The sequence below is a fragment of the Lissotriton helveticus genome, chromosome 6 (assembly GCF_964261635.1).
Source record: "Lissotriton helveticus chromosome 6, aLisHel1.1, whole genome shotgun sequence".
Classification (NCBI taxonomy): Eukaryota; Metazoa; Chordata; class Amphibia; order Caudata; family Salamandridae; genus Lissotriton; species Lissotriton helveticus.
Genome location: NC_136067.1, coordinates 178,035,048 through 178,323,405, shown reverse-complemented (window position 1 = coordinate 178,323,405; position 288,358 = coordinate 178,035,048).

Here is a 288,358-nt window from a genome sequence, read left to right as displayed (position 1 = left end):
CCCAGCACTCTTGATTGCTGATATTATTGGCCTGCCGGGGACAGGTATGATCATTTTGTGGATTTTGGGTATTAAATAAAGGACAAGGAGGACTGGAAACTCATTATTCATGAATTTCAACTCATCACTCGAAATTAACCCCTCCCTGCGCCATGCAGACAATTGCTTAAATAAAGTCTCCTTTGCTTTTGAATATCCCTTGTATGTTGTTTTAGTGTAACAATCACCATCACTTAATTGTCTCTTGGCCTCAATGATATAATCCTCTTTGGGCCAAATCACCAAGTTTCCTCCTTTATCGGATTTTTTATTACAATTTCATTATTGTTGCTGAGTTTTTTCATCAGGTTTGCATATTCCATCTTTTTATAGTGTATTTTCTTATATTTCTTTCTCCTAGTATGCTGATAAAGTTGTTTAATATCAGTAATGACACAATCGTGAAAAGTGTCCAATGCGTCTTTTGGCATCAAAGGGAAAAAACTTTGTTAGGGGCTTGGGGGATAAAATAAAGCGGGGACTGGTCTTACAGAACATCAGGAGGTTAAACCCAGCCTTGGTCCTGTTACAAGAAACTCATCTGACCGGAACGGCCGTACGGGCCATGGATAGGAAAGGATAGAGTATGGTTGTTCACTCTGAGTTCACTAAGGGGTCCCGGGGTACTGGGATATTAATGCACCGCTCCTCCAGGTTTATTGTACACTCAGTTAGCGTAGACACGCAGGGACGCTTTGCGGCGATCCATGGGCAATGGGAGGGTAGGCCGCTTAATGTGGTCTCGGTATACATACCGCCGGCTCTACACACCATCGCTCTCCCAGACCTGGGGAACTTTTTGTTACACCTCCCGGAAGGAGATCTAGTGGTGGGGGGTGATTTCAACGCAGTGGCACACAGTTCCCAAGACCGTTACCCAGTGCGCACACGTACACCGGGGCCTTCCAAATTGTTAGACTTCATGGAAGCGCAGGGTTTAGTGGATATATGGAGACAGTTTCACCCGGAAGACCAGCAATACACGTATTATTCGGCAGTTCACGATAGCCTGTCACGAATAGACTACTTCCTCACATTGGGAGGGGGCCTTCTCAATATCACTGAAACTGACATCAAACCACGAGGGGTTTCGGACCATTCCCCGTTGACTTTGACTCTGTCCAGCCAGGTGAGGACCCACAGACGCATCTGTCCTATTTACCCAGGGTATCTTAAGGAGCCTGTAATAACCAAGGCTTTAAAAGCGAGTACAAGATCTTACATCACTGAAAATGAGGGTTCGGTGACTTCACATGTAACCTTCTGGGAAGCCTATAAAACAGTTCTTCGCGGGCAGGCGATCTCGGTTATCGCACAACATAAACGCACGCACAGCAGGGAGCTATTAGACCTAGAGGAACAACTCGCCAGTGCGACTCGGGCGCATGAAAGTGACCCGAGTGAGGATACACATCACACGCTCCGGATGTGTCAGCAAAGACACGCCGATCATCTACGGCGTGAGGTGTTGGGCGGGATGGCGGCAACAGCAAGTAGGATCTATGACGTAGGGGATAAGGCAGGTAAACTCTTGGCATGGCTAGAGAAGAAGCGTGGAGGTCAAAGGGCCATACTACAGCTCAGGGACTCGAGAGGGGCGCTGCAGACCAGGCCTGATCGGATAGTGGAACTCCTCGCTGACCACTTTGAGTCAGTTTACTCCCCGGAAACTGAAGTCACACGGGAAGTGGTGGAGGGATCACTCCTAGGGGTGCCGACTCGTACTCTCCTCCCAGACGCTAGGAACGAACTTGATTCGGACCTGACGTCCGAAGAAATACAACTAGCCATTGCGGCGTTGCGCCCTGGGAAAGCAATGGGCCCTAACGGCGTGCCGATTGAATGGTACAAGATTATGTCTGAGTCACTCTCCACTCCCCTACTCGAAATGTACGAGGAAAGCCGGGAACGGGGATCTTACCCTCTGACCAACGCATGGCCACCATAGTGGCGATTCCGAAGCCTGGCAAACCTCCTGAGGACTGCGGCTCGTACCGCCCTATATCGCTCCTCAACGCCGAAAATAAAATTCTGGCGAAACTACTGGCCACTAGATTGCTACCGCACTTACAGCACCTAATCCATCCGGATCAGTCGGGCTTTATGCCACACCGGAGCACGGCGCTGAATTTGAGAAGGTTGCACGGGGTGCTGGCACGCGCCCCACGATTGAAAGAGCCAGCAGCGGTACTATCTTTGGATGCCCGAATGGCGTTTGATATGGTGGAGTGGCGCTATCTTTTTGCAGTCCTGGAACACATGGGTATTGGCCCCGGCTTCATCTCATGGGTCAGGTTGTTATACACCGAGCCCGTGGCGAGGGTGGCGGCCAATGGTTGTATCTCGAGGGATTTCCCACTGGCGAGAGGCACAAGGCAGGGATGCCCGCTTTCACCGCTACTTTTTGCATTAGTGTTGGAACCCCTGGCCACAATTCTCCGATCCACCCAGTTGCTGAGGGGCATACAATGGGGTGATGGTTGGGAGGACAGGGTCTCCCTGTATGCTGATGACATGCTTGTATACCTCATGGACCTCGACACTGGCATTTCGGTCCTGCTGGCCCTCTGTGAGACCCATGGTGCAGCATCAGGTTACAAACTAAACCGGTCTAAGTCCGTGCTGTTCATGATTCGGGGTGACCCCCCGGTACTGCCTGAGGGATGCCAGTTGATTATAGAAACACGTACCTTCAGGTACCTGGGAATTCAAATCACACAGGAATCTGAGACATTTTTAGAGCTAAACCTGGTTCCCCTGATGAATAGATTGAGGGCGGATGTGCGCCATTGGAAGGCCCTCCCCCTGACTTTGCTGGGTAGAGCGGCACTCTTTAAAATGCTGTCACTACCTCGCTTCCTTTATGTCCTGGAGAACACGCCGACGGTGGTTCCATTGTTGTTCTTCCGCCAAGTGACGGCACAACTGGCTACATTGCTTTGGAGTGGCTAGCCGGCTAGAGTAGCACAGCTGAAATTAATTAGAGATTGGTATAGCGGGGGGATAGCACTCCCGAGCCTTGAACTGTATTACTGGGCAGCACACCTTAAGGTGATCAACCAATGGATTCATGGCACCCACGATGACCCGGCATATGTGGCGGATAGAAGACAATTGGGCACGGCTACCCTCCTGGCCCCGCTCTACAACAAGGGTTTGGTTGGGAAGCTGGAAGGTCCGACCAAGCACACAGTGACTATATGGCATAGGGCACAGAGGCGGCTTGGATGGGAGGGGGTGATTACCAAACTCACACCGCTATGGGACTCCAGAGCATTTGGTAATTTGCGTAGCAGTAAGGGTTTTGATCGGTGGGACTCTATCGGGATATCCACAGTGGGCGATCTATGGTCGGGAGGCGACATACTTTCTTTTGACACGTTGAGGGCGCAATATGACCTGGGAGTGACGGAAACGTACAGATATATACAAATTAGACACGCACTCATGTCTGTGTTGGAAACTGGGGCGTCGGTCCCAGAGTCGGCTCCATTAGAAGACCGGCTGCTTACGGACTATATGGAGACTAGTGCTACATCCCTCGCCTACCGTAAACTGTTGAACAACTTGCCGGATCCGCTGGTGCACCTGAAAGAAAAGTGGATGGGGGAGCTTGGGGATTTGGATGAGTCAGAGTGGAACGAGGCATTGGCGTCACCCAGAGAGGCAGGCATATCCATGCGATTTCGATTGGTCCAATTTAAAATATTGCATAGAGTTTGTTACACCCGCACAACACTCCATAAAATACACGGGGCTGACCATCCATATTGCTTACGGAACTGTGGGGAGGAGGGTACACTGTTCCATACTTTGTGGGAATGTCCCAATCTACAAATTTACTGGAGGCGCGTAGCGCGCACAATCAGCCAGACACTAAAAACCCCTTTCACACCTGACCCCCGGGTATGCATACTGCACGTGTGGGGCCCAACAGACCTGTCACTGCCTGGGAAGCGTTGGGTGGTCATTGGTATGATGCTGGCGAAGCGCGATATTGCACAGAACTGGGGAGCACCGACTACTCCGACGCTGTCGCAGTGGTGTAAGAACATGGATATGCTTATGTTGACGGAGCGGGAGGTTTATAGACAGAGACTCAATCCGCGCAAGTGGAATAAAATATGGACGCCATGGAACTCGTATAGAGGGGATATTTGTGAGCCGTTACCAGAGGATGAGGATGTAGATAGCTCTGAGGAGGAGGGTGAGATGGACTGATATAATGTACTCCGGGGTGGGCATTATAGAGGGGGGTTGTCTGAGAACTAGATACTGGACACGTAAGCAGATTAGCTAGTGACATGAACTAGGAGTAATGCACATGGAGGCTCTACTCAAGCTGATGCTGTATTTGTTTTAAGATGCGGATCGTTGATCTTGACCCTTTTATGTAGTTTGTTCAGAGTTGGGGTGAAAATGAAAATTTGAAAAGTTGCTCCACTGATTGAATGCAGCTGAATGTTGACGCTGCGATGATACAATGATTATTCGTTACTGCTTACTTTGTGATGGCAACAATAAAAACAAATTTTCAACAAAAAAAAAGGGAAAAAACTTGATTTTGGTTTGTAAGGGCTTAGCCGTGCGCCCTTTTGTCTAATATCAATTTTATTCAAACGTGCTTGTGTGTCCAAATCTGCATCTGGACCCAATGGTTGAGATGCAGTAGCTGCATTAAGATCATGCAACAAAAGGAGAGTTGACACATCAGAGGATAAGACATTTTCAATGTTCGTGGGAACTGTATCTTTTTCCATGTCCCCATTCTCTTTGGCAGTTTTCAAAGAGAAAAACGTTTGCAATTTTAACTTTCTAAAGCAGAAAACATCGATACAGGTATTTGCGTAATTGAAACTTTGCCCTGGACAAAAATTCAAGCCCAAAGACAACAGTTGCTCCTCCGCCTTGGTTAGAACGCTGTTTTCCGCTTTTGTTTCTTCACCCAAGTGCGTTTTTTCTTTTTTTGTTGTTGATTTTTGTTTTGATCTTCGTTTCCTTTCTCGTCTCTGCTGGTTTTTCCTCTTTCTCCTTGCTTCTTTTGCTGCCTTGGTCTCAGCGTTTGTAACCTCTCTTCCACCACAAAATCCATTTCTTGCTGCAGATTGAATTTGGTTACAAGTGGTTGCCATAAAAAATCCGAATCACAGCTCGAATCACTTGTCAGAGAGATGGTGTCAGAACTCGCACCCTCTTCATTATTTTCGATATTGTCTATATTGGCTGTTGCATTCGAAGTTGTGGCACACTGTGGCAATGCTGTTGTCATTACTTTCTTGCTAAATTCTTGCCGCTTTACTCCACTATACTTCCGAGCAAACGTAAAAATGTGACCATTGTTGTAGTCTGCCTGGTCTCTGACGAATTTGTGTGCCTTTCTAATTTTAATTTTTTCTTCATGTTTATTTAGTCGCTCATTCATCGCCTCAAGCAATTTCTCGGTGCCTGCAGAACCACCATCTTCCTTTTTTCGCAATTTCTGCATTGATTTTGTCAATATCTTCTAAAATCCCAGTTCGATCTATTGCGGCATATTTTATGAGAATATGCACACGATTCATGGACGCTGTCAAGTTGCTCTCGCCCCACTCCATTAGCATTGCCGGGTTGGGTTTGTCGAAACTTGGAGCTAGCAAAATACGTAATCCCCGTGGGACTCTGCCTACCTCTGCATATTTGCTTAGGGAACGATGCTCCCACCACTTGGTGATCTCAAGTTTCTTGTTTTTTTCTAGAACACGAAGCAATCTTTTTAAATCCGGTTCGTTAACAAAGGTACTAGCTGGTGCCGAGTTGTTCAAATCTGTATTCACCGGCACATTTCTAAACAGCTCGTCGGCTGCCTCCTCGCGTTTGCGGACAGTTTCATCCGATATGCTGATAACTGCTTTATTTATAAAGTGTAGCTTAGAGTGTCGTCCGCTACCAAGATTAACTGCCACAATAGACCTTTTCACCTACAACAGTGCCAGCAGCACTCACCGATAGAGCGAGCCCGATAAATCCGGTCGTCATCCAACTCACTCACTCCCCGGATACTCACTTCGGTGTTTCCGGTGCTCTGTGATTCTTTCTGCGTGTGTAGGGGGCAGCCACCACAATTTCCACCACGGATTACAAGACGATTAGTTTGATGGCGGCCACCGCTTCAGAAAAGGGGGTCTGTTTACGAAAGCAAACCAACTTCCGTTTTGAAATCAAAAAACAATTCTCCGAACCACTTCCAGTCCCTAGGAAACCGGCGAAGAAGGAGAACAGACCACTTTCTTTGGCAAGTGAATTTTCTTTATTCCAAAATCAGCATATGGTGATGCATATCTTGTTTAAATAATACATCATAACAAGACAATAATGCGATGGAAATGAGTTAAATGAATTTATAAACTTTCATTTATTAATTGAAAGACATTGTAACAACGAAAAGAACTTGTTTATGTCTATAGATTACGTGTGACTTCTAAACACGGTAATTTTCACTTTAAAAGAATGGCAGTACACCTAAGCTCCACCCGTGAGCAAGAGATCGGCTGATCTCGAAACGCGTAGGGTTTTTTGTGCCAAATAAAACCTGAAAGCACTGTGAACTGCATTGGGGCCTCGACTCTGGGTTTTTTTCGAGTGAAGAAAATAGGTGGACCAGGAGTGCTGTTTAATTTTTAGGGGCTGGCGAACCCCGTCGAGTGCCCGCCGTCTTAAGCACGCCATCTGTGTGGGTGTGTATATATATATATATATATAACGAAACCGTTATCCCAAAGTCTTTCCTCACCAGAAAAGAACAACGCTGAGTAAGCCCAGATTTGGTGAAAATCTTCAGTGATTTATTGTGCAAATCATTCGCCAGCCATCCGCCATGACGCGTTTCGCCTCCAAGTCGAGGCTTGATCACATGATGTGACAATGAAACAAACAAGGGTTTAAATACTCAAGATGAGGGCGTAGCAGGTAAGGCTTCATTTAAAGTGAACAATGCTTATTAAAATCATTTCGCAATGTCCCGAATTTGAAATATGATTGAGGGCGCAGTGCCCAATTGCTCAATCCCCACATGGATTATCACATAAAATTAAATCCATTTTAGTTATATATACATAGTTATTTACACATAAACATGAATATCAAAAATATATTGCTCTATAGAAAACATCATAGTTGTATATACATAGTTATTTACACATAAATATGAATATCAAAAATATATTGCTCTATAGAAAACATATAAATATATACATTAAAAATCATGTATATACATCTTGTGGGGAAAATTTCAAACCATTCAAATCATCAGACTTGTACACGAAAATGTATGCAGTTGTTAATCAATTTCTCGAAAATGCTCAAGTGAGCAATTAATCCAAAAATCAAGGGGGAACCATTGCCTAGTTCTCTGATAATCTTTTTAAAAGCCCTTGGTAGATGCTGTGAAATACTCATAAAGTGATTAAAATAAAGTGCTAGTGCAAAAAAAAAAAAATGATAACATCATTATTATAAAACCTTTTCACAGATATAGTGGAAGTTTTAGATACCGGAGATTTAAAAGTTCATAATTCCCTATTGTAGCTGAGCTAGATTTTTCTCAAACATCAGCAGGGGTATACCTATCTTCCCTACTCAGAGCAGAGTCAAAGGTAACTGTGTGCTCACAACGAAGAGATACGAACGAAAATAGCTTGTGAACCTGTTATCAACTGTATCAAAGAGAAACACATTATCATAAAATATATGTATGAATAACCATCATATTTCTTTTAAGCAAGTGAGTAGATCCTCCCGGTCATTGAGTCCTCCTGGGCTCTTGCTGTTAAGTTCTAAGATGTATCTGGTCTCCAAGAGGCGCAATTTGCCCTCTCTATCCCCTCCCCATTTTAAGGGTAATATCATGTCAATTAGGTAGTATTGGAGACTACTAGGGTCACTGTCGTGTAATAATTCAAAGTGACGTGCTACTGGGTAAGATTGATCCTTGCCAGTTATTGCTCTAATGTGTTGGAGTATACGTTTGTGTGCAGATGGTCGCGTGCTGCCTACGTAGTTTAAGCTACATGGGCACTGCAAAATGTAAATTTCAAACTCAGTCTTACAAGTCAGGCGTTTTGTGATCGGTATAGGTTTTTCCTTGAATGGACTCATATAGTGGGTTTTATTCACCCCAAATCGGCAGGCTTTACAAACTGAACATTTCCTGAAGCCCTTGTTCAGGGCCTCCCATGTTCCAGACAGGGCTGTCTCCAGATTGTTGCTCACTAGGGCGTCCGCCATAGTGGGAGACCTGCGAAAGGTAATTTCTGGTCTTATAGAGACATCTCCTCCAATTATTGGATCCCCCTTTACTAGGTTCCAGTTTTTGAAGAAGATCTTTTTAATTTCCGAGTGTTGCTGACTGTATGGGACTATGATTCTGGAATTGATGTGGGTGCTATCGGGGTTTATTGCTAGTTCTTTAGCCTTGGGGATTAGGGCCTCTTCTCTTGTTTTGGCCCTAGTGCATCTGATGGCTTTGTCTAGAATGTTTTCTTTATATCCCCTTTCTAAAAAGCGATGTTTGCTTGCTTGTTGGGAAGTCTCACAATCACTATCTGAGCTACACATTCTCCTCAATCTGAGCATTTCCCCATAGGGGATGCTATTGATGAGGTGACGCGGATGTTGACTTGTAGCGTGAAGTACTGTGTTACCCGCTGTCTTTTTCCTATGTAGTCTAGTCCCTATTTTGTGATCACTGACAAAAACCTCAACGTCTAGAAAATTTACCGAGACATTGTCTATTTGCGAAGTAAATTGCAAGTTTAAAGAGTTAACATTTAACATTTTTACAAACTCTTCAGCACTAGATCTTGATTCTCTCCAAACTAAGAAAAGATCATCGATATATCTCAGGTACATCATAACATTCGTTCTCATGATTTCACCATGTGACCCCATGAGGACCTGCTCCTCCCACAGCCCCATGTGCAAGCACGCGGAGCTGGGGGCAAAACAGGCCCCCATGGCCACACCCCTTAATTGTTGATATACCTGCCCGTTGAAAACAAAATAGTTCTGTTCCAAACAAAGTTTCAGCATCCCTACAATCATTCGACTGTGATTAGAACAATTCTCAGGTCGTTTAGATAAATAGTGCTCAACCGCTTTTATGCCATCACAATGTCTTATTGACGTATACAAAGATGTAACGTCTAGAGTCATTAGAATATAGTTGGCATCCTATTCTAGCTTACTCAGTTTACAGATGAAATCTGTTGTGTCTCTCACATAAGAAGGCAACATTTTTACCCATTCTTGTAAAAAAAAAGTCAATATATTTTGATATATTTTCTGTGGAACTGTTTATTGCCAATAAAATTGGTCTTCCAGGTGGTGTTCGTATATCTTTGTGAACTTTCGGCAATAAATAAAGGGTCGGTATCACAGGGCAGTCTTTCTTTAAATATCTGAATTCGTCATTAGAGATTAATCCCCCACTTCTCCACGCCATCAATTTGGAATTCTGTTCCGACTAAGCTGCTTTTATTGCTGTAATGTTGCTCTTTTTGTAGCAATCAGGGTCTCCTAGTTGTAATTAGGCTTCCTTTACATAATCATCACGGTGCCAAAGAACAATATTTCCCCCTTTGTCTGCTTGTTTCACAATTACATTTTTGTCAGATTTAAGTTTCTCAATCAAGTTATTATAACATTGATTCTGTCGACTTATGATGGTGTGTTTTTTGTTGGTAGTGGTATATAGTCTCTTTAAGTCTCGTATAACAAAATCCTGATATAGGTCCAGACTGTCATGTGTCATGATTGGCAAGAAAGTTGATTTCTTTTTGAAGGAAGTATAACCTGGAGCGTAGTCAGAGTGCGTTCTTGATACCGAGGACTGTCTTACATCTTGGCCCTCCTGCTGCAAATCCCATATTTCATTCAAGGATATGTCGGCTCCTGCTGTAAGCAAAGTGGGAGTTTGTACAGTCGGATTTTTTTGTATTCTGTATGGTTGTAAACGATGGTACTTGCTTAATTTCAGTTTTCTAATAAATCTGAAAGTGTCCATCCTCAAGTTAGCGTAATTCATATTGCTTGGGGGGCAATACGATAAACCAAGTCCCAAGATCTGTTTTTCCTTAGGGGTTAGGACAATATTAGTCAAATTTATGATTGCTGTTGAGCGGGGGCTTGTGTCTGATTCTGGAATCGGTTCCATTTGCCTCTGTTTCCCCGATTGCCCCTCTTCCCTCCACCTGTATTTCCTCTGATGGCACTTCCGTCATTGGAGACGCTTGCTGTTGGCCCTTTGCTGTTTTGTTTGGGGTCTACTTTCGATTTTGATTTCAGTGTGTCTCGGCGACTTTCGCAGAGGCAATTTACCTCCTGCGCCAGAGACAATTTGGTAAACCCCGCCTGCACGTTTTTTCTCGGATCATTATCCGAGTCGCTTTCGGCGGCTGAACTGAGATCCGTCGAGGAAGCAGATGTAGTGATGCCTTGCCTCAATTTTTGACCACCTTTGCTCACCTGCGCCTTAATATTATCGTAACGGCGCGCAAAGGTAAAAATGTGTCCATGAAGGTAATCTAATCTGTCCCGCTCAAATTTAAAAGTCTTTCTCTTCTTTATTACGTCTTCCTCTTTTACAAGTCTTGCCATCATCTCATCCCTCATTTTGGTAGTTTGGTCTGTAGTATCCATTGCGGCCAATTCTGCTTCCACAGCATCTATTTCAATTTGCAATTTCACCCTGTCACTATCAGCATATTTCACCAAAATGCCCATCAAGCGTGCAGAGTACTCCAAGTTGGTCTTAGCCCATTCAGCCAGCATAGCTGGATCCGGGCTCTCATAGCTCGGAGCCAATGTACTTCTGAGACCCCGTGGGACGCGTTTGACTGATAGGTAGCGAGTCAAGGATTTATGCTCCCACCATTTTGATTGCTCGCGTTTCATAAGCAAATCTAATTTCGAAAGGTTTCTCTCACATTAGAACCACTGTCACTTCTGACATCATGCTCCGAAATGGGTGCAGAGCTGGCCCCCTCCGGATTTTCCACGAACATATGGCCTGCAACTTCCTCTCTGCGTTTCAGCACGTCAGCGGACATGTTGGCTTTCTATGGCAAAGTTGTATAGCACACACTGAAGAAACAAAGCAGCCTGCGCTTGTTTAAAGTGTACGGCGCTGACTGCTAAGCACTCTCTCCTCTATGAATTTCATTCACTGTCCTACCTGGACTCGGCTGTCAGCAGCTTCCCCGTGAATGTCTGCTCAGCTCGGACTCCTTTCGTCCCGATAGGTACGTGTGTTCTCCTCACAGAGGCTCGGGCAGCTTCCTCCTACCGGAGTACAGTTTCCGATTCCGGTTCACAGAATCCCAGCTTCCTGCTGCTCCACGCCCATAACCTGGAGAGGGGCTTCTTACTCGTACCACGAATGCTCCTTGGTGCATTAAATAACGAAACCGTTATCCCAAAGTCTTTCCTCACCATAAAAGAACAACGCTGAGTAAGCCCAGATTTGGTGAAAATCTTCAGTGATTTATTGTGCAAATCATTCGCCAGCCATCCGCCATGACGCGTTTCGCCTCCAAGTCGAGGCTTGATCACATGACGTGACAATGAAACAAACAAGGATTTAAATACTCAAGATGAGGGCGTAGCAGGTAAGGCTTCATTTAAAGTGAACAATGCATATTAAAATAATTTCGCAATGTCCCGAATTTGAAATATGATTGAGGGCGCAGTGCCCAATTGCTCAATCCCCACATGGATTATCACATAAAATTAAATCCATCTTAGTTATATATACATAGTTATTTACACATAAACATGAATATCAAAAATATATTGCTCTATAGAAAACATCATAGTTGTATATACATAGTTATTTACACATAAATATGAATATCAAAAATATATTGCTCTATAGCAAACATATAAATATATACATTAAAAATCATGTATATACATCTTGTGGGGAAGATTTCAAACCATTCAAATCATCAGACTTGTACACGAAAATGTATGCAGTTGTTAATCAATTTCTCGAGAATTCCAGTGTTGATATCTTCTGCCTTATTATTTCAATATGAGTAGAATGGTCAACTTCATAGAGCGATAGGTTTTCTAACAATGGTCCTCTCTTTGGTTTATATATGTCCAACACATTTGTTTTCAGAATATGGGATCAAAATGCCAAAGGTATTTAATATAATGTAGGCTTTTCAGCACTCTTTGGCGTGATGATAACAATCCATAATTACTCCAAAAAAGCTCCATAATTACTTGTTTTCATGTGCCTGTCAGCAGCGCGTGTAAGAGGCCCCGTTCTTCAAGTGTGCTGCGACCTTGCAGACTCAAGTGGCAACACTTTCTTCATTTTCCGAGGGATCGGATGCCGCACCAGGCTGGGCAAGTGTCCACTGCCAGGAGCAGCTCGTGAGTACTCGTGAATTATATCCACGCTTTATGGCCCTACCTGACACTGGTGCACTGAGGCAGAACGTTGGGGACCCGAGGAGGAACTTGACTTTATTCACAGGCGCTGCCAAGAAGTACAACATCCCCCCTTTTGCCATGTATTCCAGTGCGCATTGAGCCAGGACTCCGCCAGGGTACCTACCTGACTGCTGCATGATGGGAGCTGTAGTCCTCAGCGATATGACTACAGCTGCAGGCAATGTGGTGGGGTCAGCTGACTTCCCTATCAGGGGAAGACCGCAGAAGTACAAAAGGAGGAGGCTTGGTGGTATCTTGATTTTGCTACAGCATCTGAGGAAGGCACACTCGCCGAAATGCATTACGCTCTCCAATCTGTCTTAATAAAGATTCCTCCACAAGTTCCCCGCTGTGGCCTCTGATCTCTTCATCCGGAGTGGTCTGTTAGTGAGATATATATATATTTACTTTGGAGAGATTTTCCGTCATATATACTGTGCTTGCCTGCAGCACAGCACAGAAGGCCCTGCAGCAAGAAGTGACTCGGGATTTTTAACGGCACCCTGCTGCTTGCAGCATTCACAAGACTGAGGAATCAGTATTCCCGAAGACCACCGGCAGCCATGAGATGGACGGTGAGCGGACAGAGATATTTATGCTCAAATGGGCGCCCAGTCTCGCATTTGACTGCCCCCACTCCCTGTCTTCACCATGGCGAATGGTAGCTGCAGCATACACGGGGACCAAGGCGGACGCTGTTATTTCATAGGATCCTTGGGCTTCCCAACTTACCTAGAGCCTGCACCGATCTGACGATCCTTCTTACTCCCTCATGAGAACCGACCCCAGCAACGCCGACACAGTGCCTGCTGGGATTTGAAGTCTGACTTACCTGGCACGAACTTCATTGGTCAGTCGACAGCTGCAGAGGGAGGAGACTGTGGTGCGGGCGGGTATTTTACACAGGTCAAGTGCAACAGGGAGGTACTCTTTACAGCGTTGGGCGCTGAGGAAGGCTATCCATGCCGAAATGCATCCGCCGCCGCTGGGACTTCTGAAATAAACCTGTGTCCTGCTCTGAACCCCCGTGTGGCCTCTGATCTTTTCTTTGGAGAGATTTTCCGTCATATATATATATATATATATATATATATATATATATATATATATATATATATATATTCACTGAAAAAACCATAGGTTATAGACCATATATAGTTAGGAATTAGCATTTACAAAACCTTGAAAATTCACTGAAAAAACCATAGGTTATAGACCATATATAGTTAGGAATTAGCATTTTTAAAACCTTATTTTACTCACACAAAACCATTGAAATTCGCATATATAGTTAGTTGTACTAACTATATATTTCGCGCACCCGCAATCCACTGCTGATGATGTCACATATTACATCATTCATGACATGGTCAGTGACATCACTGATGACATCACTGATGACATCTCAAATGACATCACTGATGACATCACTGATATCAACATCCAGTGTCTGTATGTTTCTGTAAAGTTTAAATATGTCTTACATATTGAAGAATGAGTGGATGTATAAGTGTCTGGATGAAGGATTTAGTAGGAGCATGACTGACTGTATGAGTGAGTCATTAAATGTGTCTCACTGAGTGCATGGGTTAGTGACTAAACTGTCTTAATTTGTGCATCATTATGTCTGTTGTTTTGTAAACTGCTGCATGTGTTGATCAGTAGCTATATGAGTAACTATATGGGTTATTGATTGGTTGCCCAAGTATTTGTATGGGAGACTGAGTGTGTGTGTGGGTGGTTGGGAGGTGTATGACTCTGTGCATAGATGTGTGAGCAGTTGATTCACTAGATGTATGGGTTCAAAAGTGCATGTGGAAACAGCTGTATGGGCGGTTGACTGTGTGCATGAGTGTATTGGTGAGTGAATGGATATCTCAGTGCTACATGTCAAAGTAAGAACATATGTAAAACACAGTACATGTGAGAGTTGGCATATATAAATAACTGTGCATAAGAGCCAGTGAATGTGTGAGTGGCTGTATGGATCATTCTGAAATTGTATCAGGGATTGTATAAGAGAGTAAATATGTGTTAGTATCTGTTTGAATAAGTAAGGTGTGTATAACTGTATAGTTGAGGAAATGGAGGTGTGATTGATTCTTTGCATGACTGACTAGGTGTGTGAGTAACTCCATGGATGAGTGACACTCTGTGAGTGTCTGTTTACACTGAGTGTATATAAGGTTATATTAGAGTCTGAAGAAGTTCATCGTATTATCACATGAATGATGTCATCAGTGATGTGATCAGTCATGTCAAATGAGATGTCATCAGTGATGTCATTTGAGATGTCATCAGTGATGTCATCAGTGATGTCACTGACCATGTCATGAATGATGTAATATGTGACATCATCAGCAGTGGATTGCGGGTGCGCGAAATATATAGTTAGTACAACTAACTATATATGCGAATTTCAATGGTTTTGTGTGAGTAAAAAAGGGTTTTAAAAATGCTAATTCCTAACTATATATGGTCTATAACCTATGGTTTTTTCAGTGAATTTTCAAGGTTTTGTAAATGCTAATTCCTAACTATATATGGTCTATAACCTATGGTTTTTTCAGTGAATTTCAATGGTTTTTTATTAGCAAATATCAAAAGCTGTAAAATGTATTCTTCGTTTAATCGAAAAATATATTTTATATGTTTTTAATATAATTTTTTTATGTATATATTTTTTTTGTTATTTTTTTTTTTTGTTTCGCTACCGGTCCGCGCACCGGGTAGCTTCCCGTTAGCTCAATTTGGTGCTGCGACCTGGTCCGCGAACCGGTAAACGTTCCGTTAGCGCAACTGCCGCGTTACAAAACAACATCGTGACGCGTCGCGTAAGCGCGACGTATCGCGTTGCCGCGTAATGCGTCTTATGACGCGCTGCGTTAGCGCACCCGGAAGTGCTCCGGAGCGCGAACCGAGGCGCGAAGCGCAGCACCCCGGAAGCGATCCGGGGAGCGGCGCGGAGCGCGTAACGTAAGCGTAACAGGTCATGTGACTTGTTAATAAAACTTTTTATTGGTTCATTTCACTTTTGGTTTCCTAATGATGTAAGGCTAGGTCATGTGACCTAAAAATAACACTTTTCATTGGTTTAGAACATTTTTTTTCCCAAATGATGAAAGCCCCCACCTTTTTTCTCACTCTGACTTTCAACTTTGTGAGAGGAAGACCTATTTTTATTATTAAGAGATGGCTTCAATAGTAGCTGCAGCTGGTGCACCCCCACCACCACCACCACCTCCTAGGAAGGAAGGACCACCTACCGAGTTCCTTCCCAACCATGAGGAAGAGGAGGAAAAAGAGGAAGAGGAGGTACATGAGAGAGTATTCTTGCCTGAACAGCCCCGGAAATCCCACCACAAGGACAGTTTCATTTGGCAATTTTTTACATTCCCAGAAAGCCAAAAAAAAGTCAATGCCCGTCATGTCACATGCCTGATCTGCAAAGAAGTTCTGTCCCGAGGCACAGATAAAAAAAATAGCTATGGGAACTATACTATGCATCGCCACATGCAAAGGTGGCATCCAATAAATTACAGCGTGGCTGAGGTGCGTGACCTCCGTGAAAACCCACGAACTTCTATGGCCACCACCTCAACACAGGAAAGTTTTTCGGGACCAGAGGCGAGGGAGACGGTCCCCAATATCCAGAGCAATTTTCAACACATCAAGCTAGTGTGTATTTATTGTGGGGGACTACTTTGCCACGGGGAGATGAGTGTGATTTTAATGAACAGAGCATTTGAAAATCACAAGTGCTCAAAACGCCCCAAAAAGTGATTTTTTTTTTGCTCCTGTTGAGCCCTTTCTAATGCCTGTTTTTCGTTGTTCCCCCCCAAAAAAACAAAAAAAACATAAAATTGTTCAAAAAATACAACAAAAAAAAGTTCCGAAAAATTAAAAAAAATATAAAACAAAAAAAACATTAAAAAAAGTTCTTTTCAGAACTACCTCCCATTTTTAAAAAATTACTAAAATTTTTAGCACTCTTCACTTCATTTTTCTCATGGGTGCGCTTCCCGGTACGCGCACCGGTGAGCGCCCCGTTAGCGCAACACAAAAAAAAGAAAAAAAAAAACAAGAGAAGGAGAGCATAAGAGAAGGAGAAAGAGAGAGTAATGTTAAGAGACAGACAGCAAGAGAGAGCAACACAGATGTACTGTGTAATACATAGCAAAACAGTGTAAAAGATATAGCAAAGTGTAAGAGAGAAAATGTAAAAAATATAAGGCTGTGAAACAAAGAAAGAGAGAAGAAGAATACTAAAGCAGAGGCACATGAAGAATGTGAGTGTCTGTAAAGACTAAAAGGAAAGAGAAAAAATGATGTACAAATAAAAGGTAATAACGGAACCAGATTTAAATAACACTGGTAAAGGAGAGAGAGAAAAAAGTAGTGTGCATAAATAAAGAGGGATGAAATAAGATGGATAACATCGAATAAAGTTAAAACATGTGGATTGACAGAGAAAAAAACTAAAAGAAGAAAAGAATAAGTAACAGAAAGGGAATAATTGAAGCAGCAAAGAAATGTAAATAACGTAATGTGCTTGAACTTCAGGGAGAAAGCATAATGAACAAGTAGTGAAAGAGTGAAGAGACAGAGACAATTACAGTAAGATAGACGGACTGAGTGAACGGGAATGAAGAACTGTGAGAACAGAGGTACTGAGAAAAGGAGTGGAAGGAGTGCAGTAAGTAAATCACCCACACAACACAACAGCTACCCTACCTCAAAGCACTCTAAAATATTATTTTACTGTTTCTCTTTGTTTTCCCCTTGTTACGCTCCCCGGTGCGCTACCCATAGTAAAAGTAAAGAGGGGTGATAGAGGGAGAAATATTGAATTAGGATAACACATGGTGAGTGACAAAGAGAGAGGACAAAGAGAGTAAAAGGAACAGTACCTGAATGGGCTTGAGTACAACAGCAAAAAAAGATAAGTAATGTAGTGTGTGTGACTTACAGGGAGTTAGTGGGTGTAGGTCGGAGTGTGGGTGTGTAAGGTGTGTCTGTGGGTGTGGTTGTGTGGAGTGTTTTGGTGTGGGTAGAGATGAGGGTGTGTGAAATATGTGTGAGAAGTGTATGAGTGTGGGGTGTATATGTGTTCAATGTATGTGTGTGTATGGAATGTGTTTGTGTTTTTGAGGAGTGTCTGTGGGAGTTTTTTTGTGTGTATGATGTGTAGGTGTGGTGTGTGTGTGGGGTGTATGTTACAGGTGTGTGTATGTGTTGGGAGAGGGATGAGGTATATATGTAGGAGTAAGGTAAATAATTAAGAAAAAGAGAATGAGTAAATAAGCAAAGGAAGGGAACAGAGGGTAAGTGAAGTAAAGAATAGGGATCAAAAGAAGTTGAATATGAGAGGGTAAATAATGGAAGGGGAGTAAACATGGAGAATACAAATAAGTGAGAGAAGCAGAGTAAAAACACAGGAGTGAGGTAGATTGAGAAAATGTTAGTGACCTTAAAGCAAAGGGTGATAACAAACGACATTTTTTTAGTCATACTTACCATATAATAAATCTAACTTTAATTTTTTTACTACAGTTGGTATCTGTGAAAGAGAGAAAAAAAATATAAGTTATAATTAGTAAAATATGTATTTTAAATTAAAATATACCAATGAAGAGCTAAAAACATCATAACACTCTATTTAGAAATATAGTGAGTGAAGAACACAGAAAGGGAAATAAACTAAGTTAGAAGGGCAAAAAAAGGGAAAAAGAAATAGAAGGAGAGCAAATTACAATGAGTAAGGCATATAGATTCACTAAGAAAAAGAGAGAGAAGTACAGAGAAATGAACTGAAAGTAAGAAAGATACTAAAACAATGTGAGTTAGCAAAACTAAATCAGGCAACACAAGTAAGTAAAAAGATAATGACTGAGACAGAAAACAGTCTAATTAATGATGCATTTAGAAGAATGAGGAATAGAAGATAACTGAGAGTAAGTGAAGAACAGTCATAGAGTGAAAGGATGAAGGGAGACAGAATAATATACAACAATTGAAGGAAATGGACAAAGGAAGTTATAAGGTAGACACACTAAGAGAAAAACAGAGTGAGGTGGAGTACAATGAGTGAGAAAAGAAAAAAGTAAGTGAGCAAAAAAAAGGAAAGAGAGGAGAACATGACTAAAACAGTGCTACTGAGAAAAAATAATTTGGTGATGAAAGTAAAGAGAAGGACAATGAAAAAAAGGAAATGATGGATAGTAACGGAACCAGAGTAAAAGAAATGGGATGAAGAACGACGAGAGAGGAGCAGTGAAGTTGTTGGAAAAGAAGTGATAGAAGGTAGATAAACACAAGTGAAAATAATACAAGTAGAGTGAGGCACTGAGTACCGAGAAGTAGTGAACGAAAAATAGAGAGAAGAGGTCAAAAGTAAGAAGCAAACAAAGATAAGCGAGGGAGAGTGGATGTCAGAGAATGGGAATACAATTTAATTTACACAATCCAAACTATAGAATAATTTCTACAACATGTTACATAGTTTATTTTTGCTGTTCTCAGAATATATTGAATTTCACTTAAAGCAGTGAGTTCAAATTACTCATCATATGACAGCAGGAAAAAAAACACAATCTAAAAGATTGTGTTTTAAAAAAACCCTTACATACTGACAAACAACAAATGTACGCTAATCTTTGATTGACTTACTTTTCCTTGAGGCCAAATAGTATATCATGGAGGTCCTTTTCTCGTTACATAGTATTTTGCTGTTCACTTAGAAATCCATTTCATCGACTTTCTACAAGAAAAGCTCCAAGAACATCTGAAATATTTTCAAAAATGTAATATACTCCTTTTTTTCAGTCATGACTCTTTACTCATTCTTGCACCTTTCCATTTGGCCAAATAGTGTCAGATGTATGAGTATATATGAGTACTCCTCCCGTCTTCATAGGCCAATTACCTTTACCTACATTTTGGCTGTAAAAACACTAGGTATGAATTTATAAAGCCAAAAGGCAAACGTTGTTTGAAAGTCAAATTATTGTCGTTACATTGGGTCCAACCTTTAGAAGTTTTTAAATAGCATGTGTATTGCCCTGATGTTGTAGAAGGACCGTCATGAAAAATAATAGCTACAGTTGCAAAGGTTCTTCCTGATATCGATAACTGAGAAGCCACAATATTTTTAATAGAAGTTGTCAATTTAGTTCCATCAGGTCTACATCGTTGGAACATTAAAATAACATAGTGACCATAATTTTGTAGAAATAATGTGGACAGCATTGCAGACTTACATTGGGTACACACCATATTGTGATCCGCTGCTTTAACTAGATTATTGAAAGACACTGATTTGCAGTCTGGTAAAGTTAAATATATAAATCTTTCAGAGTCTATTCTAGTAGTACTTGATGAAGCACAGTTATCACAGTCATGTTGCCATTGATAAGAAAGGCCAAATAGATTTTTTATATCTACTCCTTCATCTTGTAATACATCAAACATATACATTAAAAATTCCTGACAATCCTGCTGAATATTCTGTGAAAATTGATTTTGACCTGAACATATATCTAGAAGATTTCTAATTTCTGAAACACTTTCTATTTTAGCTCTATCACTACTACATTTCTCTAACACAGAATTCAATAAACAGCACAATGTTTGTTCCCGATTTTCAACCATCTCTCTTTGTAAATTTTGAAGAAAAAAAACAACATTAACTACTATATTAGCATAGCAGTTGACACCAGAACTGTTTTCAAACTGAAATCCAACAACATCTTCAACAGAATCCTTTTTGTTTCTCTTTACAATTACACTTTTATCTACTTTATGCCTTTTTGCTGATACCTCACTGCAATTACTCTCATTTCTTCTTTTTCGGCCTACCACGCGTTTTTCAATCAGAGGATATTGAGGCAAATGTGGAGCATACTCTCTTCTTAACCTATTGTATTCTTTTACACAATCTAAATATGCACAAATCTTTGTTTCATCACACTCAATCAAGTACAATCCTGCTAAAGTTCTGACTCGTGATAATGCCACATATGCCATACCCTCTTTAAACACAGAACTTCCAATGTTCACCAAAGCGCTATCTACACTTAAACCTTGAGACTTATGAATTGTCACCGCATATGCCAAACAAATAGGAAACTGTTTTCGGCGAACATATAAGTCTTTCACGAGCAAAAATCTAGCTGAACAACGACAAATTTGTTCTATTTCATCAATGTCATCAAATTTAAATTTTAAAATTTCAATTCCATCTCTATTTTTGTAATTCAGAAAACCAACAACATAACCCATTGCTCCATTTACTAATTTAAATTCCTTCTTAAAATGACACGACAATTCAAACACACATTCAGAGTCTTTTCAAAACCAGCAGTTTTAGATATAGTCTTCTCTAATGAATCCAATTTTGATTTCAAATTTTCAGACAAAATAATTGTTGCTCCCATATGCTCTATTTTATCAATAGGTTCCAGTTTCACTATCTCTTCATTTTCTAACTGTAACATTTTGTTGTTGAACATGGAACATGCTTTCAGAGTTGGCAACAAACATATGCCAGATTTCTTCTCGTTAATTTTCTTAAATATGTTCTCTGGAAGAATGTTTTCATTTGGGTACAAATTTGAAATTAATCGTGCATGTAAAGCTTCTTTCCCTTGCTGACTTACTTTTCCGATCCTTACATCTTGTAGAATATTTTTATAATCTTCATCATTTGCCTGCCGCATATTTTGAAGCATTCTGCATATTTAAAGTTTAACCATATATTAACGTTTCCGATGCTCCCTAAGCACTTCCTGGTATCTTCATGTGTGAGCATTTTGAACACAGGTTGTCCTTTCACTGGAGTCAACTGCAGAAGATCTCCAAAAACAATAATATGTTTTCCACCAAATAAGACATCATAGTCTGTTCTAAGAATGTCTTGCATTCTCAAATGCACAAAAGCAAGCATGATATTTGACACCATGCTTACTTCATCAATTATAAGAAGTTTCATTTTCTTCAGGACTCTCGAAACTTCGGAACACGCATCTCCTGATAGCTTGTGATACTCCAATTTGTTATCATGCTCCACTGGCAGCATCAGTAAACGATGTAAAGTAATCCCTTAAATGTTATGTGCTGCCAGCCCAGTTGGAGCAGTAACAACACAAGACAGCGGTGATTCAGTCCTTTTTTGCAGATAAGTTGCAATGGCTTTAATCAGAAAACTTTTTCCAGTTCCTGCTTCTCCACTCACGTACAGTTGGACAGGCTTAAATGATGTACATGAGCATTCTTTTTTCTCATGACTGAATCCATGTTCAATCTGTTCTGTGACTTCGTCATATATCTGTTTCTGCTCAAGGTTTAGTTGTTTCACCAAATCTTCTAAGGTAACTTCATCATCTTGACCTTGTTCCATAACTCTTTCCACCTCATCCATGGCAGTAGCAGCTTCATTTTGGATAATTGGTCCTCCTAGTGGATCCTGACTCAATGAAGCAGAACTCTGACTGCCTTGAGAACTGTCTCTCGCAATCTCTGCAGCAATTGTGGCTTCTTGCTCTATTTCTTCATTCAACATTTGCAGATAATTTGGAAAAACAGGACATTCTATGGTATCCTTCGTTGCATTAAAGGAGTCTTCATAACAGAGAAAATCTCCAAGAAGTTCCTCTTCTTCACGCCATGGTTTAAACAGTTGCAAAAGAGCCAAATAATAAAATTCTCTTTTATCTGGATTATCACAACTCAATTTGCGATGATTAATCAAATGACCTTTTTTCTGTTTCACTAGACATCCTTCACATCCAATGACTCCATATATTCCATTATTGATATCTTCTCTGATGTTTGTCTTATAAATATATCTCTGCAGAACTTCATAGAGACAAGCGCTCTCAAGGTGATGACTTCTATTTGGATAGTATGTATCCAACATGTTTGTCTTCAAAATATCTGTACTTTCTGGTTCTTTCTCCGCCAAATACTCTATCTCTTGTACAGATTTCAAAACTCGATTTCGTGTTGCAGCAAGACCTAGACTCACCCAAATGATGGTTCTAGATTTGGCATAGAGACTTGCTGACGACAATCGATCAGAACATTCATACGCTCCAATTTCTCGATGCGACAACATCTTCAGACTGTAACTGTATAATTTCTTGCTTAGACTCTTTTCATGTGAAATGTCCTCCCACATTTCCTTTAGTTCTGTCTTTTCTTTTTTTGTGATGTAAGACGTCACATATCGAGCCACAGCAATAGAGTTGTCAGCAACGAATTGAATATCCATGTTAACATTCCACATGGACAAAATCACTGGGTTGTAGTCGTTGATGTACTTAGACTCTTCGTCTCTTTTTAAATTGTATGTATTTTTTGGTGATTTCCTCGTCACAGTATGTCGCAGAGAAGACATCAAATTATTTACTCTTCCTTTAGAAATCACTGGTCGTGGAAAGCTGAAACGACATTTTGTGTAGAACTTGTCCTTGTTTCTGAATTTTCGACAACAGTACTTTCCACAACGATGGGATTGAAAGCGTAAAACTTGTTGCCTTAAACTGTTTTCTTCTGTAGTTTTCGGAACAGCACATGTTGAATACTCTTCAATGAAACTCATCACTGTGTCATCCGAATCTGTTCCAAATTTGGGTGCATCTTTAATCCACAACAACATATGTATGTGAGGAGCACCTCTCGCTTGATACTCCTTTCTCCAAAAGAAATCCAAAACCTCTCCAAGGGGAGGATTTTTTTTGTTGGTAATAAAAGACATCATAGCTTCAAATCTATGATTAAAATATCTGCATACATTCACTGGATCCAAAGAGCACAGTTCTCCAGGTGTTTTGAATTCTATATTTTGTATATTAGCATTGGCCTCTCGTAGAAATTGAAGTAAGTCCTCCCATGCACAGCTAAGAGTGAGGAACCATGTAGGAGTTCCTAAGTTTCTTAGCATACATTTCAATTTCCCATGGCGACGGTACCAATACTCATTTGTACCATGCTGACATGCCATGAGATTGATTAGATGAGATTCTAAAATATTATCTTGAAGATTCACTTTCTGCATAAAGTCCCTCGCCGAAACATTTTGTAGATGTGCTCCACTTTTCAGAATATGGTTTACTGCATATGAAAGCCCAGACAAGTCACTTTCATACAGTAGATGAAACAAATAGTGAATGCATTGATGAAACCTTGCATCTTCAGCATATAATCTTACAGTTCGATATTCAGATGCAGGAATTTGAAGTGGTCGATCGTCATATCGTCCACCTCTACCTGTTGGAAATAGCTGTGGAAAACAACGAGCTTCCAAACTTTCTTCCCATACACTAATGGGACTTCCTTTTGCTGTTTTCATATATTTCTTCACTTCTAGACACATCAACTTTTTCAATTTGGCCAGCTGAACAATCACTGTCTTCATCTGCAGCTGTTTCCTCTGCTGCAACACATACATCTTTGTAGTACTTAAGCATGGGCGGATTTTGCGGATCCACGATTCACGAATTTGCGGATTCACGGATCGTGGATCCGCAAAATCCGCGGATTATGCGGATCGGCGGATTTGGGGGCGGGGCTTCCTCGAGTGTGTGGGCGGGGCCAAACGGACGGGGCTTCCATGCGAGCGCGCATGCCGCTTGTGTGTTTAATAGGTCAGAGACCGATCAGAGCAGCAGATTAAGAGACAGAAGCTCGGGCGGGGCCAAACGGACGGGGCTTCCATGCGAGCGCACATGGCGCTTGTGTGTATAAAAGGTCAGAGACCGATCAGAGCAGCAGATTAAGAGACAGACTCGTGCTCGACACACCTGCCCAGCCTCCACAACGCTCACGATTATTTTTGGGCTGATGAATGAGTCACTGAATTTAAGCTTCAACTAGGGCACATGCGTTATTGATATCTGCAAGTGTTTCCTGTTGAGGTTTATTTTTTGTGCCAGGACCGTCGTGCCATAATGAACCCTGCCCTTCATATTTATTCAAGAAGACACCACCGTTTTTCCCCATGTAAATAATTTACGATGGCGCCGGCAAGCTGACAGCGCCATCCTGCAAAAGTTACTTAATTAGCTTCAACAGGAAGCTCCAACTGATAAAATAAAGCAGGCGCTCGAGCCCCTGCTTTATCTTATCTGTTAGAGCTTCCTGTTGAAGCTAATTAAGTAACCATTTGAGGATGGCGCTGGCAGCTTGCCGGCGCCATCGTAAATTAGGCATTAGGCTTGAACTTTTGACCGCAAAATCCGCTCCGATCGCGGATTGCGGATTTTCGGTGAATTCGCGAGAGTTCGCGGACCGCGGATTCACCGAAAATCCGCAAAATCCGCAATCGGAGCGGATTTTGCGCTCATGCTTAGTAGTACTCATTGTTTTTGACTAAATACAACGTTGCCTTTTTGACTTTCCTAACATCCACTAAATCTTGCCAGATTTTTTTACTCTTTGTTGGAACCCCATTAACTAGAATAACTAAAGGTTCCTCTTCTACTTTTTCTATACCAATTGTATCAATATTTTTTTTCAAATCTAGGGGCAAATAAACAACTCTTCCCTTTAATCCTCTCTGCAAATCTGTAGGAGGCAATTTCCCTATCTTAGGCTCCATGCGAACAATTGCCTGAAAAGGATGGACACATTGAATCAAAATAGACTCATATGTATTTAAATCTATCAATTCACGGGGAATGTCTATCAACTCCAGATTATTATGAACAGCTCTAGCAGGCATTCTGTTTTGATTTAATTTGTCATAACAATATTTACAAATACGCTGATCAGAACTCAAATCAAAAGAATTCTCCACCCACAAATAAGTTGCTAAATCTTTCCACTCATAATTATCCATCTTTTCACTTTTTGCATATAAATCAACTAACCTAGTCTGAATCTTATAATGAGTCCGTCGACAACACACACAAGTAAAATTCGGCCTTTCACTTGATTTCACCTTAAACCTGGTAATTTCCTTCTCAAACTTTTCTGTATTTAAAATCTGTACATTGTCTTCCACATTACCTTGAATTGCTGTCTCAATTTCTACACTGTCCTCTTGCTCACGAAAATAACAAATCTCAATTTCTTCACAAATCTTCTTCACATCTAATTCTGTTCCATGCAAAAGAGCACTGTTTAATTGTTTAAGCTTAAGTGCTGGACTTTTTGCATAATACAACATTCTCACTAATTTCCTCATTTTGGTATGATGCACTGCTAACATCCTAAAATGATGAAAAACACTCTGACAGACTTTTCTAGAAAGACAAGCCAGTGAATGGCCTTGCAAACCTGTGATTCCTCTCACTCTGCAAGGATCTAAGTCTTGCAACAACTTCATTTTCTGCTTTAGACTTTTCTTACTATATGTACGTAAGAAATTACAAAACAAATCAATTGATTCCTGTCGCACACTACAAATACTACTACACTTCCAAGTGTACACTGAACCCTTAGTACGTCTCCCTAAAACTCCATCAGATAACACCTCTTCTGGTTCTCTAGGCACAAGTTTCTCTTTTTCAATCGGACAACCGTCTTTCACTTCATACGCTCGACCACTGGTGTCAACTGCATGCACTAAATCATTCTCCTGGAAGTAACTCTCCTCATTAAAAAATGGCTCACAACTTGAACTGTGCATCCATTCTCCAGAAAAAACTTTACAAAAATTAGTCCGATTAATTACTCTTTTCCATCTACTGTTTGATTTGAAAACATCAATTGTCTTGTTAAGTGTTCTAATTCTATTGATTATTAAAATAAATAATTTTTTCTTAACTTCAAAAGCCTGATCAACAATCTTCTCTACACTTTTCTTTTTCTTATAAAAAGCAGCTCTCTGTTTACCTTTCCTAATGTTTTTTAACAAATTTAAAACCACCCTATTGCGAAACATTCGTCTACGAATGTCTCTAAACTGATTCTTCCTTCTATTCCTATACATATTATTCTCTCCTGCTCCAGTTTTAGGATTCTTTGAATTTCTCTCCTTCCTTTTCAATTTTACTCTCTCATTTTCTTTTTGTACATGGTGTCCATTATTTTTTCTGGATGTACATATGTTGCGTAAAAAAGACTTAGTTGTCTTACCAGGAGCTTTGTTCCTGTTTTTTGAAGTATCTGTTGTGGAAGAATGCTGTAATTCCGTTGCTATTTTTGATTTTTCCCGGTTGCGTTCTTTCTTTGTCCTTTCCTTTGTGGGCATCTTTGATTTTTCTTCAAATAACTATTTCAATCTGTGTTAAAGAAAAACAGTACCACATTATAGACCACTATTACCAAACAACAAAGCAATGACAAAAAGCAAACGATCAATACAGGGTTTCAGATCAGGTGAGGATTCTCCAGTGGTGCACAAAAGGTGAAGAGTGTATTGAAAAATATAGTGGAAGACAGCTCTGTCCACAACTACAAAGAAGATCAGACCTATGTCTAACTCCACTGCACTCTTATGCACAGGCTTCACCACCTATGCTTCCCAAGAAAATATTGAGTTATATAGTTATATAAAATTGTATTTTATAAAATTGTGAAGCTCCATGAGAAAGCGTTTGCCTCAGTCTTATTCCTGTTGTGAGGCAGATCATTGTAAATAGGATCTGTGCTGTTTCCTAAATGTGATGTCAAAAACGATTTTGGAGAGAATGATTGGTTTTTACATTTTTACATTACCTACGCTCCCCAGGAAAGCCCAAACATGTACCTTTTTGCACCATATTTAAAAAGTGAGACATGTAATTAGATGCGTCACGTCTTAAACCTCTGCGCCACAATATACTCAAATATGTAAAAAAACATTCATTTCCCCAAAATCGTTTTTGACATCACATTTAGGAAACACAGCACAGATCCTATGTACAACCATCTGCCTCACAGCAGGGATAAGACTAAGGAAAAAGCTTTCACATGAAGCTTCACAATTTTACAAAATGCAATTCCTCTATGCAAACAAACTCAATATGCTTCCTACACTGAGTTAACACATGTAACATCATTATAAAGAGTCAAATTCACACCTGTGTCTAACAGTGCAGTCAGGGATAGGCTTCATGAAGCCTAGTTCACTGCACTCTTAGACACAAGCCTCACCACCTACGCTCCCCAAGAAAGCCCAAACATGTACCTTTTTGCACCATATTTAAAAAGAGACACATGTAATTAGATGCGTCACTTTTTAAACCTCTGTGCCACAATATACTCAAATATGTAAAAAACATTCATTTCCCCAAAATCGTTTTTAACATCACATTTAGGAAACACAGCACAGATCCTATGTACAACCATTTGCCTCACAGCAATGATAAGACTAAGGCAAAAGCTTTCACATGAAGCTTCACAATTTTACAAATTACAATTCCTCTATGCAAACAAACTCAGTGTAGGAAACATATTGAGTTAACACAGGTAACATCATTGTAAAGAGTCAAATGTATTTCTATTAAACATGCACACATTTTTTATTCCTTTTAAAAAATGTAAAAACTATTTTTCCCCCAAAATCGTTTTTTACATCACATTTACAAAACACAGCACAAGTCCTACGTAGAAGCATTCCATGTCACGACTAAAAATTCACAATTTTACAAAATACAATTACTCTATGCAGTAAAAACTTTTTACCAAGCATTATCAAAAAGCATGACACAAAGCAACATGTAAAGACCACAATTTTCTTCCAAATCTTCTTCATAGAGTATACAAGTCTCTATGTATATTAAATGAATCATAACTCACCTTTACAAATGCTTTAGGACATTCACAACAGTGTCAGATACACACACCAATATTTCTTTAGCAGAGCAAAAGGTATGTTCTCCAACTACTGCAAACCATAAAGGCACAGAAAACCTCTAATTCTACACAGATATCCCTTTTTGTTAACCAATTAAAACTCTTCTCTCTCTATATTCAAACCAACACCCTTCCCCCCATCAGCTCTTTCTACCTGTTACCATAGCAACTCCTCACTGAGCTGCCAGGGTTAAAAGTTTATTCTACAATGTTGCAAATCACCTCTGCAAGGATGTTTGACCTGCAAATACACCAGCTTATCTGGTGTAAGGTTTCTTTAAATAACTTTTTTTTAACCATTCAAATTACTTCTTACACAGAACACAACCATGCACCCTAACTTTCAGTTTTCACCTATCTCATTCTACCAATCATTGCTTGTGATTCAAGAGCTCTGAAACTCCACAGGTTTTTTTTTGCAAACTCCTATTATTCCAACTGCCATTTCTTTTCCACACTTCATCTAACTGCACCAGAATCTCCTCTGACCATGTATTCTGTCTGGATTATTGGACATAGTTATATCCACTGGGCTCAAAGGTATGCTAGTAACAGAATTTTACACAACCTTGATTTATCAAACGTGAACATAAAATGGATTGGCCACAGAGGATTAAAATGTCACCAATTGATTCCATTGGTGAAAACCTTTTTGCATTTGCCACACCCTGACCTGTTAATTCTGCACTGTGGAGGAAATTACTTGGGCACTTTGACTGGTGTAGGTCTGGAAATGCTTTTAAAGGACACCTTTGATCAATTGATGGCACTTTTTCCACAAACTGCCTTGGTATATTCCAATATATGCCAAAGGCAGAAATGGAAGTGGTCCAACCAATTTTGTCCACAATTTGAAAAAGCACGGAAACATGTGAATAAATCTGTTTCTGCTTACATGAGAAACTATGGAATGGGTTCAATATACAACAACAACTTGCGTTACAACATGCAAGATATTTACAGAGAAGATGGTGTGCACTTCTCAGATGAAGGGAATAGAATATTCCTCCTGAATTTAAGACTGTGCATTGGTACCTACTAGTAGGTACCTAAATCAGCCACAGCTACCCTATCTCTGATCACTCCAACCCCCACATGCATCAATCTAGGATTTTGCATTTCTTAAATAGCGAAAATTAAGGAATCGCTATTTAGGAAATGCAAAATCCTATGCATCAAGAAATCCTAAAAGTTTTTAGGATTTCTTAATTTTCAGAAATTGCGATTCCTTAATTGCGAATCGCAATTAAGGAATGGCATTACATTGATTCCTATGGGCCTGTAGGCCCATAGGAATCAATGCCGTTTTGCATATTTTTTTTTGCACTCGCAATTTGTTGATGCATTGCAAGGGTGCAGAGGGGGGTCCAAAGGACCCCCTCTGCACCCCTGAAATGTATTTTCAAGTGCATGTTTCACACACACATCTCCTAAGGACATGTGTGTCTGTAACATGCAAGTTTAAAAAATGCATTTTTTTGCTTTTTTTAAAAATTTCGCAAATTAACACGAGGGTCAACCTCGTGTTAATTTGCACTTCCAATTTCAAAATTCGCAATTTAAATAAAAATGATGCATTGCATTTAAGGAATCGCAAAAATGCGATTCCTTAATTGCATTTGCATTTTTAAGAAATGCAGAAAATAGCGAATGTTTGATGCATCCCAAAAACTTATTTAGGAAGTGCAAACGGCCGAATTTACCGATTCGCACCGTTTGCACTTCCTAAATAGGTTGATGCATGTGGGGGCAAATGATTATCTTTTTCTAACTTTTTTCACTATGTTTCACCAAGTACGCACCCCGGTACGCTTCCCGGTGCGCGTACCGGGCGCTCCCCCCGCGAAAATTTAAAAATATAATTTTTGTTTGTCCTATATGGGCCTCCTAAGACCCCTTCTGAAAACCTAGAGGGTCAGGGAGTGCCAACCGTGCCCCCTTATACCCATTCCCAACGTTGTTTGTCCGCCATTTTCGGACTCAAATCTACCGAAACACAAAATGGAGGACTCCCGTAGCGCTGCCGGTACGCGTACCGGGGCGTGCACCGGGAAGCGCTCCAAAAAAAATAATAAAAGATAATTTACATAAAAACCACTGGAGACACTTTCACCAAATATAGAATAGGCAATACTACATACCAGTCCCTACCATTTTCCCAAATTTGGTGGAATTCCATTCAGCCATTTAGCCTGTAGCCCTGTCTAAATATCCTGAGGTAAATTACATAACAAAAACACATCTGAAGTGTTAGAATTGACAACCAATTAAAATGTTACTTTGATTTTCTATTTTTTTCCCTGACATTTGATTGGTTATGTACATGAATATAAATGAAAAATGAGAGGGAAACACGGCCATTTTGACTACAACTACCTGAGGTACATCTTGAAAGGATTTTCGCATTTTTTCTTCTCCACCTCTCTCTAAAGTAAGTTGATAATTTGTAAGGGGCACTTTAAGTTAATTTGTAAAAACGTTTCCTGATAATTATTTACTGTCCCTCTGCTATAGTTATAGATAGAGATAGGCTCCTCTGTTATATTTATAAATTGACTTAGGCTTCTCTGCTATAGTTATGAATTTACTTACGCTTCTTCACAGGCACTTTTTAATATTTCTACTTCCTGCCTGTTACCATACACTGCCCAAAGTTAACTTCACTATTAAAAAATCAAAACTACCTGTCTGAACTTAAACCCAACAGTGCCATATTTCTACTGATTTTTTTTTTAATGTAAATTTCAGCACAAAAATGGAAGGAGAACAGAACATTTCCTTTGAAATTGTCCTAGAGATGAACAATGAGGAAATCATTGAACCCATTGACTTGGAATTCATGGATGAATCACGGGACCATGAACTTCTACAATGTGTAGAATCTGTGGATTTGTTAATTCAATATGAGGACGTTTCTGACAGTCAAATGTTGGAAGTTATGTTCACTCAACAAGAGAACATTTCGGACAGTCAAATGTTAGACGTTCTATTAAATTTTGAGAAAGAATCAGAAAAATAAATGTATATTTAATAATCAAAAAATGTTCGAGACATTATTCATTATTATATGTAATTCATAAACTATTACCAAATTGATTATAATATAAATTCAGACTTATAGTATACTGTGCAACGTATTTGTGTTACATAGTAATTTTGCTCATAGCTACTTCCTTTCTCCCACTATATTACCTCCAATGTGTATTTGACATCTCTTTTTCATCTTCTGCCTCCATGTTGTTTCTGCTTCCCTGACAGACTATGGTATAGATTCCATATACATACCACACTAACTTCTATAACAACATGCAAATTATCTACAGAGGAAACGGTGTACATTGAATTTAAGACTCTGCATTGGTACCTACATGTTGGTACTTAAATCACCCACACAACACAACAACTCTATTCAGAGATACCCTACCTCTAAGCACTTTAAATTATTATTTTAGTATTTCACTGAGTTTTCCCCATGTGTGGGGGTGGGGGAGGTGTGTGTGGGGGATGTGCGGGGGGTGTCTGTGAGGTGTGTATGTGTGTGTCTGTGTGTCTAGGGGGATGAGGTGTGTGGGGTATATGGATGTGGGTGGGGATATTGGTATGTAAGGTGTGTGTGTGGGTGTGGGTGTGTGGGGTGTTTGAGTGTAGGTGGGAGTGTGGGTGTGTGAGGTGTGTGTGGGGTGTGTGTGGGTGTGGGAGGTATGTGTTTAGGATGTGTATGTATGTATGAGATGTATGGATGTGTCTGTGAGTTGTCTCTGTGTGTGTTGGGGGAGATGTGTGTGTGGGATGTGTGTGGTGTGTCTGTGAGATATTTGTGTGTATGTGCATGTGTGTGTGTGTGTGGTGGAAGGGGGTGAGGTGTGTGTTTGAGTGTGGGTGTGTGGGATGTGGGTGTAGCTGTGGATGTGTAAGGTGTCGATGTGGGGGTGTGGGGTGTTTGACTGTGGGTGGAAGTGTGCATGTGTGAAGTGTGTGTGGGGAGTGTGTGGGTGTGTGAGTGTGGGGTTGTGTGCATGTGGGTGTGTGTGGGACACACTTGTAGGTACCTAAAACAGCCACAGAACCCAAAAGCTCTTTTCAGAGCTACCCTACATGTAATCACTCAAAATGATTATTTTACACTATTATTTTCACTATTTTTCACCTAAGTACACTCCCTCGTACGCTCCCGGTGCGCGTACCGGGCGCTCCCCCCGCGAAAATCGGAAAAAAACAAAAAACATTTTGTCCCACGGGACCCTTTTATGGCCCCCACATCAAACCTAGGGGGTCAGGGGGTCTACCCTGCCCCCTTTTGCTCATTTCTCCCTTTGATTTTTGCCACCTCTTGTATCTCAATCCTACCGAGACACAAGATGGCGGCCGCTGCTGACTGTTTCGAATGTTTACAGACACCCGAGAACCAATCAGCTTGCCGTGCGCAAGTCGCGTGGTGCGCCCGGAGCGCTCCCCAGTACGCGTACCGGGACACGCTTACAGATATATAAATTTTTTTAAACCTAAATTACTCAAAATCCACTGGAGCACATATCTTGAGCCATAGCAAAGGCACAACGGGCTACCAGTCCCTACAATTTTGCCAAGTTTGGTGAAAATCCATTCAGCCGTTCGAGCTAAAACTGCGACAGACCGCCCTATGGAAATTAACATGGGGAAAACATGTTTTGGGACCCCCCTTTTATCTCAGCCCCCGCTTGACGAATCCCCCCCAAACTTTCAGGGAAGGAGCAGAGAGCCGCGAGGCAAAGTTGCTGAAAAATTCAGCCTGATTGCTCAACCGGCGCCAAAGTTATTCCAAATCGAATGTTGCGATTTCCCTATGGAAATCGATCCTAACTATATATACCTACTGGCGACCGCCAGTAGGTAATATATATATATATTGTATAGTTATATTAGTTAACTAGGGGTGATGAACTAATATAACTACACCCTGCGTGATGAACATGGATGTAACATCGTTCTTTTGCAAGTGCATTTTACAAGAAATAACAGACACCTGCAAAGTAATGTTACAAACTCACCAAAGAGCTTCAAATGTCTGCATACTAAAGACTATCCCTCACTACCCTTCCCTTTTCTTTCCAGTTTACAAAAAACTACAAGCAGACTGGTGACGATAATGTAGTGGAGACTACATTAACCATAATGCACTTGCAGCGTAAACAGGAAATCACATGATGCTGTGTATAAAAGGAGGACTTAGAAACCTGCTCAACATCCCGTGAGCAAGCTTTTGGAAGAAAGCGAAACGCGTTGGGTTTGGGTTGCTAAATAAACCGCTGTCAAACACACCAAGACGGGTGAGTGCGTTTTACTTTTCCCTTGGGAAACCTAACAGCAATAAATAACGACATGCCCAGTCGTAAAAACTGCACCACGCCCTGAAACTCGAGCGCCGACACCGAATTGGGCAACAACTGCTTCATATATATATATATATATATATATAAAATTCCAGTGTTGATATCTTCTCCCTTATTATTTCTATATGAGTAGAATGGTGCAACTTCATAGAGCGATAGGTTTTCTAACAATGGACCTCTCTTTGTTTTATGTATGTCCAACAAATTTGTTTTCAGAATGTTGGGTCAAAATGCCAAAGGTATTTAATATAATGTAGGCTTTTCAGCACTCTTTGGCGTGATGATAACAATCCTAAAGTAAGCTCCATAATTACCTGTGATTTACCATGTAAACTCGAGGAACTCAAACAGTCAATTGCATCACAGCTACTGGTCTCACAGTGAGAGAGCCTTTTTAGGATACATCTGTGTAATCTTTGACTTAAGGACTGCTCAGCAGATATTTCTTCCCATGTTTCCTTCATATCAGTTCTTTCTGTCTTTGAATTATAGGAAGTAACATAATGTGCAACCAATTGTAAATCCGTGTTTGCATCCCACATATGTAGAATATGTAGAATTAAAGGGTTGTAGTCATTGATCAGTTGATCCATTGAAAGTATTTTTCGGTGATTCGTCAGTAACCGCATGTCTTACAGATTACATTGAATCTTCCTTTCTGTAGAATCGGTCTTAGAAATCTAAAGTGACATTTTGAGTAATATTTAGATCTGTTATGTGATTGAAAGTGTAAAATGTTCTCAAATAGTTTCTTGTTTTGCTCTTATTTGTGGATGCTGCGAGTGACATAACATTTGATAAAATGTAGAATGCATTTATCCAAGTCATATACAAACTTAGGTTTTAATCCACAGAAGCATATGAATGTGTGCTGCACCTCTTGCTTGATACTCTTTTCTCAAAAAGAAATCAGGGACTTCTCTAACAGGATTTTACTTTTTGTTGGTTAAGGTTAAGAAGTGAAGCATAGTTTAACATTTCTGGTTGAAGTATTTGGAAAGGAGCCAGTCACACCCTGGAGGAGTTCCCACTTTTGGATTTGGAGACTCTATCTGATATCTTCTCCCAAATAAAATCAGGCTAGCCTTTAGACCCCGCCCCCCTCATATTGTATTCAAAGTAAAAGACGTGGTATTACCAGCCATTCAGGAGGTGCTAAACCTCTCCATTTCCAAGGGACTCGTGCCTCTGGCTTGGAAGCACGCCATGCTAGTAAGATCTTAGAAAAACATATAAATACCACTCTGTCACACTTTCTAGAATCCTATGAGTTTTTACGTCACCCTCAGATGGGCTTTTGCCCACAACACGGTACAGAATCCGCTTTGGCGGCTGTGGTGGAGGAAGCTAGGAGGATAGTAGATCAGGGAGGAGTAGCGGCCATTATCCTCCTAGACCTTAGCGCGGCCTTTGACACGGTCAACTTCAATGTTCTCATTGGAAGGCTAGGAAGAGCTGTGATAGCAGGAGGAGGCATCTCCTAGATTAAATCTTTCCTTAATGGCTGAACCTTCCAGGTCTTCGTGGGGTAATCCACCTCCGGGCCCCTACCTCTTAACTATGGAGTGCCCCAGGGATCAGATCCAAGCCCCACGCTTTTCAACATATATACAAGGCCACTGGCCGAGGTCATTCAGCTGTTTGGGATTAAAGTAGTCACCTACGCGGATGACACTCAGCTGGTGATATCGCAAAAGCATCTGCGGTCTGATCCTTCAAGCCTGGAACTTTGCTGGTAAAAGGTTGCAACTTGGATGCAACAAACTCAACGGGGAAAAAACTGAAATCATTTACTTGAGCAACTCAGCCAAGTTAGTCCCCACACTGTCCTGGCCGCCCTGCCTGGGCGCCCCTCCTATCCCGAAGGCCAATATAAAGAGCCTTGGTGTGTGGCTAGACCATTCTCTCAAACTTGACCAGCACGCAGTGGCAGTGTCAGGGGCGTGTCATGTCATCCTCAGAATGCTGCGGAAAGACCTGCCCCTACTTCCCATAGAGGCAAGGAGAGTCATGGTCGAGGTCCTGATTCTATCGTACCTGGACTTCTGCAACTCACTGTATTTGGGAGCTCCAAAATCTACTCTACGGAAGCTTCAGGTGGCACAGAGCTGTGCGTCGTGACTTTTGACTGGCTGCTGTAGAACGTAGTCAGCTAGGCCCAGTCTGAAAACCTTACACTGGTTGCCTATTGAGGAGAGGATCCCCTTCAAGGCCTTATGCACTGCTCACAAGACTCTTATAGGCACAGGCCCACCGCATCAACCAGTCTCTGATTGCTGCTTACCTACCTGAGAAGTCTCTCCGCTCGGCGAATCTAAATTTATCCAGCATCCCTAAAATTAATACGATGCGTAGCGGAGGTCGCTCCTTCTCATACAACATAGCCAGACTGTGGAATACTCTCCCTCTTAATCTGCGGCTTGAAACCTCTCACTTACCTTCTGGAAATGCCTTAAAACTTGGCTATTTCAGAAAAGTAATTGATAGCCATCTACCGTGATCTGTTCTGCTGTTAGCACTGGGATGCCTTAGGGTAGCCATGCGCTCAATAAATGCTATCTTCGAAACCAATATTAATTTGTCCATCGCTGACATGCTCTAATATTGATCAAGCTATATTTTGGATTGTCATCTTTGTCGCAGACCTTTTCCACAAAATCCTGTATTACAATACTAGAAAAAACAGTTTCATTTCACATAACTTAAGCAACAGCATAGGAAGTGACTGCAAGTTCACTTTCCTATAGAGTTTTGAAGATAGAAGGAATAGCTTGATCAAAGCGTGGTTCCTCTAAATATAACCTTGTTGCTCCGTACTCCGATGCAGAAATTTGGAGTGGACAATCATCATATCGGCTACCTTTTCTAGTGGGGAATAAATGTGGAATAAATGTGGATAACATCCTGCTTCTACTATTTTTTCACCAGACACTACTTGGTTCTTCTCTGGCTTCTCCAATCTGATACAGTTCTAAAGCATCACCAATCACGTATCTGGAGTGTAGTGGGTGTATACTATAATATTCATATATTTGTTCACCATGTTCCTGAGTAATCTGTTCAAATTGTCCAGCCGGATTTTCTTTTCTAAATGATAGTTATGTAGACTAGTTACTAATGTTCAAATCTTTATAGTATATTTTGCTTTTGTGAATGTAATGTATTGTTTTTTTAACTTTATCTATGCATACAAATTCTTGCCAAACTTTTCTTTGTTTCTTTGCAGGTTCTCCATTGACTAAAGACACTAAAGGTTCCTCTATTTTGCATCTTATTCCAATAGTAGTTATGTTTTTGGTGAAATCTGCTAAAAGGAAAACATGTTTTTCTTTCAGTGCGGGCACTAATTCAAGTGGCTGAAATGTTCCTGATTTTGGATGCATTCTAATAATAGTTTGAAAAGGACAGACTGTTTGAATTAACATTCTTTCAAATAAATTGAGTTGCCATAGTTCTGACTGTATTGGATACATTTCTAAATTGTGATGAATTCCATGTAAAGTTATGGTCTAGTTTTCCAAGGCAGTAATTGCAGATTATATGGTGTTTGCTGATCTCATATCTTTCTTTTGCAAATAGAAACAGAGTTAAATGTATCCATGCTAATATTTCTTCATTTTTCGTTTTTTTTAAGAATTCAAGTAAGAATCAATAATTCTAACTTGCTTTTAATAATGTATTCTTCTGCAGCAAATAAAAACTGACTAGGTATTTCCAAAATTGTTTCTTGAAATACAAGACTATCCACTTCATAAATCCCCAAGTCCATTATTGGATTTTCTGATTCATTCTGAGTGAAGAGAACCTCTGGACAATTTCAGTCTCAGACAGTTGATTAAAGTAATTAGACTAGATGTAGTCCATAATGCTGTTGAGTTGTGCTGGATTATTGTTGAATGATGTGTGGAGAACATTTTGATGAGATGGAATGTGGTGTGACATGTGATTTTTGAGGAAACTTTAAGAATGTCTTGTAGGCTAATAATGGTCTTTAATTGGCATACGTCTAAGGTTTGTAGTAGTTTAAGGGCCCGATGTAGGTAATTGTGAAATACCGATTTCTTAATACCAAATTTTACCGATTTCCTATGTAGGTAAAGATTCGGTAAAAAATACTGAATCCTTAATATTCCTTATTACCGAATCGGTAATAAGGAATACCTACCCATTCATTCCTATGGGCTCGGAGGCCCATAGGAATGAATGTGAAGACATACAGTATTACCGATTCGGTATTACTGAATCGGTAATACTGGGAGGTATTTCAAGGGTGCCAGGGTGTCCAAAGGACACCCTGTTGCATCCCTGAAAATGTGCATGTGTGCACATGTGGCACACATCCATGCCCTATGGGCATGGATGTGTGCCACGTGGCACTTCTAAAAAAGCAAGAAAGTGCTTCTTTAAAGGAATTTGGTAATTACCACCAACTTGAAGTTGGGGGTGATTACCAATTTCTTAAGGCCCAAAAGCACTCTTTTATATGCTTTCTACATTGCGATTCCTTAAAGGCAAGAGCAATAAGGAATCGGTATTAAAGAATCGGTATTTACCAATTCCTTATTTACCAATTCCTTACCTAAATCAGGAATGGCTAAATACCGGTCGGTAACGGTGAAATTTACCGAATTTCACCGTTACTGACCGGTATTTATCCACCTGTATTGGGCCTTAAATCTTTTAAGTAGTGATGACTTTTCATATGTCATCATAAATGTCCTTAGTTTGAGAATGGGTGTATCTCTAATATTGCAAATAGAAGTGCAATTCCATTTAAATGCAGGGTTTTCTGGCTACATTAGCACGTTATACGTGCCATAATCATTGCAGCCATCTTGGATTAATCGGAATAGCCAATTCCATACTTGAAGATATTTGAGAGAATATGGTTTCTTTATTTAAAAACCAGGCAAAAATGAGCTTAAAGAAACCGATGCTATTGTCCCTATATCGATGCTCTATGTGAATGGTAGAAAAAGAAAAATTGTCTAAATAACATGAGCAAACCCTGGAAGTTTTATGGCTACATTGAATTTTAATTTATATGTATATATATATATATATATATATATATATATATATCTCTGCTCCCAAGTTCCAACAGATCTCGCTCATCCGGTAAAGAAACAGCACTCACCAGGGGGGGTTTAAATCCAATCAATTTATTGGAACCCAACGCACACAAGACGCATTTCGGCAATCAGCCTTTGTCAATTGTAAAACAGAGCCCCTGGCGTTCGCGCAATTTTTGAAAACATTCAGCACAAAACGTGTCATAGTGTCATCATCATAGAAAGAGGACTATTCGTTTTCATATTCCTCGCCATTTTGTAACGTGCAAATGGTCAGTACGATGTAAATACATAATAGTACACTCATTGCTGTACATCCGGCGATAGATTCTTATTCATACATTTACAGATCGGAACAGTTCATGTCTTTTCAGCAATGCCATCAAGCCCTGAATGGGCACTTCAACACTGAGATCAATGCATTTATCTCTTTTCTCTCGCCCTGTATGGGCTCTGTCCCCTTTTTTCCCCACAATGGTGACTCTCACATTTTGACTTAACCAACGTCCTGGGTCCCAACATCAAATCTACTTATACCTCTTATGAAACAAGAACATCATGTCCTATCAAAATCTAATACAGTCTACATTACATTACATTCCTTCTAGTATGTATGCGTATTCATCTCTCAGTCACCCCAAATGTACTGCCAATTCCTCATTAGTGTTCAGACCTGTTGGGCTTTTCGTTTGAAGGTCTATTATATAACGTGATTCCAGCCTTCTTAGTTTGGATAAACGGTCCCCACCTCTAGGATGTGTGGGTACACTGTCTAGACAGAAATAGGACAAAAGGTCCCTGTTGTGCCCATGGACTTTGTTAAAATGTCTAGCGACTGGGTATGCCTCATCGATATTATTAATGGCCCGCATATGCTCTAAAATACGCAGTTTAACTGGATTAATCGTACTGCCGATATACCTCAGCCCACAAGGGCACATCAGACAGTATACTGCATAGGGCGTTGAACAGGTGAGGAATTTGTTAATCTTTTTAGGTGTACTGAGACCTGGTATCTTGTATGTCAAAGTACGTTTGCTTATTTTACATGCCTTGCATCTTCCACAGGGATAAAAACCATTCAACTGTGGCATTTTGGTGGTATTCAGTTTAGTGACATGATGGCTATGTACTAGATGGTCTTTTAGTGCCTTAGCTTTTCTAAAGGTAACCAGAGGGTTGGAAGGTAATTCTTCCCTGAGAGTCTGTCAACAAAATGTTCCAATTTTTTCGCAGTATTCTTTTTAAATCACCCGCGTTATCAGAAAATGTGGTGATTAATCTAAAGGTTCCTTTGTCATCTTTGGCTTTGTCCTTATCTTTTAGTAGGTCATTCCTTATTTGCTTATTGACTCTCCCTAAAGCATCTTTAAATACACCTTCACTGTAACCCCTTATTCTGAAACAATCTATGCATTGTTTTGCTGCCTTCTGGAATTCTCCCTCATTGGAATTGTTCCTCTTTAGCCTTAACAGTTCCCCATACGGGATGCTGTTCTTCAGTTTAGTCGGATGATTACTGGTGGCATATAAAGTGGAGTTACCTGCTGTTGATTTCCGGAACAATTTGGTATGTAATTGTCCCTCCTCTATGTATACAGTAAGATCTAGGTAGTTTACACTAGAGGCACTGGTTTCTCCACTAAATTTCAAGTTAACATCATTGACATTCAATACTTCAACATATGCGGTAGCTTGTTCTACTGAACCATCAAATATGATGAAGAGATCAACTATATATCGATGCCATCCCTTGATTTTATCATTCCACATGTGGTTAGTCTCAGCCCAAGCCACCTGCTCCTCCCACCAGCCGACGAAAAGATTCGCGTAACTGGGGGCGGAGCAGGAACCCATGGCCACTCCCAGTAGTTGTCTAAATAGCTGTCCACTGAACAAAAAGTTGTTATTATTTAGACCAAATGTTAGAAATTCCATCAGCATTTTGTTATGATCGTAAAATCTCAGTTTGCGAGTATCCAAGAAACTCTTAATTGCTTTCAAGCCATCCTCGTGTGCTATGCTGGTATATAAGCTGGCAATGTCAAGTACTAGCATACAATAACCTTCTTTCCACAAGATCTTATTTATACAATTCAAGAAATGTGTAGTGTTTTTTAGATACGACTTTAATGTAGTCACAAATGGAAACAAAAAGGAATTAACATATATCGACAAATGTTCTGTTAGACCCCCTTGTGAGGCCACAATTGGTCTACCTGGAGGGTTAAGTTTGTCCTTATGTACTTTAGGTAAGTAATAGAAAGTGGGAGTTGTGGGATTCAGACACCTGAGAAATAGGTACTCATCTGTATTGAGCATATCTTGCTTGTACCATTTCGTGATCATATTGTGAAAATCTATGATGCTTTGTTGGTAATCTCGATCCGTTATATTCATATAGCATGCGACGTCATTCAATTGGCGGAAAGCTTCCGTTTCATATTGCTCTTTAGTTAACAGGACAATGTTCCCCCCTTTGTCAGAGGGTTTGCAAATCAGGGAAGAATCATCACACAGTTTATTTAAAGCCTTTACTTGTGATTTGGAGAAATTTCCCGGTTTGTCCTGATGTTGAATATTACGTCTCAAGCGAGCCAGATCTTTTATTACTGCATCAGAGAAGGTGTCTATAGCATCAGATGATGTTGGAGGCATGAATGATGAAGCCGGTTTAAACGTGCTTATGCCCCCTTTCTGTTGAATATCCCACTCTGTCAGTAATTGAGTATTTCTCAAGTCCATTTCATTTCCTTCCTCCACTTCCATTCTAAGTTCTTCCATAGTTCTAATACTACCCAGATCTTTACATGAAAAGATAGATGTATCATCAATTTGTACTTCTGTCGTCGATAATTTTCCCACAATGGGTTTCAGTTTGAAAAATTTGTGGAGTTTTAACTTGCGCGTGAATTTGAATAAATCAATTCTTGTCTGTGCGAATTCCAATTTATTCTGCGGACAAAAGGATAATCCCAATTTTAAAATGGATTCCTCTTCCTTAGTTAGCACTTTCGATGTTAAGTTAATGATGGTTAGATTGTCTCCTTTCTCTAATTCTAATTCCGCGGAATTAGAGAAAGGAGACAATCTAACCATCATTAACTTAACATCGAATCCCTGGCGAAAGTGTGGAGTGTGATATATATATATATATATATATATATATATTTATTTATTTTTTCCACCAAGAATGCGGCACTCAGGGTTTGAGTTTTTAACAAAAAAGGTTTATTTACTTCTCGAGCTCGGACCAACGCGTTTCAGCCTAGCACAGGCTTTGTTCACTGTAAGTGAGCTTTTTTCTATCTCTACTATTTATCCCATTTTGCAATTAGGGCGCATTATGGGACTAGTAGTTTTTCTCATATAAGTATGCAATTTCATGACATGCAATGTTCACATGCGCTAATATACATCATTTACTTTCATGATATAATGCTTCAATGCTCATGCGCTGCCTTTTAGGCGCCACAGGTGTATTAAACTTATGCTTTTCTACACATAAGAGTTATTCGGTCTAGTACCCGTTCTCTTTGCGAGTGCATTCTGATGTATTTTTTCACTTTTAGTTTCATGTGTCCGGGTATAGTACCCTATTATTTTGAGTACACAAATGTTCTGTTATCAACCAGTTATCAACCATTTTTAATCTAAATGTACATAAAGCTCTTCATCAAAGTTCATTCCACGTGGCATCTTCGTTTTAAGTCTGATTCAGTTTGTCTCAGTTTGCGTTGTCTGTTTCCTCCTCGTTCGTCCATATCAACCATGTATATTCCATAGGAGTACATGGCTTTCCAATTGCTCTTTTGACACATTGCCATATGTTTTGCTGTGGCGTGTGACATGTCATTGTTCTTAACAGCCCTAATGTGTTCCAAAATTCGTTTTTTCAAGGCTCAGGTCGTGCTTCCAATATATCTTGACCCACATTTGCATTCTACAATGTATACCACATGTGTGGAGGAGAATGTAATTTTTCCTGTAGGTCCGTCAGGTTCTTCAAAAGTTTTTCTATTTTGACCGATCTTACACGCCTTACAGACATTGCATTTTATCAAACCGTTTTTCTGGTCACTGATCCAGTTGCTTTTCTTACCAGGTATGTTTCTTTTGAAATGGCTATGGACGAGTAGGTCCCTCAAAGAGGACTTTTTTTATAACTCATCATCGGTCCTTCACCTACCATTTTTCCTATGTCAGGATCCCCTGATATAAGATGCCAGTACTTTTTTATCTTGCTTTTTATGATGCCACTTTCTTTACTATATGTGGTCACAAAACGCGGTGGCCCTTGTAATTCATCTTTTTTCACTTGATTGGTAAGTATCATAGATCTTGTTTTGAGTTCCACTCTTTTTTTGCTTTTTTCCAATATTCTTTCACTGTATCCCCGGGACCTTAGTGTATCCGTTGTCTCCAAGATTCTCATTTCTGCATCTGTTTCCATCGAGCAATTTCTCGTCATGCGAATAAATTCGCCGTAAGGTATGCTTGCAAGTAGTGGTTGAGGATGGAAACTTGTCCCATGTAGTATGCTGTTTGTAGATGTCTTTTTCCGAAACAGTGTTGTCTGGATTTGGTTGTTCTCCACATATATTTTTAGATCTAAGAAATCGATTTCTTTTTTGTTGATTACATACGTAAATTGTAATCCCACATCATTGTCACACAGTTTTGAATAGTATGAATTGAAGTCATTTTCTGTCCCATTCCAAATTAAAAACAAATCGTCAATGTATCGGACCCATAAAATTATCCTGTCCAAGTCTGTTTGATTTGTTGGGTTCCAGGCAATGGTTTTCTCCCACCATCCCATCGTGATATTTGCGTAGTTTGGTGAGAATGAAATTCCCATAGCCGTTCCGCATTCTTGTCTGTATAGTTGACGGTGGAATAAGAACACATTGTTGGTGAGACATAGCTTGATCATATTCATGAGCATTTCAGTATGTTTTAACTCGCTGATGTTGCGTTGCTTTAAGAAGTAGTGACATGCATTCAAACCAATCTCGTGTTTTATTGATGTGTACAGTGAAACTGCATCGATTGTTACCAATAGGTAGTCTTCATTCCACGTGATGTCCTTAAGTATTCGTAAGAAATCACCAGTGTCTTTGATGTAGGAGCTCATACTTTTTGCGATGGGTGCCAAGAACAGATCTACATATTGTGAGATGTTTTCATACAGGCTTTCGCAAGATGAAACAATTGGTCTGCCAGGTGGATCGATTAGTGTCTTATGTATTTTTGGCAAGAAATAAATGGTGGGGAATCACTGGAAATTCATTCATTAGGAATTCAATAAGCCCTTCTTTTGCCAATCATGTAGTAATCCATTCAGTTGCAAAGTCATTTGATTTATTGGGTTTATTTGAAGTTTGCTGTAATTGATAGGATTTTCCAACTGACGATTTGCCTCTTTTACATAATCTTGTGTGTCCATCAGGACAATGTTTCCCCCCATGTCCGCCGGTTTTATAGTCAGGTTGATGTCTTCATTTAAGGTTTTAATTGCATTTCTTTCTTTACTTGTTAGATTTTCTCTGTTGTTTTCCTTTCTGACATTCGTTAATTTTTCTATCTCCTCAATTATTGCTTCTGAAAACATATCAATTCTGTTACCCGGTGACAAGGTAGGGCAGAATCTTGATTTCTTCTTTAGGCCGCTTTTGACTCTTTGGTCAGTTCTAATATTTATATATACATATATATATATATATCTTACCTACTGGCGATAGCCAGTAGGTATATATAGTTAGGACCTAGTTTCCATAGGAAATCCACAACATTCTATTGGGAATAACTTTGGCGTAGATTAAGGAAATTGCGTGAAATTTTCCAAAATTTTGGCCAGCTCAGTTCTGCTCCTTCCCTAAAGGTTTTGGGGGATTCTTCAAGCGGGAGCCGAGAAAAAAGGGGGGTCCCAAAACGTGTTTTCCCCATGTTAATTTCCATAGGACGTTCAGACACGGCTTCAGCCCGAACCGCTGAATGGAATTACACCAAACTTTGCAAAATTGTAGGGACTGGTACGCAGAAGTGCCTTTTCTATATTTGGTGAAAATTGCTCCAGTGATTTTTATGAAAAGTAACTTCAAAAACACATATATATCTATATAAGCTTACTGTAAGCTTACTGTACTCTGTACCTTCCCGAGTACGAGCTGCATTCTGATTGGCTGCCAATGTCTGTCAACACTCCAAAACAGAAATTGTTGGCAGCCATCTTGTACCTCGTTAGAGTGAGGCACAGGAAAGCAGAAAAACAAACGTGTAGAACTCAAAAAGGGGGCAGGGTAGAAGCACCCTGACCCCATAGGCTTGCTCAGGGGGTCCCACAAGGACCCCCCAGACCCCCCCATTTTTTTTTTAAATCACGGGGTACGCGTGAGATCTGATTGGCTGTCTGCACTTCATCCAAGAAGTGTTGGCAGCCATCCTGGGACCAATATACATGATAGCACCTCATTAAAAAGCATTGTAGTTAATAGAGGGTTTTAGGACTTTAGTTACATTATAAATCATTTGTTGATGGTACCATACTCATTTTAGGAATTGTGGTGTGTTCTAAGGTGATTTTACCATGTGAAAAAGCCTTCTGCTGGGATATCATGAATCATGTTTGTAAGAAAACTATTATCTCATGCTTTTCCCACAGTGGTTTGGAAGGGGATCTATAAGCTAAACTGAAAGCATATTTTCTGTAAATTCACATTATCTTTCTCAGTCATGTGAGAATGAAGTCTGACATTCTCAGTAATACATGTACATCCAACAAGGACAGAGACTGTCAGTTGATTCCTTTGTGTTCTACTGCAGCCTCCGAGAGTGTTCTAAAGAACAACTAGAGCGCTAACAGTCCTACTTATTACAAAGGTATGGCACACCTGAAGCCATCTTGATTGGAATAAAGTGGTAACGCTTAAACATTTAATTTAAAAAGGAACACAATGAGGGGGTATATTTTGCCATAGAAAGTATGATTAGTGCTGCAGAAAGAAAAATTAGGGCACATTTTGAGGGACTTCTCAAATCCTCTTCTATTTCATTAAAAAATTCTGACATGCAGTCTCCCAAGATGGCCACCAGAGACAAAAGAGCCCAGATGTAGCCCAAATATCACCCAGATGTAGCCCAAGTATAGCCCAATGACAGAATGTCCCAGAGTGTTCTAAAGAACAACTAGAGCGCTAACAGTCTTACTTATGACAAAAGTATGGCACACCAGAAGCCATCTTGATTGGAATGAAGTGGTAAGTCTGAAAACATTTAATTTAAAAAGGAACAAAATGAGGGGGTTCATTTTGCCATAGAAAGTATGATTAGTGCTTCAGAAAGAAAAATTAGGGCACATTTTGAGTGACTTCTCAAATCCTCTTCTATTTCATTAAAAAAATTCTGACATGCAGACTGAAACATGCACTTTGAATACCAGCAGCAGACTTCCCTGGTGAGCAGTAGCTTTACTACAGTGATCTAATGAGCAACTAGAGTGCTAACATTCAGAATTTATGGCAAATGTGTGACACATCTGAATGCCTTCTTGATGGAACCAAAGTAAACAAGCATTGGAAATGCAATAGATCTCACCCTTGTTTAAGTTAAAGCCATTCTGTTTGTAATGAGGTGGCTTTTTAGCTTTGCTTTTATTAGTGTTTTTAAAACTTTCATGTAAATAACATGGATATGTATGCATATATGAATATGTATGCATGCATTTATATTTGCATTTATATAGATATGCAGATTATATATGTTTATATATGTATGTATATATATATATATATATACATATACATAAATGCATATGCATATATATGCATATATATATATGTGTATATGTCTGCGTGTAGAGAGAGGTAGAGAGGTAGAGGTGTAGAGGTAGAGAGGTAGAGGTAGAGAGGTAGAGGTAGAGAGGTAGAGACTAGTAGAGAGAGATGTAGAGAGAGGTAGAGAGGTAGAGAGTAGAGAGTGAGTAATAGAGGGTAGAGAGTGAGTAGTAGAGAGTAGTAGAGAGCAGTAGAGCATAGCAGAGAGTGAGTAGTAGAGAGTAGCAGAGTGAATAGTAGAGTGAGTAGTACAGAGTGAGTAGTAGAGAGTGAGTAGTAGAGAGTAGTAGAGAGTAAGTAGTAGAGGGAGTAGTAGAGAGCAGTAGAGAGTGAGTAGTAGAGAGTGAGTGGTAAAGAGTGAGTAGTAGAGAGTAGTAGAGAGTGAGTAGTAGAGAGTGAGTAGTAGAGAGTGAGTAGCAGAGAGAGAGAATAGTAGAGAGTAGTAGAGAGTGAGGAGTAGAGAGTAGTAGAGAGAGAGTAGTAGAGAGTGAGTAGTAGAGAGTAGTAGAGAGTGAGTAGTAGAGAGTGAGTAGTAGAGAGTAGTAGAGAGAGAGGAGTAGAGAGTGAGTAGTAGAGAGTAGTGGAGAGTGAGAAGTAGAGAGTGAGTAGTAGAGAGTAGTAGAGAGTGAGTAGTAAAGCGTGAGTAGTAGAGAGAGAGTAGTAGAGAGTGAGTAGTAGAGAGTAGAGAGTAGTAGAGAGTGAGTAGTAGAGAGTAGTGGATAGTGAGTAGTAGGGAGTGAGTAGTAGAGAGAGAGTAGTAGAGAGTAGTGGAGTAGTAGAGAATGAGTAGTAGAGAGTGAGTATTAGAGAGTAGTGGAGTAGTAGAGAGTAAGTAGTAGAGAGTAGTGGAGAATATTCCAAAGTTTGGCACAGCACCACTTGCACAATAAGTCCAATCAAATTATATCACTTAGAGTCTTTATTGATGCGCTGAATCTTGGTGTATATTCAAATGCTTTTTTTTTCCTTAAGTTTATGTACCACAGCCAGCCGACGCGTTTCGTTCTGTACAACAGAACTTCTTTAGGGCGTTTTTATTTCCTTCAAGTTATGTCAGTATCCTGTTATCATATAACTAGATATTTCTTCCAAATGTTAGACGAGACGTAAGTACATTCTTATTCAAAGTGACTAGGTATCAATTTTACCCACACAATTCAGGCAGACTTGAGTAATTTATAGCATCCTTAAAGTCAGTCTTACAAAAATTACAAAGTATAGGACATGATAATCCAAATCCAAATGTTTCTCAAGAAAAGTTATTTTCAATCGTTCGGAATATCGGCGTTTGGGCAGATATGACCCAGGGACCCCCAGTATGCAAGGGGAATTAGTCCCCCCTCTGCAAACGCGCCAGTGGCCTGCGTTGCAGAGAGGTGTAAAAAGGGGCATAGCCTCATTACACTTCTGTGCAATGCAGCCCCCTGGCGCATACTGGAGGTTCCAGGTGGGCTAGTTAGCCGCCAGGGACCTCCAGTATGCAAGGGGAATTAGTTCCCCCTCTTCAAACATGCACGGGGCTGCATTGCAGAGAGGTGTAAAAAAGGGTGTGGCCTCATTACACCTCTCTGCAATGTAGCCCCCGGGCGCATACTGGAGGCTCCTGGTGGGCTAGTTGGCCCCCAGGGACCCCCAGTATGAAAGGGGAATTAGTTCCCCCCTCTGCAAACGTGCCAGGGGGCTGCGTTGCAGAGAGGTGTAACAAGGGGCATAGCCTCATTACACCTCTGCAATGCAGCCCCCTGGCGCATACTGGAGGTTCAAGGTGGGCTAATTGGCTCCCAGGGGCCCCCAGTATGCAAAGGGAATTAATTTCCCCTCTTTAAACATGCAAGGAGGCTGCGTTGCAGAGAGGTGTAAAAAGAGGCATGGCTTCATTACACCTCTCTGCAATGCAGTCCCCTGGCGCATACTGGAGATTCCTGGTGGGCTTTCAGGTCTTATATAGTTAGGAATTAGCATTAAAAAAGCCTTTGAAATTCACTGAAAAAAACATAGGTTTCAGGCCTTATATAGTTAGGAATTAGCATTTAAAAAACCTTGCAAATTCACTGAAAAAAACATAGGTTTCAGGCCTTATATAGTTAGGAATTAGCATTTAAAAAAACCTTTGAAATTCACTGAAAAAACATAGGTTTCAGGCCTTATATAGTTAGGAATTAGCATTTAAAAAACTTTTAAAATTCACTCAAAAAACTATAGGTTTTAGGGGTGTTATAGTTAGCTGGACATTTCACTCATACAAAACCATTGAAATTGCTCCTATATAGTTAGTTGTACTAACTATATTTCTCGCACCCGCAATCCACTGCTGATGATGTCACATATTACATCATTCATGACATGGTCAGTGACATCACTGATGACATCTCAAATGACATCACTGATGACATCACTGATGACATCATCCACGTGACACTCACATACACCTTTTCACACACTAGTAAAATCTTTCATCACTCTTTGTAAAATACAGAGTATCATATTTGAATCCATTGTTACAGCAATACAAATATCTAAAAACCCACTCAGTGATTCATAGATGTATACACACATCTGATCACTTACCTGTAGATTCACTCATACATGCTGTCAATGAACAATAGAACACTATCAAAAATACTTATACACCTGAATCGACATTACACACCAGCACACATCCTATTCACATATGAAGTCATCCTACTCACTTATGCAAACAATGGATCATACTTACATATTTACTTAGCTACACACTTATACAAACACAACTTCATCTATTCATTTAGATAGTAAGTCATACTTAGTGAATTATAAAATCATTATTACAAGTATAAAGTTATCCATACAGTCACTCACACAATCATTGAGTCTTATGTATACTTATTTATATACAACAACTGACACATACACTGCCTTTTATTTTTCTAGTTTGTTGGACACGTACCATTGAGAAATACATTTGCTCATCATCACACCCATAAAGATATTCACTCACCCAAACAACTGTTAGAACATGTAGTTTTAACTTCATATATCTAGTGAGTGAATCAACTATTCACACATCTTTGGGCAGTCACACACCCCCCACCGAACCACACACACATTCACTCTCCCATACAAATACTCAGTTAACTAATCAATAACTAATATAGACTTTCACATAGCTAGTAACCAACCGGAGAACCAGTTTACACAACAACTGACAAAGTGATACAGATATTCAAACAGTTTAGTCAGTATCCACTATATTTAGTGAGACACTATAAATTGGTCAAGTAAACAGTCAATTACACTGCTACTAAATCCTCCATCCAAATATTTTTATATATCCACTCATTCTTCAATGCAAATTGCTATATATATATATATAATGCATATTTAAATAACGAAGCAAACCACATTCACTGGATGATGTCATCAGTGATGTCATCAGTGATGTCATTTGAGATGTCATCAGTGATGTCACTGACCATGTCATGAATGATATAATATGTGACATCATCAGCAGTGGATTGTTGGGTGAGTGAAATATAGTTAGTACAACTAACTATATAGGAGCAATTTCAATAGTTTTGTATGAGTGAAATGTCCAGCTAACTATAACACCCCTAACACTTATAGTTTTTTGAGTGAATTTTAAAGGTCTTTTTAAATGCTAATTCCTAACTATATAAGGCCTGAAACCTATGTTTTTTTCGGTGAATATATATATATATATATATAGATATTACCTACTGGCGGTCGCCAGTAGGTATATATAGTTAGGATTTTTTCTCTATGGGTTTTTTGAAAATTCTATGTCTAATAACTTTGGCGTTTGTGGACGGAATCGGCTGAAATTTTCAGGAAAATGGCACATTTTGTTTCTGAGCAGCCCTTGAAAATTTGGGGGGGGTTCGTCCAGTGGGGGCCGAGAAAAAAGGGGGGTCCCAAAACGTGTTTTTAACATTGAGTTTTCCATAGGGCGGTTGGCCTCACTTTTAGCCCGAACGGCTGAATGGATTTGCACGAAACTTGGCAAAATTGTAGGGACTGGTAGCCCGATGTGCCTTTTGTAGGTCTCAATATATGTGCTCCAGTGGATTTTGAGAAATTAACGTTTAAAAAAAGATATATATCTGTAACAGCGGACCGGTTAGCGCTCTGGTTCGCGGACTTTTCGCGCAACGGAGCTTTGTGAAGCGAAGCTGATTGGTTCTCCGGCGTCTGTCAACATTCCAAACAGTCCGTAGCGGCCGCCATCTTGTCTCTCGGTAGGATCGAGAGACAAGAGGAGGTCAAAACAAAGGGGGAAATAACTATAAGGGGGCATAGTAGATCCTCGCTGACCCCCTAGGTTTGATGTGGAGGTTTTAAAAGGGCCCCGCGGGGCAAAAAAAAATAAATAATAATAATAATCGAACGGCTGAATGGATTTGCACGAAACTTGGCAAAATATTAGGGACTGGTAGCCCGATGTGCCTTTGCTAGGTCTCAATATATGTGCTCCAGTGGATTTTGAGAAATTAACGTTGAAAAAAAGATATATATCTGTAACAGCGCTCCGCTTCGCGTACTTTTCGCGTTACGGAGCTTTGCGAAGCTGATTGGTTCTCCGGCGTCTGTCAACATTCCAAACAGTCCGTAGCGGCCGCCATCTTGTCCCTCGGTAGGATTGAGAGACAAGAGGAGGCCAAAGCGAAGGGGGAAATGACCATAAGGGGGCATAGTAGATCCTTCCTGACCTCTTAGGTTTGATGTACCATTTTGCCAAGTTTGGTGTAATTCCGTTCAGCCATTCAGGCTGTAGACGTATGTAAATGTCCTATGGAAAATTGCATGGGGAAAACACATTTGAAAGTGTTGAAATTTAGAACCAATTAAAATGTTACTTTGGTTTTGTATTTGTGTGTGATGAAAGTTAATTGGTTATGTATATATGTCAAATGAGAGGAAACCACAGCCATTTTGTGATACTACTGTCTGAGGTACATTTGTGAGGAATTTTTGGTGGTGAATTTCTGGTGTTTGATTTACACAGTACTAACACTTCTGCTACTTTTAAAAAGGTGAGTTGTTAATTTGTATGGGGAACTATGTTGTACACTTGAAGATAATTTGAAAAATGTTTTCTGTTATTTATTTGCAGTCCTTCTGTTATACTAAATACTTGATAAAGTTAGTTTTATATTATGTATTACTAAAGACGATAAATGAAAGTGATTATTTTTTTCTGCAATTTACAGCAAGCAATTTCAAAATAAAATGGCTCACAATGAAGAGACCGTGGCAATTTCTTTTGAATTGTCCAACACATTGATTGAAATTGAGAGCACCAATAATGAAATATTGTCACAAGGAGGACATGACTTGTATGATTCCATTAGATTGATTGAAATGGACAGCACCAAGAATGAAATATTGTCACAAGGAGATGACTTGAATGATTCCACTACATTGATTGAAATTGAGAGCACCAATAATGAAATATTGTCACAAGGAGGAGATGGCTTGTATGATTCCATTAGATTGATTGAAATGGACAGCACCAATAATGAAATATTGTCACAAGGAGGAGATGACTTGAATGATTCCACTACATTGATTGAAATTGAGAGCACCAATAATGAAATATTGTCACGAGGAGATGACTTGAATGATTCCACTACATTGATTGAAATTGACAGCACCAATAATGAAATATTGTCAGAAGGAGGAGATGACTTGAATGATTTTTTTGATCAATCTCTTGATGGCGAATTTATCGAGTGTTTGGAGACCATAGAGTTACAAGAATCATCATTGCAGACTTTTAATGAGGAGATTCCAGATGAGATGATTGAAGAGGAAATTACTGATGAGGACATGTTACTAGTTCTTTCAAATTTAGAAAATTCTGAAGAATAAATTTATATTTAGAAATCAAAAATTGTTTGAGACATTATTCATTTTTATTTTTAATTTATGAGGTTGTAGCGAAGTGATTGTAGTATAAAATGAGACTTATAGTATAGAGTGCAACATTTTTATGTTACATGGTAAGTTTACTCATATTTACTTCCCTTCTGCCACTATATTATCTCCAATGTGTATTTGACATGTCTTCTTCATCTCCGGCCTCCTTTCTCTCACTGTGTGTCTCCGATGCATCTTATCGCTGGTATTTTGTGTAATTACAGAAGAGAGTAAAATAAAATAGTTCGGAACGTGAAAAGGGGGCAAAGTAGAGTACTCCTCACCCCCTAGGCCTTTTTAGGCGGTCCCAAAAGGATCAGTTTCTGCTTTCCTGAGAGATTATGGTATGAGTTCCATATACCACAATAACTTGCATTACAACATGCAAGATATCTATCTCCTATTACCAACTTTTGGAGATATTCGCGCTAAGCGCGAATATCTCCAAAAAGTAACACCTGCCCTGAGCAGTTCTTAGCCATGTTATCCAATGGGAGGTGGATAACATGGCTAAGAGTATTAGCTCGGTAATGCATGAATATCGCTGAGTTTTTAGCGATATTCATGCATTGCGGCCGTTTATTATCGCATTTGCGATAAACCTTGATAATAGTAAGGTTTATCTTCGATAATTTCTGACGATGCTTAGTGGTAAAAAATTGGTTGGTAAGCATCGTTAGCGATAAATATCGCTTAACTTTGGTAATATGCCCCAACGTCTGTTAACGTTCGATTCGAAGGAAATGAGGAAGTGTTGAAAAACATTGTCTGCGCCATCTTGCCTTTTTTGAAATGCCACACTTTTGTCGTGCACGGCAGCCATTTTAGATGTCTTGACCAGACCCACTCTCTGCACGCTGTCGATTCGTAGCATGGCTCCTCACCCTCGTAAGCATCTCCCCCAGGCACTGGTCACCACCGCTCTCTGTCTTATGCATGGGCAATAAACCTTCCCCCATCTGCGCTGCTCTTCCCTGAGAATCACACTCTGTGCCCGCCCGACACCTCCCTTTCGCCCTATTCACTACCGCACCCTCTGACACTCCTCTTCCTCTGTGTCCGAATGTCCAGGCCGGTCCTAGGCTATCAGCTAGCCCTGCAGATGTAGTTTATGGCCCCAGCTGTAAAGAATCACCTCTCTTCAAAGGAGTTATAGTAGATCAAGGCCCACACCCGATGTGATCCGTCACAGCACACGCGTTCCTACTATCTGAAAACCATCCTGTATTGTGATTGGGGAGGGGACCGAGCCTGAAGCGGAAGATTCCAGGAATGACTCTTTGTACATCAAAGTTTTTACAATTATGTGTCACATTAAAAATATATAGCACTCCAACAAAGTAGTAGGAATATAAAACTTTAATAACATATAAATATATACAACAAAACAAAAACAGTAAAAACATTTAAACAACGAAGAGACCGTGGCAATTTCTTTTTAATTATCCAATAGATTTATTGAAATTGACAGCACCAATAATGAAATATTCTTGTCAGTAGCGGTCTGTTGTGCGAATAGTTCCAAGGCAGCAGAACGCGCTGAAATCTAGATGGCACGAAAGTGATGTCTAGTAAGTTGCCGCCCAGCAAAAAACGGCGTGGGGCGCCGCGGGGGTGAGTGAGTCCAGTAGGCACCACAGCTATTCTTACCGGCATTGCAGAATTACTGCTGGGGACAATGCCTGTGCTGTAGCAGGGTCACAGCAGAAACAAAAAGGATTCTGTTGAAGATGTTGTTGGTTTTCAATTTGAAAACAGTTCTGGTGTCAACTGCTATGCTAATGTAGTGGTTAATGTTTTGTTTTCTCTAGAAAATGTAAAAGAGGGGGAGGCAGTCCAAAGTTCCGTTAAAAGGGCAAAGGAAAGGATCGGTGGTTTGAACTATCAGTCAAAAAGGGGAGGGGGTGCAATAATTTTTCCTACCGGGTCACACTGTGCTTTCACCGGAAGTGAGGTCTGCAGGATTGTAGTAATTCAAAGTGAGGCTGGCGCCAGCATGGGAGCGCCGACGTCCCGCGGATACAGTTTCGTCACTCCACGGGCGATCATGGCAGTCATTCCCCATCGGGGGTCGGAGACTCCCGCGGCTCCTCTAGAATCTTCAAGGTCGTGGAGGACTACGGTGGTGGAGTCAACCAGTGACCGGGCCATTTCTTTATGTTGGGCCCGCTCTTGCCAGGTCGACCGCCATTTTGAGAGTTCGGCAGCTACCGGCGATCGCGGGGTCACATGAGCGGACGGGCTCCACCCTGCCGGGCGTGACGTTGCAGCATGGCCACAGTGGAAGAACCGTTATCTAGGTCGTTCCGAAACTGTGCAGCACTGTAGTTGTTAGGATGCCACCGCCTGGAGCGCTGAGGGTGCAGCTGGGAAGCCTCCACCTGGGGAGGCGGGAGAGGCCTGTTCGCACCGTCTCTCCCTCCCAGTGCACCCCACGGCGTCTCGCTTGAGATTTGTTATGGCCGGACCAGGCGATGAGGACGAGGGGGGGGTCGGAGGCATGTGCAAGACATCCCCCTCCAGTGTTGTCGCAGCCATTATAAAAGAAAGAAGTGTCCCGTCCGTCTTCGGGCCGGGCTTCCGGTGGATGTCGGCCGGACGCCCCTGGCTCTGGCCCCATGAACGGGTTTCTTGGTTTATCGGCTGCAGCCGGATCCCGTCGGCCTCGGCCCCCCGACCGTTGGTGGTCGGACCGGAAGAGCATGTGGCGGGACTACCTGCAACTCTCAAGGGCCACCGCGGCCGGACTGGGAGAGAGAGGGGAGGGTCGAGGAGACATTCCCCCCCCTGCAACTGTTCAGCGTTGTAAAGGCAATCCCCTGGCCGGGTCCCGCTGGTCTCGGCCTCTCCTCCGGCTACACCCTACGTTAGGATCTCCTGGCCGAGGCGTGGCAGCAGGACCTGCCTTATATGGGCTGCTCCCGGCTGGGCGTAGCCGGAACCCTGCCCCACCTTGGAAGTTTCCAGAGTGGGGGTGGATGTTCTACTGACTTGCATTTTCCCTAGTCTATCGATTTTTTTGCGTGGCAGGCGGTGGGACAGCGAGGGGTGATTTGGTTTCTCTTACTGTTTTTCTGGTCTCTCACCACTGGCATATTTTAACGTTTTCTTGTTTCTAGGACATTAATAGGTTTTATCATTACGTTATGTTATCGTTTCTTTGTTCGTTGTTTAATAAAAGTTCATGTTCATCAGTGGCCTACTGATTTTCGTTTTCCTATTTTTTTCTTTCCAGGTTGTTTCATGGTAAAGTTTCTGTTAACAGGATACAGTGATCACTTCGTTATTATTGCATATGTCCTTTTCACTAGGGGTGCTCTCTGGTCGGGCCAGATGACGTATCTCTAGTAAATGGTCCGGGTGAAAAAGGTGCATCAATCAGTGGGGAGTAGATAGGCATGACAGATTACAACGGGGGAGAACGGTCCGCATTACGTACCCTTTCACTACTTGCAAAGATTTTCCTACGTTTATTTGCAAACAGGGAATACCTCCAAAAAGAACTAATTCCCAAACAGTCAATGTTCGGACAATCAATCAATCAATGAGGAATGAAATAGGTACGACGTGTTAAAGGCTTGCGTTACCTACCCTTCACTATCTGCAAAGGGAGATAGAATATTCCTATTCTTCCTCGTTTGCAGGTAGAGAAGATCGTTAAGAGAATTAACTTCGAACAATTCAATGCTCGATTGAAACAATCAACAAGGGGTACTGTGAACACAAATGAACGCCGCTTATATACATACGCATTGCTATTTTCAACAGGTTGTTCCTAATGTTTCTATTTTAGCGAGGTCAAAAGAGATCCCATTAGTGGCCTACTGATTTTGCTCGATTCCTTTTGTTTTTTTACACGATTTTTCGCTATCTGCAAAGACTAAACAGAGTATTGCGACTCTGTGCTTGTTTGTAAATAGAGAATGAACCAAAGAGAACAATCAATCAAATGGAGAGAGAAGCAGGCACGACGGATTACAAAGGGGGAAAGGGCTGCGTTAACTACCCTTCACTATCTGCAAAGAGAGAGTACTCCTAATAGAAATGAGGGGTGGGGGGCAGCAATGAAAGCAGATCAGTGTGCATAAACACGAAAAAAATAATTCTTACCACGTACTTGACATTTGACAGCTTATGATATTTGCTATTAAAAAACCATTGAAATTCACTGAAAAAACCATAGGTTATAGACCATATATAGTTAGGAATTAGCATTTACAAAACCTTCAAAATTCACTGAAAAAACCATAGGTTATAGACCATATATAGTTAGGAATTAGCATTTAAAAAACCTTATTTTACTCACACAAAACCATTGAAATTCCATATATAGTTAGTTGCACTAACTATATATTGCGCAGGCAATCCACTGCTGATGATGTCACATATTACATCATTCATGACATGGTCAGTGACATCACTGATGACATCACTGATGACATCTCAAATGACATCACTGATGACATCACTGATGACATCTCATTTGACATCAATGACCACATCACTGATGATATCATTCATGTGACAATACAATGCATCTCCTCACATTTTAATATAACCTCTGTTTCACCCAGTGTTAAAAACAGAGTATAATTTTTGAAACCATTGACACACCAATACTAGTTACTACATACGTACTCACTGATTCCTACGTCTACACACACATTCACTCATTCACCCATACAATCATTCATACATACAATCACTCATGTTTACAACACAATCATATGCACTCATACACCTATACAGACACTCACACTCTGCCACTCATCCATGGAGTTACTCACACACCTAGTCAGTCCTGTAAAGAATCAATCACACTTCCATTTTCTACTCTATACAGTTAAACATAGAGCACCTTACGTTTTCAACCATATACTAACACATACTTACTCTCTTATACAATCATTGATACAAGTACACATTGATCTGTACAGAGTCACACACCTCCCAGCCAGCCACACACACACTCAGTCTCCCATGCAAATACTTGGGCAATCAATCAATAACCCATATAGTTACTCATATAGCTACTGATCAACACATGCAGCAGTTTACAGAACAACAGACATAATGATGCACAAATTAAGACAGTTTAGTCACTAACCCATGCACTCAGTGAGACACATTTAATCACTCACTCATACATTCAGTCATGCACCTACTAAATCCTTCGTCCAGACACTTATACATCCACTCATTCTTCAATATGTAAGACATATTTTAACTTTACAGAAACATAGTCACTGGATGTTGTCATCAGTGATGTCATCAGTGATGTCATTTGAGATGTCATCAGTGATGTCATCAGTGATGTCACTGACCATGTCATGAATGATGTAATATGTGACATCATCAGCAGTGGATTGCGGGTGCGCAATATATAGTTAGTGCAACTAACTATATATGGAATTTCAATGGTTTTGTGTGAGTAAAATAAGGTTTTTTAAATGCTAATTCCTAACTATATATGGTCTATAACCTATGGTTTTTTCAGTGAATTTTCAAGGTTTTGTAAATGCTAATTCCTAACTATATATGGTCTATAACCTATGGTTTTTTCAGTGAATATATATATATCTATATATATATATATATTCACTGAAAGAACCATATGTTATAGACCATATATAGTTAGGAATTAGCATTTACAAAACCTTATTTTACTCACACAAAACCATTGAAATTCCATATATAGTTAGTTGCACTAACTATATATCGCGCACCCGCAATCCACTGCTGATGATGTCACATATTACATCATTCATGACATGGTCAGTGACATCACTGATGACATCACTGATGACATCTCAAATGACATCACTGATGACATCACTGATGACATCTCAAATGACATCACTGATGACATCACTGATGACAACATCCTGACATCACTGATGACAACATCCAGTGACTGTATGTTTCTGTAAAGTTAAAATATGTCTTACATATTGAAGAATGAGTGGATGTATAAGTGTCTGGATGAAGGATTTAGTAGGTGCATGACTGACTGTATAAGTGAGTGATTAAATGTGTCTCACTGAGTGCATGGGTTAGTGACTAAACTGTCTTAATTTGTGCATCATTATGTCTGTTGTTCTGTAAACTGCTGCATGTGTTGATCAGTAGCTATATGAGTAACTATATGGGTTATTGATTGGTTGCCCACGTATTTGTATGGGAGACTGAGTGTGTGTGTGGGTGGCTGGGAGGTGTATGACTCTGTGCATAGATGTGTGAGCAGTTGATTCACTAGATGTATGGGTTCAAAAGTGCATGTGGAAACAGCTGTATGGGCGGTTGACTGTGTGCATGAGTGTATTGGTGAGTGAATGGATATCTCAGTGCTACATGTCAAAGTAAGTACATATGTAAAACACAGTACATGTGATAGTTGACATATATAAATAACTGTGCATAAGAGCCAGTGAATGTGTGAGTGGCTGTATGGATTATTGTGAACTTGTATCAGGGATTGTATAACAGAGTAAATATGTGTTATTATATGTTCCAATAAGTAAGGTGTGTATAACTATATAGTTGAGGAAATGGAGGTGTGATTGATTCTTTGCAAGACTGACTAGGTGTGTGAGTAACTCCATGGATGAGTGACAGTCTGTGAGTGTCTGTTTACACTGAGTGTATCTAAGGTTATATTAGAGTCTGAAGAGGTTCATCGTATCATCACATGAATGATGTCATCAGTGATGTGATCAGTAATGTCAAATGAGATGTCATCAGTGATGTCATCAGTGATGTCATTTGAGATGTCATCAGTGATGTCATCAGTGATGTCACTGACCATGTCATGAATGATGTAATATGTGACATCATCAGCAGTGGATTGCGGGTGCGCGATATATAGTTAGTGCAACTAACTATATATGGAATTTCAATGGTTTTGTGTGAGTAAAATAAGGTTTTGTAAATGCTAATTCCTAACTATATATGGTCTATAACCTATGGTTTTTTCAGTGAATTTCATTGGATTTTTAACAGCTAATATCTGTAGCTGTAAAATGTATTCTTCTTTAAATCCAAAAATATATTTTATATGTTTATTAATAACTTTTTTTTAAAATATTTTTTTTTCTTCGTTCCCGCTTCGCGAATCGGGAAGCTTCCCGTTAGCTGACCTTGATGCCGCGAAATAGACCGCGAGCCGGTAAACGTTTCTTTACCGCAACTGCCGCGTTAGAAAACAACATCGTGACGCCTCCCGTCCGCATGACGTTTCGCGTTGTCGCGTGATACGTCATATGACGTGCTACGTTAGCGAACTGGTACGCTTACCGAGTCGCAAAGCACAGGTTTCTGGAAGCAAACCGGGAGGCCCTGCAAAGCGCGTAACGTAAACACAGCAGGTCATGTGACTTGGTAATAACACTTTTCATTGGTTCATTTCACTTTTGGTTTCCTAATGATGTAAGACTAGGTCATATAATCTAAAATGAACACTTTTCATTGGTTGAGAACTATTGTTTTTCCCAAATGATGAAAATCCCTCCTTCTTTCCTCACTCTGACTTTCATCATTGTGAGAGAAAGACCCTTTGTTACCAGTGAGCAATGGCTTCTTTAGTAGCTTCAGCTGGTGCTTCCCCACCACCTCCACCACATCCAAGGAAGAGTGGACCACCTGCTAAAGTTATAATTCAGCAAGAAGAGGAAGAAGAGGAACAGGACGACGAGCACGAAGAGAGGCACTTTTTGCCTGAGGAGCCCAGGACGTCTCACCGGAAAGAAAACTTCATTTGGCAATTTTTTTAAATTCCCAAAGGTCAGAAAAAAGTAAATGCAAGATACGTAACTTGCCTTATATGTCAAGATAGACTGTCCAGAGGGACCGACAAAAAATACAGTTTCGGAAACTACACAATGCATCGCCATATGACTAGGTGGCATCCTAACAACTACAGTGCTGCACAGTTTCGTAACGACCTAGATAATCTCCCTATTATGGCCAGAAGATCTGTTGTACCGGAAGTAACGGGACCAGAGGGCAGGGAGATGGTGCCAAATATACAAAGGAGATTTCGTAAAGTAAAACAAGTCTGCGTACATTGCAGTGGATTCATTTGCTACGGAGAAAGTAGCATCACTCTGATCAACAGAGCTATTGACAATCATGCTCATGTTTGTCCGAAACGCCCCAAACAATAAATTCTTTTTTTTTGTTTTGTTGCTCCTGTTGAGCCCTTTACAATGAATCGTTTTCGTTGCCCCCTCCGAAAAAAACCCCCAAAAAATATAAAACTGTTCAGAAAAATTCAAAAAAAGTAAAAAAATGTTCAGAAAAATAATAAAAAAAATATAAAACAACAAAAACAATAAAAAAAAAGTTCTTTTCAGAACTACCTCCCCGTTAATACAAAATTGGTACAATATTTGGAACTGTGCCAACCTCTATTTCTCTTAGTTCGCTTCCCAGTTCGCTCCCCGGTACGAGAACCGGAAGCGAACCAAACAATTTTTTTTTAAAAAAAGAACAGTAAGTATAAGGGAAGGAAACAGACAGTTATGTTAAAAGAAAGACAGCTATAGGGGAGTAAACTAGAGATACTATTACCCGTAATCCACTGCTGATGATGTCACATATTACATCATTCATGACATGCTCAGTGACATCATCAGCAGAGGATTGCGGGTAACAGTATCCCTAGTTTATTCCCTATAGCTGTGTTTCTTTTAACATAACTGTCTGTTTCCTTCCCTTATACTTACTGTTCTTTTTAAAAAAAATGTTTTAGATCAGTCAGAAACAGTGAAAGTAATGAAATATAAAAGACTACGTAGAATATGAGCACTGTATGCAACAACTTTGACACTTACAGAAGCCTCACCTTCTCCATGCCTCCTACACAGTTCTACATGTACATCATAAATGCAAACAGAACAGAATTAATTATACATGTTAAATGGTTTATTTTTGCTGTTCTCAGAATGTATCAAATTTCACTAAAACAGTGACTTGAAGGTATTCATCATATAACAGCGGGGAAAAAAAAACACAATCAAAATTATTGTGTTTAAAAAACCCATACAACATAACAAATCAGAATTCAGAACTCCTTAAAGTTAACTTACTTTCCATGACGGCCAAGGATGTCCTATGAACAGCTTACACTCTGTTGTGCTGTTATTACTTTCAACCCGCCACTTTCTGAAAGAAAACCTCCATCGTTTTCAAAAACATGTTACATACAATAAATGACTTCTCGCTCTCTACCACACGTTTCCACAAGGCCAAATCGTGTCTGAGCCATTTATAACTCTTAGAATTCTTTTAAGCCAATCCCGTCATGTTGTATTTCCGCAACTTTCACAATTAAAATGTTGAAGATCATTTTCACAATCCTGGACTACTAATATCTTCCCCTTCTTGCTCAATCATGTTCTACATTTCCTATCACACTGATACTGCTTACTATGAAGCAGACTTACACTACCTTTATGACTAGTACAATTATTTAATTCTCTACATCACTTTTAATCACAAAGCAATGTAAAACAGTAGACAGCATTGCAGACTTACATTCCCTCTACTCCATGTTTTGATTGGCTGCTTCAATTAGCTTATAAAAAGAAACAGTTTTTCTGAACTCATTCAAAGTGCACGTATTTCTCCATGACGTCCAGTGTTATGGTAAGAAGTTATGTCTCTGTACTACACTTATCCTCAAGGCCAAATCGTGTAGGAGCCATTAGAACTTCTTGAAATTCCTCAGAGCACATCCCGAGATTCTTTCCCTAAAATTTTGGTTTTAAAAACACCAGGTAAGAGTTTTTAAGGTCATACGGCAATTTTTTTTTTTAAATTAAAACAGAATCATTGCAGAATGACCAGCCATTTCTACACTTTAAATAAGCTGTATAATGTCCTGATGTTATTGAAGGACCATCATGATATATAATTGCTACAGTTACAAAAGTCCTTCCTGATATTGACAACTGTGAAGCCACAAAATTTTTAATTAAAGTTGTCAATTTTGTTCCATCAGGCCTACATCGTTGGAACATTAAAATGACATACTGGCCATATGTTCGTATAAATAATGTGGACATCATTTCAGATTTACATTGGCTACACTCCATGTTGTGATCAGCTGCTTTTACTAGCTTATTAAAAGAGACTGATTTACTGTCTGGCAAAGTTAAATATATAAATCTTTCTGAGTCTACACTAGTAGTACTTGATACCCTACAGTTCTCGCAGTCATGCTGCCATTGATAAGAAAGCCCAAACAGGTGATCTACATCTACACCTTCATCATGCAATACATCAAGCATATACATTAAAAACTCCTGACAATCTTGCTGACTATTTTGAGAGAATTGTGTTTGGCCTGAACATCTGTCTAACAGATTTCGAATTTCAGACACACTTTCTACGTTTGTTCTATCAGTGCTACATTTCTCTAACACAGAATTTAACAAACTGCAAAATCTTTGATCAGAATTGACCACAATCTCTTCTTTTACCTTTTCTAGAGAAAACAAAACATTAACCACTACATTAGCATAGCAGTTGACACCAGAACTGTTTTCAAATTGAAAACCAACAACATCTTCAACAGAATCCTTTTTGTTTCTGCTTATAATTTCAGGTTCATCGACTTTTCGTCTTTTTGCTACAACCTCCCCAGTATTGGTCACATTTCTTCGTTTCCGGCCTACCACACGTTTCTCAAACAAAGGATACTGAGGCAAATGTGGCGCATACTCTCTTCTTAACCTATTGTATTCCTTAACACAATCTAGATCCGCACAAATGTTTGTGACATCACACTCAATCAAGTACAATCCCGATAAAGTTCTAACTCGTGACAATGCCACATATGCCATACCCTCCTTGAACACAGAACTGCCAATATTCACCAATGCACAGTCTACACTTAAACCTTGCGATTTATGGATTGTCACCGCATATGCCAAGCAAACAGGAAACTGCTTATGACGAACATATAAGTCTTTTACAAGCAAAAATCTAGCAGAACAACGAGCAATTAGCTGTACTTCCTCAATGCCATCAAATTTAATTTTTAAAAATTCAATTCCATCTCTATTTCTGTATTTCACAAAATCAACAACATTATCCATTGATCCATTTACCAGACCTCTTTCAACATGTAAATTCCTTCTTAAAATTATACGGCAGTTCAAGCACACATTCAGAGTCTTTTCAAAACCCGCAGTTTTAGATATACTCTTCTCTAATGAATCCAATTTTGTTTTCAGATTCTCAGACAAAATAATTGTTGATCCCATATGCTCTACTCTGTCAATAGCTTCCAGTTTCACAATCTCTTGCTTTTCTAAATGCAACATTTTGTTGTTGAATTTGGCACATTCTGCAAGAGTTGGCATCAAACATATTCCAGATTTTTTCTCAGTAACTTTCTAAAAAATATTCTCAGGCACAACATCTTCGTCTGGATATAAATTTGTCAGTAATCGTGCATGTAAAGCTTCTTTCCCATGCTCGGTCACTTTTCCAATTCTAACATCTTGTAGAATAGTCTTGTAAACTTCATCCTTTGCCTGACGCATATTTTCATGCAGTTCAGCATAATTGAAGTTTAACCATATATTGACGTTGCCAATGCTCCCTAAGCACTTCCTGGTATCTTCATGCGTGAGCATTTTGAACACAGGTTGCCCTTTCACTGGTGTCAGCTGCAGAAGATCTCCGAAAACAATGATGTGTTTGCCACCAAATAACACATCATACTCTGTTTTGAGAACTTCTTGCATTCTCAAATGCACAAAGGCAAGCATGACATTGGAAACCATGCTTACTTCGTCAATGATAAGAAGTTTCATTTTCCTCAAGACTCTTGAAACTTCAAAACAAGCATCTCCAGATAGCTTGTGATATTCTAATTTGTTGTCATGCTCCACTGGCAGCATCAGTAAACGATGTAAAGTAATCCCTTTAATGTTATGTGCTGCCAGTCCAGTTGGAGCGGTGACAACACAAGACAGCGATGACTCTGTCCTTTCCTGCAAATAACATGAAATTGCTTTAATAAGGAAACTTTTTCCAGTTCCCGCTTCTCCACTCACATAAAGTCGGACAGGCTTCAACGACGTACATGAGCACTCTTTCTTGTCATGACTTAATCCATGATCAATTTGCATGGTAAGTTCGTCATATATTTTCCTCTGCTCAACGTTGAGTTGTCTTTCCAACTCTTCTAAGTTAACCGCATCCTCCTGAGCATTTGGCATGGCTCTTTCCACTTCATTCATAGCAGTGGCAGCTTCATTTTCGATAAGAGGTCCTCCTAGTGGATCCTGACTCAATGAAGCAGAACTCTGACTGTCCTGAGAACTGTCTCTGGCAATCTCGGCTGCAATCGTTGCTTCCTGCTCAATTTCCACATTCAACATTTCTACATATTTGGGAAAAGCAGGACATTCTATGGTCTCCTTGGCAGCATTGAATGAGTCTTCGTAACAAAGGAAATCTCCAAGCAGTTCCTCTTCTGCACGCCAAGGCTTAAAAAGTTGCAAAAGTGCTAAATAGAAAAACTCCTTTTTTTCAGGAGATTCGCCACTCAATTTTCGATGGTTTATCAAGTGGCATTTTCTTTGCTTGACCAGACATCCCTCACTTCCTATTACAGCATACACTCCTTTCTCAGTATCTTCTTTGATGTTCCTCTTGAATATGTAATTTTGCAGAACCTCATACTGACAAACATTCTCGAGGTGACTGCTTCGATTTGGATAATATGTATCCAACATGTTGCTCTTCAAAATGTCGGTTCTGTTTGGCTCCTTTTCCGCCAAATACTCAATTTCCCGCACAGGTTTCAGAACTCGATTACGCGTTGCAGCAAGACCAACACTCGCCCAAACGATACTCCTGGACTTGGCATAGAGACTTGCTGAAGACAACCGGTCAGAACATTCGTAAGCTCCGATTTCTCGATGTGACAACATCTTCAGACTGAAACTGTACAACTTCTTGCTGAGGCTCTTTTCATGGGAAATGTCCTCCCACATATCCTTCAATTCTGTCTTCTCTTTTTTGGTGATGTAAGATGTCACATACCGAGCCACAGCCATACAGTTATCAGCCACAAACTGTATATCCATGTTAGCATTCCACATGGACAAAATCACCGGGTTGTAGTCGTTGATGTACTTAGACTCTTCGTTCCTCTTCAAATTGTATGTGTTTTTAGGTGATTTCTTCATCACATTATGTCGCAGCGAAGACATCAAACTGTTCACTCTTCCTTTAGAAATCACCGGTCGTGGAAAGCCGAAACGACATTTGGTGTAGAACTTGTCTTTGTTCCGGAATTTACGACGACAGTACTTTCCACATCGATGGCTTTGGAAACGTAGAACTTTTTCTCTTAGGCTTTTTTTCTCCTTTGCGTTTGGAACAGCACACGTAGAATACTGTTCAATGAAACTCATCACTGAGTCTTCTGCATCCGTTCCAAATTTAGGTGCATCCTTGATCCACAGCAACATATGTATATGAGGAGCACCTCTTGCTTGGTACTCCTTCCTTCAGAAGAAATCCAACACCTCTCCAAGAGGTGGATTCTTCTTATTCATGATGAAAGACATCATACCTTCAAATCTATGATTGAAGTACCTACATACATTGACTGGATCCAAAGAGCACAGTTCTCCGGGTGTCTTGAATTCGATGTTTTCTACGTTAGCATTTGCCTCTCGTAGAAATTCAAGTAAGTCTTCCCAGACAAAGTGAGGAACCATGTGGGAGTTCCTAAGTTCCTCAGCATACATTTTAAATCACCATGACGACGGTACCAGTACTCATTAGTACCACGCTGACACGCCATGAGATTAATCAGGTGAGAATTCAAAATACTGTCTTGGACATTGACTTTATCCATAAAGTCACTTGCCGAGATGTTTTGCATGTGTATACCACTTTTCAAGATGTGGTTCACTGCATATGACAGTCCAGACAGATCGCTTTCAAACAGGAGATGAAACAAATAAGGAATGCATTGTCGAAACCTAGGATCTCCTGCATACAATCGCAAAGTCCGGTATTCAGAAGCAGGAATTTGATGAGGTCGCTCATTATATCTTCCTCCCTGACCTGTTGGAAAAAGCTGTGGGAAACACCGAGCTTCCAAACTTTCCTCCCAAACACTAATGGGACTCCCTTTCGCTTGTTTCATTTGAAACAACTCAATAGCATTCCCCATGACTTCCTTGGAATGCAAAGGATGAACACTATAATGTTCATATATTTCTTCACTAGTACAGGGTTCTACTTTCTCAATTTGACCAGCACACAAATCGCTATCCTCTTCCTCACTTACTTCCTCTTCTGCAACATATACATTTTTATAGTATTTATTATATTTTTTCAAATACAATGTTGCCCTTTTGACTTTCCTAACATCTACTAAATCTTGCCATATTTTCTTATTCTTTGTCGGAACCCCATTAACTAAGATAACAAGCGGTTCCTCTTCCACTTTTTCTACTCCAATTGTGTTAATGTTTTTCTTCAAATCTAGAGGCAAATAAACAACTCTTCCCTTTAATCCTCTCTGTAAATCTGATGGAGGCAATTTCCCTGTCTTTGGCTCCATTCTTACAATAGCCTGAAAGGGATGGATACTTTGAATCAAAATAGATTCATAAGTATTTAAATCCTTCAATTCAGAAGGAATCTCAACCAATTCCAGATTATTATGAACTGCTCTAGCAGGCATCTGGTTTTGATTTAATTTGTTACAACAATAAGTACACACACGTTGATCCAATCCCAAATCAAAACAATTTTCTACCATCAAGTATGTTGTAAAATCCTTCCATTCACTATTATTTTCCCTTTCACTTTTTCCATATAAATCCACTAACTTAGTCTGATTCTTATAATAAGTGCGTCGACAACACACACAAGTGAAATTTGGCCTCTCACTTGATTTCACCTCAAACGTCGCAATTTCCCTCTGGAAATTATCTGTACTGGAAACCTGTACACTATCTTCCACATTACTCTCTTCTTCTTGGTCAATTTCAACATTCTCCTCTTTACTTCCAAAGTAACAAAACTCAATTTCTTCACATATATTCTTCACATCTATTTCAGAACCATGCAAAAGAGCAGCGCATAATTGTTTAAGCATAATTGCTGGACTCTTAGCATAATACAACATTCTAACTAATTTCCTCACTTTATTATGATGCACTGCTAGCATCCTGAAATGATGAAAAACACTCTGGCATACTCTCCTGGAAAGACAAGCCAGTGAATGACCATGCAAACCTATCACTTCTCTCACTCTGCAAGGATCTAATTCTTGCAACAACTTCGTTTTCTGCTTCAAACTTTTCTTATTAAATGACCGTATAAAATCACAAAGCAAATTGATGGAATCCTGTCGTACACTGCAAATACTACTACACTTCCAGGTGTACACAGGACCCTTAGGACGTCTCCCTAAAACCTCATTACCTAACACCTCTTCTATCTCTGTTGTCACAAGTTTTTCTTTTTCAACTGGACAACCATCTTTCACTTCATAAGCTCGACCACTGGTGTCAACTGCATGCACCAAATCATTATCCTGGAAATAACTCTCCTCATTAAAAAATGCCTCAGAGCTTGAACTATGCATCCATTCTCCAGAAAAAACTTCACAAAAATTACTACGATTAACTATTCTCTTCCATCTACTATTTCTTTTGAAATCATAAATTGCCTTGTTTAGCTTCCTAATTCTATTGATTGTCAAAATAAATAACTTACGTTTAATTTCAAATGCCTGATCAATAACTTTCTCAACTATTTTTTTTCTCTTATAAAAAACCACTTTCTGTTGACCTTTCTTAATATTTTTTAACAAATTGCCAATTATCCTGTTGCGGAACATTCGTTTACGAATGTCCCTAAACTGTTGTTTCCTTCTACTTTCATGCATAGAGATATCTCTTACTCTAGCAGTAACATTTCTCATTGGCCTTTCCTTACCGTTTGAATTGCTTCTCCTTTTCTGGACTGAAACATTTTCTGTAGTAATATTTTTTTTACTAGAGATATTTCTTATGAATGTTTTTGTACTCTTACCCGGTGCTTTCTTGGTGACTTGACAAATCTTTTTGTTAGAGGACTGCTGCTTTTTTTCATTCACCTGCTGTCTTTGACGTTTTGCAGCCTTTCTCACTCTTTCTTTGCTTGGCATCCTAAAATCTTGAAATAATCTGCAGTTGAATCTGTGGTAAAATATAATAAAAAATGTTATTAACCACTATTACCCAACAGTAAATTAATAACAGTCATCAAAAACTTAACACACTACTTAACATTTTTACATAGAAGAATTTTTTGTACATGGCAAATTTAGAATACAGAAATAGCAGAAAAGAAATGGAATTTATATTCATTTTACCTGTGCTGTTTTATATATGAATCTGATCTAATTTTATGACCATATTTTAATATTTTATTGAAGACACTACACATAACCTGTTTTTGAAGGTGTCTTTATTTTTAAATTAAACGGTTTATATATTTACTTTTTATTTATTATAAATTTATAAAATAAATGTTTATAGTTCCATAGGCTCAAGCACGTCAGCTTCCCATCCTATGTCATACAATTCTGACAAATCTGCATCCTCATCACGTTCTTCTTCATCCTCAGGATTGAAATCATCCAAGGGATCAACATCCACTGATGTTTCAATTACGAGTTCAATGATGAGGTCGAAATCAACTGATTGCTGATTGTCGCTCATGTTGATGTTGTCTTTATCTTTAAAGAAAGATAACAACAATGAGATGTTGCACAGTAAGAGACAAATCTCAGAGATTATAATAGTAAAATTGTTTAACAAGAGTAACATTTTGCAGCTATTATTTAACCATGTCCAACGATGCTGAGGAGCAGAGGAGGTGAAGCCTATCTCCAATTTTTCACTGAACAGGACTCATCTCTTCTTAACCTTGGATAAACCTCACCGACTCTGTGTCCCCTGCACATAATTAAATGTAAAGGGGCAGATTTATATTAACTAGCACATCCCCACGGATGCACCAGTTAACGTGCACCGCTGCTCTGCCACCCACGGTGTGCCGCATTTACAATCAGATAGGACAAAGCTGCATCAAAACCCTGCGCCTGCTTGAAGCAGGCATAGATCTTGACGCAGGTAGGCTGAAAGCTAAAGCAACAACTAAGTGTCGTGTGCAGAAGTTGCAAAAAAGGAAAAATGGCGTTTAAACCAGTAATGAGCCCATGCTAACTTAACACAGTGTAAAGATATCCAGGATCTACATCAGTTTGGGGTTCACGAACCTGGCAGGTACAAGGCACTGAGGCTTTGCACCGTGCATGTCTCATCCCAAATCATATGTTGTTTGTGAATGAAACAATTTCCCAGACCAAATGCTTTGGATTGGCTACTTCTAAAAAATTAAACACCCCTACTATCCCGGAGTTAGAGGAATATGATGGTTGGAGTAATTTTACTCGGTTGTCCATTAAAGATTTACAGGCCCTACTCCGTAATTCTTCCTTTAACATTTCCAGTATAAATCCAAAAGGTTGGCTGCTTTGGCAACGTGCCTTATCCACGGTTTAATAACGCTGCCTTTTGCTTTATATAAGTTTTCAAATTGTATGAAATATATACCAATAGGTCGTTATGAACCTTTAGGTAGTGGTTTTCTTCATGAGGTCTGGTCACTTCCATACACATACAGATTTTCAAAGATGATCAAGAAGTTTATCTGAATGGAGAGGAATGCACTGAGACGCCAGATCATTCACTAATGTGTAGGCACATACAGTTACACGGTTCATGCAACAAACACCGACCAAATATGGCTTGCGTGTTGCAAGGCACGCCAGTTCCTGCTATCATCCCCACGTTCAAGTTGTTGGAAAATGGTAGTTATTTGATGCTCAATAATGAAGATTGTTCTGGGTTAATTAAAAGTATTCCTTTTATTGTAACAGTAAGTGAACGGGTTATTTGCTGCAGAAATGTTCTATTTCCTCCCACACATGAACATAGGGAGTTTTCAATCTGGCCACAAATACCAACCTTGGGAGCACATTTCAACGGCATGGCAAGAATAAGAGCTCTTTTGTCTCAGAGAGAGGTGGCCTTGAGTTCGGCCCGTGAAACTTTCGTGCTTCACATAGCGGACACCCGTACAGAGGTGCAGACCCTTTTAAATACTGATTCGCCTTTGCATTTCAGCGACATGGTTCGGACTATCTTTAACGCGTCCTCCACAAAGGGCCTGGCGCACTTTTTTAAAGTTGTTACCAGTGGTCTCGTGACTTCATTTGAGAAAATCTTTGGAGTCATCCCTGCTTTCTTTCATTCTATTTTTTCCACTGTGCTTGGTGGATTCCCATTTTTACTTGCATTACCAACGGACGCTCTTGTGCTTTTTTACATTTTTAAATATGGATGTCCCTCCTGTGCAAGCTCCCGCCCTGCAGCTGCTGAAGCTGTTCCGCAATCGCATGCTTGAATATTATGGCACAATGCCGTTGGCGATATTAAGCACGGCATATGGATTATCTTTTCGATTCTCCTACTTCACCTGTGTCCAGCCTGTATTTCACTGCCTGACCTGTGATTTCGATTGGGCCATTGATTTGTGTCTCTGCGGACCGGTTTCTCCTGACGTCGACTTTAATCAGCTGATGACTCCTATCATTACTCACGAGTTGGTTTGTCCTGGCGAAAGGATTATGGCTGTGGCATTGATGCATGGACTAATTGGTCCCTGGAATTTACTGGCGGCAACACAGTCTTTCTTGGAACAGAGCTTTCTTGAAAACCCACCGAGCTGTCCTCTGATGGTGATAGAGGATCCGGTGCTGGGAAAGCACGTATGTTCTTTTCCGCTTTTAAATTGGATGGCTGAACTCTTTTCGGATGAAGACGGTGACTTCCTATTAGAGGCTGTTGCAGCTTATTTTGCATACACAGTTATGTCATAGACCTTTTTCATGTTTGATATGCTGAGTACTAGCATTTCATTGACAATTCATTGACTTATTTGTCAAGTTTTTATTATTTAGCTTGCCAATTGGCTTAAGCCTCGATAAAGTAGTTGGCTGTTTTATTTTTCTTTAGCATTAAATTTTGCTAGTTTTTAATGTTTTACCTTGCGGACCGTGCACATATAAAGTTGCAATCTGCTCTCATGAGATGGCACTTCTATTATCTTATTCAGTTTGTTTCCGTATCATGGGGAGGTGTCATGTAGATCCTGGATATCTTTACACTGTGTTAAGTTAGCATGGGCTCATTACCGGTTTAAACGCCATTTTTCCTTTTTTGCAACTTCTGCACACGACACTTAGTTGTTGCTTTAGCTTTCAACCTAATAGTTCATCGTGATTTACATGAGAATAATATGTTATTGCTCTACTATCTGCTTTACTTGTTAAACTATATCTGTACAGCAAGTGCTGAAGTTTCAAGAACAACACGATACAGAATTGTTATGAGGTCTGATCTCCACGACTTCATACTCATAACATAAGTGCAGCTTCTGCCAATTCTGGGCATGAGGCGGGTTTTATATTGCTTTGCCGAACACACATAGACAACACTTGATGCGGTTCACATGAAGAGAGAGCTGGTGTATGCTGATGTGATTCCTTCAAATCTAAGACACTAAAGTATGGGCACGCCCTAAACCAACACAAAGAGACCTTCTTAGCAAATAATATAATATGTGTATTAGGGAGGGTGAGATATAAGCAGCCGCGGGCCGTGGAGGGAGTTACGGTGGGGCAGGAAGGCGGGGAGGGGGAGGGGCAGGGTGGAGCCCTCTCCACCCTGCCCCTCCCCCTCCCCGCCTCCCTGCCCCACCGTAACTCCCTCCACGGCCCGCGGCTGCTTATAAGTGTTGCTAACTCTTATTCATTTACAGCATGTTAACATACTGTCACCATTCGCTTTTTATGTACTAGTAACTATGCTGGTAATTTTGCTACTGATAATATGTGTACTTTTATTATCTAAGATACTACGCCTGAGAAGACGGCATTAGTAAATAAACATTTCAAATACACATGTGTTCTTCTTAACTCCATGTTCTGGTTTCTAAGAAATATATAACGACCGACTGTTCATGAGTTCCACGTATCCTGAGGTACTATAAGTTCATATTCTGGATTGTCTAAACATTGAGAGTTTGTTATATCCAATGTGACACTGTACCTAGCTTGCCCATTCATTTCCATGCAGCAGGAGGCCCATAGGAATGAAGGTGCAATTTGCGATTAGCAATTACCTCATCGCAAATTACGAATTTTTCCGAGGGTGCAGGGGTGTCTCAAGAACACCCTGCTGCACCCCTGAAAAAGAAATTTGGGGGCATATGGCGCACATAAATTTTGAAAACATTCCTTTACCTCAAAAACGATTTTCAACTCATAATTTGAAAATAGAAAAAATCCTAACTATATATACCTACTGTCGACCGCCAGTAGGTAATAGATAGATATAGATATATATATATATCTATCTATATATATATATAGATAGATATATATATATATATATATATCTATATCTATATATATATATATCTATATCTATCTATATATTACCTACTGGCGGTCGCCAGTAGGTATATATAGTTAGGATTTTTTCTCTATGGGTTTTTTGAAAATTCTATGTCTAATAACTTTGGCGTTTGTGGACGGAATTGGCTGAAATTTTCAGGAAAATGGCACATTTTGTTTCTGAGCAGCCCTTGAAAATTTGGGGGGGGTTCGTCCAGTGGGGGCCGAGAAAAAAGGGGGGTCCCAAAACGTGTTTTTAACATTGAGTTTTCCATAGGGCGGTTGGCCTCACTTTTAGCCCGAACGGCTGAATGGATTTGCACGAAACTTGGCAAAATTGTAGGGACTGGTAGCCCGATGTGCCTTTTGTAGGTCTCAATATATGTGCTCCAGTGGATTTTGAGAAATTAACGTTTAAAAAAAGATATATATCTGTAACAGCGGACCGGGCAGCGCTCTGGTTCGCGGACTTTTCGCGCAACGGAGCTTTGTGAAGCGAAGCTGATTGGTTCTCCGGCGTCTGTCAACATTCCAAACAGTCCGTAGCGGCCGCCATCTTGTCTCTCGGTAGGATCGAGAGACAAGAGGAGGTCAAAACAAAGGGGGAAATAACTATAAGGGGGCATAGTAGATCCTCGCTGACCCCCTAGGTTTGATGTGGAGGTTTTAAAAGGGCCCCGCGGGGCAAAAAAAAAAAATAATAATAATAATTGAACGGCTGAATGGATTTGCACGAAACTTGGCAAAATATTAGGGACTGGTAGCCCGATGTGCCTTTGCTAGGTCTCAATATATGTGCTCCAGTGGATTTTGAGAAATTAACGTTCAAAAAAAGATATATATCTGTAACAGCGCTCCGCTTCGCGTAACGGAGGTTTGCGAAGCTGATTGGTCATTCTGTCACTGGGCTATAGTTGGGCTACATCTGGCTGATATTTGGGCTACATTTGTTTTTTTGTGTGTCTGGCGGCCATCTTTGGGCTACATTGGGCTACATTGGGCTTCATTGGGCTACATTCGGCTAATTAGCAAATAGCTCATCGCAAACTAGGAATGGTAAAGAATCGCTATTTATTCCTTAAAGTTCGCTATTTAGGAAATGCAAAAAACTTTGATGATATATATGGCGGTTCATCTCTAACAAGATAAGAAGCATAGGGATACATTTATGATGACTGGCGCATCACCAGGGATGTGTTAGTCATTCTGTGCCGCTGTTCCGTCACCTATGGTGTGCTGCATTTACAATGCGGCGCATCATGGGGCAAAAACAGCACAGATGCGTGATGTATCTGTGCCGTAAAGGTGGCGCATTGCTGGAGTTGTATCGCAAGTGTGATGAAGCTCCAGCAAGGGTCGGGGGTGCCCCTGTCGCAGGGTTTCTGTTCTCACACAGAACTGTGGACAGAGGATTGGAACCTCGGCGAATGCATTGCTGGAGTTGTATCGCAAGTGTGATGAAGCTCCAGCAAGGGTCGGGGGTGCCCCTGTCGCAGGGTTTCTGTTGTCACACAGAACTGTGGACAGAGGATTGGAACCTCGGCGAATTAGGGTGTCCCAAAACTCACGTTAGTAATCAAAAACTCCTTAGCAAGCTAGGTACAGTGTCACATTGGATATAACAAACTCTCAATGTTTAGACAATCCAGAATATGAACTTATAGTACCTCAGGATACGTGGAACTCATGAACAGTCGGTCGTTATAGATTTCTTAGAAACCAGAACATGGAGTTAAGAAGAACAGATGTGTATTTGAATTGTTTATTTACTAATGCCGTCTTCTCAGGCGTAGTACCTTAGATAATAAAAGTACACATATTATCAGTAGCAAAATTACCAGCATAGTTACTAGTACATAAAAAGTGAATGGTGATAGTATGTTAACATGCTGTAAATGAATAAGAGTTAGCAACACTTATAAGCAGCCGCGGGCCGTGGAGGGAGTTACGGTGGGGCAGGGAGGCGGGGAGGGGGAGGGGCAAGGTAGAGAGGGCTCCACCCTGCTTTTCCCCCTCCCCGCCTCCCTGCCTCACCGTAACTCCCTCCACGGCCCGCGGCTGCTTATATCTCACCCTCCCTAATACACATATTATATTATTTGCTAAGAAGGTCTCTTTGTGTTGGTTTAGGGCGTGCCCATACTTTAGTGTCTTAGATTTGAAGGAATCACATCACCATACACCAGCTCTCTCTTCATGTGAACCGCATCAACTGTTGTGTATGTGTGTTCGGCAAAGCAATATAAAACCCGCCTCATGCCCAGAATTGGCAGAAGTTGCACTTATGTTATGAGTATGAAGTCGTGGAGATCAGACCTCATAACAATTCTGTATCGTGTTGTTCTTGAAACTTTAGCACTCGCTGTACAGATATAGTTTAACAAGTAAAGCAGATAGTAGACCAATAACATATTATTCTCATGTAAACCACGATGAACTACTAGGTGGAAAGCTAAAGCAACAACTAAGTGTCGTGTGCAGAAGTTGCAAAAAAGGAAAAATGGCGTTTAAACCGGTAATGAGCCCATGCTAACTTAACACGGTGTAAAGATATCCAGGACCTAGATGACACCTCCTCATGATCCGGAAACGAACTGAATAAGATAATAGAAGTGCCATCTCATGAGAGCAGATTGCAAGTTTATATGTGGACGGTCCGCAAGGTAAAGCATTAAAAACTAGGAAAATTTAATGCTAAAGAAAAATAAAACAGCCAAGTACTTTATCGAGTCTTAAGCCAATAGGCAAGGTAAATAATAAAAACTTGACAAATAAGTCAATGAATTGTCAATGAAATGCTAGTACTCAGCATATCAAACATGAAAAAGGTCTATGACATAACTGTGTATGCAAAATAAGCTGCAACAGCCTCCAATAGGAAGTCACCGTCTTCATCCGAAAACAGTTCAGCCATCCAATTTAAAAGCGGAAAAGAACATACGTGCTCTCCCAGCACCGGATCCTCTATCACCATCAGAGGACAGCTCGGTGGGTTTTCAAGAAAGCTCTCTTCCAAGAAAGACTGTGCTGCCGCCAGTAAATTCCAGGGACCAAGTAGTCCATGCATCAATGCCACAGCCATAATCCTTTCGCCAGGACAAACCAACTCGTGAGTAATGATAGGAGTCATCAGCTGATTAAAGTCGACGTCAGGAGAAACCGGTCCGCAGAGACACAAATCAATGGCCCAATCGAAATCACAGGTCAGGCAGTGAAATACAGGCTGGACACAGGTGAAGTAGGAGAACCGAAAAGATAATCCATATGCCGTGCTTAATATCGCCAACGGCATTGTGCCATAATATTCTAGCATGCGATTGCGGAACAGTGTCAGCAGCTGCAGGGTCGGAGGTTGCATAGGAGGGACATCCATATTTAAAAATGTAAAAAAGCACAAGAGCGTCCGCTGGTAATGCAAGTAAAAATGCCAATCCACGAACCAGAGTGCAGAAAATACAATGAAAGGAAGCAGGGATGACTCCAAAGATTTTCTCAAATGAAGTCACGAGACCACTGGTAACAACTTTAAAAAAGTGCACCAGGGACTTTGTGGAGGATGCGTTAAAGATAGTCGGAAACATGTTGCTGAAATTGAAAGGCAAATGTTAATTGAAAAAGGTTTTGCACCTCTGTATGGGTGTTCGCTATGTGAAGTACGAAAGTTTCACGGGCCGAACTCAAGGCCACCTCTCTCTGAGACAAAAGAGCTCTTATTCTTGCCATGCCGTTGAAACGTGTCCCAAGGTTGGTATTTGTGGCCAGATTGAAAACTCCCTATGTTCATGTGTGGGAGGAAATAGAACATTTCTGCAGCAAATAACCCGTTCACTTACTGTTACGATAAAAGGAATACTTTTAATTAACTCAGAACAATCTTCATTATTGAGCATCAAATAACTACCATTTTCCAACAACTTGAACGTGGGGATGATAGCAGGAACTGGCGTGCCTTGCAACACGCAAGCCATATTTGGTCGGTGTTTGTTGCATGAACCGTGTAACTGTATGTGCCTACACATTAGTGAATGATCTGGCATCTCAGTGCATTCCTCTCCATTCAGATAAACTTCTTGATCATCTTTGAAACATCTGTATGTGTATGGAAGCGACCAGACCTCATGAAGAAAAGCACTACCTAAAGGTTCATAACGACCTATTGGTATATATTTCATACAATTTGAAAACTTATATAAAGCAAAAGGCAGCGTTATTAAACCGTGGATAAGGCATGTTGCCAAAAAACCCGCAATCCTCTGCTGATGATGTCACTGAGCATGTCATGAATGATGTAATATGTGACATCATCAGCAGTGGATTACGGGTAATGGTATCTCTAGTTTACTCCCTTATAGCTGTCTTTCTTTTAACATAAGTGTCTGTTTCCTTCCCTTATACTTACTGTTTTTGGGTCGCTTCCGGTTCGCGTACCCGCGAGCGAACTGGGAAGCGAACTAAGAGAAATAGAGGTTGGCACAGTTCCAAATATTGTACCAATTTTTTAATAACGGGGAGGTAGTTCTGAAAAGAACTTTTTTTTTTATTTTTCTGAACATTTTTTTACTGTTTTTGAATTTTTCGGAACAGTTTTATATTTTTTTGGGTTTTTCTTGGAGGGGGCAATGAAAACGATTCATTGTAAAGGGCTCAACAGGAGCAACAAAACAAAAAAAAGAAGTATTTATTATTTTGGGCGTTTCGGACAAACTTGCATATGATAGTCAATAGCTCTGTTGATCAGAGTGATGCTTCTTTCTCCGTAGGAAATGAATCCATCGCAAAATACGCAGGTGTGTTTTACTTCACCAAATCTCATTTGTATATTTGGCACCATCTCCCTGCCCTCTGGTCCCGTTACTTCCGGTACAACAGATCTTCTGGCCATAATAGGGAGATTATCTAGGTCGTTCCGAAACTGTGCAGCACTGTAGTTGTTAGGATGCCACCTAGTCATATGGCGATGCATTGTGTAGTTTCCGAAACTGTATTTTTTGTCGGTCCCTCTGGACAGTCTATCTTGACATATAAGGCAAGTTACGTATCTTGCATTTACTTTTTTCTGACCTTTGGGAATTTTAAAAAATTGCCAAATGAAGTTTTCTTTCCGGTGAGACGTCCTGGGCTGCTCAGGCAAAAACTGCCTCTCTTCGTGCTCGTCCTCCTGTTCCTCTTCTTCTTCTTCTTGTTGAATTACAACTTGAGCAGGTGGTCCACTCTTCCTTGGATGTGGTGGAGGTGGTGGGGAAGCACCAGCTGAAGCTACTAAAGAAGCCATTGCTCAGTGATCACAAAGGGTCTTTCTCTCACAATGATGAAAGTCAGAGTGAGGAAAGAAGGAGGGATTTTCATCATTTGGGAAAAACAAGAGTTCTCAACCAATCAAAAGTGTTCATTTTAGATTATATGACCTAGTCTTACATCATTAGGAAACCAAAAGTGAAATGAACCAATGAAAAGTGTTATTACCAAGTCACATGACTTGCTGTGTTTACGTTAAGCGCTTTGCAGGGCCTCCCGGTTTGCTTCCAGAAACCTGCGCTTTGCGACTCGCTTCGCGTACCAGTTCGCTAACGTAGCACGTCATATGACGTATCACGCGACAACGTGAAACGTCATGCGGACGGGAGGCGTCACGATGTTGTTTTGTAACGCGGCACTTGCGGTAAAGAAACGTTTACCGGCTCGCGGTCTATTTCGCGGCATCAAGGTCAGCTAACGGGAAGCTTCCCGATTCGCGAAGCGGGAACGAAGAAAAAAAAATATTTAAAAAAAAAAATATTCATAAACATATAAAATATATTTTTGGATTTAAAGAAGAATACATTTTACAGCTACAGATATTAGCTGTTAAAAAACCAATGAAATTCACAGAAAAAACCATAGGTTATAGACCATATATAGTTAGGAATTAGCATTTAAAAAACCTTATTTTACTCACACAAAACCATTGAAATTCCATATATAGTTAGTTGCACTAACTATATATCGCGCACCCGCAATCCACTGCTGATGATGTCACATATTACATCATTCATGACATGGTCAGTGACATCACTGATGACATCACTGATGACATCTCAAATGACATCACTGATGACATCACTGATGACAACATCCAGTGACTGTATGTTTCTGTAAAGTTAAAATATGTCTTACATATTGAAGAATGAGTGGATGTATAAGTGTCTGGATGAAGGATTTAGTAGGTGCATGACTGACTGTATAAGTGAGTGATTAAATGTGTCTCACTGAGTGCATGGGTTAGTGATTAAACTGTTTTAAATTGTGCATTATTGTGTCTGTTGTTCTGTAATCTGATGCATGTGTTGATCAGTAGCTAAATGAGTAACTATATGGGTTATTGATTGGTTGCCCAAGTATTTGTATGGGAGACTGAGTGTGTGTGTGGGTGGCTGGGAGGTGTATGACTCTGTGCATAGATGTGTGAGCAGATGTATGGGTTCAAAAGTGCATGTGGAAACAGCTGTTTGGGCAGTTGACTGTATGCATGAGTGTATTGGTGAGTGAATGGATATCTCAGTGCTACATGTCAAAGTAAGTACATATGTAAAACACAGTACATGTGATAGTTGACATATATAAATAACTGTGCATAAGAACCAGTGAATGTGTGAGTGGCTGTATGGATTATTGTGAACTTGTATCAGGGATTGTATAACAGAGTAAATATGTGTTATTATATGTTTCAATAAGTAAGGTGTGTATAACTATATAGTTGAGGAAATGGAGGTGTGATTGATTCTTTGCAAGACTGACTAGGTGTGTGAGTAACTCCATGGATGAGTGACAGTCTGTGAGTGTCTGTTTACACTGAGTGTATCTAAGGTTATATTAGAGTCTGAAGAGGTTCATCGTATCATCACATGAATGATGTTATCAGTGATGTGATCAGTAATGTCAAATGAGATGTCATCAGTGATGTCATCAGTGATGTCATTTGAGATGTCATCAGTGATGTCATCAGTGATGTCACTGACCATGTCATGAATGATGTAATATGTGACATCATCAGCAGTGGATTGCGGGTGCGCGATATATAGTTAGTGCAACTAACTATATATGGAATTTCAATGGTTTTGTGTGAGTAAAATAAGGTTTTTTAAATGCTAATTCCTAACTATATATGGTCTATAACCTATGGTTTTTTCTGTGAATATATATATATATATAGATAGATATAGATATATAGATATATATTCACTGAAAAAACCATAGGTTATAGACCATATATAGTTAGGAATTAGCATTTAAAAAACCTTATTTTACTCACACAAAACCATTGAAATTCCATATATAGTTAGTTGCACTAACTATATATCGCCGACCCGCAATCCACTGCTGATGATGTCACATATTACATCATTCATGACATGGTCAGTGACATCACTGATGACATCACTGATGACATCTCAAATGACATCACTGATGACAACATCCAGTGACTGTATGTTTCTGTAAAGTTAAAATATGTCTTACATATTGAAGAATGAGTGGATGTATAAGTGTCTGGATGAAGGATTTAGTAGGTGCATGACTGACTGTATAAGTGAGTGATTAAATGTGTCTCACTGAGTGCATGGGTTAGTGACTAAACTGTTTTAAATTGTGCATCATTGTGTCTGTTGTTCTGTAATCTGATGCATGTGTTGATCATTAGCTATATGACTAACTCTATGGGTTATTGATTGCTTGCCCAAGTATTTGTATGGGAGACTGAGTGTGTGTGTGGGTGTCTGGCAGGTGTATGACTCTGTGCATAGATGTGTGAGCAGTTGATTCACTAGATGTATGGGTTCAAAAGTGCATGTGGAAACAGCTGTATGGGGGGTTGACTGTGTGCATGAGTGTATTGGTGAGTGAATGGATATCTCAGTGCTACATGTCAAAGTAAGTACATATGTAAAACACAGTATATGTGAGAGTTGACATATATAAATAACTGTGCATAAGAGCCAGTGAATGTGTGAGTGGCTGTATGGATCATTGTGAACTTGTATCAGGGATTGTATAACAGAGTAAATATGTGTTAGTATATGTTTTAATAAGTAAGGTGTGTATAACTATATAGTTGAGGAAATGGAGGTGTGATTGATTCTTTGCAAGACTGACTAGGTGTGTGAGTAACTCCATGGATGAGTGACAGTCTGTGAATGTCTGTTTACACTGAGTGTATCTAAGGTTATATTAGAGTCTGAAGAGGTTCATCGTATCATCACATGAATGATGTCATCAGTGATGTGATCAGTAATGTCAAATGAGATGTCATCAGTGATGTCATTTGAGATGTCATCAGTGATGTCATCAGTGATGTCACTGACCATGTCATGAATGATGTAATATGTGACATCATCAGCAGTGGATTGCGGGTGCGCGATATATAGTTAGTGCAACTAACTATATATGGAATTTCAATGGTTTTGTGTGAGTAAAATAAGGTTTTTTAAATGCTAATTCCTAACTATATATGGTCTATAACCTATGGTTTTTTCAGTGAATTTTCAAGGTTTTTTAAATGCTAATTCCTAACTATATATGGTCTCTAACCTATGGTTTTTTCAGTGAATTTCAATGGTTTTTTAATAGCAAATATCATAAGCTGTCGAATGTCAAGTAATCCGTCGTGCCTGCTTCTCTCTCCATTTGATTGATTGTTATCCAAGCATTTACTGTTTTAGAATTGGTTCTCTTTGGTTCATTCTCTATTTACAAACAAGCACAGAGTCGCAATACTCTGTTTAGTCTTTGCAGATAGTGAAAAATCGTGTAAAAAAACAAAAGGGATCGAGCAAAATCAGTAGGCCACTAATGGGATCTCTTTTTGACCTCGCTAAAATAGAAACATTAGGAACAACCCCTCATGAGAAATACGAAACTAGTGAGATTAACTGAACTCCACACCATGATGGCTGCAAGACAGCTCGGCTCCGCCACCCACCCCGCCCAAAATAACGATAAACTCTATGCAAATATTACAAATATATACAACACACCAGCAAAGTAACAGGGTAAAACATTTTATTAAATAACTATTTACATAACTATTTTATACTTTTTGTTGCCCGATCCGGCTAGCTCAATCGATCGAGCATGAAACTCATGCACTCTGATAGTTCAAAGTTTTGAGGAGTGCTTGTTAGACTGTCTGAAGCTTATTTGCACCTGCTACAGCTTCACTATTCTCAATGTAAGTGGGGGCTATTTGAGGACGTGACTGCATTTGAAAACAATGTGATGCGGTGCCTCCCTGAAACGCTTGACGGAGGCCCCCGAGGGACGGTGTGATGGCGCGGACTCGGAGGGGGCGCTTGGCTCCGGCCCCCTCCCCAAGTCATGTTGCCCTGGTGTGGCCTGAGATCGCCCCCGACATAGGTGGCCGGCTCCCGGGGTTAAGCGGAACTTTTTGCCTTTTGGTGACTCTTCCATTCTGGACCTTGTCCCACAATCCGTTTGACCTGAAGACACGCTGTAGTGGGGCGCCCCTTTACCGTTTCAGTTGCCATTCCGCCCGCTTTTGCTACACTGTGCCTCTTCCGCTATTCAGCTGTTTACCGCCCGCTCGTGCGACTACAGCGTTTCGCTCACCATGTAGTTGAGTTGCTCCCGCTCTTGCGGTGCAGCGATAGGCGGCTGCCACAGGACTCTCAAAATGGCGGCCGGCTCTTCAGATTTGGGCGTGGTCCACTAAAATGGCCCTGCGACACCTTGGAACTCGGACGCTTGTCTGCTAGGGCTTGGGCTCCATTCTCGAAAGCATCCCCTCAGCCTTGAAGATTCTACAAAAGTCTTGGGGGCCCCCGACTCCCGCAGGCTTCTGGTGGGGAGCGGCTGCCATGATTGCTCGTGGAATGGCCACGACGGAGCTACGAGATGGTGGTGCTCTCATGCTGACGCCAGCTTCAGTCTGAAACATCCAGAAACACTGTAGACTACCAATTCGATCAGTTCCGGTAGCGCCCCAACGTGACCCGGTAGAGAAGAACTTGCCCTCCCCTCTTTGACTGATGGTTCTTGTTGCCTGTCCCTTCTGTTGTCATTTAACAGAACTATTTAGCCTGCTGAAAGGGGTTGTGTTCCGACCGCTGGTTGGTGGAGACATTTTGACTATATTCTGGACCTGCGTTGTCGCGTAATGCGTCATATGACGCGCCGCGTTAGCGCATCCGGAAGTGCTCCGATGCGCGAAGCGCAGCTTCCCGGAAGCGATGCGGGGCGCGGCGCGCAGCGCGTAACGTAAGCATAACAGGCCATGTGACTTGTTAATAAAACTTTTCATTGGTTCATTTTACTTTTCTTATTCTAATGATGAGAGGCTTGGTCATATGACCTAAAAATTACACTTTTTATTACTTTCGAACATTATTTTTTCTTAAACATATATGTTATAATGTTCCAGGCTAATGTACTTTCCCGGAAAATTTACAACTGTCCTGCAAGTAAAATATATTCCTTTTTCGAGAAAAAGGGCGTTTCTTCATCCCATGACGGAGCCGTTGAGCAAAAGAGGCTCGGCCTGCTGTCTTAGTCGCCGATACGCCTGAATATCTGATTCTTATCGATCACTTTATGTTGCAGGAGTAGAAAACACAACAGCCCTTGACCATTTATCTTTACTGCGTACCTGCGTATTATACCTTTTACCCTTCATGTAATTGGACTGCTTTATTTCACTTGCCTTTTACTGATTCGAAAACAGTGACTATTATTAAAAACATTACCAATGTAAATACTACTACCATGTTTTCTTTTAAAAACCTTTATTGTGAAAATGTCAGTATACAAATACAGGCCTATAACCACGTGGGCCGGCCACGGAGCAAACTGTAATCGTATATGATGAGGAGACATTTACACTGTAGAGGAACGTAACGGGCGGGCCATTAGGTTGCAAGAACTAAGGTGTCTAACAGTTGCGGAATCGGTGGACGTACATTTTATAATTAAAAAACGACAGGGCCAGTTACAATAAAATTATCTAGATATACATTTGCGGGCAAGTACCATGGGTGACGTTAATTCGAACTTTCAATAGTACAGTAATCAATAACACATCAGAACTTAATATCAATAGGGATGTCGAAATATTCAATCAATTCTCGTCCCCGCCCGCCATGTGCTTCAAAACTGCATACGTATCTCGTGATATCAAGGTTGTGCAACCAGTACACAACAAGGAGTTACGAGTCCCATTTATTCCGGCGCCATTTTGGGCGAGGACGGGCAGGTCCAGGATATAGTCAAAATGTCTCCACCAACCATCGACTATGATGATGTTCATATGCTGTATTTATTAGAGTAACACTCATCTGTCCACATGAAATTTATTTGCCACAATTACCATAACTATATTTTTTTTCGGTTCCTCTGGAGAGTACATCGTGGCAGATGAGGCAGGTAACGTACCGGGCATTTACCTTTTTTGCATGTAGAGGAAAGGAAAAAAAATTCGAGCGTCCGAGTTCTAAGGTGTCCCAGGGCCATTTTAGTGGACCAGGCCCAAATCCAAAGAACAGGCCGCCATTTTGAGAGTCCTGTTGCAGCCGCCTGTCGCTGTAGCAGCAAGAGCGAGCTAAACTCAGCTAGACGGCGCTCCATTGAAGTAACATAGACTTGCTGAGGATCTTTCATATTTTCAACACACACCAGTGCGGCAACTTGCTAGACACCACCTCGGTGCCATCCTGATCTCGGCGCCCCACTGCAGATGAAGTGCCTCCACATGGAGGGAGAGACTCGTTTGCGCCGCCTCCCCCCCGCTTCTCAGAACTCTGAACTATGACACCACCTCGGTGCCATCCGGATCTTGGCGCCTTGTGCTGGTTCCGGCCTATTCACACATCGGTCCGCTACTGACGCCACCTCACAGGCCAACGGGGCGCCCCACGCCGACTTTCGGCGCAGCATTGTAGGATGGCCACACCAGTGCGGCAACTTGCTGGACACCACCTCGGTGCCATCCGGATCTTGGCACGTTGTGCTGCCTTCGGCCTATTCGCACATCGGTCCGCTACTGACGCCGCCTCATCTTGGGGGCGACGCACAGCATCACATTGCTTTCCAATGCAGTCAGATCCTCAAACAGCCCCCACTGACTGACGCGAACTCACAGGCCAACGGGGCGCCCCACGCCGACTTTCGGCGCAGCATTGTAGGATGGCCACACCAGTGCGGCAACTTGCTGGACACCACCTCGGTGCCATCCGGATCTTTGCGCGTTGTGCTGCCTTCGGCCTATTCGCACATCGGTCCGCTACTGACGCCGCCTCATCTTGGGGGCGACGCACAGCATCACATTGCTTTCCAATGCAGTCAGATCCTCAAACAGCCCCCACTGACTGACGCGAACTCACAGGCCAACGGGGCGCCCCACGCCGACTTTCGGCACAGCATTGTAGGATGGCCACACCAGTGGGGCAACTTGCTGGACACCACCTCGGTGCCATCCGGATCTTGGCGCGTTGTGCTGCCTTCGGCCTATTCGCACATCGGTCCGCTACTGACGCCGCCTTATCTTGGGGGCGACGCACAGCATCACATTGCTTTCCAATGCAGTCAGATCCTCAAACAGCCCCCACTGACTGACGCGAACTCACAGGCCAACGGGGCTCCCCACGCCGACTTTCAGCGCAGCATTGTAGGATGGCCACACCAGTGCGGCAACTTGCTGGACACCACCTCGGTGCCATCCGGATCTTGGCGCGTTGTGCTGCCTTCGGCCTATTCGCACATCGGTCCGCTACTGACGCCGCCTCACGTGCCAATGGATTTTCTACGCTTTTTATAGCCCTATGCCGCATAACAGGTCATGTGACTTGTTTATAAAACTTTTCATTGGTTCATTTTACTTTTGGTTTCCTAATGATGGAAGGCTTGATCATATGACCTAAAAGTACACTTTTCATTGGATTAAAACATTTTTTTTCCCCAAACGATGAAAGCCCCACCTTGTTTCTGGATGTTTCAGACTGAAGCTGGCATCAGCATGAAAGCACCACCATCTCGTGGCTCCATCGTGGTCATTCCGTGAGCAATCATGGCAGCCACTCCCCACCGGAAGCCTGCAGGAGTCGGTGGCCCCCATGACTTTTGTAGAATCTTCAAGGCTGAGGGGACGCTTTCGAGAATGGGGTCCAAGACCTAGTAGACAAGCGTCCGAGTTCCAAAGTGTCCCAGGGCCATTTCAGTGGACCAGGCCCAAAAAGGAAAGAGCCTGCCGCCATTTTGAGAGTCCTGTGGCAGCCGCCTATCGCTGCACCGCAAGAGTGGGCGCAACTCAGCTGAATGGCGGATTTTGGCACAGTGTACCAAAAGCGGGCGGAATGGCAACTGAAACGGTAAAGGGGCGCCCCACTACAGCAGATGAGCCTCCACCTGGGGAGGCCCGTTCACGCCGCCTCACCCCCCCCCCCCGGGGCGCCCCACGCCGTTATTCGGAGCAGAATTGTAGCATACCAAAACCAGTGCGGCAACTTACTGGACATCACCTGGGTGCCATCCACATCTCAGCACGGTCTGCTGCCTTGGGACTATTCGCACAACAGACCGCTACTGACGAGGCCTCCCCCCGCACCCCCCGGGACGCCCCACGGAATGGCAACTGAAACGGTAAAGGGGCGCCCCACTACAGCAGACGAGCCTCCACCTGGGGAGGCCCGTTCACGCTGCCTCACCCCCCCCCCCGGGGCGCCCCACGCCGTTATTCGGAGCAGCATTGTACGATACCAAAACCAGTGCGGCAACTTACTGGACATCACCTGGGTGCCATCCACATCTCAGCGCGTTCTGCTGCCTTGGGACTATTCGCACAACAGACCGCTACTGACGAGGCCTCCCCCCGCAACCCCCGGGACGCCCCACGCCGTTTTTCGGAGGATACCAAAAACCAGTGCGGCACCCAGGTGACATCACCTGGGTGCCGTCCAGAACTCAGCACGTTGTGCTGCCTTGGGACTATTCGCACAAAACACAGCTACTGACCATTGTTGCTTCTTTTTTTAAATTTTTTTTTAAATGTATTTACTGTTTTTGTTGCGTTGTATATATTTATAAGTTATTAAAGTTTTATAATCCTACTACTTTGTTGGAGTGCTATATATTTTTAATGTGACACATAATTGTAAAAACTTTGATGTACAAAGAGGCATCCCTGGAATCTTCCGCTTCAGGCTCGGTCCCCTCCCCAATCACAATACAGGATGGTTTTCAGATAGTAGGAACGCGTGTGGTGTGACGGATCTCATCGGGTGGGGGCCTTGATCTACTGTAACTCCTTTGAAGAGGGGTGATTCTTTACAGCTGGGGCCATAAACTACATCTGCATGGCTAGGTGATAGCCTGGGACCGGCCTCGACAATCGGACACAGAGGAAGAGGAGTGTCAGAGGGTGCGGTAGTGAATAGGGCGAAAGGGAGGTGTCGGGCGGGCACAGGGTGTGATTCTCAAGGAAGAGCAGCGCAGATGGGGGGAGGTTTATTGCCCATGCATAAGACAGAGAGCGGGGGGGACCAGTGCCTGGGGGAGATGCTTGCGAGGGTGGGGACCCATGCTAAGGATCGACAGCGTGCAGAGAGTGGGTCTGGTCAAGGCATCTAAAATGGCTGCCGTGCACGACAAAAGTGTGGCATTTGAAAAAAGGCAAGATGGCGCAGACAATGTTTATCAACACTTCCTGATTTCCTTCGAATTGAACGTTAACAGACGTTATCTCTCCCACACTACCGGTCCCCCTGGGCTTAAACGCCGAGATGGTAGGGACTGCATCCCGTGGAGATAGGCCGAGACGTCACTCAGCAAAAAAAAAAAAAAAAAAAAAAAAAAAAGTCTATAAACATACAATAAGTTAAAAGTCAATCATTCTTGTTTCCTTGTAGTACGCTCCCCAGTCCGCTTTCCGTTACGCGTACCGGGAGCACCCCACGATAAAAAACGATTTTTTTAAATTTTTTTTTTTTGCCCCGCGGGGCCCTTTTGAAGCCTCCACATCAAACCTAGGGGGTCAGGGAGGATCTACTATGCCCCCTTATGGTCATTTGCCCCTTCGCTTTGGCCTCCTCTTGTCTCTCGATCCTACCGAGAGACAAGATGGCGGCCGCTACGGACTGTTTGGAATGTTTACAGAGCCAATCAGCTTCGTTTCGCAAAGCTCCGTAACGCGAAAAGTACGCGAACCGGATCGCTGCCCGGAGCGCTGTTACAGATATATATCTTTTTTTGAACGTTAATTTCTCAAAATCCACTGGAGCACATATATTGAGACCTAGCAAAGGCACATCGGGCTAACAGTCCCTACAATTTTGCCAAGTTTCGTGCAAATCCATTCAGCCGTTCGGGCTAAAAGTGAGGCCAACCGCCCTATGGAAATTAACATGGGAAAAACGCGTTTTGGGACCCCCCTTTTTTCTCGGCCCCCCCTTGACGAACCCCCCCCAAATTTTCAGGGGCTGCTCAGAAACAAAATGTTCCATTTTCCTGAAAATTTCAGCCAATTCCGTCCACAAACGCCAAAGTTATTAGACATAGAATTTTCAAAAATCCCATAGAGAAAAAATCCTAACTATATATACCTACTGGCGACCGCCAGTAGGTAATATATATATATATATATATATATATATATATATATATATATATATATATAATATATATATATAACATTTCTATGGCAAAATGAAACCCCTCATTTTGTTCCTTTTCAAATTAAATGTATTAAGTGTTACCACTTTATTCCAATCAAGATGACTTCAGGTGTGCCATACTTTTGTCATAAGTAAGACTGTTAGCGTTCTAGTTGTTCTTTAGAACACTCTGGGACATTCTGTCGTTGGGCTATAGTTGGGCTACATCTGGCTGATATTTGGGCTACATTTGTTTTTTTTGTCTCTGGTGGCCATCTTTGGGCTACATTGGGCTACATTGGGCTACATCGGGCTACATTGGGCTACATTTGGGCTCTAACATATATATAGCCCAATGTAGCCCAATATATATTTTTCAAAGGTAATTTTCGTAAAAACCACTGGAGCATATATCTTGAGACATAGCAATGGCACATCGGGCTACCAGTCCCTACAATTTTGCCAAGTTTTGTGGAAATCCATTCAGCCGTTCGAGCTAAAAGTGAATCCAACCGCCCTATGGAAAACTCAATGTTAAAAACACGTTTTGGGACCCCCCTTTTTTCTCGGCCCCCGCTTGACGAAACCCCCCCAAACTTTTAGGGGACGCTCAGAAACACAATGTGCCATTTTCCTGAAACTTTCAGCCAATTCCGTCCATCAACGCCAAAGTTATTCAACATAGAATTTTCAGAAATCCCTATTCAAAAAAATCCTAACTATATATACCTACTGGCGACTGCCAGTAGGTAATATATATATATATATATATATATATATATATATATATATTCACTGAAAAAACCATAGGTTATAGACCATATATAGTTAGGAATTAGCATTTAAAAAACCTTATTTTACTCACACAAAACCATTGAAATTCCATATATAGTTAGTTGCACTAACTATATATCGCGCACCCGCAATCCACTGCTGATCATGTCACATATTACATCATTCATGACATGGTCAGTGACATCACTGATGACATCACTGATGACATCTCAAATGACATCACTGATGACATCACTGATGACAACATCCAGTGACTGTATTTTTCTGTAAAGTTAAAATATGTCTTGAGTGGATGTATAAGTGTCTGGATGAAGGATTTAGTAGGTGCATGACTGACTGTATGAGTGAGTGATTAAATGTGTCTCACTGAATGCATGGGTTAGTGACTAAACTGTCTTAATTTGTGCATCATTATGTCTGTTGTTCTGTAAACTGCTGCATGTGTTGATCATTAGCTATACGAGAGGCTATATGTGTTATTAATTGGTTGCCCAAGTATTTCTATGGGAGATTGAGTTTGTGTGGGGGTGGCTGGAAGGTGTGTGACTCTATGCATAGATGTGTGAGCAGTTTATTCACTAGGTGTATGAGTTCAAGAGTGCATGTGGAAACAGCTACATGGGCAGTTGACTGTGTGCATGAGTGTATTGATGAGTGAATGGATATCTCAATGCTACATGTCATAGTAAGTACATATGTAAAACACAGTACATGTGAGAGTTGGCATATATAAATAACTGTGCATGAGAGCCACTGAATGAGTGAGTGGTTGTATCGATCATTGTGAACTTGTATCAGGGATTGTATAAGAGAGTAAATATGTGTTAGTATATGTTTCAATAAGTAAGGTGTGTTTAACTGTATAGTTGAAGAAATGGAGGTGAGATTGTTTCTTTGCATGACTGACTGGGTGTGTGAGTAACTCCATGGATGAGTGGCAGTGTGTGAGTGTCTGTTTACACTGAGTGTATCTAAGGTTATATTAGAGTCTGAAGAGGTTTATCGTATTAGCACAAGAATGATGTCAAATGAGATGTCATCAGTGATGTCATCAGTGATGTCATTTGAGATGTCATCAGTGATGTCATCAGTGATGTCACTGACCATGTCATGAATGATGTAATATGTGACATGATCAGCAGTGGATTGCGGGTGCGCGATATATAGTTAGTGCAACTAACTATATATGGAATTTTAATGGTTTTGTGTGAGTAAAATAAGGTTTTTTAAATGCTAATTCCTAACTATATATGGTCTATAACCTATGGTTTTTTCAGTGAATTTTCAAGGTTTTGTAAATGCTAATTCCTAACTATATATGGTCTATAACCTATGGTTTTTTCAGTGAATTTCAATGGTTTTTTAATAGCAAATATCATAAGCTGTCGAATGTCAAGTACGTGGTAAGTAAAAACATTTTTGTGTTTATGCACACTGATCTGCTTTGAATGCTGCCCCCCACCCCTCATTTCTATTAGGAGTACTCTCTCTTTGCAGATAGTGAAGGGTAGTTAACGCAGCCCTTTGCCCCCTTTGTAATACGTCGTGCCTGCTTCTCTCTCCATTTGATTGATTGTTCTCTTTGGTTCATTCTCTATTTACAAACAAGCACAGAATCGCAATACTCTGTTTAGTCTTTGCAGATAGCGAAAAATCGTGTAAAAAAACAAAAGGAATCGAGCAAAATCAGTAGGCCACTAATGGGATCTCTTTTTGACCTCGCTAAAATAGAAACATTAGGAACAACCTGTTGAAAATAGCAATGCGTATGTACATAAGCGGCGTTCATTTGTGTTCACAGTACCCCTTGTTGATTTTTTCAATCGAGCATTGAATTGTTCGAAGTTAATTCTCTTAAGGATCTTCTCTACCTGCAAACGAGGAAGAATAGGAATATTCTCTCTCCCTTTGCAGATAGTGAAGGGTAGGTAACGCAAGCCTTTAACACGTCGTACCTATTTCATTCATCATTGATTGATTGATTGTCTGAACATTGACTGTTTGGGAATTAGTTCTTTTTGGAGGTATTCCCTGTTTGCAAATAAACGTAGGAAAATCTTTGCAAGTAGTGAAAGGGTACGTAATGCGGACCTTTCTCCCCCGTTGTAATCTGTCATGCCTATCTACTCCCCACTGATTGATGCACCTTTTTCACCCGGACCATTTACTAGAGATACGTCATCTGGCCCGACCAGAGAGCACCCCTAGTGAAAAGGACATATGCAATAATAACGAAGTGATCACTGTATCCTGTTAACAGAAACTTTACCATGAAACAACCTGGAAAGAAAAAAATAGGAAAACGAAAATCAGTAGGCCACTGATGAACATGAACTTTTATTAAACAACAAACAAAGAAACGATAACATAACGTAATGATAAAACCTATTAATGTCCTAGAAACAAGAAAACGTTAAAGTATGCCAGTGGTGAGAGACCAGAAAAACAGTCCGAGAAACCAAATCACCCCTCGCTGTCCCAACTCATGCACTCTGAAAGTTCAAAGTTTTGAGGAGTGCTTGTAACATTGTCTGAAGCCTATTTGCAATTGCTTCATCTTCACTATTCTTAAAGTAAGTGGGGGCTGTTGTGATGCGGTGCCACCCTGAACCGCTTGACGGAGGCCCCCGAGGGACGGTGTCATGTCGCGGACTCGGAGGGGGCGCTTGGCTCCGGCCCCCTCCCCAAGTCGTGTTGCCCTGGTGTGGCCTGAGATCGCCCCCGACATAGGTGGCCGGCTCCCGGGGTCAAGCGGAACTTTTTTCCTTTTGGTGACTCTTCCATTCTTCACCTTGTCCCACAATCCGTTTCACCTAAAGACACGCTGTAGTGGGGCACCCCTTTTCCGTTTCATTTGCCATTCAGCCCGCTTTTGCTACACTGTGCCTCTTCCGCTATTCAGCTGTTTACCGCCCGCTCTTTCGACTACAGCGTCTCGCTCACCATGTACTTGAGTTGCTCCCGCTCTTGCGGTGCAGCGATAGGCGGCTGCCACAGGACTCTCAAAATGGCGGCCATCTCTTCAGATTTGGGCGTGGTCCACTAAATGGGCCTGCGACACCTTGGAACTCGGACGCTTGTCTGCTAGAGCTTGGGCTCCATTCTCGAAAGCGTCCCCTCATCCTTGAAGATTCTACAAAAGTCTTGGGGGCCCCCGACTCCCGCAGGCTTCTGGTGGGGAGCGCCTAGCATGATTGCTCGTGGAATGGCCACGACGGAGCTACGAAATGGTGGTGCTCTCATGCTAACGCCAGCTTCAGTCTGAAACATCCAGAAACACTGTAGACTACCAATTCGATCAGTTCCGGTAGCGCTCCAACGTGACCCGGTAGAGAAGAACTTGCCCTCCCCTCTTTGACTGATGGTTCTTGTTGCCTGTCCCTTCTGTTGTCATTTAACAGAACTATTTAGCCTGCTGAAAGGGGTTGTGTGCCGTCCGCTGGTTGGTGGAGACATTTTGACTATATTCTGGACCTGCGTTGTCGCGTAATGCGTCATATGACGCGCCGCGTTAGAAAGTTTAATAAATTATGAAACACAATAAACAATCCTTAAAAAATAAAAAAAATAAAAAAATAATCAACAAAAGCAACAGCTAGGTAATACACATATAATTTTATCTCCGCGAAGCGGAGCGCTGTTACAGATATATATCTTGTTTCTGAACGTTAATTTCTCAAAATGCACTGAAGCACATATATTGAGACCTAGCAAAGGCACATCGGGCTACCAGTCCCTACAATTTTTCCAAGTTTCGTGCAAATCCATTCAGCTGTTCGATCCTACCGAGAGACAAGATGGCGGCCGCTACGGACTGTTTGGAATGTTTACAGACACCGGAGAGCCAATCAGCTTCGCTTCGCAAAGCTCCGTAACGCGAAAAGTACGCAAAGCGGTGCGCTGTTACAGATATATACTTTTTTTTTAACGTTAATTTCTCAAAATCCACTGGAGCACATATATTGAGATCTAGCAAAGGCACATCGGGCTACCAGTCCCTACAATTTTGCCAAGTTTCGTGCAAATCCATTCAGCTGTTCGATTATTATTATTTTTATTTTTTTTTGCCCCGCGGGGCCCTTTTAAAACCTCCACATCAAACCTAGGGGGTGAGCGACAATGTACTATGCCCCCTTATGGTCATTTGCCCCTTCGCTTTGGCCTCCTCTTGTCTCTCGATCCTACCGAGAGACAAGATGGCGGCCGCTACGGACTGTTTGGAATGTTGACAGACGCCGGAGAACCAATCAGCTTCGCTTCACAAAGCTCCGTTGCGCGAAAAGTCCGCGAACCAGAGCGCTGCCCGGTCCGCTGTTACAGATATATATCTTTTTTTAAACGTTAATTTCTCAAAATCCACTGGAGCACATATATTGAGACCTACAAAAGGCACATCGGGCTACCAGTCCCTACAATTTTGCCAAGTTTCGTGCAAATCCATTCAGCCGTTCGGGCTAAAAGTGAGGCCAACCGCCCTATGGAAATTAACATGGGAAAAACGCGTTTTGGGACCCCCCTTTTTTCTCGGCCCCCCCTTGACAACCCCCCCAAAATTTTCAGGGGCTGCTCAGAAACAAAATGTGCCATTTTCCTGAAAATTTCAGCCAATTCCGTCCACAAACGCCAAAGTTATTAGACATAGAATTTTCAAAAAACCCATAGAGAAAAAATCCTAACTATATATACCTACTGGCGACCGCCAGTAGGTAATATATATATATATATATATATATATATAACATTTCTATGGCAAAATGAAACCCCTCATTTTGTTCCTTTTCAAATTAAATGTATTAAGTGTTACCACTTTATTCCAATCAAGATGACTTCAGGTGTGCCATACTCTTGTCATAAGTAAGACTGTTAGCGTTCTAGTTGTTCTTTAGAACACTCTGGGACATTCTGTCATTGGGCTATAGTTGGGCTACATCTGGCTGATATTTGGGCTACATTTGTTTTTTTTTGTCTCTGGTGGCCATCTTTGGGCTACATTGGGCTACATTGGGCTACATTGGGCTACATTTGGGCTCTAACATATATATAGCCCAATGTAGCCCAATATATATTTTTCAAAGTTAATTTTCGTAAAAACCACTGGAGCATATATCTTGAGACATAGCAAAGGCACATCAGGCTACCAGTCCCTACAATTTTGCCAAGTTTTGTGGAAATCCATTCAGCCGTTCGAGCTAAAAGTGAGTCCAACCGCCCTATGGAAAACTCAATGTTAAAAACACGTTTTGGGACCCCCCTTTTTCTCGGCCCCCGCTTGACGAAATTCCGTCCATCAACGCCAAAGTTATTCAACATAGAATTTTCAGAAATCCCTATTCAAAAAAATCCTAACTATATATACCTACTGGCGACTGCCAGTAGGTAATATATATATATATATATATATATATATATATATATATATATATACAGGTGGCCCTTAGTTTATAAAGATAAAAATGGCTTATATATGCATGTCTACTGGGCCAAAATCATGTCCTTGCTGAATATGTATTAATATTCCTAAATTACGATGATATTTGTAGTGACCGCCATTTTGCAGTGGTCAAAATACAAAAATTATACAGAGAAACGATCATGCAGAGTCATTTAACCACTAATTTTGCATGTTGCTAAGCAATTGAAATTAGATAACAACCAAAAAGTGCCCAGTAAATGTGGACGTAATGAAATTTATAAATTCATAACAAAAAAAGGGGCATTAATAATATGATGACCATCCTGCAATAGGAATGGAATATTACGCGTCAACCAAAATATAAATATAACGTCCGCCATATTGAAGCAGTCATTCAACAGTATTTCCAAGAGGAATAGATTGCAACAGCATGTATGCAAAATAAGTTTTTATTTATAAATTCATGCCTAGACGGGACTATGGTACTGTGAACGTGGTCTGAAAATAGACAAACATTTTCGATGCTGCCCTTTAATAAAGTGTTTATATCTCAACAGAATTATTAATATTAAGGCCACCATATAAGACATGCATTCAAACCAATCTCGTGTTTTATTGATGTGTACAGTGAAACTGCATCGACTGTTACCAATAGGTAGTCTTCATTCCACGTGATGTCCTTAAGTATTCGTAAGAAATCGCCAGTGTCTTTGATGTAGGAGCTCATACTTTTTGCGATGGGTGCCAAGAACAGATCTACATATTGTGAGATGTTTTCATATAGGCTTTCGCAAGATGAAACAATTGGTCTGCCCGGTGGACTGATTAATTTTCTTATGTATTTTTGGCATGAAATAAATGGTTGGGATCACTGGAAATTCATTATTAGGAATTTTTTCTCCTCTTCATTCAATAAGCCCTTCTTTTGCCAATCATGTAGTAATCCATTCAGTTGCAAAGTCATTTGATTTATTGGGTTTATTTGAAGTTTGCTGTAATTGATAGGATTTTCCAACTGACGATTTGCCTCTTTTACATAATCTTGTGTGTCCATCAGGACAATGTTTCCCCCCATGTCCGCCGGTTTTATAGTCAGGTTGATGTCTTCATTTAAGGTTTTAATTGCATTTCTTTCTTTACTCGTTAGATTTTCTCTGTTGTTTTCCTTTCTGACATTCGTTAACTTTTCTATCTCCTCAATTATTGCTTCTGAAAATATATCAATTCTGTTACCCGGTGACAAGGTAGGGCAGAATCTTGATTTCTTCTTTAGGCCGCTTTTGACTCTTTGGTCAGTTCTGATATTTATATATACATATATATATTACCTACTGGCGATAGCCAGTAGGTATATATAGTTAGGACCTAGTTTCCATAGGAAATCCACAACATTCTATTGGGAATAACTTTGGCGTCGATTAAGGAAATTGTGTGAAATTTTCCAAAATTTTGGCCAGCTCAGTTCTGCTCCTTCCCTAAAAGTTTTGGGGGGATTCTTCAAGCGGGAGCCGAGAAAAAAGGGGGTTCCCAAAACGTGTTTTCCCCATGTTAATTTCCACGGGACGTTCAGACACGGCTACAGCCCGAACCGCTGAATGGAATTAAACCAAACTTTGCAAAATTGTAAGGACTGGTACGCAGAAGTGCCTTTTCTATATTTGGGGGAAATTGCTCCAGTGATTTTTATGAAACTTAACTTCAAAAACACATATATATCTATATAAGCTTACTGTAAGCTTACTGTAAGCTTACTGTACTCTGCACCTTCCCGAGTACGAGCTGCATTCTGATTGGCTGCCAATGTCTGTCAACACTCCAAAACAGAAATTGTTGGCTGCCATCTTGTACCTCGGTAGACTGAGGCACAGGAAAGCAGAAAAACAAACGTATAGAACTCAAAAAGGGGGCAGGGTAGAAGCACCCTGACCCCCTAGGCCCCCCCCCCCCCAAATATTTTTCTTTTTTTTAAATCGCGGGGTACGCGTGAGATCTGATTGGCTGTCAGCACTTAATCCAAGAAGTGTTGGCAGCCATCTTGGGACCAATATACATGATAGCACCTCATTAAAAAGCATTGTAGTTAATAGAGGGTTTTAGGACTTTAGTTACATTATAAATCATTTGTTGATGGTGCTATACTCATTTTAGGAATTGTGGTGTGTTCTAAGGTGATTTTACCATGAGAAAAAGCCTCCTGCTTGGATATCATGATTCATGTTTGAAAGAAAACTATTATCTCATGCTTTTCCCACAGTGGTTTGGAAGGGGATCTATAAGCTAAACTGAAAGCATATTGTTAGACCTGGCATCTTTGGCGTGGTCTCCCCTATCTTTTTGCCTCTACCTCCTGTTTTTTTGATGCTGTGCTGGATTTCGTTTTTGCTGGTTTAGATGCTTTGGACACTCTGCCACTGCTGATCAGTGCCAGAGTGTAAGTGCTCCCTGTGTAAATTGTTATTCTGATTGAATATACATGTTTGGCATATTTGTATCACCATGAAGTCCCTAGTAAAGTGCACTTGGTGTGCCAGGGCTGGTGATGACAAATGCTACTAGTGGGCCTGCAGCACTGATTGTGCCACCCACAGGAGTAGCCCTAAAATGATGTCTCAGGCCTGACACTGCAGTGCCTGTGTGCAGTTTAGAACTGCCATGTCTTCCTGGTCAGTGTCCCCACTGACCAGGCCTAACCCTTCCCTTTTTGTGCACATCAGTCACCCCTATGGAAGGCCCAAGGTACCCCCCTGGGCAGGGTGCAGTGTATGTAAAAGGTAGAGCATGTACTAGTGCAGGTAACATGCTCTGGTAGTGAATAGCAGCCATTTTCGTTTTTCGCTACTGTAAGGCTATCTTGCTCCATAGGTTAACATGGGGGATGCTGGCTACAGTGGTTAACAGCATTTCTTCCCATAGGAACAAGATAGGACATAAGTATCTAGTATCCCTGAACTCAGAATTTAATAACACATCTTTTAGGAAAGGTTGTTTTTAAATCCTGTGTTTGAGAACAGCACTTTTAGAAAGTTGCTGTCCTCTTGTCTGACCCTTCTGTGAGCCTGGGCCTGTTTGTGTATTGACTGTCTGGTTTGAGAGTGACAGGGGCTGGGGGATTCCCCAGGAGGCTGGATGAGTCAGCACTAGGCTGAATGACTGCAATTGCAACTGGAGTGGTGGGAGGAGTTAGCACCTGGGCCTGAATAGGGCTGTGCCTGCCTTCCCCAATGTTGGCTCCACCTCCTGCTAGGCGGCTGAGGACCCTGCCCCTCACTCTGAAAGGAAAGATGCAGCCGGCAAAACAAAGTGCTCAGGATCCACCCAGAACTGGTTCAGACCAGGCTCAGGGCCCACATGCACCAAGAGAACAAAGACTTTAGGGGTATAAGTACAGGACCCCTGACAACAGAAAATTAGATCATCCTGGAAATCAAGAAGGAACCTCAGCCAAGAAGAAAGCTGAAACTGAAGAAGGAAGACTGTCCTGCTGTTGCTCTGCTGGACTGACCTGTTGCTTTGCTGCCAAGCAGAGGGGAAGGACTTTGCTGCTGAGCTGTGTCCCCTGTCTTGAGGGAATCTCCAAGGGCCTGAGTAGAGCTGGCACCCTGTTTTGAAGTCCCATGAACAAAAGGACTTCACCCCCAGCTTCCCTGAACTCTGCTGAGACAGTTCTGTCCTTCCTAGAGTGCTTGATCCTGTTGTAGGGCCTCTGGAAGTTGTACCTGTGCTGGGAAGCTTGAAACTAAGCTTGAGAGACTTTTGAAACTGAAAAGTGTCGCATCGCTCGCTTGCGGAGCGCATTCCCGACAGTGCAAGAAGTTTCCCGCCGCTACGGAGGTAGAGATCGTCGCAGCGCCTGACGCTGCTGCCAGAGACGTCGCATCCCTCGTTTGCGGGACGCACCAGACCGGTGCGGGAGAATCGAACATCGCTGCGAGTATCATCGCAGAGCCTGTCGTCACTGGGTGAGAACGCCGCACCGCTTGCTTGCGGACCGCATCACGTCGCTGCGAGCATCGTCGCAGAACCATCGCATCGAGGAGCTGCGAGAGAAAGGATCCCCGCTGGCCCGCGCATCGTCGCCCCGGAGATCGTCGCAGCCCCTATGAGATCGTCGCATCGTGCCTTTGCGAGAACAGACTTCGTAGGGAACCTACGCACCGGAATCCATACATGTGGCCTTCCTCCCCATACAGACCGGATTCGTCGCAACACACCCGCTGCTGCAGTGGGGCTGTCGCAAACGCCTCCCCCAGCATCGCTTGTTTTCCACCGCACCAGCTTCTGCTTTTGGAACTTTATTGCAACTAAAAGGTACTGTGAGTTAACGTGACGCAACTGTGAACTTTTCACGCATCAGTAGAGAATTCTATTGCAACATAGAGAATTCTATCGCAACCTAAAGAATTCTAACGCAACCGTAAGAACTCTTTTGAAACCATATTCTTGAACTGTGTATGTTGGATTTTTGTCGTTCTGGTCTTGTGTAGTTTAGATTAAAATACCTTTATTTTTCTAAACTGTTGTGGAGTCAGTTTGTGGTGTTTTCACTGTGTTACTGTGAGTGTTGGTACAAATACTTTACGCATTGCCTCTGGTTAGCCTAGACTGCTCGTGCCAAGCTACCTAGAGGGTGAGCAGGGGTTATCTCAGAGGGTTATCTCCTTGCCCTGACTAGAAGCAAGGGTCCCTATTTGGACAGTGGTACCTACCTCTGCCAACTAGAGACCCCCAGATCTAACACATATTTTCTGTAAATTCACATTATCTTTCTCAGTCATGTGAGAATGAAGTCTGACATTCTCAGTAAAACATGTACATCCAACAAGGACAGAGACTGTCAGTTGATTCCTTTGTGTTCTACTGCAGCCGCCTAGAGTGTTCTAAAGAACAACTAGAGGGCTAACAGTCCTACTTATTACAAAGGTATGGCACACCTGAAGCCATCTTGATTGGAATAAAGTGGTAACGCTTAAACATTTAATTTAAAAAGGAACACAATGAGGGGGTATATTTTGCCATAGAAAGTATGATTAGTGCTGCAGAAAGAAAAATTAGGGCACATTTTGAGTGACTTCTCAAATCCTCTTCTATTTCATTAAAAAATTCTGACATGCAGTCTCCCAAGATGGCCACCAGAGACAAAAGAGCCCAAATGTAGCCCAAATATCACCCAGATGTAGCCCAAGTATAGCCCAATGACAGAATGTCCCAGAGTGTTCTAAAGAACAACTAGAGCGCTAACAGTCTTACTTATGACAAAAGTAAGGCACACCAGAAGCCATCTTGATTGGAATGAAGTGGTAAGTCTGAAAACATTTAATTTAAAAAGGAACAAAATGAGGGGGTTCATTTTGCCATAGAAAGTATGTTGATTAGTGCTTCAGAAAGAAAAATTAGGGCACATTTTGAGTGACTTCTCAAATCCTCTTCTATTTCATTAAAAAAATTCTGACATGCAGACTGAAACATGCACTTTGAATACCAGCAGCAGACTTCCCTGGTGAGCAGTAGCTTTACTACAGTGATCTAATGAGCAACTAGAGTGCTAACATTCAGAATTTATGGCAAATGTGTGACACATCTGAATGCCTTCTTGATGGAACCAAAGTAAACAAGCATTGGAAATGCAATAGATCTCGCCCTCGTTTAAGTTAAAGCCATTCTGTTTGTAATGAGGTGGCTTTTTAGCTTTGCTTTTATTAGTGTTTTTAAAACTTTCATGTAAATAGCATGGATATGTATGCATATATGTATATGTATGCATGCATTTATATTTGTATTTATATAGATATGCAGATTATATATGTTTATATGTATATATATATATATATATATATATATATATTTCAACACTGCAACTTTATCGGTTAGAAAAGAAGTCAGCTCGAGCCCAAATCCATTAAGCGTGAATTTTATTAACCACACAGAATGCCAAAAACACCCGACGCATTTCGGTGCAGCCGCACCTTGGTCACGGGACCAAGGTGCGGCTGCACCGAAACGCGTCGGGTGTTTTTGGCATTCTGTGTGGTTAATAAACTTCACGCTTAATGGATTTGGGCTCGAGCTGACTTCTTTTCTAACCGATAAAGTTGCAGTGTTGAAATTAATAGGGGGTCGCCTCCCCGCTCGAGCTCGCCGCCGCAAGCAGGCTGGCGGACTGGCGAACTTCGCTGATATATATATATATATACACATACATATACATAAATGCATATGCATATATATGCATATATATGTGTATATGTCTGCGTGTAGAGAGAGGTAGAGAGGTAGAGGTGTAGAGGTAGAGGTAGAGGTAGAGAGGTAGAGACTAGTAGAGAGAGATGTAGAGAGAGGTAGAGAGTACAGAGTGAGTAATAGAGAGTAGAGAGTGAGTAGAAGAGAGTAGTAGAGAGCAGTAGAGAGAGTAGCAGAGAGTGAGTAGTAGAGAGTAGTAGAGTGAATAGTAGACTGAGTAGTAGAGAGTAGTAGAGAGTGAGTAGTAGAGAATGAGTAGTAGAGAGTAGTAGAGAGTAAGTAGTAGAGGGAAGAGTAGAGAGCAGTAGAGAGTGAGTAGTAGAGTGAGTAGTAAAGAGTGAGTAGTAGAGAGTAGTAGAGAGTGAGTAGTAGAGAGTAGTAGAGAGTGAGTGGCAGAGAGAGAGAATAGTAGAGAGTAGTAGAGAGTGAGTAGTAGAGTGAGTAGTAGAGAGTAGTAGAGAGAGAGTAGTAGAGAGTGAGTAGTAGAGAGTAGTAGAGAGTGAGTAGTAGAAAGTGAGTAGTAGAGAGTAGTAGAGAGAGAGGAGTAGAGAGTGAGTAGTAGAGAGTAGTAGAGAGTGAGAAGTAGAGAGTGAGTAGTAGAGAGTAGTAGAGAGTGAGTAGTAAAGAGTGAGTAGTAGAGAGAGCGTAGTAGAGAGTGAGTAGTAGAGAGTAGAGAGTAGTAGAGAGTGAGTAGTAGAGAGTAGTAGATAGTGAGTAGTAGGGAGTGAGTAGTAGAGAGAGAGTAGTAGAGTAGTAGAGAATGAGTAGCAGAGAGTGAGTATTAGAGAGTAGTGGAGTAGTAGAGAGTAAGTAGTAGAGAGTAGTGGAGAATATTCCAAAGTTTGGCACAGCACCACTTGCACAATAAGTCCAATCAAATCATATCACTTAGAGTCCTTATTGATGCGCTGAATCTTGGTGTATATTCAAATGCTTTTATTTTCCTTACGTTTATGTAACACAGCCAGCCGACGCGTTTCGTTCTGTACAACAGAACTTCTTTAGGGCGTTCTTATTTCCTTCAAGTTATGTCGGTATCCTGTTTTCATATAACTAGATATTTCTTCCAAATGTTAGATGAGACGTAAGTACATTCTTATTCAAAGTGACTAGGTATCAATTTTACCCACACAATTCAGGCAGACTTGAGTAATTTATAGCATCCTCAAAGTCAGTCTTTCAAAAATTCCAAAGTATAGGACATGATAACCCAAATCCAAATGTTTCTCAAGAAAAGTTATTTTCAATCGTTCGGAATATCGGCGTTTGGGCAGATATGACCCAGGGACCCCCAGTATGCAAGGGGAATTAGTCCCCCCTCTGCAAACGCGCCAGTGGCCTGCGTTGCAGAGAGGTGTAAAAAGGGGCATAGCCTCATTACACTTCTGTGCAATGCAGCCCCCTGGCGCATACTGGAGGTTCCAGGTGGGCTAGTTAGCCCCCAGGGACCCCCAGTATGCAAGGGGAATTAGATCCCCCTCTTCAAACATGCACGGGGGCTGCGTTGCAGAGAGGTGTAAAAAAGGGTGTGGCCTCATTACACCTCTCTGCAATGCAGCCCCCTGGTGCATACTGGAGGCTCCTGGTGGGCTAGTTGGCCCCCAGGGACCCCCAGTATGCAAGGGGAATTAGTTCCCCCTCTGCAAACGTGCCAGGGGGCTGCGTTGCAGAGAGGTGTAACAAGGGGCATAGGCTCATTACACCTCTGCAATGCAGCCCCCTGGCGCATAGTGGAGGTTCAAGGTGGGCTAATTGGCCCCCAGGGGCCCCCAGTATGCAAAGGGAATTAGTTTCCTCTCTTTAAACATGCACGGAGGCTGCGTTGCAGAGAGGTGTAAAAAGGGGCATGGCTTCATTACACCTCTCTGCAATGCAGTCCCCTGGCGCATACTGGAGATTCCTGGTGGGCTTTCAGGTCTTATATAGTTAGGAATTAGCATTAAAAAAGCCTTTGAAATTCACTGAAAAAACATAGGTTTCAGGCCTTATATAGTTAGGAATTAGCATTTAAAAAACCTTGCAAATTCACTGAAAAAAACATAGGTTTCAGGCCTTATATAGTTAGGAATTAGCATTTAAAAAAAACCTTTGAAATTCACTGAAAAAAACATAGGTTTCAGGCCTTATATAGTTAGGAATTAGCATTTAAAAAACCTTTAAAATTCACAAAAAAAAACTATAAGTTTTAAGGGTGTTATAGTTAGCTGGACATTTCACTCATACAAAACCATTGAAATTGCTCCTATATAGTTAGTTGTACTAACTATATTTCGTGCACCCGCAATCCACTGCTGATGATGTCACATATTACATCATTCATGACATGGTCAGTGACATCACTGATGACATCTCAAATGACATCACTGATGACATCACTAATTACATCATCCATGCGACAATCACATACACCTTTTCACACATTAGTAAAATCTTTCATCACTCTTTGTAAAATGCAGAGTATCATATTTGAATCCATTGTTACAGCAATACAAGTATCTAAAAACCCACTCAGTGATTCATAGATGTATACACACATCTAATCACTTACCTGTAGATTCACTCATACATGCTGTCAATGAACAATAGAACACTATCAAAAATACTTATACACCTAAATCGACATTACACACCAGCACACATCCTATTCACATATGAAGTCATTCTACTCACTTATGCAAACAATGGATCATACTTACATATTTACTTAGCTACACACTTATACAAACACAACTTCATCTATTCATTTAGATAGTAAGTCATACTTAGTGAATTAGAAAATCATTATTACAAGTATAAAGTTATCCATACAGTCACTCACACAATCATTGAGTCTTATGTATACTTATTTATATACAACAACTGACACATACACTGCCTTTTATTGTAGGAGAGTAGGGTCTGCTATCCTATGGTCACCCCAAATTTTTGCTTTTTTCTTCACTGGTTTATGACTTAATGTGGCTGTGGGCCTGCTAATCAGACCCACAGCCTGCTGTTCTCTCTCTAAATTAATGCCAATGCACTCTAGATGCATTACGAATTGGAATTGGTTCACCTTATAGGCCCCTGTAACAGTGTACCCCGGGCATTGGTGTTTCCAAAGCCTACCAGGAGCAGCAGCACGTATTGTGCCACCCCTGGCCTCCATATTTGACACAACTGGCTGATCACTCAGCTGAGGTAAGTCGGTGTAATCACCCCTTACTTAGGTATAGTATGCCTATACCTAACCTAAAATGGACACATATGTTCCTATCAGCCACTCCTATGGAAGGCCTCATCAATCCTGGAGGCAGAGTGCTTGGAAATATGTGAGATGGTGCTAAAGCATGAGCTGAGCCTGTCTGCAGCTTTCGGAACCACTTCCTGTAGCTGTTCCATGATACTGCCATACCATATACTCTTAAGTGCATTATAATCCTCGCGGTTATTTGCTAACTTTGGTTTGGCTTTATCAAAACATGTCGAGTAAGGTGTCATACGAATTGGAATACTACCCCCTCACCAGTTCTGGTGACGGGGGTAGCATTCCACCCTTCTAGAGGGACACGACATGTGCATAACCTGAACCCTTTTTAAAGTTAAACTAGAGCCTCAGCATCACAAAATGGATGCTGCCACCACAGACACAAGTTGATCTCCTGCTGCTGGGAGTCCTTCCAGCGAGGGAGGCTTGGACAAAGGGTTTCCTGCCTGGGAGGTGCTAGCACCACCCCAGACAGGATTTTGTGTATTGGATAGGACAGGGCTGAATAGAATGAGACATGCCTGGGGCACACAAGGTGTCCCTGTGCATATGCCAGTTCAAACCGGTGCTGGGGCTCTCCAGCCCCAGTCTTGGCGTGAAGCTGGACAAAGGAAAGGGGGTGTAACCACCCCCCTTCCTGGTCCCACCCAGAGGAGGGACCTAGCAGGTAATCCGGCCCCTAGATTTGGAATAAGAGTAGGAGCTGTGTCCCAAGACTTCAGATCATACTGAACTCGACTTGAAACTAAGAAGAAAACTGGACTTCGACATTCTGCTGCACAGAAGACTGAAGAGAATCTCCCTTGTGGCCAAGGAGTGACCACCCTGTGAATACAGGCACCAACCAGCAACTCAACGTCTGCTTTGCCGCCGCCTCCCGCCGGAGCCCGAGCCCAGAGCCTGACAAGACCTGGATTCCCAGACATCTCACAGCCCGATCCACAGTCCCTGAAAAGAAGAGACCCGTGGAGGCATTGAGAGACGTGGGACCGGCCATCTTGAAAGACCCCGAGAAGCTGACTGCGCAGCACCCGAGGCACCCTTGATGCTGTGCTTTGGGGTTTGAGAAGCCCCATCACCGAGCAGCATTTGCACCGAAGATCAGCCCCCCAGCATCTCCACGATCTGCGTGGGGCCCTTTTGCACTTTGCCACTCGACGCGTCATCCCGGTCACTTGCCACGCGGCTAGTGGCCATCTTGGCGACGAAATCTACAATCTAAACCACTGGTCTGGTTGCTCCAGATTGGCCCTCGCTCCTGTAAAAAGGAGCAGCACCTCTGACCTTGCTGGTCCGAGAATTAAGCTTTCTTTTTTTAGTGCGTGGCTTGTATTAGCCAAGGCCTGTTTGATCCAATCAAGTTGCCGACACCGCCATCAGCTAGAGCCTTTGTGGGACAGCTCGTGATCGACTCCTCGACGTCCTAGACCTCTTTGTGTCCACGTGGCTGTGGAGACAAGCTGCACCTCATCGCCTGTTTGCACCCGACATTGCCTGGTTCCATCCTGGTTCCTCGCCAGTCACTGGCTAGTGACTTCTGAACATTGTCCCCTCTGCTTTCAGGTCTTCACATCTTCGATCCACCCTTGGATCACACTGGACACTTCTCGCCTGGACGCCTGCAGCATCTTCATCCTCAGGCACCATCAGACTGCGTGACGAAACCCGACACACTTTGGCACCTATGCACCCGCTTCCTGTGGGTGAGGTAACTTACTAACGCCGGTGTTCTTACACTGCTACACCCTTCTAGTGCCTAACTCTAAAGTTTGGTAGTCCTAGTCCAGTCGGAAGACTCCCTTTGCAGTAACTTTGTAACTTTTACGCACCATTGACTTTGCATTGGTGCATGCGTGCACTTTTAGCACTGCACCCGAGTCCCGCGGGCCTTTCCCGACTTCTTCACTGTTAGTCCCGAACAGCTCCAGCGATTCCCCAGGCCCTAGGCCTATTTCCTTTCAGATTGGTGGTTCTTATACCACTATTTTAGTATATGGTTTAAGTGGCCCCTAGGGCTATCCATATTGTGCAACTTTTGTGTATTTAAACTGTGTTTTGTTTTAACGCATTTGCTTCTGTGCTCATAAAGAGTATAGGGGATATTTGTAGTAAATAAATATATATATATTTCCAATATATATCTGGGTGGTGTCCTTTCATCTGGTATTCAAGGGGATTGTGTATGGTAAAACAGCTTGCTTCACATGCCTTTACAGAGTTTAGCCTAAGACTGCTTTGTCCACGCTACTAGGATAGCTGGTCTATAAGGTTGACTTACAACCAATCATCATAAGGGTTGCTTGGCATGGTACAAGGTGATCACTAGAACTAGTAAGCATCATATACCAGGCCAACTAATCACATTTATTTTTCTAGTTTGTTGGACATGTACCATTGAGAAATATATTTGCTCATCACCACACCCATAAAGATATTCACTTACCCAAACAACTGTTAGAACATGTAGTTTTAACTTCATATATCTAGTGAACCAACTATTCACACATGTTTGGGCAGTCACACAATCAATCAATCAATCAATCATAACATTTGTATAGCGCACTACTCACTCGGAAGGGTCTCAAGGCGCTTGGGGGAAGGGGTCCGTTATTGCTCGAACAGCCAGGTCTTGAGTTGTCTCCTGAAGGCGAGATGGTCCTGTGTCAGCCGAAGGTGGATGGGGAGGGAGTTCCATGTCTTGGCCGCCAGGTAGGAGAAGGATCTACCTCCGGCGGTGGCTCTTCGGATGCGTGGTACGGCGGCGAGGGCGAGGCTTGTACAGCGTAGCAGGCGGGTGGGCGTGTAGAAGGTCAGGCGGTCGTTGAGGTACTTGGGGCCCAGGTCGTGGAGAGACTTGTGTGCGTGGGTGAGGAGCCTGAACGTGATCCTCTTGCTGACGGGAAGCCAGTGCAGGTCCCTCAGGTGGCCGGAGATGTGGCTGCGTCGGGGGATGTCCAGGATGAGTCGGGCGGAGGCGTTCTGGATGCGTTGGAGTCTTTTCTGTAGCTTGGCTGTGGTTCCGGCGTAGAGGGTGTTTCCGTAGTCCAGTCGGCTGGTGACGAGTGCCTGGGTGACCGTCTTCCTGGTTTCGGTCGGGATCCATCGGAAGATCTTGCGGAGCATGCGTAGGGTGTTGAAGCATGATGAGGAGACAGCGTTTACTTGTCTGGTCATCAAGAGGGAGGAGTCCAGGATGAATCCCAGGTTGCGTGCATGATCTGTTGGCTTGGGAGCCCAGGGCGGGGTGCCACCAGGAGTCGTCCCCGGCGGAGGGCGATGGTCCCAGGATGAGGACTTCCGTCTTGTCTGAGTTCAGTTTCAGGCGGCTGTTCTTCATCCACTCGGCGACGTCTTTCATCCCTTCGTGTAGGTTAGTTCTGGCGGTGGCGGGGTCTCTGGTGAGGGAGAGGATCAGTTGGGTGTCGTCGGCGTAGGAGATGATGTTGAGGCTGTGTTGGCGTGCGATGGCTGCAAGAGGTTTCATGTAGACGTTGAAGAGGGTGGGGCTGAGTGATGATCCTTGCGGTACGCCGCAGATGACTTCGGACTCCCCACCGAACCACACACACATTCACTCTCCCATACAAATACTCAGTTAACTAATCAATAACTAATATAGACTTTCACATAGCTAGTAACCAACTGGAGAACCAGTTTACACAACAACTGACAAAGTGATACAGATATTCAAACAGTTTAGTAACTATCCACTATATTTAGTGAGACACTATAAATTGGTCAAGTAAACAGTCAATTACACTGCTACTAAATCCTCCATCCAAATATTTTTATATATCCACTCATTCTTCAATGCAAATTGCTATATATATATATATATATAATGCATATTTAAATAACGAAGCAAACCACATTCACTGGATGATGTCATCAGTGATGTCATTTGAGATGTCATCAGTGATGTCACTGACCATGTCATGAATGATATAATATGTGACATCATCAGCAGTGGATTGCGGGTGCGCGAAATATAGTTAGTACAACTAACTATATAGGAGCTATTTCAATAGTTTTGTATGAGTGAAATGTCCAGCTAACTATAACACCCCTAAAACTTATAGTTTTTTGAGTGAATTTTAAAGGTTTTTTAAATGCTAATTCCTAACTATATAAGGCTTGAAACCTATGTTTTTTTCAGTGAATATATATTTTAAATATATATATATATATATATATATATATATATATATATATATATATATATATATATATATATATATATATATATATATATATATATATATATCAAGTCAAACAGAGTTTGCCCCCATGGAAGAGCCTCCAAGCATGTTGTACAGCACTCCTTTTAATGGAAATACAGCTGCTGTTTGATTTATTAAGCAAGATTCTTTGTTCTACGCTGCTGTATTTCCATTAAAAGGAGTGCTGTACAACATGCTTGGAGGCTCTTCCATGGGGGCAAACTCTGTTTGACTTGATATTTGCGGCTGGCCCGGCCGCGGAAGAAGCCCCTCTGCTGGAGCGGACCTGCGGTGATTTCAAGCTGAGATCACCAGGAAAGCAGGTGGCATGAGCCTAATGGAATTCATTATTTTAGCAGCGCCGTAACGAGACTTTGTGCTTTACCCACTTGGGATGAATAACTTTGCAAAACGAAATTCATGCATGTGCAAACTACGTGAACCAGCATGCTGTGCATCACGGCAACGCCCACTGGGGGAGGTTCACCTTTGATAAAGTAGGAGCACCTGGGGCATGAAGCATCGAGCACTATCGGCCACTGATGAAAGGAAACTGAAACGCGTCTGGCAGAAGCTGCTGTTTGATTTATTAAGCAAGATTCTTTGTTTCTACGCTGCTGTATTTCCATTAAAAGGAGTGCTGTACAACATGCTTGGAGGCTCTTCCATGGGGGCAAACTCTGTTTGACTTGATATTTGCGGCTGGCCCGGCCGCGGAAGAAGCCCCTCTGCTGGAGCGGACCTGCGGTGATTTCAAGCTGAGATCACCAGGAAAGCAGGTGGCATGAGCCTAATGGGATTCATTATTTTAGCAGCGCCGTAACGAGACTTTGTGCTTTACCCACTTGGGATGAATAACTTTGCAAAACGAAATTCATGCATGTGCAAACTACGTGAACCAGCATGCTGTGCATCACGGCAACGCCCACTGGGGGAGGTTCACCTTTGATAAAGTAGGAGCACCTGGGGCATGAAGCATCGAGCACTATCGGCCACTGATGAAAGGAAACTGAAACGCGTCTGGCAGAAGCTGCTGTTTGATTTATTAAGCAAGATTCTTTGTTCTACGCTGCTGTATTTCCATTAAAAGGAGTGCTGTACAACATGCTTGGAGGCTCTTCCATGGGGGCAAACTCTGTTTGACTTGATATATATATATATATATATATATATATATATATATATATACTAGGTGGCCCTTAGTTTGTAAAGATAAAAATGTCTTATATATGCATGTCTACTGGGCCAAAATCATGTCCTTGCTGAATATGTATTAATATTCCTAAATTACGATGATATTTGTAGTGACCGCCATTTTGCAGTGGTCAAAATGCAAAAATTATACCGAGAGGCGATCATGCAGAGTCATTTAACCACTAATTTTGCATGTTGCTAAGCAATTGAAATTAGATAACAGCCAAAAAGTGACCAGTAAATGTGGACGTAATGAAATTTATAAATTCATAACAAAAAAAGGGGCATTAATAATATGATGACCATCCTGCAATAGGAATGGAATATTAGGCGTCAACCAAAATATAAATATAACGTCCGCCATATTGAAGCAGTCATTCTACAGTATTTCCAAGAGGAATAGACTGCAACAGCATGTGTACAAAATACGTTTTTATTTATAAATTCATGCCTAGACGGGACAATGGTACTGTGAACGTGGTCTGAAAATAGACAAACATTTTCGATGATGCCCTTTCATAAAGTGTTTATATCTCAATACAATTATTAATATTAAGGCCTCCATATAAGAGTAGTCATACATTCATGACGTGAGTCTTTGCCATTAATAGTCATCACAATCCAATCCAATATTGGGCACAATAGTAATGGTCTGAAATATCCTTACTTGCAAAAACTAATTGAATCAACAAAATCTAGTCTAAGAAAAGGTTTCCAATTATGATTTTGACCACCTAGGATCTCTGGCACCCTATGAGTAGGTTTAACTATAACCCCACTGGATGATAGGTGCAGTCACAATTGCCCCATATCCCGTCTTTCTTTGTGTTTGTATATGAAATCAATGCAGTCAAGATAACTGAAGTTTGTAAGAAGTAGTCATGGATCAGACCTTCATGGATAGCAGGCAATGGCAGTATGAGATTAATCTAAGTATTGTTCAAATAGACGGGTTTTAAGTTGTTTCCTGAAAGCCAAAAATTGAGTCATTGTCCTCAAGTTTGCTTGTAGTGAGTTCCATTTGGAGGCAACCGACCTAAATATTACTGCTTGCTGGCTAAGGTAGATTTGCATTTGGGAACTTCCCATAGAAGTGAGCCCTTACTTCTCATATTTCTAACCCCCACCTGCAATAGGCAGAAGATCACTCAGGTAAGGGGGTTATAATTTGCACGTGGTCATAGCTGGAATGGGAAGTCTCAGAGGATGGATGTGATTGAATTTTGTTTACTTGATGCTCTAGAGTGATGGTGTAATGGAAGAAAGAGATACTCCTACCAGAGTTGGATTTCCAAAGTCCTATCGTGAGATGAAGAGGACATGAACCTCTACTTTAAAAATTCACCTGGAATTCGATGCAAGATTTTCTTTATGCAATGGAGATTGACGTTTGCATCATTCACTATCTTATGTATGTGTGGGATGAAGGATAGGAATTTGTCTATTGTGAAAAAAAGCTGAGGAGAGATTTGCACACTTTTATGTATTCAAAGAAATCTGCAGGAGCATTTCTAGAAATCTACAACATTGGATATCCAGGAGACTCCTGCCCTTGGTAGAAAATATACCTGAGTACCTTAAAATGTCATTTATTTCTGCAGGGCATTTTTTACTTTGGAGTACGCCCTCACCCACACACTAGCCATTATTAGGATTGAAACACAGTGGGTGTGATTCAGATAGATTTTCCTGTGATTAGGTGTGAATTACTCCTTCACCGCCATCATAAGGCCATTCCCTGCCCACCAGATAAGGATGGCGGGTGGTGTGTTGGCGGGCGGAAAGCTCATCCGCCACGTGCCTGAAATAGGCAATCGTTGCGATTGCCTGTCGGACCCGCCCTGCATCCCTAGAATGGTAGTGGTACTTAGCAAGCATCATCCTCCACATTAGGGTGCTGCATCCCCACCAGCCTTTCCATGGTGGTTTCCCCGCCATGGAAAGGCAGGCGGTGATTGTCTTTGGGGGCTCATTGAGGGCCCCGCACTGTGCAGGGGCACAGGGGAGGCATCATCCTCCACATTAGGATGCTGCATCCCCACCAGCCTATCCATGGTGGTTCCCTCGCCATGGAACGGCAGGCGGTGAGTGACTTTGGGGGCCCATTGAGGGCCCCTCCCTGTGCAGGGGCACTTTCATTTTGCACTTGGGGGGCATGTAGTGCAGGGAAAGCAAAACCTGCGTTTTTGACATTGCGGCGGGTGCTGCAGCCAGCAGGACCCACCACAATGTTAAAACTGCCTTTTGCAGCCTCTATGGTGGAGGCCGCATTGTACTTTGAAATGCGGGACCACCGCCTTATAGGCAGGCGGTCCCAATCCCCGGCACAATGGCGGACAAACTTAAGTGTGTCCACCATGCTAATCAGCCCCTTAATTTTGAGTTTACAGTCACTGGTGTATGAAAATGTTTGCAAATCGTGACAAGGAAACTCCTTCATGAGACATGTGACAAGTATTTCCAGAGTGGGGACTGCTCATGCTAATGTTTTTATGAATGGCTGTATGCTCCACGCATTTCCCAAACCCAATTCCTGACATTTCTGCATTATGCCTAAAAGCAGATTTTTCACCCAGTGAAATTTACGAGCATAACATTCGACACATCTTGATTCTCACAGGAAGTGCAATTTAAAAGCAGATAATTTGATTAAACAAACAAATTACACTAAGATTCAGACAATAGTTTATTACCTAATCCCAGAATCATTACCAGTTGTCCGGTATCTATCAAACTTGTCATCTCCTTAGGCTGCTTCAGTAAACAACATAAGAATGCATCAGCGTACATGGAAACATGATACATGGAGGCTCTGAACTTGCAGACCAGAAATCTCCTAGCAGAGATATAGACCTATCAAAGCGCTCCAGTTTATCTAGTTCTTCTATAGATGGCATCTCTGTAAATCACTCGGAATCTCTCCTGAAGTCTGTTACAAACATTCATTTATATATATACTAGCAGTCCATCCCGACGTTGTCCGGGTATGAATTGCTGCCGGCCAGTAGTATATTGTTTTGTAGGATTTCGTTTTGATAGCGTTTCTTATCTGTAACAGGCCTGTGAAACGCTCCGATTCACAGTGCACTGCTGATGCACTTAAGAGTGCGCGTTCAGTTGTGTGTGAACTCGAGTTTCCCTACTTTATTTTCCCTTGCAATATTATATAGCGCAAACTCGACAACATGGCATGAGCACAATTTACATTACAGAAGAACACATTAATTTGTGGTAGGCACGGGAGACAAAGCGATTTGCCTGGAATCACAGGATGTTGAGCTGATGCCGAGATTTGAACGTAGCTCCCCAGCTCTAAAGTTCGCAATTCTAGAACTTGTGGCGGGAGGTGTGTCTAAAAGTGTAAGTCGGTGCTGGCCATCAATGAGAGAGACCTGTGCATTTTTCAAATGGGTGGTGAAAAAATATGAGTATGTTGCTGGAGATGTGGGCCGCCGTGCCACCAATGTACTTATCGGGGAGGGTAAATACCCATTATTCCGCAACTTTCTTTCCGCATACCATCACTCCGCATACTTTCATTATAGTACCATGACTCCGTAATGCCATTATAACGCATGGCATTACATTTTATATGCTTTTACCATGCATACATTTACAACGAAAATCGTTGTAAATGCATGAATGGTAAAAGCATGTTTTTAAAAAATGTTTGGATAAGGTAAGTATGGGTATAGGGGTATATGTTGTGGGGTACTGAGGTATATGTTTTGGGGTGTTTAGGTATTTTAAGGGTTCAGATATAGTTTTGGGTTATGGGGTACAGGGGTAGTTTTAGGGTTTAGGGATAGGTATGGGTTTTGGGGTACAGGGGTATTATTAGGGTTCAGGGCTAGGTTTGGGTTTTGGGGTACAGGGGTATTTTAGGGTTCAGGGGTAGGTTTGAGTTTTGGGGTACAAGGTTATTTTTAGGGTTCAGGGCTAGGCTTGGGTTTTGGTGTACAGGGGTATTTTTAGGGTTCAGGGGTAGGTTTGGGTTTTGGGGTACAGGGGTATTTGAGATGTCATCAGTGATGTCATGAGTGATGTCACTGACCATGTCATGAGTGATGTAATATGTGACGTCATCAGCAGTGCATTGCACGCGCAAGTTATACTGAGTCCAACTAACTATAACGTGGGAATTTCAATGGTTTTATGCAAGTAAAATTTCCACCTAACTATAACTGGTATGAAACCTATGGTTTTTTCAGTGAATATATATATGTATATATACTGACAACTGTAGGAGAGTGGGGTCTGCAATCCTATGGTCACCCCAGATTTTTGCTTTTTGCTTCACTGGTTTACGACTTTCCCTGGCTGTGGGCCTGCTAATCAGACCCACAGCCTAGCTGTTCTCTCTCTAAATTGACAAGCATGTACTTTAGGTGCATTTACCAATTGGTACTGGGCCACCTTATCAGTCCCTGTACACAGGGCATAGGTGTACCCAGGGCCTACCAGGGGCTGAAGCATGTATTATGCCACCCATGGCTGGCCATCTAAATCTGACACAACTGGCTGCACGACAGCTGGGGCAAGGTGGTGTAAACACCCTTTGCTGTAGATATAGTATACCTATATCTAACCCTAAAATGGACACATATATTCCTATCAGTCACTCCTATGGAAGGCCTTATCAATCCTGTAGGCAGAGTGCTTGGAATTATGTGAGATGGTGCTCTGGCATGAGCTGAGCCCGTTTGCAGCTTGCGGAACCAAGTCCTAATAGCTGTTCCATGATAACGCTATACCATATACTCTTAAGTGCATTATCAACCTCGCGGTTAAATGCTAACTCTGGTATAACATTATCAAAACATGTTGAGTAAGGTGTCATACGAATTGGAATACTACCCCCTCGCCAATTCTGGCGACGGGGATAGCATTCCACCCCTCTTGAGGGACACGACATGTATGGTAACTGTGAACCCCGGTTAAAGTTAACTCGAGCCTCAGCATCACAAAATGGATGCTGCCACCACAGACACAAGTCTGACCTCCTGCTGCTGGGAGTCCTTCCAGCGAGGATGGCTTGGACAAAGGGTTTCCTGCCTTGGGAGGTGCTAGCACCACCCCAGACAGGATTTTGTGTATTGAGGTAGGGAGGCCTGAAATTAATGAGACATGCCTGGGGCACACAAGGTGCCCTGTGCATACACCGGTTCAAACCAGTTGCTGGGGCATCCCAGCCCCAGCTCTGGCGGGAAACCAGACAAAGGATAGGGGGTGTAACCACCCCCCTTCCTGGTCCCACCCAGGGGAGGGACCTAGTCAGTAGTGCAGCCCCCTTTAGGAGAATAAAGGTAGGAGCTGGTCCCATTCCAAATTAGATTATCCTGAACTATTCAACAAGAAGAAACTCTGGCCTTCGACGTTCTGCTCCACAGAAGACTGAAGAATCTCCCTTGTGGACAAGGAGTGTCCATCCTGCAACTGCAGGCACCATCCAGCGTGCAGCGGCTTCACTTTGTCATCTTCCCTTGAGGATCCAGACTTCAGAGCCCGACGAGACCCGGATTCCCAGACCTCTCCGACCTCTACCTACATCTGCAGCAAAGCTGAGACCCGTGGGTGCGACGAGACACGTGGGACCGGCCATCTTGAACGAACCTGCACTTCGCTTCCAGCACAACTCCTGAGGTAAACTCGACCAAGTGCTTTGGGGACTGAGAAGCCCCAACCCCGAGCAGTCCCTGCACCGAAGATCAGCCCTCCAGCATCCACGAGATCTGCGTGGGGCCCTTCTGCTTGGTTCCTGCCCGACGCGTTGTCTGGTCACTTGCGGGCTGGCTAGTGGCCTCCTAGACGACGAACCTGTGAATTTCCACTGCTGATCTGGTGGCTCCAGATTGGCCCTTGCTCCCTTCCAAAAGAGGGGCCCCCCGGACTCTCCTAGTCTGCACCAGACGCTTTCTTCACTCACCGCGTGGGTTGCCTTTGCCAAGGCCTGTTGCCTCCAATCCCGGATCCAACACCGCGGACAGCGAGAGCCTGCGTGGGACAGCTCGTGCCTCCATCCTGGTTGTCGAAGACACCTCCTGGTCCACGTGGCTGCAGAGTCAAGCGTCCACTCTTCACCTGATCGCGACGACGACATCTGGTTCCTTCCTGGTTCCACTCCAGTCACTGGCTAGTGACTGTGAACATTGTCCCCTCTGCTTTCAGGCCTCCTTCTTCAACAATCCACCCTTGGATGGCACCGGACATCTTCCTCCTGGTCGCCTGCAGCATCTTTTCTTTCAGGCTCCATAGACTTCAACGCGAGAACCCGACGCACTTTGACACCTATGCACCCGCGGCCCGTGGGTGAGGTAACACGAGCATTTCGGTGTTCAAGGGTAGTTTAACTGTCCTAGTGTCGAGTTCCACAGTCGTTTTAGTCCTACCTAGTCAGGATTGTCCGTACTCACCTTTTCTTTGAACTTTACTGTCCATAGATGTTGTTACGCATCTCGCGTGTGAGTTCACACTCTGCACACGCGTTCCGTGGGCCTCCTAGTACTTACCTGAAGTTAGTGTAGCGTGGTCCCATCGATCCTACAGCCTCTGGACAGCATCATTCCTTTTACTGATTGTCACATTCCACTTACTTAGTATATGGTTTGTCGTGCCCCTAGGGCACCATTGTAATTTTGTGCGACTTGTAGTATTTTTCGTAAGAGATTGTCATGTGCTTAGCCCTCTGACCTCATAAAGAGTTCAGAGGTGTTGTTATTAATAAATATAGAGTTTATTTTCATAACAACCTGTGTGGTGTCCTTTCACTTGGTATTCAAGGGGTTATATTGTGGTAAAACAGCTGGCTTCACATGCCAAAAGAGTTTAGCCTAAGACTGCTTTGTCTATGCTACCATTAGGATAGCTGGTCTATAAGGTTGACTTACAACCAATCACCATAAGGGTTGTTTGGACTGATACAAGGTGATCACTAGAACTAGTGAGCATCATATATCAGGTCAACTTCTCACATTGGTGTGCAGCGGTTGGGATTTGAGCTTGCTGTTGTTTTTACCACGTATAATCTTGAAATATCATTTGAAAGATCACATAAAGTACCTAGGTACATATAACAAGCTTAGAAATACTCTGAGTTCTACTGAACCAGCTGTTGTAGTAGAAAGGGCCTAGCACACCCTGACTACAACGCTTAGCAAGGGATCAGTAGGAAAACCCATAGTGTAGGTAGGTGCATCACTTACACCTCACTAGAAGCATGTCTACCCATGGAGAGTCTTCAGAGACTCCCCAAGTGGTTAGTGACCCTCCACAGGTCCTTTCCAGATATGCAGCTCTCAGTTTCCAGGAGATGAGACAATTGTGTACTTCCAGGAAATTGAAACAGGGTTCTAACCCTACCACTCCTTTCCTGTTAGGTCTCTTAGAGACATATGATGCTAGAAAGGCTTCTAATACAGATGGGAGCATGCCAGCCTTAGAGGGTACCATTGGAGATCCAGACCTCCCTGAAACAGAGAATGTAGAAGAGGAGGAGGAAGAAGAGGACACCTCTGGGGATGAGGCAGACAAAGGCCCTGAGTTAGTCAGCAGGCTTACTAGGGCCAACTTAGACCTACATAGGGAAGGATCTGGGGGACCCCCAGTACTGACCCTGAGCAGGCCTAACTTTGGAGTTAGAATAGATAGGTCTCATTCTAGGGACTCCAATAGATCTGTGCACTCTCATGCATCTGCTCAGAGGAGAATGACTTCTCCCCAGAGGAGAATGACTTCCCCTCAGAGGAGAGAGCATGAAGCAAGGATGAGACAGGCTAATCTGAGGATCCAGAGGGAAGAACTTGCCCTTGCCAAAGAAAAGCTTGCCTTTGCTAGAGAGCAACAGTTAAGTGGGGTAGTCCCCAATGGTGGCAGCACTATCCCTAGGGATTGAGACAGGAGTTTTGACAATAGACACCTGAGTAAAATAGTGCCCCCCTATAAGACAGGGGATGACATCCACAAGTGGATGACTGCTTTGGAGAGAGCCTGCAAAGTACAGCAGGTACCCCAGAGTCAGTGGACAGCTATATTGTGGCTCTCCTTTGAAGGTAAAGGTAGAGACAAGCTCCTCACTGTTAGAGATGAGGATGCTAATGATTACCAAGTCTTGAAACTTGCTCTGATTGATGGGTTTGGCTTAACCACTGAACAGTACAGGTTGATGTTCAGGGATACCCAGAAAACTCAGGCTCAAGATTGGACTGACTTTGTGGATTGTGCCACTAAGGCTCTGGAGGGCTGGTTACTGGGAAGTAAAGTTACTGATTACACAGGATTGTATAATCTAATTATGAGAGAGCAAATCTTAAATAATTGTCAGAACCAGTTGTTGCATCAGCACTTGATTGACTCAGATCTGACCTCTCCCCAAGAATTGGGAAAGAAGGCAGACAGATGGGTCAGGACAAGGGTCAAGCAGCAGAACCAGAACCAGGGTGGTGGCCAGAAGAAAGCAGACCAGAAGGGTAATGAGAATAAGCAAAATGACCAGAAGTCTTCAACAGGTCCCCAACAACCTAAGGAGGGTGGGTCCCAAACTTCCCAAAAGAAGAAGAATGATGGTCCTAAGAAACCATGGTGCCAATACTGTAAGAGTAAGACTCACTGGTTTAGTGAGTGCACCAAGAAAGGCCAAACTCCTACCACTACTGTCCCTAAGACACCTGCACCCCCTAGTATAGTTAGTAGTGGTAGTGTACCTCCCAAGGCTATAGTTGGGTTAACCCTGGGAACTGAGGTGGGTTCTGAATTAGTTAGAATTCCTACTCAGGCAGTCCTTGTTTGTACTGGGGACATGGATATGACCCCTACTGTAAGTCCTAGTACTCTGGGCAAATACAGGCAAACGCCTTTAATCAATGGAAAAATGGCTCAGGCCTACAGGGACACATGTGCCAGTGTCACCATGGTGACACCAACATTTGTGGACCCTGACCAGATCATGCTAGGTTCAGATTACCTAGTGACCAATGCTAGCAATGTCACTACCAATCACAGTATGGCAGTTGTTAATTTCTCCTGGGGAGGGGTAACTGGCCTCAAAAGGGTTGTAGTTTGTTCAGACCTCCCAGTAGATTGTCTTTTGGGCAATGATTTGGAATCCTCACAGTGGTCAGATGTGGAGTACAGGACTCATGTAGAAATGCTAGGTCTCTCCTCACATGTCCTTGCTGTGACTAGGTCACAGGCCAAGAAATGCCCAGCTGAACTAGTGCTGGATCCTGGAAGAATGGACCAGACACTAACCAAGAGAAAGAGCAGTAGGGGTAAAGCTGAGCCTTCCCCCCTGCCTCAGGTTGAGGATAAGCTCTCTCAGGAGACTGACCCCAAGACCCTAGAAGGAACTGTCCTAGAAGAGCTTGAGCCTGAACAGGTTGAGTTTCTTGGGACAGGGGGACCTTCCAGGGCAGACTTGAGACAGGCACAGTTAGACTGTTCCTCTCTTGAACCCCTCAGACAGCAGGCTGCTGCTGAGGCTGCAGGGAATGCTACAGGTACCCATAAAGTTTATTGGGAAGATGGACTCCTATACTCTGAGGCAAGAGACCCCAAGCCTGGTGCTACCAGGAGGCTGGTCATCCCCTTGTCTCTTAGAGGTTTCCTTCCCACCTTAGCCCATGAGATTCCCCTTGCAGGTCACTTAGGCCAGAACAAGACTTGGGACAGGCTTGCCCCACACTTTCACTGGCCTCATATGTCTGAAAACACCAAAGAGTTTTGTCGCTCATGTGTCACCTGTCAAGCCAGTGGCAAATCAGATGGCACAACAAAGGCCCCCCTTATACCACTACCTGTGGTGGGGGTTCCCTTTGAAAGAGTGGGGATTGACATTGTTGGACCAATGGACCCCCCAACAGCATCTGGGCACAGATTTATACTGGTGGTAGTGGATCATGCCACCAGGTATCCAGAAGCTATTCCCCTTAGGACCACTACAGCTCCTGTTGTGGCCAGGGCCCTACTTGGAGTTTTCTCCAGAGTGGGGTTTCCTAAGGAGGTTGTCTCTGACAGAGGTGCAAACTTCATGTCAGGATACTTGACTGCTATGTGGAAGGAATGTGGTGTCAATTATAAATTCACCACACCTTATCACCCACAGTGCAATGGGCTTGTTGAGAGATTCAACAAGACCCTCAAAGGGATGATAAAAGGATTACCTGAGAAGCTCAGGCGAAGATGGGATATCCTTTTACCCTGCCTTCTGTTTGCTTACAGAGAGGTCCCACAAAAGGGGGTTGGTTACAGCCCTTTTGAACTTCTGTTTGGGCATCCGGTAAGAGGACCCCTATGTCTGGTGAAGGAAGCATGGGAGTTACCTCTCAAAAAGCCTAAGCTTGACATAGTGGACTATGTACTTGGTCTCCGCTCCAGGATGGCAGAGTACATAGAGAAGGCATCTAAAAACCTTGAGGCCAGCCAAGAACTCCAAAAAGCTTGGCATGACCAAAAGGCTGTCCTAACTGTTTACCATGCAGGACAGAAGGTGTGGGTGTTGGAGCCAGTGGCCCCAGCAGCTCTCCAAGACAAATGGTCTGGACCCCATACCATCATTGAGCAAAAGGGAGAAGTCACCTACTTGGTGGACATGGGAACTCCCAGGAGCCCCCACAGGGTGCTTCATGTGAATAGGCTCAAAGCATTTGTCAACAGGGAGGACATGGGCTTGCTCATGGCCACAGATGAGGGGCAGGAGGAAGAGAGTGACCCTCTCCCAGACCTGCTCACTCAGAACCCTGATGATGGGTCAGTAGATGGTGTAGTCTTTTCTGACAGCCTCTCTGCCCATCAACAAGAGGATTGTAAACAGGTTCTTCAATCCTTCAGGCAAATGTTTTCACTGACCCCCAGTCAGACAAACTGGTGCACCCATGAGGTGGACACTGGTGACAGTCTGCCTGTCAAGAGTAAAATCTACAGGCAACCTGACCACGTCAGGGACTGCATAAAGAAAGAAGTCCAAAAGATGTTGGAATTGGGAGTCATTGAACCCTCAGAGAGCCCTTGGGCTAGTCCTGTAGTTCTAGTGCCTAAACCTCACACCCAGGATGGTAAGAGAGAGATGAGGTTTTGTGTAGACTACAGGGGTCTCAATGCTGTCACTAAGACAGATGCCCATCCAATACCTAGGGCAGATGAACTGATAGACAAGTTGGCTTCTGCAACTTTCTTAAGTACATTTGACCTAACGGCTGGTTATTGGCAGATCAGGTTAGCTGAGGATGCCAAGGCCGAAACAGCATTTTCTACCCCAGGAGGTCATTACCAATTTGTGGTGATGCCCTTTGGTTTGAAAAATGCACCTGCCACTTTTCAAAGGTTGGTGAACCAAGTTCTCACTGGGTTGGATGACTTCTGTGCAGCATATCTAGATGATATTGCTGTCTTTAGCTCCACCTGGGAGGATCACCTGATCCACATGAGGAAAGTTTTAGAGGCCCTGCAAAAGGCAGGCCTCACTATCAAGGCTACTAAGTGCCAGATAGGGCAGAGTCAGGTTGTGTACCTGGGCCACCTTGTGGGCGGAGGCCAGGTTCAAGCATTGGAGAGCAAGATACACGCCATAAAGGACTGGGCTCCTCCAACCACCCAGACACAGGTCAGAGCTTTCTTGGGCCTGTCTGGTTACTATAGAAAGTTTGTCAAAAACTATAGGTCCATTGTGACACCACTTAATGACTTGACAAGCAAGAAAATGCCAAAGAAAGTTCAGTGGACAGTTAGCTGTCAGAAGGCATTTGATGACCTAAAGCAGGCCATGTGTACTGCACCTATTCTCAAGAGTCCTGACTACTCCAAAACCTTCATTGTCCAAACAGATGCATCTGAGTTGGGTGTGGGAGCTGTTCTTTCTCAACTGAATATTGATGGTCATGTCCAGCCCATTGCTTTTATAAGCAGAAGGCTGACCCCTAGAGAGAAACGTTGGTCAGCTATTGAGAGGGAGGCCTTTGCTGTGGTTTGGGCCCTGAAGAAGTTGAGGCCATACTTGTTTGGAACTCACTTCAAGATTCAGACCGACCATAAGCCCCTCTTATGGCTTAATCAGATGAAGGGTGAAAACCCCAAACTTCTTAGGTGGTCCATTTCCCTACAGGGGATGGACTTTACAGTGGAGCACAGACCAGGGACTGACCATGGCAATGCAGATGGTCTCTCCAGGTATTTCCACTTAGAACAGGAAGACCCACCTGGTCAAGGTTAGTTTAATGTCCCTAAGTTGGGGGGGGTTATGTAGGAGAGTGGGGTCTGCAATCCTATGGTCACCCCAGATTTTTGCTTTTTGCTTCACTGGTTTACGACTTTCCCTGGCTGTGGGCCTGCTAATCAGACCCACAGCCTAGCTGTTCTCTCTCTAAATTGACAAGCATGTACTTTAGGTGCATTTACCAATTGGTACTGGGCCACCTTATCAGTCCCTGTACACAGGGCATAGGTGTACCCAGGGCCTACCAGGGGCTGAAGCATGTATTATGCCACCCCTGGCTGGCCATCTAAATCTGACACAACTGGCTGCACGACAGCTGGGGCAAGGTGGTGTAAACACCCTTTGCTGTAGATATAGTATACCTATATCTAACCCTAAAATGGACACATATATTCCTATCAGTCACTCCTATGGAAGGCCTTATCAATCCTGAAGGCAGAGTGCTTGGAATTATGTGAGATGGTGCTCTGGCATGAGCTGAGCCCATTTGCAGCTTGCGGAACCAAGTCCTAATAGCTGTTCCATGATAACGCTATACCATATACTCTTAAGTGCATTATCAACCTTGCGGTTAAATGCTAACTCTGGTATAACATTATCAAAACATGACGAGTAAGGTGTCATACGAATTGGAATACTACCCCCTCGCCAATTCTGGTGACGGGGGTAGCATTCCACCCCTCTAGAGGGACACGACATGTATGTAACTGTGAACCCCGGTTAAAGTTAACTCGAGCCTCAGCATCACAAAATGGATGCTGCCACCACAGACACAAGTCTGACCTCCTGCTGCTGGGAGTCCTTCCAGCAAGGATGGCTTGGACAAAGGGTTTCCTGCCTTGGGAGGTGTTAGCACCACCCCAGACAGGATTTTGTGTATTGAGGTAGGGAGGCCTGAAAGGAATGAGACATGCCTGGGGCACACAAGGTCCCATTCCAAATTAGATTATCCTGAACTATTCAACAAGAAGAAACTCTGGCCTTCGACGTTCTGCTCCACAGAAGACTGAAGAATCTCCCTTGTGGACAAGGAGTGTCCACCCTGCAACTGCAGGCACCATCAAGCGTCCAGCGGCTTCACTTTGTCGTCTTCCCTCGAGGATCCAGACTTCAGAGCCCGACGAGACCCGGATTCCCAGACCTCTTCGACCTCTACCTACATCTGCAGCAAAGCTGAGACCCGTGGGTGCGACGAGACACGTGGGACCGGCCATCTTGAACGAACCTGCACTTCGCTTCCAGCACGACTCCCGAGGTAAACTCGACCAAGTGCTTTGGGGACTGAGAAGCCCCAACCCCGAGCAGCCCCTGCACCGAAGATCAGCCCTCCAGCATCCACGAGATCTGCGTGGGGCCCTTCTGCTTGGTTCCTGCTCGACGCGTTGTCTGGTCACTTGCCGGCTGGCTAGTGGCCTCCTAGACGACAAACCTGTGAATTTCCACTGCTGATCTGGTGGCTCCAGATTGGCATTTGCTCCCTTCCAAAAGAGGGGCACCCCGGACTCTCCTAGTCCGCACCAGACGCTTTCTTCACTCACCGTGTGGGTTGCCTTTGCCAAGGCCTGTTGCCTCCAATCCCGGATCCAACACCGCCGACAGCGAGAGCCTGCGTGGGACAGCTCGTGCCTCCATCCTGGTCATCGAAGACACCTCCTGGTCCACGTGGCTGCAGTGTCAAGCGTCCACTCTTCACCTGATCGCGATGACGACATCTGGTTCCTTCCTGGTTCCACTCCAGTCACTGGCTAGTGACTGTGAACATTGTCCCCTCTGCTTTCAGGTCTCCTTCTTCAACAATCCACCCTTGGATTGCACCGGACATCTTCCTCCTGGTCGCCTGCAGCATCTTTTCTTTCAGGCTCCATAGACTTCAACGCGAGAACCCGACGCACTTTGACACCTATGCACCCGCGGCCCGTGGGTGAGGTAACACGAGCATTTCGGTGCTCAAGGGTAGTTTAACTGTCCTAGTGTCGAGTTCCACGGTCGTTTTAGTCCTACCTAGTCAGGATTGTCCGTACTCACCTTTTCTTTGAACTGTACTGTCCATAGACGTTGTTACGCATCTCGCGTATGAGTTCACACTCTGCACACGCGTTCCGTGGGCCTCCTAGTACTTACCTGAAGTTAGTGTAGCGTGGTCCCATCGATCCTACAGCCTCTGGACAGCTCCATTCCTTTTACTGACTCTCACATTCCACTTACCTAGTATATGGTTTGTCGTGACCCTAGGGCACCATTGTAATTTTGTGCGACTTGTAGTATTTTTCGTAAGAGATTGTCATGTGCTTAGCCCTCTGACCTCATAAAGAGTTCAGAGGTGTTGTTATTAATAAATATAGAGTTTATTTTCATAACAGCCTGTGTGGTGTCCTTTCACTTGGTATTTAAGGGGTTATATTGTGGTAAAACAGCTGGCTTCACATGCCAAAAGAGTTTAGCCTAAGACTGCTTTGTCCATGCTACCATTAGGATAGCTGGTCTATAAGGTTGACTTACAACCAATCACCATAAGGGTTGTTTGGACTGATACAAGGTGATCACTAGAACTAGTGAGCATCATATATCAGGCCAACTTCTCACAACAACCCTCTCCCACCCTTTCCCTAGGCTCAGTTAATCATGGACCAATAGAAAGTGATTCTGAACAGCATTCATTGCACTGGGGGCGCTCATAGAGGACCCATCTCGATGACAACACAGAAAATATTCAATGAGTTTATCATTAACAGTCTCCCATGACCCATTATTTTACAACGTTTCTGCTTTACATACCTATTTTCCCCCTTAATCTAATGAGGTAGCTCACCCGATGGTGTCAATAATTCTGCAAGCATTGCCGCCCAGGCCCTCATGTCATCATTTATTCTTTCATCCCTGCGAGTTATTTTCATATGACAGCCCTCAGCATTTATCCATTTAGGCATGTCTCTCAGCCAATCCTCAATCCTCGGGCATTTGGGGGAGAACCATTCAATCACAATCCTGCTTTTAGCCAGTAGTAACCCCGGGACTAGGAACCTCCTGCTTACCTTCTTTTTTTTATGGATCGGAATTAGTCCCAGTAAGCGTTGTGCCATTACAGTCGGTGGCTCAGTGGACTAATGCGTCCACTGCAGGAGGGGCCTGTGCTCAACCATGTATCCTGTTTCCACGGTCACAGGTTCAAATCCCGGCGGGTCCACTCAGCCTTTCATCTATCTGAGGTTGATAAAATGAGTACCATTGAGTTGGGTAACAATAAACTTCTGTTATTCAGCGCCACGATACCTTTAGGTGAACATGAGTTTACAAATATATCTGTTATGTTTATGTTATGTTGGGGGTGCGGCTTCGGCGCCGGAGAAGATGGCCGCCGCACCCTCAAGCTCCGCGACGACACGGAGAACTAAGGTAATTTTCGGCATCATTTGCTGGTTCGCTGCCATAATTACAGCTAGTTGATATGAAGCTGTCCTCACATTATGACGCTCTAAGCCATCATGGGTAAGCAATTTCCTCTTTTTTTTTAGCTGACTCTGTTCCAGTCAGCTCAGTATACAACCACCATTTTGTGTTTGCAGTTTGAGCTCGACTTTTGCGTTCAGAGCCTGGCGGTCCCGCAAGCTTCAAAGAATGTGCGCTCCCTGCATCTAATGGCTGGCTATTGCTCCTCCTTGCTGTTTTTCCTCCTTTTTGACTCCTTTTGTGGATATTTCTGGCTTTTGGCGGCATAAAATATGCTTTTGGAGACCTGGACATATTATTGCTGCCTCAGCATATACTTTCATGTATTTTCTCATAAAGGTGATGCGTACTACTGGCAATATCGATCTTTTTGATATTTCTCCTTGAGAAAGAGTGCCTGTTTTTCTTCATCCTGGTATGATTTTACATATGACGAATTAGGATGTTACACTGGGAACAGCTAAGAACTTGCTTCATCTATTTAAATGAGCCTTTTTTCTCTGACTGCTGTTTCTATGCTTAACACTAGTCCGCTTATTTTGATGTCTTGGGACTTTTGTTTATTTTGTTTAATTTTAACCAAAAGTTAATTCTCCCTTTGGGACATCAAATCATTATTTTTCAAACATTTAAGTGTTATATATCAACATTTTCGTACAAGGTGTGAACATTTTTGGAGTACAATTTTTTTGGCGAAGGCACGAGTCACATGTGGTGCATCCTCTTCCCTCGATCTTGATACTTTGGTGGACTACAATCCCTTCAATATTTTGCAGGACAACATGGAAGAATCTGATTCTGCCTCAATTTACTAAGCCATAAATGGATCTACTCCTGTTACTGCACTAGTTGTACCTAAACCAGTCTCCTTGGGCCAGATGTAGGTGGCCCAATACCGGCCGGTAACGGCCGAAATTACCGAATTTCGGCCGTTACCGACCGGTATTGGGTTTTTGAGATGTAGGTGGCACTTGTTAAGGATTCAGTATTTTACCGAATCAGTAATTTAAGGAATCGGTAAATTACCGAATTCTTAAATACTGATTCTGTAAATTACCGAATCCTGATATGTAGGGAGCACTCAAATGAGTGGTTTTCCCATTTTAGGATTCGTTATTTACCACCAACTACAAGTTTGTGGTAAATAATGAAAACCTTTGAAAAAGCATTTTTTTTGCTTTTCCAACAATGCCATGTTGCAGACATACATGCCCTTAGGACATGTATGTCTGCAACATGTGCACCCATACACAATTGAGGGGTGCAACAGGGTGTCAAATTGACACCCTGCCACCCTTCAATGTTTCCCCCAATTACCGAATCGGTATTTACCGATTCGGTAATTGACATTCCTTCCTATGGGCCGCCAGGCTAAAATTAGTGCAGAATCCTGATTGGCTTGTGTGGAGGAGGTTGTTCGCTTCAATGAATTCAGTAGTGACAGAGTTCACATATGTTTCAATTGCTTTGGCAAAAAAAGGCATGTGCGAAATGGGTCTGTAGTTGGATGCTGATAGAGGATCCGCCGTAGGCTTCTTCAGCAGCAGTAGGATTTTAGCCCGTTTCCAGATAGATTGGACCTGGCCGCTGCTCAGAGACAGATTCAGCACTATATTGACCTCTGTTTAGATGATATCGGCCACTTTCGCCAGTGTTTTGGCAGGGCAGGGGTCTGTCGGGGAGCCAGATTTTAAATTCTTCATAATCGTGAGAGATTGCTCTGAAGTGATCGGGGGAACTGAAGAAAGGAGGCATTACATAAAGGATTGACACCGGAGAGTTGAGGATTGATCAGAGCGCTGGGGGAGGTCCTCCGATGCATCGCATTTGGAGGTGATTGGAGGTGATTGCTGTGGGTGATGTAAAATGCTTTACAATTTTGAAGATTTCCTTACTCTTATTGGCCGATTCCTCAATCTTTGCTGCAAAGAACAGTTTATTTTCCTCCAGAATTTTGTGGTGATACAGTTTTAGTTCTTTTTTATATAATATTTTACTATCGCTAATAAATTTCTCCTCCACGCCCTTTCCAACTATGCTGGGCATTTTTATTCAGAGAACAAACATTGAGCAAGAAGATTCTGATATTCTCCCGCCTCCTTGCATCCCATTGCTTCCCATTTGTAGTGGGCCCGGGCTCCCTGACTGTGTATGTGGAGCTAGTCCATTTGCACATGCTGCACCTTAGGGTTCTGCTATCCCCATCAAGCTCTATGCAGTTATGACAATTATAAAGAGGCATATGCCTCTTAAGTTCCGCTCCATCATACCTGATCAGATTATCATGATTTGGGGTAACACCGGCAGCGATTCCCGCCCGGTCCGCCTCCGGGATGCCTCCGGGCGCAGATGGGCTTGCCTTCGGATGGCTGCCGGCGCGTCCGCTGCGCCCGTCCGCTGCGCGCGTCCGCTGTGCGGTCTGTTACACATCTGGTTTAATGGGGGTCTGGCCGCTAAAACGCTAACCTCCCAAACCGGATGTGAGGCGTATCTTGCCTCCACACAAACGACGGTGTCGCGGTGGACCAGGGAGGATAGGCAGTGCAGGTAAGATATAAACAGTGGTACAAAAGAGAATGGTGATGGACGGAGCATCAGAACCAATCAAACACTCACACCCAGTCAAAAGATCTGGGTTGGATCCATCACCCTTCTTTAGCCCACTCTGCCACCCCAGTTCAGACATGGCTATATGCAAATCAGTCTGACCCTGTGCCTCATGGGAACAGTCCAGCCCGAACTGCCAAGCCATGCCTTCCCTGGACCGGAAACAAGCTTCCGAGGACCGGTTTCTGGCATTCCAGCCGTCTTCAGCCCGACTTGCTTGAATCCAGTGGCAAAGTGAGCAAGGGACTCACGTCTAAGCATACCCTGCCACACTTATGGCGGCCAAAAGCGGTGCAAAAGAGGGTGGTGATGGACGGAGCATCAGAACAAATCAAACACTCGCACCCAGTCAAAAGATCTGGGTTTGATCCATCACCGTTCTTTAGCCCACTCTGCCACCCCAATTCAGACATGGCTATATGCAAATCAGTCTCACCTTGTGCCTCATGGGAACAGTCCAGCCCGAACTGCCAAGCCATGCCTTCCCTGGACCGGAAACAAGCTTCCGAGGACCGGTTTCTGGCATTCCAGCCGTCTTCAGCCCGGCTTGCTTGAATCCAGTGGCAAAGTGAGCAAGGGACTCAGGTCTGAGCATACTCTGCCACACTTATGGCGGCCAAAAGCGGTACAAAAGAGGGTGGTGATGGACGGAGCATCAGAACCAATCAAACACTCACACCCAGTCAAAAGATCTGGGTTTGATCCATCACCGTTCTTTAGCCCACTCTGCCACCCCAGTTCAGACATGGCTATATGCAAATCAGTCTGACCCTGTGCCTCATGGGAACAGTCCAGCCCGAACTGCCAAGCCATGCCTTCCCTGGACCGGAAACAAGCTTCCGAGGACCGGTTTCTGGCATTCCAACTGTCTTCAGCCCGGCTTGCTTGAATCCAGTGGCAAAGTGAGCAAGGGACTCACGTCTGAGCATACCCTACCACACTTGTGGTGGCCAAAAGCGGTACAAAAGAGGGTGGTGATGGACGGAGCATCAGAACCAATCAAACACTCACACCCAGTCAAAAGATCTGGGTTTGATCCATCATCGTTCTTTAGCTCACTCTGCCACCCCAGTTCAGACATGGCTATATGCAAATCAGTCTGACCCTGTGCCTCATGGGAACAGTCCAGCCCGAACTGCCAAGCCATGCCTTCCCTGGACCGGAAACAAGCTTCAGAAGGACCGGTTTCTGGCATTCCAGCCGTCTTCAGCCCGGCTTGCTTGAATCCAGTGGCAAAGTGAGCAAGGGACTCACGTCTGAGCATACCCTGCCACACTTATGGCGGCCAAAAGCGGTGCAAAAGAGGGTGGTGACGGACGGAGCATCAGAACTAATCAAACACTCACACCCAGTCAAAAGATCTGGGTTTGATCCATCACCGTTCTTTAGCCCACTCTGCCACCCCAGTTCAGACATGGCTATATGCAAATCAGTCTGACCCTGTGCCATATAAACAGTGTGCAAGGCTGAGCAGAATTTAAAAGAAATAAAAATGCCCTACAGTGTCCACCAGTTAAAATTACCAACAGTCACGATCACAGCTAATATGGTAATTAGGTGCCAGCAGGTTACGAAATAAAAGGAGTAACAGCAGCAGTTTCGCGCTCACACCCTGAGCTTTAAAATTCTAGTATTTCCAAACGCGCGTCTGCTGCGCGGTCTGTTACACATCCGGTTTTATGGGGGTCAGGCCACTAAAACGCTAACCTCCCAAACCGGATGTGAGGCGTATCCTCCCTCCACACAAACGACGGTGTTGCGGTGGACCGGGGAGGACAGGCAGTGCAGGTAAGTTATAAACAGTGTGCAAGGCTGAGCAGAATTTAAAAGAAATAAAAATGCCCCACAGTGTCCACCAGTTAAAATTACCAACAGTCAGGATCACAACTAATATGGTAATTGTTAGATCTGGGGGCCTCTAATTGGCAGAGGTAAGTGCCTTAGACCAAGTAGGGACCCTTGCTTCTAGTCAGGGTGAAGGAATACACACAGTAGACAACCTCTGCTCTCCCTCTAGGTAGCTTGGCGCGAGCAGGCAGGCTTATCCCCAAGGCAATGTGTATAATATTTGCACTTAAGACAACAATAATCCCCAATCCACCACAAACTGAGACCACACAGGTAATTATTTTTTATAAAAATATATAGCTTTATCTAGTTTCAGCAAGGTAAATAAGGTAGTTGCACAATAATCACTTTGTCAATAATATGATGCTCTTAATCTTATGGTTGCAGTTACTTTCAGGAAGTCTCTTATTAACACGATAGTCTCAAGTCTCTTGGGGGATCAGCACTCAAAATAAGCAATACTGACTTTTTTAAGAAAAATGTGCTCTCAAAAACGAGCATTGAAAACCATGCCCACGTGTAATTTTATCTATGGGCTTCAAGCGCTGCCAATGCGCCTTACCGCGGGGTCCAGGGACTCTTTCTTTCCCCCGGCACAGCCTCGTTCTCTAGAGCGCCCCAGGCGCACCGCGCCAAGCAGATCACACTCGTCCCCGGCCTGTCCCCTTTCCTCTCCCGCCCGCTCTCGACAATCCAACGAGCGGCGGGGGAGGTGGTGCTGCTCACCTTGGGGGGACGGCAAGCCAGGGGTGCGGGACGCTCTTAGATTCCCTCGGTGAAGTCGGCTCTCGCAGACGGGTCATCTCCTCTCCTCCTTATCTCCTCGCCTGGACCAGCCAATCCCGTCGCGGCTCCTGCGACGAGCCCCTCCTGACGCGAGGCCGCCAACCAATGGCAGCGCGGCCTCGTTGATGACGCTACGCTCCATGGGCCAATCCCGTCGTGGCTCTGGTGAGGGGGCTCGGCTCTCTCACCCAATCAGAGCGCGGCGGGCTCGATCTTCGTGGTGTCAACACCGGTCAAGTACGGGGCACTTCCACGGGAGTTCACGGACCCCGGGCTGCGACGGTGACACGGCACACAGTTGTTTTCAGTGCTTCTTGCACTGGGGAGGCCCACAAGTCTCCGATCTGCACCCCACACGTGTCGATGAACACGTCGATCTCGGCCACACAGCAAGCTGGGTCAGCGCGGCGCCCTCACTCAAATTAGAGAGCAGCCAGTGCACTACGCAGTCAAACTACAGGGTTTCACGATCTCTTCGCCACACAGCAGCTTCAGGGGGCACAGCAGAGTCTTGTAGTCCTTGGGCAACCTTTATGTCCCTGGGTTGCAGACAGGAGGCCAGCTCTTCTCAGGCCCTCGGAGATTCAAGATGCAGACACAGCACACAGCAAAGTCTTGGCAGTTTCAAGCAGGTAGGGTCACAGCACACAGCAAAGTCCCTTTCTCCTCCTCAGCTTTCAGTTGCAACAGCAGAACAGGTCGGCCCTTAGAGCACACAGCAAGGCAATCTTCCTTCAGTTCTCCAGCAGTCCTTCTTCCAGCAGAGGTTCCTTCTTGATGGTAGAATCTGATTTTCTGTAGCCAGGGGTCCTTCTCTTATACCCCAAAAAGTCTTTGAAGTCCTTTGAAGTCTTTGTGCAAGTGGGCCCTGAGCCCGGTCTAAACCAGTTCTGGGTGTAGCTGAGGCACTGGGGGTTTCCTGGCTTCCTTCTTCCTCTCAGTATCAGGGACAGAGGTGACAGTCGCCCAGCAGGGGGGTGGAGCCAGCTTTGTGGTCAGGCAGGCACAGCCCTGTCACTATCAGGTGTGATCTCCTCCCACTTCCCTGGCAGCAGATGCGACCTTTCATCCACGGGCTGACTCAGACAATCCCCTGGGGGCTCTGCAGCCCCTGTCACACTCAGGCCAGACAGTCAATCCACAAACAGGCCCAGGCACACAGAAAGGTTAGACAAGAGAACAGCCACTTTCTAAAAGTACTATTCTCAAACACATGATTTAAAAACAACCTTCACTAAAAGATGTGTTATTAAATTCTGAGTTCATGTGTCGTGTTTTGGCAGCTCCTGAGTTAGTGTTTAGCACAGCTACACGGTCTTTTCTGTTAACTTGACCAAAACGAACGGGGGCCATTTTGAATCCCTCTGACTTCCGTTTCCTATGAACACGCTGCCTCTTGGTCAGTGTGCCCTTTCGTCCTTTCTCGATACCCATGGTCACTATTCTGCTCGGCAACAGGCTATTTTTAGTACTGGTCAAGCGCACATGCGCACTATGCATCAACTGGTCACTCTTTAGGAATGTTCACACTAACTGACCAGTGCCGTTGAACTCCTCCCACGTGCTGGCTGTGTTCCAAAAATGACCTTATATGTACCTAAAATGTGTAACTTGTAACCGCCTATCTTTTTATTGCTATTAAACTATATAAAAGAGGTCGCGCACCGATGTTCGGTGTGCTACTTCTTACATTGCCGAAGGGTGCTGTAGGAATGTATCACCACCCCATGGGGTCTTAATAAACTTGTCTTTTACCTTTTCCAGTGTCCGTGCCAACTTCTATACTAAGGCGTTCGAGAGTTTAGCAAGTATGTAGGCCTGATTTGAACCCAACACCACAATTGGCGACCACGAAGGGACTCATCGGCGACTCGGATGCCCGAAGGAGAGGTCGTGACGAAGGTCAGGAAACTCGCCATGGACGCGTACGCTGCCACTGAGTGACCCGAGTCTTGGCACCCACGGTGTGTTTTCCCTTCCTTCCGATCTGACCTTCCAGGTGGCGCCGGTCCTCGACTGAGATTCTGATCTTGGATTGTCGTGATGTGCCGTTTTGGCTGATTTGACCACAGAACTTGGCAGTTGGACTTTGGACGTTTGAAAATATTTGGTAAGCTTTTGAGCGGTGAGGTAGTCTACTGACACTTACTGTGGCTTTTTGAAACTTTGAATTTGAATTTGAAATTTGTTAGCTGACGTTTTGAATCTTTGAATTTGAATTTGAATATGTGAAGTGCACCTCACATAGGCAGGCATGTAGGGATATTTCTCTGATTTATTTGATTTGAACGGTACACCGCGTTAGGTGACATTTTTGTAGTATCACATTTTCGTGGTACTTTTTGAAACATGCCTGTTTTTAGCACACTCCGTAGGATGTGCTGTTCTGAAAATGGTACCAATTATCGATTAAGTGAAAAGCAGCCGGCTCCCCCAGAGGGGACTCCAAATCGTGAAATGTATGTCAAATTCGGTATTCCACCTATAATGTATAGTACATTATGGCATAAGTATACTAAGACTGATCGTGAATTACAGTGGCCGCTATATGGGTCGTTTGACCTTCGAAAGGTACAGTATGTAGAGCAGTGTTTGTTTCAGCGAAGGTCTAGACAAGATATGTTTGATTGTGTGCGTATGTGGGAGAAAGAGGTGCGTGAACGAGCGAAGCGTGAGGAAGCCTTGGCGGAGAAAGTGCAGCGGAAGGCTGCACATGACAAAGCTTTACAGCTACAGGAGAAGGAATTACAGGAAAAGAAAGTGAGGGAGAGACGAGAACGCAATTTACAGGTTAATGGTCAATTCCCTATCAGGCGTCCTCTTTATCCAGTCCTTACTAATGAAACAGATGATTTTTCATTACTAGATCGTTGTCCGCCTCCGTACGTCGTACCTACGGCTCCGAACGAGGACTCGGACGAGGATAGTGATCGAACACAGCGTACCAGGTTACATGCGGAACGAGCTGCGGAATTACGTTCATTTGCACGAAAACTAAATATTAATACTGTTACTGTTTCTGACGTTACTGAACAAATGGAACAGTGGCCTGATAAGGAACGACTGTATTTTTTAGATCATTTTGGAGATGAAGTTGTTGAGCGGTATAGAAAATATTCTCTCGAGTTAGAACCAAAGGAGATATCCAAGGGTCGTGAGAATTTTCGTAAAGGTCTTTTTGTTCTTTCAGATGCGGACGACTTCTTCAAGCGTTTGATTGAACTGCGTAATGAGGCGACACGACTACGGGAGTTGGAAAAGTCGAAGAATTCGTCTACGTCCGGAGCGACGGGGATATCCAAAGAATGCCCTATCTTTGAAACAGATAAGATCGCTGCGATTAATGTTAGACCTATGCGAGAAGCTGCGCCTTTATATGTCCCTCATAAAGGGGATGGCACAGATGATGATAAAAGATCCAAAGACGCGAAAGGGTATTTTGTATATAATTGGGTTTATACGCCTTGGAATAGAGCAGATGTCATGGCGCTTAAGAATGCTTTACCTGATCCCCGTAAAAACCCTGCGGCTTTTTATGAAAATGTTGAAAGTGCAATTTCTTCATGTATCATGACGTTAGTTGATATTGATCTATTTTTCGGGTTGATATTGCCCCCTGATATGTGGAGAGCGATTCGTAGGTTTGATGACCTCACGACTCTCGGGGCCACTTGGAAAGATCTTGTTCAGGCTGATTTAGATAGAGAACCAGCATGTAAGCCGTGTCAATTAATATTAGACCTTCCAGGGGCCATACTAACAAAACTAAAGACTCTTGCTCCCGCTAAAAAGATTGATTGGACTATATTAGCCTCTTGTAAGCAGAAAGCGGATGAATCAGTTTCCGATTTTTTCTCTCGCTTCGAGGAAGCGTTCCATGATTACAGTGGTCAATTATTGACAGAAGATACTGGCAGGCATTTATTCGTTGATAAGTATGTGGCTAATCTCCTACCGGAGATTGCGAAACGATTGAAAGCGAGTGAAAGTTCATGGACCACAGCAACCCCTGCTTCTTTATTGACTATGGCTCAATATTATGAAAGACAGGAATTAGAGGCAAAAGAAAGTAGTGAAAAGAAAGCAAAGGATTTGAAGACGAAGGTAATGTTAGCCCAGGTTCAGGCTACGAGAGGAAATAACAGAGGAGGGCGAGGATCATACAGTAATGCTCCTCCCCCTCGTTCTGACATTTCTGTGAATCAATGTGCATACTGCAAACAGTTTGGGCATTGGATTGCAGACTGTCCGGTGTTTCGAGAGCAGCGTAATTTGAGGGGACGAGGAAGTGGAAGGTCTAGGAATTATTATGGAGGGTCAAGAGGAGGTTATGGCACGAATGATCGAGGAGGCTATGGTACGAATGATCGTGGAGGATATGGAGCAAGGGGTCGTGGTCAGTCTGATTATAATACGTTTGATAACCGCAATCAATATCAGATAAATGAGGGTGGTCCTGCTGAACCACGGGATGAGCATTATGCATAGGATTGCGTAGGATGGGGTGTGGAATCGGTTGAGGTACCAGTTGATCAAAGGGGTCCATACATAGAAGCACATGTTCTGGGTTCCACTGATCAATTTCTGGTCGATACAGGAGCTACTCGTAGCGCTTTGTCCAAATACTTGGTTCCAAGGGCTCCCCTGTCTGGCGAGGTAATTACAGCAATAGGGTTCGATGGAACACCTACTTCTAGCCCATTGTCTCAACCAGTTGCATTTCATGTTGATAAATTTGCTGCCCCATGTCCCTTTTTGTTGTCTCCAAATACACCAGATAATATTATTGGACTCGATATGTTAAAACACTTTCGAGCTACTATTCGCTGTGCCCCAGAAGGAGTGCGAGTTGTGTTGAATGAGAATTACCCAGACTTTGAGCGAGTGTGTTTTCTCCATGAATCTGAAGTATTGGCCTCCTTACCAAACACGTTGTGGGCCACTTCTGACACGGATGTGGGGCAGATGTTAATCCCTCCAGTACGTATTACTGTAAAGGAGGGAGTATCTCTACCACGTGTCCCACAATATAAGATTTCCAGAGAAGGAGAACTTGCTTTGATGCACATTGTGAACGATTTGATTTTGGCAGGAGTAGTTGAGGAAGTCCCCTACAATGTTTGCAATAGCCCAATTTTACCGATCCTTAAAAGAGATACAGATGCTAAGGTTTACCGTTTCATTATTGATTTGAGGGAAATAAACAAGATAGTAGTGCCTCAGTACCCGGTGGTGTCTGACATCACCACGTTGCTTACGTTGGTTCCATCGACGGCAACTACTTTTACAGTCATCGATTTGAAGAATGCCTTCTTTTCGATCCCTGTACATCCTGACAGTCGATATCTATTCGGCTTTACATTAAATAATAAATCGTACAGATTCTGTCGAATTCCTCAAGGCTATACTGAAAGTCCTAGCATTTATAGTCAGGCATTAAAAAGACAGCTTGATTCCTTTGACTTACAAGAGGGAGTGGTTCTCATTCAATATGTAGACGATATCTTACTTGCTGCAGACACGCCAGAACAATGTGAGAAGAGTACCTTTTCTTTGCTTTCCTTCCTGGCCAAACATAATCATAAAGTTTCGAAGAAAAAGCTACAATATTGTAGACCAAAGGTGACCTACCTCGGTCATCTTTTGTCTAAGGAGGGCCGTGCATTGACACCAGATCGAATTCAAGCAATCCTAGATACTCCAGTCCCTCGCACTCAGAAGGATGTTCGCGCCTTTATAGGTTTGACGTCTTTTTGTAGGCAATGGATATTGGGTTTTTCACATATCGTTAAACCATTGTTGGCATTGTTGTCTAAAGATACACCGATTCCCATTGAATGGACGGATGAATGTCAGAATGCTTTTGAGCAATTGAGACAAGCTCTTTGTTCTGCACCAGTGTTGGGTACACCTGATTACACGAAGATCTTTACATTATATGTACACGAGAAGGATGGGTGCGCATTTTCAATGTTAGTGCAGACACACGGAGACAAACAGAGGCCTTGTGCATACTTCTCGGCGGTACTCGACCCTGTGGCTCGAGGATTGCCTGGATGTTTTCGAGCAGTTGCAGCAACAGCAGTTGCGATACGACAAAGTGAGGGAATAGTTTTGTCACACAAATTGTTGGTGCTAGTTCCCCATGCGGTAGATGCGTTACTGAATCAAACAAAAACGCAGCATCTAACCAGTGCCCGTTTGACAGGATATGAGCTAACATTGTTGGCGCCGCACATCACACTAAAGCGATGTGCGACACTAAATCCTGCTACTTTACTGCCAGATCCTGTTGCTGAGACCCAGAAGGAAGAACAACATGATTGTGTTTTTCTGACTGAGGAACAGACAAAGGGTCGTATCGATTTACAGGATACGCCATTTCCAGATGTAGATGGGGAACTGTGGGTTGATGGATCGTGTGTGAGGTTACCAGATGGTACGACTTCCGCAGCTTATGCGATCACGACACTTAAGACCGTGGTAGAAGCAGCACGAATACCCCAGAAATCGGCTCAAGCAGCTGAATTGATAGCCTTAACGAAAGCATGTGAGTTAAGTGCTGAGCTATGTGTGAACATTTACACGGATAGTCGTTACGCTTTTGGAGTAGTGCATGATTTTGGCCTACTTTGGCAGGAACGAGGATTCCTGACTTCACACGGAGTACACATCATGCATGGAGAGTTGGTACGCGATCTCCTGAATGCACTGTTATGCCCAAAGAAAGTTGCAATAGTCAAGTGCAGTGCACATAAAAAGGTGACGGACAAAATAGGGCAAGGCAATGCTTTTGCAGACCGCATTGCGCGGGAGACCGCTATGCTGCAAAATAATTTCCCCATGTATGTGGTGAAGTCACAAGCTGAGCGGTGGCATGATGCTAGAGAAGAAATACTAGATATACAGAAGTCAGCATCTGAGGCAGAACTTATGAAATGGGCCACTGAAGGAGTATTGGATGATGAGGGTTGCTGGCGTAGTAAAGATATGGAGAGATGGAAACTACCCATGGCCTATTTACAAACAATGGTGCAAATGACACACGGGCTGGCACACATTGGAGCTCTCGCAATTACTAAATTGCTTACACGAGTTTGGGAAAATGCTGACATTGCTAGCACGGCTAAGAGAGTAGTGCAGACCTGTCTGATATGTTTGCAGCACAATCCTGGACAAGGGACTCATACTCCTAAAGGAGGGTTTGTTCCACCTACTGCACCATTCGAAGTACTACAAATGGATTACATCCAGCTGGAACGCTGTAATAATCTCAAGTATGTCCTAGTAGTGGTGTGTGCCTTCAGCAAATGGATTGAGGCTTACCCTACGAAAGACAATACAGCATTGACAACAGCTAAGGTGTTACTCAAGGAGTACTTCCCGCGCTACGGTGTTTGTAAACTTATGTGGAGTGATAATGGCCCTCATTTCATTGGAAAAGTAGTGGAATACGTCCTGAAAGGATTGGGAATCAAGCAACGATTCCATGCTGTCTTTCATCCGCATTCAGCAGGTTTAGTAGAACGATACAATGCAACTCTGAAGCTGAAGCTAGCAAAGATAGTGGCATCTACATCTCTGAAATGGCCGGACGCTTTGCCTCTGCTGTCCATTCGATCAGTGCCACATTCTCGATCTGGCCTCACACCCTACGAAGTGGTGTTTGGAAGGCCTATGAATATTTGGGGAGTTCCAAAACCTCGTTTGATACATGATATGCCTTGTATAATGATGAACGATTATCTGGCACGATTAACAAATGATTTGCTTTCTATCCATCAACAGGTTCGAGAGGCGCTCCCTGATAACTCCACTGGTGAGGCTCACGATCTCCGCCCTGGGGACCACGTGATGGTCAAAGTATTTGAACGATCCAGCAGTTTGGAACCGAGATGGCATGGCCCTGAGCAAGTGCTGTTGGCTACGCGAACTGCTGTGAGAGTCACTAACAAGAAGCGGTGGATACATTCAACGCACTGCCGACGTGTCTCTCCGGATCTGGTGAGCCCTGTGGTGCTATCCGACTACAGAAAGATTTTGGATACAGAAAAGAGCCCAGCTGTCATGCCTGATGAATTGGAGGGAGCCTTCCCGGACCACGTTGTTTCTGATAAAGTGAAGTACAATCTACGCCCCAGGAAATAAGATTCCTTTTGTGTTTTTGAAACTGGTTGGTAACCGCTCTGAGGTTTGTGAAACGGAAGCCGGGAATATCAAGGGGGGGGGGATCAGTTCTGCCCAGTGTAGCGACACCCGTCTTGAATCCCGGAGAACAAATCAACGGCAGCCTCGGTTCAGAACCATCGTTTTTTTTTCTTCTCGTTTAGTGTTGCTTGTGAAGAGTATTGTTTTGTGAACTATGGCATCTCCTTCGACACGAAAAGGGAGAATTCTTGGTGTTGTTTTGTTTGTCTTGACCGTAGTGGTGATCGCAGTATTAGCTTGGACTATAGAACTGTTGTTTCCTGTACGAGAACATTTGCTGCCCACCACTCCAAGTCCATCTGAACATTTTCATTTCACTCTGCCTTTTCACGAAGAAAGACATAGGCAGACTTATTTGAATAACAGCTTTATTAAGATTTTGCATCATACTCATAACATGACCAACACGTCCAATTGTTGGGTATGTGGAATGTTGCCCGGACATCAGAAGAAGGGAGGAACACCACTCATTCCTCTCCCGTTTTCTCATAATGGTTCTTGTCATGCTTGGTACACTCTTCTTTTTACTCTGCGATGGCCAACGAAAGGTGGACTACTTTTTCGGTTGAATAAAATATGTTATAACGACAAAGACGGCTATCCACACGCTGAAGGAACTAAGTTTGAATGGGAAGAGTACCGTCCGGACAATGTTTCTACACCTCGTGTATATACGAATCAAAGACTTATAAATGTGACGAGCTCGCATATGATAACAGTCATTGATACAAAAGCAGATTTGTGTATTAGAAATAAAGGTACAATCCCTGTAGGCCGCAGTGAATGTAATATTACACTTACCTTTGATACACCAATTGGAATTGCATTTGTAGCTTCACATAACACATATTTCATTTGTGGAAATAAGGGATACCATCGTCTACCATTGGGATGGTTGGGAACGTGTTATATAGCTTTTGTATTACCACCTGTATTTATTGCTCCTCCCATGTACCACAATGATTACGTTCTGTACCATGATTTCATACTAAACAGGGTCAAACGAACAGTAGATCTTGATGAAATAGACCAGACTGATACCACTTTACAACAATATGTAGATTTCAATTTGGGGTTATTCTCATTCGTAGGAGCTGCACTGAATAGCAGGAAGATAAGGCGGCTTACGCGTGTGGTGGAAGCAGTCGCTAACGAAACTGCCTCCGCTTTAGGGAATATTACTGAGGAATTGCAAATTACCAGAATTGTGGCGCTCCAGAATCGAATGGTTCTAGATGTGATACTAGCTGATAGAGGTGGAGCATGCCGCGTCATCGGAAGTAGTTGTTGCGTGTACGTACCAGATAACTCACCTTCTGTATATGATTCGATTACAAAATTACATAAGATAGCTGCTGAGATCCACCCAGAAAATGGAACATGGACCTTTTCTGGTTGGTTCTGGACCCTGCTTAGTACTTGGGGTTGGAAATTATTAACGATTCTCTGTGTTTTTATTGGAGTACTATTTTTCCTTTGTCTATGTATTCAATGTGGCCCTACATTATGTTCTGTATGTATCACAGCCTGTATTCCGTCCAAACGAGCTATTGTTAAGCAAGAGAAACTGATCAATGATGAAGTATTGAAAATAATGGCTATTAACATTGAGGATGAACATTCTGACTACGTCCACTATGAGGTAGCTTTTGCTAAACGCTAAAAGGGCCGTCTGTCGTGTTTTGGCAGCTCCTGAGTTAGTGTTTAGCACAGCTACACGGTCTTTTCTGTTAACTTGACCAAAACGAACGGGGGCCATTTTGAATCCCTCTGACTTCCGTTTCCTATGAACACGCTGCCTCTTGGTCAGTGTGCCCTTTCGTCCTTTCTCGATACCCATGGTCACTATTCTGCTCGGCAACAGGCTATTTTTAGTACTGGTCAAGCGCACATGCGCACTATGCATCAACTGGTCACTCTTTAGGAATGTTCACACTAACTGACCAGTGCCGTTGAACTCCTCCCACGTGCTGGCTGTGTTCCAAAAATGACCTTATATGTACCTAAAATGTGTAACTTGTAACCGCCTATCTTTTTATTGCTATTAAACTATATAAAAGAGGTCGCGCACCGATGTTCGGTGTGCTACTTCTTACATTGCCGAAGGGTGCTGTAGGAATGTATCACCACCCCATGGGGTCTTAATAAACTTGTCTTTTACCTTTTCCAGTGTCCGTGCCAACTTCTATACTAAGGCGTTCGAGAGTTTAGCAAGTATGTAGGCCTGATTTGAACCCAACACCACACATGGATATCATTCACTTATGTCCCATCTTGTTCCTATGGGAAGATAGGCTGGTATACATTGGGACCAGCCTCCCCCATGTTACTCTATGGAGCAAGATAGCCTTACAGTAGTGAGCACACAAAATGGCTACTGCTCACTACCCTGCCCAGGGGGGTACCTTGAGCCTTCCATAGGGGTGACTGGTGTGCACAGACAGGGAAGGGTTAGGCCCAGCCAGTGGGGACACTGGCCAGGCGGACATGGCAATCACAGACTGCACACAGGCCCTGCGCTGGCAGGCCTGAGACACCATTTTAGGGCTACTCATGTGGGTGGCGCAATCTGCGCTGCAGGCCCACTAGTAGCATCTGTCATCACCAGCCCTGGCACACACAGTGCACTTTACTAGGGACTTCATGGTGAAACAAATATGCCAATCAGGTATACCCAATCAATATGACAATTTACAGAGGGAGCACTTACACTCTTGTACTGATCAGCAGTGGCAGAGTGTCCAAAGCATCTAAACAAGCAAAAACGAAATCCAGCACAGCATAAAAAATACATGAGTCAGAGGTAAAAAGATGGGGGAAAAACCACACCAAAGGTGTCAGGTCTAACAGTAATCAGTTGCCAGCAGGTTTCGCGCTCACACCCTGAGCTTTAAAATGTTAGTATTTCTAAACGTGCGTCCACCTATGAAGATCCTGCTCTACTACAATGCTTTTTAGATACCTGCAGAGAAGAAGATATGGACATTCCCCGATCTTCACTGCCTTGAATGTTGTTTGCGTTCATATCATTGTTCTCTTTTCTCTCTCCTAATTTTTAAATCTTGTTACTCTACTTATTTGTATATGATGTTATTCAGCTGTTTTACAAGTTCTTTTTCCTTGGATCTGATTGTTCTGTTTTAACCTGTTGTCATTTGTTTCCTTCTAGTTGTTTATGCTTCGGATGATATGCTTATTATAATGTACTCTTACTCTTTTCTATTCACCAGGTATGTTCCCCATGGGACCCTGAATTTGTGACCATTCTTCAGTCTTGTTATCACCTCCTTTCCCCATTCTCCTCCTGGAGTTTTTCGAGTGGCTGTGCCGTCTTCCTTATGTGACTCCACCACCCCCAATTTCTCATTGTATGTTCGTGGTATGTCCTTTTATTTTATTTTTCCTTCTTCTTATCCTCTCCTGGTTTTTCTTTCTGACTCTCTACTTATTTCCTGGTTCTTTTTCCTATTGTCATGTTCTTCCTTTCTCTTTCATTTCCTATTTTATGTTTTCAGCTTTTTTCTCTCAGTTTCTACATTCTCCCTTTTATCTATTTGTCTCCCATCGTTTATTTGCTGGTCTTCTCCTTCTCTTCTCATCTGTACTCATTTCTTGATTCATTATGATATTGTATTCCTACTTTGTATCTCTCCCCTGCATAATACTTTTATTCTTGATCTTTTTTTATTGGACATGTATTTATGATGTATTATGTTACATTACTAGTTGCACTTCATATGAGGTTTTATTTAAGATTTTTGCTTGTATAAGTGTCGTTTAAAGTTGTGTCTTGGAATGTTAAAGGTTTGGGTTCCCTCATCAAACGTCAACGAGTTTTGTCACACATTGCTAGTTTAAAAAGCGATATTGTTTTACTTCAAGAAATGTATGTAACAGGCAAAGAAATTTCTAAACTTCAACGTCGGTGGGTAGGTCATGTTTAAGCATCCCCAGGTTCAGGCAAACGGAATGGTGTAGCCATCCTTTGTCACAAACGTTTAGATATTCAACATTTGCGTCAAGAGGCTGATTCGGAAGGCAGATAGGTTTCAGTTTCGTTACTTGTTAATAAAATTCCTCCAAACATTTTTAATATATATATACACCCATCACCCCAGATAAACTCTTTTGGCCCTTCATTTTATCCAAATTGATGTTATGTACTGATGATTACTTAATATTGGGAGGAAATTGTAAAATGGTTGTAAACCCTTTTTTAGATAGATGTTCCAAATCTAAATGTATTCCCTCCACTATGCATACCCAATTTACATCTACTATATTTCAAAGGTCCCTAGTGGATTTTTGGAGATTATGTCACCCCACTTTTCAAGAGTATTCATTTTTTTCACCCGTTCATTCCTCACAATCTCGTATAGATCACATTGTTATCTCAAAAGCTCTTAGTTAATATATTACACATTCTGACATAGGATCTACACTAATTTCAGATCATGCTCCTATAAACGTAGCTTTAGACTTACTCTCTCCCGTTAAAGGCACTAGAAGGTTGGAGATCTAAGAATGGCCTTGTCCTTGATCCTAAATTTACTACTGCTTTTCAGACCTTTGCAGACACCTACTTTTTGGAAAATGAATCTCCTCTTATCTCCCCCTTCTCATTCGGGACACATTCAAAGCTGCTTCTAGAGACTTGATTATTTCATATGTAGCCCAAAAGAGGAACGCTTCTACCCAGAAATTCACTTACATCCCCTATTAAACAACAACAAAATTCTTACTATTCTACAAAAGCCCCCTCTGACTTAACTGAACTGATCAAAGCTAAGTTCAATTTTAATAAACTTTCTACTGAATCTGTCAATTTATATTTACTTAAGTCTAGCGCTAAATATTACAGTGCACAAAATAAAACAGGAAATCTTCTTGCCAATGATGTCAAAATCAAAAAAGAACGCACTAAGATTGAATTTATTTCGACTTCATCTAATACTATAGTTCATAAAAATGAATTAAAATATTCCTTCACCCTCATCCCTTAATGTAGACTTTTCCCCTTTGGAAAAGGATATTCAGCCCACTGATATTCTTAATGTTATACAAGCTATTAAAAAGGCAAATCTCCCAACCCAGATGTATTCACCATTGAATTTTATTCACATTTTGCCTCCTTTCTTCTCCCCAAACTACACCAATTATTTTCACACTTTATTTCTGCTCAAAAATCAGAAGGATCCTTTCAAAAATCGTTAATTTGCTTGCTCCCTAAAGAAAACAAAGATCACACTTTCTGCAAGAACTCCAGACATATATCTTTAATTAATTTGGATAAAAAAATTATTGCACTTCGTTTAGATTCCTTTCTACCTCAACTAATTGGCAAAGAACAATGTGGTTTCATTAAAGGTCGTCATTTATCAGATAATATTAGATTATTTTTTAACGTCCTAAGTAAATCACATCTTATAAAAAATCATTAGCAGCAATCTCATTAGATGCTGAAAAAGCTTTTGATAGGGTTAGTTTTTTAACACAAATTAGATTGAATGTAAACATTACTGGTTTTTCATATGAAGTCAATCAATTCAAAATCTCTGCATATGCAGATGATATTTTATTATTCATATCAAGCCCGCAATCCTCTTTACCAGCTTTCTTATCAGAAGTTACAGATTTTTCCCAGGTTTCAGGATGCACACTCAATGCTGACAAATGTGAGATCCTCCCTTTGAATAAACTATGTTTTCACATTGATTTTTTATCTTATTCTTTTCATTGGAATCCAGTGAAAAAAAAATATCTTGGAATTTGGTTTACCCCCACTATTAAAGATACTGTTGCTATAAACCTGAAAGAATTACAAACCACTTCCACGTCTCGCTAGCACCACTTATTTTTTATCCTGGTGAGGTAGACTCGATCCTATAAAAATGATTCATGTTCCAATAATTTTGTTCTACCTATCAAATATACCCATTAAAATTCCTAAATCTTTTTACAAAACTATGTATAGCATCGTTTCAAAATGTCTATGGCATAATAAGCCTCCTAGAATATCTCTTAGTAAACTTAAAAAGCAGAAAACGCATGGGTGCGGTTAACTTTCCGGACTTTTCCTCTTATCACTCCTCATTTTTTCTTAGAAATTCCTCTTTCTAACTGTCTGAATGTGAAATAGATTCCCATCTTTTTCCATTGTGGGTAGACATCGAGAGAGCCTTTTTGATCCTTTCTCTTTCAAAGAATTCCTTTCCCTTTCTCATGTACCTTTGTCATTTTCTTTACCCATTCTTAAAAATACTCTGAAACTTTTCCAGCCACTTTTTTCATCTACTTTAGCTTAACTCCTCCATCTGGTACAATAAACATATTAAGCTCAATAATAAATATATTTTTTGGAAAGACTGGCTATCACGTGGTCTCAAATGGACTTATCAACTGTTTCAAGATGGCGTTTGTGTAACTTTTTTGGTATTGCAATCTCGCTTTTCTCTTCTCTCCTCACTTCATTCAAGATATTTATCTTTAACAGCAGCTGCCCAATTCTCTTATAATTCTCTCTCCACTTCTTCCACTTCTCCTTTATCTCCTATTACTGCATCATTTCTAAGTAATTCCCCTTCGGCTTCCCAAATATACAAAAAATTAATGGATAACCCAATTTCTCGTAATAAATCTGAGGTTGAATGTAGCTGGGAATCGATTTGGGTACATCTTTCCCTATCCCACTGTGGAACAAAATCTGGACTAAGGTGAGGAAGTCTTCTAGAGCAGCTAATACTACTCAAACTTTATTTTTTATTTACAATAGAATACCCATCACCCCAGCTAAATTATATAAGATTGACCCTAACATACCTTCTTCTTGTTGGTCATGTTCTGCTGTATCAGCCAATCTTAAACATATGCTTTTTGAGTGTCTAAAAATTCATACTTTTTGGGTTCAAGTATGGCGTCAGATTAACATTATCTGTCATTCCCAAATCCCTTTTTCTTTTTTACATATTTTTCTAGGTAGAGTCTCTGAAGTTTGGTCTACATCTTTTCACATTATTGATCTCCTTATAGCGGTTGCGTTTCAGCAAATCACTAGATCATGGAAAGACACCTCAACAGATTCTTTTCAAGGGTGGTGGTATGGTTTTTGTTGTAACCATGGACTTGACAGAGCTTATGTGCATCCAGTCTCGCTTGCTATTAAAAGTGAATCTTTGTGGATGCCTGTTTTTTTATTTTTTTTATTTTTTTGTGTCCTCATTTGTTTTTAGCCTTTTTGTAATTAGGAGGTTTTTTTTTAACTAAGAACAGTGCAAAGAAATCGACGATGGCCGGAGTTTCTTATTGCCTATCCCCAGGCACTCCAGGGTAGAGACGCCCGATCACTCCGATTACAGAGGAGGTGCAAGATTCCTTCACACACCGGGGCCTCCTTCCCCTCAAGCCTCGCATTTCCGCATGCTCCCCTTCCAATATTCTCCACTCTTACAGGTCCTGCAGATAACTCTGCCCCAGAAGATTTCAGTCCACCCCACGGTGGGCTTTTCCTGGCCTGTACAGCTACCAACATAATCATAGGACTCCCCCAAAAAATTTTTAACAATTTAAAAAAAGGGACCCAGACCGGACTTGAAGGTAAACTAACTCCTACCCTTGTTCTTATGGATATCTTTATGCAATTTTGTTATTAACTCTATTCCACCATTCATCCCAGATCTTCCAAAATGGATGCCTGTTACTGAATTCTTAAATAAGTCTGCTAAAAAGGTGCCTGTATCTAATCCTCGCACTGAAGAAGTTCCCAAACCCCCTTGAGTATATACTTGTTGTTTTACCTACAAACTATCTTATGGTTTTACATTGTTTCATTGTTTGTAGGAATTTTTTCATGCATAAATGTTACTTTTTTCTCATATTGTGCATAAAATGAGTGTTCCTCCCTCCCCCTATTCTTTTTTCTACCTTTTTGCCCTCTATTTTTTCTCTCTCTTTTTTCCTTCCCATTTGTTATAATGATGAATTATACATATATGTAATTTTTTGTTTACTGAATTTCATCTTATGTTTATATCAAATAAACTTCACCTTTAAACTTGAAAAAAATATGTCTATGTTATGTTATTCCCCTAGGGATCTCCCACCCACTGGCTGAGTTGATCCTCAATAGGGCGGTCTGCCAGAACTTGTCAATGTCTGGGCAGCTCCATAGCATATGTAGGAAGTCAGGAGGCCGTCCTCCACATCTCAGGCACTCCGCTGAACGCTCTGGTATCATGGTTTGCAGCCAACGGAGAGCCAGGTACACCTGATGCACCACAATATATTGGAGGAGCTTGAACTGCGTGTTGGTGAGGTGGTTTTGACCCCCTCGTGAATCTTTTACCAATCCCTCTCAGTAAGGGGCCTCCCACCTATCCTGCACCAACAGTGCCTTCCGGGGGGCATCCTCCCTCAGGATCCTGTAAAAGTGGGAAATCAACCTCCTGCCCCCGGCCTTCAATAATATTTTCTCCATCGTTCGGGAAACAGATGGCATGTCGGGGAACGACGGCCACATCTCCCGTGCTGTGGCCGCAATCTTTGCAAATTGCAAAAACTACCCTGTTCCAAGTTGGAATGTTTCTGAGGCATCCACTAGCCTGTTACAAACATTCCTGTACACTTGTTCAAACAGCCGACAGAGATGGTTGAGTGAATGCATGAATACACCAAAGCTTCCGAAGCCAGTGAACTGGCTCGGTGGTTTATCAGATTGCTGCTGACATCTATGTTTACCCTGTCATGAGTTTAAATCCTGGTGGAATGAACTCAGCCTTTCATCATGGTGAGATAAATAAACTGTGTTACTTGCTAGTTGATTGGCATAGAAGTAAAAATAGGACAGATAATTTATAAAGAAATAGTTATATTATATAACACAGAACATTCAGGAGTGCTTGGAAATTCTCTGCCAAGGAAAGTTTTGAAAAATAGAGTGACAAATGGCAACTTTGATCGAAGCTTGGTAGAGTTGAATATTACATTACATTGGGGTTTGGGGTTGAAAACCAAGAAATGTGTGAGAACGAATGTAATTTTTTAGGCACAGACAGTGGGCCAAGTAATGTTGATACTTTAGAGAACGGGGCTTTACAGAAACATAAACAAGAATGTATTGAGAAAACCAATGCACATTTTAAGGACAATAGGCAAGTAGGATTTTAAGAAGACCATACATGTGGTCTATGCTGGTCGGTTCTTTATATACAAGTTAAGAATGACTAACAATTCAAAGTTGACATTGGATTCAAGTTCTCCCTATTTCCAGGGATTAATCATCACTTCTTCCTGGTACTTCGATTCTTGTAAACACATTCACCCCAACCTGATCTAGCCCACTGGGGTGGCTGTCAGCTGCAAGCCACATAAAAGCCTCTGTGACCAGTGTTGCAGCCAATCTGGCAGCTATTGGAACTTACGACCTGGAGCCCGTACACACCTTTGGATCAGAGACTAAAAGTGTTCTCCCTGTCCAATTGGAGATCCAAATTGCCAGTATTTTAAGAGGAACTTCCACGCAAAGTTTAAGTCATGCCAGTATTTCAATATCAAAATAAACTGACCGGCAGTGATCAATGAGTTGTTGTGGCCACCAGGGCCAACTCTAGGGTGGTGTGACCAGTGTCACCACAGTGGGCGCTGACTTCAGAGGGCACCGTTTTTCCAAATATATTATGGAGTTAAAAGCACTGGCTGCAGCTTTCCTTACCTCCAGCAATTTTCTGGCAATAATAAAAATTTCAAGATAACTCTGGTGATCAATGGACCTGCTGGAGAGAGATGGAGTTTTGGCTAGTGGAAATTTTGACTCACCATAAAGTAGCACAGAGGCTTAGTATGCCTGCTGCCATGTACGTCTACCATGCAGATCACAGAAGTGCATATATTGTAAATAGTTCAGTGGGTTACTGCTTTTGTTACTTTCAGTTTATAAATGAAAACTCTCTTACCGATCATCAAAATCTGCATGCAGAGGGGAGGCGTGGCTTGGAAGGCCAACATGGCAGACGCAGCCTGATAGGGCTCTGAGCCTCCAAGCGGTAATCCAACAATAATCCAATTCCTAACCTGTCCAGAGGTGCCGATTTCATGCCTATTCTTCTCCTGGCAGTGTGAGGTGCCTGGATTCCTAGAAATTTGGTGACGCTGAGTCGAGACGCGCGCTCTACACCCCTTGAGTGTTGCGGAGGAGACAGGGACTGAGGCCTGGGCAAGCGACTTACACCGAGCATCCGGACTCACCTCGTGTGGAGCGGCGGAGGAGCTGGGGGCTCTTGCGGCCCCGAAGGTGAGTGCCCTGGCAAGTGTGAGGGTATCCCGGGGCTCTGGTGCTTCCCTGCCTGGTAGTCTGGGACAGGGGCTGTCCCGTGGGCGGCAGAGCCCTCCTCTCCCCCTCGAGTGTTACCGTTTACCTTCGGAGGCCCGCCGACATTGCGCTGGAGTAGGGCCTGGCCACACGCAAGATCCAGCAGCCCCTAGAATCAGGGGGGCTGCCTGTAAGAGACTTCATCCACATCCTGGGCTGGGACTCCATAACTCACAGCCGCAGCGTATGCATGGGCTTGCGGGAGTGTCTCGGCCCAGGCCATGATCATCGTGCTGCCCCTCTCGCCGGAGTGCTGCCGCTCACCTAGTGAGACCCTCAGCAGCAGATCTGTTGCGGTGCCTGGCCGCCCGGGGGTACCGCTGGCAGCCGACCCCATCTTCGTCCTCAACTGGGGGAGATTAATCTTTCACAGCCAGCAGCCGCGTAGACAGGGGTGTGAGCCTGGTCCCTCGTCATGGCATCACGCCTCCCTCCCGGTGAACTACATCAGTGGGGGTCAAGAAACCGGAATTGAAGATAGTCTTACTTGTTCAGTGTACCTCACCATCCACAAGTGCCTTGGAGTAGAGGACTGGCAAGGCCCCCGAGGCCCCTACAGCGCCCTGAGAGGCCAGAGGCAAGACATCCTGTTGGGGGCACTGTCAGCGGGCAGTCCCGCGAGTCTGGTCCCAATACGGGGCCTCCTTGGCTGGTGGGCATGGGCTGCAGAAGTGGCTGGGCGAGGCTCAGTGTAGCTTGCGGCCAAGGGTACACTTGAGTTCGTGAGGGCCCGCTGATGGTGCTTCCCCGATGTGGCCTGGGCACTGCCCCTACAGCTCCTCTGGTCCGACTTCAACCCCCAGGTGACAGCGATGACACGACTCCAGCGTCTTCTCTTTCAAACGTCCTCCACGCCTACTCAGCTGAATCAACAACAATGTGTAGAGACAAACCTGGTGTAGGCCCCAAACAGGGTACCCTGGATCACTACATTGCCCCTGCCGGGGGGACCACCGGCGATGATAGGGGGCACAGCCCCAGACAACGCAGCCCTCCTAGCAGCAATCAATGACACCAGGGACAAGCTGGATGCTAAAATCAGCATAGTGGGGTTGGAGGTTTCCTTCTTGCGTCAAGATGTACGACTCCACCGTTGGAGGCAGAGACCCGGGTGTCAACGGTGGAAGATATGGTTACTACCCTCCAAAAGAAGGTCAATAACTTGTCTGTGGTCTCACAGGAACGAGCCTCCAGGGTGAAGGATGCGGAAGGCCGTGCACGGCGTAATAACCCGCGCTTTGGGTGCCTGCTGGAGGGTTGTGAAGGATCCTCCATGACCCGGCTTATTGCCTAATCGCTCACAGACCTTTTACCAGCAGAACTGTTATCTACATTATTTGCTTGTCGAACAGGCCCACCGGGCATTGACTACGGGACCACCCCCCTGGCGAGAACCCTACACAGGTGATTGCAAAATTGTTGAATTATGCCGATCGGGACGCTATCCTGCAATTCACCAGAAAATGTGAGGAGAAGTTCCAATATGACTCAAGGCTCATAATGATTTTACCCGATTACACAAGCCTGGTGCAACAGCAACGCCAATCTTTTGTGGCAGCGAAACGCAGGTTGCGAGAACTTAACCTGCAGTATATGCTCTTATACCCAGCTAGGATGCGAGTCATATTCAACTCCATGTCCTTCTTCTTTGACCCTCCAGAAGCAATCTTCGCATGGCCCGATGAACACTATCACCTTAAACCACATACACCGCCACCGCGAGAATCGGATTCATCCCAGAGTTCCCAACGGAACAGATCCCGCAGGACCAAATCGAAACAGATGATCTTCCAGTCCAGAACGCATTGCCTTGAGATGTCAGGTGTATCCCTGGCACCATTCCTACTCGCCATGGATCTCTCTTCACAGGGACTATCCTACTATGCACGGCCCTCAGAGCTGGCGTGGACGCCCAGCCATGGGGCGACTGAGCCTCGGACATCTTTATCTCACCCTGTTAATGTTTTGTGTGGGGGTTGGGTATTGCTGGCGTGGAGGCCCGGGTCCCCTATGTTGGGGGCCTGGTGTACCCTATGCCGCGACAGATGCTCCTTGTTTTTGGCAGTGTCGGGTGGGGGGTTTCTCAGGGAATTTAGTTTCTCTGTTCTTGATCATGCAGACTCTTTATCTAGATTCGGACATTCTCCTCATAGCACCTTCTGGGACATGGGATGATGGCATAGCCAGATATGGCCCCGCTTGGGGACCTCACAGTGATTTCATGGAATGTCAGGGGTCTTCTCAATAAAATCAAACGGGGTGCGGTCCTTCCAAGGCTAAAAGATTTGGAGAAGACATCTTACTCCTACAAGCGACCCATCTCCTTGGCACAAAAACCCTTTGTCTGGCTAGATTTGGGTTACACCAGGTATACCATGCAGGATTCACTAGGGGGTCATGTGGTACGGCCATTCTCATACATTGTAGAGTCCCATTCCAGCTCACACACCACGGGGTAGATGCAGAGGGCAGATTTGCCTCAGTCACAGGCACACTTTATGGTGAACATGTCACCATAGGAAGTATTTACGATCCCCCGCCATTAGGGGTGACCTTTGTAGACAAGATTTCCAGGCTCTGGGGGGAACTGATAGACTGTTTAACCCTCCTGGGTGGTGATTGGAATGATACCATGGGTCCAGTCGATAGACAGCGTAGAACTGACCGTCACTTGCCAATGGGTCGTTCTAAACTGAGTGCTTTAGCATCCACCTTAGGCTGGGCAGACGGCTGGAGGGAATACCACCCCACAGAACACGGCTATACATTCATGTCCGTGGTGCATGGCTTGCAGTCCCGTCTAGATCATTTCTTTACGCCTCGCATATTTCTACATAGGATGTCACAAGTCGTCCACCTTCCCAGAGGGCTCTCAGATCACTCCCCGATTTCTCTTAAATTACCTACTTGTTCTTGTAAACCCCCCTTTTGGTGGCACAGCCCAGACTACCAAGACATGCTGCATACAGCAATAACTGAATACCTGTAAACGAAGGTTGTCTCAGCCCCGTCTCAGGGCATCCTTTGGGAGGCCCTGAAGCCCACCATTCGTGGAGCCGAAATCAGTTAGCGTACCAAAGAGAAGCGTGCGCAGCGAGCGCAATTAGCAAACCTAGAGGCACGCCAGGCATCCATGATGACGCAACTAAATCTGATCCCCAGCCCATTGCTGCAGCGCAACTTGCTGCAAGTACAACAAACAATACAACTATATCTAATGGGGGAAGCCAAAGAGATCTGGGAGGCCACGCAACATTGCATATATCAATGGGGAGATAAGTCAAGCAAGATGCTCCAAACGTTGTGCCAGGTCGAGAAATCCCCCGCCGTGGTCTCTACCCTCCGTGATGCCGAAGGGAGCTAATGTTCCTCACCAGACAAGGTGGCTCGGGAATTCGCCCAGCACTTTTCCTCACTATATGAGCACCGCAAACAGCTCTCAGAGGCCCAAATAGCAGAAATCCTTGTAGATATACCACCTCAAAAGCTTCCCGACCATGTGCGAGACCTACTTGAGGCCCCTTTCACAACAGACGACCTGAGTGGGGCCTTCCATGCCCTACTTCCAGGGCGGGCCCCCGGACCCAATGGATTCCCTATGGAATTTTTACGGCCAAATATGCATGTATTAGGCCCACACTTACTAGCAGCTATACACAATGCCCATGAACAGAGTATATTGCCTCGGAATTGGAGACATACGGAGATAGTCTTATTTCTTAAACCAGGCCGCCACCCTTCATCATACTGCCCTATCTCTCTCATTAACTTTGAGCCCAAACTCTTAGGAAAGATCCTGGCTGAACGTCTACACGGAGAGTACATAATGCCATAGCGATGGCCCCAACATTGGGACGCCCTGCAGCTATTTTACTTGCTGTCATAGACAAAGCCTTTGATTCACTTAGTTGGGTCTATCTGTTCCACTTACTTGAGACTGTAAATCTCGGCCCTCGCTTTATAGTGTATGTTCGTCTACTCTACACTAACTTAACAGCGTCTGTCCATATAGCCGGGCACTATTCCGACCCCTTCCAAATTCATAGGGGCACAAGACAGGGCTGTCCCTTATCCCTGCTGTTGTTTTCCCGAGCAGTGGAACCTTTGGCGGCATGGGTTCGGAGCGACCTGGTGCTCCGTGGGTTTGAATGGTCCAATTCACACTCAGATGATGTCCTTTTCTTTATGACAGACCTGTAGTTTTCGGGACCCTGCATCCTGCAAATCCTTAGAGTGTTTGACGAAACTAAAGGGTCTCCAAAACTAACCCTGCTAGGTCAGTGCTATTCCCGGTATGCGGCAAACAGGGGCGGGTCAACTGGGTGGCAAAGCTGTGTCCAATGGGATAGGATGTTTTAAATATAAGGGCATCTTTATATCGCCATGCCCTAAGATCTCATGGGCCAACAATATTAACCCACTGCTAACGAGCCTCAACAACAAAATAACAGTATGGTCCTCCATCCCACTATGCCTATATGGACGGTCTGCCACTTTTAAGATGGTCTCTTTACCCAGAATTCTCTACAGACTACAAAACTTCCCTTACAATATTTCACGCTCCTGGTTTGCACAAGTAAATGCCTTGCATAACCGGTTCCTCTGGAACGGCGGTGCGATTTGGGTAGCGATGTGCACTTACACGCAGTCCACATACTGTGAGGGAATTGCGGCAGCAAATGTCTACGCCTACTATGTAGCCTACCATGTTTTGATCATTAATGAACGGTGGTATAACTCCCCAACCAACCCGGCTTTTGCACTAGAACACGCAGCAGTGATAGGGACCCACCCTTCTCCAGCTCCTCTATAGTTATTGGAACCTAGATTTATTACCCCCAGTGAGTAGGGTGGTCATTTAGCTCTGGCAGAATATGGTCCGACAGATGGGGTGGCGTGGGACGCTGACCCAGGTAACTCCCTTGTGGTGCGGTACATACCTCCGTCCAGTGGCGGCTTTGCGTGGTTTCCGTGGGTGGGACTTGGTGAGGATATAAACCCTAGGAGATGTAATGCGAGGCACTATGCTGAAATCTTTCCAGCAACTGCAGGTGGATTTCCAACCAATATAAAAGAACAATTCCCTTGAACAAGGTCATTCACATAAACACCATGAATAAGGAAAAAACAGTGACTATAACAACTGGATAAAGGTTAAAAAACTCTCAAATTTTATTGTATACAATGAGGTTAAAAAAAAGCAGAAAACAAGGTTGACTGCTTAACACAAGTTAAAAAAAGTTAAAAATGACAATCCATATTCAATATTGACCAGCAATATTGCTGAAAAAAAGACAGAAAAAACAGTAAGACATACAAATTATGCAATACACGGTATGTGTTCTAATGTTCTTTTTGGAACAGCGGTGGTATGCAGATAGAATATTATTCTGTCAACAGCGATGTATGAACCATGAATCACACTGTACTAGGGCGTCGACGCGTTTCGGTGGATTGTTGAAATTCTATCCACCTTTATCAAGACAAAGATTCTATTTCTGTCGTACTTAACAAATGTTTCTAAAGGATAGATACACAGTGGAATTAATAACATGGCAATAGACTCGTTATTAGCATAAGCTTCTTTACATTTTCATAAAAATTATGTTGTTCACATTAGTTATCTAGGGCCCGATGTAGGTGGCAAATACCGGTCGGAAACGGCCGAATTCGGCCGTTTCCGACCGGTATTTGGCATCTTGAGATGTAGGGGGCCAGATTTTACAGATTCTGTAAATTTACAGAATCGGTAAATTTACAGAATCTGTAAAATACCGAATCGGTATTTTTACCGATTCGGTACCTTCCAGATGTAGGTGGGACTCTTCTGAGTCCCAAAGGCCCTACAAATTCGGTATTTTACCACCCAATCCAATTGGGTGTTAAAATACCGAATTCAGGTGTGCATGCACATGTGTGCATGCACACCTAGCCATGTGACAGACAGACATGCCCTTAGGGCATGTCTGTCTGCCACATGGCGCACATGCCTATTTTTGGGGTGCCAGAGGGTGTCAAAGTGACACCCCCTGCACCCTTGCCAAATTCGGTATTTACCGATTCTGTAATTACAGAATCGGTATTGCCCATTGATTCCTATGGGCTTCAAGGCCCATAGGAATCAATGGGCAATACCGATTCGGTATTTACAGATTTGGTAAATACCGAATCTTAAAGATTCGGTATTTACAGAATCTGTAATACCTACATCTCCCCCCTTCATATTTACCGACTCTTAAATACCGAATCGGTAAAATTCGGTATTTAAGAGTCGGTAAATATGAATTACCTACATCTGGCCCCTAATCTTTACATTGCGTCTCTAAGTGCAGATTTCATAACATCATAAGAGAGCTACACGATCATAACACATTGTACCATTCAGATCTGACATAAGTTTTAGCAAGAAGGATCTGTCTTTTATATTGGTTCTGCGGACAACCTGCAAGCATAGTAAAGGCCCAGGGATCTACTAGTCTGGGGGCTGAGAGGACATGGTTGATTCCTACTGTCTGTTCCCAGGTAATTTATTTTACCCTATATATTGGCAGGACCGTGTGATAGTTAGAACTGGTGGTTTAACCCGCCTCGTTAACGATGGACATTCACCCAATGCCACTTAATGAGTGGGAATAATTAGTTAAACTCATTATTAAAAGTAAAGATCACCTCTTGTTTATCTCATCGGTACAAAGAGATGATTTTCATATGCCAGAAATGCATAAACGTATAAATTTACCTCTGCAATTTGAGGACCGATGTAGAATGTTAGTGCGGTCGTCCTCTGTAAAGACGTTATTGCTCAGACCGAGGTTATTCGTGGTGGATTTCCAACTCCATAAGACTCAGTTTTATAAATACCTTCAATTCCGCCATGCTTTGACCCCTCTGATTCATACATAAGAGACCCTACCGGAATTTCACCCTCTCGAGGGTCGCCTATTTTTGGGAGATCTGGGCCTACATAAAATTAATAAGAAACAGGTAATTAGGACCAGGGGGAATTTTAAAGACCAAGCTCCAATAAGTTCCCTACAGACTTACAACAACAAAATTATCAGAGGGTCTAGCAAACTAAAGTGTACGCACAGTGTGATCTAAAAAGGAAACCAGAGTAACCTAAACGGACGCCGATTCCAGGAGTACCGACGGACAGAGCGGTGCTTCCCCTTTTCCTGAGCCATGGCCAGGTGGGGTGAGGTCCATACCTCTTACAAGTGTGTGCACGCTGTACTACTTGAAAAGAGTGATGGAAACGATATGAACACCTAGTAATGTCAGGTGATTTCTGTATCTACTTTTGATTTTGAGCACTTTTTTTCATCATCACAAATTTGCAGTAGCTATCAATATATTTGGTCCTGAAGAAAGCAATGACAAATTGGTCATCAATTGCTGAAACATGTCGACCTCATGAAACATCCAGGCAGTTCAAATTATAGTGACTGTCATTGACTACTTTTTAATATTGGACGAGTGGGTAGCACCTTAATAAAATTATTAGTACCCCCCATCCAATTTTATCATCACATTTGTTTATTATTAGAATTTTTTTACACTTTTTGTGCACTGCAGCGTCAGTCCCCCCTTCTTTGTACCATATGTGCGAAGATCCTCAAGATTGAGTAGCAAGACCACAGTAAGACCTATCTGATCGGCAGAGGAGTCCCATATCTACATCTGGACCCCCTACCGTGAAAGTTGAATGGCTCTCCCAGTGGTGGTCTTGAGAGAACCCCAAATGATGAAGGGCAGTTCCGTGTGGTGACTGATGGGCATCCTCTCCTGACCACTTTGGGAGGACCCTGTTTAGCTACATAAAATTAGACAAATCTATCAAACATTGATGACCCATACACAGACGACACTCGACAAGACTAGACAAATATGGCAAGAGGATATCCTTGACCTGATGGGCGATGACTGGGCAGAGGCTATTGCCAGCCCTCGGGGCACTGCAGTTTCCACACGATACCGCCTTATTTAAGAATTTGCATCACTCATACTATACACGGACCAGACTCTGGAGGATGGGTGTTGTCTCCTACATGCTTGAGGTGTGCAAGGGAGGAGGGGACATTTTTGCATACGGTCTGGAACTGTTCCGCGTTGTAACCTTTTTGGCGCAGGGTATCATCCTGTATAAGTAATGCATTATCATGGGAACTCCCACACGACCCATGTCTCTTTATCCTGCACAGCACAGATGAGATAGGGGGCAATAAATATATACAACATTTGCTCTTCTTGGCCCTCACTATCACCAAACGCGACATTGCCCAGTTGTGGAAGGGGACCTTTTCCTCGACTATAAGCAAGTGGAAGGCTGAACTCGACAAATGCACTGGGTGCGGAGGTTGCAGTGTTTCTGGCTCGGGCTGCCCCCAAAAACATAGAAAAATCTGGGCCTGCTGGACGACGTACCATGGGATTGATCTCCCCCTTTACCATCTATAGAACCCTAAACAGAAATTGCTATGTATGTACACTTTCACCGACTAATTGGTTCCATGCCATGTGTTAGCCTGCCATCCGATGACCATATCCTTGATACTAGAATCTGGTACAGTCTGCATGTTTACGTTATGTACCCTTCATGTTCTGCAGGTATTGCAATTATCAAAATGTCCTTATTCCTGATTCATCTGCTTTCCTTACAGGTACTTGTAGGATATGGCCCAAATCACAGCGGAATAACCAAATAAAATGTGTTATTAAAAAGAAAATCTGCATGCAGAAATGTATGTGAGAGAGCGTGGTTATGGAGACTTGAGTGGCACTGTTAAAGGGTGGTAGTGAGGGAATCCATGGGTAAAGAGGTCATTGGGAGGCGCCAACAAACATTGTCGCACTGGGTGCCACTAGCACTAAAACAGACTGTGGTGCCCACCATTTCAAGAATCAAATTTTTCAGTGGCATTAAAGTTATCGTCGCTCCCACCTAAATGTGTGTTATATGTGACATATTGAATCAGGTGTGGCTGCCACACAGCACTATACATGCTGTGTGTTTAAGTTTCACATTTTTGTTATAGATAGGTGTTGGACCTGGCCCTCTCTGCGTGGTCAAATGTTTTGCCTTCCCCCCTCCTGCTTAGCTGAATCCATTGTTGTTGGCTCTAGGACTCTGTGCACTTTACCTCTGCTTACCAGTGCTATAGTGCTTGTGCTTTCCCCCTAAAACATGGTAAACTTGGCATAAATATAATTGACACATTCAATGTAGCTGTTAAATCCTAGTACTAGTAAATTGTACTATATGTACACAGGGCCTGTAAAATAAATGCTTCTAGAGGGGCTGCAGTACTCATTGTGCCACTCACTAATGTAGCCTTTTAAAACATGTCTCAAGCCTGCTTCTGCTGCCTGTAGTGCAGTTTTAAACTGCCAATTCGACCTGGCAAAGTAATCCTTTAAAAGGCTTAATCCTTCCTTTGTAATACATATAAGCCACACCAAAGTGGGCTCTAAAGGCATTGTATTTAAAAAGTAGGGTATGTGGTCTTAAGTTTTATATGTCCTATCAGTGAAAAACTCCTAAAGTCCCATCTCATTGACCAACTAGTACTGGGTTACCTTATTACATTTAATAAGTGATACCTTTGGCTTGGATGCAGATAGAAATGTACTGTTCACACTCAAATGAATTGTGTAATGTAGAATGGCAAAGTCGGGTTTTAAGTCACAATTCTGAGAATGCCTCCTTCAAAACGTTGACTTTTACTTGTGCTAATGATTTGTGCTTTCTGCCAGTGTCCTGGGTCACATGAAGGGCTTAGCTGTAGACATGACCCTCCTGGCAGGATCACTGGGAGTAGCAGTATCCAGCCCCATCCTTGCAATTCAATGGACTCTGCCTCACACACACATACACCGACACACACACACACACACACACAAAGGAATCTGACACAAAGCCTGCTGTGAATTTTGTGATCGCTGACTTCTTGGAGCCTTGTCACAGGAAGGGAAGAACTTTTCAGAACCACATCGCGGGGTAGTGTAGGGTATCCCAGGTATAAATATTAGACCTCCAGATCCACCTTTTAGTACACTACAGGACATATGGACATGACAGAAGAAGGATTGTCCTGCCACCAGAGGACTGCCTTCCCAAGCATCAGTTGGCTGACCATCTGTCTGAGATACAGGGACACAACAAGATGCAGAGGCCTCTCTGCAAATGACCAACTGACCTGACCTGCCTGAACCTGAAAGTAGATCTGTCTGATCTGTGCTGGCCTCTTCTGAAGTGAATTCTTGATACCCAAGAGATGCCATTATAGGTCCAGGGCCTGTGACTGGCCTCACTTGAGAAAGATGAAACTCTGAAGGTTTGGGCTTTTCACGACTGTGAATGGGCCAATTTGTGCTGAGACTCAGATGGCTGCACTGTCCGCCAATGCGAAGCTCTGGTGAACCTGACTCAGCAACTTTCAGCAACGATTGGTCAACACAAGATCTGCAGTTCTGGCTACAGCAACAAAAGCCTGCGGTGGCTGCAAGGCGAAGCTCCAGCAACGACTGTCTGCGATGCCCCACCGGCACATCGCATTACAGCAATGACAGCCCACTCAGTCTGGCTCTACATGATACAGCAATGTCCACCGTCAACAGTTTCCCTGCAGCTTCCTCCATGTTGAGCACACCTCTTCGCTCTGGACTTTGATAAAGTAACTTTTTCAACTCAAATACCCTGGTCTCTGTATCTGCCTGAACTTATGACTTTCCCCCAGACTAGCATGACCAGATGACCGTGAGTGGCACTTTGTGGTTTTAGGCGTTATATGTACCTCCAACTTAGAAATTAAATATCTGAATGTTTGTTGTTCTAGCACATTTTTATTAATTAAATTGTACTAAATTTTTTAAATCTGGTTAGGATATTTTTCTATTGTTGTGTTTTCACTTTATTGCTACTTAAATACGTTACACATTACCTCTGAGCTTGACATCAGCAAGCATTTGTATGCTTATGCTGAATGCTTCTCTGACAGCTTTGTGCTGAATGTGTCTCCGATAGTTGTAGGAAGATCCATTTTCCCGTACTTGAATCTTTGACTGAGACGGACTCAAAGAGAGATTCATTCTCTCAGATTCCATGTACAGGACCCATGCTGCCTTTGGAGCCCTTTTCTCCTGCTGTCATAATTTTTACTAAAAGAGAGAGATTGATTCTCTTAGGCTTATGATGTAGGATCACTGTGACTGCCACTTGCAATTTGCACATTTATTTATTTATTTATTTATGCTTGTTTCTGAATTTGGTGGCTCCTCTGGCAACTTCTGCGAGCATCTCTAACAATAACTATATACCTGGATCGTTTCGGGCATTACTAAAATTTCCTTTCACAAGGTACCCCGGATATACTTTCTCACTTGAAATGTATGATCTTGATGATGATCCCAATATAACGTTGAAATGCTGCCGACAGTTGAGGGCTTAAAGACATTGTTTATTAGCTACAGTGGCCTATTAGGAAGAAATAAGACATTGATGAACTCTTCCATAATTATAGTTGAACCTTGAATGTATTAGCCCTTCAAACAGACCATGCCATTGTCTATTACCTATTTTTATGACCACCTTATTATGTTCTTTTCACTGCTGCACCTACTTGCACTGTGTGATCACATTACTTCACTGAACACTATTATTATTAGGACAGTGATACAGGCACTGATAATTTCTAGTCTTGATTATGGTAACTTTCTTTATTTGGGTCCATAAAAAATTGCACTTAGGTGACTACATGGCATTCAGAATGTGGCAACTCGACTGCTATATCATCTTCCTAAGCAGTCCTCAGTCTCTCATCTTCTTCGGGAGCTATATTGGGTCCAAATTGGCAAACGTGTCCAATTAAAGTCACTATGCTATATCTTTAAAGCCCTGTTTAATTGTGGACCTCTCTACCTTTGGGCACTGGTGTTGCAATATCGTCCCAATTTGTCTCCCCAGTCTAGCAATCTGAACTTTGCAGTTGTCCCTAGGTTTGGCTCCATTCCTTACCTGAGCCCCAAACTGTGGAACTCTCTGTCTGCCTTGCTTAGGTCCTGTAAGTCTTTGGATAAGTTTAAGAAACTCCTAAAGATGTGACTTTTTTAATCTCTCTACTACAGTCAATTATGTTGTACCAGCGCGGGGAAATCCCCCTGGGGGTAGCGATGTGCTTTATAAATCTGCATAATAATATTAAGAGATCCTTCTGCACAGTGCCTTAATTGTAAAAAATCTTTTTTAGAAGGTTTCTGTGCATAAAGGAATGTAGCACTATACTTTGGTCGGCATCTATCATTTCCAGTAATTCTGCATTGTTGATTACATTTAAAGAACATTTAAGGATTGTTATTGTTATTTAATGAATGAATCCGGGAGGGGTATCTTTTGCTTTTTGAATGCTTTTAGAAAGTTAGCATTTTCTTGTCCTACCATTTGGTGCCTGCAGCCTCTTTCTGGGTCATATGACTATGTGTAGCTAGCCGTAGGTCTTTGTGTATTGCTTCCAAACAGTGAGACAAAGGGAATTTAGATGTTGGCAGAATGGGCCCCTTTGAGTTATTGAGGGGGAGGAGCTGTCACCACCCATACTTGCATATCAAAAAGGCTCTGTCTGAGCACTCTAACAAAGGGTTTGTCACTAGTCATTTGTGACCATCGACAAGCTGGTACCAGGACAGGGAGGAAGGAGATGCCTGATACTGCAGGGGGTGGAAACACCTAGAAGTTTCCTAGACTTCAATGTGGGCACCAGATATAAATATTAGTAGGCAGCGGGCACCGGGTGTTTCTCCAGTGGGCTGTCAGGGTGGGGGGCGGTTTTGGGCCCCTGGGGTCCGTTTTTGTTTCAGGGCCGTTTTTGCAGCATAGCTGCAATATCGCCCCCTGTAACAAAATCATCTCAAACCGGCCCTGGCACACCGCTCAGCCACACCCCCAACCTCCTGGGGGGCCAGCCAAGCACTTTGCCAGGGCCGGTGTTGGTTCCCAGTCTGGCCCAGATATTGCACCCTGAGACCAAACTCTTCAGTGCAATTTGGGACCTCTGGTCTCTGTCAGAAAGTTGGGCTGCAGTGCTATGAAAGGACTGCCATCCCACTGGACTTCTGCCCTGCTGTGCTAGCCTGCTGCTCTTCTGTCCTCTTGCCTGGGTGAGAAGATCTGGATTTGTACAAGCAAAAGAAGGACTCCAGAGTGACTCTGGCCTCCTGATCAGATGCCGCAGGGACAGAACAGCCTTCCAATCACCTTGAACCCAGCAGCTAGACCCTTGGAAGTGGTCTGGAACATGCTCTGCCAGTCAAGATTCTCAATTGCTTTGCTTTTTTAAATAATCTGGTAGAAACCTCCATCATTCGGTTGCAAATTGATTGCCATTCCCTTTTAACCTGATCATTTAGTCATGCCAGGCTTGGCTCCACCGGGGTAGTCATAATTGGGAATACATGTCTTCAGCTAATTCACTTTCAGGTCAGATATCTGCTCAAATCTATTGAATGCTCCCATTGGGTAAGGCAGGTCCAGTGCTTAAATTGCTGCCTGACCGGTGAGATTAGTGATTTAAATAAGGGCTTGACATTGCTATTGTCTGTATGCCATTATAGTTTTGATGTTACTGGCATTCAGACCTTGATTGTAAAAAGTAGTGTGCATGGACTATTGCTATCTTAGGAATTATGATTCACATCAGTGGTGTTCTTTGTGTAATTGACTAGTTTTTTTATAGATTGTTCTTTGTCGCCTATGACGGGTTGGTAGAGAATTGGATGACAACGTCACAGAGGAAGGGCTGTCAATCCCCACTGCACGTGAGTATACATTGACAGTCGGTTTTTTAAGAGGGTGTTTGTTTCACCTGGCACTCCTGTGGGGAGTATTGGAGTGATTCTCATTGATATACATTTTTCATTTCAGAAACCAAGTGTATTTTAGCACATTTGTGCTATTATTTTGAGCCACATGAGGTAATTGTGTTTTTGACTATGAGATATTTCTAACCCCCACTTTGTTAAATATGTGATATTGATATGCCATACTTTTTTGTTTTGTTGTAGAATGAAGATCAGTTCTGTGTTCTGAGGAGAACCCCTTAAAAGATGATGTAGTGGGTTTGAAACGCGTTGCCCATCAATTGTGCACCTACTGTGTTTATAGATATTCCCTTTGGATAAAGGAGTGACACTGTTTCCCAGGGAACCATTAATTTGTATAGGTTTTCTTACAGATTACATGAGAGGTACAGGCTTCACTCCACTACCATCCTAGACCTGATATGTGACCTGCACCCAATCCTGGAGCAGCAGACACGCACGGCGCACACTTTTACACCACATGTGCAGGTCCTTTGTTCCCTACACCTACTTGCATCAGATTGTTACCAGGAGGCGATAGCTGTAGCTGGAGGTGTCTCACAAAGTTGCCTGTCACGCTTCTTCAACACCTCCAAAGAATGCACCAACACCTCCAAAGAATACCCCATTATATCCGGTTTCCAACCAAGCAAATGAAACTGCATAAGACCAAGATGGACTTCTATCAGATGGCTCAGTTCCCACATGTCATTGGGTGCATCGATGGGACACATATTGCAACATGATAGAGATATTGTGATCCTAAAGAATAAAGTCAAAGATTTAGAAAATCGGCAAAGGCGCCAGAACCTGAGACTCTTTGGAGTACCCGAGGGATTGGAGGGTGCGGATGTCCGAGCATATCTGGTCAAGCTTCTTCCAAAAGCGTTCCCCGATTTATCTGGTTGGGATTGGGACACACAAATACAGCGAGCCCATAGATTACCTATGTTTACCAGAAACAAAGAGAGTAAATTTCCTCGACCAATATTGATGTATTTAGGTAACTTTCTCTTACGACAAGCGGTCTCCATCAAGGTGAGGCCAAATAAACCAGTGACGGTGGACGATGTAACTTTCTTCGTAAAATCTGACCTTAGTAAGGTTACGATGGAAAAACGCTGGGGGTTACGTAAATTGATTGATCCTTTTAAATCTGTGGGAGCAGTGGTATATCTTCAAGAGCCTGCACGACTCAAAGTTGTGAAAGCTGGGCATACTCATATATTTACTGAAGTTAAAGAGGCTGAGCAACTGCTCTCTAAGATGGCATCGGATAACTAGATGCTAGATGTTTAATGGTCATCATCTTACTATAAAAGATCTTTTTTTTTTCTTCTCTTCTGCTCTCTTTTACATATATTTTCTCATTTTCTTTGCTCCGTCTATGAGTGATATATAGAGGGAGGGGGTCCTTGAGGAGACCTTGCTGGTAGGCTGCCCATTCATCGGCAGCCGATGATATAGGGAGGCTTCCTGGTAGGTACTTTGGGGGGGGAGCTCTAGGGGTTGGAGGATAGGGTTAGGGGATGAAGTTTGGAGGGGAGGGGGGTTTTCAGGGGAGGAAAAAGATGACACAAGCAGAAAAGACTTAAGGAACAGATTGAGTAAGAAACTGTCTAGTTTTTTTTTTTACTAAAACAGTTATTCAGAACATATTTGAATTAAGATATGTATCAAGTTAGCTGCTTAGCCTGGAATGTTTCAGGACTCAACAATAAAAGTAAAAGACAACTTGTATTTGAAGAACTTAAAATGTATAATCCCCATTTTGTACTTTTAAGTGAAACCCATATTCGTTTTCAAGATAGAAAAATGTTAGAACAAGGGGGGTTTGAGCTCATAATATGTACTCCATTAAATGCATCAAACCGGGGGGTGGCTATACTTAAGAAAAATTCACTTACGGTAGAAGTTCTTAGAGCTGCTGCTGATAAAACTGGTAGGTGGGCAATTGCACAATTAATGTTATCAAACCGTAAATATATCTTATGTGCAGTGTATGCATCAAATTATGACGATGCGGCAGTCTTTGACTGACTTCAAATTGAATTACTAGATTGGTAGGGGGAGCTAATATTAATGGGAGATTTCAACTGTGTAATTAACTATGCAAAAGATACTACGAAGTGCACCCCCTCACAACGTATGCGTAAAACAAGGGCTGCCATTTTAGAACTTGCACGCATACATAACTTAAAAGATGTTTGGAGAAATCTCTATCCGACATTGGCTGGATATACTTACTATTCAATACCGCAAAAAATGTGCTCCCGCATTGATATGGCTTGGACTACGGATAACATACTTAAAGGTAGTAGAATGGAGATCTGTCCTAAAGTAACTTCAGACCACAATCCCATTTTGTTCGGTTTTAATATCTTATCTAAGAAACAGGAACCCAGGCTATTTTCATTTCCAAGATACTTGTTATCCAATTCCCTATTCATCAATCTGTTGAAGGAACATATAAAAGAATTTCTGGAGTTTAATATTGACTCGGCCCTACCTATTACTGTATGAGATGCTTGCAAAGCAAGTATTAGGAGTTTTGCCCAGCAATTTATTATTCAACAGAATGCTAATCAAAAAGAGGAGATACAGGGCATTACATCTAAGATCAGGGCCTTGGAAGAACACTTGGCCGAAATTACTAAGCAGGAGGATGCAGGGTTAATTACTAATTTGAATAAAGCAAGGCTGAAACTTAAATTAATTACTTTACGCTGTGAGACCAAACATTTCTTAGGGATAGAGTTAGTACTAAGCTGCACAAGTATAAATTATCACAGTATGAGAGCGGTGATAGAATCGGCAAAATTCTCACCTATAAGGTTGCAGATGATAAAGCTACCTCTTTAATTAAGAGCATAAGAGGAGCCGATGGAATTAATTATACTCTACTCTACCCGAGCAGATTCTGCAACAATTTGTTAAATATTTTACTAAACTCTATACCCCTGAGAATTTACCTCCGATTGAATCTATTCAAAGGTACATTCGAAATATTTGGTTAATAGAAACAGATGCAGAAGCGATGGAAAAATTGGAAGAAGATTTTAGCCTTGCTGAATTGAAATTAGCTATCTTTTCCCTTCCCTCCGGGAAAGCTGCTGGGGATGATACACTTCCAATTGAAATATATAAAAGTTGTAGTGAGGAGCTTCTTCCTTTTCTTTGCTCAATTATAAATCAAATAGGGATAACTAGTAAGGCTCCGAGTTCTTGGAATACTGCTAAAATCATTTTCTTTCTAAAAAAGAATAAAACACCTTCAGAGTGTGGGTCTTATAGGCCCATTACCCTGATTAATTCAGAAGCCAAAGCATATGCTAAATTAATTGCTCCAAGATTATCTCCTCTTATGCCCAAATTAGTTAGCCAACATCAACACGGTTTTGTGGTAGGGAGAGACACAACATTGCACGTTAACATGGCTATCACTGCTTTTGATTTTGCTGCAACAAATTCCTCCCCACTCGGCATGGTATTACTCGATGCTGAGAAAGCATTTGACCGAGTGGGGTGGAAATATCTTTGGGCTACTCTTAAAGAAATTGGTTTTAAAAAACACATCCTAAGGAAAATACAAGCACTTTATGATTGTCCAAATGCTATAATAGGGTACGATAATGTGCTGTCCTCTAGATTTCCAATTTTAAGAGGGACACGTCAGGGGTGCCCGCTATCACCTCTTTTATTTGCTCTTGCTATGGAGCCCTTTATTAATGCTATACAATCCCAGGAACGTATAAAATCATTTAACTTTGGCACTAATTCACTTAAAATTACAGCATACGCCGACGACTTGGCGATTTATACAACAGATGTCGCAGAAGCCATGGACGGAATTATTAAAGAAGCTGACGCCTTTGGTGCAGTATCGGGCTACAAATTAAATCTAAATAAAACACAAATCATAGTTAATTATAAACCACGGATCCCAGTCGCTGGCATATGCCACACAGCTACCTACTTAGGTATTAAAATTACATCCAACATCAAGTGTATTATTGCACTGAACTATGATGTTTTATTAAACGATACTAGCATTCTTCTTAAAAATTGGCATAAGGTTCCTCTAAACCTTATTGGTCGAATAAATCTCATCAAAATGAACATTCTGCCAAAGATTTTGTATTTATTTAGGTGCATTCCTTTAAAAATTACCAAATTATTCTTTAGAAAACGTGATGGCATTCTAGGCAGCTTTATATGGGGGTTTAAAAAAAAACGCAGATCACTATCTACTTTAAAGTTACCATTCAGTAAGGGTGGCCTTAACTTTTCAGACTTTAGAACTTATTTTTTTGCATCCTTTTTGGGACGTCTGCAGAGCCTTTTTAATTCCAATAATCCTTATTACTTTCACCAATTTATGCTCGGTACCGCCTCTATTCAATTCCTTGCTAGAACCAATGACCCAAACTATTTTAAAAGAGTCAGGTTTAAGACCGCCAAAGACATAATAAATATATGGAATATAATACTGGTACTCAACAAAACGTCAATCTTTCACCCTGATTTAACTCTCTGGAACAATCCAGGTTTACCAGGTATTTTTAGTGACTTAGGGTGCAGGAACTGGTCCAACTTAGGCATAATCAAACTGGGCGATTTATACGGCTCCTCAGGTTTGTTAGAGTTTGAAACACTTAGGATACTTTATAAACTACCGGGGCACGCGTACTTTAAATACATACAAATCCGAGATTTCCTTATTGGAAAACTAAAGCTTAAAAAGATCTCAGATTCAGATTTTTGGAATTGTATGTATGGAGGAGGCGGGAAGAACAAAGCTACGATCAGCCTAGGGTATAAATGTTTCAGTCAATATAAGATAGATGACTGCCCTAAATTGGCTCAGAAATGGACCTTAAAATTTACGACCGGTATTTCATCAAATACTATTTTCACATTTTTAAATAATATTGATACTTTAGTTCATTCATCTAGTTTAAAACTTCAAGCCTATAAGACTATTTGCCAGCTTTATTACACCCCGCAACAATTTTGTAAATGGTCTTCTAATAATGTTCACAATGATCGTATGAAATGCCCAAAATGCCTACTACAGGCTGCTGATTTAGAACATATGATTGTTTCATGTCCAGTTTTGTTTTCATTTTGGGATAGTTTAGAAAACATTCTGAAACAGAAACTATTAATTGACACATCATTATGACCTGAAATGATTCTTCTTGGTATTCAACCTCCTATTTCCCCATTTCGAGATGTTGTTTTTATTTTGTTATCATGCGCAAGATTGGTTATTGCAAGGGCATGGATTTCGGACCAACCACCTCATGTGAACGAATGGTGGTTTCTGGTGAAGGAGATATATGATATGGAATTATCTTTAGCTAGGAAAAGGGGTGATAAAGCACTTAAGAAAATAGACAGAATATGGAGATGTCTTTTTACTTGTTCAAATATGAATTGATTTAAATAAGGGTCTTGCCTACCTTGATATCTTATTATTTGTCTCTTAGCTAATATATGAATTTGCTCTGATTACTTGATGTCTTTTTTTTTGTTTTTTTTTCTTTTCTTTTTATGTATTACTCTTTGTATTTATTACGAAGAAGTTCAAGACACAGTATGTACTGATCAAATGCATTCTTGTTTATACTTCTCCTTTTGTTTTTCTTTTTTATTAACTATGAGCTGCTTGTGTTATCAATAAAAAAAGGTTTAAAAAAAAAGGGGCACATATTGCAATCTGCCCCCCTCCTCTGCTACTGAGTACGTATATCGAAATGGAAAATCATATCATTCAATCAACGTTCAGGTAATTTGTGATGCGTCTCACATCATAACTGATATAGTAGCGAAATTCCCAGGAAGCACGAATGACTCCTACATCTTCAGACACAGTGGAATCGATACACGTCTGGCTGGGGATGAATTTGGAGCGGGATACCTGCTAGGTAAATGCATGTGACACACTCTGATGTATACCTTGGATGTATCTGTTGTTGCCTGTGATTGATGTTTCATCCTTTCCCACTTAGGTGACAGCGCATATGCAATGCATGCATTCATACTCTCCCCATTGCTCAACCCATCTACCCCAAGTGAAAGGAGATACAATGCTACCCATAAGTTTGCGCAGAATGTGGTGGAGTGGACATTTGGACTCCTGAAGAGCAGGTTCAGGCTATGCTGTGCATGCATCTTACCTTGTTTGGTGTTGTCTCGGGCTGAGCTGTCCACTTCTCCTATGCCACTGATGGTCTCAGGCTGGAGGGTGGACTCCACCAAATCATTCAGGGATGTGATTGCAGGCGCTGTGGATGGTCCACCACCTGTCTTCTTTAATTGTTTCAGCCTTTCTGCTACCCTCTCCTTCACCCTGGAGCGCAAGTCATACCAGCGCTTCTTCAGCTTGGCGATGGAGCACTGGGTGACCCCAATGGCATTGATCTTGCTCTGTATTTCCACGCAGATCTTTCTCTTCTTGGATTCTGGGACATGCAGGGATTTCTTGTCAAATAACTGTTCATGTGTTTTCACCACCTCTTCAATTAGGACTTCCAACTCCTTCTCACTTTTGCTTCCTTTTCCTTTCTGAATGCTCCTTTCCCTTCTCCTGTGTGTCCATCCTGTCAGTTGGTGTCTGCCTGAACACTCCTGTACAGCTCCTGGGTGTGTGCTCCTGCTCTCTGCCTCTCCCACAGCCTCAGGTAATCAGAAACAGCATGGGTGTGACCACTTCCTGTGTGTAATGTCAGCAGGAAGCCCCTGATTGGCAGATTCACAAAATTGTGATTATTTGAAATTGCGATTTCGCTATTTCCGAATCGGGGTTTGCGAGTTTTAGGTAATCGCAATTTATTTGCTATTTTTAGACTACATAGCGGTTTGCGATTTTTCAATAGCGATTTGGTAAAATCTCTATTAAGAACTCGCAAATATATTTTTACCTACATCTGGCCCACAGTGAACAATGGAACACTGTGCATGTCTGGGAGGAATATATTTAAAGTCACATTTCTGGCAAAGCGGCTTGTTTAGCACAGAACGTTGGAAGAGTAAGTTGTAGCATGGTACGCTTAGCACATTGCTGCTCATACTTTGTTTATCTGTGCGCTTGAGCATTCCTGCTGCCACTTCGGTTGGGTTCACAAGCGGTTTTAATTATCGGCCCCACATTGCCTCTTCCTTGGGCATTGCTGCCTGACCGGTGAGATTAGTGATTTAAATAAGGGCTTGACATTGCTATTGTCTGTATGCCATTATAGTTTTGATGTTACTGGCATTCAGACCTTGATTGTAAAAAGTAGTGTGCATGGACTATTGCTATCTTAGGAATTATGATTCACATTAGTGGTGTTCTTTGTGTAGTTGACTCTTTTTTTTATAGATTGTTCTTTGTCGCCTATGACGGGTTGGTAGAGAATTGGATGACCACGTCACAGAGGAAGGGCTGTCAGTCCCCACTGCCCGTGAGTATACATTGACAGTCAGTTTTTTAAGAGGGTGTTTGTTTCACCTGGCACTCCTGGGGGGAGTATTGGAGTGATTCTCATTGATATACATTTTTCATTTCAGAAACCAAGTGTATTTTAGCACATTTGTGCTATTATTTTGAGCCACATGAGGTAATTGTGTTTTTGACTATGAGATATTTCTAACCCCCACTTTGTTAAATATGTGATATTGATATGCCATACTTTTTGTTTTGTTGTAGAATGGAGATCAGTTCTGTGTTCTGAGGAGAACCCCTTAAAAGATGATGTAGTGGGTTTGAAACGCGTTGCCCATCAATTGTGCACCTACTGTGTTTATAGATATTCCCTTTGGATAAAGGAGTGACACTGTTTCCCAGGGAACCATTCATTTTTATAGGTTTTCTTACAGATTTTTAACCTGGCTTCAGCAGTCATGTTTTTTTAGAGGTGCAGTGTCCATTTATAACGTAGCAGTTGAATTAAATTTGGAGTGTAACATATGCAAAGTTATCTGTTATCTATCTATCTCTGCTCTTGTCTTGGACCTTTGAAAGTATAAGCTAAGATTTTGTATTGTATTTGTTGTAAAAAAAAAATTGTCGTTATATTTTTCAAGTTTGTTGGTAATCAATTTGATTGTATCCACTGTTGTGTTGTGATTTTTGTTGGTGGGTGGGTAAAATATTTGTGAAAAAATATTTAGGATTTAATTTTGCATTTGCTCCTTTTTGTGTTACAAAAAAACAACAGTATTTTGTATGATGACATTCTTTACAAAAACACCAGAAAATAAATGGTGACTGCCTATATTGATTAAAGTGGCCACGAATGAATTGAACTTGAAAGCACTGGTAAGTTTTGGCATTGTTGGAGTTGTATACTTTTCTGGTGGCTCAGCCTGACTGACTTTATGAGCCCAACCCCTTTGTTTGGTTGAACTTTTAGAAAGTGGGCAATTTCTTGCATAACAATTCTGTGCCTCTGCATGTGTGTAGAATATACGTCTGGGTTTGCTGACAGTTGGGCTCTTGTGCATTCATTCTAGACAGTCACAGAAAGGGAGCTGAGGTGTCCTTTCCATAGCCTGATGGCCGATCACCAGGCAGATGGACTTTCTGAGCAAGAGTGGTGGAACGAGTTGTTACTGACACCTAAAAAAGGGCTGTGCCTGTCCGCACACAAAGCTGTCTCCACCCCCCTGTAGTGTGTCTGGAGCCAAATCAGGAAAGGTCAGGGTCTAGTGCACTACAAAGACTTTCTTTTGAAGTTTGCCTACTCCAAAGGCAGAAAGGCGTATGCGTATTGAACCTCTGACACCCCAAAATCAGAACACTTGTGGACTGAGGACATTCTGCCAGGAAGAAGAGCTGAATGCTGTAGGAGGGACTGCCACTCTGCCTGCTGCTTTGTCGTGGTGGTCTGCTGCTTGCTCCTTCTGTCCTGGGAGTGAAAGGACTGGACTTTGAATTTGAATTTGAATTTAAAAACATTTATAGAGCGCTCGTATACTAAAGCAGTTTCTTGGCGCTGGGAGCTACAGTGGTAAAAACAAGCAAACGGGGGGCGCAACTAACCAGTAAATGCTTGCTGGAACAAGAGGGTTTTTAAGGCCCTACGGTATTCCATATAGGATGGTAGGAGTCTAATTGAAGGGGGAAGGGCGTTCCAAAAAGTGGGGGCCAGAACTGTGAATTTCTGACCACCGGCTCTTTTCTTTTTAAAACGGGGTACTACTAGCAGGCCCAAAGAAGAGGAACGAAGGGCTCTCGGCGGGCAATAGTTTGTAACGGCAGAGTTGATAAATGCCGGAGCTGTGCCCGCTCGGGCTTGAAATGTAAGGCATCCTAATTTGAACAGTGCCCGTTGCTTGATAGGGAGCCAGTGAAGGTTTTTTAAAAGGGGGGTGGAATGGTGTGACTTAGCCAGGCCATAAACCAGGCGGGCTGCCTGGTTCTGGACCAGCTGTAGACGGTGAAGGGCGTATGCGGGGGCACCATTGAAGACGATGTTCCCATAATCAATTTTTGACAGTACCATGGCCATAACGATCAGTTTAAGTGCTGACACAGAAAAAAAACGGGAAATTTTCCTAATAGTCCGTAGGGAAAAGAAACAAGAAGAAACAACTGAACTAATATGTGAATGTAAGGTGAGTTGGTGATTAAGAGTAATGCCCAGCGTTTTAACTGAAGGGGAAGGAATGGGAGGGGTGCCTAAGGATGGGGGCCAAAAAAGAGGTGACCATGGATTTGCGACCCCGCCCGTCAAAACCAGCTCCGTTTTGTCCGGATTTAATTTGAGATGGTTAGTATTCATCCAATCACGGATGAATAGCATCACGGACTGGAAGCTGGTTTGACCTGGCGAGGTCGGGGATAAATCAAAGATGAGTTGGAGGTCGTCGGCGTAATTGTACACCGCGACCTCCATATGCTGTAAAGCAAAAATAAGGGGAAAAATATATAAATTAAAGAGTAAAGGGGACAGCGAAGAGCCCTGAGGGACCCCGCACGTGATTTCACGAGAAGGGGCAGCAAATTCTGCCAGATGGACAGCCTGGGAGCGACCAGACAGGAAGGACTCCAGCCAAACCAAAGGAGGGCCCTCGATGCCCGCCAACCTGACACGGCGTAAGAGGATGGAGTGATCCACCGTGTCAAAGGCGGCGGACAGGTCTAATAAAACGAGGGCCTGAGGTACGTTGGAGTCCAATCCCTCCCTGAGTCGGTCCAGAACTGAAATGACCACCTTCTCTGTGGAGTGGCGGGGACGAAAACCCGCTTGGCAGGGAGCAAGATAATTGCTATCCTCGATAAAGGAGCTAAGGACCTGCGTGAGATGGGACTCGGCAATCTTCCCAAGGAAGGGGAGGAGGGAGATTGGACGGTAATTAGCCGGGACGCCAGGGTCCGCCCCCGGTTTCTTCAGTATCGGGATGATTGTGGCGGCCTTGAAAGAAGGCGGGACAGCACCCTGTTCAAATGATTTATTTAGCAGGGTGAGGGCAGGGGAGGGGCAATCTAGAAAGATCTGGCTTAATATGTGAGCTGGGCAAACATCAGCGGGGGAACCAGATTTCACCCGTCTGAGAAGAGGTGGAAGTGAATCCAGAGTCAGGGGGGGAATATGAGCCAGGGACTGGCTATTGATAGGAATAAAGCCCTCACAAAAGGACGGTGAGGGAGGGGGAATGTTTGCCTTAATGATGGCCACTTTTTCTATAAAAAAGTCGTTGAGAGAGTTACATAAAATCTGTGAGGGGGGGACTTTAGTCTGAGTCCTGTCGGAAGCCGCAAGTTCATGGACCATCGCGAAAATCTCTCGAGGCTGATTCTCTGCCGCCAAGATGCGTCCAGTGTAATAGTCTTTTTTTGCGACTATAATATCTAGTTTGTATTCAGACAGGGCTAAAACATAGCGCTGTCTGGCTAATGGGCAGTAGGCACGACGCCAGGCGCGCTCGGCTTGTCGCACTGCAAGTTTCTTGGCTTTTAGAGCTGGGCCAAACCACTTGTTAGCATTGTGAACACGGTTAATAGTTACCCGTTTGAGGGGGGCTATGCGATCACAAGTTGTAACAAGCCAATCATCTAATGTGGTAGCATGAGAGTGTAAAGACAGACCCTCAAAGGTCGGAAGGGAAACGCGGAGTGAGCTGCACAAGGTGGAGATATCAACTCGACTCCAGTTCCGGGTCCAAATGTTTTTAGATTGGCGAGAAGGGGCTGGGATGTTGAGAGCCAGCGAAAAAGACAAGAGGTGATGGTCTGACCAAGCGCATGGTAATACCGAGGGCGTCGAAATGGGGATGTTAAGGGACCATATCTGGTCGAGTATGTGCCCCTGCCTGTGTGTAGGGGTATGGACATGTTGTAAAAAGTTCAGGCTGAGGAGCAAGGCCGTAAATTCCTTAGATAGTGCATCCTCAGCAGAATCACCGGGCCAAAAATTAAAATCTCCAAGGACCATCACTGAAGCATTGTTGATGGACAAAGTGCCAAGGAGTTCCTGCAGTGCAGTAATAAAACCGGGCGAGGGTTGGGGAGGGCGATAGACCAATACACAAGTAAGGGGAGTTTTAAAAGAAGTGGACCGGGCGACCAAGCAGTCAGATGTTGGCAAGGAAGAGGAAGCCAGTGTCTGGAAATGTAACCCCTCGCGCGATATTAAAGCAACCCCACCACCCATTTTCCCATTTGGTCGGTCAGCACGGTGGGCAGAGTACAAAGGGGGAAGGGCCGCCAGGACGTCGGGGAGAGAGTCCTGGCGGTACCACGTTTCCGTTAGGAATAACAAGTCAGGGCTCTCCGTTTCCAACAAGTTGAAAATTTCCGTTTGATGTCGCACTGCAGATCTAGTGTTCAGCATGACAGCGGAAATAGTGGGGATAGGGACAGGGACACATAGGCTGGGGGCGGGCAGTGTGGTAGGCGAGAGATCAGGCCTGAGGCCAGGCAGGTAAGCATCAGGGCAGGCAATGCCGTGTGCTGTGATACATGCAAGTGTAGTCAGATCTAATGAGTAGCCAGCATGTAAAGAATGTAATACCTGCGAGGAGTAAGTACGGGCATGATGGTCTAGCCCTAGTCCCGGCCTGGCGCGGACGGGCGCAGACGGGCAGGACTTTGGCACGACTTCGGCGCGAAGTCGGCGCTCCCGCTGCGCTCGTCCGCTGCGCTTCCGCCATTGCATCATTTAAGTGTAGAAAAGAAAACCACTAGCCCGCTGACCTGCCAGTCGGCCAGCAGGGCGGAAGTGAGGATGAGGGGGCGGAGGAGGGGTTTCGTGCTCGTATGGTCACCGCCGCTGCAATCGGCACAAGCCGTGGCGGATCGGTGCCTAGAGCCAAAGAGCATAAAAAGTGCAAACAAACGCGTTGCGCCGAGGAGCGGCGATCTGAGGCAGGTAGGAGAATTGTTTTCCACTCAACAGTTCACCCAGTAGCACAATACACAAAATATTTACACATAGCGCGATATGTCAGGTTTAAAAAGTTTTAAAATTAGAAGCCTGGGGAGCGCGTGGCCTCAGCAGCTGCTCTCACCAACAGTAAGCACCGAATGCCTTTGCTTTGCTTTCTACATCCTGCTTTCAAGGTTCTCCAAGGGCTTGTGTGTGCTTGCCTCCTCTTAAGAAGTCTCAAGGCCATCAATAATTGTACCTGCTAGTGCCTGGGTTCTTTTGCTGAGAGGTTTGACTTGCCAAGTGGGGCCAAATCCAGTTCCTGGCCCCTTGCAAGTGTAACCAGGTGATGTTAAGGAGAAAATCCATGCATTGATCCCAGCCCCTGTTTTATCGACGCACCGATGTAAAAGATCTCTGCATTAACCAAAGCTTTCACCACAGGACCCAGCTTGCCATCACAGCACATCAGAAAAATTGCTGAAGCATGAGTTTCTAGCTCCGTGTCACTACGTCCGTGGCACAAGCTCCGACTCCGAAACAGCACCTGTTTTACAGGCAAGGAATTGATGCAGCACCTACTTTTCTGCTGTCGCATTGATGCAGCGTGTTTGTATTTTTGATGCGGTACAAAAGGGAGTGGTGATGAACGGAGCATCTGAACCAATCAAACACTCTCACCCAGTCAACAGATCTGGGTTTAATTCATCACCGTTCTTTAGCCCACTCAGCCACCCCAGTTCAGACATGGCCATATGCAAATCAGTCTGACCCTGTGCCTCATGAGAACAGTCCAGCCCGAACTGCCAAGCCATGCCTTCCCTGGACCGGAAACAAGCTTCCTAGGACCAGTTTCTGGCAAAGTGAGCAAGGGACTCACGTCTGAGCATACCCTGCCAATTTATGGCGAACAAAGTGGTACAACAGGGGGTGGTGATGGACGGAGCATCTGAACCAATCAAACACTCACACCCAGTCAACAGATCTGGGTTTAATCCATCACCGTTCTTTAGCCCACTCTGCCACCCCAGTTCAGACATGGCCATAGGCAAATCAGTCTGATCCTGTGCCTCATGGGAACAGTCCAGCCCAAACTGCCAAGCCATTCCTTTCCTGGACCGGAAACACGCTACCTAGGACCAGTTTCTGGCAATTCAGCTGTCTTCAGCCAGGCTTGCTTGAGTCCAGTGGCAAAGTGAGCAAGGGACTCACGTCTGAGCATACCCTGCAAACTTATGGCGAACAAAGCAGTACAAAAGGGGGTGGTGATGGACGGAGCATCTGAACCAATCAAACACTCACACTCAGTCAACAGATCTGGCTTCAATCCATCACCGTTCTTTAGCCCACTCTGCCACCCCAGTTTAGACATGGCCATATGCGAATCAGTCTGACCCTGTGCCTCATGGGAACAGTCCAGCCCGAACTGCCAAGCCATGCCTTCCCTGGACCGGAAACAAGCTTCCTAGGACCTGTTTCTGGCATTTCAGCCGTCTTCAGCCAGGCTTGCTTGAATCCAGTGGCAAAGTGAGCAAGGGACTGACGTCTGAGCATACCCTGCCAACTTATGGCGAACAAAGCAGTACAAAAGGAGGTGGTGATGGACGGATCATCTGAACCAATCAAACACTCTCACCCAGTTAACAGATCTGGGTTTAATTCATCACCGTTCTTTAGCCCACTCTGCCATCCCAGTTCAGACATGGCCATATGCAAATCAGTCAGACCCTGTGCCTCATGGGAACAGTCCAGCCCGAACTGCCAAGCCATGCCTTCCCTGGACCGGAAACAAGCTTCCTAGGACCGGTTTCTGGCATTTCAGCCGTCCTGAGCCAGGCTTGTGACAACTTCTCCAACTTCTTCAATGATAAGATCTCGTAGATCGAGAGCTCTATGGTCTCCAACGGTTCTCCCCTCCCAATAGCAACATGGGGGGGGGGGTGCTGGGTAGCACTCCCCCACCCATTACTAAACCCTGGTCACTCTTCCAGCCCATTCTAGAAGAGGAGATAGTCAAACTTATCTCCACTTCTAAACCTTCATCTCACGCCCTAGACCTCCTTCCTGCTCAACTTACCAAAAAACTGAAATTCTCCCTAGCCCCACTGTGGTGCAGGATTATTAACAGCTCCCTAAAAACCGGAATCGTCCCAGACTGCCTGAAAGTGGGACAAGTCACTCCATTGCTAAAAAAACCAGGCTTGGACATAAATGACTTAAACAACCCGTCTCCAACCTCCCTCTCCTTTCCAAAATCCTAGAAAGATGTGTACTCAAACAACTAACACAGCACTTGGATAACACCAACCTCCTCGACTCTCATCAGTCAGGATTCAGGAAAGGGTGCAGCACGGAAACCGCAATCCTCAACATAATTGATGACATACACAAATCACTGGACTCAGACCAATGCTGCCTACTCATTCTCCTCGACCTATCGGCGGCATTTGACACGGTGGATCATAATCTTCTCCTCAAAGCCCTCGAGGAAAGGGCTGGCCTAGATGATGTGGTTCTTAACTGGTTCTCCTCATTCCTCTACAACTGCTCCCAAAGAAGAAAAATCTGAAGCTTTGAGTTCGACCTTCACCCAGTCAAGAGGGGAGTGCCCGCAAGGCTCAGTGCTCTTCCCTCAACTCTTCAACATTTACATGGAACCCCTCTCCTCATTACTCAGAAAAGCTAACATCCCCTTCCACCTCTATGCGGATGATACCCAAATCTATCTGGAAATCTCCTCTTCCAATGACATTCACAGACTCAATGTAACACTAAAGGAAATGCAACGCTGGCTGTCAAGCAACCACCTAAAGTTGAATCAGGACAAAACTGAGCTACTTCTCATCTCGAACAAAGAAGAAAATCCACAAATGTTCGAGTGGCTAAAAGACATTGATGCACTCAATGGGAACCTTGCCCTAGCTGACTCCGTCAAATCACTAGGCATCACACTCGACTCCAAACTTGACTTGACCAAACAAATCAAGATCTCGGCAAAGAGCGCCTTCCTTAACCTGAAGCTATTAAGCAAAATAAAACCTTTCATTCCATACAACGATCTCAAACAAGCCACTCCAATATTGGTGCTGTCAGGACTTGACTACGGAAATGCAATCCTCTCTGGAATAGCCAAATCACATCATGCTCATCTGAAAACAACCCTCAACGTGGCTGCCAGAATGGTCACTAGAATTAAGAAATTCGACCACATTTCTCCAGCACCAAAAGACCTCAAGTGGTTACCAATTGAATTACGGGCGAACTTTAGAACAGCCTGCCTCACCCACAAAGTCATGCCTTCCCTTGACCGGAAACAAGCTTCCTAGGACCGGTTCCTGGCATTTCAGCCGTCTTCAGCCAGGCTTGCTTGAATCCAGTGGCAAAGTAATCAAGGGACTCACGTCTGAGCATGCCCTGCCAACTTATGTCGAACAAAGCTTGTTTCCGGTCCGGGAAAGGCATGGCTTCGCAGTGCGGGCTCGACTGTTCCCATGAGGCACAGGGTTATACTGATTTGCATATGGCCTTGTCTGAACTGGGGTGGCAGAGTGGGCTTAAGAACGGTGATGGATTAAACCCAGATCTGTTGACTGGGTGTGAGTGTTTGATTGGTTCAGATGCTTTGGTTGTATACAGCTAAATATTGGCTATTTTTCTGAGCTAGTGTGGACTCCTTTTTTAGTGTTTGTTACTTTGATTCTGTGTGTGTGCATACAAATACTTTACACATTGCCTCTGTGATAAACCTGACTGCTCATGCCAAGCTACCAAGAGGGTGAGCAGGGGTTATCGTAGCTATGTGACTCACCCACCCTGACTATAGTGAGGGTTCCTACTGCCAACTAGAGACCCCCATTTCTAACACTAATGGTCTACTTTATTTTAAAATACTTGCTCTCCTCATCAGCCTTTGATGTGAGTCACTTGCTTTGTGAATAGGTACATCTGCAGAGTAGGCTGGTAACTGAATGCTGAGATTGAAGTGAGCGGAGAATGTATCTGGCCACGTTGTTGCAGCAGACGCTCCTGCATAATTGCAGTGGTCACATGAAGCGTAATGCATCATTGCGTTAGTCACCTACCGCGTAAGTAGCCAGAGCTTGCTGTGAATTGTGTTGCCTGATTAATAATATCTGTAGTAAGTGGTTATTCAAAGGTCATGTATAAGCTTATGAAATACATCTATAGAATTATTCCTTAGGAGAGGATTTATGGTTTTTGATGACAGGACCTTTTCCTTGATAATTTTATTTTCTGACACTCCTAACACTCATTATGAGTGAAACTTATATCTATTTAGTACATTGCTTTAATACATTGTGTGGAAATTATACACAGGTGTTGGAAATGGGCCTTTTTGCAGGTTCACCCCAAACATTTGGCCTTCTCCCTTTTTTCTGACCTAGTTTTTGTTGGCTTTAGGACTCTGGACTCTTTACCACTGCTAACCAGTACTAAAGTGTATGTGATCTCTGTTTTAAGAATAGTAACATTGTTTTGTCCTCAATTGGAATATTTAATTTACCTGTAAGTCGCTAGTACAGTGCACTACTTGTGCCCAGGGCCTGTAAATAAAATTGCTACAAGTGGGGCTGTAGCACTAATTGTGCCACCCACTTAAATAGCACTTTAAACATGTCACAGGCCACCCATTGCGGAGCCTGTGTGTGTAGTTATAAGCTGCCCTGTCAACCTGGCAAGTTTACCCACTTGCCAGGCCAAACATTCCTTTTTATTACATATGTCACCCATAAGTAGACCCATGGACAACCCATGGGCAGTGTTCAGTGTAATTAAAATGTAAGTTTTACATGTCCTGGTATAGAAATACTCTTAAATTGTTTTTTCACTACTGCAAAGGCCATCTCTCCAGTAGGATAACATTGGCATTACCTTCTTGCATTTTCTAAGTGTAATTTCCAATTGGGAAACGGTGTTATACCTGGCATCCTTGCCATGATTTTCATTGTCTTTTTGCCTTCTGACCTCCTGTTTATGACCCTTTATGTTGACTTCATTTTTGCTGACATTGGGAATCTTGGCACTTTGTCACTACTGACAAGTGCTAAAGAGCATGTGCTCATTACCTAAAACATGATAACAATTGGCTTATCCACAATTGGCTTATTTTATTTACTTATAAGTCCCTAGTAGAGTGCACTACCTACACCCAAGGCATCTAAATCATAGGCTACTAGTGGGCCTGCAGCAAGGATTGTGCCACCCATCTCAGGCCTGCCACTGCAGAGCCTACGTGAGCAGTTTTAAACTGCCATTTCAACCTGGCAAGTTAACCTACTTGCCAGGCTCAAACCTTCCTTTTTATGTTTCGCCTGCACAGCACTTGCACTCTGCTTGTGAAGCCTTTTGTACACAATCTAAGTCTTTAAAACTCCTTTAGTGCTAAAGTACATGAAGGATTTTACTGTAATTTCAATTGAAATGAATGGGCAGTCCATGACGAGTTACCCTTGTCATTAGCATCCAAGTGGTTAAAGGGACTTACATCCCGCCCCCTTGCTTTTCCTTGGTTCCTGTGCTTGCTATATACTTTTCCTCCATTTCTATTGGCTGTAGCATACCATTTCCTGTTGTTCCTCTTATGTTTGCTCTCATCAATATCCAAAGAATTATTTTTATCCTTTTTGGGGGGACTTTTAGATTTGTTTTGCCTGTTCTTACATGTCGCGAGGAGGTTTCTTTAAGTCAATAACCGAAAATCTGTCTTGGTTTTACACAATGGATTCGCGTTAGTGCTTACCTCAGGCCACCAAGCTGAGGCATCCACCAACATTTAAGTAACGGTGACTGCTGCCTCTCCTCAAACACTCACCATGCTATAAGCATCTGCACACTGCATGTTTCTAAAGCAGCATAATCATTCGCAGATGTTTAGAAAAGTCTTTCGAGGTACTCCTAGGAGCAGATTTATGGCCACGGAGATCTTATAGCATTTTTAGAAAATGTTGTGCACATTATTTATAACAATTTTCCTGACAGATTTGATTACACACTCTGCTCTTCTTTAATTCGCAAATGATTCTTTTTTTCGTTTCAGTTGCAATCACTGCCAAAAACTTGAGAGACAAACTAAGGGGTCGATTAGGATTGTGGACGGAAATGGGTTCCGTCCGCCAAGGACGGGGCCAAGATACTCCCGACCGCTCCGCGGATAAACCGCCGTTGCGATTAGGATATTAAGGTCATGAAACTCCGTCCGCGGCGGACGGAGTACATCAAACCCCGTCCGCGGCGGACGGAGTACACCTGAGACCGCCGCAAGCGGACGGAACCTAAAAAAAACCGTCCGCCGCGGACGAACATGACCGCGGGAACAGGCACAGCCACCGCAATACCTGCGGAGGCTCCGTGCCCGCGATTAGGATAACGCCGCCATTCCCACGGAACTCACCTCCATCCACGACCGCTGCGGAAACAATGCAACGACAAACCCAGCATCCCAGCGGAAGGACAACACAAACACCATCCCTACCGTCAAACCAATTTACAAATGGCTGACGGAAGTAAATACAAAACACACTACACAGGACTCCCACCCACCTGAAACACCCACACCAATCACAAGCCACAATGACATCCCCCCAAGCACCTAAAAATTCACTCAAGTCAACACACCCACCTAGCACCTGACTGCCAACAACCATTGGGACACTACCACGACACCGACTATAAAAAGATTCCCACCCACTACCACAATCCTTTGCACCACAGCATAGCTGCAAGCAAGAGGCTCATCACAATGAACAGCAGACACTAAAGACCACACATACAACCTGCACACAAACACACCCACCACACAAACACCCACCACACCATTCCTACACACCACACACCTGCACATCCCAACCAACTCCACCCACACCTTGCACATCACACACCATGGCACCAAAGAAAAATCCAAAATTCACTGACTCAGAGTTGAAGGTCCTGGTGGATGAAATCATCCGTGTCGAACCCCACCTATTCGGCACACTAGTCCAGCAGACCACCGTGGCAACCAAAAACCACATGTGGGACAGGATAGTCAGTCGGGTGAATGCGTCAGGGACCGTGCCACGAACAAAGCACAACATCCAGAGGCGGTGGCACGACCTCAAAACAAGGGTCAAAGGCATCTGTGCAAAAAATCACCTGCGGGCACACCACACTGGCGGCGGCACACCCCCGGAGCCCATACCCTATGCCGATTGGGAGGAAAAGGTGCTGGGCATACACCACCCAGAGAGCCTTGAAGGAATCGACGAGGGAGAAGAGGCTGGTAAGTACAAACCAAGCACCACTATCACACCGACATGCTCTACCTCACACAACTGAGAGGACACATTCCCCAGGCCCCAAACCATGCATGTGGGCCACATATCCACCAAAATGTGAACGACTGCCAGTGATGGTGGTGGTGTGTGTTGGGAGGTGGGTGGTGTGTGTTGGGAGGTGGGTGGGGTGTGTTGGAAGGTGGGTGGGGTGTGTTGGGAGGTGGGAGGGGTGTGTGAGAGAGCAGCACTACGAATCCCAACAGGCCCCCATGTCCACAGGGAGGGTGGTGGTGTGTGTTGGGAGGTGGGTGGGGTGTGTTGGGAGGTGGGTGGGGTGTGTTGGGAGGTGGGTGGGGTGAGTTGGGAGGTGGGTGGTGTGTGTTGGGAGGTGGGTGGTGTGTGTTGGGAGGTGGGTGCGGTGTGTTGGGAGGTGGGAGGGGTGTGTGAGAGAGCAGCACTACGAATCCCAACAGGGCCCCATGTCCACAGGGAGGGTGGTGGTGTGTGTTGGGAGGTGGGTGGGGTGTGTTGGGAGGTGGGTGGGGTGTGTTGGGAGGTGGGTGGGGTGAGTTGGGAGGTGGGTGGTGTGTGTTGGGAGGTGGATGGTGTGTGTTGGGAGGTGGGTGGGGTGTGTTGGGAGGTGGGAGGGGTGTGTGAGAGAGCAGCACTACAAATCCCAACAGGCCCCCATGTCCACAGGGAGGGTGGTGGTGTGTGTTGGGAGGTGTGTGGTGTGTGTTGGGATGTGGGTGGGGTGAGTTGGGAGGTGGGTGGTGTATGTTGGGAGGTGGGTGGGGTATGTTGGGAGGTGGGTGTGGTGTGTTGGGAGGTGGGAGGGGTATGTGAGAGAGCAGCACTACGATCCCAACAGGCCCCCATGTCCACAGGGAGGGTGGTGGTGTGTGTTGGGAGGTGGGTGGTGTGTGTTGGGAGGTGGGTGGGGTGTGTTGGGAGGTGGGAGGGGTGTGTGAGAGAGCAGCACTATGAATCCCAACAGGCCCCCATGTCCACAGGGAGGGTGGTGGTGTGTGTTGGGAGGTGTGTGGTGTGTGTTGGGATGTGGGTGGGGTGAGTTGGGAGGTGGGTGGTATGTGTTGGGAGGTGGGTGGGGTGTGTTGGGAGGTGGGTGGGGTGTGTTGGGAGGTAGGTGGGGTATGTTGGGAGGTGGGAGGGGTGTGTTGGGAGGTGGGAGGGGTGTCTTGGGAGGTCTTTGATATGTAATGTTTGAAAGATTAAAACATGTAATGTCCACTGCATTGATCATTAAAATCTTGTCCCTCAGGTGATCGCAACCTGACTGGCGAAACCAGCAACTGCCTGCAACAGTCGCCACACTCACAGCACGGACTCTCTGTGGACGATCCCACTGCCAGCTCCGGCGCGGAGGACGAAGGGGGCCCAAGCCGACTCCCAGGGCCATCTGGCTCACAGGACATCCCTGCCTCCACAACCTTGGCCTGTGTCACCCCACCGACACCTGCCATAGTGACCTGTGCAGCCACCACCACCACCACCTCCACCACCACCTGTACCACCACTCCTGCCTGTGCCACCCTGCCTGACCCATCGCAGGACGCAGGCCCATCTTCATCCCAGCCAAGCAGGGTGAGTGGACGGCAAAGGACAGACCAGAGGCCACATCACACCCACAGGAGTGCCTCACACCGGCGAGGTGTGGAAGGACACCCACCCCATCCTGCTGCAGAAACACTGGAAGCCCTAGCCAGAGTCCAGGCCTCCTATGACCGGGGACAGGCACAGGCTGACCGTGCCCACCAGAACTCAGTGGAGAACACAAATCAGTTGCGGTCCATTGACAGGCGCATAGGGCAACTAGTGGACATCATGGGCCAGGTAACATCACTGTGGAGGGACTGGTTATCCCGCAACACCCCCCCCCTCAGCCAAGTGCCCAGCCGCCACGATCGCCAACACCACCGCCACCGCCACCTGAGCCCATGGACACGGATGTGGCCCTTGACCAACCTGCTCCCCCAGCTGTCTCCGCTCCGGCTACAAGACGGAGGGGCCGCACCGAGGCTGGAAGCAGGTGAGGGCAGCGGGGATACAGCATCCACCCGCCCAAAGAGGGGCCGCAAATGACATTAACTGTGCCTGACCCTGCCATTCACCCACCAACTATCCTGTCCGACAACGCCAAGTATTGGCACAGGTCTGCTGGACTAGCTGGACATCACCCAATGTGGTGTCACCACGGTCTTTTCATCTACCATGATCTTCAACTCACACTGCCCCACCCAACACTTACTTGTAAATATCCACCTGCATAAATTCACAACCTGTAAATAAATTTCACTTACACACTCAATTATGTGTTGCCTCCATGTTTTAATCACATGATTGTATCAGAATCAGACGTCAGCAGGCGCAGGGAACTATGTCGGTGAGAATTATGCCTCAGTGGGAGTGACCTAGGGAAAATGAGAGACAAGAAACACACGTCAGGAAACTGATTCACACCCATCACAACACACTGTACTGCAACATACCACAAACCACACTCACCACCAAATCTGTGGATGAGAGGACACACATCATGGAATACAACACACACACGCAAACATAACATCCCAGAACAGCCAGGTTCCAAACACCACATCCACACACCACCAGCAAACATACATCACGCACTGTCAACCTGCACAAGAGGTAGTCACTCACCTTCAAGGAAAATAGCGAGCAATGAGCTGACGCCTCTGGTCCACACCTTCTTCTTCACCACTATCCTCATCAGTCGACATGGGTGGGATGGGAGGCCGAGGGACTTGTTGGTCTTCAGGTTCCAAGATCAGTTCAATGTCATTGCGCACGGCCAGGTTGTGGAGCATGCAGCAGGCAATCACGATCCTGCATACTTTGCCTGGTGAGTAAGGCAGGGCACCTCCGGTTTTATCCAGGCAACGAAACCTAGACTTTAACAGTCCAAAAGTACGTTCCACCACTCTACGTGTCCTTCCATGGGCATCATTGTATCGCATTTCACCAGCTGTAGTTGGGTTACGTATGGGACTCAGCAGCCACGGCCTGTTTGGGTACGCTGAATCGCCTATGTGGGGGGATGAAAGACACAGATATCACTACCAGGATTGGTGGGTACCCCATGCCACACAGAATACACAACTGTCCGCACAGCATGCTCACCAACAAGCCACGCACGTTCTGGTCGCAGATTTGCCATCAGTTGGGGGACAATGCTGCTCCGCATGATGTGTGAGTCATGTGCGGAGCCTGGAAATCTTGCACACACATGTGATATGATGTTGTCGGCCAGGCACACCACCTGCACGATCAGCGAATGGAAGTGTTTCCGATTGCGATATACAGGCTCACGTGCCCGGGGTGGAATGAGACCGATATGGGTGCCATCAATGGAACCCACTACGTGTGGTATCTGGCCCAGTGCATAGAAGTCTGCTTTGACTGCTGCCAACTCTGCCGCCCGTGGAAAATGGATGTAATCATCCTTGTAAATCATCATGGCCCTGAGAACATCCCGCAGTACCATGCTGAACATGGACTGGGACATCCCTCCGGCATGCCCAACTGTGTACTGGAAGGTGCCAGTTGCAAAGAAGTGAAGTGCCGCCATCACCTTTGCTGTGGGTGTAATGGAACCAGGATATGTCCTTCGTGGCTGCAGATGAGGAGACAATTGGTCTACAAGCTCCAGCAATCTACGTCGATCAAGACGGAATTTCCTGATCACCCCCTCGTCAACCATGTCCTCCAGCACAGTGTATGGGTGATGCACATTAGGAGCCCTCCTGTGTGGGAGTTGATGTAGTCGATGTCAATTAACCAACAACGAATAGCTGTGCAACTCTATCACATGTAGGCCAACACAATCCAAATGAGAAAAGTCGACGACAAATATCATATGTGTGACATGTCTGCATTTACCTACAATACAGAGTAGCATGCAAACAATGTGCAGCCACTAACAACATGATGTGTGCCAACATGTACAATGTAACGTACTCACACATCAAAAGAACTGCCAACAAGACATGCCTAATGACCCTAATGTGGACAAGCGTCATCACAGACACACATGCACGTGCACACACAATACAATAATGCTGCACACACTCCATATCTTCATGCACCAATTACCACTCCTACAATGGTGAGCATCCTCACATTACATGCATGGTTACACAAGAGGCAACACACATACGCATACACTGAATACATGTGTACCCTCACCATTGTTACTTGCACGCACAAACCACACACCCATAACAGATCCTGAATGTGGCCAGACAGCCTTGATGTAGTGTGTAGATGTGTATGAGTTGAAACGTGTGTACGGTAATACAAGAGGTCGACACGTAGACATGCACATGTGTAGCAAATTTGGTGCACATCAATGGCCATAGTGTGAACACACATGATAAAGTGCATGACATATGCTGTTTTGCCATCACGTTCACACCCCTCATAACGAATGTGCGTACTACCACGACGGTGCTGCATTTGTAAATATACAATCAGTGGCGTCGACATGGCGGTGCACGGCTTCCGCCATTGTCGATGGCGCATACGCGCCCCGCGGTACCTCTTCCCATTGGCTGCCTGTGCACGTGCTGTCACGGACACACATCGGCAACCGCAAGTGCGCACTTCCGTGACGGTTGGATGTTTTGCAACATTGTTCAATCAGTGGCGCCACCATGGCGGGGCACGCCTTCCGTGGGGGTGGTGCAGGCCAACACTTTCATGTGATTATGGAAATCAAAATGGCAGTTCATGACCCCCCTTGCAGTCACATTGCATCATCCACCGTAGACCGACCCTCCCAGCGCGGTCACCCACCGCCGTCCCAGCCCGGTCACCCACTGCCGGGCCAGGCCGATCACCTACCGCCGTCCCAGCTGGTCACCCACCGCCGGGCCAGGCCGGTCACCCACCGCCGGGCCAGGCCGGTCATCCACCGCCGTCCCAGGCAGGTCACCCACCGCCGTCCCAGGCCCGTCACCCACCGCCGGGCCAGACCCGTCACCCACCGCCGGGTGTTGACTGGCCTGGCCCGGCGGTGGGTGACCAGCCTGGGACGGCGGTGGGTGACCGGGCTGGGAGGGTCAGTCTACGGTGGATGATGCAATGTGACTGTAAGGGGGGGTCATGAACTGCCATTTTGAATTCCATAATCACAAGTATGTGTTGGCCTGCACCACCCCCATGGAAGGCGTGCCCCGACATGGTGGCGCCACTGATTGAACATTGTTGCAAAACATCCAACCGTCGCGGAAGTGCGCACTTGCGGTTGCCGATGTGTGTCCGTGACGGCACGTGCACAGGCAGCCAATGGGAAGAGGTACCGCGGGGCACGTATGCGCCATCGACAATGGCGGAAACAGTGCACCGCCACACCAGGGCCTGTCATTGGCCCTTTTCGTATGAGGCATCCAGGGGGAACCAATAGCTGGCGACGTGTGCCACTGACATGGGCTCTGGGCCCTATATATGTGTGACTTTCACAAGCACACATTCACTGCTTTGATCCAGTGCTGCCTGTGACTATCACCTCGACCTGCTGCTGCTGAGCTGACCAACGGCTGCTGCCTGTGACCATCACCTCGACCTGCTGCTGCTGAGCTGACCAACGGCTGCTGCCTGTGACCATCACCTCGACCTGCTGCTGCTGAGCTGACCAACGGCTGCTGCCTGTGACCATCACCTCGACCTGCTGCTGCTGAGCTGACCAATGGCTGCTGCCTGTGACCATCACCTCAACCTGCTGCTGCTGAGCTGACCAACGGCTGCTGCTGCTGTGCCACAGTCCAGGACCTTGCCATGCAGGGAGTGCGAGAGACCCGGTTTCGTCCCTTCACTGCAGCGGAGCTGGATGTCCTTGTGGACGGTGTGCTCAGCAACTACCAATGGCTCTACTGTGCACCCGGAGAGGTGGTAAGTACAGTGGTGTACATGTTGTTGGCCATGAGGTGTTCAGTGGCTCCTGTCTTCTGCAAGCCTGGCGGTGTGCTGTGGGACCTTCACATGTGTAGTGCTGAGCATGGCTGCATGTAGAAACGTGTTACTACGATGTTTGTGCATGTAATACTGTCCACTTACGTTACCCTCTTGTCTCCCATCATGGTAGGTAAAGCTGCACCTTCGCAAGGCCGTGTGGAGGACCATAGCACGTGATGTACGGGCAGTAGGGGGGTGCAATAGACGACACACACACTGCAACAAGCGCTGGGACGACATTTCCAGGCTTAGCAAGAATGTGGCGGAGATGACACTGGGGATGATTCCAAGATCTACACGTCTGGCCTGCCGCACCATGACCCCTCTTATGCACCGTATCATTGCTGTGACGCATCCTGACCTGTCCGCCCGGCTGAGTGGGGATCCACAGCAAACTAGCGGTAAGCAGAATATATGTGTTTGTGACTTGGGCCAGCAAAGCATGTATTGGTGCCCAGACACAGTAGTGGCTTCCGTGTTGCGTATGTTTAGCTGGAATACCATGCTGGTGCCATTAGCAGAGTAGGCGTTGGCATCCATGTCCGCCAGGTGGACAGACCACTTGCTTAGTAGTTGAGGGATCCAGGACATGCCGTTGAGGTCTGTGGTCCCATGGCATGACATGTGTGCAGATCTACAGGCACTTGCCATGTTCGAGTGATGTACATGTTTGACAGCCAACACCGGTTCTTTGATGTGAGGATGACTGGTAGGGGTGGGACGTGTGCAGGATGTGTGCTACATGTACTATGTATGTAATGGAATCCTAGATCAGTTGTCCTTAAGTACGTGAGTGTGGCACTTACTCACACATCGTTTCTCTCTTTTTCAGCTTCGGCAGAGGGCACTGACCCACAGACGACGGAGATGAGTGGTGGCAATGCTTCAGGATCAGAGGTCACACACACGCAGACTGACACTGAAGAGGGCAGCGCCGGAGAGGGGGACAGGACCGTCCCTGAGGACTCACATGTGGAAACACCATTGCCCTCATCCTCAGAAAGTGTTGGTGAGTCCGCACTGTTGGCACAGACAGGGAGTGGGCAGTCGACACCTTCAGTCGGGACACAGCACACAGGGCCCACACTGCCACCCACTGCAACATGTACTGCTCGTGCTCGCCAGAGGAGGGGGAGCAGAGTTGCCTTCGGTGCAGGCACCGCGGAGCCTGCCCCTGTGACACAAAGTGCACTTTGTGCAGAGGCTGTTGATCTGCTGCGACAGCTGTGTGTAGGGCAGACCAACATGATCAATGCATTCCAAGACCACGATAGGAAGTTGGGGCAGGTGGTGGCATTCATGGAGGGGATGCATGGCGATGTTGCTGGTCTACACAGATCAGTTAAGTCATTGGCAAACACTGTGTCTTCTGCCATTGTTCAGTCGCAAAGACAAGGTGCTACTTCTGTTCCCCCATCCACACCACTTGATGTCTCAGGGGGGAGTGACTTCTCAGAGCAGGACTCTTTTACAGGTTATTGCACTAGGAGCAGCAACAGGCAGCAGGGCAGGGCACGGAGAGCACAGACCCCATCCCCTAGGACTGGTAAATCTGGCACCAAAGACGACGTGAGCTACACTGGAGTTGACACACAGGATCCTCAAGGGGTGTGGGTGGAAATGGCTTCAGATGCTACACAGGCATACCCCACAGAAGGTAGTCCCAAGAGAAGGGCAACTCCCAAGTCCAGGGACACTACCAAGGACACCACGAAGGAAGGTTCAACTCCTAAGAGCAGGGACACTCCCAGGGACAAGGACACTACAAAGGCAAGGCCACCTCAAAAGAGCAGGGACACTCCCAAGGACAAGGACACTACAAAGGAAGGGGCAACTCCGAAGAGAAGAGACACTCCCAAGGACAAGGACACTACAAAGGAAGGGGCACCAAAAGAAGAGACACTCCCAAGGACAAGGACACTACAAAGGAAGGGGCAACTCCCAAAAGAAGAGACACTCCCAAGGACAAGGACACTACAAGGGAAGGGGCAACTCCCAAGAGCAGGGACACTCCCAAGGACAAGGACACTACAAGGGAAGGGGCAACTCCCAAGAGCAGGGACACTCCCAAGGACAAGGACACTACAAGGGAAGGGGCAACTCCCAAGAAAAGAGACACTCCCAGGGACAAGGTTGCTTCTAGAGACAGATACAGTACAAGGGAAAGGTCTGCACCCAGGGACAGGGCACCGCCCAGGGAACAGGGAACTTCCAGGGACAGGACACCTCCTACGGCCAAGGCACATCCAGGGGACAGGGCTTCTCCCATAGACACTACCTCCATCAAGGACAGGCATACATCACCCCTGGCTGCACTGCGGCTGATGTTGTTGAGGGAACGTTGTAAAGATGTGTCCGCGGTGGAGTCCCCCCATACCTCCACTCCCATCCAGAGCCGTCAGAAGCAGAGGAAGGAGTACCCTGTTGTTGCATCCCCCATTACACATGATGCAGAGGCCAGAAGGCAGGCAAACAGCAAACGACAAGCAGGCTCCAGGACGTCCCCAGAGAGCAGACCCCCAGCAGCAGATGCTCCACCTTTGGTGGGTGATATTTCATTTGAGTCCGCACCACTTGCCAGTCCTGTCATGTCCAGGGTGCCCTCACATATCCCTAAGAAACGTAGACACACACCATTGACACATGAACAACCCGATGTCGCTCCAGTACAGCTATCTCCAGCTCCCAGAGCCACCCTGCCTCCTGGCCCATTCAGCCCTGTGGCTCATCATTTCAGTGGTACCAGTAGCGCAGATGCAGTTGACTCTCATGCGTCAGATAGTGGCACTGTGTCTGTTGTTTGCTGTCATGCATCATGTAGTAGCACTGTCTCAGTTGTGCCCTCTCCTGTTTCTGGCGCTGGCCGTGTGTCTGGGTCTGTGGCTCATGTGTCAGTCACTAGAGCTGTGGCTGTGTCTCACATTCCTGTTTCTGGTGCTGGCAGTGTGTCTGGGTCTGTGGCTCATGTGTCGGTCACTACATCTGTGGCTGTGTCTCACACTCCGGTTTCTGGTGCTGGCAGTGTGTCTGGGTCTGTGGCTCATGTTTCAGTCACTCGAGCTGTGGCTGTGTCCCACACTCCTATTTCTGGTGCTGGCAGTGTGTCTGGGTCTGTGGCTCATGTGTCAGTCACTCGAGCTGTGGCTGTGTCTCACACTCCGGTTTCTGGTGCTGGCAGTGTGTCTGGGTCTATGGCTCATGTGTCAGTCACTCGAGCTGTGGCTGTGTCTCACACGCCGGTTTCTGGTGCTGGCAGTGTGTCTGGGTCTGTGGCTCATGTGTCAGTCACTCAAGCTGTGGCTGTGTCTCACACTCCTATTTCTGGTGCTGGCAGTGTGTCTGGGTCTGTGGCTCATGTGTCAGTCATTCGAGCTGTGGCTGTGTCTCACACTCATGTTACTGGTGCTGGCAGTGTGTCCGAGGCAGGTAGTTCAAGCAGTCCACCTGATTCTGTGATGTGAGGTCCTGTTCACTTCACTCACATGTCTTTTCACATGGTGTGTACATTGTCCATTGTAACCAGCCTTGCACTGCTGTTGTCCTTGGGACGGGTGGCTTGAAACACGTACTTGTGTTGCTAGTGATGTACCTGCTCTGTTGTCCACAATGCCCTGTTGCTGTTCTGATACTGCATTGTGCCCTCTCACGTGCTGCCAATGATGTACCTGCTCTGTTGTAAACACTGCCCTGTTGATGTTCTGATACTGCATTGTGCCCTCTCACGTGCTGCCAATGATGTACCTGCTCTGTTGTCCACAATGCCCTGTTGCTGTTCTGATACTGCATTGTGCCCTCTCACGTGCTGCCAATGATGTACCTGCTCTGTTGTCCACAATGCCCTGTTGCTGTTCTGATACTGCATTCTGCCCTCTCACGTGCTGCCAATGATGTACCTGCTCTGTTGTCCACAATGCCCTGTTGCTGTTCTGATACTGCATTGTGCCCTCTCACGTGCTGCCAATGATGTACCTGCTCTGTTGTCCACAATGCCCTGTTGCTGTTCTGATACTGCATTCTGCCCTCTCACGTGCTGCCAATGATGTACCTGCTCTGTTGTCCACAATGCCCTGTTGCTGTTCTGATACTGCATTCTTCCCTCTCACGTGCTGCCAATGATGTACCTGCTCTGTTGTAAACACTGCCCTGTTGCTGTTCTGATACTGCATTGTGCCCTCTCACGTGCTGCCAATGATGTACCTGCTCTGTAGTCCACAATGCCCTGTTGCTGTTCTGATACTGCATTGTGCCCTCTCACGTGCTGCCAATGATGTACCTGCTCTGTTGTCCACAATGCCCTGTTGCTGTTCTGATACTGCATTCTGCCCTCTCACGTGCTGCCAATGATGTACCTGCTCTGTTGTCCACAATGCCCTGTTGCTGTTCTGATACTGCATTGTGCCCTCTCACGTGCTGCCAATGATGTACCTGCTCTGTTGTCCACAATGCCCTGTTGCTGTTCTGATACTGCATTGTGCCCTCTCACGTTCGGCCAATGATTTACCTGCTCTGTTGTCCACAATGCCCTGTTGCTGTTCTGATACTGCATTCTGCCCTCTCACGTGCTGCCTCTGATGTACCTGTGCCTTGCCAACTACTGTTGATGCACATTGCCCCTCTCATTTGCTGCCTCTGATGGACCTGTTCAGTGCAATGGACTGTTGATGCACTTAGCCCCTCTCATGTGCTGCCTCTGATGTACCTGTGCCTTGCCAAGGACTGTTGATGCACATTGCTCCTCTCATTTGCTGCCTCTGATGGACCTGTTCAGTGCAATGGACTGTTGATGCACTTAGCCCCTCTCATGTGCTGCCTCTGATGGACCTGTTCAGTGCAATGGCCTGTTGATGCACTTAGCCCCTCTCATGTGCTGCCTCTGATGGACCTGTGCCTTGCCAAGGACTGTTGATGCACATTGCCCCTCTCATGTGCTGCCTCTGATGGACCTGTTCAGTGCAATGGACTGTTGATGCACTTAGCCCCTCTCATGTGCTGCCAGTGATGTACATGATCTGTTGTACCCAAAGCCCATGCTCTTGGATATTCTGATATTATGCAACTATTATGTTGAATAAAGCTATTAAATCATGTTTAGTGGTTAGTCGCTGTCATTCCTGGTTGTGTACTTGAATTGTGTATATTTTGGTGCGTTCGTCAATGTATTTCCTGTGACATGACACTCCCCCTCCCAACGTCACAGCCCTGTCAGATACTCCCCTTCCGACAGTAAATGGTGTGCAGCGTACCTGCGTCGTCGTCGATGATCTTCCATGACTTGCTGGTGGAGGATAGCGAAGAGTATCGGAAAAGCGTGTAGCGCTGGGTCCATGTGGGTGAGCTGCTTGTGGTGGGTATCTTAGCAATGTGTGGTTTGTTGGCCGTGGGGAATCCACCGTGTTCAGGCAGGTTGTTTTTCCGCAGCGGTGTTATGTGTGTTTTCCGCCATCGTGATTTGGGACACGGTCGGAGACGTCATTCCGTACGGCGGTGTCTCTGGATTGGTTACGTCCGCCGCGGGGTCGGGTGTGATTCCTCGGCGGTGCGTTCTCTTCCGCCGCGTACGGAGTTTTGACCGTGGTTCCCATCCTAATATGGCGGTCGGAGTGTCCGCGGCAGGCGGACGGAAAAAGGCTTTTTCCGCCTACTCCAGGCCGGCGGTCGTCCTTCCGTCCGCCATCCTAATGTGCCCCTAAATATGCGCAATGTCTTAAATTGGTGAGAGGCAATGCACAGACTAATCAGGATAGTGCCTCTCACTTACTTATGTATTACTTGGGGTCACTCCATGTAGGAAAACTGGAATTTGTTGAACATTATATTGTGTGCGCATGCCTAGTCATTTGGTACCTGTACCACAGGTCATGCATCTTGTGTGCGTATGCTCCATTAGTTTTTGTGGCAGCCCAGATGTTTGCAGTAAATAGCACCAAATTGTTTGCGATAGAGGCTTGTTTTCGGCTCAGCTGGATGGTCACTGCTTGTATGCCACGTGTGGCAGAACAGACAAGCTGTACCTTGCCAGGAGCCGGGTGAGGTGAGCAGTGCCTAGGCAACTGTCTCCGGCATATAGGACACAGCACAGCTTTGTCTCATTTTGTAACTTTGCAAAACTCCTTCATACCTTTCCCCTACTCGCAGACACCCTGCACACTCACCCACCATTTACGCTGCACAGTCACCCTGACATTGCGCTGGCAGTCAGATTCTGCTCACCCACCACTCAAACAGTGCTGACTCTGCACTGACACATGGTTGACGTGCCTCTCACTCAGCACTCACATTACTCTCACCCTCCACCCACACCTCTCATTGTAGTGTAGTTCCTATATTCCCTATAGACTCATTGGAATAATATATCCTATAGATTAGACGTAGGACTGAGGTCAACTAGGTATCAATCGAATATACTAAACTTAATTGTGTGTGTGCCAGCTAACTCAGAAGTCACTAGAAACTTTCTCGAATACACAAGAAGGGATTAGTTTCTGACAACCGCATTAACATGACAACTTTGTTTCCCAAGAATAAGAATATACCTCTCAGAGTCGCGGAAACAATAGATAAGTATTTCACTCAGTCAATCGTGCATGCTTAGTTTCTACAAAGTTGCAGAAAAATAGTGAGACAGGCGTTTTTAATAAAAGGGTTTATTGAACAGTCTTATGCAAGAGAAGTGAACTGCTGCAATTGTTATGCAGACTGCAAAGCATAATGCGTACAGCATAAACAGTAATATGAAATAATACTGTAAGAGAGCATTGTATGGTTTCAAAGCCATATAAAAATACATACATAAATAACATTGAATAAAATACTCAACTGGTACTTCTAAAATACGCCTACCCCAATGTACCTAACCTAAGTCTAGTTCGCGGGAAGAAGTAAGTATTGTGTTGCATAGGTTTAGTTTTTGCCAAGAATCTACCAAAGGTTTCTCTAGGTTCTAATCAGCTCCATACCTTTTTAGAATGAAGGAGGTCTTGTATCTCTGTCTCGGAACTCGATTTCCCAACACCGGCAAGGGGAGCCAGAAACACTGGAGCTGGATTTTCGGCAGGAGAAGGGCAGCTTCCTGATCAGTGCGTAAGCTGGAGAGTCGGCTTCCTTCTGCACTTGCTGTAGCAAGCTGCGTTGGGCAGGTAGGTCTTCAAACTGCTCTGAACCACTGTATCTTGCTAGAGCAAGTGTAGGTATATTTACACCTTGAAGGTGTTTAGGAATGCCATAGTTTGACGTAAAGTCGGGCATATGAACGTCAGGAAAGAACCCCTAGGGAATAGTTGTTCTTTGTAAAGTAACTGAGTTCTTGGACAAATCAATATTCAAGCAAGGGGAAGTTCCCTAACTGCTTCAGCTGGTTTTCCAAGAAATCGTTGTGACGTTTGGTATGGGTGGAAGCAACCATGCCTGTATTTGGGTAGCATGGGCTATGCCTAAATAAGGGCTTGATTTCAATGCCTATATAAGGGCAATGTGAATTGTACCTATATAAGGGCTTGAATCGGGAAAATTCACTCGGAGCTTAAAACGCCACACAACACCCACTCCACTTTCTTATGTATGACATTACTAAGTTTTAAACACATAAAAACATATCTAAACATGATGTGTTAAAAACCCACCCAAAATGCATAAAAAACTGCATTGGTACTGGTTGTACACGAAAAGCATTTGTGCTGCACGCATTTAAAGCAATGTTTCATTCAAAGCATACAGATGACATTTGAGAATTCTATCCGAATGAATCACGAAAAATACATTCATGAAATGGCTCTTAATTACAGAAGAAAAAGTCGAGACCATTTCATGGCAGATAATATAAACTAGTTGATTGTGGACAAGGTCAAATATTGTTTCTTGGAAGTTTTTAAAGAATTCTAGGTCTCAATGAATAGTTCTACTTTAAGCAGATTACTTTGTGCCAAAAAAATGAAAACATATAAATTTGGAAAAACAAAAGTTTGATCATAGAAAAAAATAGAGTTCCACAGTTAGAAAATTTGTTTTGAAAAAATGAAGGTCGAATTCAGAGTCTCTCAGAACACTGTGCGCCAAATTAAAAGTCAGTGTCATTGTTTGGAGAAAACATCAAATCTTCTAAGTCTGTAAAGAATTTGTCTACCATTGTAGGTGAAAGTTGAATTACCTTGTTAAGAAGATTAATCGCACATAGATGTGAAGCATCGTCGTCAGCGTCGGTCGCATGAGCAATGTTCGAATTGGAAGGTACCTGTGTGCCGCTTTCCTCTCGTACCTCACCGTCAGCATTTTGCGCCTGTGAGATCTCAATGAATGCCGTCATCAGAATTGGTAGCCGCTGGGGACAACACAGTGCATGAGCCATCACTGGTCCTAGCAAAGTATCAACATCTGTTGGCATGACTGATGGGAGTGTTAGACAGATGTCTAGCACGCATTCTTCTCCGCATAGCAGGCATCGTATAACCGGTAAGATGCAATCTTGCCGGATTGGTCTGAATGACATAAACCATGTGGTATTCAGTTCTCTTAAACAAGTTAATCCTAAAATTTAGACTATGCGCTCACGACACTTCATCGCTACTAGAATATTCTCCACTGTGAACTGGGTATCGTTGGTGACTTGGCTTGCCATATCGAAGCAGTAGGAGCAAAAATAGTATCCCTGCAGCGAGTCCCAAAATGAGAGGCAGTGCGCCAAACAGAGAATGCACAAAGTTTGGAAATATGCCTAGGACTGCTTAAAAATGTGCTAACAGTCCCGAAAAAAGTGTCTTAAATACATACACAATACCGCTCGTATCAGACATGTTTAAGATACGACTTAACATTTCTGAGAAATGTACAGGGCAGTTTTTAGTTAATAGGGTGTGTATCTCTGCAGAAGTCCTTGCGACTTGCAGATCATAGGTCTCTTTGGTCGAGGTCAATGGCACAGTTTTCTATAAAAAAATGGCTTTAATTCCGCTTAAAGTAGTAATTGTATAGAAGAGATGTTCAGTGAAGGCCATAAAGGCGACTCCCGGTCTGTCTTGGTTTTTGGAAACAATACTTGCATACAGCAAGTGACCCTGGCTGACACAGTTACGAGATAGGCTAAACCTGGCAACATGCCACAGCAGCTGTGATCATTCAACATAATGTAACTTCCATTAGAAAGTTGCCTAATAAATTGGATCAATCACTGCAGCTGGGGAACCTTGCGGGTGGCAGGATAAATTGTTAGAGGAACCATCACAGACCCCGTGTAAGTTAATACCCTGACAAAGGAGAGAACCGCTTAGTGCGTTTTCACAATTTTTACCACTAAGAAACACTTCTTTCCCCCCACTCCAACATTTGTGTGTGTATGGTAATTCCCATGATGTCTTGATGTATTCTGTACCCAACCTTTCATATATGTCTACTGGTATATGTTTTAAGCAACACTGACAATGGAAAATTGTAACAGGCAGAGTGATTGTTCCGTGTATTATCCATTCAATGGCTGGTTTTTCAGCAACAGCAAATGGCAATCTTTCCAGTTTTTCAATGCTCAGCACTGTATAGTCTGCTCCCCTCTGTGCCAGTTTGATCTGTTTATCAGTATGATTGAATTCTGAAAACAGTGACGTAGCGTTGATTAAATGCCAAGGCACATAGCCTGAACAAAGGTTTTGTAATGTCCAGCCTAATGGCATTATAGAACGTAATTGCAACTGACCATGTTGCAACATGACCAAGTCCTGTTCCATTATGTCTATGGCAGAGGATACTATGCTGTCCAAAGAATATATCCTGGACGACAGAGTCATTAACCCATTGTCAACTATTGAGAGAGATTTCTCTAAATGAATATGATCCATTTCTTGTATTCGTTCTGCAGTCTCTGCTTGCCTATTCTTCCATGCTTCCTTATAAGCAGCATAGGTACCCGCGTATATAAAACGTTTATGACATGGTTTAGTAGGTCCTTGTAAGAAGTCCCTCAGATCAGCGCCATCTTTAAGTAAAGTTCAGTGTTGTTTTACTTCCTTTAGTGTAGGCTTGTGTAGCCATTCAAGGCACAGTTTCCCTATACTGTATGTTGTTACTATTCCTGGATGCTGTCTCTGAACATATCTTGGATCTGGCCTAGTGAATGTGAACCCTTGTGTCTTATTCAGGAATCTATCTTGACAGTTGTTTGTGTCTGTGGGCCAGATTAACCATTTTTTCCCATCTGGATCTGTTCTGTTGTGATGCAAAATAGTATGTACGTCGACCTCCCCCTCTGAAGTGTTATTGATATCAGGTGTAGGTGTAGGTATGGACGGTTTGTTTAACTCCTTGATCTTGGCTAACCCAAGACAAGATGTCTGTTGGACAGTGTCATTCAAAAACATTATTTGCTCTGGGATGATGCAGGCTCTAAACAAGGCTTCCAATCCCTGCACCTGCCAGTCTTTTGTGCCCCAGACAGTTTTTGTCTCAATGTTGTCTTTCCAAAAGTCAAAACCTAACAAAGACAGCTGAGCATAAGAAGGCCGCAGAATAAATTTGCTTGGTATTTGTCAACATACTTTTCATTCCTGTCCTAAAAACATTGTTAAAGTAAAATGAGTCTGGATTTGAAACATTAAAACCTGAAAAGTATGGAAATTTGCCCATTGGTTATATGTAGGTAAATTTCTAGGATTTGCAGATCTGTGCAAGAAATGATGACCATAGTGATTATAACAATACATTTGTTCATAATTTGATGAACCTTCTAAGTATTCATGATTTGTAAATACAGCAGACATTCCTAAGTCTGACATCATATTATTAACAGTCTCGAAGTCCCTATCATCAGAAATGGTACTAGATGAAACAAAGTCATTCAAGGAAATCTTGAACTGGTGTGGAATATTCCACAGCTCTGCCGGACCAAAAATGTCATAATCAGTTCTGTCCCAAGCTATACCACCAGGTATAGGAACGGCTGTGATGTTCACTGATGACAAGTCTCTTTGTTCACGATGATATGATTTGTGCGGCTTGAGATGTAAGTTGATGTTCTTACTTGCTGTGTCCTTTTTAGCATATCTTCCATTTATCAGCATTCCCAAAGTTATTACAAGAGTCAACCAAAGTAGAAGAAAAAGTACACCCAACACAATCCAAAGTTCAATCCATGGTGAAACCAGATAAGTCTTTTCCAGGTGATGAAAAAGTTCTGTTGCTTGTTCTTTCAAAGTTCTTTTTACTGGCGTCGTCTCAGGTTTGCTGGGATCCTCGGAAAACGTATCAAAGTTAATGAAATAGCCAGAGGCAGTTCTGTCAATTGTAGGGATTGCTTCAGGATTCGTTGAAATCACTGGAACCACTTGATCACTTGTTACATTTGTATAGTTCATTGTAGACAGGCGTTTCTTGACGAACTGTTATTTGGGTCTCAAGAGGTACAAGTTCCATGGATTTGTTGCCTAGTCCTTCTTTTTGCACTGCAGATTCTTCAAAGGTGATGAGTCTCTCAGTTTGAACCTCTTGGATAGTAGCCAGATTAGGGCGTCTGCTACATCTTTGAAGTTCACTTGGCCTACTGCTTATGATCGGCCATATGATGTGGTTTGACCTTTTTACCAGCAAGGGGCGGTAGTAATACTGTTCTTGATCCGTGGACTGCTAGGAAAGGTACTGCTTGTCTGTAAGAAGGCCCACATTCCTTCTTGTACGCCATCTTTTCTCTGACTAGATCCCCAATCTTTGGAATCAAGACAGGTCTTACTGGGATGGTTGATTTCTCTTCAGTGGTTGTTGGCTTCAGGAACACGTTACTTTGACTTTTCCTTATTTCATTTAAGTCCTGCAAAACAGCCAAACGATCTTTGATATCAACAGGTTTTTGTTCTACCATAGAAGTCTGACAATCGAGATCTGAAATAATCATTCTTGTTACAAAAAGGATTTCATATGGAGTGATTCCCCCTAGAGAATTTCTTGGCAGATTATTAAGACTACGTTGGACACTTATTAGATGTTTGACCCATCCATCACCCGAGCCTAATACCCTAGCTGTTATAGATGTCTTTATCTCCCATTTTTTCTCCCCACTACCGAATTTCCCTCAGGATGGAATGGACTAGAGTACGGCAATGCAACGCCTAATTTAGCCATGGCCTTCTTGTAAGCTTGAGAGCTAAACGCACGACCCTGGTCAGAATGTAGCGTGCCAACTGCGTATGTGCCGATAAAGACTCGCAAGTCTTTTATAACAGTTCGAGTGCCAGCCGAGCGCTGAGGCCACATCCAAATGAACCTTGTCTTAATATTTGTGGGACCGCATTTGTCCATGGGGACATCTGTGTGTAGAAAGACTAATGCTGTCTAACAAAGGTGTCTGTACTGGGCTGGCTACACTGTCGTCAGGAATCTGGCGACGTTCTTTGCTGCGATCTCTGTTGCAGTTAATTGCAAATATGTGAATGTGAACATTCATCCCTGGCCACCAGAACGTCTCTTTTAATTCTAATATAGATTTAGAGATCCCCTGATGTATCAGACTTGATGTATCAGACCCTCTCCCAAATGTACTTCGTGTATCAAAGTTACTCTACGTTTCCTGTTTGGAATGACTCTATCCCCCACTCCAGGAATTTGAGCAAAAGGAACGGAGTTTGCGTCAATTATGTATGAGTATTTGAGTGGATAGTTTTGAGGTAACGCTGCACCGCTGCCTTTGCTTGTGGCATTGACAGCTAGCAATATTTCACGTCTATTTTTGTTTTTGAACGAGTGATTGCAGCAATGGAAGCCTTCGCGGCTTCATCAGCCAATGAATTCCCTGCAACGTGAACGCCATCACGTTGATGAATCAGTGTATGTATCACGTGAGCCTTTTGTAGTTCTTGTCGTAACTGAACTACTTATTCCCAAAGCAATTTATGCTTGTTTGTGCCACCTTTTGCATCTTAGTAACCGTTTTGAATCCAGTTTTGCAAGTATTCATTGTAAGATTGAACACAATAATACGAATCGCACACTATGAGTGTGGGGAATTCGCGATCAGTATTTTCAAGCGCCATCTTGAATGCTTGTTGTTCAGCTCGCTAAGCAGTACAATCTCATAGAGATTCTGTTTTAGTGACCATAGGTCGGAATTTGCCATCTCGCCAGCGACCTTTAACGATTGTGCACGCAGCACTATAAGCTTGTTTACCCCCGTAGCGGGTTGGGCTGATCCGTCAGTATAAATTATACATTCATTCCGCTCTAGAGGCAGAATTTCAGTAGGCAAAGGACATTCTTGTTCGTAGTGTAGAAATGCTTGTGTTTTCAAATAAGGGTCAAAAACGTATTCAACGTCTGTTGCAGCAAGAGAATTAACCCATTGTATTCATCCCGGATGTAAAGCTTTAGCAATCGGAATGCTCGCTTTCGTCACTGCCTCTAAGGCAGGTACAGGAGTAACAACCATTATGCGCTTACCCTGTGTGAGGGCTCTCTCTTTTTGCTACTGCAGTTTGAACCACTGTCAGAATTTTTTCTGTTAAAGTGAATTTCATTTCTGCTTGTGTGTACAAATGTTATTTGTAAGCTATTGGTACTTTTTCACCTTCCTTAAAGGTTAAATATGTGAATCCACATTGTGCTGGAATGATTCGGATCACCAAGTTGCATACGTTTACGCGTGTTTGTAAATGTTTTGTTGCTAATATGTCTGTTTGCAGTGAACGCAAAGGTTCAGCGTGTTTTTTAGTCCAATTAACTGTTTTGAAATCAGGTTTGATTAATTCGTAGCGAGGTTTAATCCTTTCTGCGTAGTTTAGAATGTAAGTTCTTCCAAAATTCAGGAAACCTAGAATCTACTAAGTTTTTCAGCGTTTTGTGGAGGTTGGAGCAGCGCACATTTCTCTAGAAAGTTTGCTGCCAGGCTTTTGCCTTCACTTGATAACTTGTACCCTAGAAAAAGGATGTTGAGGTGGGCAATTCTCGAATTCTTGAAATTCGAATTTATACCCTTCAGAGGCGAAGCCCAATATTATGGTGTTCACCCTGTTCAGGTGCCTGTCCAAGTCATTGTCTGTTAGATAGATGTCATGGAAATATGATAGTGCCTCATCATCGTAGGTTTGTAGTAACTCTGTTACTCTGGCTGAAAATAAACCTGGACTATTCCTGAATCCCTGAGGGAGACGACAGAAGTGATGGTGTGTCCCCATAATTGAGAAAGCGGTCAAGTACCTACTTTCTGGTGCAATGTTTTGACAGAAGAAACCATTAGAAATATCTAATGTGGTTTTATATTTTTTACGCAAAATGTTATTCAATAATGCTGCACTGTGTGCATTCTGTACTGCAAAAGTTTTGCAACAAGAGTTTAAATGTCTGTAATCAAGTACTAGACGATATGTGTTGACTGGTTTGGAGATAGGAAACAAAGGATTGTTCATGGGCAAGGTGCATGTTTTAATCACCCCTTGGTATTCAAGTTGATCTAATATCTCCCTGACCTGTTTTTTAGCTTCTTGCTTAACTGGGTACTGCCTTTGAGCAGTTGGTCGATTTTTTAACTGGATTTTATGGTGAGGAAAATCCTTATCCCATCCTACATGATTTTTATATAATGCAGGAACCTGGGCTACTGCCCATTTCCTGGCATAGGTATACTTTAAATGTATTGGAATGTGTTTGGAGAAAGCTGGCATAATGATTTCTTCACCATGTGAGCAGTCAAATTCAGGTGGCCAGTCTTGTTCAGCTAGAAGAATGTCATAACCCTGAGAGAGCCTCTCCCAAAAGAGTGCTCTTATTTTCCTTGTTATGTCCCCCTCCATCCGGAGTGTTACTTCATATATGGTATGTGGGACACTAACCCTGTTGTCTACAGTTTCAACTTGGATGAACTCATTCAAGTCCACTATTTCCAGATGATCCTTCAAGTTCTTGCGAGCTATGGTGACTTCTGCTGCGCTGTCCAACATCGTTTGAGCCCATTTCCCATTCTTGAGTTGTGTCCTTAAGATCCTCGGCATGTCTGATTTTTAGACCTGCTACCTTCTTTTTGGTGAATTGAGTTTTCCTATTTTTCTGAACGTGTTGATCGTCTTTGGACTTCACGTGGTCTTCCTTTTGTTCTGACCGTCCTCTCCTTTTTCTTTTCTGTGATGAAGTCTGAAAGGTACAAGAGGAACGTGTATCAGTATCTTGATATTTATCAGGTTTTCTCAAATTATCCCTATTCCTGAGGTTACTCCTCCTTTCAGATGGCTCCTTTTGAGGAGACCTATCTCTGGATCGAGAACGCTTCTCTTTAGAAGTTTGTTTAGTGTTCTCCCTCTTCTTTTTAGGAGGAGCAAGAGTGTTTTTAATAAAGACCTTTTCAGGCCTTTCTGACAGTTGAGGTTTAAATGGTTTCCTACCCAAGTTGTCTCTTCCTAATTCTTCATAGGATTTTTCAATTATGTTGGCCAATTCATGTGGTTGCTCAGTTATATCAAATTCTCTTAGCTTTTGGCGGATCGCCACGGATGCTGCTTCACCTTTACTATTAGCTAATATTATTGTTGATACCTATTTGAAATCTTTCAGTAGTTTCATACCTAGATTTAGAGCAGGCTCTGCCCTGTATTCATTTTGAATCTGTTTCAGGACATCTGGTATTACCGCCATAGACGGAACACCATGTGTTTTGGTGTAGATTGCAGCAAAGAATGTACCCCAAGTGTCGCAGTCCTCCAGATGTGGTGCGATCCCCATAGGTAAACAGATTGTTAGAATTTTGTGTTTCTCAGGAGGGGTAGCAGCAGGAAATACTGCCTCGATTTGAGTAATTTTTTGAGCTATCCAGAATGGAATTTGTTCCCATTTTGCGGGTAATTTACTAACGACTGAGTGTAAAGTCTGTGGTGTAATTTTGTTTGTGTTCCCCTGGTAAGGGGTGTGTTGTGGAATCCTTATTGCCGTTTGGACAGTAAAAGTCTGCATGACATATTGACCCAATTGTCTATACATTTTTATCAGCTCTTTTAGTTCAACTAATAGTTCCTCATCCGACATTTCTTCAATGGCAGGATGTGGTGTATAGCTGGCTAATACAGTCCATGTTGCTCCTGGTCTACCTAGTGGACCGAGCCTGGTAATGTGATGTATATGTTTTAGGGTGCCTTTAAACCAGAGCGCATGCTCTTGGTTTGTTAGTGGAATGTCAATATCCTCGAAAGGAATGTATTCCTCTGGTGGTGCATCTTCTTTGTAGAAGTGAAACACTTTTGTTCTTGTATCTGCTTCAGGGAAGACTATCCATGAATAGAATACCTCTGTTTGGTGATATTCATGTGCCTCTATCACAAAAACTACCCAACCACCTCTTGCTGATAGGCCATTTTGTATAGGTTTTATAGTGATGGCTTTCCTTAAAGTTTCTGGAATGCTTATATCATCCTCGTCGTTCTCTTGGAGACCTGTAAAGTTTAAAGTTTGTACGGCGTTGTCGCATGTAGCTCTACCGGCCTCTGTATTATTATTGAGGGACATTTTTGTTGACTGAAAGTTTTGCAGAGCAAGTTTCAAGGAAACAAAGATAAGGTGCACAATATTTTGGAACACTGTATCCTTCAACGTTGAAAAAACAAAAACGAATACATAGGATTTTCCGTCCTACTCAGCTATAGTGGATATTATCCCTTTACCCACTCCAGACGTCTATTGGAGTATTACGGAAAAAGGGGTCTCTGAGAAAAGCACGATTGAGTTACTTTAGTATCTAGCGTTAAATTAGTGCCTTACCAAACGTTGAGCACCATGTAGTGTAGTTCCTATATTCCCAATAGGCTCTGCGCATTGGAATCATATATCCTATAGATTAGACATAGGACTAAGGTCAACTAGGTCTCTATTGAATATACTAAACTTAATTGTGTGTGTGTGCCAGCTAACTCAGAGGTCACTAGAAACTTTCTGGAATACACAAGAAGGGATTAGTTTCTGACAACAGCATAAACATGACAATTTTGTTTCCCAAGAATAAGAATATATCTCTCAGAGTCGCGGAAACAATAGAAAGGAATTTCACTCAGTCAATCGTGCATGCTTCGTTTCTACAGAGTTGCAAAGAAATAGTGAGACAGGCGTTTTCAATAAAACGGTTTATTGAACAGTCTTCTTTCTCATGCAAGAGAAGTGAATTGCTACAATCGTTATGCAGACTACAAAGTATAATGCGTAAACAGTAATATGAAATAATACTGTAAGAGCATTGTATGGTTTCTAAGCCATATAAAAATACATACATAAATAACATTGACTAAAATAGTCAACTGGTGCTTCTAAAATACGCATACCCCAATGTACCTAACCTAAGTCTAGTACGCGGGAAGAAGTAAGTATTGTGTAGCGCAGGTTTCGTTTTCGCCAAGTATCTACCAAAGGTTTCTCTAGATTCTAATCAGCTCCATACATTGTTAGAATGAAGGAGGTCTGGTATCTCTGTCTCGGGACTCGATTTCCCAACACCCCGCAAGGAGAGCCTGAAACACTGGAGCTGGATTCTCCGCAGGAAAGGGCAGCTACCTGATCAGTGCATCAGCTGGAGAGTTGGCTTCCTTCTGCACTTGCTGTAGCGAGCTGTGTTGGACAAGTAGGTCTTTGAACTGCTCCGAACCACCGTATCTTGCTATAGCAAGTGTAGATATATTTATACCTTGAAGGTGTTTAGGAATGCCATAGTTTGACGTAAAGTCGGGCATATGAATGTCAGGAAAAAAACCCTAGGGAGTAGTTGTTCTTTGTAAAGTAACTGAGTTCTTGGACAAATCAATATTCAAGCAAGGGGAAGTTCCCTAACTGTTGAATTTAGTTTTCCAAGAAATTGTTGTGACATTTGGTACGGGTGGAAGTAGCCATGCCTGTATTTGGGTAGCATGGGCTATGCCTAAATAAGGGCTTGATTTATATGCCTATATAAGGGCAATGTGAATTGTGCCTATATAAGGGCATGAATCGGGAAAATTCACTCTGAGCTTAAAACGCCACACAACATCATCCTGAACTCAAACCGCTCACAATGCACTTATACTATTGACATACCACTCATCACTCACTCTATACTTGCATACCTCTTACCTTGTATAGGGTAAACACTCATACAATTCTCATTCTGCTCTGAACACACATCAATCACCATGCATAGAGGCACTTTCATCCTGCACTAAGATACTTATCAACATTAATTCATGCACCACTCACCCTCCACAGAGAGCACTCATACCATTCTCCCTGCACTCATACACTGCTCTCACACCTCTTCACTTAATATTAATTCTATAGGTGAAACCTAATGCATTAACCAATGCTTGCTATCACATGTAGGTCACCCCTCTGGTAGGCCCTGGATAGCACATGGTCAGGATGAAATGTATTTAAAAAGTAGGACATGCACTTTTAATCTTTACATGTCTTGGAATAGAAATACCCCTAAATTAGCTTTTCACTACTGTGAGTGAAATCTCTCCCATAGGATAACATTTGGGCCGCCTTATTACTTTTCCTAAGTGTGGTTTCCAATTAGAAAGAGATAGGAAAAACACATTTGGTATCTCTGGACTCACAATTTAAAAATACAATTCATGGTGCTTGGGTTTCAAATTGCAGTTCTGAAAATGCCACTTTTAGAAAGATAGCATTTTCTTACTTAAAACATGTTGTGCCTTCTGCCTGTCTCTGTAATGCATGTCTGGGGTGGGTGACAGCTGACTCACTGCATTCCTTCTAGACAGACACAAACAAAGGAAGGGGAGGTATGCCTAAGTGGCCATATGCATGCTGATGAGTCTTCCTGAGCAGGGCGGGAGGGAGGAGCTGACACTTATACTGGAAATTACTGGGTCCTGTCCACACACAAAGTGTTGCATATCCCCCTGCAGTGAGTCCGGAGTTAGGACAGGAAAGGCAGGGTCTTGTGTATACCAAAGCATCTCTTTTAAACCTACCTACTTCAAAGGCCCAACTGGGCATAGGTACTGGGTCTCTGACCCCATCAAAGAATAAGACTCCTGGAACGGAGGACATTCTACCAGGAAGTAGGACTGCTGTGCTGCCAGAAGGGTCAGCCACTTTGCTGAACTCCTTTGCTGTATTGGCCCGCTCCTGCTGCTTCTTGCCTGGGAGCGAGAAGGACTGGGCCTGACTCTCTATACCCCAGAACCTAAGTATCTCCAAGGGATTGTTAGCATGACTTCTTTTTCTGAATGCTCAGGGATATCAGAGACTTCAACTGGCAACCCGCAACCAGCACCTGTGAGGGACTCAAATCTGAACTAGGCCTATTAAAACCTATAGTAACGGTTAGAAATTAGCGTGATGCATCTATTAGTCTAGTAGAGGTGTTCAAGTGTTAATGACCTCACACATGGCATAGTTGAGGGATTAATGTATGCCTTATGTTAGTTATTTTGCTTTTTGTGAGCAATTTAGATTAACCCGACCAGCGCCATTTTGCGGCCTAGTCTGCTTGCAGCATTAGTGGAAACCTACCCATACAGTTAGCAAAAGTCATTCTCTCGAGAAATAGTCTGACAAATGTAGCAAACTGCTGCTTCTGAACGTTAGGCTTGTCAAGGTTGTAGGTGGGGGTAGGATGGATAAGCACATTCCAGAAGGTGTTGTGCGGACTCTCCTAGAGCTGGCAGAAGGGAGTCACCCTCCTCGACCTTGCTATAAGGAGCTGAGCTAAACTAAGGAGGCTTTGTGTTCCATATATGGTCCTTCCTTTGCACTAACCTGTACCAACTTGTATTTTTCCTTCTTAGGTAACGGTTTCGAAATGTAATAGTATATATGTGATCTGTTGATAATGTGCCAGCAGTCTTCTCGGCGGACCTCGAGGGGTTAGGTCGCGAGAGGCTCCTCTGGCAGAGTTGTTTGTTTAATAAATGATTGAACCTTCTACACTGCCAACTGACTGATTATTGGTAATTGGTATTAGGGCTATTTGTAAGTATAGCTCTATTGGGTTGTAGTTATTTTTTCAGTACTTCAGTTGGAGACTCCGCGTTGGGGTAGTCCCTCTGTAATCAGACAGGAACGGGACATTGGGAAGGGTGATCTTGATCGGGGGAGGACCGACCGAAAGTTCGAGGGTTGCTCCGCTCTCCCGATCGAGAGAGCCTCAGCTGCTAGTGAACCCACGCCGGAGTCCTACGGGTGTAATCCGGGAACAGACCACGTTGGTCTACAGGAGTTGGCAGTGGAGAAGTTTGCAATCGAACCTGAGTGCACCAGGTGAGTGATTTGTTTTGTCTCGTGTTGGATATCCTTTGGATTTTAATTTGGTATTTGGTGGTTTCATGCCACGGAGAACTCAGAAGGGGGTCTGATGGGGCGTATTGAGACTGCACGGGCAGACGCTCCTGTTTTGGTATATTCTGGAGAATAATAGAGATAGGGACCAGACGCCTTGTGTGACTTGTGGAAGAAGTGTACACCCTGCCGGATTGCTCTCGGAAACGCTGACAGCTGAGATTGGGTAGCCCTCGGACAGATCTGGAGCGGCGCTAGAAAAAGCAGGCTCTGCCAGAATAGTCCGGGAGGTGAACCATGAAGGCTGCCGATGGTCCGTAGGTCGATCTGTGGTTTGAAAACGTGTGTGGCTATCTCTAGCAGTCTAAGGACATGACTGTTTGATTCTGATGCTTGATTTAAGGGCCCTTTTGGAATTTGGAAGATTACATGAGTTCTCCATGGGTGGGAGTCGACGGGCTCCGCCTTCTGTTTGAAATAAGTTGTTTGTCGTTTATGTTGATGTAAAGATTGTTGTTGATTTATTATTTGTGTGTGATTGACTTTGATTGTAAACATGACCATGTGTATGAGAGTGTTGTAAATAACATTTTCCTTTTCAGCTAGCAGTATTTAGAATATATAAGGAGGGGCAATGCCATGTTTTAGTAAGCTATGCTTCGACTGTGTGTGCCGGGGGGGTACGAGACTGGACGAAAGTCAGCCGGCCCCTCCGGAGGGAAGCCCCAGCCATGATATGTATTGTAAGCATGGGATTGCCCCACTCTTATTCAATACCATATGGCATAAATACACCAAAGACAATGTAGAGTTACAGTGGCCGCTGACACGCTCCTTTGATGAGAAAAAGATCCAGTATTTGCAAGACCGTCTGTTCGCTAAACGCAGCAGACAGGCCATGTTCGACACCCTCAATACGTGGCAGAAAGAAGCGAAACGGAGACGTATCAGAGCAGAGAAATTAGTGAAGATAAAACAAGGACAGACTGTAACTCAGAAAGCCATTGCTCATGATAAAAATCAGACTGAACAAAATATCGAGTGTCTAGATAGGTAGTTTAGGCTACAGGTCGATAAAAGTTATGTGACCCGAAATAAAGCAGAAGATGAAATAGAGGATTTGCTGAATGTTCGACCTCCCCACCATATGCGCCACAGCGCATATATCCCGCTGTACCCCTACACACAGCTATGGCCTCCATGGCCTCCGCTCCAGAGGCAGACGTGTCTCTCACCCCTCTGGGTGCTACTCACACCACCCCTACCTCATTGAGAGACACAGCTACCCTTATCCCTGACACACGGCAGCCCCCAGGAACTTCCCATTTAGTTCTGGCAGCACCGAGTCCCATATGGACATCTCAATCAGCTGGTGCGACACCTGAAGAGAGGGATCGTACTCCACTAGAGGATCCAAGTGGGATCAACGCTAGGCGACTATTCACGAGAGCCTCACTGGGCTATAATAAGAAGGAGGCTATAGCAGAACAGGCAGTTAAATGGATGCGGAAGGATGTATATACAGTGGCCGATTTGTGGAGTACCATAAGGGATCTTGAACCGGTTACGCAGCAACATGCTTTGCATCAAATGTCCCGGTATCTTATTGACACATGGGAACGATGCTTTCAGGATGGATTGGCCCCTCAAATATTGTATGATATTTTGAACCGAGCTCATAAGTTTGATCTAAGTCCGGTGGAAGTGTACAAAAATGTAGAGACGTTGGTGAAATACAGAGGCCAAATGTTTGTAAAATGTCCCAACTGGGATTTTCAACATCCCATGAGGGAAGTACATCTCATTTTTCATCCAGAGGTACTTGAAGTACGTGACGGTAACAATCAAGTTACGAGAGCCCGAGAGGATGCGCGGTTTCAGGAGCAGTGGGTGTATACGCCATGGAGGCGAAGTGAAGTCCTTGCTCTAAAATCACAGCTGCCGGACCCTCGTAAAAATCCCACCGCTTACTATAAAGAGTTAACTGAAGCCGCAGCATCAGATGTAATGACTTTAGCTGATGTCGAATTGTTTTTAAGGTTGTTAGTTCCGGTAGATATATGGCGACAGGTTCATGACACTGATCATACAGCGGAATTGGGGGGAACTTGGAACCAGTTGAAAGACCGGGACCGAGACCGCAAACGTGGAGACAAGCCCAGAGATAAAATTACTACTCTACCCGCGAAAATAATTGCCTACATGCATACCCTAATTCCCCCACGTAAAGTCGACTGGGATAAATTGACCGCTTGTAAACAGAAGAAGGACGAAAGTGGTTCTGATTTTTTTCACTCGATTTGAGGGTACTTTCATTGATTTTAGCGGGCAGGACCTTGCTACGGAAGGCAGGGTCCGATTGTTTGTAAATCGTTTTGTGACTAACTTGATACCTGAAGTCTCTGCTCGGCTGCAAGCCGCAGAGAGTACCTGGACTACCTCTACCCCCTCCATAATACTAAGCATGGCCCAATATTATGAGCACAGGGAAAATGAGAGTAAGGATAAAGTAGAGAAAAAGGCCCAGTATGGAATAACCCCAACATTCAGGGGACGGCTGTCCATTTGGTCCAATATTGCGTGGTCTGTTTACAACATAATCCAGAAAAAGGGGAAAGTGTTTTGGGTGGGAACTTTGCACCTCAGACTTTACCATTTGAAGTGCTTCAGATGGACTATATCCACATGGAGCACGTCAACAACTTAAAGTATGTTTTGGTAGTGGTTTGTGCCTTTAGCAAATGGGTTGAGGCTTACCCAACTAAAGATAACACCGCTTTGGCTACAGAAAAAGCTCTTATCAAAGAGTTTATCCCGAGATATAGGGTGCCCCGCTTTATTTGGTCGGACAATGGGGGGCATTTCCATGGGGCTCTTGTCAGACATATTTGTGACGGGCTGCAGATACGACAGAAATTCCCCGCAGCTTGACACCCTCAGTCAGCAGGATTAGTGGAAAAGTATAATGGGATTCTGAAACTAAAAATGACTAAGATTCAAGAGAGTACTGGTTTAAAATGGCCTGACACCTTACCCCTGGCCCTCATGTCATTATGAGTTACCCCTCACTCACGTTCTGGTCTCTCTCCTTATGGAGTGATCTTTGGGCGACCGGCTAATGTATGGGGAGTGCCCAGACCACGGTCATTTACCGATGTTGAATATCCTATGTTGATTGATTACTTGTATACCTTGACTAAAGACCTCTGTTCTATTCCATCAGCAGGTAGCATCTGTACTGCAGCCCCTGCCAGAGGGCCCCGGACATCGATTGTAACCCGGCCAGTGGGTGCTAGTCAGGAAGTACGAACGAGACACCAGCTTGGCTCCGTGGTGGTCCAAGCCGTATCAGATCCTCCTCACCACGCGGACGGCTGTAAAGGTGGATGGGAAGAAGCATTGGATCCATGTCTCTCACCTTAAATGGCTGCCACTCCCGCTTCCTTATGATCAGCAGCATCCAGATGGAATTTTGACCCAGGAAAGTGAGAGAGCCACTGCATTTGTTCCTTTTTCCGACGCCTATGAAATAGAGCCAAGGCAAGAAGAAGGGGTGACGGGATCGGGCGAAACGGCCCCAGTTGAACCCGCAGTTGCCCTTAACCCTGTCACCAATACTCCAGTAAACAGGGACTCTGATGAAGGAAACATACCTTCCCCTGTACTATTTTCTGATCAGGAAGCTCCGGGTCATGTGCGTTACGCCCTTCGGCCGAGAAAACATCACGGTACCTCAGACACCACGGCTAGGAGATAAGGAAAGACTGGAATAAATAGGGTTTGTTAGATTTGTGTCTGAGGTACTGAGCGAGACACTGGACTGAACTCGTCGAGAGCTGGAACTTTGGTATTGTGCTCTGTTCAGAAAGAAAGACTGTCACATGTGAAAGGCCAGGTTGTAAATTGGATTTCCGCGACAACGGCATTTTGTTTTCTTGAGATGAACGATAGGAGTCTGCCTGTGAGACTCTAGACGGACACAGGGAGAAGGACCCTCTGGCCGGACGGACTGCTTTGCCCAAGTTTACCTTTGGACTTTTAGTTAGGAATGTACCCTTTCGGTCGTATTGTACCTGAAGAAGAATGCCCTTTTGCACCAAGATACTTGCCATTTTATGAGCCAATGTTTTCTGCTTGGACCATGCGTGTAAAAATAGCATTTGTGTTAGTAATAGCCATTATATTAGCCATTTTTATGAGTATATTCGTCTATTTGGAATATAAGCACCCAATGCAAGCGATGATGCCCACTACCGTTGACCCACCTGAGCATCTGATGTTCACCGTAGCCCCACATAAGGAAAGACATCGTCAGACTTACGCTAAGAATGTATTTGTAGAAATGCTCCACCAAACCCATAGCACAACTAATATGACAGATTGTTGGGTTTGTGGACTTTTGCCATCAGTTATGCATAAACACAATTTGTTTCTCTCTTTACCATTGTCATATTTAGGTAGCTGTGAGGCATGGTTCCAAATGTTCTCAGCCATGTATAACCATTATGTGGAGAACCCCAAACAGTATTCAGAAAAAGATTATAACATGATCCTAGCTTACATTTAAACACACCAGGGTTTCGTTCCAGCAGGAAATGGGGGGGAGGGATCATTGGATCCAGATGCCTGTATAAACTTATATACGGCAAGCGAAAACAGTACTTGGTTGAAGGATGAACTTTATGATTTCTTTAATTTTAATCATTCCCAGTATTTCCAGCAGTTTATTACCAGGAATGTCACTAGTGAGCGTGTCTTGCCCATCCCTATCTTGAATACTTCCTCACTCTTTTGTGTACAGGGAAATGGGCATGTGCAGGTTGGTAATAGTATCTGTAATTATACGTATAGAATGAACATTTTCAGCAGTCCACCATTGTTAACGCCTCCAAATGTGTATTTTGTATGTGGGGAAAATGCCTATACCTGGTTACCGCGGGGTTGGGCAGGCCCATGTTATCTGTCTTTTCTGTACCCCCTGTATATATAGCACCGTCAGACTATCACAAAACTCATCAACTTCATAACACAAAGGTGGTTTCCAATAGGCAGTGAAGACAGCTCGGAATGACTGAGGTTGACCAAACTGATACTTCCTTGCAGCAGTTTACAGATTTTACTAAGGGTTTGGTCCCATTCTGGGGACCGATATTCAATAGTAGGGAAATAAGGCGATTGTCTAAGATAGTAGAGAATCACCACTGAGATAATGACAAACATAACCGAAGAGCTTCAGGCTACGAGACTCGTTTCTCTTCAGAACCAGATGGTTCTTGACGTTATCTTGGCCAATCGGGAGGAGCATGCCGGGTGATCGGCAGCTCCTGTTGTGTTTACATTCCAGACTCCGCCCCCACGGTCGATTTAGCTATCCAGAAATTGCACCGCATTGCTGCCGAAATGCACATTGAGAATGGGTCCTGGTCACCCTATAGCTGGTTTTGGGGGCTTCTGTCTAACTGGGGTTGGAAGTTATTGATGATAGTTGTTGGAGTTGCTGGAGCTGCAGGTATCCTTTTTTCTTGCTGTCTTTGTAGGCAATGTGGTCCGGCCTGTTGCTCTTATTGTGCTACCAAATTGACCGCCCTGATCTTCCCTTCTCCCAGCTCTTCTAAGTCTCAGATGCTCCAGCAGGAGATTCGTGAGTTGATGGCTATTGATGAGGATGTTTTCCAGGATTAGTACTTTTCTTAGTTAGCTACATCACGCTAAAAGGAGGGTTTGAGGGACTGAAATCTGAACTAGGCCTAGTAAAACATATAGTAATGGTTAGAAATTAGCGTGATGCATCTATTAGTCTAGTAGAGGTGTTCGTGTGTTAATGACCTCACACATGTAATAGTTGAGGGATTAATGTATGCCTTATTTTAGTTATTTTCCTTTTTGCGAGCAATTTAGATTAACCCGACCAGCGCCATTTTGCGGCCTAGTCTGCTTGCAGCATTAGTGGAAACCTACCCATACAGTTAGCAAAAGTCGTTCTCGAGAAATAGTCTGACAAATGTAGCCAACTGCTGCTTCTGCCCGTTAGGCTTGTGAAGGTTGTAGGTGGGGGTAGGATGGATAAGCACATTCCAGAAGGTGCTGTGTGGACTCTCCTAGAGCTGGCAGAAGGGAGTCACCCTCCTCGACCTTGCTATAACGAGCTGAGCTAAACTAAGGTGGCTTTGTGTTCCACATATGGTCCTCCTTTGCACCAACCTGTACCAACTTGTATTTTTCCTTCTTAGGTAACGGTTTCGAAATGTAACAGTATATATGTGATCTGTTGATAATGTGCCAGCAGTCTTCTTGGCAGACCTCGAGGGGTTAGGTCGCGAGAGGCTCCTCTGGCAGATTTGTTTGTTTAATAAATGATTGAACCTTCTACACTGCCAACTGACTGATTATTGGTAATTGGTATTAGGGCTATTTTTAAGTATAGCTCTTTTGGGTTGTAGTTATTTTTTCGGTACTTCACCTGGTCTGCTGTAAGTCCTGCTCTGCCAAGTGGTGCAAATTCAGTCCTGGGCCCTTGAAAGTGAGTGTCTGTGCTGCAACCCAAGAAAATCCAAGCATTCATGACGTTTCCCTGATCAGAACCAAAACCAAAGCAACACTGCTGCTGCACAAGCTGCGGACACTGCATCACTGACAGTACAACACATCGTTCCCTGATTCCGATGCATCTCCAACTTTGCACAGCTCAGCTCCAATGTATCCCTGCATGCAGCATGCTTTGCCTACAAGCCAGCGGTTCGATGTAGGTGCATCACCTCAATGTTCATCACATCTTGACTCTCTATGCATATTTGTCTTCGCGCATCTCGGAACCAACACATCACCCCCTCCACGAGATGTTTAGCTGGCCTGCGGTGCTGCTGTATCTGGTCCGTGCACTATCACTATTGGACTGAACCTTTGGATTTGTCTTGGTCAAGCGCAACCAGATAGTACTGGTTGGTGCTATCTGCTCCTAAGCACTACAGAACTGTTTATTCTTTGAAAGTTCATAACTTCTGATGATTGAATCTTTGTAGTTTTGGACTTGTTTTAAGCAAATGTATATTGCCTACTTTTCTAAACTGATGTGGTGTCCTTTGGTGGTATTTTAATTGTATTACTGCATGTGTTGCGTGCACAATTACTTTACACATGGCCCATTAGTTAAGCCTGACTGCTCCGTGCCAAGCTACCAGAGGGTAAGCACAAGTTAATTTAGAGTTTGCTATTTGCTTACCCTGAATGGGATTGTGATTCCTGCTTGGACAGGGTGAATACCTCTGCCTGCCAAGAAACACAATTTCTAACAACAGGCACTTAACATGTCAATGATTATAAAGCTCAGAAGAAAAAAGGGGCGGGTAGAGGTATAAGTTAGGTCCACCCTCCAAAAACTGTAGTAGACTTGAAAAACCCAAAGTATCGGGTAGAGAACCTAGCCAGAGGTGTGATTTCTTCACTCAATTTGAGTTACAGAATCTATAGGAAAGAACAACTTTTCTTTCTTGAGTCCCCTCACTCACCGGGGCTTCCCCTCAGTGACATGCTTCATCATAGGGGCCATCTCAGTCCTCTACGTACTGAGGCGTGCTACGACTTGCGGATTACATAGGAGCACTGTTGTGAGAACTATGTGTAGTGCAGGAAGTGTAGTGGAGTGGACCAAATTGAGTTTAAAATACCTAGCTAGTTGGCGAAAAATATATTATTCTTGCACCTAGTCGGTATGGGCTAAAAATGGGGTAAAATACTGGAAAACCTAGCTATAATGGGTTAGGTGTGCCTATTATTGGTCAATGTGTTTCAAGCGTTACCCAGTGTTCTTCGTCAGGACTACACAGGGACCAGCCCTGTATACGCCACTCATAAGTAACCTTAATAAGGTGAAAAAAGGATATTAAATGACGCTGCAACTAATAACTCCTGAGGCGTGAGCCGGGAGCTTTACTTAGCGCTTTGTTGCTATTTTACATTACGCTGCGATCTGTTTTTAATTGTGCAGTATATTAGTTTATTTCTCATACCTTATTTTGCCGCGCTTTATAACTGCATCTTTTTGTTTCTCTTGGGGAAACGCTGTTTGGGGCAAAGGTGGGAGTTGTGGCCGCCATCTTGGGGTGGAATAGACGAGGTTAGCGGACTAGTGCTAGCTGCCTCGCCTGCTTGGCCACCTCCTTGCTTTACTACAAATGAGGACGTTCAGGCACCCGCGCAGCCACCAGACTCCTGAGGCGTGAGCCGGGAGCTTTACTTAGCGCTTTGTTGCTATTTTACATTACGCTGCGATCGTTTTTTAATTGTGCAGTATATTAGTTTATTTCTCCTACCTTATTTCGCCGCGCTTTTAAAACTGCATCTTTTTGTTTCTCTTGGGGAAACGCTGTTTGGGGCAAGGGTGGGAGTTGTGGCCGCCATCTTGGGGTGGAATAGACGAGGTTAGCGGACTAGTGCTAGCTGCCTCGCCTGCTTGGCCACGTCCTTGCTTTACTACAAATGAGGAGGTTCAGGTGCCCGCGCAGGGGACGCGCGCAGCGGGCGTGCCTAAGGCAAGCCCGTCTGCGCCCATCCGCGCCGGGCCGTCGCTAGTCGCCAGAACCCCTGCATCTAATACAGGTGATTCCTGCAGATATACTCGTGAACAACTTGTGGACTTAGCCTTAGAGTGCCCATCAGCACCGTGGGCCTTTCAAGAGCCGACTTTTGCATGCAAATTTTGTGCTTTTAAGGTGGACTCTGAGGAGCATTCTTTTTGCTCATTTAGCTGTACCGAGTTCAAATTTCTTAGCCTCAACTGTCGCTCTTTGGTGAGTCATTATGCCGGGGTATTTGATTTAATAATGGATGAGAGCCCAGACGCCCTTTTTCTTACTGAAACCTGGCTTACCCAGGATACAGAGGCGGAGCCAGGGTTAGCCCTCCCTGATGGGTATATCCTACATAACATTAATAGAGAAGGGGGAAGGGGAGTGGCATTGCGGTGGTAGCTAAAGTTGCTTACGCTAATAGCTTGGTTAAGGAAGAAATAGCAGATTGTGAGAGTGCACTGTTTAAAATAAAGTTTAGTAGCAAACTGACCATGTCTGGCCTATTGATCTACAGACCCCCTGGGCCCTCCGGAAATTTTTGTGAGTCCCTAGTAACTAAAGTTGGACAGGTGGCCTGCAAAGAAGCCAACGTTACCATTTTAGGGGATCTGAATTTGCATCTCGAGCTGGAAGGAAAGGCTGAGATTGACAACTTCCTTGCGGACCTGGTAGCTTTTCAGCTCCCGCAATTGGTCGCGGGAGGCACTCATGTGGCTGGCCATTTGCTCGATCCTATTTTTTCCAATCTTGGCTGTCTAAAAATTTCCTTTCCGGTTCCACTAACATGGACACACCACTCAGTAATTCTATTCTCTCTATTGTGGCAGGGTAGAGTTGATGGGGTTCGCCCAGTCACGGTGGTAAAACGGCCTTGGCATAAGTTAGACCAGGAGATGCTCGCTACCTGGTAGCGGAGCACAGCCCCCAGTTTCCGTCTGATATTGAGGGGGCTTATGTGGGCTTTCGCGATTGGCTGGTAGACGTTCTGGATAGCTGTATTCCAGCTAAGCGGGGTGGAAAGGGTCGTGGGCTATCTAATCCACGGTTCACTGACCTTCTAACCCAGGCAAAGAAGGGTTGTAAACAACTAGAACGTGCCTGGCTCCGCGGACAGAGTTTGTTGCCAATAAAATCATGCCCAGCTCTAATCCCACCAAGACCATCTTCACCTTGCTTAAGAACTTGAAGAGTGCAGGTTTGACCAATCTTTCCCCCATAGTGTCAAACCATCGCTGCGAAGACTTAGCACTCCAATTTGTGAAGAAAGTGGAATTGATCTGTCAGGGCTTCTCCATTCGGACTGCCCCCACAGAGAATGCTGTGCCGATAGGGACTGACTCTAGGGTGGACAACTGTGTGTCGTTTTTTCCTTTGCTGTCGCTGCAGGAGTTTGAGGCCTTAAGTGCAGAAATTAAGTCGGGTTCGCCAGTAGATCTGATGTCGGTGACCCAGTTTCACCAGCTTCTCCCACTCATTTCTCCTGTGGCGCTAGAATTGGTCAACCTGTCACTGAAATCAACCTCCGTCCCTAGGGCGTGGAAGCACGCAAAAGTGATCCCACTCTTAAAAAAGCCATCACTGGATCCGGACGACCCTGGCAACTATCGTCCCATGTCTCAGTTACCTTTTATGGCGAAAGTGGTGGAGGCACATGTCAATTCCATCTTGTCTAAATACATTGACATGCATAACATCTTTGACCCTTCCCAACATGGGTTTCACCCCCGCCATAGCACCGAATCAGCTCTCCTTGCTGTCACGGAATCTATCTGAAGCCGGTTAGATGCAGGAGACTTGGCGGCCTTGGTCCTATTGGATCTTAGTGCCGTGTTTTATACGGTGTCACATGCAATCCTTCTTGAACGCCCTTGGACGATCGGAATCAGAGATCCTGCCCTGGAATGGATTTGTTCCTTCCTGGATGGGCGATCGTTCCAAGAGGCAGTACCTCTTTTTCACTCTCAGGAACATGCTTTATCGCAGGGGGTGCCGCAGGGCTCTATCCGGAGCCCGCTTCTATTCAATCTTTATGTGGGACCTCTGGCAGAGGTGGCCAGAGGTAGTGGGTTATCCTTGGTGTCGTACACCGATGATACCCAGTTGGTGATCGCCTTCTCCAAAAATTGCCGGGCTAATCTGGAAAGCTTTAAAGAAGACCTGTCGGTTATCTCGGACTGGATGAAGGTTAACTGCCTTCAATTAAATGCCAGTAAATCCGAGATTCTTCTGCATGGGAAAGACCAGGAGATGTGGTCGGAACAGTGGTGGCCTGACCATCTAAAACCCGCTCCGTTACTGAAGAAGATGGTAAAGACCTAGGAGTTTGGTTCGATACTGGCCTAACCTTTGAGAAACAGACAAGGGCCATTGCTGTGGTCTGTTTTGGGCTTTTGAGAGGTCTAAGACCTTTGCTTGGTTTCTTCCCTCCCGGAGTGCGTCAAACCATCCTGCAAGCCTCCATTCTTGCGAGGCTTGATTAAGGCAATGCGTTCTGGGCCCCAACAGAGCGAGTATTAAACGCCTCCAGAGGGTCCAGAATGCGGCAGCACGTATGCTAGTAGCGCTTCCTAGATCACAGTCGGTGACTCATGTGCTATCTAAGTTGCACTGGCTGCCCATTGAAGCTCGATTTCACTTTAAGGTGCTGTGCTTCGCCTATAAAATCTTGAGACACCAAGCCCTGATCGGGCTATCGGGTCTATTGAAACCCTATTTGCCCGGGCGCGCTTTGAGATCCCCCAATTGCGGACTGGCTGCTGTCCCTCGAGTTAGGAAAGCTAGGGCGGGGGGCGCTCATTTGGCTTTTTGGCGGCCAAACTTTGGAACTCCCTCCCAGCAAACATCCAAATCATATCCAATCTTCTGACGTTCCGGAAGTCTGTAAAGACATGGTTGTTCCCCACCATCTAACAAAGGTCGCTTGTTGTATTCCCCTGTGCTTCTCTGGTTGCGCTGGGACACCTCGTTGCTGAGGCAGCCATGCGCATTATAAATCCTGTATAAATAAATAAATAAATAAATAAATAAATAAATAAGCATGCTTTAGTAAATACATACAATTGAACAATATCACGTAGTATCTGTGGATAAAAAGAACAAACATAGTTAAGGGAACCTAAGTCCCCACATCACTATTAGGATTGACAGTAATATATCATGTAGGTACACACAAGTCTCATCCATTGTGCGTGAATAACCTTTCATAGTGCCTGGTTCGGATTTGGAAAAGCTGTCTATCACGCTGGTTTTGCATGCTACCTAATCAAATTGTGGTTAGCATGTGATTTAAAAACATCAACACACAGTGGAAAACGACACACAAATAACACACAAGTATTACACACTTAGTAGGTAGCAAAATTGTGCCCCATGGACTGGGAGGGGCTGTGGGTCTCTCCAATACCTAAAACGAGTGATGGAGAGAGAAAAATAGGGAGAGAGAGCCTTGTTAATGGCTTTCTTTTGCCTTGAATAAATGAGGTTGAGCAAAGTGTCTCGAAAAAACGAGACTCGGTTTTGCCAGGATTTCCGTGTGGCCAGATACTGCCTGAAAGGGAAAGGACTTACTTGAAATGAGAAATCCTCACAGCGTTATCACCTAACTGGTGCCCCTTCCCGACCGCATCTTAGCGCGTGTCTCATGGAAGGGCCAGTTTAAATGCAGCCGCGTTTGCAGACTCATGGTTGAAGAGAGCTGGTGCGGGGGGAGAAAATACTTAAAAAATGGCCGCCGCGTTATGGCAAATCTTGGTGGCCATATTGAATATCTCGGATTTCGTGAATGCATCTTTATTAATTGTTGTAATACTTTATTCGATAAATATATCATAAAAGTACAAACATAAAAATACAAGATTCAATTTACCAAGTATTACTACAATTTCATTAAAAATTAAAAAATCATCACTATAAGGGGAGGTCTATACAGAATTTACATTCTTGGTGTAAGTCTAATCAAACATTGCATAACAACCTTGACCGAATAAACCAAGCACTGGCAAGGTACTTGGCAACCCCACAAACAATGTACATAGAGGTTGTGTTAGTTAAGATAATTCGTAGAGCCAATCTATAATCCCTAACTCCCAGCTCCCTACATACAGGTTTTAACCATTTTGCTCTAACCTGCTTATAGGCTTTACATGCGAACAAAAAGTGGCCAAGGGATTCCTCCAGACATGAGCAACCTGGGCAATTTAAGTCATGCACCCTCCTGAACTTCCACCCTTCCATGAATTTTTTATCTTAGTTTCAAGAACAAAGTTCTGTCTCCAGGGGTCTGGATGAAGTCCAAGAATGGTTCTAACTTTCTGAAGGGTTTATGGTCAAGAAAGTTATTTGTCAGGGGTCCCCAACTTGTATTGAGGTCCTTGGCCTCTACCCAATCCAGTATAATTTTTTAACAATTTGTTTTGCAGGAGGGGACTGTGAGGCCCAAAACTCAGCCAAACCTATAGACTCTACCAACTTCTTTAAATTGCTGAGCCACTTTATTTTGTTGGATATATTCAAAATAATTAACTCATCCAACACTAAGGCATATTTTGCTAATTCGGGGGTCCTTCTAAGGCGCACCCAGAATAGCAAAGGGCGAAGTTGAACTATTTCTGAAATTGACCTTTTACCCATATCAAGGAATAACGGTTTCAGAGGGGTCGAGGGAGGGAGTGAAACTATGTCTCTCATAAACTTGTTCTCTGCGCTAACCAATGCCTTGGTGTTCTTGGCACCCCACAATTCAGAGCCATAAACTGCAGAGGCTAGAGCTTTCCCCTCGTAAACTGCCAGGGCAGGGGCTACTGGTCTACTAATAGAGAGGCGCTGGTTCTTCAATATGGCACCAGAAACTCTTTTAAGGTTTAGGACCATTTTTGCTATGTGGGAGTCCCATCTCATGTTGTTACATAGCCTGACCCCAAGATAGTCGAATTCGTCCACCACCTCTAAGGAGGACCCGTTCAAAGTGAGTTAAACTTTCCTGGGGTTTCTTTTAGCAGATAACACCATCAGCTTTGTTTTTGTGGTGTTAATCATTAACCCACGATCTTTACAAAAGTCACTGAAACGGTCAAGCAATTTTTGGAGACCCTTAGGGGTCTTGGACATCAGGAGGGTATCGTCCCCAAAGAGGAGTGTGGGGGTTTTCTCCCCGGCAAGGACAGGGGCATCCGCAGGGTCCTCCCTCAAATGGTCCACCACCCCATTTATAAAGAGGGAGAACAGTGTCAGAGCCATCACACATCCCTGCCGCACTCCTCTATTGACTTGTACCCTCCCTGTCAGTTGACCCTGGCTCCCCCACCGAATTCTTGCATAGTTATCCTCGTGGAGTTTGATAATAAATTGCAACAGGTAGCTAGGAAAACCCATGTCCATTAGGACCCTCCAGAGTTTGGCACGTGGAATAACATCGAATGCTGTTTTCAGGTCTATGAAAGCCAGGTAGAGGCTACCTTTGGTGATGGACACTGACTTCCAATAGACCGCACAAAACCGGAATACCTGATCCATCGCGCCAACATTACGCCTAAACCCCGCCTGGAAATGGGTCAAGATGTTATCATCTATTAGCCATGTCTCTAGTCGGTTTATGATGACCCTGCCAACTACCTTTTGGATGGTATCAATTAAACATATCGGTCGGTAGTTGGCAGGGTCCTCTCTATCACCTTTTTTGTAAATAGTGATAACCTCCGCACCCTGCCAGGATTCAGGTACAGGGTGGCCATGCTGAATTAAATTCATTAAACTGGCTATGAGGTCTGCCCATATTTTGGGGTCATGCAATAGTAAATCCCCAGGCAGGCCGTCAGGGCCGGCCGCCTTCCCTGGTAATATTTTTGAAATAGCATCCTGGACTTCCCGAGGGGAGAATGGCTCTTCCTTACTTCCTATCTCCGTACTGAATTCGGTCTCAGTTTCTACTGCTGGAGATATTAATTGGGCTTGGACACTATCCTCGCAGTACAATTAAAAAAAATGGGAATACCAATGATGTTCATTTATATGGTTTAAAATCGGCTCTGCCCCCCTTCTATCTGACTGAGCGACTGCGAGAAATGCAAGCTGGTTCCTCGCTCTTTTGGAAAGCGGTTCCCCATATGAGATTGACCTATTGGCCCATGCACAGCGTGTGACTGCTGCCTCCTGTGTATCCGGAATTCAACACAACAAACCCCCCCCCCCCCCTTCCCCCTGTATCTCTCCCCCCCTCCCTTGTCTTGATAAAGATCCGCGTGACCACCAATCGGGGCACACTAGGATCGAAACGTCGACGCATAATATTGGTCAAGAACCCTCCGGGAACAGGCACAGTCACCATCTGTCTCCTTGGAATATTAAATCAGAACTCTGACCGCCAAAATATTTCCCCTTGCCCATTCTCCCATGTATAATTTTGTATATACTTGTAAATAAGTGTCACTGAAATTGTTGCACTATTCACTTTGTTCACCAATAGTCACTTCTTCACTTATAATTGGAATTGAAATGGAATGAAGTAATTCCGGTGTTTTAATGTGACTTTGTTTTTTCATAAAAATACTTTGAATTTTATTTGTTGTCAGAGAGGTTTCTCTTAAAATTTGTTTTTTCTTAAAATTTGTTTTTTCTTAAAATTTGTTCCCTTCTGTTATGAGCTAACCTAGCCTTCACGTAAAAGCAATTGATTGACCCGACGGAACCACTTTTTGTCTTTAACCATACATACCCAGGTTCTGAGGGACACAGGGTTACCCCTTTTTGGTATAAACCCCCTTCTATCAAGGGCATTAATTAGTTTCCAAAATAAAATAGAATTTTTCCCACAGGCAGCAGCCTTAAGCTGCTGCCAATGCTCCTCCTCCCAGTCCTTCTTGGCTAAGGTTATACTTCTGCGGTACTCTTTCCTAGCTAATCTCACTGCTATGGGGTCCTTACTTTTTATAGCTAACGTAATAGCCTTCCTCTTTCCTCTACAATTTGCGGTATACCAGGGGTTACCCTTAAGAGGTCTTTGGTTTGACACAAATGTCCCCTGAGACTTCTTAAGAAAGAACTCTCCTATTTTGTCTGTTAGATTTTTGTACAAGGCTGGCAGGTTTGATCCAGGAGGATAGGGCACTGCTAGAGCACACGGCTGCAAGAGTACTAGTTTCAGCCAAAACGAACTCTTTAATACTGTTAAAATTCCCATCTTCACACCTGACCACATTCCATTTTAGCTTCCGGTTGCAGTTGGAAGGGAAAACCTCTTTGGTGAGCATCTCAACACCTCCACTCTTGCCAATCTCATTTACCCAGTGAATTTCCATGCATAAAGGGGTGTGATCACTGTCGGATGATTGCCTAACCTCCATATCAACTAGACTCGCCCAGGATTGAACATCCCAAAAAATATAATCAATTCGAGACGGGCAGCCTATCCTGTTATAAGTCATCGCCCCGTCGCGATCTGAGACTGTCCTCCCATTGAGGGCCCGTAAATTATGTTCTAAGGCCAGAGCATTCAGCTGGATAGCTCTAGCTGTCCATTTCTTAATGGGAGCAAGGACTAAGGGAGGTATGGTCTGTCTCCAGTCCTCTGAACTAAAACCCATTACCTCTTCACCATCCAGGGGTTCAAATGTGCAATTAAAATCCCCCTACCAGTATTTTGGACCTAGGTGGAAGATCAGATAACTTCACATCTAACAGCTCTATTGTGGGCGAAACTAAGCCACCCTGTAAGCCTCTTGCATAAACACAGAACAGTTCAAAAATGATACCCCCAGACAAACTTTTTAGGGAGATATGCAAAATGTCATTAGAGTAGACTTTATGGGTAGTAACAACACAATTCAAATTCACTTTGACCCAAATATGCAGGCCACCGGAAGGGCGACCTTTCCCCACCGTAACTGCTGGAATAGAATAAGTAGAGTACCCATTTTTGTATTGCGGGTCAGGCACCAGGTTTCTTGGAACATACATATGTGGAATGTGTTAATAAAATCGTTCCAATCAGGGTTAACAAGATTCTTTTTTAGCCCTGCTATATTCCAAGAGAGAATATTAATGGAGATGGGGGCTACAGTTAATTCCTTGATAGTAGCTGGTTTACTAAATTACTTTTCTCCTAAACTAGGGCCAATGATTCCCAAACTGACTGGGCCATCCCTACCGCTTACAGTGCCATCCCAGGTGGAAGCTGCCACCTTCCTCTTTCCGATTTGGCCAGGTACCTGGGTGGGGAGTCAATCGACTGCTTCCAATCCACTATAACGGTTGAAACAGGGTATTTGGGGAAAATTATGCTGTGGGCCGAACCATTCCCCGTTGAACTGACTGCCACCAGGAATGGGCCTCCCTGCTCTTCTTTGTACTATGTTCCAACCTCCCTCATCGCCCCCACCCCAGTTAAGTGTGTTCTGATCCCACAAGGGCTCACACCTCTGCCCCCCCCTCACATGATTAGAAGCCCTCAACCAACTCCACCTATTGTTATCATGCTCTGTAGGCATATAAAAGTAAGACAGGGTTTAACCATAATTGTAGAGTTGTTGTTACATGGGGGCCCAGAGCAAATGTGCTCCACCGATCGCAGGTCTTCAAATGTGACAACAACACAGTCCCCCTTTAGGTTTTTCTTGTTCTCACCCACCCACGGTGCTCTCTCCACCATGAGCAGATTGCTATGAATGTTAGGGGGAAGGGGATAATTTCTGCCTAACCAATGACATACTTTATTTTTAAGAGACCAGAAGGATTCAAGTGTTGCAGGGGCAAGCTCAGGGACACCTGTTAAAACTATCACATAGGGACAGGCGTCAAGTGGTAGGCTAATATTCCGGCGCGTCTTGGGTTTCTCAAGATGGGATAGTGAGGGTTTGGGGACTGGAATAGTAGGGCCATCTACTTTCTGGGGTTTGATATACGCATTAGTAGCTGGCTGATTAGCGCATACTTTACTACCCTTTGGAGTGGGAGTTTTGGGGGGGCGGGACTCAAGGGTGGATTTTTTCCCTATTGATTGATTCTTGATCGTGGGTGGGAGACTACGAACTGGAACCGGTGCATTGGGTGCCCTTTGGACATGGTCACTGTTTCGGGATTTTAGTTCCTGGTGAAGAGCCTGAAGCTGATGTTCTATGCCCTGGAGTCTAATCTCCAAGGGCGAGAGTAAATACTTAATAATATCAGATAAGATACTTATAAGTGGGCCATTCTTATCCACTAGTTCCTCTAGAGATTCATCCAGGCTACTGTCATCAAGAAGACCAACCAAACTACTATTCGAAGCTGTATCATCTGGGATACCCAATGGTAAGGGGTGGGTTACATGTTGTACCTCTTCTCTTCCTATATTGTGACCCAAATTATCTATCCCCTCCTCAGTACTACCACTGGCGCTGGCCACATCACTAGAGCAACCTGCCATATCATGCTTGGCCGTACTGTCACCATTTTCCTTGATGGTTATTCATTTGGATTTAGGAATTGCACCTTCCAGTATACCCCTTTGGGTATAGATGTTCTCATGGTGGTCAACAACTGGTAGTGATACTAGATTATTATCAAAAGTGGTCGATATTGAAGGGATCGAGGGAAATGGGTCCAAAAGGGCTGAATGAATGCCGGTAGTGGTATGAATCACAGCATCAACCTGGATGGAATTGGATTCAGAGGTGCTTAAAGCTTTATTAGGGGTACGTGCAGAGGCTATGTTGCCTAATGACAACCTTTTAGCTTGCGCAGGATCCCGAGACACCCTTCTTTCCATAAGTACTATTCCCTGGTCGATTAGGGAATTGGTACGAACAATGAAACTGTCCAATGTGCCAGTCAGTTTTAAGGCACCCTCCGCAGCCTTGCTTCGGGTTTCACGGGTAGACATAACTTTTAACAAGAGGTAACTTGCCAACAATAAAATGCAATATCAAATAAAAACTGCAAAAGCTCAGGTTACTCTACGTTTCTAGGATCCACAATATAAATACCAATTACCCTAAAATTATACAGAAAAGGAGTACCAATAATCAAAGCAATAATAAAAAGCATCGATGAAAATATGCTTACTATATTAAAAATCTTTGGCATTAAAAGTAAACCAGGGGTCCTGGCCCAGCCCAGACCCTGCAGGTCATGGAGGGCCACAGAGGGCCCGCCCTTTGCCCAGGCTTCACCCGACGCTCGCCCGCGCGTGGCCCGCGTGCGCGTCGATGGGCGTGCCTATATACAAGCGAGGGAGGGTGCGGGAAGAGTCGCAGTTGCGCCAGGTGGTGTTTGCGCTGAGCCCGCTGGGACTCGCAGTCCCGCACCCTGTGGTCACAAAGTGAGTCTCTCCCTGGTCGAATAAATCAAATTAAAGGTCCTCTGAAGCTCCGCCGTTGGTTCTCTCCTCGTCTTTATTAATTATTTACCCACAATAGGACGTGTGAAACGGCGTAAAATAATTATCAAGAGTGTTGGGGGGTTTATTAGAATTATGCATGATTCAAAAACGGGTGTTTAAATCTAAGAGCCAGTGCCTATTTTTTGTTAAAAATGATGTTTTAAAAATGGTCTTTTTATGATTAGCAACAAAAAAAGATGTTTTACTGATGTACTAAGGTATAAAGCCCAATATTCCAGGTAAATGGAATAGTGTTTAACAAAATGGCCTCCATGGGTTGGCTAATCGTGTTTTGTCCTGTTTTTGTCCAAAAGACATTATTCTGTGGTGCTACCTTGGTGCATCATATAGATGCATCGAATGGCTGAATGTTGTTTGGTGAAACCAAGATTCTCATGGGTGGAAAAATGTCATAGGTGAATAATTTGTAGGTTCTAAAAACCGAATTGAAAATCAAATAGTATGCTGTGGATGGTTCATATATAACCCCAGGCCGGGTTGGAATTGTGGCCAAAGGGATACTTTTGTAGGCAGGTTTCTGAAAACAGGTTTTTGAAAACAGGTTTTATGAAAAACATTGTCTCATGAGAACTGTCCCCATGGGATATTATCATTGAGGCCCTCACTGTCTGAACGTAACTTGAACACCCAAAGTTGCTCTTTTTCATGTAGTTTCTTCTCAATGTTTGTGCGGCGTGTTATATATTCCAGTACCACCCACTTCATATCATTTGGGGTGTGTTGTTTCTCCAGGAAGTGGGTTGTCATTCTAGTTGTAGTGCGTTTGCACCGTATATTACTGCAGCGCTCCACTATCCTAGTACTGACTTTTCTTGTGGTCATCCCTACATAGTGTAGATTGCATGTACAGGTGATCAGATACACTACCCCTGTTGTTTTACAGTTAGTGAAACTTCGTAGGTCTCATGTCATACCGTTGTTACATTCCACTTTTTTGGTAGCTGTGGTTAAATGCCACACGCTGCAATTACTGCACGGATAGTGGCTCTGTGGGAGTGCATGCAAAAGTCGTAATGGCCCTTCTGTTTCTGTTGTGTTTCTGGGACGTGTGTGTACCAGGTGTTTCCTGAGGTTTTTCCCTTTTCTATGAATCAACATAGGTTGTTTTATGTTCAGGCCACCACTATTCAGGGTCCGCCAATATTTTTTCACAATCTTTGTCACCCCACCCTATCTGATGTAATATTAAATGTGGTTATGCAGATAGGTCTCTTGTTGTCTTCATTTGATCCTTTCTGTTTAGGTTCCAGAAGAGCTTCCCTGTTGTTGTTGGAAGCTCTTTTCTTTGCTTTTGATACTAAGTATTTAGGGTACTGTCTCAGCATAAATTTCCTAGACAGGTCTTTTGCTTGGGTGTTGTAGTCCTCTTCTCTGTGCAGTTGCGTCTCAATCTCAAAAATTGACCGAATGGGAGATTGTCTTTGAGTTGTCTAGGATGGAAGCTGTCATATACCAGAAGACAGTTCCTTGCTGTTGGTTTGAAGTGTGTCGTCCTAATTAGAAGCCCATTCTGTGTGATGATATTAAAGTCAAGGAAAACCAAGTGGGATCGGCTCTTAGTGAAAGTGAAATTTAGCCAATCTAGAAAAATTGTTGCTTCTGTTTCATTACCTTCCCAAATTAACAACACATCGTCTATGTATCTCTTCCAAAGTTTGACATGATTGATGTGTGGGTTATGGTCAATGAGTATTTTTGTTTTTTGAGGTAATGGACATAAAGACCCGCTACGCTCGGTGCAAAAGTACTACCCATACTCGTGACCATGCTTCAGGCGGTATAGGGTTTCTCCGAATTGGAAGAAATTCTCTGTCAGGGCAAGCTGACAGCATTCTAGTACAACATGTCTTGGTGTGTGGTACCGCCATTGTTCTTCAAAGAGTACTTCCTCCAGAATGTCCAATGTTTATTTGTGTGGCAGACAGGTGTACAGGCTTTCTACATCCAAGCCTATTAGGATGCTGGTCGTCAAAGGGTTGAAATTGAGATCTTGTAGGAGGCAGAGGACAGCTTTTGTGTCCTGAAGGTAAGTATTGGTGGTTTGAATATAAGAGGACGTAAGAATGCGTCCGCAAATTTAGAAAGAGGCTCCAGGATGGACCCAATGCCGGATACAATCGGTCTCCCTGGTGGATTATCCATTGATTTGTGGATTTTTTGGGATGGTATAAAAGTAAGGTATTGTGGGATTGTTGTTTTCCAAGAAATCTGCTTCTTTTTTGGATATCCAATCATTTATCAGGGATTCTTCTACTAGACCCACGATTTCTATGCGCAGGCGTTCAGTAGGATCTTCTCGTATTATGGCGTAGTTTCTCTCATCCGCCAATAATTGTAGGCATTCCTCTTGGTATGCTGTTGTGTTTTGTAAGACAATAGCGCCGCCTTGTCCGCTGGTTTTATTGTTAAGTTTTTGTCATTGGACAACAGATGGATGGCCTCTTGTTCTTTTTTGCTGGTGGTGTGGAATACTTTAATGGTGCTCGGATCAATTTCAGTTACTTTCTTCAATACTGTATTCTCGAAAGCCAGAAGTTCCACCGGGAGACTTGCCGCAGGTGGAGTGAAGTTTGATTTTTTGTGCAGTCCGGTGTCGCTGCTATTGTTTGTGCTAGGTTATTTGTCTTTGAAGAAAACATCGAGTTTTATCCTACGGATGAACTCTGTTAGCTTGCAAGAGAGTTTGAACTTATCCATACTTGGTGTAGGTACGAAACCTAATCCTTTTTCCAGGACAGACTCTTGAATTGATGTCAAGGTGGTGGAAGAAAGGTTCACCACTAAGCTGGTAGGTTGCTTGTTGACGGGTTGCTCGGTGGGCCTATACTACATGTGTGGCTTCTCGCGGTTTCCAGGGGTTATGCCCATTGGACTTGTTGACCTCGTCTGTTCCTTCCTCTTTGTGGTCTCTTGCCTCTTCCTAAAAAAGACTGGTTTTGTTGTTCCTGGGGTTGTGCTCCATCCCAGTATGGGTATGATTGTTGGTGATAGGAATGTTGGTGGAAAGATGGTAGGCCATAGAAGAAATGTGGTGGGGGGCCATATGCTGGTGGGCCTTGGTAAGGGGCCCAGCCAATGTTGGATCCTCCCCTGTTCCTCAGACGTCCTCCTCTTTATCGTCTATTCCTATTGGGGTTGTTGCGGTTGTAGCTGGAATCCGAGTGATCTGAACCTGAGTCTGATCCATCGATGTCTGTGTTGTATCCTGGATTTCTCCCTGACAGCGTGTAGTCCAGGTTCAGATCACTCGGATTCCAGCTACAACCACAACAACCCCAATAGGAATAGACGATCAACAGGAGGACATCTGAGGATGGGGCTTTGTGAATATTGAAAAGTAGTAAAGTTAGACTCCTGGTCTAAACTTTCATTTGTGAAACTGAAAAGTAGAAAAGTTAGATTTTTTGTATAAGTTTACCTTTGTGAATCGGCCCTATTTTACTGAGGACTTAAACACAATCATCTTCATGCACTATCACTGTGGGGACTTAAACATCGCTATAATAACACACTATCTTTGTGGGGGCCTAAAAAACTATAATAAAACACTATCTTGTGGGGAATTGAACATTACTATAAAAACATATCATCTCTGTGGGGACTCCAGCAGTCCTGTAACTAAACGCAAGGTCTGTTTCGACTTGAAGCCCAGTGGTGCCATGAGGCACAGGGTCAAGACTGATTTGCATATAGCTGTGGTGGCGAAGTGAGATAAAGAACGATGATGGATTCAACCCAAATCTGTGACTGGGGATGAGTGATTGAAAAGTTTCAGCACTCCGTCCATCATCTCCTTGTGTTTGCTTTGTTCGCCCTAAGTTGGCAGGGTATGCCCAGACGTGGGTCCCTTGCTCACGTTGCCACTAGATTCAAGGTAGCCTGGCGGATGTGAGGGTGTTACCCTGAAACCAGTCCCATGATGCTTGTTTCAGTTCCAGAGAAGACCTGGCTTGGTAGTTCAGATTGAACTGTTCCCATGATGCACAGTGTCAAGACTGATTGGATATAACGGGTATGAACTGGGGTGGCGAAGTGAGTTAAAGAATGATGATGGATTCAACCCAGATCTGTGACTGGGGGTGAGTGACTGAAAAGTTTCATCACTCCGTCCATATTCTTCTTGTGTTTGCTTCGACTTGAACATCATCAGCTTCACATTCTCTGTATGGGGCTTTGTGAATATTGAAAAGTAGTAAAGTTAGACTCTTGGTCTACATTTACCTTTGTGAATACTGAAAAGTAGTACAGTTAGACATTTTGTTTAAGATTACCTATGTGAATTGGGCCCTATTTTAATGAGGACTTAAACACAATCAACTTCATGCACTATCTCTGTGGGGACTTAAACATCGCTATAACACACTATCTTTGTGGGGACTTCAACAACACTGTAATAACACACTATCTTTGTGGGGACTTGAACATCACTATAATAACACACCATTTCTGTGGGGACATAAACATTGCTATAATAACATACCATCTCTGTGGGGACTTGAGCATTCCTATAAATACACACAACCTCTGTGTGGACTTGAACATCATTAGCTTCACAACATTTATAATTGGATTTAAGCTTTGAATGTACACACTATTTCTATGGAGACTTAAACACAATGATCTTCAACCACTATCTCTGTGGGACTGGAACATCTATTTTGGCAAAAACATAAGCAGCTAATCAAGCTCTGGGTTCCACTTGACCATATTCATTAGTTCCATATGTAAATTTCTTTCTTTATCTGTTGGTTCCAATCAACCAATCAATCAATCAATCATGCCATTTGTATCGCGCACTACTCACCCGGGAGGGTCTCAAGGCGCTTGGGGGGAGGGGTATGCTACTGCTCGAACAGCCAGGTCTTGAGTTGTTTCCTGAAGGCGAGATGGTCCTGGGTCAGCCGAAGGTGGATGGGGAGGGAGTTCCAAGTCTTGGCAGCCAGGTAAGAGAAGGATCTTCCTCCGGCGGTGGCTCTTCGGATGCGTGGTACGGCTGCGAGGGCGAGGCTGGTGGACCGTAGCTGGCGGGTGGGCGTGTAGAAGGTCAGGCGGTCGTTGAGGTACTTGGGGCCCAGGTTGTGGAGAGACTTGTGTGCGTGGGTGAGGAGCCGGAACGTGATCCTCTTGTCGACGGGGAGCCAGTGCAGGTTCCTCAGGTGGCTGGAGATGTGGCTGCGTCGGGAGACATCCAGGATGAGTCGGGCGGAGGCGTTCTGGATGCGCTGGAGTCTTTTCTGTAGCTTGGCTGTGGTTCCGGCGTAGAGGGCGTTTCCGTAGTCCAGTCGGCTGGTGATGAGTGCCTGGGTGACAGTCTTCCTGGTCTCGGTCGGGATCCAGCGGAAGATCTTGCGAAGCATACGCAGGGTGTTGAAGCACGATGAGGAGACGGCGTTGACTTGTCTGGTCATCGAGAGGGAGGGGTCCAGGATGAAGCCCAGGTTGCGTGCGTGGTCGGTTGGCTTGGGTGCGGTGCCCAGGGCTGGGGGCCACCAGGAGTCGTCCCAGGCGGAGGGCGAAGATCCCAGGATGAGGACTTCCGTCTTGTCCGAGTTCAGTTTCAGGCGGCTGTCCTTCATCCACTCGGCGACGTCTTTCATCCCTTCGTGTAGGCAGGTTCTGGCGGTGTCGGGGTCCCGGTGAGGGAGAGGATCAGCTGGGTGTCGTCGGCATAAGAGATGATGTTGAGGTTGTGCTGGCGTGCGATGGCTGCGAGAGGTTTCATGTAGATGTTGAAGAGGGTGGGGCTGAGTGAAGATCCTTGCGGGACGCCGCAGATGACTTCGGTGGCCTCGGAGCGAAACGGGGGGAGGCGGACTCTTTGTGTTTTTCCGGCGAGGAACGAGATGATCCACTCCAGTGCCTTCTCTTGGATACCGATGTTGCTGAGGCGCTGGACTAGGGTGCGGTGGCAGACCGTGTCGAACGCAGCGGAGAGGTCCAGGAGGATGAGGGCCACTGTTTCCCCCTTGTCGAGCAGGGTCCGGATGTCGTCGGTGGCTGCGATGAGGGCGGTCTCGGTGCTGTGGTTGGCTCTGAAGCCGGACTGCGAGGGGTCGAGGGATCCGTTCGTCTCGAGGAAGGCGGTCAGTTGTCTGTTGACGATTTTCTCGATGACTTTAGCAGGAAAAGGGAGGAGCGAGATGGGGCGGAAGTTTTTGAGATCGGTGGGGTCCGCTGTAGGTTTCTTCAGGAGGGCGCTGATCACTGCGTGCTTCCAGCTCTCTGGGAAGGTGGCGGTGTTGAAGGAGGCGTTGATGATGTTCCGGAGTTGGGGTGCGATGGTGGAGTCGGCCTTGTTGAAGACGTGGTGTGGGCAGGGGTCGGTCGGTGACCCGGAGTGGATAGTGATCATCGTGCGGGCTGTGTCTTCGGTGGTCACCGTGGTCCAGGTGCGAAGGGTGGCGGTGGGGGGCGTTGGTTCGATGGTTGGGTGCGTGGGTGGGGCACCAAAGCTGTTGTGGATGTCGGCGATCTTGCGGTGGAAGAACGAGGCGAGGGAGTCGCAGAGGTCTTGTGTTGGAGTGATGTCGTTGGTGCCGGTGCTGGGGTAGGAGAACTCCTTGACGATAGTGAAGAGCTCTTTGCTGTCGTGGGCGTTGTTGTCCAGTCGTTCCTTCAGGGATTTCTTCTTGGTGGTGCGGATGAGCTGGTGGTGCTTGCGGGTAGCGTGTTTGAGGGCGGTCATGTTGTCGGTGGTCCGGTCGAGGAGCCAGGCTTTCTCGAGGGTGCGGCAGGTCTTCTTGGAGTCCTTGAGGTCGTTGGTGAACCAGGATGCCTTCTTGCTTCTGGGTCTGCTGGGAGGGTTCTTTAGTGGCGCGAGGTCGTCGGCGCAGGCGGTCAGCCACTGTGTGAAGTTGCGGGCTGCTTCGTTGGGGTCCGTTGTGTTGGCGGGTGGGCTCTGGCTGAGGGAGGTGGTGAGCTGGTCTGCGGTGATCTTGCTCCAATTCCTGTGAGGTACCTGTTGCGGGTGGTGGTGGGTCGTGGATCTTTTGAAGCTGAAGTGAACGCAGCTGTGGTCGGTCCAGTGGAGTCCGGTGGCGTGGCTGAAGGTGATGTACTTGCTGGAAGAGAAGACGGGATCAAGCATGTGGCGGCGTAGTGGGTGGGGGTGTTGACCAGTTGCTTGAGTCCAAGGTTGGCGAGGTTTTCCAGCAGGGCGGTGGTGTTGCGGTCCTTGTTGTTCTCCAGGTGGAAGTTGAGGTCCCCGAGGAGGATGTAGTCAGTGGAGGGGAGGGCGTGCGGGCTGATGAAGTCTGTGATGTCTTCGCTGAATTGTGTGCGTGGTCCCGGGGGTCTGTAGACCAGGGTGCCTCTGAGGGTCGTCTTATGGTCGGTGTGAATCTGGAAGTGGAGATGTTCGGCTGCGGCGAAGGAGTCGTTGGCGTCGGTCGTGATGCGGATGGTGTTCCTGTGGACGATGGCGATGCCACCTCCGGTCTGGTTGATGCGGTCCCTCCTGATGATCTTGTACCCGTCCGGGATGGCGATGGCGATGTCGGGTGCAGAGGAGGCGTTCATCCAGGTTTCCGTGAGGAAGGCGACGTCCGGTGATGTAGCGTCGAGGAGGTTCCAGAGTTCCACGGCGTGTCTGTGGACGGAGCGGGTGTTGATCAGGATGCACTTGAGGTGGTTGCTGCTGGTGTTTGTCTTGGCGGGTGCGGGGCAGGTTCAGAGGCAGGTGAACTTGCAGGTGCAGCAGGTGAAGGGTCCGTGGGTGCGTCTCGGGGTGGCTCGGCAGCAGGCATGGGTCCGGCCGGTATTGAGTGCGTTGAGAGTGGCGGCGTCGTAGGTCAGTCGGGTCGTCTTGCCTCGGCGGGGAGGGCCAGGGGTCCTGGCGCTGGGCGCGGTCCAGGCGCGGACGGGCGCAGACGGGCTTACCTTTGGCGCACCTTCGGCGCTCCCGCTGCGCGCATCCGCTGCGCGGTCGCTCTGGGGGCGTCATAAGTAAGGAGCCGGGAGGGAGGAGCAGCTGGGTGGTGGGAGCGGGGCGGCGAATGGAATCACAGGGGGGCAGGGCCGCAGGGAGGCAGCGGCGTGAAATTCCAAGAAGCAGCGGGCAGCGGGAAATTCCCAGGAGCAGCGGGAAATTCCCAGGAGCAGTGGGCAGCGAGCGAAGGAATCTGCAGGCAGGAGGCGGCAAAGGCAGGCAGGAGCGGCAGCAGTGAGTGGGGCGACCAAGCCCTGTGGAGGGGTGAGCGGTCACACTCTGTGGTCCCCTACGGTCTCCTTAAGTAAGGAGCCGGGAGGGAGGAGCAGCTGGGTGGCAGGAGCGGGGCGGTGAATGGAATCACAGGGGGGCGGGGCCTCATGGAGGCAGCGGCATGAAATTCCCTTATCTCCTATGATTTTAAGCACTAATAAATAGGTTAAATAGATGTTTTCTGGCATTTTAACATAATCTGTCTTTAATATATACCGCTAGTATATATGCAGCAATTCATATATGAATAGATTATAATGTTGTTTGTGTATATTGTTGATAAAATAAACATTTAGCCATGTGTCTTCGACTGTATTCAATCCCAAATAGTGTTACAGAATAGGTCCCCACAAGGATGGTAGCACGTGTTCAAGTCCCCACAAGTATGGTGCTGTGTGCATGATTAAATAACAATATATTTGCAAATTTGAAGCAGGATCCTGTGTCATGAATTTTTTCTTAACATTTTTCTGTTATTAGTGTATTTTAAACCCATTGGGAAAGGTTAGTCCCCACAAGGCAGGTATTCACACATGGTCCCCACAAGGATGGTAACACGTGTATGTGTGTGTATGTGTAAGTATGTGTGTGAGTGAAAGTGGAGGTCAAAGGGCGCGTGATGTCACTTCCGCTACCCCTGGCATTTAGGTGAATTGATGTTTGTGCGGAAAGCTGGGACCCCCTTTCCAGGATTCACAATTGTAACCTTCAGATTATCGTATTTGTCAGCAGTGAGTCTGCAATCCACTGAGCCATCTTGCTAATCATAACGCCTAATTGGTGTCATAGGGTAACTTGTTTCTCATTAGGACCGTATTAGAACAAGCAGAGCATATTTTCTGAATGCTTATTTCATGAACGCGTTGGTTTTTCATATTAAAAAAAAGAGGCGTTGAGGAGTAGAATTATGTTCAGGTACAGAGTGAGTCACAATATAAACAGGGCTAAAACTCGCTTCAATCTGCCTGTACCTTCCAAAAAGTACATTACACGGAGTTCCACGAGCAGTTGGAAGAAGCAGCTGCACTTAATTAAATGACCTAGTGTTGACAAAGGTTGATATTAGTCTTCAATACCGATATTTATATAGTGATTAAGACAATGTTTTGGAAGGCTGTAAAGCAGCTCTCTGGGCCCTTGAAAGACCCAATGCAGAGATTTATAAGCATTTTGAAACCAAACGAAAAGCAGCAAGAAAATGCTTTACCAAAGTCAATAAGTCTTGCTGTCTTTTTTAAAGATGCAGAGGCATTCAATTTTGCTTGGCCGTTGAACGCTGTAATCGCCATTTTCCTAATACACCTAGCCGGCATTTTAACTTCCTGTCGGACCTTTTGGCTTTGCAAGTGCAATTCAACAAAGGTTATCTGTACTGTAAAAGTATTACAGTTGGATTGGAAAATATATAACCACCATATTTAATGTTTTGTGTCTCAGGAAGGAAATTTTTGATGACACATGAATCTGTTTTGAAGCCAAGAAGTATTTTTCTTTCTTGAAGGCACTCAGAAACAGGTCATGCCCTAGTGTGACACTCAGAGACAATCAATTCATGCCCTATAGTGCGGCACTCAGAGACAGGTCATGCTCTAGTGTGGCACTCATACACAGTGCATGTCCCAGTGTGGCACTCAGAGACAGGTTAAGTCCTAGTCTGGCACTCAGAGACAGTTCATGTCCCAGTGTGGCCCTCAGAGACAGTTCATGTCCCAGTGTGGCACTCAGAGGCAATTAATGGCCTAGAGTGGCACTCAGAGACAGGTCATGCCCTAGTATGGCACTCGGAGACAGTTCATGACCTAGTATGACTGCCTCTAGTGTGGCACTCAGAGACAGTGCATGCCCTAGTGTGGCACTCAGAGAGGGTTCATGTTTCAGTGCGGCACTCAGAGACAGGTCATGCTCTAGTGTGACTGCCTCGAGTGTGGCACTCAGAAACAATTCATGTCCTAGAGCGGCACTCAGAGACAGGTTATGTCCTAGTGTGGCACTCAGAAACAGTTCATGTCCCAGTGTGCCACTCATAAACAGGTCATGTCCTAGTGTGGTACCCAGAGACAGGTCATGACCTAGTGTGGCACTCAGAGGCAGTTCATGCCCTAGTGTGGCACTCAGAAACAGGTCATGTCCTAGTGCGGCACTCACAGACAGTTCATGTCTCAGGGCGGCACTCAGAGACAGGTCATGCCCTAGTATGGCATTCATGGACAGGTCATGACCTAGTGCGGCACTCTGAGAGAGTTCATGTTCTAGTGTGGCACTCAGAGAGAGGTTGTGCCCTAGTGTGGCACTCAGAGACAATTCATGTCCCAGTGGGGCACTCAGAGACAGGTTATGTCCCAGTGTGGCACTCAGAGACAGGTCATGGCCTAGTGTGGCACTCAGAGACAGTTCATATCCTAGTGTGGCAATCAGAGACAGTTCATGTCCCAGTGTGGCACTCAGAGACAGGTCAGGCCATAGTGTGGCTGCCTCTACTGTGGCACTCAGAGACAGGTCATGCCCTAGTGTGGCCGTCAGAGACAGTTCATTACCTAGTGTGGCACTCAGAGACAGGTCATTATCTAGTGTGGCTGCTTCTAGTGTGGCACTCAGGGACAATTCATGTCCTAGTGTGGCACTCAGAAACAGTTCATATCCCAGTGTGCCACTCAGAAACAGGCCGTGTCCTAGTATGGTACTCAGACACAGGCCATCTCCTAGTGTGGCACTCATAGACAGGTAATGGTCTAATGTGGCACTCAGAGACGGATCATGCCCTAATGTGGCACTCAGAGACAAGTCATCCCCTAGTGTGGCAGTCAGAGACAGTTCATGTCCTAGGGTGGCACTCAGAGACAGGCCATGCCCTAGTGGGACACTCAGAGATAGGTCATGGCCTAGTGTAACACTCAGAGAGAGTTCATGTTCCAGTGTGGCACTCAGAAACAGGTCATGCTCTAGAGTGGCACTCAGAGACAGGTCATGCCCTAGTGTGGCACTCAGAGACAGGACATGTCCCAGTGTGGCACTCAGAGACAGGCCGTGCCATACTGTGGCACTCAGAGACAGGTCATGTCCTAGTGAGGCACTCAGAGACTGGTCATGCCTAGTGTGACACTCAGAGACAGCTCATGTCATAGTGTGGCACTGAGAGACAGCTCATGCCATAGTGTGGCACTCAGAGAGAGTTCATGTTCCAGTGTAGCACTCAGAGACAGGTCATGTCCTAGTGTGGCACTCAGAGACAGGTTATTTCCAAGTGTGGCACTCAGAAACAGTTCATGTGCCAGTGTGTCACTCCGAGACAGGTTGTGTCCTAGTGTGGCATTCAGGGACAGGTTGTGTCCCAGTGTGGCACTCAGAGACAGGTTGTGTCCTAGTGTGGCACTCGGAGACAGGTCATGCTCTAGTGTGGCACTCAGACACAGTTCATGTCCTAGTGTGGCACTCAGAGACAGTTCATGTCCTAGTGTGGCACTCAGCGACAGGTCGTGCCCTAGTGTGGCACTCAGTGACAATTCATGTTCCAGTGTGGCACTCAGCGACAGGTCATACACTAGTGTGGCACTTAGAGACAGGTTGTGCCCTTGTGTGGTACTTAGAGACAGTTCATGTCCCAGTGTGGCACTCAGAGACAGGTAGGTCATGCCCTAGTGTGACACTCAGAGACAGTTCATATCCTAGTGTGGCACTCTGAGACAGTTCATGACCTAGTGTGGCACTCAGAGAGAGTTCATGCTCCAGTGTGGCACTCAGAGACAGGCCATGCTCTAGTGTGGCTGCTTCTAGTATGGTACTCAGGGACAATTCATGTCCTAGTGTGGCACTCAGAGACAGATTATGTCCTAGTGTGGCACTCTGAAACAGTTCATGTCCCACTGTGCCACTCAGAAACAGGCCGTGTCCTGGTGTGGTACTCAGACACAGGTCATGCCCTAGTGTGGCACTCATAGACGGGTCATGCCCTAATGTGGCACTCAGAGACAAGTCATGCCCTAGTGTGGCACTCGTAGACAGTTCATGTCCTAGGGCGGCACTCAGAGACAGGTCATGCCCTAGTGTGGCACTCAGAGACAGGTCATGACCTAGTGTGGCACTCAGAGACAGGTCACGGCCTAGTGTGACACTTAGAGAGAGTTCATGTTCCAGTGTGGCACTCAGAAACAGGTCATGCCCTAGTGTGGCACTCAGAGACAGGGCATGCCCTAGTGTGGCACTCAGAGACAGGTCATGCCCCAGTGTGGCACTCAGAGACAGGCCGTGCCATAGTGTGGCACTCATAGACAGGTCATGCCTAGTGTAACACTCAGCGACAGCTCATGTCCTAGTGTGGCACTGAGAGACAGTTCATGTCCTAGTGTGGCACTCAGAGAGAGTTCATGTTCCAGTGTGGCACTCAGAGACAGGTCATGTCCTAGTGTGGCACTCAGAGACAGGTTATTTCCTAGTGTGGCACACAGAAACAGTTCATGTCCCAGTGTGCCGCTCAGAGACAGGTTGTGTCCTAGTGTGGCACTCAGAGACAGGTTGTGTCCCAGTGTGGCACTCAGAGACAGGTTGTGTCCTAGTGTGGCACTCGGAGACAGGTCATGCTCTAGTGTGGCACTCAGACACAGTTCATGTCCTAGTGTGGCACTCAGAGACAGTTCATGTCCTAGTGTGGCACTCAGAGACAGGTTGTACACTAGTGTGGCACTCAGAGACAGGTTGTGCCCTTGTGTGGCACTCAGAGACAGTTCATGTCCCAGTGTGGCACTCAGAGGCAGGTCATGCCCTAGTGTTGCACTCAGATACAGTTCATGTTCCAGTATGGCATTCAAAGAAGGGTCATGTTCTAGTGTGGCTGCCTCTAGTGTGGCCTCAGAAAAGGTTCATGCCCTAGAATGGCACTCAGAGAGAGTTCATGTTCCAGTGTGGCACTCAGAGACAGGTCATGTCCTAGTATGGCACTCAGAGACAGGTTATGTCCTAGAGTGGCACTCAGAAACAGTTCAGGTCCCAGTGAGCCACTCAGAGGCCAACAATAGCTGCAAAACCTGCCCTATAGAAGGCACGTGGAGCCTTGGCCTCTTTGTCTCTCAATAAGCTCCACTGGCTTCCAGTTCCACAGAGAATTCAGTTTAAATCACTCTGTATTGTATTCAAGGCCCCGCATGGTCTGGGACCAGCACCATTGCAGAAAAAATTTGCTTGGTGCTCCCCCTCAAGAAGCTTGCGTTCTTCGGCAGCTCATTTGGTCAGCACACCTAGAATCAGAACCTCCAAGTTTGGAGGTAGAGCGTTAGCTGTGCGGCTGCCGGTCTTTGGAACGATCTCCCACCCATTTTTTATGGGAAATAGAAGAATTTTTACCCTTTAGGAAGATGCTTAAAACTTGGCTCTTCCAAAGGCTGTAATGTGGAACATTTATCATTGTTGGTAAATGTGTGCATACTGGGGAGCTAACTCCAGCGCCAAGATATCTGTGGGGTGAAAGTGCGCTTCATACGTTTGCAATACAATACAGGAGACAGGTCATGACCTAGTGTGGCACTCAGAGACAGGTAGTGTCCCAGTGTGGCACTCAGAGACAGGTCGTGTCCTAGTGTGGCACTCAGAGAAAGTTCATGCCCAAAGGGGAGTCTACTTTTGCCAAGAATGTAGGCTTAAATCATTGTTGAATTGCCCAAGGACAGAGGGAGGCTGAATACAGTTTCTGTTGTTGTACTCTAGGGAAGGAAGACATTCTCAAGAAAGGTAAAGTTGGGGATGAAACAGGAGTTTCCTCATAGTTGGGTATCGGCCCAGCTGACAGTAAAAGTGAAGGCTGCATTGGCAGTTCATCACTTGATTTCATGTTGGATGGAAATGCTTGTATTTGTGATGACACCTCCAGTCTTTATTGTTTATTCTGCTATTGTCAATGATAGTGATTCTGTTTTGTAGGGTCCTAGTGTTCTGGGTGTTAATAGCGAGAGGTCGGTAAGGATCCCTGTAAAATGTACTTTTTTATCTTAAATTGATTACAAATGTAGTCCACGTTCTGTTATTATTTTGGGGTTTTTGAAAAAAAGGGAGATGCTATACTACAAATTGCATGTATGCCTGTATGGCTTTATGCTGTGAGAACATAGCAAGTTTAGTTCTGCTCTTTTGCACTCTGGTTAGAATGCAGTGTAATCATCCCTTCCCTGAATGATGACCTGCATGAAGTTGGAGAATCAGATGCTGCCTATCCCTTGTGGGCCTGTTGCCTTTTCTTCTAAATAAATCACATAAACTATATCATTGTGCAAAGCATCTATCTATCTATCTAGCTAGCTAGCTAGCTATCTATCTATCTATCTATCTATCTATCTATCTATCTATCTATCTATCTATCTATCTATCTATCTATCTATCTATCTATCTATCTATCTATCTATCTATCTATCTATCTATCTATCTATCTATCTATCCATCTATCTGTCTGCCCATTTATCGATCTATCAATGAAATGTTCAATTAAACATTGCCTAAAATGTAGATACACGCACATTGTGGGTAATACTGCACCACAAAACAATGTATGGCTAATGCGTCTTTCCTCCTGAAGTTAAGAAATAAATGTACATCACTGGCTGCTACTTGGCCTAGTTCACAATTAGGAGAGCACCAAAGCGGCATGGAGTGTAGCCTCTGCATTCATTCGTAGATGTATTGCATGTGAAATGACCACTCAGTGGGACTGGTGGAGGGATCCAGTTCATGTCTTTTACAAGATTTGGGGCCCGATGTAGGTAATTCTTATTTACCACTTCTTAAATACCGAATTTTACAGATTCGGTATTTAAGAAGTGGTAAATATGAAGGGGGGAGATGTAGGTATTTCCAGATGTGTAAATACCGAATCTTTAAGATTCGGTATTTACCGAATCTGGAAATACCGAATCGGTATTTCCTATTGATTCCTATGGGCTGTGAAGCCCATAGGAATCAATGGGCAATACCGATTCTGTAATTACAGAATCGGTAAATACCGAATTTCTCAAGGATGCAGGGGGTGTCACTTTGACACCTTCTGGCCCCCCCAAAACAGGCTTGGGTGCCATGTGGCAGGCATACATGCCCCAAGGGCAGGTCTGCCTGTCATATGGCAGAGGTGTGCATGCAAACATGTGCATGTACACCGGAATCGGTATTTTACCATCAAATTGGATTTGATGGTAAAATACCGATTTTGTAAGGCTTGTGGGACTCAGAAGAGTCCCACCTACATCTCAAATTTACCGAATCGGTAAAAATACCGATTCGGTATTTTACAGAATCGGTAAATTTACTGATCGGTGAATTTACCGATTCTGTAAAATTAAGGGCCCTACATACCATTTCTGTAATACCGGTCGGTAACGGCCGAAAATACCGATTTTCGGCCGTTACCGACCGACCTACATCTGGCCCATCATCTACAAACGTATAGACCAACTTATCCTAACCAAGCAGTTCTTTATGGTAAGTAGTTTAAGTTTCCAAAATGAATGTTTGAATTATATTGTTTAATGAATACCTAGGCTTCGTAGTCTTGATTACACCTCATGCCTGTTTAATCCACCACCAGACACTCCCTGCCTTTTTATCTCACTGTTCTTTTACATCAAAGTTTTCTCACTTTGTCACTGTTTTCCATTTTTCTCTTCCTCCTGCTTCTGTGTTCATGTTTTTGTCTCTCTTGCTCTGAATCAAAGTCTGCTCAGGAAAAACAAATGTCAACCCCCAAAAATGAATGCATTTATAAAGCATATGTATGAACAACTGTGGCAGCAGTTCTTGTCAATGTATTTTTCTGTGTGGTGCATGGCTCCGTCAGCGGGACGGAGCCCTGCATTAAACAGTTTACTTTTTTATTTTCAAAAATGTATTTCGAAAATAAAAAATATAATGATCGACAGAACATTTACCAGTTTTCACTTTCCCTTACCACCACGGTTCCCTGGCAGTTCTGGGCAATAAAAACTGACCGGTAATTCCACCCAACTAAATTAGTTGGACATGCCTGGTATTGTTCTCCCGCACTGCGGGAGGCCATAGACGTTGCTCTTGCTGCCAATCTGGGGATGAACTACATCCCCAAGCAGCCTACTGGCCGCAGAGGTGGGGCCCACCAAATTGTGCTAAATGTGCTCTCCCACACCGGTAGTGCGGGACACATGCAGGATACACCTGGGGCATGTGAACGGGTCAAGCCGGGTCATGGTGGGCCTGTCTGCGTCCGTCTGCAGCCAATATGGCTGGGCTGGGCTGGGCTACCCCTTTTTTCATCCAGATTCAAACTCAGTAATTTTGCCTTTTTGTACTCTACATTTATAAGATCTTCAAAATGGGCAAGAGTTGTTTGGTTTCAGAGGATAACTATGAGGAAATGATGGAAGCCCATATATCCATCTCCAATTCCATAAGCCAATTTTCAACTAGGACTACTAGGAGTAAAGGGAGGGAGAACAAAGGATGGCTTGACCAGGCCTGCAATCATTTCATTACATTATTACACTAGAATCCCAGGGTATTCAGATCGGTAGTTCTAGATATAAGAAGGCATTAAGTGATAGAAAAAAGAGCTCAAGAAGAGGCATGGGTAAAAATAGTACAGGCAGTAGAGACTAAGGATTGTACACTCTTCTCAAAGACAATAATTTCCCCATTCTTTTCTAAGGGCAGTGGGCCTAACCTTGAATCTTCAAAAACAGTAGGTGGATCATTTTGCTTTAATGTATCTTCAACCAAGGCATTTGTGAAGGCATTCCCATCAACCCTTGCGGGCTTTACATTGGAAAGGTTTTGAGGGCTTGAATAAAAGTGCATTGGGTAAGGCCCTGACTGTGTCCTGATGGACACTTATAAGTCTCTTCCCTAGAATACAATAGGATATCCAAAAAAGGATCTCAAAGATCACACATTTAGAGCTTGTGCACAGAAAAGGAATATGCTTGCTCAAGACAAATTTGTTGTTGAACAATCATTTCGGGTGTCAATTGTATATCAACTTAGTTCCTGAAACTTTTCATAGATATATTGCTTTCATTTTCTCATAATTCACCATCTTGAAGCATTCCCAAAGAGTGGAGCCCCTTGACCCAAGAATGTCCTTGTGACAATATATCGGAACAATCAACCCAACACTTAGCACTTTTTTGCAGATTGTATCTGGAACACAGGAGGCAATATTTAAAACCCCTCTTTTTAAAAGAAAATGAGCATAACTATCATGGGGCTTTTCAGTATTTATTTGAGTTAAAGGCTGCAACAGTATTTCATCATGTAGTAATTTCTCACCCTTCTTGCAGGCTTCGCGTCGGGACACTTGTGAGTATCCGTGCGCGCTACAAATTAAGATAACATGGTAATGTTTTATAAAGGTGCTACTCACCAGGAAAACACTGACCCAGCATAAGTATCTCAATATTGTTTTATTGTTATTTGTAATGCTTTTATGGTTTATTATGTTATAATCCGCATAAAGTTTCTTTGAACAAACAAAATTAGGTGGATGGAATAACAAGCCTGCCTCCAACAGCAAGGTCTATTTAGAAAAACAAGGGGACCCACTAGTTATGTAAGGACCAGGGGTATCAGTTGTATAAGTAAACAGAGGTCCTTAGCAATTCAGTATACAGACAAAAAATAATTATAGGCCACAATCTGCGCTATAATAAGGAAGGTGTCCAGCCGGACCCTATGATTTAATGACGAAAGAATTAGACACATTTTCAAAAGAACACATATAAAGTGGGACACAGTCCTGTATCCACAACAGACAACAAGGCTAGACAAACAATATACACAAGGTGGGAGGTTTTTCAGGCAATTTTACAATTTCGGAGCCGCTAGAGAAAAATAATTTAATTCAACCTAGCTATACTCATGTAGTCAAACCTTAATTATATCACACAGTGGAGAGCTAGTGTTTAGACTACATCATTTGTCGACGGCGTTTCGATCCTATTAAAATTAAGGATCATCATCAGGACAACCAATGTACTGCCTGAATGCACAAGCCTAATAACAGAAGGACCAAGGGGTGTTTGAGATGTCTCTCGGTGGAAGAGGGGCGCACGAGCAGCAGACGATGGGTTGCCCTAGGAATACAGAATGGGGGATCCTAGGGTCGCTCTGGCTACAAGTAACAAGGCGTACCATCCGGTGGCGCCGGTGCAGTGGAATGATTGTTCCAAGGGCGAGGGGTAGTGTGGTGCTGCGAAGGGCACGGCGGCCCGTCCGATAGTGCCTCTGTAGTGGATGTGTAGTCCCAAGATAGGGGATAGGTCTCGGGGGTTGTGGAGCCAATGCCCAAGGATGTGGGATGGCCGATGTCGCAAGGTGCGGTGGATTACCGGCAGGGTTAAACTCGGAAGTTGTGGAGCCGATGCCCAAGGATGTGCACGCCAGGGAGCACACTTTCACGCCTACTCATCCGGTTTCCCTAGGCTCCGACGGATACAACGCGGACTTGTGCGCTCGATTCTGGGCGATCACTTTTAACTTTCCATCGGCCTAACTTTCCATCGGCCAACTCCAGTGGGATTCACTGGCAATTAGAGGCTAATTATTGTTAAGGCTTTCATTGAATGTCCTGATGATGGTCCCCGTGATTTAATAGGGGGTCCGAAACGCCGTCGACCTATCTAGCACCTAATACAAAACTTGATTACTATGTAATGTAATGGTGCTTCTTTTACAAATTCTGTATAATTGAATTGAAAACAGAAAACGTCTTTTGCCTTAAAAAGCCCTTCTTCGCTTTCTACCTTCTGTACCTGATCTGTTAGTGCTGGGCACAGGCTTGTGTACCACACTGGGTGATTTGTGGAAGGTACTCTCTGTGTTTTAACTAAGTGTTTATTGAGTAAACTTGGAAGACCCCTGTCCGGCTGGACATGTCGCTCATAATGTAGATTGACTCTGTCTATATTTAATTTTATTTTTGTTCACATTTCTTGAATGCATGGGACCATTGTTGCATAAATAAAGTATTTATGCAGCACACAAACTGTAATAAAGTGAAAACACAAAAAAAGAAAAATCCCAACCCAATTTAGAAAAATAAGAGTAGACTTTTATAAATAGGATGATATAAAAATGACAAACATTCAATCAGTTGAACCGAAGCTATGCAATTTGAAATTTTAGGTAGACATATACTCTGGTTTAGTGCGGGAAAGTCACAAGTTTCAGACGGCCGTGAAAAGAAACCGACTGGATTTAGGGACCAGGTTAGTCCTGTTAAACAAAGTTACGTTCTCAGATTCTGGAGCAAAGAGTGATGGAAGATGCTGCGAGAAGCAGGAAGAGCGCTTCGGAAGGTCACCACTGTAGGGGGAAAAGGAGTCCGGTCATCACAGACAGTCAAGACTGGAGCTTCGTGTTGGCGGTCACTGCAGGTTGTAACTGCTGTAGTGCAAAGTGAAGATATTGTGTTTCTGGAGCTTTGTGTTGTCAGTCATCATGAGCGGAAGAGTCTCAGCGTGAATGGACCTGTTCATGTTTGTAAAGAGCCCAAAACTTTAACATTTTACCTATCTTCTCAGGAGAAGCTTAACTGAAACCAGTCAAGTATCCAGGACTTGGAAAGATACCTCTTGGGATCAGGAACACACTCCAGCAGAGGTCAGCAAAGCTTAGGCATGTATAGTTGCAGGTCCAGGCGGGTTCAGTGCAGCAGGTCAGCTGGACAGTTGCAGGCAGGGCTCTGGAGCTTGTTTTGTCCCTGTAGCCCAGACAGAAGGTCAGCCAACTGACCATTGGAGTCACTCAGGTTAGGCTGAGATGATGGTAGCAGGTCCATTATTCCTTTTCAAAGAGCAAAGCAGTCAAAAACAGCACAGAGGTTTCTCCGGTAGCAGCAGGGCACTCCTCTTGTTGCAAGGCAATCCTTCTGTAATGTCCACAGGTCCAGCAATGTACAGAAGACAGACTCAGAAGGTCCAATATTTATAACTGGTGCCAGCCTATGTTTGTGTAGAGTACCCTGTCTGTTCCCCTGTAAAGGCTTCAAAATGTCTAGGTGGCAATAGGCTGATGCCAGGGTCCTTTGTATATATTGGAGGAAAGCCGTTTGAAGTGTAAGTGAGGCATGGCACATCTGCTTCCCCAGCTATCATGAATGGATGGCCCAACACGTCTATACCTAAGCCCTTTTTGTGTCCCTGTCTGGCAGAAATATACAAACCACAAGAGCAGAAGAATTCACAGATATGTGACCCAAAATATTGGCAGAAGGCACAAATGTTTGATGCAAGAAAAGGCCGACTTTTCTAAAAGTGACATTTCAGAGTTGTAACTTTAAATCTGGCGTCACCATCATTTGAGTGTAAACTACATATCTCAACCTGCTCCCAATCCAGAATTATCTCTTATTAAATGTGATAAGGGTACTTAGTGTTAGTCAATGGAAGAGATAGATTGTGTAGCAGTGAAAAACGGCTTTAGGAGTTTTCACTGCCAGGACATATAAAACCTCCTTTTTCAATACCATGCAACCTATCCTATGGGCTCTATGGGCCTTAAGGGCCTTTGATAGTGGTGACGTATAATTGTTAAAAAGGAAGGTTTAGCCTGGTAAAGGTTTTCATTTTGCCAGGTCAAAATAGCAATCTAAAACTCCACTACAGGCTGCAATGTCAGGCCTGAGATATATTTTAAAGGTCACTTTAGTGGGTGGCACAATGAGTGCTGCAGTCCAAATAATATACATATCAAAATGGGCAATCCAATATAGCCTTATGGACTTAGGTAGACAAGTTTCGGGTAATGTTCCCAACAATGGATATATTTAAAGGTGTATTTAAGTGAAATTACCAAGTACTTCCTCGATCTCTATTCATGACATCCACAATAAATAAAAAGCACAATGCTCTATGCACATTTGGGAAAAAAAATAAAAAAAAATCCAACCAGTTGTATACTTTTATTTTATTATATTGTATTAATAAAATGAAGATTACATAAGGGGTTCCAAAAGTCAAGGGGTGTTTCAAAGGTATTGATGACAGGACTGATAGGTTCTTAACATTGATATTTCACAAGTCATTAATACTCAAAAGCTAATTTCCCACCAGTCAACAAGGTGGAGACTGTCCTAAACATAAGAACAAAGTCTCCCAGGTTCAGTCTTAACTAGGACTAAAAGGAATATGGGTGAAGGCGTCAATGTTTTGGTCTCTTCTGAAATTAATCTATGAGACCATCATCAGCACAAGATGTATCTGAAGATCCAAGGCCCCTAGGTACAATAATCAAAAGAATCACGTAGAAGCAACAAATGCAGTTGAATTGCGTAATTTGTTGCCTTTTCTGACACACTTGAATTAATCTGTGTCAAAATTCAAAGGAGGCTATGGCCGTAGTTACAATCGGCATCCCTGCACGCTTTCCACATAATGTTGGAAGTTGCAAAAGTAGTATTTCATGTATAGGCCCTGGGTACATGCAGTAGCGCTTTATTGACACTTACTAGTAAATTAAATGTGCCAATTAGATGTAGAGCATTTGACCATGTTTGAAGGAGAGAGCACACACACTTTAGCGCTGGTTAGCAGTGGTAAATGTGTACAGAGTCCTAGAGCCAACAAAAACAAATGCAATCATACAGGAGGGGTGAATGCAAAAGGTTTGGCAGAACACCACTCCAAGGATGTCAAGGTTGTCATATATTTGTGTGTTCAAATTGTATATTTTCACAAACACCCACATACGCACACAAACACACATATGCATACATGCACACATTCATACATGCACACACATACACACACATACACAATGTGTATATATGCGCATAAAAACATATCTTGAAAATATATATTTCTGAGCAAGGTTACAATGTTACAATACTCCTGTTGTAGTGACTGTGATGCAATGATTCCTGATGTAGTGTACTGGGATGTACGACATTACAACGCATGCTTTTACATCGCATGCTTTTACAACGCGAGTTTTACAACGCATACCATTACAACGCATAGCGCTTTGGGGTGCTGGATAGTGAATAGTTTAATTTACTATTCCAACTCCAGTCCCCGTGGACACTAGGGAAGGTGTTGGACAGTAAATTAAACTTATTCCCTATCCTAGAGCGCCCCCCAGCGCAATGCGTTGTAATGGTTTGCGTTGTAAAAGCTGCGATGTAAAAGCATTGCGTGGTAAAAGTTGCGTTGTAAGTGATGTTTCCCAGTGTACTGCAATGTAGTGATGTACAAAGGAGCGAATAACTTCTAAAGATACTGTTCTTATCTTGGATTACGTTTATTATGCCTCACCTTCTTTTTTCTACATATCTTCAATTAAATGCTTTACATCAAGAAAGAGGACTTGTTCTTCAGCCAGGACCTATATGTATGGGGAATGTTCCTGATTGTTTGAATCATGTGCAGGTGTTGTGCCTGGCATGCTGGGTATGTACTTCTTTTTTGTTTTTCTGGCTTTTTCACAATTAAAAACAAGGGAGAAGCATAATATTTGTCTCTGTTTTTTTTTTAACCAAAGTGGGTATGTACTTCTTTTTTGTTTTTCTGGCTTGTTCACAATTAAAAGCAAGGGAGAAGCATAATATTTGTCTCTGTTTTTTAACCAGAATTAGTACTTTCCATCACTAAAACTAGGAAATTCTGCACGGTGAAACACACCCACTGGAATTAATAGGACCATGTACCAATATCTCCATTTGGTTTTTTGATCCTTTTTGTTTGTACTCTAGGTTGGCTGCTTTTCTCCAGGGCAACGTCCTACCGAGAGAAGAAGTGGTATGTAGAACCACACCACGCACTGTAGATAGTTTTTGTTTAGTCACTAGGTCCTGAGGAATCACCAACTGATCTATTAGAGACATTTTATAGGCGAGAAACATGTTGACCAATAAGGGGTAGAGCGTAATTTTTGTCAGATTAAAACAAAATAGTCGCCCTCCTTCTTCCTTTTAGTCAGGTTGTGACCACTCCAGAATAAAAATAATTATAGAGGATTCCCTTACCTGTTTTAACCCACACACCACATCTACATCTTACCAGGACCCTCACACCCACGGCACCTATACGGCAAGGAACAAAAGATCTCCGATAAAGAGCCCCTTTATGGGTGCCCGTCGAGCATTGCAGTGCTGTCTCAACGCGGAGCAGACCCATATGATGAAACATGACACCTAGCTTGCTGGGTGTGTGAGGGTCCTAGTTGCGAAAGGAGGTATTCCCTGCCCCCCCACCACTCTGAGTACTCACCAGGTGGCCAACTTGCCATCTAGGAACACCGTACCTCTTTTGTCTTCTACAACATATTAAAAACGTATACAATTACACAAATTAGCAACTGAGGCCGGAAAGTGATCTGGAAACCTTGCAGGAGGAAAAGCAGCACACAATCGTAAACTGTCCACTAACTATGGAAAATGCGCAACTTGAAAAAGATCTTAAGGAACCATGCCATAATGGCTCAAAACCTTTAACCAACAGTACACAACTAAAAGGAGTAATACAAAAACTTACAACGGAAGGAGCAGCAGGGCCAAATGGCCTTCCAAACGCACTTTTCAAACAAGAACCAGATTTTTGGGCTAATTAACTCATGCCACTATTCACTTATCTATACTCCCAAAATAAGTCTCTACACTCATGGAAAGGGAGTCTATTTGAACCCATTTACAAGAACGGAAGTCGCAGGAACCCGGGAACTATCGGCTCATAGCCTTGCTGGACGTGGAGGCAAAACTTTACGCATCTTGCATTTTGTTAGATTTACAAGCATGGACTGAGTCAAACAGTATGATCCCCAAAAATCAAAACCGGTTTCAGACAACGAATGATTACAACCACGAACCTAGCGCCATTAGCAATTCTCATGGGAAACGCCATATTTAAGAACACAGGACTTTTTGCATGTTTTATTGATCTAAAATCCGCCTTCGACAGAGTACCATGAGAACGACTGTGGATGAAACTAAAAGAATGGGGACTACCGCAACAACTAATCAACGCCATAGTAGCCCTCCATAGTGAAACTTGGCCAAGGGTGAAGCTGGGAGATGGAAGCATTATATCGTCCAAAATAAACATTTATAATGGCCTGAAACCGAGTTGTATTTTGGCTCCAAGCCTTTTTAACCCGTGTCTCGCACACTTGCAATTTTATTTGTCAAAAATAAACGGTCATCCTTCAAAGTTGGCTGATGACCATATAAAGTACCTGCAATATGCAGATGATATAGTGGTCTTGAGCCAAACACCGATCGGCTTACAAAGAGTCATTAACCACTTGATAATTTATTTCGACCAACAAGGGCTAGATGTGGAAAAGTAAATTTTGCCATGTCATATGTGCCTACGTGTTCCCCATGTTATGTCATATGTGCATGATCGATATGCATGTATTCCCCTCTGATCGATTAAAGACGCAATTACAGTTGTGTCCATCTCTAGTATGCCAGTTTCCAGTTTTCGTGAATATAACGAATATCAGGCCTATGTAAAGCTACGTTGCCACGTTTTACAGTGTGCACGTTAATTCATTGAATTGTCCCCGTTTCTAGGCCTCAAAAGGGCCCGGACTCAGATTCAGCTCCTGTTTCCTGAACCCTCCAAGGAGCGATACAGCCCCCACCTGTATCCCTGACCCTTCACTTACTTTCATGCCTCGCAGTGCCCGGCTCGGCCTGGCTCTGCCTCCCAGTCTGCCAAGAGTATGTTATGATTCTAGTTATCAGTCCAGCCCTCCTTCTCTGCATTCCTAAGCTACTGAATCGCATCAATAGTTTCCGTCATGGTCTAGCCTTTATGTCTCCATGTAAGAGAAATACTGTATTCATATTCATAGAATATTCCTCGCACATGCAATACATTTAGAATAAATGCATGCACCAGTCTTAGTGTCTGTTAGCCTTTACCCTGATAACTTTTGGATTCTATCAACATGTACTATAAACACCAGATACTAGATATGCCTAGGTACATGTCGCTCTGACCCTCCAGACTTTCGTCTCCTCTTCTAGTGCAGAAGTCATAGCCCCCAGTTCTCCCTGGTAACACGTCATTGCCAGTTTGCGCGCACCACTAGGTTAGAGGTCCCAGCTGCTCAGGTAGCCCCCTCCATGTTTCCGCCCCTTTTTTATGACATATTCTGTTACGTTTACATCACATGTCTATGTATACGCCCTGTACACGCCTCTTGTTACACCCACTTTATGCCTTATCTTTCGCGACTGCTACAAACTCCGCCTACTGCTACGCCTACTGTATTGAATGCAATGTAATTGTTTTTAGTATATATATTAATGCACTGTTATTAAAAGCCAGCCAATTCCCAGATCCTGCCCCCGGCAGCTGCCATCCTATTCCCATGCAGGCTGTCCTGTTCCTGTCCTTTTATGCCTGATTAAAGCCTGTATACTTCAGCTACCTCGAATCTTGACTCTTATATATTGAGCTATCTGTTATTAGAGTATCCTGAAAAATAGAACCGGTAATTAATTATTTATTTACCACATAATGGCGCCCGAATAGGGACTTGCCCTTTCCCCACGTGCCGGAGAAGCCACGCAGGCCCCCTGATCCTCTGCAGCCGTGACGGAACCATACCGGCCACGTGCAGATATTTCTGCTTCAAGTATCCCTCAGGCCCACGGAGGAGACGGAGGTTGCGGTCCAGCGTCCAGACGAGGCGGTGGAGGAACGCGGCGAGTCCCGACCAGAGCCCAAGCCGAGAGTCCAAGGTCCGAGGTATCCGGAGGCCCACCTGTAACTGAAGTCCGAAGTTCGTCTGTCCGTCGTCGTAGCAGTCCAGTCCAGTCCGAGGCCTTCCGTTCTTGCTGCCCGGTGAGTACCATTGCTGGGGTAGTATCTAGACAGGGTCAATTAATTTGTCTCTGGTCCGTGGGTTTGGGTACACAGATCCAACACGAAGTGTCCACCTAGGTGGATGCGGGTCCTGACGTGTCTCTTTATGAGACCGGTAAGTTTCGTACTGTTTTAGCAGTGCATCTAGTCATTCCAGTAAGTTCTGTTCTGTTCTCGAGAAATTCATGTGTTTCTGTTTTCAGTATTCCAGGTAGTATTCTGTCCGAACTGTTATTTTAAATGTTATTTCATGTGTTTTCAATGTTGTGGTATGAGTGATTTGTTTTCAAGTTATTATCGTGTTTATCGTGTATTGTATTTGTGTCCAGATTCCAGTCTAAGTCATGCCTCTGTTCTCGAAATTACGTCAGTTAAAAACCAGAAAAGGTCTGCTCGAAGAAGCAGTTCCTGTCCCGCCTAGGGACAGTCCAGGTCATTTTATGTATCATAAACATGGCATAAGTGCCATATTATATCTAGACTTATGGGTCGAGTATACTAAAGATCTAGAAGAGAAATATAGATGGCCTGTATCAGGTACATGGGATGCCGAGTGCATCATGCGAGTAGAAGAAGCATTATGGAAAAAGAAATCCAGACAGTCTCAGAAAGATGCCATCGAGTTATGGCGCAAAGAATCTCATAAAAGAACCGAAAAAGAAATCAGAAAGTTAGAATTAAGTAGGGAATCCTCAGAAAGAGCCCAAGAAAGGGAATTAATCGAAATAGGTGAACGAGTAAAAGCCGAACAGTCAGACAGACAGAGAAATGCCCTTATTAAGGGTATGTATCCTCTTCTTGCCGAGGGCTTGCCAAAAGCAACCCCGGAAGCACCATGTAATTTTCCGCCGACATTGGTTCCGATTAAGCTACGTCACAAACCGACCGCAGCTGATATTTTTCTCTCGTCCTATTTGGACGACACAGTCCCAGAATATGCAAATCCTGTTCCGCCAGCTCCTGTAAATAATGTAATTCCTGTTCCTCCAGCCACCGGGGCACCTGTTACAGCACCTGTTACGGTACCCCCGGTCCAGCCCGTAGTACAAGTTCCCGCTACATCGGTCACTCTGCCAGCACGAAGAGTATCAGTCGACGATTCTAGTATAGGGGCCGCGGGGGGAGGTCTTCCTGGTACCCCGCCGCCACACAAACGTGTAACGTTAGTCGAGTTACATGAACGTGCGTTACAGCGTACGCCCAAATATCAGTCCGTTGCAGATATCAGACGAGCTCTCACCGAATGCCGTTATGATCCAGTCCCAGGCGATGATAATATGGTTATATATTCATTGCGTGTAAGACGGGTGACCGAGTATTTGGACACCCTACCGAATATGAAAGAAGATCTAGACAGAATATATCGTTTCATCCGTACAGGAGACGATCCAGAAAGTATTGGCGAAATCATGTCTCTAAGGAAAGCTGAGACCCAGCTCATGCTATTAAAATTTCTAATCAATTGTTTAGTAAGGGAACAAGATTGTCCGACTAAAGATCCGATCGAAATGAGAATTCTGACAAAGTGGAGTGATCATATAGCCGAGGGAAGACACAAGACACTCAGTAGTATAGAGAGTATGTACAAGAAAATTCGTAAGGAAATAATAAGGTTACACGAGAAACGCAAAGCAGCACAAGTAAGCGAGAAAGAAGACAACACTGATACTGAAGAGGTAGAAGACGAGAATACCGCCAGAATAGCGTATGTAGGTAAATCTAGACTTCTAGACCGACATTCACGCCTAGAACACAAGAAAGTTTTTCACCTTCCAGCACTAGAACAAGAGAATCTTGAACAAGTATTTCAAGCTACCGATCACATTCTGAAATCACGTATCGGTTATAGTGAACTTAGTACCATGCATGAACAAGAACTAGCCCGATCAGCAGTCCAATGGATTACTGATTCTACCACTTTTCCAGACGAAATAGTGGCACAAATGTTTCTGAAACTGCCCCCAGCCGAGCAGCGACTGGTGGGTATGTATATGATCCAGCACCTCATTACACTGTATGAGGGACAACATTCTGATCCAGGTCCGTTACATAATGTTCTGAACGAGTTGCTCCAGTATAGATGGAAAGGTTTAGGTACCGATTTAATTAGTGTCATTCTAGAACAGCGCCACAAATATAGAACGTTTCTGAATCCGCATTTTGTTCACGTCTCACCTCCAGAAAGTAAACCATTTTACATAGATAGACAGCATCCGTTACGAGAAGTACACCCAGTTAGGACAGCGGGTGGTGAAATGCAACAAGTATTTGTTTACACCCCTATCACAAAGATGGAACTCTTAGAGATGAAGAAATTAATTCCTTGTCACGACAAAGATCCAGCAGGGTTCCATCGAGAATTAAAAGACATGCTCCGTATGGGAGAATACACGTATCCAGATATCATTAAAATGCTAAAAGTCCTGTTGCCCGCAGGGGTATATGAAAAACTCAAGGAAAAAGAATGGGAGGTGGGAGAGAAAAAGATTGATTGGACAGCTCTAGAAGCTGAAGATAAAATACGAGTACCAGGTACAGGTCTTGGGGACAAATGTAAAGAATTGCCCGAGTTATTGATACAAGTTTTGCCAAGGTTATTATCCACGAAAAAGGAAGATTGGGATGCAATCTCAGCATGTAAACAGAAACAGGATGAAGACACTAGTGATTTCTATTCTAGATTTGAAAAATGTTTTATTATTAACAGTGGTTTGAAGACAGGTAGCGAGTCATACCCTCATCTTTTTGTTACTAAACTAGTCGAGAATTCAAGTCCACAAGTTAAAAATCGAGTTCTGAAAGTCGAAAGTACCTGGCAAGCTAGTACCCCGTCACAAATGCTTCAGATGCTCCAGTATCACCAGAATAGAATCAGGGAAGAGCAAGAACACGAAAAGAGACGTATGAAAGACACGAAAATGAAAGTATTAGTTGCACAATCTGTTCCACAAGACAGTCAGAAGAGGGGTCCGAATCAAGCCAGTCATCCTGCAGCTCCCGTTAAAGGGACATGCAATTATTGTAAACAGCCAGGTCATTTTATAAACGAGTGTGCAGTTCTGAAACACAACATAGCTACTGGTAAGACTAAAGAAAGACCACGTCCGCCTAGACAAGAACAAGTTTCACAGACTTCTCAGTCACCACAGAATGCACAACAGACAGTTCCAGCACCGCAGCCTATCGCTGCAACACAGCATGTTACACAGCAGATGTACCAGTATGCCCAGACAGAGTATCCAGAGTATCAACAGTATTCATGAAACAGCCTAGAGAGGGAGGTAGGCTTGCCTCTCATCGAGATACCTGTAGATCAAGAGGGTCCCTATGTACACAGTCAAGTATTAGGGAAAGACAGAAAGTTTTTGATTGATACAGGGGCAAGTAGGACTGCTATCAGTCATGACGAGGTTCCAGGGGCTCCGCTCTCAGGCTCTAGAAATGTTTCCCTTGGATTTTCAGGAAAGCCTATTGTGAACGAGATTTCAAAACCAGTTTCTCTAGAAGTTGGTCCATTGTCCCGAACTACTGATTTATTACTTACGAAATCATGTCCAGAAAATTTGTTAGGCATTAAAACATTGAAAGAATTAGGGGCAGTTATTTGCTGTTCCCCAGAAGGAATCCGATTGTTTTTAAGAGACTTTAAAGGTCACTATGTATTACGTGATTTTGATCCAAGATTGTCAAATGTACCGCAGCATTTATGGGCGCAAGGTCCAACTGATGTAGGTTTTATGCAAATTACACCCCATCGTGTGACTCTCAAGCAAGGTATAGTCTTGCCACGAATCAGACAGTACAGATTGCCACCTGAGGCTGTAGCAGCCTTATCCAAAATTATTGATGAGCTCATCGCTCAAGGAGTGGTTGTAGAAACTGACTCCAATGTATGTAATTCTCCTATCATTCCAGTCATGAAACGTACTGATCCAAATGCACCTCCAGTATATCGATTAGTGATTGACCTTCGAGAACTTAATAAATGTATCATACCCCAGTACCCAGTAGTCCCAGATATTTCATCCCTATTGACAGCTATTGATTCTGAAGCTACGTTTTTCACTGTTATCGACCTCAAGAACGCATTTTTCAGTGTCCCCATTCATCCAGACAGCCAGTACCTTTTCGGTTTTTGTTTAAATGGAAGGAGCTATAAATTCACACGAGCTCCTCAAGGTTTCACAGAAAGTCCTAGTATTTACAGTCAAGCACTTAAAAGACAACTAGACAACATTCACATGCCAACTGACACTGCCCTGCTCCAGTATGTCGATGATCTACTGATCACAGCCCGTTCTGAACGTGACTGCGAACGAGCGTCACTTACAGTTCTGTATTTTCTGGCCGAGATGGGGCACAAGGTGTCCCCTTCAAAGCTCCAGTTCTGTGTCCAGCAAGTGATCTACTTAGGCCACTTACTGTCCAAGTGGGGTAGGCAGTTGACACCAGACCGTATCCAGTTGATAGCGAGTCTTCCACAGCCCAAGACACAGAAGGAGGTACGTGCTTTTATTGGCCTCACTTGTTACTGCAGACAATGGATTCCTCAGTATGCATTTCTAGCCAAGCCACTGATACAGTTAACGACACAGGAGGCAGCCGTATCGACTGTCCTCCCTTGGACATCTGAACATACGCTTAGTTTTAATGAATTAAAGAAAGCCTTATGCCAAGCACCTGTTCTAGCTACACCGAACTACAGTAAGCCTTTTACACTTTTTGTCACAGAACGTGATGGTACTGCATTATCTGTTCTCACACAAGATCAAGCAGGACAGTACAAGCCTTGTGCTTATTTTTCGAGCACATTAGATCCAGTAGCCCAGGCTTTGCCTACGTGCCTCAAGTCAGTTGCAGCCACAGCTCTAGCTATCAGACAAAGTGATTCCATAGTATTAGGACACTCCTTGACAGTACAAGTTCCACACTCCGTGGAAGTTCTTTTAAACCGAACACAGACACAGCACTTGACCATTGCACGTTTAACAGGTTATGAACTGACACTGTTCCAGCCACACATAGAAATCAGACGCTGCAACGTTCTAAATCCTGCTACCCTGTTACCATCAGTTACTTCAAATCCTGCCACACATGACTGTGTGGAAGTAGTTAACACTATGACCAAGCCAAGACAAGACCTGACAGACATTGCATTACCTAATCCCGACCTGACACTTTATGTGGATGGTTCATGTATGAGAACTAGTACAGGAGAACTAGTAGCCGCGTATGCAGTGACTACTGACACCGAAGTTATTGAAACACACCGTATTGACACCCTGTCTGCTCAAGCAGCAGAGCTAGTTGCTCTGACCCAAGCCTGCATACGTGCCAAGGACCTGAAAGTAAACATATATACAGATTCACGTTACGCATTCGGAGTTGTACACGACTTCGGAGTGCTCTGGCAGGAGAGAGGTTTCATGACTTCTCATGGAACCAAGATTCAGCATGGTCTCCTCATTCAAGCTCTGTTAGATGCAATACATTTACCGACAGCTATCGCTATCATGAAGTGCAAGGCACATACGAAAGTTACTGACATCATTTCCCAAGGTAACGATCTAGCAGATCGAACAGCCAAGCTTACAGCTCAGACCCCAGACATTCCAGTTAACACGACACGGACACTCACTCTAGATCCGACTACCTGTATGACAGTTAAGGACCCTACACAAGATGTCATAGACATACAGTTACATGCTACTCCTGAAGAAATCAAGAAATGGTCTGAACAAGGAGGGGTCCAGACAGATCAAGGATGGGTGACGAAGGGAAAAGCCACATGGTTTCTCCCCGACTCCATGGTTCAAGTCATTATCAATACCGCACATAGTCCAGCACACCTAGGAGAAAAAGCCATGTTAGACAGTATACAGAACCTCTGGTTCAACAAGCATTTACGAGCTGCAGCCAAGCAGAAAGTCCGTACTTGTATGATATGTTGTCAATTCAATCCAGGTAAAAGTGTCCCGGTGGAACAAGGTGGATTCCAACCTCCTGACCACCCTTTTGAAGTCCTCCAGATGGATTACATTCAGATGGAGCAATGTCGAGGTTTCAAGTATGTCCTCGTAGTTGTATGCGCTTTGTCCAGGTGGACAGAAGCATATCCAGTTCCAGATTACACAGCCGCGACCACTGCCAGGCAGTTGGTTCGTGAATTCTTTCCCCGTTATGGACTCCCTAGGGTCGTGTATTCTGATAACGGCCAGCCATTCTCATCCGAGTTAATGAAACATGTTTCCCTTCTGTTAGGGTACCAGTGGAAGTTCCATTGTGTGCGCCATCCTGAAGCAGCCGGTCTCGTAGAGAGACATAATCAGACCCTGAAAATCCGCATTGCAAAAGTTTGTAAAGAGAAAGGTGTAGACTGGCTAGTTGCCCTGCCAGTTGCATTATTTTATATGCGAATGGTTGCACATTCCAGATCAGGTCTGTCCCCTTATGAGGTCGTATTCGGCCGCCCCCCAAACATGTGGGGTACACCTAGACCCCGCAGTATTACAGATGTTTCCAGCAATATGTTGACAGATTACCTAGCTTCCTTGATGTCTGCCCTACACTCTTGTCGTTCACAGGTTGCCGCTGCATTTCCAGACAATACCGAGGTGAAACCGCATGAAATCGTTCCAGGAAACCTCGTATTGGTCCGAAATTTTGATCGTTCAAGTCCGCTGGAGCCCCGTTGGAAGGAGCCTCGTATGGTCTTACTTACAACAAGGACTGCGGCCAAACTAGAGGGGAGAAAAGGATGGGTCCACCTGTCCCACATAAAGAAGTTCCATGGAGTGCGTGTAAAAACATTTGCCAAGGACTACCTTCCTCCTAAAGACTGCCTAAAAACAAACTCTGAACTCAAGCCTCCCCTGTTAGAGGAAACTCCGCAACAGGAGTATAAAAAGAAACTCAGGTCTAGTAAAATAAGTCAGCCAGTTTAATTGTCTAAGTCCCTCTCGGGTGAAACGGTTAGACAGGTCCCTGACATGTATGAGATAGACCCCCATAGTGAGAGAGTTAGTCAAAACTCTATACGATGTATCGTCATTCTAACTTTCCTATTGTTTCTAAGTTTGATGGTTACCTGCACAAGTTATGCATTACATTTATGTTTTCCAATTTCGCATATAAATAAGTTTGCTAATGCTACAGTAGAGCACACATTTAGTGATCTGCCTCCTCACGAGCTATCCTATCGTCTTGCTATGCGTAATAATACATTCATCCGAATGTTACACTATTCACACCAGACCAGCAATGCCACTAATTGTTGGGTGTGTGGTCGACTCCCCCCTTTCCAGACACCGAAGGGAGTTCTGCCACTCTTTCCTTATCCGTTTTCACATAATGGTTCATGTGGAGCATGGTCCATGTTAACGTCATCTTCAAATGATATGTCCCTTCTGAATAGAACATGTTTTCCAGACAAGCAAGGTCTCCCCCATAGAACAGGGTTAGATCTAGAAAATGAAGTATATAATTTAGGTAATTATTCTTCGAATTTTATGGTATTGAATGTTCAGTCTGATACTACTCCAGACTTACCTGCTATTTCAGTACTACCAGTCAAAGGCGAATTATGTGTCAGAAAGAATGGTTCCGCACATGTAGGACATAGTGATTGTACTACTACTGTCAAGTATAGTGACAGTGGGAAATCTATTTTCAAAGCATCACGTCATTCCTATTTTGTTTGTGGTCAGACCGCATATGTTCGTCTGCCCCTCGATTGGGATGGAACATGTTACATTGCCTTCCTACTGCCACCAGTTTTTCTAGCCCCATCTGATTATCATAGAAACACACATCTAGTACAGGTCAGACATAGAAGGGAGATTGAGTCCCCGATTGTCGATCAAACTGAAACTACTCTAGAACAATATCAAGATTTCAATAAAGGTTTCTTCTTCTTTATAGGACCTATCCAGAATAGTAAGTTAATACGTAGACTAACCAGAACCCTTGAAGCAGTAGTGAATGAGACTACTTCTGCTCTAAGTAACTTAACCGAAGAGCAATCTGCTATGAGATTTGTCGTGCTCCAAAATCGTCTCGTTCTTGACGTCATACTGGCCGATAGAGGAGGAGCATGTAGAGTCATCGGATCTAGTTGCTGCATTTTCATTCCTAATAACGCGCCGTCTGTTTATTCAGCTATAACCAGACTTCATAAAATTGCCCATCAGTTACACCAGAATCCAGGCACCTGGACATGGTCCGGTTGGCTCTGGAGTATCATATCTGCTTGGGGATGGAAAGTATTGTCATTCCTAGGTATTGCAGTAATGATCATATTCAGTTGCTGCCTCTGTATACAATGTGGCCCTGCGATTTGCGGCATTTGTGCTACCTCTTGTATTCCTAGTCCTAAATCCCGTTCCAAGACAATTCGAGACGAGCAAATGATGCTATATGAAATGATAGATGGTATCATGAATATTGATGTTTCCTGATGGAAACGTAGGGCACAAGGAGGGAATGTGGAAAAGTAAATTTTGCCATGTCATATGTGCCTACGTGTTCCCCATGTTATGTCATATGTGCATGATCGATATGCATGTATTCCCCTCTGATCGATTAAAGACGCAATTACAGTTGTGTCCATCTCTAGTATGCCAGTTTCCAGTTTTCGTGAATATAACGAATATCAGGCCTATGTAAAGCTACGTTGCCACGTTTTACAGTGTGCACGTTAATTCATTGAATTGTCCCCGTTTCTAGGCCTCAAAAGGGCCCGGACTCAGATTCAGCTCCTGTTTCCTGAACCCTCCAAGGAGCGATACAGCCCCCACCTGTATCCCTGACCCTTCACTTACTTTCATGCCTCGCAGTGCCCGGCTCGGCCTGGCTCTGCCTCCCAGTCTGCCAAGAGTATGTTATGATTCTAGTTATCAGTCCAGCCCTCCTTCTCTGCATTCCTAAGCTACTGAATCGCATCAATAGTTTCCGTCATGGTCTAGCCTTTATGTCTCCATGTAAGAGAAATACTGTATTCATATTCATAGAATATTCCTCGCACATGCAATACATTTAGAATAAATGCATGCACCAGTCTTAGTGTCTGTTAGCCTTTACCCTGATAACTTTTGGATTCTATCAACATGTACTATAAACACCAGATACTAGATATGCCTAGGTACATGTCGCTCTGACCCTCCAGACTTTCGTCTCCTCTTCTAGTGCAGAAGTCATAGCCCCCAGTTCTCCCTGGTAACACGTCATTGCCAGTTTGCGCGCACCACTAGGTTAGAGGTCCCAGCTGCTCAGCTAGCCCCCTCCATGTTTCCGCCCCTTTTTTATGACATATTCTGTTACGTTTACATCACATGTCTATGTATACGCCCTGTACACGCCTCTTGTTACACCCACTTTATGCCTTTTCTTTCGCGACTGCTACAAACTCCGCCTACTGCTACGCCTACTGTATTGAATGCAATGTAATTGTTTTTAGTATATATATTAATGCACTGTTATTAAAAGCCAGCCAATTCCCAGATCCTGCCCCCGGCAGCTGCCATCCTATTCCCATGCAGGCTGTCCTGTTCCTGTCCTTTTATGCCTGATTAAAGCCTGTATACTTCAGCTACCTCGAATCTTGACTCTTATTTATTGAGCTATCTGTTATTAGAGTATCCTGAAAAATAGAACCGGTAATTAATTATTTATTTACCACATAGAGATAAACAAGAAAAAAACAAAAGTTGTGCAATTAGCAGGCCCTAATCCTGGATAATTCAGGTGGTTTGCCAAAGATGAACAAATAGAGGAAGTTCGTACTTACAAGTATCTGGGAATTTACTTGGGTCGAGGCATGTCCTTCACAGAACAGAAAAGAGCAATAAGAGCAAAGGCCCAAACACTAATCTTTGCCTACAAACAATTGAAACAAAAACTGAGTTGTCCACCATATAGTCACCTTTTGAAAGTAATGGCCTCTCAATTACTTCCTGCACTGGCATACGGTTTGGAAATATGGCATGGCCGGGATTTTGAAGTCTTAAATGAACTACAGATAAAGGTGTATAAGGCCGTTTTTAACCTTCCGAAAAGTGCATCACCAGCACAGATCTGCCTGGAATTTGGTTTACAAATTCAGGAATTCCAGTGACAATCTGTTTTTGTGAAACTGTGCTGGAAACTCCATTCCTCAGATCCTGGTTCTCTGAACTACCTATGTTGGGCTGAAATAAAGGCTCAGTTTGATTTGAAAAAATTGTACTCATGGGGCGAACACCTATGATCAGCTTTGGCAGCATTAAACATACAAGAGGCATGGGATAGTAAGATGGAAAGGGTGGCCTTTAACAGAATGTGTAACAGCTTGCCGCAAAAAAATCTGTCCTTCATCGAAGATAAAAAATTACTGGTAAAATGTAAACACTCTTGGACAGTCATAAATTCTTATGTCAAACTAAAACCTCAAACTTATTTAGCGGCACATTTCCGATTGGTTCTGAAAAAGAGTTTCATGCTGTACCGGCTTGGAGAACACGAAACCAAGGATTTGCGACACACATGGAAAGGAAAACACCTAAATGCAAATTGCCGCTTATGCGGATATCACAACGAATCTTTATGCCACTTGATGTGTGTCTGCCCTATGGCGAAAGTTGCAAGAAGGAGACTTTTAAAACCCATTATAAAGAACTTAACATTCGTACCGGTAGACAAACCGTAACTTGTTGGATGGGGGAACATCAACCATCTTAATCTGTCGAGAGGCCAAGTTTCTTACCTGGATTGATACACTTTTATGATCAGTGGACAATACTAAATGAATTAGGTGACAAATTAGTCGATAACATTGCATGAATTGTAAAAAATTGTTTCTATTATTGAATGATCTTTTCATGAAATTGTTTTAAATCTTTGTAATTGACTTTTAAACTAATTTTTAGGGTTGTGAAAACCGAATAAAGTTTTTCTTGCCTGACTGACTGAGACGGGCAATAATGAGACGGGCAACTGTAAAACCTAATCATCGGCTCATGCAACTGGAATTACAAAAAGTTAAAATTACTGTCAAGTCACTAACTCTTTATTCAGCCAGTATAGACCATAAAAGCACATTTAAAACCCAAATATAACATAAGATAGGATTCGGTACATATTACACCTATACATACAAACGTTCCTTAACATAAGTATACAAACAATAATTTGAAAGCACAAACATAGCACCGAATCTTTTTAAACGTTTCATATTCTTTATTAGCGTATATAGTGACATTTCATGTTATTTTGTGCGAATCACAATTTATAGGTCAACTAAAATGGTGGTTTCAATAAACAATGTAGGGGTCTTGTCCAGCAACAAACTGACAACACACACCTGTACTATGGGCATGCTATGATAGCAGGAAGTATTCGGGCTGCGTAAAAACCAACAATCTAATTGTATCATTTAATATATCACTTAAAAAACCTTCTTTACGAAAACTCGCAGAATTGCCAGGAAATGTAAGTTACAGCAAAAATGTTTCTATAAAGTGCAATTGCATCATTCCAGTACCATAAACACAGAGTAGAAACACAAGGCCGTCCTCTGCCCTGACCCTTCATGGCGCTATCCATAAATATATCAAATATTCCATACAAACAATAAAGCAGTACAAACTAACCACTTGGTTGTTAAAAAAACCTCTAGTGATTAAAAAACTTTTTCCTGAGTCTAAGAGCACCGGAGAGGAAACTTGCAACCCCAAAACAGACCAAGGGGAAGAAAGCATTTGTAAATACAGCAGAGCAGGCCGTACTTGTGCAAATTAATGATTTCTTACCACTGGAAGAATGGATCTAAACCTTAATAGACAATAAAAGGTTTTTCAAGAGTACGTTTTAAATCTCCCAACTTATAAAATCCCTTAGGGACAGCTAAAAACCAGTGTACTATATTAAGCCTGGACCTTGTCAATAGAAAACAATGGTGAGCATTGATAACAATTGACAAATAGGGTTCCCCTGAGAACATGTTTTCAGGAAAATGCATTGTTTCACAGTGGGTTTGTAAAGCTCCCTTGCCTCTCTTTCCCATTGCTACCTAGATAGAAACATGTTTTATAACATGCATCTACTTAGGCTGTTATTGTCAGGACTCACAGGAGGTTTCCTCCTTTTAACGCAATGCTGGCTACCATCTTCCCCCTACTAAGTTATCAAAAGTCAGTTTATCCCTCAAGCTGGAGTGCTTGTTGGCACCGATGGAACTACAAGATGGCTGCCAACATGCACATACTGCAACAGCATACCGCTGTTAGCAGGCTAGTCTTTTAGGCTTCAGAACACCTGGTGAAGTGTGGTTCAACATTCCACTGCAAAAACAACAGTTGATGGACAGAATGCAGAACAATGTCATACATTCACCCCAATACAGAGATCTGGGCCTAAATCCATCATTTTTTTGCTCACCACACCACCCCAATTCAGACATGGCCATATGCAAATCAGCCTTGACCCTGTGCCTCATGGGAACAGTCCAGCCCGAACTGCCAAGCCAGGTCTTCCTTGGACCGGAATCAAGCATCCTAGGACCGGTTTCTGGCTATCAGCCGTCTTCAGCCAGGATAGCTTGACTCCAGTGGTGTAGAGAGCACGGGACTCACGTCTGAGCATACCCGTCCCACTCGGGGTGAAAAATGCAAAAACAACAGTTGATGAACAGAATGCAGAACAATGTCCTACATTCACCCCAGTACAGAGATCTGGGCCTAAATCCATCGTTTTTTTGCTCACCACACCACCCCAATTCAGACATGGCCAAATGCAAATCAGCCTTGACCCTGTGCCTCATGGGAACAGTCCAGCCCGAACTGCCAAGCCAAGTCTTCCTTGGGCCGGAATCAAGCAACCCAGGACTGGTTTCTGGCTATCAGCCGTCTTCAGCCAGGATAGCTTAACTCCAGTGGTGTGGAGAGCACGGGACTCACGTCTGAGCATACCCGTCCCACTCGGGGTGAAAAATGCAAAAACAACAGTTGATGGACAGAATGCAGAACAATGTCATACATTCACCCCAGTACAGAGATCTGGGCCTAAATCCATCTTTTTTTTGCTCACCACATCACCCCAATTCAGACATGGCCATATGCAAATCAGCCTTGACCCTGTGCCTCATGGGAACAGTCCAGCCCGAACTGCCAAGCCAGGTCTTCCTTGGACCGGAATCAAGCATCCTAGGACCGGTTTCTGGCTATCAGCCGTCTTCATCCAGGATAGCTTGACTCCAATGGTGTGGAGAGCACAGGACTCACGTCTGAGCATACCCGTCCCACTCGGGGTGAAAAATGCAAAAACAACAGTTGATGGACAGAATGCAGAACAATGTCATACATTCACCCCAGTACAGAGATCTGGGCCTAAATCCATCGTTTTTTTGCTCACCACACCACCCCAATTCAGACATGGCCATATGCAAATCAGCCTTGACCCTGTGCCTCATGGGAACAGTCCAGACCGAACTGCCAAGCCAGGTCTTCCTTGGACCGGAATCAAGCATCCTAGGACCGGTTTCTGGCTATCAGCTGTCTTCAGCCAGGATAGCTTGACTCCAGTGGTGTGGAGAGCACGGGACTCACGTCTGAGCATACCCGTCCCACTAGGGGTGAAAAATGCAAAAACAACAGTTGATGGACAGAATGCAGAACAATGTCATACATTCTCCCCAGTACAGAGATCTGGGCCTAAATCCATCGTTTTTTTGCTCACCACACCACCCCAATTCAGACATGGCCATATGCAAATCAGCCTTGACCCTGTGCCTCATGGGAACAGTCCAGCCCGAATTGCCAAGCCAGGTCTTCCTTGGACCGGAATCAAGCATCCTAGGACTGGTTTCTGTCTATCAGCCGTCTTCAGCCAGGATAGCTTGACTCCACTGGTGTGGAGAGCACGGGACTCACGTCTGAGCATACCCGTCCCACTCGAGTGAAAAATGCAAAAACAACAGTTGATGGACAGAATGCAGAACAATGTCATACATTCACCCCAGTACAGAGATCTGGGCCTAAATCCATTGTTTTTTTGCTCACCACACCAACTCAATTCAGACATGGCCATGTGCAAATCAGCCTTGACCCTGTGCCTCATAGGAACAGTCCAGCCCAAACTGCCAAGTCAGGTCTTCCTTGGACCGGAATCAAGCATCCTAGGACCGGTTTCTGGCTATCAGCCGTCTTCAGCCAGGATAGCTTGACTCCAGTGGTGTGTGACGAGCACGGGACTCACGTCTGAGCATACCTGTCCCACTCGGGGTGAAAAATGCAAAAAAGACAGTTGATGGACAGAATACAGAACAATGTCATACATCCACCCCAGTACAGAGATCTGGGCCTAAATCCATCGTTTTCTTGCTCACCACACCCCCTAAATTCAGACATGGCCATATGCAAATCAGCCTTGACCCTGTGCCTCATGGGAACAGTCCAGCCCGAACTGCCAAGCCAGGTCTTCCTTGGAGCGGAATCAAGCATCCTAGGACCGGTTTCTGGCTATCAGCCGTCTTCAGCCAGGATAGCTTGACTCCAGTGGTGTGGAGAGCACGGGACTCACGTCTGAGCATACCCGTCCCACTCGGGGTGAAAAATGCAAAAACAGCAGTTGATGGACAGAATGCAGAACAATGTCATACATTCACCCCAGTACAGAGATCTGGGCCTAAATCCATCGTTTTTTTGCTCACCACACCACCCCAATTCAGACATGGCCATATGCAAATCAGCCTTGACCCTGTGCCTCATGGGAACAGTCCAGCCCGAACTGCCAAGCCAGGTCTTCCTTGGACTGGAATCAAGCATCCTAGGACCGGTTTCTGGCTATCAGCCGTCTTCAGCCAGGATAGCTTGACTCCAGTGGTGTGGAGAGCACGGGACTCACGTCTGAGCATACCCGTCCCACTCGGGGTGAAAAATGCAAAAACAACAGTTGATGGACAGAATGCAGAACAATGTCATACATTCACCCCAGTAGAGAGATCTGGGCCTAAATCCATCGTTTTCTTGCTCACCACACCCTCTAAATTCAGACATGGCCATATGCAAATCAGCCTTGACCCTGTGCCTCATGGGAACAGTCCAGCCCGAACTGCCAAGCCAGGTCTTCCTTGGAGCGGAATCAAGCATCCTAGGACCGGTTTCTGGCTATCAGCCATCTTCAGCCAGGATAGCTTGACTCCAGTGGTGTGGAGAGCACGGGACTCACGTCTGAGCATAACCGTCCCACTCGGGGTGAAAAATGCAAAAACAACAGTTGATGGACAGAATGCAGAACAATGTCATACATTCACCCCAGTACAGAGATCTGGGCCTAAATCCATCGTTTTTTTGCTCACCACACCACCCCAATTCAGACATGGCCATATGCAAATCAGCCTTGACCCTGTGCCTCATGGGAACAGTCCAGCCCGAACTGCCAAGCCAGGACTTCCTTGGACCGGAATCAAGCATCCTAGGACCGGTTTCTGGCTATCAGCCGTCTTCATCCAGGATAGCTTGACTCCAATGGTGTGGAGAGCACGGGACTCACGTCTGAGCATACCCGTCCCACTCGGGGTGAAAAATGCAAAAACAACAGTTGATGGACAGAATGCAGAACAATGTCATACATTCACCCCAGTACAGAGATCTGGGCCTAAATCCATCGTTTTCTTGCTCACCACACCCCCTAAATTCAGACATGGCCATATGCAAATCAGCCTTGACCCTGTGCCTCATGGGAACAGTCCAGCCCGAACTGCCAAGCCAGGTCTTCCTTGGAGCGGAATCAAGCATCCTAGGACCGGTTTCTGGCTATCAGCCATCTTCAGCCAGGATAGCTTGACTCCAGTGGTGTGGAGAGCACGGGACTCACGTCTGAGCATACCCGTCCCACTCGGGGTGAAAAATGCAAAAACAACAGTTGATGGACAGAATGCAGAACAATGTCATACATTCACCCCAGTACAGAGATCTGGGCCTAAATCCATCGTTTTTTTGCTCACCACACCACCCAAATTCAGACATGGCCATATGCAAATCAGCCTTGACCCTGTGCCTCATGGGAACAGTCCAGCCCGAACTGCCAAGCCAGGTCTTCCTTGGAGCGGAATCAAGCATCCTAGGACCGGTTTCTGGCTATCAGCCGTCTTCAGCCAGGATAGCTTGACTCCAGTGGTGTGGAGAGCACGGGACTCACGTCTGAGCATACCCGTCCCACTCGGGGTGAAAAATGCAAAAACAACAGTTGATGGACAGAATGCAGAACAATGTCATACATTCACCCCAGTACAGAGATCTGGGCCTAAATCCATCGTTTTTTTGCTCACCACACCACCCCAATTCAGACATGGCCATATGCAAATCAGCCTTGACCCTGTGCCTCATGGGAACAGTCCAGCCCGAACTGCCAAGCCAGGTCTTCCTTGGACCGGAATCAAGCATCCTAGGACCGGTTTCTGGCTATCAGCCGTCTTCATCCAGGATAGCTTGACTCCAATGGTGTGAAGAGCACGGGACTCACGTCTGAGCATACCCGTCCCACTCGGGGTAAAAATGCAAAAACAACAGTTGATGGACAGAATGCAGAACAATGTCATACATTCACCCCAGTACAGAGATCTGGGCCTAAATACCTCGTTTTTTTGCTCAACACACCACCCCAATTCAGACATGGCCATATGCAAATCAGCCTTGACCCTGTGCCTCATGGGAACAGTCCAGCCCGAACTGCCAAGCCAGGTCTTCCTTGGACCGGAATCAAGTAACTAGGACCGGTTTCTGGCTATCAGCCGCCTTCAGCCAGGATAGCTTGACTCCAGTGGTGTGGAGAGCACGGGACTCACGTCTGAGCATACCCGTCCCACTCGGGGTGAAAAATGCAAAAACAACAGTTGATGGACAGAATGCAGAACAATGTCATACATTCACCCCAGTACAGAGATCTGGGCCTAAATCCATCGGTTTTTTGCTCACCACACCACCCCAATTCAGACATGGCCATATGCAAATCAGCCTTGACCCTGTGCCTCATGGGAACAGTCCAGCCCGAATTGCCAAGCCAGGTCTTCCTTGGACCGGAATCAAGCATCCTAGGACTGGTTTCTGGCTATCAGCCGTCTTCAGCCAGGATAGCTTGACTCCACTGGTGTGGAGTACACGGGACTCACGTCTGAGCATACCCGTCCCACTCGAGTGAAAAATGCAAAAACAACAGTTGATGGACAGAATGCAGAACAATGTCATACATTCACCCCAGTACAGATATCTGGGCCTAAATCCATCGTTTTTTTGCTCACCACACCACCCCAATTCAGACATGGCCATGTGCAAATCAGCCTTGACCCTGTGCCTCATGGGAACAGTCCAGCCCAAACTGCCAAGCCAGGTCTTCCTTGGACCGGAATCAAGCATCCTAGGACCGGTTTCTGGCTATCAGCCGTCTTCAGCCAGGATAGCTTGACTCCAGTGGTGTGGAGAGCACGGGACTCACGTCTGAGCATACCCGTCCCACTCGGGGTGAAAAATGCAAAAACAACAGTTGATGGACAGAATGCAGAACAATGTCATACATTCACCCCAGTACTGAGATCTGGGCCTAAATCCATCATTTTTTTGCTCACCACACCACCCCAATTCAGACATGGCCATATGCAAATCAGCCTTGACCCTGTGCCTCATGGGAACAGTCCAGCCCGAACTGCCATGCCAGGTCTTCCTTGGACCGGAATCAAGCATCCTAGGACCGGTTTCTGGCTATCAGCCGTCTTCAGCCAGGATAGCTTGACTCCAGTGGTGTGGAGAGCACGGGACTCACGTCTGAGCATACCTGTCCCACTCGGGGTGAAAAATGCAAAAAAGACAGTTGATGGACAGAATGCAGAACAATGTCATACATACACCCCAGTACAGAGATCTGGGCCTAAATCCATCGTTTTCTTGCTCACCACACCCCCTCAATTCAGACATGGCCATATGCAAATCAGCCTTGACCCTGTGCCTCATGGGAACAGTCCAGCCCGAACTGCCAAGCCAGGTCTTCCTTGGAGCGGAATCAAGCATCCTAGGACCGGTTTCTGGCTATCTGCCGTCTTCAGCCAGGATAGCTTGACTCCAGTGGTGTGGAGAGCACAGGACTCACGTCTGAGCATACCCGTCCCACTCGGGGTGAAAAATGCAAAAACAACAGTTGATGGACAGAATGCAGAACAATGTCATACATTCACCCCAGTACAGAGATCTGGGCCTAAATCCATCGTTTTTTTGCTCACCACACCACCCCAATTCAGACATGGCCATATGCAAATCAGCCTTGACCCTGTGCCTCATGGGAACAGTCCAGCCCGAACTGCCAAGCCAGGTCTTCCTTGGACCGGAATCAAGCATCCTAGGACCGGTTTCTGGCTATCAGCCGTCTTCAGCCAGGATAGCTTGACTCCAGTGGTGTGGAGAGCACGGGACTCACGTCTGAGCATACCCGTCCCACTCGGGGTGAAAAATGCAAAAACAACAGTTGATGGACAGAATGCAGAACAATGTCATACATTCACCCCAGTACAGAGATCTGGGCCTAAATCCATCGTTTTTTTGCTCACCACACCACCCCAATTCAGACAGGGCCATATGCAAATCAGCCTTGACCCTGTGCCTCATGGGAACAGTCCAGCCCGAACTGCCAAGCCAGGTCTTCCTTGGACCGGAATCAAGCATCCTAGGACCGGTTTCTGGCTATCAGCCGTCTTCATCCAGGATAGCTTGACTCCAAGGGTGTGGAGAGCACGGGACTCACGTCTGAGCATACCCGTCCCACTCGGGGTGAAAAATGCAAAAACAACAGTTGATGGACAGAATGCAGAACAATGTCATACAATCACCCCAGTACAGAGATCTGGGCCTAAATCCATCATTTTTTTGCTCACCTCACCACCCCAATTCAGACATGGCCATATGCAAATCAGCCTTGACCCTGTGCCTCATGGGAAGAGTCCAGCCCGAACTGCCAAGCCAGGTCTTCCTTGGACCGGAATCAAGTAACTAGGACCGGTTTCTGGCTATCAGCCGCCTTCAGCCAGGATAGCTTGACTCCAGTGGTGTGGAGAGCACGGGACTCACGTCTGAGCATACCCGTCCCACTCGGGGTGAAAAATGCAAAAACAACAGTTGATGGACAGAATGCAGAACAATGTCATACATTCACCCCAGTACAGAGATCTGGGCCTAAATCCATCATTTTTTTGCTCACCACACCACCCCAATTCAGACATGGCCATATGCAAATCAGCTTCGACCCTGTGCCTCATGGGAACAGTCCAGACCGAACTGCCAAGCCAGGTCTTCCTTGGACCGGAATCAAGCATCCTAGGACCGGTTTCTGGCTATCAGCTGTCTTCAGCCAGGATAGCTTGACTCCAGTGGTGTGGAGAGCACGGGACTCACGTCTGAGCATACCCGTCCCACTCGGGGTGAAAAATGCAAAAACAACAGTTGATGGACAGAATACAGAACAATGTCATACATTCACCCCAGTACAGAGATCTGGGCCTAAATCCATCGTTTTTTTGCTCACCACACCACCCCAATTCAGACATGGCCATATGCAAATCAGCCTTGACCCTGTGCCTCATGGGAACAGTCCAGCCCGAATTGCCAAGCCAGGTCTTCCTTGGACCGGAATCAAGCATCCTAGGACTGGTTTCTGGCTATCAGCCGTCTTCAGCCAGGATAGCTTGACTCCACTGGTGTGGAGAGCACGGGACTCATGTCTGAGCATACCCGTCCCACTCGAGTGAAAAATGCAAAAACAACAGTTGATGGACAGAATGCAGAACAATGTCATACATTCACCCCAGTACAGAGATCTGGGCCTAAATCCATCGTTTTTTTGCTCACCACACCACCCCAATTCAGACATGGCCATGTGCAAATCAGCCTTGACCCTGTGCCTCATGGGAACAGTCCAGCCCAAACTGCCAAGCCAGGTCTTCCTTGGACCGGAATCAAGCATCGTAGGACCGGTTTCTGGCTATCAGCCGTCTTCAGCCAGGATAGCTTGACTCCAGTGGTGTGTAGAGCACGGGACTCACGTCTGAGCATACCCGTCCCACTCGGGGTGAAAAATGCAAAAACAACAGTTGATGGACAGAATGCAGAACAATGTCATACATTCACCCCAGTACAGAGATCTGGGCCTAAATCCATCATTTTTTTGCTCACCACACCACCCCAATTCAGACATGGCCATATGCAAATCAGCCTTGACCCTGTGCCTCATGGGAACAGTCCAGCCCGAATTGCCAAGCCAGGTCTTCCTTGGACCGGAATCAAGCATCCTAGGACTGGTTTCTGGCTATCAGCCGTCTTCAGCCAGGATAGCTTGACTCCACTGGTGTGGAGAGCACGGGACTCATGTCTGAGCATACCCGTCCCACTCGAGTGAAAAATGCAAAAACAACAGTTGATGGACAGAATGCAGAACAATGTCATATATTCACCCCAGTACAGAGATCTGGGCCTAAATCCATCATTTTTTTGCTCACCACACCACCCCAATTCAGACATGGCCATATGCAAATCAGCCTTGACCCTGTGCCTCATGGGAACAGTCCAGCCCGAACTGCCATGCCAGGTCTTCCTTGGACCGGAATCAAGCATCCTAGGACCGGTTTCTGGCTATCAGCCGTCTTCAGCCAGGATAGCTTGACTCCAGTGGTGTGAAGAGCACGGGACTCACGTCTGAGCATACCTGTCCCACTCGGGGTGAAAAATGCAAAAAAGACAGTTGATGGACAGAATGCAGAACAATGTCATACATCCACGCCAGTACAGAGATCTGGGCCTAAATCCATCGTTTTCTTGCTCACCACACTCCCTCAATTCAGATATGGCCATATGCAAATCAGCCTTGACCCTGTGCCTCATAGGAACAGTCCAGCCCGAACTGCCAAGCCAGGTCTTCCTTGGAGCGGAATCAAGCATCCTAGGACCGGTTTCTGGCTATCAGCCGTCTTCAGCCAGGATAGCTTGACTCCAGTGGTGTGGAGAGCACGGGACTCACGTCTGAGCATACCCGTCCCACTCGGGGTGAAAAATGCAAAAACAACAGTTGATGGACAGAATGCAGAACAATGTCATACATTCACCCCAGTACAGAGATCTGGGCCTAAATCCATCTTTTTTTTGCTCACCACATCACCCCAATTCAGACATGGCCATATGCAAATCAGCCTTGACCCTGTGCCTCATGGGAACAGTCCAGCCCGAACTGCCAAGCCAGGTCTTCCTTGGACCGGAATCAAGCATCCTAGGACCGGTTTCTGGCTATCAGCCGTCTTCATCCAGGATAGCTTGACTCCAATGGTGTGGAGAGCACGGGACTCACGTCTGAGCATACCCGTCCCACTCGGGGTGAAAAATGCAAAAACAACAGTTGATGGACAGAATGCAGAACAATGTCATACATTCACCCCAGTACAGAGATCTGGGCCTAAATCCATCGTTTTTTTGCTCACCACACCACCCCAATTCAGACATGGCCATATGCAAATCAGCCTTGACCCTGTGCCTCATGGGAACAGTCCAGACCGAACTGCCAAGCCAGGTCTTCCTTGGACCGGAATCAAGCATCCTAGGACCGGTTTCTGGCTATCAGCTGTCTTCAGCCAGGATAGCTTGACTCCAGTGGTGTGGAGAGCACGGGACTCACGTCTGAGCATACCCGTCCCACTAGGGGTGAAAAATGCAAAAACAACAGTTGATGGACAGAATGCAGAACAATGTCATACATTCTCCCCAGTACAGAGATCTGGGCCTAAATCCATCGTTTTTTTGCTCACCACACCACCCCAATTCAGACATGGCCATATGCAAATCAGCCTTGACCCTGTGCCTCATGGGAACAGTCCAGCCCGAATTGCCAAGCCAGGTCTTCCTTGGACCGGAATCAAGCATCCTAGGACTGGTTTCTGTCTATCAGCCGTCTTCAGCCAGGATAGCTTGACTCCACTGGTGCGGAGAGCACGGGACTCACGTCTGAGCATACCCGTCCCACTCGAGTGAAAAATGCAAAAACAACAGTTGATGGACAGAATGCAGAACAATGTCATACATTCACCCCAGTACAGAGATCTGGGCCTAAATCCATTGTTTTTTTGCTCACCACACCAACTCAATTCAGACATGGCCATGTGCAAATCAGCCTTGACCCTGTGCCTCATAGGAACAGTCCAGCCCAAACTGCCAAGTCAGGTCTTCCTTGGACCGGAATCAAGCATCCTAGGACCGGTTTCTGGCTATCAGCCGTCTTCAGCCAGGATAGCTTGACTCCAGTGGTGTGTGACGAGCACGGGACTCACGTCTGAGCATACCTGTCCCACTCGGGGTGAAAAATGCAAAAAAGACAGTTGATGGACAGAATGCAGAACAATGTCATACATCCACCCCAGTACAGAGATCTGGGCCTAAATCCATCGTTTTCTTGCTCACCACACCCCCTAAATTCAGACATGGCCATATGCAAATCAGCCTTGACCCTGTGCCTCATGGGAACAGTCCAGCCCGAACTGCCAAGCCAGGTCTTCCTTGGAGCGGAATCAAGCATCCTAGGACCGGTTTCTGGCTATCAGCCGTCTTCAGCCAGGATAGCTTGACTCCAGTGGTGTGGAGAGCACGGGACTCACGTCTGAGCATACCCGTCCCACTCGGGGTGAAAAATGCAAAAACAACAGTTGATGGACAGAATGCAGAACAATGTCATACATTCACCCCAGTACAGAGATCTGGGCCTAAATCCATCGTTTTTTTGCTCACCACACCACCCCAATTCAGACATGGCCATATGCAAATCAGCCTTGACCCTGTGCCTCATGGGAACAGTCCAGCCCGAACTGCCAAGCCAGGTCTTCCTTGGACTGGAATCAAGCATCCTAGGACCGGTTTCTGGCTATCAGCCGTCTTCAGCCAGGATAGCTTGACTCCAGTGGTGTGGAGAGCACGGGACTCACGTCTGAGCATACCCGTCCCACTCGGGGTGAAAAATGCAAAAACAACAGTTGATGGACAGAATGCAGAACAATGTCATACATTCACCCCAGTACAGAGATCTGGGCCTAAATCCATCGTTTTCTTGCTCACCACACCCCCTAAATTCAGACATGGCCATATGCAAATCAGCCTTGACCCTGTGCCTCATGGGAACAGTCCAGCCCGAACTGCCAAGCCAGGTCTTCCTTGGAGCGGAATCAAGCATCCTAGGACCGGTTTCTGGCTATCAGCCATCTTCAGCCAGGATAGCTTGACTCCAGTGGTGTGGAGAGCACGGGACTCACGTCTGAGCATACCCGTCCCACTCGGGGTGAAAAATGCAAAAACAACAGTTGATGGACAGAATGCAGAACAATGTCATATATTCACCCCAGTACAGAGATCTGGGCCTAAATCCATCGTTTTTTTGCTCACCACACCACCCCAATTCAGACATGGCCATATGCAAATCAGCCTTGACCCTGTGCCTCATGGGAACAGTCCAGCCCGAACTGCCAAGCCAGGTCTTCCTTGGACCGGAATCAAGCATCCTAGGACCGGTTTCTGGCTATCAGCCGTCTTCAGCCAGGATAGCTTGACTCCAGTGGTGTGGAGAGCACGGGACTCACGTCTGAGCATACCCGTCCCACTCGGGGTGAAAAATGCAAAAACAACAGTTGATGGACAGAATGCAGAACAATGTCATACATTCACCCCAGTACAGAGATCTGGGCCTAAATCCATCGTTTTTTTGCTCACCACACCACCCCAATTCAGACATGGCCATATGCAAATCAGCCTTGACCCTGTGCCTCATGGGAACAGTCCAGCCCGAACTGCCAAGCCAGGACTTCCTTGGACCGGAATCAAGCATCCTAGGACCGGTTTCTGGCTATCAGCCGTCTTCATCCAGGATAGCTTGACTCCAATGGTGTGGAGAGCACGGGACTCACGTCTGAGCATACCCGTCCCACTCGGGGTGAAAAATGCAAAAACAACAGTTGATGGACAGAATGCAGAACAATGTCATACATTCACCCCAGTACAGAGATCTGGGCCTAAATCCATCGTTTTCTTGCTCACCACACCCCCTAAATTCAGACATGGCCATATGCAAATCAGCCTTGACCCTGTGCCTCTTGGGAACAGTCCAGCCCGAACTGCCAAGCCAGGTCTTCCTTGGAGCGGAATCAAGCATCCTAGGACCGGTTTCTGGCTATCAGCCATCTTCAGCCAGGATAGCTTGACTCCAGTGGTGTGGAGAGCACGGGACTCACGTCTGAGCATACCCGTCCCACTCGGGGTGAAAAATGCAAAAACAACAGTTGATGGACAGAATGCAGAACAATGTCATACATTCACCCCAGTACAGAGATCTGGGCCTAAATCCATCGTTTTTTTGCTCACCACACCACCCCAATTCAGACATGGCCATATGCAAATCAGCCTTGACCCTGTGCCTCATGGGAACAGTCCAGCCCGAACTGCCAAGCCAGGTCTTCCTTGGAGCGGAATCAAGCATCCTAGGACCGGTTTCTGGCTATCAGCCGTCTTCAGCCAGGATAGCTTGACTCCAGTGGTGTGGAGAGCACGGGACTCACGTCTGAGCATACCCGTCCCACTCGGGGTGAAAAATGCAAAAACAACAGTTGATGGACAGAATGCAGAACAATGTCATACATTCACCCCAGTACAGAGATCTGGGCCTAAATCCATCGTTTTTTTGCTCACCACACCACCCCAATTCAGACATGGCCATATGCAAATCAGCCTTGACCCTGTGCCTCATGGGAACAGTCCAGCCCGAACTGCCAAGCCAGGTCTTCCTTGGACCGGAATCAAGCATCCTAGGACCGGTTTCTGGCTATCAGCCGTCTTCATCCAGGATAGCTTGACTCCAATGGTGTGAAGAGCACGGGACTCACGTCTGAGCATACCGGTCCCACTCGGGGTAAAAATGCAAAAACAACAGTTGATGGACAGAATGCAGAACAATGTCATACATTCACCCCAGTACAGAGATCTGGGCCTAAATACATCGTTTTTTTGCTCAACACACCACCCCAATTCAGACATGGCCATATGCAAATCAGCCTTGACCCTGTGCCTCATGGGAACAGTCCAGCCCGAACTGCCAAGCCAGGTCTTCCTTGGACCGGAATCAAGCATCCTAGGACCGGTTTCTGGCTATCAGCCGTCTTCAGCCAGGATAGCTTGACTCCAGTGGTGTGGAGAGCACGGGACTCACGTCTGAGCATACCCGTCCCACTCGGGGTGAAAAATGCAAAAACAACAGTTGATGGACAGAATGCAGAACAATGTCATACATTCACCCCAGTACAGAGATCTGGGCCTAAATCCATCATTTTTTTGCTCACCACACCACCCCAATTCAGACATGGCCATATGCAAATCAGCCTTGACCCTGTGCCTCATGGGAACAGTCCAGCCCGAACTGCCAAGCCAGGTCTTCCTTGGAGCGGAATCAAGCATCCTAGGACCGGTTTCTGGCTATCTGCCGTCTTCAGCCAGGATAGCTTGACTCCAGTGGTGTGGAGAGCACAGGACTCACGTCTGAGCATACCCGTCCCACTCGGGGTGAAAAATGCAAAAACAACAGTTGATGGACAGAATGCAGAACAATGTCATACATTAACCCCAGTACAGAGATCTGGGCCTAAATCCATCGTTTTTTTGCTCACCACACCACCCCAATTCAGACATGGCCATATGCAAATCAGCCTTGACCCTGTGCCTCATGGGAACAGTCCAGTCCGAACTGCCAAGCCAGGTCTTCCTTGGACTGGAATCAAGCATCCTAGGACCGGTTTCTGGCTATCAGCCGTCTTCAGCCAGGATAGCTTGACTCCAGTGGTGTGGAGAGCACGGGACTCACGTCTGAGCATACCCGTCCCACTCGGGGTGAAAAATGCAAAAACAACAGTTGATGGACAGAATGCAGAACAATGTCATACATTCACCCCAGTACAGAGATCTGGGCCTAAATCCATCGTTTTTTTGCTCACCACACCACCCCAATTCAGACAGGGCCATATGCAAATCAGCCTTGACCCTGTGCCTCATGGGAACAGTCCAGCCCGAACTGCCAAGCCAGGTCTTCCTTGGACCGGAATCAAGCATCCTAGGACCGGTTTCTGGCTATCAGCCGTCTTCATCCAGGATAGCTTGACTCCAAGGGTGTGGAGAGCACGGGACTCACGTCTGAGCATACCCGTCCCACTCGGGGTGAAAAATGCAAAAACAACAGTTGATGGACAGAATGCAGAACAATGTCATACAATCACCCCAGTACAGAGATCTGGGCCTAAATCCATCATTTTTTTGCTCACCTCACCACCCCAATTCAGACATGGCCATATGCAAATCAGCCTTGACCCTGTGCCTCATGGGAAGAGTCCAGCCCGAACTGCCAAGCCAGGTCTTCCTTGGACCGGAATCAAGTAACTAGGACCGGTTTCTGGCTATCAGCCGCCTTCAGCCAGGATAGCTTGACTCCAGTGGTGTGGAGAGCACGGGACTCACGTCTGAGCATACCCGTCCCACTCGGGGTGAAAAATGCAAAAACAACAGTTGATGGACAGAATGCAGAACAATGTCATACATTCACCCCAGTACAGAGATCTGGGCCTAAATCCATCATTTTTTTGCTCACCACACCACCCCAATTCAGACATGGCCATATGCAAATCAGCTTCGACCCTGTGCCTCATGGGAACAGTCCAGACCGAACTGCCAAGCCAGGTCTTCCTTGGACCGGAATCAAGCATCCTAGGACCGGTTTCTGGCTATCAGCCGTCTTCAGCCAGGATAGCTTGACTCCAGTGGTGTGGAGAGCACGGGACTCACGTCTGAGCATACCCGTCCCACTCGGGGTGAAAAATGCAAAAACAACAGTTGATGGACAGAATACAGAACAATGTCATACATTCACCCCAGTACAGAGATCTGGGCCTAAATCCATCGTTTTTTTGCTCACCACACCACCCCAATTCAGACATGGCCATATGCAAATCAGCCTTGACCCTGTGCCTCATGGGAACAGTCCAGCCCGAATTGCCAAGCCAGGTCTTCCTTGGACCGGAATCAAGCATCCTAGGACTGGTTTCTGGCTATCAGCCGTCTTCAGCCAGGATAGCTTGACTCCACTGGTGTGGAGAGCACGGGACTCATGTCTGAGCATACCCGTCCCACTCGAGTGAAAAATGCAAAAACAACAGTTGATGGACAGAATGCAGAACAATGTCATACATTCACCCCAGTACAGAGATCTGGGCCTAAATCCATCGTTTTTTTGCTCACCACACCACCCCAATTCAGACATGGCCATGTGCAAATCAGCCTTGACCCTGTGCCTCATGGGAACAGTCCAGCCCAAACTGCCAAGCCAGGTCTTCCTTGGACCGGAATCAAGCATCGTAGGACCGGTTTCTGGCTATCAGCCGTCTTCAGCCAGGATAGCTTGACTCCAGTGGTGTGTAGAGCACGGGACTCATGTCTGAGCATACCCGTCCCACTCGGGGTGAAAAATGCAAAAACAACAGTTGATGGACAGAATGCAGAACAATGTCATACATTCACCCCAATACAGAGATCTGGGCCTAAATCCATCATTTTTTTGCTCACCACACCACCCCAATTCAGACATGGCCATATGCAAATCAGCCTTGACCCTGTGCCTCATGGGAACAGTCCAGCCCGAATTGCCAAGCCAGGTCTTCCTTGGACCGGAATCAAGCATCCTAGGACTGGTTTCTGGCTATCAGCCGTCTTCAGCCAGGATAGCTTGACTCCACTGGTGTGGAGAGCACGGGACTCATGTCTGAGCATACCCGTCCCACTCGAGTGAAAAATGCAAAAACAACAGTTGATGGACAGAATGCAGAACAATGTCATACATTCACCCCAGTACAGAGATCTGGGCCTAAATCCATCATTTTTTTGCTCACCACACCACCCCAATTCAGACATGGCCATATGCAAATCAGCCTTGACCCTGTGCCTCATGGGAACAGTCCAGCCCGAACTGCCATGCCAGGTCTTCCTTGGACCGGAATCAAGCATCCTAGGACCGGTTTCTGGCTATCAGCCGTCTTCAGCCAGGATAGCTTGACTCCAGTGGTGTGAAGAGCACGGGACTCACGTCTGAGCATACCTGTCCCACTCGGGGTGAAAAATGCAAAAAAGACAGTTGATGGACAGAATGCAGAACAATGTCATACATCCACGCCAGTACAGAGATCTGGGCCTAAATCCATCGTTTTCTTGCTCACCACACCCCCTCAATTCAGACATGGCCATATGCAAATCAGCCTTGACCCTGTGCCTCATAGGAACAGTCCAGCCCGAACTGCCAAGCCAGGTCTTCCTTGGACCGGAATCAAGCATCCTAGGACCGGTTTCTGGCTATCAGCCGTCTTCAGCCAGGATAGCTTGACTCCAGTGGTGTGGAGAGCACGGGACTCACGTCTGAGCATACCCGTCCCACTCGGGGTGAAAAATGCAAAAACAACAGTTGATGGACAGAATGCAGAACAATGTCATACATTCACCCCAGTACAGAGATCTGGGCCTAAATCCATCGTTTTTTTGCTCACCACACCACCCCAATTCAGACAGGGCCATATGCAAATCAGCCTTGACCCTGTGCCTCATGGGAACAGTCCAGCCCGAACTGCCAAGCCAGGTCTTCCTTGGACTGGAATCAAGCATCCTAGGACCGGTTTCTGGCTATCAGCCGTCTTCATCCAGGATAGCTTGACTCCAATGGTGTGGAGAGCACGGGACTCACGTCTGAGCATACCCGTCCCACTCGGGGTAAAAAATGCAAAAACAACAGTTGATGGACAGAATGCAGAACAATGTCATACATTCACCCCAGTACAGAGATCTGGGCCTAAATCCATAATTTTTTTGCTCACCTCACCACCCCAATTCAGACATGGCCATATGCAAATCAGCCTTGACCCTGTGCCTCATGGGAACAGTCCAGCCCAAACTGCCAAGCCAGGTCTTCCTTGGACCGGAATCAAGTAACTAGGACCGGTTTCTTGCTATCAGCCGCCTTCAGCCAGGATAGCTTGACTCCAGTGGTGTGGAGAGCACGGGACTCATGTCTGAGCATACCCGTCCCACTCGGGGTGAAAAATGCAAAAACAACAGTTGATGGACAGAATGCAGAACAATGTCATACATTCACCCCAGTACAGAGATCTGGGCCTAAATCCATCGTTTTTTTGCTCACCACACCACCCCAATTCAGACATGGCCATATGCAAATCAGCCTTGACCCTGTGCCTCATGGGAACAGTCCAGCCCGAACTGCCAAGCCAGGTCTTCCTTGGACCGGAATCAAGCATCCTAGGACCGGTTTCTGGCTATCAGCCGCCTTCAGCCAGGATAGCTTGACTCCAGTGGTGTGGAGAGCACGGGACTCACGTCTGAGCATACCCGTCCCACTCCGGGTGAAAAATGCAAAAACAACAGTTGATGGACAGAATGCAGAACAATGTCATACATTCACCCCAGTACAGAGATCTGGGCCTAAATCCATCGTTTTTTTGCTCACCATACCACCCCAATTCAGACATGGCCATATGCAAATCAGCCTTGACCCTGTGCCTCATGGGAACAGTCCAGCCCGAACTGCCAAGCCAGGTCTTCCTTGGACTGGAATCAAGCATCCTAGGACCGGTTTCTGGCTATCAGCCGTCTTCATCCAGGATAGCTTGACTCCAATGGTGTGGAGAGCACAGGACTCACGTCTGAGCATACCCGTCCCACTCGGGGTGAAAAATGCAAAAACAACAGTTGATGGACAGAATGCAGAACAATGTCATACATTCACCCCAGTACAGAGATCTGGGCCTAAATCCATCGTTTCTTTGCTCACCACACCACCCCAATTCAGACATGGCCATATGCAAATCAGCCTTGATCCTGTGCCTCATGGGAACAGTCCAGCCCGAACTGCCAAGCCAGGTCTTCCTTAGACCGGAATCAAGTAACTAGGACCGGTTTCTGGCTATCAGCCGCCTTCAGCCAGGATAGCTTGACTCCAGTGGTGTGGAGAGCACGGGACTCACGTCTGAGCATACCCGTCCCACTCGGGGTGAAAAATGCAAAAACAACAGTTGATGGACAGAATGCAGAACAATGTCATACATTCACCCCAGTACAGAGATCTGGGCCTAAATCCATCGTTTTTTTGCTCACCACACCACCCCAATTCAGACATGGCCATATGCAAAACAGCCTTGACCCTGTGCCTCATGGGAACAGTCCAGACCGAACTGCCAAGCCAGGTCTTCCTTGGACCGGAATCAAGCATCCTAGGACCGGTTTCTGGCTATCAGCCGTCTTCAGCCAGGATAGCTTGACTCCAGTGGTGTGGAGAGCACGGGACTCACGTCTGAGCATACCCGTCCCACTAGGGGTGAAAAATGCAAAAACAACAGTTGATGGACAGAATGCAGAACAATGTCATACATTCACCCCAGTACAGAGATCTGGGCCTAAATCCATCGTTTTTTTGCTCACCACACCACCCCAATTCAGACATGGCCATATGCAAATCAGCCTTGACCCTGTGCCTCATGGGAACAGTCCAGCCCGAATTGCCAAGCCAGGTCTTCCTTGGACCGGAATCAAGCATCCTAGGACTGGTTTCTGGCTATCAGCCGTCTTCAGCCAGGATAGCTTGACTCCACTGGTGTGGAGAGCACGGGACTCACGTCTGAGCATACCCGTCCCACTCGGGGTGAAAAATGCAAAAGCAACAGTTGATGGACAGAATGCAGAACAATGTCATACATTCACCCCAGTACAGAGATCTGGGCCTAAATCCATTGTTTTTTTGCTCACCACACCAACTCAATTTAGACATGGCCATGTGCAAATCAGCCTTGACCCTGTGCCTCATAGGAACAGTCCAGCCCAAACTGCCAAGTCAGGTCTTCCTTGGACCGGAATCAAGCATCCTAGGACCGGTTTCTGGCTATCAGCCATCTTCAGCCAGGATAGCTTGACTCCAGTGGTGTGGAGAGCACGGGACTCACTTCTGAGCATACCCGTCCCACTCGGGGTGAAAAATGCAAAAACAACAGTTGATGGACAGAATGCAGAACAATGTCATACATTCACCCCAGTACAGAGATCTGGGCCTAAATCCATCATTTTTTTGCTCACCACACCACCCCAATTCAGACATGGCCATATGCAAATCAGCCTTGACCCTGTGCCTCATGGGAACAGTCCAGCCCGAACTGCCAAGCCAGGTCTTCCAAGCCAGGTCTTCCTTGGACCGGAATCAAGCATCCTAGGACCGGTTTCTGGCTATCAGCCATCTTCAGCCAGGATAGCTTGACTCCACTGGTGTGGAGAGCACGGGACTCACGTCTGATCATACCCGTCCCACTCGAGTGAAAAATGCAAAAACAACAGTTGATGGACAGAATGCAGAACAATGTCATACATTCACCCCAGTACAGAGATCTGGGCCTAAATCCATCGTTTTTTTGCTCACCACACCACCCCAATTCAGACATGGCCATGTGCAAATCAGCCTTGACCCTGTGCCTCATGGGAACAGTCCAGCCCAAACTGCCAAGCCAGGTCTTCCTTGGACCGGAATCAAGCATCCTAGGACCGGTTTCTGGCTATCAGCCGTCTTCAGCCAGGATAGCTTGACTCCAGTGGTGTGGAGAGCACGGGACTCACGTCTGAGCATACCCGTCCCACTCAGGGTGAAAAATGCAAAAACAACATTTGATGGACAGAAAGCAGAACAATGTCATACATTCACCCCAGTACAGAGATCTGGGCCTAAATCCATCATTTTTTTGCTCACCACACCACCCCAATTCAGACATGGCCATATGCAAATCAGCCTTGACCCTGTGCCTCATGGGAACAGTCCAGCCCGAACTGCCAAGCCAGGTCTTCCTTGGACCGGAATCAAGCATCCTAGGACCGGTTTCTGGCTATCAGCCGTCTTCAGCCAGGATAGCTTGACTCCAGTGGTGTGTGACGAGCACGGGACTCACGTCTGAGCATACCTGTCCCACTCGGGGTGAAAAATGCAAAAAAGACAGTTGATGGACAGAATGCAGAACAATGTCATACATCCACCCCAGTACAGAGATCTGGGCCTAAATCCATCGTTTTCTTGCTCACCACACCCCCTAAATTCAGACATGGCCATATGCAAATCAGCCTTGACCCTGTGCCTCATGGGAACAGTCCAGCCCGAACTGCCAAGCCAGGTCTTCCTTGGAGCGGAATCAAGCATCCTAGGACCGGTTTCTGGCTATCAGCCGTCTTCAGCCAGGATAGCTTGACTCCATTGGTGTAGAGAGCACGGGACTCACGTCTGAGCATACCCGTCCCACTCGGGGTGAAAAATGCAAAAACAACAGTTGATGGACAGAATGCAGAACAATGTCATACATTCACCCCAGTACAGAGATCTGGGCCTAAATCCATCGTTTTTTTGCTCACCACACCACCCCAATTCAGACATGGCCATATGCAAATCAGCCTTGACCCTGTGCCTCATGGGAACAGTCCAGCCCGAACTGCCAAGCCAGGTCTTCCTTGGACCGGAATCAAGCATCCTAGGACCGGTTTCTGGCTATCAGCCGTCTTCATCCAGGATAGCTTGACTCCAATGGTGTGGAGAGCACGGGACTCACGTCTGAGCATACCCGTCCCACTCGGGGTGAAAAATGCAAAAACAACAGTTGATGGACAGAATGCAGAACAATGTCATACATTCACCCCAGTACAGAGATCTGGGCCTAAATCCATCGTTTTTTTGCTCACCACACCACCCCAATTCAGACATGGCCATATGCAAATCAGCCTTGACCCTTTGCCTCATGGGAACAGTCCAGCCCGAACTGCCAAGCCAGGTCTTCCTTGGACCGGAATCAAGCATCCTAGGACCGGTTTCTGGCTATCAGCCGTCTTCAGCCAGGATAGCTTGACTCCAGTGGTGTGGAGAGCACGGGACTCACGTCTGAGCATACCCGTCCCACTCGGGGTGAAAAATGCAAAAACAACAGTTGATGGACAGAATGCAGAACAATGTCATACATTCACCCCAGTACAGAGATCTGGGCCTAAATCCATCGTTTTCTTGCTCACCACACCCCCTAAATTCAGACATGGCCATGTGCAAATCAGCCTTGACCCTGTGCCTCATGGGAACAGTCCAGCCCGAACTGCCAAGCCAGGTCTTCCTTGGAGCGGAATCAAGCATCCTAGGACCGGTTTCTGGCTATCAGCCATCTTCAGCCAGGATAGCTTGACTCCAGTGGTGTGGAGAGCACGGGACTCACGTCTGAGCATACCCGTCCCACTCGGGGTGAAAAATGCAAAAACAACAGTTGATGGACAGAATGCAGAACAATGTCATACATTCACCCCAGTACAGAGATCTGGGCCTAAATCCATCGTTTTTTTGCTCACCACACCACCCCAATTCAGACATGGCCATATGCAAATCAGCCTTGACCCTGTGCCTCATGGGAACAGTCCAGCCCGAACTGCCAAGCCAGGTCTTCCTTGGACCGGAATCAAGCATCCTAGGACCGGTTTCTGGCTATCAGCCGTCTTCAGCCAGGATAGCTTGACTCCAGTGGTGTGGAGAGCACGGGACTCACGTCTGAGCATACCCGTCCCACTCGGGGTGAAAAATGCAAAAACAACAGTTGATGGACAGAATGCAGAACAATGTCATACATTCACCCCAGTACAGAGATCTGGGCCTAAATCCATCGTTTTTTTGCTCACCACACCACCCCAATTCAGACATGGCCATATGCAAATCAGCCTTGACCCTGTGCCTCATGGGAACAGTCCAGCCCGAACTGCCAAGCCAGGTCTTCCTTGGACCGGAATCAAGCATCCTAGGACCGGTTTCTGGCTATCAGCCGTCTTCATCCAGGATAGCTTGACTCCAATGGTGTGGAGAGCACGGGACTCACGTCTGAGCATACCCGTCCCACTCGGGGTGAAAAATGCAAAAACAACAGTTGATGGACAGAATGCAGAACAATGTCAGACATTCACCCCAGTACAGAGATCTGGGCCTAAATCCATCGTTTTCTTGCTCACCACACCCCCTAAATTCAGACATGGCCATATGCAAATCAGCCTTGACCCTGTGCCTCATGGGAACAGTCCAGCCCGAACTGCCAAGCCAGGTCTTCCTTGGAGCGGAATCAAGCATCCTAGGACCGGTTTCTGGCTATCAGCCATCTTCAGCCAGGATAGCTTGACTCCAGTGGTGTGGAGAGCACGGGACTCACGTCTGAGCATACCCGTCCCACTCGGGGTGAAAAATGCAAAAACAACAGTTGATGGACAGAATGCAGAACAATGTCATACATTCACCCCAGTACAGAGATCTGGGCCTAAATCCATCGTTTTTTCGCTCACCACACCACCCCAATTCAGACATGGCCATATG